Here is a 288,358-nt window from a genome sequence, read left to right as displayed (position 1 = left end):
GAGCAGAGAACACTTCCCACCACATTATGAGGCCAGAGGCCATTACCCTGATTCCAAACCAGACAATGAGAATAAAAGAAAATTAAAGCAGTTAGAGAGGGAGGGAGCCAAACCATAAGAGACTCTTAAAAACTGAGAATGAACTGAGGGTTGATGGGGGGTGGGAGGGAGGGGAAAGTGAGTGATGGCCACTGAGGAGGGCACCTGTTGGCATGAGCACTGGGTGTTGTATGGAAACCAATTTGACAATAAATTTCATATTAAAAAAAAATAAAAGAAAATAAAGACCAATATTCCTCATGAAAACATAGATACAAAATTTCTCAACAAAATATCAGTAAATTGAATCCAAGCAATACATATAAAGAATAAAATACTATGACCCAGGGGGATTTATCCAGGGAATATAAGTCTAGTTCAATTTTAAAATTTCAGCAATAGCCAGATTATGGAAAGAGCCTAAATGTCCACCAACTGATTAATGGATAAAGAAGATGTGGTTTATATATTCAATGGAATACTACTTGGCAATGAGAAAGAATGAAATCATGCCATTTGCAGCAATGTGGATGGAACTGGAAGGTATTATGCTGAGTGAAATAAGTCAGCCAGAGAAGGACAGATATTACATGTTTTCGTTCATATGTGGATCTTGAGAAACTGAACAGAAGACCCTGAGGGAACAGAAGGGGGAAAAAAATAGATACAAACAGAGAGGGAGGGAGGGAGGCAAATCACAAGAGACTATTAAATACAGAGAACAAACTAAGGGTGGATGGGGGCATGGGGGAGAGGGAAAATGGGTGATGGGCATTGAGGAGGGCACTTGTTGGGATGAGCACTGGGTGTTGTACATAAGCCAATTTGACAATAAATTATATTCATAAAAAAACTATCAACTAGAAAAAAATAATAAAACTCAATCATGTGATCCATCATGTTGATGTCCTAAAGAAGAAGTACCACATGATCATATCAATTGATACAGGAAAAGCATTTGAAAAAACTAACCACTGTGATAAAAACTCTCAGCAAACTAGAAATACAAGGGAACTTCCTCAACCTGATAAAAGGCATATGCAAAAAACCTACAGTTAACATCATATTTAATGATACAAGCTGAATGTTTGATACTAGGATAAGGCAAGGATGTCCACTCTAACTAGTCCTATTCACAGTCAGGAAACTTAGCCAGTGCAATTGGCAAATAAATAGAACGTGATATATCTACGCAATAGAATACACTCATCAAGAAGAAGGAACAAACTCCTAATGTATGCAACAAACAGAATGTTTGCACATTCTGCAAAAGCACAACAGAATGTTTTGGGGTGGGGTGGTGCAACCATCTGTACCCTGAGTGGGGGTGCACATATTACATGGCTTAAAAATCCACAGAACTATATATATTAAAAAAGTATATTAATATAAGAAATATTTTTTAAAAACAGAAGAACATCAAATTGGTAGCATCATTTTGACCAAATTCCTTTGGGTTCAATAACTGTATTACAATGACAATGCTGTGAGTGTCCAGGATCAAAATGCAGATTTGGATACAACATAATAGTGTGGACATGCACTTGACTGAGTTATACTTCCTGGCCTACAGCAAAGAGGCAGATCACAATCCTTACTCAGTATTTGTTTACCTTAGAGAATTTTATAGCAGGAGTCTAATTTATCATAAGTAAGATTGCCTGTCTACATGGCTACTCCTTAATGATATGACTTGCCAAATCAAATCAGATTTTATGATCAATATTCTTCATAATAGAGTGAATCCAGGTTAGCCAAAAGAGTCGGTCTTCCTCAATCTACTAAATTTTATTTGCTATGTTTTATTCTCCAAAAACTGACTGTTTATTAATAGACATCTATAATACAAATGATCAGAAACTCCCTGTCCAGATATCAACTACAGCCCACTGTCTCCATTAGTACTTTCACTATGCCAGAATGTAATTGGACTTAAGAGCTTATGTCTGCCAACTTTTTCTAAATATAGTGCTTTCAAGCTTTATACAAAATGTGATGCTTGGGCAGTTAGTACTTTGCTTTTTCTTGCTTGGAAATCATACAGGTATGGGAGAAAAATCTTTGAGCAGAGTAAAAGCAAACTGATATTGAAAAGGCTCTAGAATAGTATCATTTCCAGAGACAATTACTCATTCATTTATTCAATCATTCATTTATTCAACAAAACATTGTAATAATGATGACTTGGACCTAGTAGTAATAATGCAGATTGGAAGAAGTAGATAGGTTTTAAATCCACTTTGGATGTAGAGTCGAGATTTGCTGATAAATAACACATAGGGAGAGTTGAAGGAAAGAGGAAAATCAAGCATAACTCCTATACTTTTGGCTTGAACAACTGAGAGTTTGGTAGTGCCATTTACCGAGAAGGTTAACACTAGAGGAATATTAGGTTTGTGAGAGAAAGAAACTCAGTTTTGAACACATTATGTTTAAGAAGTCGGACATTCTAAAGGGAAGAAATGGCAAGTGACTGGATATGTGAGTAAGAAGCACAGGGCATAGGTCTAAGTTAGACTTAACCAGGGAATATATTAAAATATCAGAAAAAAAAAGTATGAGTAGGAAAAAAAGAGCACACGACTGAACTCCAAGGTGTGCCAACATTTAGATATTAAGTATGGGAGGAGTAACCAGCAAAAGAGGTTGAGAAAGAATGGCCAGTGATGTTGGAGGAAACACAGGAAAATCTAGGGCTTTCAAAGCCTAAAGTGTTGGCAGATGAAGAGGATGATCAACCAACTAACAAATGGAGTGGCTGATGCTGCTCAAAAGTTCAATCAGATGAGGGCAGAGAACAGTCCTCTGGATTGGCAACATGGAAGACATTGACAACCTTTAAGGAGATCATTTTTAGTGAAAGGAAACCAGTTTTAGTGGAGTGCTGGCACAGAAACTTGCCTAGAGTTACAGTACAGATAAGAAGTAAAGAAGCAGAGATAGTAAATATAGATAATGCATTCCAAAAGTTCAGCTATTCAAGGAAACAGACAAGTGGGGTCAAAGGAAAGTTTTTCAACATGCAAGATCTTAGAGAATATGTATATGCTGATTGGAACTGCCAGCCAAGAGAGTGAAGCTGGTGATGTAGGAGAGAGTGGAGGCAAAAGAAGGAACAGAATTGTTAAGAAAGAGGCAGGTGATCTTTGATAGGAGGGAAGGCAAAGATTAGTACACGTACCTAGTTAATCCTTGCAAGGCAATAATTAGGATACAGTACCTATAATGTGGCTCCCCAGATTAAAGACTATGTGTAACACCCAGCCTGGAAAGGGTCCACTCTTTTCATCTCATGCCATTGTGCTATCTTGAGGGCAGCTGGCCCAATAAGCCCAGTATCCCTGCCTCCAAAGGGTAGTAATTGGATGAGGAAGGGAGACACATTCAAGAAAATCTGTCCCACTGTGTACTCTGTTTCATGCAATGGATCAGGAAACTGATTCTATGTGAATAATATAATGCTACCAGAGGTTTTTTTCTCTCCACCTAAAACTCTATGGAAACTTAGAGGAGACCATAGTTTAGCTTGTAGCATACCTACCAATGAAATCTATCAGCAATACAGGAAGATTTACACGTAAGAATGGACTGTTTCAAATATGTTGGTGGTAATCTTGGGCTGGCTTGGTTGTGAGGGATGCTGAGATTGCTATGGTGGACAAACTTGAAACTGGGATATAAGTTTCCCCACAAGGACAAGAGGACTTAAAAAAAAAAAGGCTATAGCTTCCCAGGCACACAGCACCTTCAGATTATTAAAGAAATATCCCTTTAGGTAGCAGATTAAATCCAGGCATCACCTATGGGTGGAGTTTCACTCTGATAGCATCCCAAAGGTGGTTCTTATTGCTATGTTCAATTACAGGGCTGGACTACACCCACAGAATGAACATTGCAGATCTTCAGCTGAGCAGGAGTTTGGCAAGCAGGAACTGATGTTGACTTGACATAAGCCACCAAGAGCACAGTGCCAGGATCCAGGGCTGTATGCACCAGTTATTTCCATGGAATCCTATGAGATCTCGGTAGTGAATACTGGCAATGAATTTAAGCTTGTTGGACAATCCTGCTGACTCTACAGAGATTTCTTTTTATCCCTCACCACCCTTCAACTACAGTTAAGCCCTAATAAGAATTTGTTTTTACTAAGTGAATTTAGAGTTATTTTTTGCTGGAGAACTGGGTGGCCTTTTCTATCAAATTGAAAATAGGCATTCTCATTTTACCATAAAAATTTACACACACACACACACACACACACACACACACACACACACACACCAACTAGCAATGAATTGAAAATATTGAAAATAGTCCAGAATATATTCTAATTTAGGGTGTAGGAACAGAGCAGGGAGCTATCATGTAATCAAATCATTTGACTCCTAAACCTCACCAAATCTCTTACAGAGTCATTAAGAAATTTCTGTAAACTCACAAGAATGCCTCCAGAGACACACCAATGACAGTATGCACACAATTATAAGTCACTTAGCAGAGTCTGCATCTCTCTGACCATGAACACTAAACCCAAGATTAAACACCATTCCACATTAGGACGATCCTAAAAGCAGCTGGGATCTTCCACTTGCTTCAGAGCTGAAGCTATTGCTGAATGCATCCTGTGAGGTACCACAGAGCTCATGCTCAAGCAATTCTACATGTTTTTAGGGACCTCAACATGACATCAAGTTTCATCCCTAACTGAGTGAGGCTAAAATAACTCTTTCTGTTTGCAGAACCTACTACAGATCTTACATTTTCCTTCTTGAGTTTCTTAACCCTCCTTGGTGTTAAATTTCATTTGTGGTTGGTATATGGTTCTTTCTTGGTAAATCAGTTGGTAAAATTGTGTCCCAAGAGCATTTTTTTCCCCTCCCTGGCCATCTCTCAATGGCTACTCTTCTCTAAAAGTCTTTGTCCATTTCTCTCTCCCACAAACTGAAGACCTACTGGGAGATACGGAAGAACCATTTTCTCTTGGCTAAAACTTGAACTTATCATACACATTACATGTGTGCCCTTACATAAAGTTTTCTCTATGTGGCAATTTACTATATTAGGAGTAACTCATGTTCAACTTTCCCAGGACTTTTGATAAAGATTAAGGAAGAGATGATAGTGGGCTAGAGCAGGGCAGAACACTGAGAAATATGGTTTATCCACATAGACACCGCTAGTTTGCCCTAGAAAGGCAGAAACAATGACTGAGACCAGGGTCTGAAGATGGAGACTCACATGTACAGCAAGGACTAAATATTAGAAGAATAGAAATCAGGACATGTGTGCTGCTGACCATGGTCCTGAGAAATATTTGCCTACTAGACCTTATTACTTTGGCTAATCCTGAGATACCGGTGACTCTTGTTCAACTCTCTTCAGGATTTCTGAACCAGGTGAGAGAAGAAGCAGTGGTGGGAGGGAATGGAGAGGCTCTTGGAAAGGCATAGTTATTAACTGACTCCCAGAGAGGAAGAAAAGACTTTCTGGACAATATTTTCAATGAACCGTAATTGCCAAGAAAGAAACCACCAACTAAACTTAAAAATCAAAATTTGAGAGTGACTAAGAAATTCGGTACTAGAAAATGAAAGGCAGTGAGGAAAGACACGAACAAAAAAAGAATTATCAAAAGATGAGCAGAACATCAGCTATGCAGAATTGCCATATTGTGAGTTGAATTACACCAACATTTCCCTCAGCCCTCTATGTTATCTTCTTGTGGGATATTATCCATTCCCATGGCTTCAATACCATATAATGCTGATGACTCCAATTCTATATTTACCTGTGATTTTTCCCTTTGATCTCCAGAACTTAATATCCAACTGCTTACTTCCTACATCTACTTGGAAGATTCCTAAGATATAAATCCCCCTACCAATGTGCCACTAGGGAGAGAACAATTGACAGTCCATTAAAAAAAATGCTTCAGTAAGATAAATGCAGTATCATACAGTATAAGCCTCAGGCAAATATTCAGGACAAAGAAACATGGATGTGAGACATGGTGGGGGAGTTTATTTGGAGAAGACAATGAGTGAGGAGACTGAACCTCAAACAGAGGCATTTCCTACTAATGGCAACTACAAATAAAAGCAGTTCTTTTCTAAATACCCTATAGAAAGAACTGCTGGCCAGGCATCTGTATTCACATATTTCATGAATAGGAAAAGTGTAAAACAATGATAATAAATAAGATTCTCAAATCCATAAACTCAAAGATGAAAGGAAATACTGAAAGTAACTCATATATACTTATAAATCCAGAAAAATGGCAATGGATTCTTCAAGGTCCAGAGCCTCAGAATTCTCTAACCAAGATTTGAAGAATAATATCTTAGAAGTAAAAGTAAGTATTACTTTACACAGCGGGTAGTAAACTTATGGAATTCTTGGCTCTAGAGGTAACAGACGCCAAAAATATAAACCAAACTGAAAATTATCTGGATCCTTTCCTTGGTGGAGACACCATAATAAGGGACTTTTATTTTGGGTGAACACAATTAGCCTTGTAAGGCTGAAGCCCTAGAGAGATATGTTTTTCCATCTTGGTGTCACTTTCTGCCTAAATCTACCTCCTGGAAAAGCCAGGACCTCTTAAGCCTCAGATAAATGCAGAGGTGAGACAAGACTTCCCATAGGTTACAAAACATGAAGCTGATAGAGATCTGAATGTCAACATCTTGAACTAAAACCAGAATTGAGATAACCTGGTATCACACATGGAGTAACAGAATGGCATTTAGTGGCAGAACAAGCAAGTTCAGAAGAGAGGAAGGAGGTGGCGACTGGAGAAATGTCTCATGAAACAGACACAGAAGTTTCTGTAGGGACAAGAATTTGGCCGTGGGTGAGGCTCAGGCTGTTATGAGCACAACCCATGGTAATGCCCCTTCAGAGAAAATGTCTGCTGATGGACTAGTGACCTTTCCATGTGCTTTTGGGACCTTAGAACATGAAATACAACAGACATACATTATAACGTCTTCTAGAAATACATTCTAATATGAAAAGAGTGGAGCGTGTCATGCTTGTGCACGTGCTCATGTGCACACACACACACACTCCCATGAAGTTTTTATTAGTGCCAAAAGCCAAGAAGGGAGGAGGAAATGAATCCTTTGAACCAAGAACTGAACAAAGTTTTTCACAATATGTCATGCACATGAGAATTTAATGAGTCACAAATTCCAGTGGGTATTTTTTCCCTCAATTTTCCAGTTTGTTCTATTTTGCAAATATTTGTACTCAAATGATAATGTGACTTTTGTTGTACAGCCACACTGACTCCCTCATGAAGAGCTTTATTTTGAGTCAGAAGACATCTGCTAAATTGAGATTTACAAAGAACTTAATAAATACAAACATAAATAGATGAGCTCTGAATATTATATTCTGAGCATTCACTTCCTTATGTACTTGCAAATTATACACAGCATGCAAAGCATCTTAAAAGAGAGATGCATAAATCTCCTTAGAATCTCTTCCTCTGAGCACCTTGGAGATGTTCTTTCATCCAAAGCCGTTAATTAGGGAGGTTAAACACTGCCTTCTTCATACGCAGGCTTTGTCTCTACAGGCTGTTGATGCAGAATGTGGGGAAAGACTAAGCAAGTGCATTTGAGGATTATGACAATTGATGATTGACATCAAGGATCCATAATATATTCCAGACACACATTTCAGTCAAGTCTAGCACTGGACAGGATACAGTACAGTACAAGCCAAAATCCTTGGGAACATCATATTCCCAGGGAGCAGGCTGTTTTATGATTTTCAGGCTCATAAGTGAATCAGAATTGGCCTCATTGCTTTGCTTCTGAAACCGTTACTTGGCACTGTCACAGTGACAAACCAATGGCCTAAAATGCAATTAGCTATTATGCATCCTTGTTAAGCAACAGCCTGCTTGCCCCTGGCATTGCGTGTGAGATTCAGTTAACGTGGTACGCCTAGCTGTCAGGCAGGTCCCAGTGCAGATGAGATAAGCAACTCACTTTAAACAAGGCATTTCTTTGCAGACTCCAAAAACCATTGGGGAAAAAAAAAACAAAAAACTTTTCCTGCCAAATTAAAGAGAAGTTTTATGACATGATATAAATGCAGTGTTGAAGAGGTTCTAGACTCCCTCTGGAGCTGTGTAATATTTTAATAATATTTATCATTTATCTCCTGTGGCTAGAATGGTAGAGAGGGTCAAAAAGGCACAGTGTATAAATTGGTTTCTACAGCCTTTGATAAAAAACTGTTTGCATTACATCATTTTAGTGGCTCTTGAATTCTGACTGAGGACATTATTTGGCTCTCTGAAACTGACGGCATCTCCTTAGGGGATAAAGCCATAATATGGAAAACTCTGCATTCCCTGCCCTTCCCTTGCAAATTCAAGTCCTGGAAAAGAAAAGACATCAGTTTCACTATCTCTCTGCAAATGCATGACTGTGATAATGACAATGACCAATTCCTCATCACTCAATAAGGTATTCTATTAATTCAGAGGAGCCAGAATATCAGATGCAAATGAAGTAAGTGTCCAGTGGTCCTATACCCCACCATGATTCCTATTTCTCTCAGCTGGCTCCCAGTCACCCACAGTGAAATCCTAGTAGTTTCCTAAATGTGCAGCAACCACATACAAATTTCTTTCCATAATAAACTGGTTTCTGAGCTAGTGGGTCTTGATCATTATAGGGCTTTGGTTTTGTAGTGTGGAATGTGCACGTTTGAGGCCTGTGGTAGACTGGTTGCATTAATGGTCTCAATTAATGGCCTCCCCGTGACTTTGTAGGACCCCATTCCACTGTCATATAGGGCTGGACCATGTTACTTCCTTTGGCCAATGGGGCAGTAGCAAACCTGACACGTACAGAGGCTTTAGACAGTATTTGAGCATTTCTATGTCCTCTTGTTTCTCTGTGATTGTCATGAGAACATGTGTAGGCTAGCCTGAGAACATGCCTGAGGTAGCCTCTAGGGAGGTATGTGGGGCATGTGCATGTGACAAGCCCACAGAGACCTCAGCTATCCCAACTGTGGCCACCCCAGACCAGGCAGCCTTCCTCACACTCACCAGCTGAACAGATGTGTGAATGAGCCCGCCTAACCCACAGACGCATGGGAAATACTAAATGGTTCTTATTTTAAAGCCACTAATTTTGGGGTCTTTTGTTACACAGTTGGCCATAGGTAACCAATCCAGGGCCAGAGCTGAGTTTTTTAGGGCAACAGAGGGGAATCTGAGCACTACTATCAGCTACCCTGCTTCTCTATTCTCCTCCAGGAAGCCTCCCCTTAAAATACATGTTGAACAAAAACTTAAAGATTGAAAAAGCACTGAAAGATTAATCTGTCTGAAGCACCTAGGTTTAGGAGGCATCACAGGTAAGAGGTCAGAAATTGGGTGACTGTGAAAAGGCCTAGGTGGATGGGTGCAAGGACAAATGAGACTCAAGAGCCCAAGATGATAGATTCATCATGAAGATGACTGGCCAACTGACTCTGGGGCTCGGGGTATTTCAGCGAGCTTAAAGGTGCAGGTTCTATCTCATTACCATCTTCCCCACAAGAAACTTTAAGGAATCTCAGAAGGAATCTCAAAGGTCATCTGGAATGTGCATTTCTTCTGATTCTTGATATATGTGGGTGGTCACCTTGCCTGGTTTGTTATAAGCTGAACAAATGACTGTTTGGGAGTGGTGTTAAGTGACTGACAATCACTGGAGGCATTCAGACAGGTCCAGGAATGAGAGGAGGCTTCAGTTCAGCTTTCCTGCCTAGAAGCCCCTTTCTCAGCTGTGCTAGCAAGAAACACAAACCAGGCCTTAGCTTTCTCTAAAGCTTTTGATCCATATGGTAAGGTCAGAATCTGAAGATAACATAAACTGGGCTTAATTAAACATGATTTCACAAAATCTCAGGTCAAACATAAAAGTAATAAGTGCCTGGTTTGGGGCCCTCTGGTGGACACTATGGTTTTACAAAATGAGAAGGTCACAGTCATTGACCTTCGCAATTCTTACAGTTTGATAAAGTTAAGATGCACATGCTGGAAATACCAGCACACTAATAAGGACTATATAATTGTGTTAATTATATATATGTTCAAAAGTATCCAGGGGCACCTGAGTGGCTCAGTCTGTTGAGTGTATGACTTCAACTCAGGTCATGATCTTGCAGTTTGTGAGTTCAAGCCCCACATCTGGCTGTCAGTGCAGAGCCCACTTCAGATCCTCTATCCCCCTCTCTCTCCACCCCTACCCCACTTGTGCTCTCTCTCTTAATGATTAAAAAAAATTATTTTTAAGTATCCAGATTCTCCTCCTCCCACATACAAGAAAGGAATGCACTTCTCCATCCCCTGAAGAGAAATTTAGCTATATAACCAGTATTTTGCAATGCAATGTGAATAAGGGATAGGTGCCATTTTTTTTTCATGAAGGCATTTAATTAGTGGCACTCAGCCCCAACCCCCCTCCCATGTGGCATTCATCATGGAGGTGCATGTCAAAATAGGGCCTCTGCCAGCCAGGATCCCAGAGTGACAAGACAAACAAAGGTTCCCTGTTGACCTCCAAGGGAGACTTCGTGTGAATGAGAAATACATTTGTTGTTTTGCGAAACCACAGATTTTGGAGGTTGTTTGTTGCTCAAGAGGAATTTTGGCTATCCTGATTAATACAAGAATCAACCTCTAAAATGTTGGTACCTTAAATGTAAGCATAACAAGGACACAAGAGGAAGGAGATCAGCACAGCCTAGTCTGGAAAGATAGTTATGTCACTGAGTAGTGCAAGGGATAGAAAGGAGTGGGAAGAGAATTAGCAGCAGAAAAAAACCCTCAAAAGCATAAAAATAAGAATGTGTTTTTGCCTTCATTACAGGACTTAATACCATCACTGTGTCTTTGGTGGGCTCCTTGAGGGGAAAGACCTGGTCTCCCTAGCTTGGTCCTCCCAGGGCCTGGTAACAATGGATTCTCAAGTAATATTTGTTGAATGAATTAGCTAAGTGTGTTCAGGTCAACTGGATGATGAAGCCAAGTCAATCAATAAGATAAAATAAAATCAAATTTGATTGGTAAAAAGCACCACTTTAAATATCAGGGATGAGGGGAGCCTGGGAGGCTCAGTCAGGTAAGCATCTGACTTCAGCTCAGGTCATGATCTCACGGTTCATGAGTTTAAGCCCTGCATCAGTCTCTCTGCTGTCAGCACAGAGCCCTCTTCAGATTCTCTACCCCCTTCTCTCTCTGCCCCTCCTATGCTCACACTCTCTTCCTCTATCAAAAATAAAGCATTTGGGGGGCACCTGGGTGGCTCAGTCAGTTGAGCGTCTGACTTCGGCTCAGGTCATGATCTCACAGTTCATGAGTTCAAGCCCCGCATCGGGCTCTGTGCGGCAGCTCGGAGCCTGGAGCCTGCTTTGGATTATGTGTCTCCCTCTCTCTCTCTCTGCCCCTCCCCAGCTTGAACTCTGTCTCTCCCTCTCTCAAAAATAAAAAAACATTAAAAAAATAAAATAAAGCATTTTTTAAAAATAAATAAAGCATTTTTTAAATAAATAAATATCAGGGATGAATTCTGCACAACAGGAGCATCAGTGTTGAGAAAGTATTTATCTTGGAAGACCTCAGTTTCCTCATTCATAAAATGGGGACAAATGACCCGCAAAGGGTTGCTCCAGTTCTCAAAGGCTGGGTGTTATTATTTGTGTCTTTTTGACCTAAGAGTCAGATTCCTTTCTTCATTGAAGATTTAACCGCTTCATGGTCTAACCGTGTCATTGGATTTCTCATGACATCACTATTCTTTTAAAAGCTTCAAGGCCTTACACAATTCTGTGCCAACACTAGACCAGGGGTCCTTTAAAGTGGAATAACATAAAGTTTTTGAAAAAATATTCAGCTTCTGGTAAGTTCAAAAGCAGGCCCAAATTGCTTCAGTGCATGTTAAGGCTCAAACAATTTCATTTTTGCTCAGGAATTCTATTATTAGTGAAGTTATTGGGGTGGGATGGGGGTATGGGGAGTAAAAGATGACTGCTATATTGGTAGCAGTCAATAATGCAAATAATTAGCTATATCTGTGGCAACCAAAATTTTTATAACTATGATTTATTCATGCATGACTTCGGCAATTTAAAAAACTCAAAGAAAAAATATTTTCTCTAAAATTTTCCAAAGTTATACTTTGAAAATCCCTCTCCTATCATTTTTTTCTTAAATATATTTAGGTTTCACTGCTGATTTTTCTGGCTTCTTCTATTGTGTGACTATTACTACACCTTGTATCACTTTTTAACATACACATAAGGACAGAAGTCAGGAGCATCCCACCGTTTACATTTCAGTCTACGTGAGGCAGGCACCAGGGTCCTTGGAAATGCCAGTCTTTGGGCCAAGAGCAAAGTGTTGTACAAGCAGAACAGATACAGAGGGCTCAATACACATGTCCATTTAACATTCCATTCCCAGAAGTGTTGTCCTGTTCCTGGTGGCCAGCTAGGGTTTACTGTCTGAACTGTCTTTAACTAGGCCTGGGCCAGTCTTTGTCCTAAGTAATATAATTAAGCTATAAGCAACAATGATAGAGGCTATGCTTATTAGAAAATAATTGTATACGTAGAATGGTATTAGCAGCAAGATCCACCCAGAAGGCCCTCAATCTCTCAGGAAGGAGATTAATTCATGATAAAAAATAACCACTGGGACTTGCCTCGCTTTGGGACAATTTTTTTTTTTAAATAATAATCTTCATTACAGAGAAAGATGATAAGATTGGGAAGGGAAAAAGGACTTTTGAACAATTTCAGATGTGGTGCACTCATACTAATGGGCTCTGCTAGACTGTTCTATGGCCAGTCAATGAATGCCTCAATCTATTTTTTACAATAAAAACAGAAGATACTGAAGATCCTCTTCTACGGTAGAAACTAAATATATATCCCCAAAGCTAATCTTGGAGAGACTTAATATGGGGATGAGGGAGGCAGAGAATTCCCCTGGTCTAATTATATATGGTCAGTTTGAACCATTTTCTTTAATTTGCACTTTCTTGAGGGTGCTCAGGGAAAACATGCCAAAGATTTTTCCCTCTTGTTTCAATAAGCTTATTGACTCATCTGTGCCAACTGCACATCAAAGTGTAAGCTGTTAGCTTCCTTGGGGGTGTGATGTGACCATCCAGGACTGGATGGGTGTCTCTGGTATGTTTGCTCCTCAATTACAGACAGGCTTCTCAGAAACAATAAGATGGTAGAAAAGTGACCAGTACACAAGTTCCCAAGAAATTTTTCCCCACAAAGCCTAAAATGGCCTGTGACATAGCTACACAATGGCTGCCAATACCAAATACATTTTACTATATGTGTAGCTATAAAATCAAGGAGCTCTAAGGGTCTAGTGCAAGAAATTCAGCTAAAACCCCCAGAGAAGAATTCCTCTCATTTCCCTTTTTTTCTTTTATTTTGACACCAACAATGGGGTTTCTGTGATATGAGGGTTGGTCATTAGTGTTTCGTAATTACCTCAATATCTCTCGGAGCCATCTGCTCCTTTCTACCTTCACAGGCACCACCTTTGTCCAAGCCATCAGGATTTCTCACCTGGACTGTTACAATAGTTTTGAAATCTACCCTTCTAACCCAGCCTCCACACCGCATTCAGAAGAATCTGGTTTTCATTTTTACTGAGGTGAAACTCACATGACATAAAATTAACCATTTCAAAGTTTACAATACATTGGCATTTAGTTAATTCACAATGTTGTATATATACCACCTATATCAAGTGTCAAAACCTCTTCATCATCCTGAAAGGAAACTCCACACCTATTAACTAATTTCTTCCCAGCCCCCTTCCCTCCGCAACTCCCAGCAACCACCAATCTGCTTCCTATCCCTATGGATTTACCTATTCTGGATATTTCATATAAATGGAAATATGAAATATTTGTCCATTTGTGTCTGGCTTCTTTCACTTAGCATAATGTTTTCATGACTCATCCATATTGTAGCATGACAGTATTTCATTCTAGCTTATGGCTGACCAATATTCCATTGTTTGGATACACCATGATTTGTTTATACATTCATCTGTTGATGGACATTTGAGTGGTTTCCACTTTGGGCTACTGTGAATAGTGCTTCTATGGACATTCATGTACAAATTCACAGTAGTCTTACATACATACACACACACACACACACACACACACACACACACACACACCTGGGAAGGCCAAAGAGAGCTGAGGCTAAAACAACCTGTCAATTCTGGTGGTGGGCAGAAGTCAATCGAAGCATCTGGGCAGCATTATGAAAATAAATCTTTCATTTCTAAACAGTCATGTGAAGCTTGTAGAAGTATGGCCAGCCTAGAGCTGTTGAGCCCCTACATTCAAAGGGTAGGAAGGGAGAAATTGGTCCTCCTCAAACCAGGCTTTTCTAACCAATGTCACCATGAGCTACTATGTTATAGATGTTGGGGATTTCTCTTCTCACTCTCTAGGGCTATCACCAATCAAACAAATACAACCAACCACTAGTATCAAACACTGGTCTTTAATCAGATTCTGGTTTCTGCTTTCAGGACTGTCAAAATAACTATAAACTACACAGACACCAAAAATGGAGAGAGAACTCTGCTTCAATGAATTTTTAGAGGCAAATTTCTCCAGCCTTCTAACTGTATGCCAATGTGATGAACACTTTTATGCTAATTGTTAAGCCAGACAAGTTGCAGGCATTTTGTTCATTAGAAGGCATCATTTTTCAACTCCTATCAGTACGTAAATTAGATATGACTCTCTGGTTGCCTGCTCCAAAGGCACAATGCCCCAAAATTCAATTAACATAATTTTCTTTCCAGCATGACACTTCAGGTGGCGAGGGCTGGATAGGTAGGGCTCCAGCTAAGTACCACGCTGGGGTTCCTCCACTCAGTGGTAAAACCAAAAAATTCTAGGTTTTCCTAAGATAAAAACCACCACAAGTCAAACCATAAGGACATGAAGGAGGAGGAGGCAAGTATTTTCTTGCTAAAAGTTCTTTAGAAATTCTTAATGTCAATCCCCTTCTTTAACAAATCAGGAAACCAAGCAATAGCAAGACAAGTGGGTTCTGAAGCAGATGTTCATTCAGCATGGGCTATCTGAACAGTGGTAAAAGACTGCAGTGAATGCCAGAGAAGCTTCCCAGCTAGGTCCAGCTGTAAATCAGAGAAACCTGTTTTCCATCTACTCCTACTTCCTTTTTTTTTTTCACTCTTTCCTCTTCACCCCCCAACTACCACCCTCCAGCTACCTAGAATCTACACTAACGTGTCCCATCTCTACTGTCTCAAACACTGCCTTATAACCCAAATTTCTACTTTCCTTCCTTTTTCTTCTCTCCATGTTACTGACTGTTTATTTTGATGATCTGTTGAATGCAATGGACTTCTCTCAGGAAAAAAAAATGCACGCATGCACACAATTTTGCATTCAATTTGAGAGAGTTCTCAGACTTCTTAAAACCTGATCCATTTATCCCAATTTTAGAACTCTTCTTGTTTTCTGCCTTTCTCCCACTAAGCAATCATGGGGGAAACCAGTCAGTAAACTTAAATTTTACACTGAAAAGGATTGCCCAGCCCAGGTTCCTCACAAAGCAGAGCCTGAGATTAAGCCTTAACAGCCACACTTGATTGGAAAGTGTGATCCTAGGGAAGGTTTGGGAGAGGGGTGAAGGATGCATTATGAAGAGTGCCAACCTGAAAGGCAGGGTGGGGGCACATAACTGCCTTGGATAGTACAACGTGCAAGCCTAGTAAATATCTCAGGAATCCAAGCTGAGGCATCAATAAAAAAGCTCTAAGGTGAGTACTGAGTAATGCAAGAGCTAGGCCTGAGGTGAGGCACAGCTCACTGCAACTGCATGAGGCTGATCTGAGCTCTCCCTCAACTGGTCCCTACAGCAGTGGCCAGAATACAACACAGGTGAGGCTAAGAAGATTGGAAGAACTGTTTAACAGGTATCTGACATAGGGATCTTAGACACTGTCCAAATCATTTTCCTCATTTATCTGATAAACTAATCCACAGTTACCTGTCAGTGACTGCTAAGAATTCTGGTTGCCCAAAAGCTTTCTAAAACTATTTAAATATTTAAAAATACGACATTAGTTAAAAATATTAACATAGTGACTTTTAGAGTGTGGTCCCCTATGGGCAGCAACAGCAGCCCCTGGGAACTTGTTACAAATGCAGATTCTTACAAAGTGCCTCAGGCCTCCTCAATTAGAAACTCTATAGGTGGGTCCAGTAATCTTCTTTAACAAGCCCTTCTGATGCAGGTTAAAATTTAAGAATCAAAAACAGAGAGGGTGGCAAACTATAAGAGACTCTTAAATACAGAGAACAAACAGAGGGTGGCTGGAGGGGAGATAGGTGGAGGGGATGGGCTGAATGGGTGATGGGCATTAAGGAGGGCACTTGTTGGGATGAGCAGGGTGTTATATGTAAGTGATGAAATCACTAAATTCTACTCATGAAACCATTATTACACTATATGTTAACTAACATGAATTTAAACAGATTTTTAAAAATCACTGTACCAAGGTATATCCATATATATTTCATGGAATAGTATACAACCATTGACAATGTTCTTGTAGATGAATATTTAATGGGAAAAGTGTGCCCAATACATACTGGGAGTTCTAGAAACACTGGTTAAGTGAATAATAGTTAACACCCAAATTTTTGTTATCTGCCAGGCTCCAGCCTTATATATATTAACTCACTTAATTCTCAGACCAACGTTATATGGTGGGAACTAATATTATTCCAATTTTATAGATGACTAAACTTCATAACGAGGTTAAAGGACATGCTTAAGGACATGCAGCTATTAAGCAGTAGAGGTCAAATTTACACCCAGGATCCAGAGTCCCTCCTCTTAACCATTACAGATGGCTGGATGGGTGAGTGGGTGGATGGATGAAGGGGTGGATGGATGGATGTTGATTCTCCTTGGCACCTTATTTTATAGTTTTCTCTATAAAAACACACTGCAACTGGGCATTTTGTGTCACAGGTGTTTCATAGATACAGTAGCCCCTCCTTATCCATGGGAGATACATTCCAAGACCCTTAGTAGATGGCTGAAACAGTGCATATTATTGAACCCTATATATACTATGTTTTTTTCCTATACATATATACCTATGATGAAGCTTAATTTATAAATGAGGCACAGCAAGAGACTAACAATAATAACTAATAATAAAATAGAACAATTATAACAATACACTGTAATAAAAGTTATGTGAATGTAGTCTCTCAAAATATCTTAATTGTATGTACTCACACTTCTTCTTGTGATGTTGTATGATGAGAAAATGCCTCCATGATAAGATGCAGTGAAGTGAATGAAGTAAGCATTGTGATGTAACTTTAGGCTACTACTGAAGATTTGTCAGAAGGAGGATCGTCTACTTCTGGACCACAATTGACTGCAGGTAACTGGGACAGTAGAAAGTGAACAAGGAGGGAACCACTGTACATAAAACTGTGCAATCACTAGTTTTATCTGCAATCTCAGAAGCAGTCCTTCGGAAGTCAATCATTTCCCCCCATGTGAGGGGAATCTCATTTTCCAAGTATCAGTTAATAATTGATTTTTCCTGGTGGTGTAAGAACCCCTGCCTTGAAAAGAGTAGTATCTTATTCCCAGAGAACAATGGCCTTTTTATGGCATAACCATGCCATTAGCCAATCCTGAGGGGCAGTTTCAACCCTCATTTTAATAATGGAAATGCATTAATGTTGTACACTAATAAGGGCAGACTCCATCTGGGGCAGCCTATTCTGTTTCTTGTTATTCTCTTTCTTCCATTCTTTCTTCTTCCTTCCTTCCTTCCTTCCTTCCTTCCTTCCTTCCTTCCTTCCTTCCTTCCTTCTTTTGTTCTTTCCTTCCATCCCTCCCCCTTTCCCTCCCTCCCTCTTTCCTTCCTTCTCTGTGAAGGTAATTCCTGGAAGGAAAAATGAATTCAAATTTAATGTGGTTGGCTTTTATAAAGAATTTACTGAGGGAGGGGCCAACATGGTGGAGAAGTAGGGGAATCCGAACTTCCCTCCTCTCACAAAAAAAGAAGTGTTGAAGCCAAAGGACTTTGAACACCAAGAGTCCAGGAGGAAAAGAGACAGTCGCGCTTCCAGGGAACCACCGGGACAATCTGCAGAGCCACAGATGAGTGACTGCGAACGGGGAGAGATAAAACCAACAGAGGGGAGGGATCTGCTTCTGTGGAAGAGAAAGAGAGGCTGGGGAAGCATAGGACTAGTGAAAAACCTCGGACCGGGGAGAAAGATCCAATCTCAACTGCGGGGCTTTCTCTGGACCAGACTGGCAGCCCTGATCCCGCACCTGGGGAGGAGGGGAGCCAGCCCCCACTCGGTGGCTAGGTCGGGGGCGCAGTGCCCAGTAGGAGAAAGCGATCCCCTCCCTGGAGTGCCTGGGACAGGACCATATATCGGGTGGTGCAGCGCGGCTTTTCCCCAGTTCCTGGGGCACACGGAGAGAGAGAGTTTAAAGCCCAGCCAAGCTCCAGGCACGGGAGTCGGCGGAGCAAGACAAACGGCCTCTTTCGCACCCACGGCCTCATTTGCACCCGCGCACAGTGAGAATGGCTCCAAAAGAGTGGCTTGGGACACCTGGTATGTGGAGGAGAGACTGGGGGGGGGGGGGGGGGAGGTTAGTGAGCCGAGGGGGGGTCACCATTTTTCTCCCCACCATCACCAAGTTGGGGGGGGGGGGCTCAGGGATCGGTCTGTGGGGTCCACAGTGGAGGCGGGACCCACCTACACCAAACCACGCCCCACTGCCCTGGGTAACTGGGTATCTACTGGAGTGGGATAGACGCTGAGGAACCAGATGGCCCCCTCCTCCAGACCAGCGCTGCTGCATTGCCTGGTTTAATTCTCGACAATTCTTGCTATATAGATATGTTCTTTCTTCCTTTTCTCCTTCTTGTCTCTTCCCTTCTCTAGGCTGGTTACTCTGGTTATTGGTTTGTTTAAGCAGACATATTTAATCCATTCTCTTGATACATGTTCCACACCTCCTTTATTCTCTGTTTTCTCTCTATGGATTCAGCCATAGAGGTTCTCTGTCTGGATAACTTTATCTTCTTTTTCTTCCCCGCCTCCTCCTTCTTTATTTTCCTTTCTCTCTATCTGGATTAAGCCTTATAGTTTCTCTGGTCAATTTTTATTCTTTCTTTTTCCATGCCCCTGTCATTTCTCTCTTTTTAAGAGATAAGTCCTCTTCCATCAGCAATGCCTCCACCCTGTTGCTTACTTGTAGCTGGTGTTTCTGTTTTTTATTTTTGGTTTTCTTTCTTTGTTTGTGTGTTTGCATGTTTTTGTTTTCTGTTTGTTTTTTGTTTGCTTGTCTGTTTGTTTTCCTTTCCAGGGCTACTTCAATGAAAAAATCAAAGCACACCTGGTGGAAGGTCCAAAACATCAATACGGGTAGGGAGATAAAGTAACCAAAGTCAAAACAACAGACAACAAGTAACACTCTCCAAAAAAAAAAAAAACCAAAAAACAAAAAAAAAAAACAAAAAAACACCTCCTGAAGGGCCAGGCCCTGGATAGTGTATGACCCCTCTTTAATATAGTATAATATAGTAGTGCTCGCAGATGCAGGGCACGTAACAAACTTTTAGAACACATAAGGGACAGAAAACTAGCCAAAATGATGAAACGGAAGAATTCTCCTCAAAAGAAATTCCAGGAAGACATGACAGCTAAAGAATTGATCAAAACAGATATAAACTATAGAACTGAACAAGAATTTAGAATAATAGTCATAAGATTAATCACTGGGCTTGAAAAAAGCACTGAAGACAGCAGAGAATCTATTGCTGCAGAGATCAAGGAACTAAAAAATAGTCATGATGAATTAAAAAATGCTATAAATGAAGTGCAAAATAAACTAGAGGGGGTGACAGCGAGAACTGAAGAGGCAGAGGGGAGAATAGGTGAAATAGAAGATAAAATTATGGAAAAAGATGAAGCTGAATAAAAGAGAGATACAAAAATTCTGGATCATGAGGGGAAAATTAGAGAACTAAGTGATTCAATGAAACGGAATAATATCTGTACCATAAGAATTCCAGAAAAAGAAGAAGAGAGAGAAAGAGGCCAAAGGTGTGCTTGAACAAATCATAGCTGAGAACTTCCCCCATATGGGGAAGGAAACAGACATTGAAATCCAGGAGGCACAGAGAACTCCCTTCAGACATAACATGAATCAATCTTCTGCATGACATATCATTGTGAAACTGGCAAAATACAAAGATAAAGATAGAATTCTGAAAGCAGCTACGGATAAATGGGCCTTAACCTACAAGGGTAGACATGTAAGGGTAGTAGCAGACCTGTCTACTGAAACTTGGCAGGCCAGAAAGGAGTGGCAGGAAATTTTCAATGTGATGAACAGGGAAAATATGCAGCCAAGAATCCTTTATCCAGCAAGACTGTCATTCAGAATAGAAGGAGAGAGAAAGGTTTTCCCAAACAAACAAAAACTGAAGGAATTCATCCCCAATAAACCAGCCCTACAAGAGATTCTAAGGAGGACTCTGAATAAAATGTTGCAAGGACCACAAAGAACAAGAGACATCGCTATAAGCATGAAACCTACAGATAACACAGTGACTCTAAACCCATCTTTCAATAACAACACTGAATGTAAATGGACTAAATGCTCCAATCAAAAGACATAGGGTATCAGAATGGATAAAAAAAAAAAAAACAAGACCCATCTATTTTCTGTCTATTAGATCCATTTTAGACCTGAGGACACCTTCAGATTGAAAGTGAGGGGATGGAGAACCATCTATCATGTTACTGTAAGTCAAAAGAAAGCTGCAGTAGCCATACTTATATTAGACAAACTAGATTTTAAACTAAAGGTTGTAACAAGAGATGAAGAAGGGCATTATATAATAATTATGGGGTCTATCCATCAAGAAGAGCTAACAATTATATATGTCTATGCACCGAATTCGGAAACACCCAAATATATAAGACAATCAATCACAAACATAAGCAATCTTATTGGTATGAATGTGGTAATGCAGGGGACTTTAATACTCCACTTACGACAATGGACAGATCATCTAGACAGAAAATCAATAAAGAAACAATGGCCCTTAATGATACACTGGACTAGATGGACTTGACAGATATATTTAGAACTTTTCATCCTAAAGCAGCAGAATATACATTTTTCTCGAGTGCACATGGAACATTCTCCAAGATGGATCACATACTGGGTCACAAAACAGCCCTCAATAAATATAAAATAATTTAGATCATACCATGCACACTTTCAGATCACAATGCTATGAAACTTGAATTCAGCCACAGGAAGAAGTCTGGAAAACCTCCAAATGCATGGAGGTTGAAGAACATCCTACTAAAGAATGAATGGGTCAACCAGGCAGTTAAATAAGAAATTAAAAAATATATGGAAACAAATGAAAATGAAAACACAACAATCCAAGCCTTCTGGAAGCAGCAAAGGCAGTCCTAAGAGGAAAACAGATTACAATCCAGGCCTATCTCAAGAAACAAGAAAAAACCCAAATACAAAATCTAATAGCACACCTAAAGGAACTAGAAGCAGAACAGCAAAGAAACTCCAAACCCAGCAGAAGACAAATAATAAAGATCAGAGCAGAAATAAACAATATAAAATCCAAAAACAAACAAACAAAAAAACAAACAAAAAAAACAGTAGAACAAATCAATGAAACTAACAGTTGGTTTTTTGAAAAAATAAAATTGATAAACCTCTAGCCAAGTCTTCTCAAAAAGAAAAGAGAGAGGACACAAATAGATAAAATCACAAATTAAAATGGATTTATTACAACAAATCCCTCAGAAATACAAGCAATTATCAGAGACTACCAAAACTCAAATGAGAAGAAACAGAAAATTTGAACAGACCCATAACTAGTAAAGAAATGGAATCAGTTATCAAAAATTTCCCAACAAATAAGAGTCCTGGACCAGATGGCTTCTCTGGGTAATTCTACCAGGCATTTAAACCTGAGTTAATACCTATCCTTCTCAAGCTGTTCCAAAAAATAGAAATAGAAGGAAAACTTCCAGACTCATTCTATGGAGCCAGCGTTACTTTGATTCCCAAACCAGATAGAGACACAGCAAAAAAGGAGAACTACAGGCCAATATCCCTGATGAATATGGATGCAAAAACTCTCAACAGGATAACAGCAAATTGAATTCAACAACATATAAAAAAAAATTATTCACCATGATCAACTGGGATTCATTCCTCGGCTGCAGAGCTGGCTCAATATTCACAAATCAATCAATGTGATACACCACATTAATAAAAGAAAGGATAAGAACCATATGATCCTGTCAATAGACTTGACAAAATACAGCATCCTTTCTTAACAAAAACACTCAAGGAAGTTGGGATAGAAGGAACACACTTAAACATCATAAAAGCCATTTATGAAAAGCCCACAGCTAATATCATCCTCAATGGGGAAAAACTGAGTGCTTTCCCCCCGAGATCGGGAACCGACAGGGATGTCCACTCTCACCACTTTTGTTTAACATGGTGTTGGAAGTCCTAGCATCAGCAATCAGACAACAAAATGAAATAAAAGGCATCAAAATTGGCAAAGAAGAAATCAAACTTTCACTTTTCACAGATGACATGACACTCTACATGGAAAACCCAAAACACTCCACCAAAAGACTGCTAGAACTGATACATGAATTCAGCAAAGTTGCAGGGCACAAAATCAATGTACAGAAATTGGTTGCATTTTTATACACCAATAATGAAGCAAGAGAAAGAGAAATAAAGAAAATGATCCAATTCACAATTGCACCAAGAACCATAAAATACCTAGGAATAAACCTAACCAAAGATGTTAAAAGATCTGTATGCTAAAAACCATAGAAATCTTATAATGGAAATTGAAGAAGACACAAAGAAATGGAAAAACATTCCATGCTTATGGATTGGAAGAATAAATATTGTTAAAATGTCAATACTACCCAAAGCAATCTACACATTCAATGCAATCCCAATCAAAATTGCACCGGCATTCTTCTCAAAGCTAGAACAAGCAATCCTAAAATTCATATGGAACCACAAAAGGCCTCGAATAGCCAAAGTAATTTTGAAGAAGAAAACCAAAGCAGGAGGCATCACAATCTCAGACTTTAGCCTCTACTACAAAGCTGTAATCATCAAGACAGTATGATATTGGCACAAAAACAGACACATAGACCAATGGAATAGAATAGAGAACCCATAATTGGACCCACAAAAGTATGGCCAGCTAATCTTTGACAAAGCAGGAAAGAATATCCAATGGAAAAAAAGACAGTCTCTTTAGCAAATGGTACTGGGAGAACTGGACAGCAACATGCAGAAGAATGAAATTAGACCACTTTCTCACACCATTCACAAAAATAAACTCAAATTTGATGAAAGACCTAAATGTGAGACAGGAAACCATCAAAACCCTAGAGGAGAAAGCAGGAGAAAACCTCTCTGACCTCAGCTGCAGCAATTTCTTACTCGACACATCCCCAAAGGCAGGCGAATTAAAAGTAAAAATGAACTATTGGGACCTCATCAAGATAAAAAGCTTCTTCTGCACTGCAAAGGAAACAATCAACAAAGCTAAAAGGCAACCGATGGAATGGGAAAAGATATTTGCAAATGACATATCGGATAAAGGGCTAGTATCCAAAATCTATAAAGAACTTGCCAAACTCCACACCCGAAAAACAAATAATCCAGTGAAGAAATGGACAGAAGACATGAATAGACACTTCTCTAAAGAAGACATCTGGATGGCCAACAGGCACATGACAAGATGCTCAACGTCACTCCTCATCAGGGAAATACAAGTCAAAACCACACTCAGATACCACCTCATGCCAGTCAGAGTGGCCAAAATGAACAAATCAGATGCTGGCAAGGATGTGGAGAAACGGGAATCCTCTTGCACTGTTGGTGGGAATGCAAACTGGTGCAGCTGCTCTGGAAAACAGTGTGGAGGTTCCTCAAAAAATTGAAAGTAGAACTACCCTATGAACTAGCAATAGCACTACTAGGAATTTATCCAAGAGACACAGGAGTGCTGATGCATAGGGGCACTTGTACCCCAATGTTTATAGCAGCAGTTTCAACAATAGCCAAATTATGGAAAGAAACTAAATGTCCATCAACTGATAAATGGATAAAGAAGATGTGGTTTATATATACAATGGAATACTACTTGGCAATGAGAAAAAATAAAATCATGCCATTTGCAGCAATGTGGATAGAACTGGAGGGCATCATGCTAAGTGAAATAGGTCAGTCAGATATCATATGTTTTCACTCATATATGGATCTTAAGAAACTTAACAGAAGACCATGGGGGAGGGGAAGGGGAAAAAAAGTTACAAACAGAGAGGGAGGGAGGCAAACCATAAGAGACTCTTAAATACAGAGAACAAACTGAGGGCTTAAGGGGGGTGGGGGAGAGGGGAAAGTGGGTGATGGGCATTGAAGAGGGCATTTGTTGGGATGAGCATTGTAAGCCAAGTTGACAATAAATTGTATTAAAAAAATAAAATAAATAAAAACAGAAAAGAAAGAATTTATTATACTCAATACAAGGCCTTTCACTTTGGGAAACTTCTTTGCATTGTTAAATTATGACTGTGTATTTTCCCATATGAGCCTAGTGAAAATCCTCTGAAATAAAACCAATATATATCATTATTTTGTGGATTAGAAGACTGGAGCTACCATTCTATACCTTCTGCCAAAACCAAAAAAAGAAGAAAAAAGAAAAACAATTCTACCACTCTATTCCTTTTCTCCAAAAAAGAGGAGAATGGGAGAGAAAAACTCAGCCCCAAGGTGTCCTCAAGCCCACCAGTTAGTTGTCTTTTCTTGGGCTGAAGCGTCATGCAAACATACTATAGCAGCACCACTGCCCGAGGAGATCTGTCCTACTGACTCAAGTATCAGGAAGGTGAGAGGCTGGTATCTGTCCACAGTGGAGTCTGTCCTTTCTCCTTCCTCCTCCACCTGCCTACATTGTCCTGTGTTTATTTCTTGCTGAAAAGCCTTGAGCAAATAACAAAGATGGTGACCATACAGGGGCAGACCACAGAGGAGACAGTAACCTGCCTCCACTGTCATCCTCTGGGCAAGCCCTTTCAGCCATGAGGCCTACAGAACATCCTCCAGGGGACTCCCAGGGGAGGCCTCCTTCACAGAGGGGAAAGATCCATGGACCACGGAGTTGTTGCCGTCTCATACCTTCTGCCAATTTGTTTAGATACAGGGTCGTTCACTCATTTGGTTCACTCAACAAATATTTATTGAGCACCTGTTATGTGCTAGACACTGTGCTGGGTGCTTGGGTTAGACCTATGACCAAACCAGACACAGATTTAAAAAGTGGAGGAGCTTACATTCCAGAAGGGGCGACACATAAGAAACACCATCAATACGCAAAGTATGTGGTACGTTAGAAGACAGTAAGGGACATGGAAAATGAAAGCGAAGCACACAGTGGGACATGAAGAGCATGTCACAGGGATCTGTGCACAGTCAGAAAAGGCCTCATTGAGATGGGAAGTTTTATTTTATTTTATTTTACTTTATTTTATTGTATTGTATTTTACTTTTTCTTTTTTTTTTTCTTTTTTTTTTTTTTTTTTTTTTTTTTTAGTTTACTTATTTTTAAGAGAGAGAAAGAGGGAGAGCAGGGAAGGGGCAGAGAGAGAGGGAGAAGGAGAATCCCAAGCAGGCTCTGCCCTCTCAGCACAGAACTCAATGTGAGATCACGACCTGAGCCAAACCAAGAGTCAAGACTAACTGACTGAGCCACCCAGGCTTCGGAGATGGCAGTGTTAAACACAGACCGGAGGAGGAAGGGATGTGAGCCATGCTGCTATCTGGGGAGAGTTCCAGGCAGACAGAACAGCATGGACCAGAACCATGTTCTCCTAACATCTGGTACAGAGCCTCTGGCACCTCACCCAGTGGAATCTGATATGGGGAAGGGAAGTGGAACAAATGGGCGTTTTACAGAAAATCTATTACAAAGACATTATAACCCAGGCCTCACAGCTGTAATAACTCAGGCACTCTGTGGTGAACACCTATATGATTCACTGGTAAAGGTTTAACGACCAGCACTCTAGGCAGCCCTGAGATGAGTGTCAATCTCCATGGTGTAAGTACTTCCCTCATGGTCAATTTCAAGCTACCAAAATGAGATCACTGAACTTGGATTTGGAGCTGGCTCCAACACACTGATCCTCATCCTCTTCTATGGAAAAAAGCCAAAAGTGACCCCCAGTGTTCCAGGATTTCTCATCACCACCCCTTCCTTATTATTTCTGTATTCTGAGGTGGGACCTTCTTTCCTCTGCCTTCACACCCAGCACCAAAGTCAAATAAAGAACATTTCTTTTCCCTTCTGCTCTATAGGACATTTTCTGGAGAAAGGCCTAACTGGAGAGAGAAAAATCCAGGGAGACAGAGATGCAAAACAAGGAGTCAAGAGGCAAATGCTGAGATGAGGGGAGAGGAAAACCTCACCCCCAACACACAGTTCAACTAGGTGAAATATCAAGAACTTATCTAAGTCAGAAGCCTGAGAACTCCAGGACCAGGGAGGGAAAAGGAGAAAAAAAAAAAAAAAAAAAAAAAAAAAGACAACACATTTAAAAGCAAATGTACTTTCTACTTGAGAAAATGATACAACTCTATCCAAAATACAAATGTGAGTACAGCTGTCCTCCTGAGCTGGTTCTACAAAGGACTTGGGGTGGGGTTAGGAAACATAGGCCTGAGTTTAAAACTAGGTTTGCAAATTTGTTTCAATCATAGTCTTTCATAATAGCAAAGGCAACTACATTGCATGAAGCCATCTGCTTCTCTTGGTTTCTTCAGAAAAATCAACCAGGACAAAGCAGAAGATTAAAGTCCAACTAAAACAGGCAAGAAGATTTTGAGCTGGCCCCCAGCCTCACCCAAAGGAGCTCTGAGTACCAGGGACAGAAAGGTACCAGGGACAGAAAGCTCAGACAATGCAGACAGGTACGCTTTGCCATTTCATTCGCCGACAGGGGACTCTGGAATAGGCCCATACCCATTGGTTACACTGTCCCAATCCACTCAGTGAAACAATCCCTTTGTGTTTCATTCAACTTTGTATCCACTTGGAATGCTGCATTGAATCTATCTTGGAAAGCCATTGTGGGATATAGCCATTAGAAGTATTCTTAGGTCTTTGTCTCTGAAATTCCATTCCTATTTGGTTCGAACAGAACCAACTCTGCCCAGCCTTCTGGATGCGATATGCAAGGTATTCTTTCTGTGCCCTTGGTGGAAGGGAGAAACCCTGCAAAGGATTTAGAGGCTTTTTTCCAAAAGATGCTGTTTTTCTTTTTGTCCTGTATGAAACATTTTTTGCCTGACTACCTCACTGAGTTCCTATGAAGACTAGGATTTAAATAAAAGTTAAGCACTTTGAACTTTGGATCAAATAAGTTTTGATAAGTGCATTATTATTGGTTGCTGGCTTAATGGAAATCTACTTTTGTCTTCTAGGAACCTTTAGTACCTTTCACTAAACTCTAAGTATGATTAAATGCTGGCATCTGTCATTTTATAGACCCTGGCCACAGTGATGGTCTAGAGATGGCTCCTGACACGAGTAAGAACAGTCATCGTAGCCTGCCCCCTGGGCCGTAATGGCAAGAGTCTAAGTTTTGAGGCTCCATATTTCAAAAAGGCCTTTACAAATAAAAGGAGTCTCAGCTGCACAGGATGTTCTACCTGGAACCAGCCAGGTGTGAGTTTTAGTCTGAATATATAGAATACTTTTTGCAACAACTCAAATCTCCTCACTTCTTATTGATCCACAGCTGTTGCAAGCAGTTATGCCTAGGTTCTGAATAGCTCACACAGGTGCTGTCTCATAGCAGCACCCCTACACAAGCTTCTCACATCCCACCCTGGGGTTTGTCTGACCGGGAAACCCGGGCTCAGACAAGAACAACCTGGAAGTGCAAGAGAATTAATGCCCATAGAGTCACACCCAACCACAGGGAAATAAGCCAACAGATAGATGCTTCCTCCTTCCTTACCCAGGCAGATAGGTCTATATCTCTGATGGGCTTCTGAGCTAAAGCACCCAGTTACCCCTAGAAGTGGCGAATCAGCTCTGTGATCTTAGGGAAGTTACTGGGCACCTCTAAGCCTCTATCACCCCTTCAAAAATAGGGATACTATTACTTATGTTGAAGCTCTTTAAAGTCACTAACCTCACACATAGTTAGCTATTGTGAATATAAGCTATAACCCTTTAAAACCCACTTGCCATAACAATAAGCAAAGATAACTTTTGATCTAATTCTTCCTTTACAGTGCCTAACAGGCCATGCTCACTTTATGTTACTACTGCCAACTCTCTTTTTTTTTTTTTCAATTTTTTTCAATGTTTATTTTTGAGAGAGAGAGAGAGACACAGTGGTGCGATTGGGGGAGGGATAGAGAGAGAGAGAGGAAGACACAGAATCCAAAGTGGCTCCAGGCTCTGAGCTGTCAGCACAGAGCCTGATGTGGGGCTTGAACCCAGGGACTTCAAGATCATGACCTGAGCCAAAGTCAGACGTTTAACCAACTGACCCACCCAGGCACCCCGTTACTTCCAACTCTTAATGATAAGCATGATCACTCACACTTTGATTTTCTCTTGTCTAAATAATTTCTGCTTTGGTCTTCCTTCAAAGTTCTCACTTTCCAACCTCTACATGAGCATGGTAAGTAAGATTCTCCCAAATTCACCACACTCTCTAAGAATTTGAGACAGTGTTTAGTGGAAGACTAGAAATAGCTCTGGACAAAGAATCAGGAATCCTGGGTTCTAGGCCTGACCTGCCAGTGTCAGCCTCAGTGACTTTAGGCAAGAACCTCCACCTTTTGGTTCAGTGCCCCCAAATGTAAAAGGAGGTGGCCAATAAAGTCATTTCTGAAGTTCCTCCTTGTCCTAACTTATAATGTTTGAGCCAGATGTCAATGGTTGGTGAGGTGATCCCAGGTCAGCCATTTAAACCTGGGTGTCACCATTTGTCTCCTCATCCCCTCTTGCCCATTCAGTGGGGTGCCACACCAAAACATCAGACAGCTGTTCACATGACCACTCTGAATGCATGCAAAATGGTATGGAGGAAGAATGTTCAATAACATGAAATATAGTATATCAGAACGTACACAGAGTATGATCTTATTTTTATAAAAGGAAAAGTGGGCAAGGGAGAAGTGTATGCACAGAAAAATGTTTTAAGGTACATACACCACAACAGGATTAAAAGTGATAGTTTTTCCCTGTGGTTGCCTAATTTTTTAAGTTTCCTACAATTCATTTTTGGAATAAAATTTAAGTAGGATTATGAATTGATCCTGCTCTGCTCAAAGCAAGTAGCCTCTGACACTGCCTGAGACTCCTACATCCCCAAATATCTCTCTGGGCAGCTGTTTCCTTGTAGCCTTAAACCCTCCTCCCCATTCCCATTATTCATCTCACCCCTTCTATACTGAATAACAAAGTGGTGTCCCCACAAGGCTCCTGTTAAATGCGTCTGTGTTCTTTTGGAGGAAAGCAGGAGACCTGAGAGCATTGTCTGGACCTTTCCTTTGGTACACAGGAGATTTCCTTCTCAGATTAGTTCATTCTCACCTTAGATGGCAATAACAAGTGACTCTTCAGTGGCATGAGGGTGCCAGGGACTACTTGGGGGAGGAGGCATCATGAATCAGAAAGGGCAGACCCTAATGGTGGGCTGCTCAGAACCAGCCTCTGGGTAAAGAGATAAGGAGGAGAGAGATCAAGGGAGGTCGGGGATGGTGAGGAAGATACGTGATCCCAAAAAATCATTAGAAGGGAAAGTTGCCTCCAAATCAACTGCGAAAAGACTGAATTCTTTTTTTTTTTTTTTGAATATGAAATTTATTGTCCAATTGGTTTCCATACAATGCCCAGTGCTCCTCCCAACAGGTGCCCTCCTCAATGCCCATCACCCACCCTCCCACTCCCCATCAACCCTCAGTTTATTCTGTTTTCAAGAGTCTCTTCTGGTCTGGCTCTCTCCCTAACTTTTTTTTTTCCTTCCCCTCCCCCATGGTCTTCTGTTAAGTTTCTCAGAATCCATGTAAGAGTGAAAACATATGGTATCTGTCTTTCTCTGTAGGACTTATTTCACTTAGCATAACACTCTCCATCCATGTTGCTACAAAAGGCCATATTTCATTCTTTCTCATTGTCAAGTAGTATTCCATTGTGTATATGATCCACAATTTCCTTATCTATTCATCAGTTGATGGACATTTAGGTTCTTTCCATAATTTGGGTATTGTTGAAAGTGCTGCTATAAACATTGGTACAAGTTTATACCAAGGGGTACAAGTGCCCCTATGATCAGCACTTCTGTATCTCTTGGGTAAATTCCTAGCAGTGCTATTGCTGGGTCATAGGGTAGATCTATTTTTAATTTTTTGAGGAACCTCCACACTGTTTTCCAGAGCGGCTGCACCAATTTGCATTCCCACCAACAGTGCAAGAGGGTTCCCGTTTCTCCACATCCTTGCCAGCATCTATAGTCTCCTGATTTGCTCATTTTGGCCACTCTGACTGGCATGAGGTGGTATCTGAGTGTGGTTTTGACTTGTATTTCCCTGATGAGGAGTGACGTTGAGCATCTTGTCATGTGCCTGTTGGCCATCTGGATGTCTTCTTTAGAGAAGTGTCTATTCATGTCTTCTGTCCATTTCTTCACTGGATTATTTGTTTTTTTGGGTGTGGAGTTTGGTGAGTTCTTTATAGATTTTAGATACTAGCCCTTTGTCCGATATGTCATTTGCAAATATCTTTTCCTATTCCATCAGTTGCCTTTTAGTTTTGTTGATTGTTTCCTTTGCAGTGCATAAGATTTTTATCTTGATGAGGTCCCAATAGTTCATTTTTGCTTTTAATTCCCTTGTCTTTGGAGATGTGTCAAGTAAGAAATTGCTGCAGCTGAGGTCAGAGAGGTTTTTTCCTGCTTTCTCCTCTAGGGTTTTGATGGTTTCCTGTCTCACATTCAGGTCCTTTATCCATTTTGGGTTTATTTTTGTGAATGGTGTGAGAAAATGGTCTAGTTTCATTCTTCTGCATGTTGCCGTCCAGTTCTCCCAGCATCATTTGTTAAAGAGACTGTCTTTTTTCCATTGGATATTCTTTCCTGCTTTGTCAGATTAGTTGGCCATACTTTTGTGGGTCCAATTCTGGAGTCTCTATTCTATGCCATTGGTCTATGTGCCTGTTTTTTTGCCAATGCCATGCTGTCTTGATGATTACAGCTTTGTAGTAGAGGCTAAAGTCTGGGATTGTGATGCCTCCCACTTTGGTCTTCTTCTTCAATATTATTTTGGCTATTCGGGGTCTTTTGTGGTTCCATACAAATTTTAGGATTGCTTGTTCTAGCTTTGAGAAGAATGCTAGTGCAATTTTCCCTAACTAATATGGATGCAAAAATTCTCAATAAGATGCTAGCAAATCTAATTCAACAGCATCTAAAAGGAATTATTCACCATGATCAAGTGGGATTCATTCCTGGGCTCCAGGGCTGGTTCAACATTCACAAATCAATCAATGTGATACATCACATTAATAAAAGAAAAGAACCATAGGATCCTGTCAATTGATGCAGAAAAAGCCTTTGACAAAATTCAGCATTCTTTCTTAATAAAAACCCTCGAGAAAGTCGGGATAGAAGGAACATACTCAAACATCATAAAAGCCATTTATGAAAAGCCCACAGCTAGTATCATCCTCAATGGGGAAAAACTGAGAGCTTTCCCCCTGAGATCAGGAACAGACAGGGATGTCCACTCTCACCGCTGTTGTTCAACATAGTGTTGGAAGTTCTAGCATCAGCAATAAGACAACAAAGAAAATCAGAGGCATCAAAATTGGCAAAGATGAAGTCAAGCTTTCAGTTTTTGCAGATGACATGATATTATACATGGAAAACCCAATAGACTCCACCAAAAGTCTGCTAGAACTGATACATGAGTTCAGCAAAGTTGCAGGATACAAAATTAATGTACAGAAATCAGTTGCATTCTTATACACGAATAATGAAGCAATAGAAAAACAAATAAAGAAACTGATCCCATTCACAATTGCACCAAGAATCATAAAATACCTAGGAATAAACCTAACCAAAGATGTAAAATATTTGTATGCTAAAAACTATAAAAAGCTTATGAAGGAAATTGAAGAAGATACAAAGAAATGGAAAAACACTCCATGCTCATGGATTGGAAGAATAAATATTGTTAAAATGTCAATACAATCTACACAAAGCAATCTACACATTCAATGCAATCCCAATCAAGACTGAATTCTGAAGTAAAATACTGCTGGTTCTAATCCTACCTACTAGTTACTGCTCTTCAGAAAAGTTACTTCAGGGGTGTCTGCGTGGTTCAGTTGGTTAAGAGTCCAACTCTTGGTTTCAGCTTAGGTCATGATTTCCTGGTTCACGAGATCAGGCCCCATGTCAAGCTCTGTACTCACAGCACAGAACCTGCTTGGGATTCTCTCTCTCCCTCTCTCTGATTCTCCCCAACTCGTCATATGCTCTCTCTGTCTCTTTCTCAAAATAAATAAATAAATTTTTTTTTAAGTTACTCGATCTCTCGATCTTTGCTTCCTTTATCAGAAAATGGCTAGAGAAAAACCTATCTTGATAGGTTATTTTTAAGATTAAAGGAGAAAATGCCTCTTGAAGGGCCTATAATAACATCTAAATAAAGCAAGTCCTCCATAACTTCTACTAGTAATAATTTGAATTTATTGTTGTAATTTATATTAAAAATAAGCACACTTGCCCTGGGCTGCATTCCAGATGGAATTTGCAGGTAACCACAAATAGTCACAAACCACCACTCACAATATCTTTCATGAGTCTATCCAACAAAAATTTATGAGGCATCTGGTAAGTACCAGGCTCTGGGAAATAAGTCCATGCCCTTAAAAAGTGACCAGTTGGGAGAGTGAGGGAGACATGTACACAGAAAGGGAATCACGGTGTGATGAGTGGGTGAAAGGTGGGAAGGGGGCACTGCAGGTGCACTGCAAAGGGGATTCACTGCCTGGGAGAATCAGGGAAGGCTTTACAAAGGAAGTGAGGCTTTATCTCTTTATCTCGGTGTCTGAGGGGGGCTGCTTTTGGCTAAAACAAAAAAAAAAAAAAAAAAAAGCAGGGGCAGGGAGAGAGAGAGCAGAAAGGGAATTTTAGTGAGCCCAGTCTGTGCAGAGTTAGAGTTGTAGAAGTGTCATGGTATACTTGGGAGATGGAATGACTTTCACTATGACTGGGGCATTTGTATCAGAGAGGTGAGAACTTAAACAGGAGGAAATAACCAGTTGGGATGGCCTTGCATAGCATGGTAAGGGGTTTGGCAAGGTGGCACCAGCACAAATCTTTAAGCAGATGAATAACAAGATCAGGTTTATGTTTTCACTCTAATAGAAGAATGGAGGCTGGATGGAAGTAAGAAAAGTCTTGAGGCAGGATGACCAGAAGGGAAGCCACTGTAATAATCCAGAAAAGAGATTCATGATACCCCTAATACAGAGAAGCCAGTGGCAATAAGAAGTGGGATTGTGTTTAGAAACTATTTCAGTGATAGAAAAGATTTGGAGACCAAAACGGGCAATGAGGGAGAAGGATAAGTTCCAGATCAGGGATGAGTTCCAAATTATAGCTCAAAAGACTAGATGACTGACTTCATGAGAAAACAAGCAAGGAGGACTCAGTTATGAAGGGAAGCTGAATCCAACTTGAATTTGACATGACTGTGGGGCCATGGATGAGATATCAGGCATAGTCTACGGCCATACCACCCTGAACGCGCCCGATCGCGTCCGATCTCGGAAGCTAAGCAGGGTCGGGCCTGGTTAGGACTTGGATGGGAGATATCAGGCATAGGGCTGGAAATACGGATCAAGAACTCAAGACAGAAGCTGGATGCAAATTTGGGAATCATTAACATGTAGATTGCAGTTGGTAAAATGGCAATATATAAGATCACAAGGGGGAAAAATTTTTTAATTGAAAAGGCCATAACTAGGGAGACCATATACCCCAGTTTGCCCACAACAGCCCTGGTTTATACCTGTTGTCCTAGCGTAATTATCCATAGCAACTTGTTTAATCACAAAAGTGTCCTAGTTTAAACAATAAATTTTATAGTCCCCCTAACCAATAACCCAACTCTGGGGACCATCAAACAAATAAAGGAGACAAAGAGGACTATCAGGAAGTAGAGGGAAGCCAAAAAAGTGGGTATCTTTAACCATATAGGAAATAGACCCCTAATTAAATGTATAAATTTTATGCTATCAAATAAAAAACAACAATTTTTTTATTGGAACTTGATCATTTAAACTAAAGTTGCCTATTAAAAAAAATAAATGTTAAGAAACAAGCCATGAAAATTCCCAAATAAAGGCAAAAGTAACAAGAACTAGCTTTACCATGTTCTTTTTGTTTGTTTGTTTTTTGGGTTGTTGTTGTTGTTGTTGTTGTTGTTGTTTTGGTAGGATCTCCACCCAACATGGGGCTTGATCTTACAACCCTGAGATCAAGAATTGGATGCTCTACCAACTGAGCCACTCAGGTGCCCCCTAACTTTATGGTGTTTTAAAATGATTATAAAGCTACAACAATAAAAGAGTTTGATGAATGAATTCACAGAAACATCAATGGAACAGAATAAAGGGTATAAACATAGAACCAAACACATATGGGAGTTTAATACATGATAGAAGTGACTTTCCCATCGATGAAGCTAAAATATATTACTTACTAAATGATGTTGGGACAGTTGGCCAACCATCTGGAAGAAAACAGACTAGATTTTTATACATTATTCCCAGTCCAAATAGATAAAACATTAAACATTTTTTTAAGTTTATTTTTATTTATTCTGAGAGAGAGAGAGAGAGAGAGCAAGCAGGGGAGGGGCAGAGAAAGAGGAAGACACAATCCCAAGCAGGCTCCACGCCGACAGCATAGAGCCCGAACCGGGGCTCAAACTCAAGAACTGTGAGATTGTGACCTGAGCCAAAATCAAGAGCTGGAAGCTTAACCAACTGAGCTACCCAGGCACCCCAAAACATTACACATTTTAAAATAAATCACAAATATACTAAAAGAAAGAATGATACGTTTTAAAAATTCATCTTGAGGCAGATTTTAGGATTAAAATGGCCTCTATAACCATAATGTAAAACCCCAAACACGTGAAGAAAAGATTGATAAACTTATCTCAATAAAAACTAGCATTTTCTGCTGGACGAAAGAAGATGAATAAACTCAAAAGTCAACAACGATGTTGAAAAATATTTGCAACATATATGATGGACCAAACTTGACCTCTTACGAATCAGTAAGTAAAAGACCAATAACTCCATTTGTAAGTGAATGAAAGATATGAAAAGAAAAATAAGAATTTCCACCCTGCAAAAGAAAAGATGCTTAACCTCATTAATAATTTTAATTGGTTCTACCTCAGGTTGGTAAAAAAAATATTAATAACAGCTTTATTGGGATATAATTCACATACCATAAAATTCCCCCATTTAAAAGTTATAATTCAGTGGTTTTTAGTGCATTCACAGAGTTGTGAAGCCATCATAGTATACCTTTCTAAGCCTCGGTAAGTCTGGGAGTGATTATGGTCCTGTCCTCATGAAGTTGTTATTAGAGATGATTAGGAATATGCCTATGGAGGGCTTGGTACAGTGCCCAGCCAATAGGAAGCCATTGGGCCAGCAGGAGAAATTATGGTTATTACCTAGAGTCACACAGTGAATCTGGGGTGAAGCTCATGGTGGCACAAGTCCCACTCTTTGTACCTCTGCCATAGACACTTCCTGACAGTCATGTAAGGAAGTATAGATGGAAGAGAAGCAATGACTGTAATTGTTTAAAAAGCTCTGAGATAGCTAATAATTGAGTCAGCCACAACAACTTCCATCAGCTAAGCCACTGATTCTCAAGGTTAAGACTGAACACCATCTGATACACTTTTAGGAATATTATCCTACATGTATATTTTCATAAGTACTTAAAGGTATTTCTAACATAGTATTAAAATAAATATTTTGGTAAAGACAACAAGATTCAAAATAGGATACTAAACAGAATATAGCAGTTTTCAAAGTAGGTGGCTGATAACCACTTAATCAACTCATTAACCCCTCATGAACACTCAGAGTATAAATGGAGTTTAGAACTGGGAGATTCTACTGAAAGATTTCAAGAAAGAGCTGTTGGTATACTAAGTCTGGTTTCTTATTAAGGTTTGGGATGGACTTCACTTGCCCCTCACCTCAGAAAGCTCAGTTTGTATCCCCTGCAGTAGGGGGACACAGTGGACTGGCTTTTAGCACATGTCACTAGGTACACAAATCCTCAAGTCAACCATCCCATTTAGGGAAAGGATCTGTTTGGGAAACTTTCCTTCACAACTACAGAGGAAGTTCACATCAGCCTCCTTTATTAACCAGACTAGTCCTTCATTCATAAATGAAAGGAACCTCCAAAAAGCTAGAACTTTTTAGGAAAATCAGCATATGAAATGGAAGAACCAAAATAAAATAACTGAACCATTCAGGAAACAGAAAATACAAGGAATAGAAAAAAACTTAAGAGAAAAATTCTAAATTGGTATCCTAACATTCAAGAGGATATTGCATTCATAAAATAACACTATTATGAAAAGGAAACATCAGAAAAAAGAGAGTACATGGAAACTTAAAATAGGATTGGCAACATAAAATTACTTAACAGAGGAGGTGGAATATTCACATAGATATGGCCAAGGCTGAATTGGTAATGTATAATATGAAGCCAAGGAAGTTTCCCAGAACTTCAACCAAAAGACAAAGAGAAAGTTTGAGAAGAAAGCTGTCAAGACAGAAAGGACAGTCCAAGAGGCACACACCTGTTAGTAGGAGTTCAAATGAGAAAGAGAACAGAAATTGACACGAGGGAATAATATGATAACCAAATACAAGAATTATTATTAAATATAATTTATTGTCAAATTGGTTTCTATACAACACCCAGTGCTCAGCCCAACAGGTGCCCTCCTTAATGCCCATCACCCACTTTCCCCTCTCCCCCCCACTCCCCATCAACCCTCAGTTTGTTCTCAGTATTCAAGAGTCTCTTATGGTTTGCCTCCTTCCCTCTCTGTAACTTTTTCTTTCCCCTTCCCCTCCCTCATGGTCCTCTGTTAAGTTTCTCAGCATCCACATATGAATGAAAACATATGGTATCTGTCTTTCTCTGCCTGACTTATTTCACTTAGCATAATACCTTCCAGTTCCATCCACATTGCTGCAAATGACCAGATTTCATTTTTCTCATTGACAAGTAGTATTCCATCGTACATATAAACCACATCTTCTTTATCCATTCATCAGTTGATGGACATTTAGGCTCTTTCCATAATTTGGCTATTGTTGAAAGTGCTGCTATAAACATTGGGGTACATGTGCCTCTATGCATCAGCACTCCTGTATCCCCTGGGGAAATTCCTAGCAGTGCTATAGCTGGGTCATAGGGTAGATCTATTTTTAATTTTTTGAGGAACCTCCACATTGTTTTCCAGAGTGGCTGCACCAGTTTGCATTCCACCAACAGTGCAAAAGGGTTCCCATTTCTCCACATCCTCGCCGACATCTATAGTCTCCTGATTTGTTCATTTTAGCCACTCTGACCAGCATGAGGTGGTATCTCAGTGTGGTTTTGATTTGTATTTCCCTGATGAGGAGCGACACTGAACATCTTTTCATGTCCCTGTTGGCCATCTGGATGTCTTTTTTAGAAAAGTGTCTGTCCATCAATGGATGAATGGATAAAGAAGATGTGGTGTATACACACACACACACACACACACACACACACACACACACACACAATGGAGTATTACTCGGCAATCAAAAAGAATGAAATCTTGCCATTTGCAACTACGTGGATGGAACTGGAAGGTATTATGCTAAGTGAAATTAGTCAGTCAGAGAAAGACAAAAATCATATCTTCACTCATATGAGGACTTTAAGAGACAAAACAGAGGAACATAAGGGAAGGGAATCAAAAATAATATAAAAACAGGGAGGGGGACAAAACAGAAGAGACTCATAAATATGGAGAACAAACTAAAGGCTACTGGAGGGGGTGTGGGAGGGGGGATGGGCTAGATGAGTAAGGGGCACTAAGGAATCTACTCCTGAAATCACTGTTGCACTATATGCTAATTTGGATGTAAATTTTAAAAAATAAAAAATAGAAAAAAAAAAAGAAAAGTGTCTATTCATGTCTTCTGCCCATTTCTTCACTGGATTGTTTTTGAGTGTGGAGTTCTTTATAGATTTTGGATACTAGCCCTTTATCCAATATGTTGTTTGCAAATATCTTTTCCCATTTCATCGGTTGCCTTTTAGTTTTGTTAACTGTTTCCTCAAATATAAGAACTTTCTAAGCTGCATACTCTGGTCTTTAGGTTAGAGCATCCACAGAGTTTCAAGTAGGCAAATCAGGAAAAAAAAAGTTGACATACAGACACATTCTGATGAAATTTCAGAATTCCAAAAATAAAGAGAAAATTCCTTGCAGAAAGGAAGAAACAGGTCACCCAGAAAAGAGTAATAGTCAGGATAGCATCAAACTGCTCATGTGCACCACAATCAGAAGGCAATGGAGCAAAGCCTTCAACATTCTGATGACATGCTCCTGAACCTAGACGTGCCAGTTACTGATTTATTGCCTCCTGGCTCCAAATTCTCTTCTTTTGCTTGCTCTGGGAAAATGGATCTGGGCCCTTTATTTTTCCTTGCCTGCCGTCACCAACACTTTGCCAGCAGAGGACACCGAAGAGACTCGGGAGGGTTTTGGGTCCTGGATTTGGTGTGCTTACTCAGAAGGCTGCTGCAGCACAAGCACCTTCTCTAGCAGACAACTCCTGCAGGGCAAAGCTGGCAGAGGCACCCAGTGGCCAGAAGAACTCCTGGAGTCCTCTGAGCTGTTTTATAGTGTAGCATCCCTGGTAAGACCCATGAATAATTTTCCATAGCACCTTACAGGGTAGATTTCTATCAAGTTCCAGAGGGTGGATTTCCAACTGGAATGGCACCACAGCACCCTCTCTGGAATTCAGTGAGCCATGGCTGGGCTTTCTCCAAAAAGATCTAGATTTTAGCTCTGGGCTCAGGGTGGCTCTTCCTGGGCACTCTGTCTCCGCGGTGGGAGTGGGGGTGGAACTGCTCTGTATTTCTGCTATTTCTATATTCTTCAGAGAGCTTTCTTTACTTTTTACTAGATAATTCCTCATTGCTCCAATCCTCCATTAGAATTAATTAATAATTCTTTATATTATTTTCCTGTTTAAATTACTGTGTGGTTTCCGTCTCCTGATTGGACCCAGAGTGATACACTAGATGGGATCTTGATGAGTGTCAATTGTGTATGAAGGTGAAAAGAAGACATTTTCAGAAATCTAGCAATACAGAGAATTATTCTGTACGTGATTTGACAATGGCCTTTAGCAAAACAACAAAAGAATTTAAGAAAGAATAATAAATGGTTTCTGGGGGTGGGGGGAAGGAAGTAACACAAGAACCCAATGAGTAGAAAATTGAAGATGACAACTTTGCAACTGACTTGGAAAGCAACTGAGTCCAAATTAATATAAGAGGTCAAAGGGTCCGTGAAGGTCTTCAAGAACAAGATGTTTCCATTTATGAGTAAGAACCTAGAGGCTCTTATGGACATGTTTTTCAGTTAATGAATAGAAAGAAAAATAGTTGGCATCTCCAGGGGAGGAAAAACAAACCAAGCCTGTGGGGGGGGAGGGGGAACTTCAGATATAATGCAAACTAAAATGTGGAAAAAAAAATGGCGCCTGGGTGGCTCAGTCGATTAACCATCCGACTTCAGCTCAGGTCATGATCCTACCTTTCATGGGTTCAAGCTCGCATCTGGCTCTGTGTTGGCAGCTTGGAGCCTGGAGTCTGCTTTAGATTCTCTGTTTGTATCTCTCTCTGCCCCTCCCCTGCTTGCACTCTGTCTCTCTGCCTCCCCAAAATAAATAGTAAAAAAAAAAATTAATGTAAAAAAAAAAATGAGCCATTATCACAGGGTAAAAAATCATCATCATCATCATCATCATCATCATCATCATCATCCATTTATTTGACTTGAAACATTCTCCAGATTATTGGCATAGCATGGCATATCCTTCTCTAAAGGTTCATTTATGCTAGTTGGTTCTACTGGGAATAAGAGTTACATAATTATGATATTATAAATGTTCACTGCATTTAAACTTTTAGGATCTGGGGCGCCTGGGTGGCGCAGTCGGTTAAGTGTCCGACTTCAGCCAGGTCATGATCTCGCGGTCCGTGAGTTCGAGCCCCGCGTCAGGCTCTGGGCTGACAGCTCAGAGCCTGGAGCCTGTTTCAGATTCTGCGTCTCCCTCTCTCTGCCCCCCCCCCCCCCCCCGTTCATGCTCTGTCTCTCTCTGTCCCAAAATAAATAAAAAACGTTGAAAAAAAAATTAAAAAAAAAAAAACTTTTAGGATCTACCTACAGACAAAGCAGAAAGCTTGACTGCAATTATGCAACAGAATATACGCGCAACTAACAAATGTAAAACTTGACAATGTGAAAGTAATATAATGACTGACCAAAGCTAGGAGGGAGGAAGGGTGATGGAATTGGAGGAAATACTATATGTGGAGGATATTCCATTTGTCTCATTTTACACAGTAGGGAATTAATATGTACTGTCTAAAGTTAGTAACTCAAGAAAAAAATGTATATGTGTGTATTGTTTAAATGATGGCGGTAGCTGAAATGATTTACCAACTCTGGTATTTCTTCTACCTACCCACTTCTCCCACTCATGAGTAGAGAAACCATATAATTTATCATCCAAATAGGACACTTAGGAGAGTGAAACTGGGAGCTAAAAATAATTAACAATCATTAATCCGTCAACAAGCATTAGCCAGGACTGTCTGGGCAAACCAAAACTTATGGTCATTCTATTCATAAATCTGTAGAACATCTTCCATGAGGCTAACTCAGGGTACAAAAAGGGAAATTACTTTTTAAAGTTCGCCAAGTTCTTCATTATCTGGCTGGCAAACACAATAAGGATAGATGTGAGTAAAATCTGGGAAGACAAATACAGCCAAATTTAAATGTGTATTCAAATTGTTATAATGTACACTTTCTCTAATCCCACATGTAGGCAAGGTGATTTGCATTTGAATTCATCTGCTTTTCCAATCAGTGTAAGAAATCTTCCCTTCTCAAAGCACCAAAGCAGAAATAACCTCTCACTGGTATGCCTGATTATTATGATTCTGTGATGTCCTTTAAATTTTTTGGCTAGTTCCAGATCCATATAGAACAAACCAAAATAATACTTTCAGCAAAAACAGTGGTAGTTGCTGTATTTTTGGTGAGTTTTGGTGATCCTGGGTTACGATGTGTACAATTTGCATGAATCACAAAGTTGAATGAACAAAATAAAATAACAAGTCTATCTAGATTTAGAGGGGATAACCCATGGGACCTCAATATGCGGGTGAGTGGGAGGCTTCTCAGTTCCCTTCCTGACCTACAGACTCCCAGAAAACCTGCTCCTCTTCAGCTTTCTCGATGCAGTAACTGTCTACAAAACATATTCTCAAATACCACTCTGAGCTGGACTCTAAGCTGGCCCCTTCATCAGCTGCAGCCAGTGGAGCAGAAAGCTGTGCCAGTGAGGACAGGACCAAGTTGAGAGCCAGGTCCTCCTGTTAGGGCCACAGGAGATCTGTGGTTCATCAGTCTGAACAGAATCTCTTTAGTCCTTCTCAAACTTCCCTTGGTCTTATAGAGATTCTAGTAAGTTCATGGGAAAGCAATAGAGAAGCACAAAATATCCCTTTTGTTTGTTCATTTGCTTGTTGGTGAGGGGGTGGGGCACAGACATTTCTCCACACTTGGAAGACTCATGTCAAAGAAGTCATCAGATATTTTCTGGATGATTCCTCATTGCTAATGAATTTAAAGCTTGTGGGTTTTTAAGAATAAATTCCTTATTCTACTACCTCTTCCTATTACCTTTTTTGAATAATAGCACCAAAAATTCTTGGCTCCCCAGGGACCATTTTGGTTATTGACACTTGAAAAATCCCATCCATGGAGGGTAACAGGGATAAGTGGCTATTAAACCCCATTTATCCATCCAAGAAGATGTCCTTCCACATGGTAAATGCTTTGTGCACCCTCAAATATTTCATCACTGCGTATAGAAAAGCATGCTGTCTCCTTCAACAAGGAGTCCATGACTCCACTAGGAAGTCAAGGCAGTTGGTTGACATTTATGCTAGACCCCCAGTTGATAAACAATGACATGCTTCCAGAGCAATCCTCTCCTGAATAAAAATTTAAGGGATGAAACACGGATCATTTAAAACAGTATTATATGTGTTCACAGAACAGTAGTCCTCCAAGATGTTTCCATGGCCATATACATTTGGGAAGCTCTGCTCACCATAATTACCTGTCAGAGATTCGTAATCCAGGTCACATATGAAATGCTCTTGGAAATCCTACTGTTCAAAGAAATCTGTGTTTAAACCATCATTTCCCAAACTTACTTTACCACTGAACTCTTGGTTTACATATCAGCTATCAATTTCCCAGAAAACATGTGGAGAAGCATTCTAAGAGAGAGAAAAAAAGAAGGGAGAGGGAGAAGGTATACAGAAGGGAAATATGAGAAACATTTTTTTTTTTATGACAAGGACTCACACAGTAACACCTTTCTGGGAATTAGAAACAGGTATCCTGCTAGAAGAACCTATTTTTAAAATGTGTCCCTTCTTTGGGCTGATGCAGCTGCATACCAGGCTTTGTCAATGGTGCCAGCTAGATTTTGGCCCCCATGTGTACCCTCTTGCCAAGCATCTTTGTGCAGGGTACAACCTGCACCACTGTGCATGAACGCCCTACTTGACCCTATACCAATCTGTGACACATTCTCTGTCCTTTCCATCACCCATTCCACTGACACCCTAACTCCTGCCCAGGTTGCAATAGTTTTGTCAGAACATCGACTCTTACTTGAGCATAAAGGAAAGTCCAAGCTTATGCTGCAACTGGTGTGAATATAACAATTTTCTGGACCTGCTTTTAAAGTACCCAAGGCAGATGAGGTTTGGTTAACAGCTCTTCACATGCCCCTCCACCCCCAGGTACATCCCTCACTTTTCTCAGGCATTTGTTTTTCAAAGTAATTCACCCACTTCTTTCTGCCTCTTCTGGGACAGGTATTCCATCTGAGCACCCTGGATATTGTTGACTTAACATGCCACGCATCCCACCCTCCACTGCATGGAATTCTAGCTCAGGACCTTGGCTGGAGAGTGAGCTCTGCCTTGGCTGTGCAACCCACACACACCATCAGGAGTATCTTTCTTAATGTGTGAAATGTGCTGTTTGTAGGTGGCTGCAAACCTCCCTCCTCCAGCTGCTTGCCTCACTATGACTGGTACCTCAGCAGTTCAGAAGGCTTGGTCCCAAAGATCACAGGGAGGAGAAGGGTTAGGGAGTGAAAAGAAACAAGCAGGTGACATGGAATTTGTCCAGAACTACCCAGATGTGGTTACAGTCTTAGCGCTCTCTTGCTCGCTCGTGCTCTTTCACCTGTGGGATTAATTTGCCCTTCTGTTATTATTATTATTTGTTCTGGGAGGTTTTCCTTTCAATACAACATCTGGCACTATAGTTTCACACCCTACAGTTTCCTGGAAACAATCTCAGAGAGGAGTTTGAACCATCGCTATTGAAACTGGCCTGGGACTGAAACGTTGTGCGCTGTGATCTCAGTCCATGTCACGTTCTCTCCATTGTTTCCTTTGTAAAACATCACTGCCATCGGTGCCACTGTTTTTCAATAAGAGGTGCTGGCACCAAGCCCAGAGGTGGCTGCACAGGCCTTGTCCTGCCAGGGAGGGGAGATAGTGCCGACCTGATACAAAGCCCTCCCACCACGTCTCTGGAGGGCCCCCACCCTGCAGCACTGCCTGGCTTCTGGGATGAGGTCAGAGAGCATGGAGCCTAGAAGCAGGCTGGGTGTGCCTGTGGCTCCCACCCTGGTTCTAGTCACATTGTTACCCGTATGGCTTGTATTACAAGCTGAAAAGGCCCCCCTTGGCCCCCTAATTCCCACAGGGGAGCCACAGAGCCCTCTGAGTTTTGGAAGACGTGATCCAATGAAGAATGGCAATGAGGAGGCTCCAGAAGGGGCACTCCTGCCTCTCCTTCCTCTCACAGAAATTACTCTTCCTCTCCTTTCTGTTCTTGCCTTGACTATTTTGTCACCCCCAGCTGTTTATCTACAGAACTTTTCTTCCCCATCGTCTTTGGTGTCTGTCTCCTTGTCCTTCAGATAGCAGCTTAAACGTCACCTCCTCTAAGAAGCCTTCCCTGACCTCCCAGGTTAAAGTGGCCACCTAGTAACTCCATCTTGTCAGCTTCTTTTATTTTAATTCTCTGCATGGAACTAATGACTGTCTCAGGGGTGTTGTCTGTCTTGTTCACCTGGAATAAGTAGCTGGTACATAGTAGGTGCTAAATAAATATTTGTTGAAAACATGGAGTTTGTTTACTGGTGCCAGTACTTACTGATTCTGTGACCTTGGGAAGATTACTTAACCTTGTTGTGCCTTGGTTTCTTATCTTAAAAACAGGGATGATTATAGTGACTAATTTCTGTGATTGTTAAAAGAATTAGACAAGACAATCCTGGGGTGCCTGGGTGGCTCAGTCGGTTAAGCATCTGACTTCAACTCAGGTCATGATCTCATGGCTCGTGAGTTGGAGCCCCGCGTCGGGCTCTGTTCTGACAGCTCAGAGCCTGGAGCCTGCTTCAGATTCAGTGTCTCCCTCTCTCTGTGCTCCGACCCCACTCATGCTCTGTTTCTCTCTCAAAAATAAATAAATGTTAAAAAAAAATTAAAAAAAAAAAAGATAATCCTTGTGCAGTCCTTAGCAGAGTGCCAGGCACAGAGTGGACACTCAAGAAACATTAGCTAGGGGCACTTGGGTGGCTCAGTCAGTTGGGCTTCCAATTTCAGCTCAGGTCATGATCTCACAGTCCATGAGTTTGAGCCCCGCGTCGGGCTCTGTCCTCACAGCTCAGAGCCTGGAGCCTGTTTCAGATTCTGTGTCTCCCTCTCTCTCTTCCCTCCCCGACTCACGCTCTGTCTCTCTCAAAAATAAATAAACATTAAAAAAAATTAAAAAAAAAAAAAAAAGAAAGAAACATGAGCTATTATCACTATCAGCATGTTAACCAATAGCTCTCTGGTCACCTCCCAGTATTCACTAGCTTCCCAGCTTAGCCAAGCCCTGAAAGAATGCAGAGGAGTCGTGGCCACGGAGAAGGACAGACGTAGGGGACGCACTGTAGGAAAGTATGCCAGGGGAAGAAACGTCACAGAAGAGCTCGTGGAATCAGGCCAAGAAAGTAACACCTTCTATTTCCCAAATAAGAACTACTCCTTTCAGAAGGGCTCTTTCCTTCCCCCTCCTCTTCTCCTCCTGTCCCTGCCAACTCCACAGAACTGAGCCTGGCCTTACACTTGTTACCAAGCAGCCGGGGCCAGAGGTCAAAGTGATGCTCTATAGACAGGGCAGCTCCAGCCCAGGCTGTTTCATCACCTTGCCTGAGGCTAAGGGACAAGTGACCGTCCCCTCCGAGCTGTGCCACCTAAAAGTAAGGCAAGCAAAAACATCTGATAAGCAACATTAATGTCAGATATGACATTAAGAGGAGAAAGGTGAGTCTCCTTTGGTTGTGAGCACAGTTCAGTATGGGCTCAAGCCTATGACACCATCAACATTCCATGCACTAGAGAAACAAAGCCACTGTGCACTGGGATTTGGCATTTCCTGGGTTAATCTGTCTACCCAAAGGGAATGGAAACGCTGATTTTCACAAGGAAAAGGGGCTGTGTACTCCTGGTCTGGACCAGAGATTATCTCTATCATACTCTCTCCCCACCACACCCCACCTCTTAGCACTGCAAGCACCTCACCTTCCCAAACCCAGTCACTTCGAACCTGCCATCAAGACCCAGCTGATGCTGTCGGGCTATGATCCACAGACACTGCCTGGTATTTCAATGAACAGCATGGGGTCATTCCCACGGCCTGGGACCCAGCACCTTTATTAGTGCCAAGTCAAATGCTATGCCTAGGAGTAAGATAATTTCCCCAGATCATTCTGATTTCCCCAAAGTGATTCTTACTTTGTTTACATTGTGGTGTTGTGTCTCTCACCATGGAGAAGATAAACCCTCAGCCGGACAAACATCCATCTACCTGCCAACAGAGGACAGTAGAGAAGGCTGAGGCTTCAGAAAGTTCTTGCAGCTCAGCCAGAATAACCAGTCATAGACCGTCTTCCCCTCTGCCTTCTAGATATTCCTCAAGATATTCCTGCTCAAGAAGGAAAAGACACAGAGGTCTGTCAGGTCTTATTCTGGTTTCCTCATAAGCCTGAGACCAGGATTTGGGTACAAGTGTTTATTTGGAGGTGGCCAGACTCATGGTGACAAAGCTGAAAACTGAGACAGTGAAGGGAAACAAGCCAGTGAAGAGGCATCAATGACAAACTTCCAGCTGCAGATAGATGGGGCTTTGTCCCATTGAGATCTCTTAGGAATCGTGAAGAACCCACCTCGTAACTGATCGCTGTGGGGGAAGGAAACTGGACGACTTACCCACCAACTTCTGTCCCTTATTGGCTGAAGGCTGTTCCTTGGGTGTTAACTCCCCAGCACTGTGCCCAGGAAGCACTGCCAGAGAATGTTCTCGGGCAGAGAGCTCAGGAAGCCACTGGGCCCATACAGGATCTATCTGTGGGTGATGTTCAGGGCAGGCTAAAGGAATTTGAGCCGGGCTGGACAAATCCTGCTACCTCAGGCTTTCTAACGACCAGTAATGAGCTTCTTAAAAACAGTGCCCCATGGATAGAGGCATTTTAGAACATCTATTTCCGATTTGTCTTAACTTCCTAGAAATCCTTTCAATAACCCTTAAACAGACACGGTTATATAAATCAGCCTATGATTTCTTTGAAAGAAAGATTCATGGGCAAGCAAAGCCTCCTCCACTAGTGGCCTGAGTTCTGTCTCTCTGGAATTGCAGTAAGAGCCCACAGAGTCCTGAGTAGACACTTTGCTTTGGACGCTTTGGGAGGAGGTCAGATATCACCAGTTTTCCATGGAAACCAAGCAGGAAAAGAGAGCAGCCTGTTTTGCAAAGGTTTGAAGTTCAGATTAAAATCATAGCAGGGAGGCACACACCCCTTCCCTAAGTACAGGGTAAAGTGAGATCAGGAACTGGTGAAATAAACTGGATCTTAATGAGAAAAAATAATCTCTTCCCAAGTACCGCTCCACCCACCCCTCTGGACATGCCTACTCTCACAAGCCCTGGGCAGGAACACCCTACTTTGAACAACAGAACCATATCAGGGATCATTTTCCTGGAATTCAGCCATGGAAAAATTCACCCAACTACCATTTGATACTTTTGTTGTCCTTGGAGCTCCCATCCCCCTTGGCACTCTGTAACCTCTATAGGGTCTTTGGATAATATCCTACTTTAACTAAATACCACACTAAAAACTGCCAACAGAGAAGAATTTTCCACAGGCATTGTTGCCTCTGTTACCTTCTCAAAAGGGGCAGGTGATTCCGCATGGAAGTTTCCAAAAAAAAAGGGAAAGTCTCCTTACTCCTGGGCTGCAGTCCAAGTTGAGGGTCAACCCTTTATCAAAGAGATGTAAGAATGTCAAGAATTTTTTGACAACTCTAAGTTGCCTAGAATGAAAATTTTTACGATCAGCTTACCCAGGTAACGGTGAGAGGGTCGTAAGATGGATAATTAGGAAGTCAAGAGCCCTATGTTCTGGTTGACACTCTTCTAACTAGTTTTGTGGCCCCAGATCAATCATTTGACTTATATAGACCTGTAAAATAAGGGGGCAATCAAGAGTAACAAAAGAGTCAGCTCCTAGAACAGTGCCCCTGCACCTACAATAGAGACTACACAACAAAAACAACGCCCTCACCCCTAGAGCAGTGCCAGGCATGAAACAGGCACTCCATGTTCAGTGGCTCAGTGAATGGATGTGGCAAACATGTCATTGCTTCTGATTTCTGTACCACTGGCAGGCACTGCTAATCAACTGTGAAAGCTTTTCATACTGAAATTGGATGCAGAATCGAATCAGCATAACTCTCCAGACAGGTACAACCAATCCATTGGTGCTCACATGTGAAATGATATCTATCTGCCATACCTACACAAACTAGGATTCTCCCAATATTCAACTTCTGTGGTAAGAGAAATACTAAAAGATAGACTATTTGTCACTCAGAAGAGATAAATATAAACATGACTGAATCTTTCAATCTAGTCTACATAAGGATCTGGATTTTTATCATCCTGACTAGGACAAGAAATACTTTTGATCAGGGAAGATTCCATAAGACCAGGTCACTTTGAGTCCCTGCAAGTAAAACACATTTCTAGACCCCTATGGAAGCCATTAAATTTCTAATGCCAACCATGTAGAAGAAAACCAGCTCTGAGACACATCCCCACCCCAGCAAGTAGACACCTTTCATCAGTGCTCACTCTAGAAGTGTCCAGTGTCTGGGATCTGGTTCATCATCTGGGGGGTTTTGCTTTCCCATCGACTTCACACAGGTGAAATAATATATTACAAGGGGTTCCCCAGGGAAACAGAACCAACAGGACGTTAAATATAAAGAGATATCCATTGTATGGAACTGGCTCACGTGATTATAGAGGCTGAGAAGTCCTATGATCTGCCATCTGCAAGCTGGAAACCCAGCAGAGCCAGCCATGCAGTTCAACAGCCTGAGATCTCTCCACTCTTGGTAGTAGCAGCAGCAGCAGCAGCAGTAGATGGTGTAGATTCCAGTCAGACCCTGAAGACCTGAGAACCAGGAGCTCCACAGCAAGAAAAGACTGCCAGCTAGACAGGCAGTGTCGGTTCAACCTTCTTCCACCTTTGTATTCAATGTAAGCCCTCCATGGGCTGGATGAGGCCTACCCAATATACTGGGGAGGGTGGCCCGCTTTACTCAGTCTATTGATTCAGATGCTAACCTCTGCCAGAAACACCCTCACAGACACATCCAGAAATAATGTTTACTCAGATATCTGAGCATCTTGTGAGCTAGTCAGGTTGACATATAAAATTAACCATCACAAAATATCAAGGACACCAATGGAAAGAAAGAAAGAAAGAAAGAAAGAAAGAAAGAAAGAAAGAAAGAAAGAAAGAAAGGAAGGAAGGAAGGAAGGAAGGAAGGAAGGAAGGAAGGAAGGAAGGAAGGAAGGAAGGAAGAAGGAATGGAAGGGGAAGGGAAGGGAAGGGAAGGGAAAGGGAAAGGAAGGCAGGCACAGAAAGACAACAGAGAGTGAAATAGGAAGAGTGGGTTTCCAGTATAGAAACCTTCAACGATTTTACCACCACTGCCTGAGCTGCCTGGAAATATACTTCATAGCACTAATCTATGATCCCCTTTGGGAAGTCTAAAAGACTGTCTCAAGGCACAAAGATTAAAGCTTACCAAATGGCTTTCAGCATATCATCAAAAGAACCCTTAGGGTGTGAAGTTACTTATCTTCCCATTTGAGTACAGTGCTGCTGACCGTCTTAGGGGCAGTTGAAGAGTCCTGTCTACCCTGACTGTCCCATGCTAAATTAACTCTCTGCTTTTTTGTAAAACGTAAACAAATGAAGTGGATCACTTTCCACTACATATGCAAAGCACTGAGGCACAGATGTTCCCTCTGGCCAAAAAAAAAAAAAAAAAAAAAAGCCAGTTTTCAATGTGTTCATCTACTGTTCATTGTCTCTTAAGGTATGAACCTAGGGAAATAAATTTTCTAGAAATCTCTGGGTATGAAAAGAAATGGATAAGGTTTGAATTCTTAGTAAGTAGCTTTAGTTGTTGGAAGGGGTTACTTTATTGTCCCCAGTAATTACCATGAGACTTTGTTACTCATGTTGGCTTCAATTAAAATCCCCAGGGCAGTGAATTAGTAAATTAGTGGATTTAACAAGAGCCTAGGGATCTAAGAAGCAGAGAAGTTGCTAAGGCAGAAAGGGCAGAGGGCCTTCAGTTAATGGCTCCCCCATGGCTGAAAGTCCACGCCTTCAAGAACTGTCCCACTTGGGGAACACAGACCAAATGCATTGCTTGGTTCCCTATCAGCCTAACATAGTACCATGCTTTCTTGAATAATATAAGTTTCCTCTAGAAAGGAAACAGCAGACAAAATGCTAACATGCCTAATCTGCAAGCAAAGGTACTCTTAACAAAAGGACACTCTTGGTCAGCACAACTTTGACCACAGAATTGTTCTTATCTCTGGCAAACAAAGCATGCTGCCCACTGAAGATTTTGCTCCCCTCCATAGTACACAGTTGTTCTTGAGCAGTAGCAGCCCAGCCAGGGCTTACTCAGTGATCTAAAAATCAAAGAACTTGTGGTAAAGGCAAGGGTCCTCAATAATGCCTACCTAGTTCCAGAAATTGTTCCTCAGGCAAAAGGGGGCTCATCAAGGAATGTGAGTGGAATGGATATGGTTGAAAAGCAAACATGCTTTCTCTATTTGTCTTTCTCCCATTTCCTGGCTGGGTATTGATAGCAGGGAAACGCTGGGAGCCATGCATCGAGAAGACAGCAAAGCTTCTGTCAGCCTGGATCCTGTATCCTGTGGCAGGTACAGTCATCCTACTTTCAGCCAACCAGAAGAAAGTCCTAAGAAATAGCTTGTCTGTATTAAATCGCCGGAGTCTGCTACAGCAGCTAGGTTGCTCTAACTAACCCACTGTCCCTCATTAGAAGAGCATGAGCCCAGCCATTACTCTCATGGCAAAAAATAGCATACTCCAGCACCAACACGTAGCATCCCGCAAACCCTAAACAGCCCCAGAATTCAAGTTTATTTCCATTAATCACCTTCATCAATATTGCTTTGCTTCCAAGAATATATTATATCAGTAACCTGCTATCCAATAGGGGATGGGCCATCCCCTGGAGGAGTGGGGGTTTCATTAGTTTGGGCTTGCACAGCTTCTGTTTGTAAGGCTGCCAGCTTGCCAGATACCTTTGCCTTTTCCCTTCAACGTGCACCCTGTAATACTGAGACGTTAGTTGTGTGACTCTGACCTTGTCGAATATGCATGCACTCAATTCCATCAGGCTACCAGTGCTAGTGTATGAGGCTTTCTGAGTGGTCCGGATGTGCTGACTCCAAAACAACTTCACATACGGTCAAAAAAATACACCTACCAGACAGACTTAATCTGGACTCTTCACCACCCCTACCCCACTCTCCAATAAGTTCCCATGCAGATTCCTAACCCTACCTTCAAGCTCACAGTGTTGTGCCTTACAAGATGAGTCCTCATGGGGCAGGAGGCACCACAGAGGTGTCATGCTGTGAAATTTCATGGGAGGAGACCCCTTCATTCCTGGGCAGTCACGTGGAGAAGCTGCCTGGAATCTGTGCTGAGCCATGATGGTGGAAATGCCCTGTAAAGGCAGTGATACCTCGGAGACCATCCCCCCCCCCCCACCAACTTGAGCACACTGATGAGGTGCCTCTCCTCCCAGTTCCACATTCAGTGATAGCACCTTGGTAGCTTGAAGTCAGCCCCGGAGAAAGTATTTACACCATGGAAACTGACAAGTGCTACAAATCAGTACTTCTGTATGTCCCAAAGAACTGATAGCTAACATTTACCAGCATCCACCTGCATGAAGGGGAAATGCTGGTGAACCACCCAGCAAACGGGAATCCGTGGAATGAGTTCTGTCTGCCTGCCTCTTTCCTTCTCAGGAAAGACAGGGACAGCATCTATCTCCAGAGCAGTGAAGAGACCCTGTTGGGAATGCTCACTGATATTGACAGAACTTTTGTTCTGAATTTGATGAGAAAAGAGACTGAGGGACAGTGTTTTCCAGGGCACATAATGCACACAACAATGCTGAACCCACCACAGACAAATGGGCTTCAAGAGGCAGATTCATCATTTTGGATGTGACAAAATGGACCCTACCTCAGTAATCAGATTCTAATTACTTGCTCTGCCACTCACCTGGGCACTTCGCAGGTCTTCTGAGGTAGGAGAAAAGAAAAAGGACTAAGCTCATTGTCAGGCTGTCAAGCCCGGTGCTGGCATTTTTCATGGGTTAATGCAGTTGACCTTCACACAGTCCTGTGTCTTAGGTGTTAGCATACCCACTTTCAAAGAAGGGAAATGAGGCTACCAGAGGTCAGAACAGTATCCTGCTTAAGGTTATACAGTGGTAAGGAGTCAGACACTGATCTGGGTGTGTCTGACTCCAAAATCCACACCATTTGTATCACACTGCACTGCTAATAAGTCTTGTTTTATTTATCTGTGGACATGCAATAAAAGGAACAGCCACCCATGCCTCATGAGAAATTAATGACAAATCTGTATTTTTTTTATACAGCAGCTTTGTTGAGATAAAATTCCCATGCCGCTTTTAAAGTGTACAATTTGGTGGGTTTTAGTATATTCACAAAGTTGTACAACTATAACCACTATCTAATTCCAGAACATTTTTATCACCCTAAAAGAGAAATCCCACACCCATTAACACTCACTCCCTGTTCTCTCCTCCCTGCAGCCCCTGGCGACCACTAATCTACTTTCTGTCTCTGTGGACCTGCCTACCCTGGACACTTCACATAAATGGAATCATGCACTGTGTGGCCTTTTGTGTCTGATTTCTTTCACTTGGCATAATATTGGCAGATCTGCATTAAAGTTCACGGAGTCCAACAGATGAAATCCACTAAGTTGAAAGGCAGACATATGCAGTTTTTATTTAAATACCACTACGCAATAGAAGCAAGGCAAAGAACATGAAGTACGAGAATCGATGTGTTCTTGTATTCAATTCTACTACACTTATTGAGTGCCTGTTATATGCCAGATATAAAACAAACAAAATCCCTGCCCTCACAGAGCTTACATTATGGTGGAAAGAAACATACCAAATAATGATGATGATGATGATGATGATGATGATGATGATGATGATGATATCATACTAGAGTGTCTTAATTAACATGTGAGCAGCTTTGGGGGATCATGGATGCTGGAGGAGGCCTCTGAGTAGTCTCTAGAATACATTTCTACACTTGTACATGTCTCTCTCTGTCTCTCTGTCTCTCTCTCTCTCTCTCTCTTTCTCTCTGTCTCTCTCACTAAATGCCTCCTTGTGCCCCAGGTGCTGTCCTAATGGGTTTCTGGACGGCCAACAGCAGTGGTAACCCTGGATCCCCATGAGATTGCCCACCTCAGATTATTGGGCATCTTTTCCGCCCTGGGTAACAGAGACCAGCAGACAACTCTCACTCATTCTGTGATAGGTTCACCTCCCCCAGGCCAGGCTCCCTTCCTCTCCGAATTCCTGAGCTCAGAAGAGGGAAGAAGTTCCTCTTCCCTTCATCTCTTCTCATCAGAGCAGCAGGGAGAGCACCGTCACCCCAGCCAAGGGGGAAAGTGCCCTGCTCCACCCTCTGCACGCCCCCTCACCCTGCCCCTACATTTCATGCATTTATCAAAGACCTGCAGGGCTTCTTGCCAGATATTTCAAGGCGTAATATTTGCCTTGGTCTGAAGCTCCCTGGAGCCTGGTGAGGCTTCCCCCTAGCCTCCACATCCTGCCATGTCACAAATTATTGTCCACTTGAGCTCTCCTGCCACTGCTGTTGCTGTTTCTAAAACACTAAACTTTTTTTCAATCCTACATTTATTCTTATAAATACAACCAGAAACATTTTCCTCCCAGGTAACTTCACCATCTCAAACATCAACAAGATTTATTAGGCCATAAGAATCCACACCTATGAGTATGGATGGGGCCTACAGAAATCCCAGTTTTCTTCCACCAGGAAATACTCTTCTTCTTCCAGCACCAGTGCATACTGCTGCACATATAATTCGTCACATTTTTCAAATAGCTTTTTCTTATTATAAAAATACTAATGCCCTTAGAGAGAAGACAGAAAATACAGAAAGGGAAAGCAAAGTCACCCCCCTGTAAGGAAGGAGTCTCTAAGATGGCCCCCCGTGATCTTTCCCCCTGATAGTCATGTCCTTGTGAAACCCCCTCCCCTTGCCTGTGGACTAGACCTAGGGACTGACATCCAATGGAAAAAATGCAGAAAAGTCATGGATATCACTTCTGAGATTAGGCGTGCAAAAAAGAGTTAGCATAGCAAGGTTGAGACTGTTATCCTTAGGAAGGCCTGCTTATAAATGTTGTCCCTTGACTGGTATCTGGGAACTTGGATTTCAGGAGTTTTCCCACCACTCCCTGATAAGAAGGGCTCACTGTGCCTAAACTGTTTGTGCAAATAATATGGCTTATGCTAAGTACCAGCCTCCCTTCTGGGAGTCTGGAATTTTGATACATGTCATGCAGAGGGTGCCTATGCCACCAGCCCTTGCTAAAATCCCTGGGTATTGAGTCATTAATGAGGGTCCCTGGTAGACAATATTTCATACATGTTGTCACAACAACTGGGGGAATTCAGTTTTCCCTGATGACTCCACTAGGACAGGACTCTTGGAAGCTTGTACCTGGTTTCCTCCAGACTTCATTTCATGCACCTTTTCCCTTTGCTGGTTTCGCTTTGCATCCTTTCACTGTAATAAATCATAGTCTATATGCTAGAACTATAAAGAATACAACTGTGTGCTGAGTCCTGTGAGCCCCCCTAGGAAATCATCAAACCTGCTGGTTGGGGTGGGAGGGCGGGGTCTTAGGGACCCTTGACACATTAGGCTACCAAAAGACTATGGCCCCCCTCTCTCTCTCTCTCTCTCTCTTTCTCTCTCTCCGTCCCTCCCTCTCTTGCACATCCTTCTCCAGTTGAGACTTGAGATGATTAAGGCCCTTCCATCACCTAGAGTGTAGCCTTGTGAGAGACCCTGAACCAGAGGACACCCAATTAAGCTGCATCTAGATTCCTGACCTACAGAAATGGTGAGGTAATAAGTATTTGTTGTTTTAAGCTAAATTTTAGGGTCATTTGTTTCAGAGCAATAGAGAACTAATATACCCTTCACCTAAAGATCATTACTGTTTATATTTTAGGGTATATCTTTTCAAGGGTTTTCTATATCCATATATATATATTCCATATATATATATATATATATATATATATATATATATATATATATTCTAGTAGAAACTGAATTCCTTTTTTTAAGCACTGCTGGTAAAAAGCAAAGGCATAAGGCAGAAGTACAATATTTCCTTTTATTACTATAAGAAATGTTTCCATTCCAGAATGACAGCTGGTACTTCTTTTTTGAGCCAAATTGTCCCTTTGTTTGGGGGAGTAGGGAGAAGAGAGGGAAGGGTCCCTTTCACAGCCTTTTCGGTCACGCAGTTATAAGAGCCCATTCTGAAATGGGAGGCTTCAGACACTAAGTTAAATCACTAAGCATAATAATTTAAATGTTATTATGCTCAATGTGGGTGGAATTAATTGGAACAAATTATGTTTCCTTTTAGGAAAACAGGTTTCCCCTTTCCAGAGTCTCAGAGGGATTGGTGGCAAAAATTCCTGGGAGGGGACATAAGCTTAAGAACACTCTTGAGAGAGGAGTAAAAGTTAGTCCTTGCAAAATGGTGACCAGTAGGAGGACAAGGAGAGACAAAACCAATATAGGACACATGGATACCTGGGTGAGACTGACACAAGGGTAAGTTTTCTAGAAGCAAACATACTTCTAAGCACTCAGGAAAATTGTACTGAGCATCACAACTTAGTTTTACCTGTGTTTGGGGTATTATAGGAACTCATTGTTGTCCACAATTCTGCAAAGCTTTATAAGAAGAGAGGTATCAGCCTGGAGAAGATGGCTTCAAGAGAGCAACAGGTGACCTGCAAAGGAGTGAAATCATACAGAGTGATGAGAGAATGAGCAGGGGAATCTTCTAGAAGAAAGAACAAACCTCTTGCAGTCAAGCTGAATGGGGGCTTCAGCCACAGGATGTGAATATTAAAAGCAAGTGTAGCCTCTGGGTACCTGGGTGGCTCAGTCAGTTAAGCATCTGACTTCAGCTCAGATTATCATCTCACAGTTCGTGAGTTTGAGTCCCACATCAGGTGAGCACAAGCCCTACATCCAGGTGAGCCCCCTTCTCAATCTCTCTCTCTCTTTGTCCCTCATGGGATTCTCTCTGTCTCCCTCTCTCTCTCTGCCCTCGCTCACTTGCTCCCTCTCTGTCTCAATTAAAAAAAAAAAAAAAAGTGTAGCCTCTTGATGCTAGAAGAAGCTGGAAAATCAAAATTACACACATTTTTTATAACAAATTGTAATCAAACTGAACATACTGTTTATAGCCTGCTTAATTCACTTAGCAATATGTTGTATCTTAAAATTTCATCTACAATTCAATTTGTACTGGCCTCTAACTATTTCATCATATGGGAAAACCATAATTTGTTTTACCAATTTCTTGTTATTGTACATGCAGGTCATTTCCAAATTTTTATCACTATTATAAACAATGCTGCAATGAACATACTTGCATTAAATCTTTGTCCAAAACTGGAATGATATCTTTAGAATACACTGCTAAGAATGGAATTGTTAGATCAAAGGATATGCACATTTTATGAGTTTCTGATCCATTTTGCCAAAATGCTTTCCAGAAACATTATACCAATCCAAATTCCTGCCAACAGGAGATGAGGGCATAATTTGCTCCACCACTTAGCCAAAACTGAGTATTATTTTTTTATTATTTTTATATGATACGTATGTATGTTCTTACACTTGCTTGAACATACTAGAAGAGAGATACGGTTGAAAATTACCTTTTTGTCTCGTTCTTATGTGCAGCCCAAGTATGAACAATAAATGTCATTCTAGACAGCCTTCAGAACTACTGAAGTAGACAGAAAAGAAAACCATATAACCAGTGGTCACACACTGCTCACCACAGTAGCCATTTGTTAGATGTGTCCAAACGTAAGTTCTATTGACTACAAAAGCTCATTCCTTTTGCATTTAACATTTGCAACTTATTTATACCCAGTTAAAGAAAAGCTTTTCTTTTGCCAAAAAAAAAAAAAAAAAAAAAAAGAAAGCTAAAAATGGATGAAACATATATAGGTCTTAGAGAACTGAAAAAAAAGGAAAGAAAACTATTTTCTAGCTAAGGGAAGTGACTATTGCTATTGGCAAGTAGGGAAACACTGTTCATAAAAGCAGGTTTTTGTAACTAAGGACCAGAATGGAAAACATTGCATTTCTACTTCATTGTCCCATCTGAGGCTGTGTGCCCTGCCCTTCTGCCGTGTTCAGTCACTGTGAAAACTTACCCACTAACAGTTCTGGGGAGAAAGAGAGGGGGGTCTCGGATTAGAAACAGCGTTCTAACTGCTGGATTTTATCATTTCCTCATTTACTAATGATTTCCAATCTTTGTATAGGAACTGTAGACCATGCTCAAACATAAAATGTTATTAATTTGAGAACTTTTAAATAACAAGTCAGTACTGCAAAAACGTACTGAACAAATTTTAAGTGCCTTATTGGAAGAGAGGAGGGGAGATGTGGGTGACCAAGAATGAGGGACAGTCAGGCACTGGCTCCAACCTCAGGGATCTTCCCAGCTAGTGCAGGGTGGAGACATACACATGCACACACAACACACACACGGAGCCACCACCACCACCTGTCCTAGTGGAGAAGCTGAACAGCGATGTGAACAACCACATGAGTGAGAGTAGAGGAGGGAATAACAGAGTGACTGAGAATAAAGACAGACTCAGGGAGGAGATGGGATTGATGAGAAGGGCTGCAGAAAGAGGAGAGTAAACCACGAGAAGGAGCTCTGACAACGGAGAAGACAGCCAAAGCCATGAACCAAGTGTGTAAATAGATGCCTGGGGCATAGGCTGCACTGGCCCAGAGGGAAGCAGTGGAGACAAGGTTGAATAGAAGGTTGAAGGCTACACACTATGCACTTCTGACTCTATGACATTCTGGAAAAAGTGAAACTATGGAGACAGTAAAAGAAGCGGTGGTTGCCAGGGGTTGAGAGGAGTGAGGAATGATTAAGTGAAGCACAGAGGATTTTAGGGCAGTGAGATTACTCTGTACCATACGAAAATCAGAGAGACATGCCATTATGCATTTGTCCAAACCCACAGAGCATATACAACAGAGTGCTAAGGTAAACTATGGGCTCTGGGTGATAATAAGATGGGTCAGTGAAGGTTCATCAGTTGCAACAAATGTACCACTCTGGTGTGGGATGTTGACAAGGGGGGAATTTTTACATGTGTAGGGGCAGAGAGTCTAGAGGAAATCTGTTACCTTTCTCTCAGTTTCACTATGCATCTAAAACTCCTCTAAAAAAATAAAATCTTGCAAAAAAAAATAATTTGGTGGCTGTAACTGAAGGCCTTGCACGCAATGCTAAGGAAAATGAACCTCTCTGCAGACCACTGTTCCCCAAACCCTTGATCACACACTCCATTCATTAAAAATATCTCTGAGCACACACCTTAATACACGTAAATGCATTTAATTACTTGTAAATTATATACCTGATCTACTACATTAATACATCATACTATATATAATATATATTATATATAATAAGTATATATTATATATAATAAATATAAATACACATACATATGCACTTATACACATATAAAATGAAATGTACAGGAAAATATTAACTAAAAAGGATGAGATTATAATATCCAAATGTCTTACAAGTTGTGATAGCTTCATACTGGTAGAAACACAACCTCAAAGCACAATGTACACTTACTTCAAAATTGCATGTAAAATTTAAATTTCAAAGAATCTTTCTTGATAACTTTGAATTTGTTTAGCCACTTCTTGCCGGGGCTCCTTAGAGGACTGGTAAGATGATGACCTCATTTTTTGACGTGTTGAGTTGAAGACTCCAGTGGTACATCGGAAATTAGACATGGAAATGTCTACAAGAAAAGTAATAATATAGATCTAGAGCAGTGTACCAGGCTGAATAGTGTCCTCTCCCAATTCATGTTCACCTAGTACCTTGGTATGTGACCTTATTTGGAAATACAGTCTTTGAAGATATATTTATCAAGTTAAGGTAAAGTCATACCAGGTTAAGGTGGGCCCTAATCCAATATCTGGTATCCTTACAAAAAGAGATAAATTTGGACACAGACACAAAGAGGAGGAGATGGTGTGAAGATACAGGAGTCATGCAGGTACAAACCAAGAAACACCAAGGATTGCTAGCAAGCACCAAAAGCCAGAAGAGGCAAGGAAGGATTTCTCCCCTAGAGCCTTCAAAGAAAGCATGAGCCTGCTGACATTTGATTTCAGACTTCTGGCCCCCAGAACTACTAACAAATAAGTTTCTGTGGCTCTAAGCTGCCCAGTTGGTGGTAGTCTGTCACAAGAGTCCTACAAAACTAATATAAGCAAATTTCTCAGGAGGAATCATTGTAAGAGCTGTAGTTGGGAGGAGGTGTGCAGTCATCCTTCTAGAAGACTCAGAGAGGGGAGGAAAGAACTAAGCCAGAACAAGGACAAAGAGAAGGGGAGAAGCAAGCTGAGAAGCCAGAGTGGAACACTGGATGGGAGCTCAGGAAACCGGAAGGATCTTTCAGTTCAAAGAGAATGTGTGCAGAATGGAGGGAGATGGCTGGGTTGGAGGCAGGATGGAGGGCAGTGTCATGAAGTCGAAGCAGGAGAATTCTAAAGAGGGTTGGAGTAGTCAGTGGAGACAGATGCCCCCAAAATATTGAACAAGATGCATAATGAGAGAAATGCTTACAAGACAGGTGATCAATGAACATCTTTAACCCCAAGAATCCAAAGAAAAGAAACTTTGTATACCAAAATGTCATGACCCCACCAACATCAGTTAGAAAGTTACTAAGTCCAAAATACATTAAGTGAAAACATTAAGTTCCAAGACAATATAGAGAAAATCAGACAGAACATACACCAAACTATTAAAATGGTGTTCCCTGGAGACTTCCACATCCTGTCTCACATATTCTGAAGTGTTTGCATCTTTTTTTACAATAAGAACTTAATAATTTTAAGCAGAAAAAAAGACTAAAAAAGGAACAGGATACAAACCAGCATGTGCAGTATCTCATCTTCATAAGAGAACATACCTCTATGTGGGTAGACGGACAAAAAAGTGATCTTAAATGATGCCAAATACTACAAAGTGTTTGATCCAGAAATTTCTCACCTCCTTTTTTTCTGTAAATTTTATCCTTTTCTCTTTTATTTTATTCTCTTAAATAGACAAATATGATCTTCTCTAAAAACAAGGTCACTGACATTGAAGTGTAAGAATAAAGGCCTGTTCTCCGGGTACTTTTCTTCTCCACTCAGGCCAACAGCACAAATGGACAAACAAGTACTAAGTCAATTAAGCATCTGACTCTTGATTTCAGTGCAGGTCATAATTTCATAATCGTCTCTCTCAAAAATAAAAATAATATATACATAATATATACATTGTTTATTTATAGTAATTTATTATATGTATTTATTAATCTATTATTAATTATTATTATTAATTTATTCCAAAGGACCCAACCAAGGCAAAAATAGATCCATGCACACAAGCACATTCTGGGTATTGCCACTCTAGCAAAGGTCATCCTAAAATCATATGGCCTCTAACTGTATAGGGTAGGCAAAAAATATATATATCCTGGCTCTCATCCTCTCACTCGTGATTCTACTCCACTTCTTCTCTCCCTATAGTGCTTTGAAGTATTTCTCTCCAACCCCCTCTTGGAACATGAGCTAATTCTATACCAACAATCACATTTTTTGCAGTTGGTTAAATTTTTTCCTTACTGACAAATCTTATGCACATACAAGCACAAATACCTCTGTTTCTTCAACCACAGTCAATTCTTTTTATTACATCCAATTTTCTTCCAAGAAAACTCTGCTTAACTAGACATAGTAGCTACATTTTTATGACTTTGGGACCTATTTTCATAAGATATCGTATGAATGTTTCTCAAAGTATTTTGCCTCCCTAAGAGGAGGCTTACACACCAGGTGGACAAGCTTGAGGAAGGAAGTGTTTGGAAGGAGATGGCTGGTTAGGAGGTGATGTAGGACAGCGAACAGGGTCCCCTACAGCACCAGTTCAGGGTGGGGCTTCACCTCGTCTTTGTTATCACAAAGTATATGGTTAAATGCTAAAATAGCTATCTTTTTTTCTAACATGCTTTTCTGGGGAGAAAAACACAGAAACAAACAAAAAAACAAAATCAAAAAAGCCTTGCACCACCTCCCCTCTTAGAAGGGAAAAATATCATCTCTTGTGATAGTCTTACCAAAATTAATAACCTGAATTTAATCATGAGGAGACACCAGACAAACCCAAAGGGTTTGGCATTCTACAAAATAACTCTTTCTTTTTTTTTTTTCACTCTTCAAAAGCAGTCATGAAAGACAAAGACAGACTGAGGAACTGTTCTGTGTTCAAGGAGGCTAAGGAAACGCAACTAAATCTATGGGATCCTGGACTGGATCCTAGTCCAGAAGAAAGACATCTGTGGGATGATTAGAGACATCTAAATGATTTAATTTGAAATTAAATTTGAATTTAATTCTACAGAATTCATCTGTAGTAATAACAGTACCATAACAACATGAACATCCTGGTTTTGATCATTTGATTATAGTTTTTAAGAGGCTAATATTTGAAGATGCTGAGTGAAGGGTTTAGGGGATCTTTGTACTACTGTTTCACTTCTTTTGTAAGTCTGAAATTATATCAAAATAAAAAGGTTTTAAAAAATTAATGATGTAAATATTATTAAGTGAGGGACTGTCTTTCTTCCCCAATCCCTTTTTCTTCCTCAAGGTGCCACCTCTTGCTCACTGTCCCCTGGCTGCTCAGGGCCATGATCTGGTCTCCTAAACAGGATTCCCAGGTTTGGAACCATTCTCATCCTATTGCTCACCAAAAGGAATGCCAGTCCCATTCCTCAGGCACCTGTGAGGATGCTGGGGGCTAATCTGATAAACCAGTCTGTGCTGGAGTGTTAGCAGTCCATCAGGGCTCTCTGCAACCACCTTTTGAAGTAACTTTGCCTTTCAGGCAAAGGTGAGAACCTCGAGGGAACTTCATGCATTTTGTAGAAACAAGTGATATTTAAGCAATGGGTAGGTGGCACCCTGGTCAAACTACCCGGAAGGCAATAACAACCAGTAATTTTCAAGTATAGCCTGAGACAGGAGTGCTCATACCTGGCTATGAATCAGAATCACCCGGGAAGCTTTTAAAACTTCTGATGCCTACCTCCACACTAGGCTACTGGGTGAGAAGTGCCTTGAGTGGGCTTACAAATCTCCTGAAGACTCTATAATCATCAGCCCAGAGAGAGAGGGCTACAATCCACAGGAGCAGGATGTCCATGGGATTGATTCCTCAGGACAAAATAGACTCACAGAAAGGAGGCAAGAGAAATGATGAAAGAAAGATCACAGGAAACAGAACATCATGTTCTGTGTGTCCTGTGTGAGCCAGGCGTGTGAGACACAGCCTGTGCTGGTCTTGGTGAAGCCTCACAAAATGTTGGTGGGAGGAGGAGGTGGCAAGTCCTGTGCCCATTTTATAGATGACAAAAGTGAGGACACAGCGGATGTCAGGAACTTGCTTAAGGTCTCTAAGTTAAAGGGTTTTTTTGTTTTGCAGCTTTTGTTTTTACCTGCCCAGGTAACTTTTTTTTTTTAATTTTGTTTTATGTTTATTTATTTTTAAGAGCGAGAGAGACAGAGCAGGGGAGGGGCAGAGAGAGAAAGAGAGAGAGAGAGAGAGGGAGACACAGAGTCTGAAGCAGGTTCCAGGCTCTGAGCTGTCAGCATGGAGCCTGACGAGGGGCTCAAACTCACAGAACGTGAGATCATGACCTGAGCCCATCAGATGCTTAACCGACTGAGCCACCCAAGTGCCCTGCACACACTATTTCTTTATGTGGTTTTTATTATTGTTGATTCTCATGTGATTTTCAGTATTTTTCATGTTTGTATTTAAAACAACAATAAAATATTTTCTATTTTGGTTGCAAATGCCTTTTCCTTATTCTGGAGTTTCTCATCACTTTCCCCCGAAGGACCTCAGGGAACTCAGATCACATTTCACAAAGAAACATTTCTTACTGATTACTTTTGCCCAGACTAGACCACGGGGGTGTGAGCGTGTTGGACAACACTGGGCCAATCATCCCTGAAAGACAGGCACTGGTGGGAGAGGGGCAGGGGAAGGAGAGGCCCATACTGGGGCTGTGGAGCTAGGGTGAGCACCACAGGAGTGTACAGAGATCTCCCCATTTAATCAAGTCACGAAAATTTGTCACAAATCTTACTTCCTCTTGTTTATTGACTGAGGGCCCCACCCCGTTTGCATAATAGTTAACCTTTTTACCATTAGCCTGTGGGCACGAGGCCCAAAATTTCTTCCACTACAGGTCACAAGGCCCTGTAAAGCATGTTGCCCTGGAATTCTCAAAGCTGGCCCTCACGTTCTTTCCAGAAAGTGCCCTAGTAATGATGTGGAGGGAGGTGGTGGGAAAGAATTTCTGCTGGGTTTTGCTTATAAGTAAATTGGGGCCGGGGGCGGAGGCGGGGGATGGGGAGGAAACAGAGTGCCACCTTCAGTCCCAGGCCTATAGTGTGGTTTGGGAGTCAGAACATTTCCCTGAGTTCCTTTTCTCATAAAGCTGCACAAAGCCTTGAGATGAAAACATCCCTTCCTGTCCACGGCTCTGAGCTAAGGGACATTGTCTTAAAACACAGTGGCACAGCCGTCATCCATGAGGCCCTGCCATCACACCCAACCATGTCAGTAGTCATCCCAGCCTCAGGAAAAGCCTGAATAAACAGGTAGACCAAGCCTCATGGTGACAGGAAAGCTTTATAGGTTTTTCATTAGGCTTGTTTAGGTAGGCAGGGGTAAGATAAATTTTTCTTTCATCTACAATGGAGCTAAACTCTTTCCCTTTATGATGTCATCTCCTTACTCTTGTAACACTACAAATACAAACTAGAGGGGGTTGTCAGTGACGTGGGCAACAAGAGGCCCCCAAAGACGTGATGCAGCTGCCAGTGGTTTTCCCATATGTTCATCAAGCCCCGTCTGGGTTTCATGGTAGAAAAACATTCCTCACGTTTAAAGAATTATCACTTAATCATGTCAGCATATTGAGGTTTTATAAATGTGTAGGGTCAGTTCTGGGCAATTCTAAACTGTCTCGACATGGAAAGTAAGCCAAAACACGTGTTAGCCCTGAAGACCGGCCATCCAGAGGACAGTCTCATAGGAGCACACTCCGTGTAACTGACAGAGGAGAATTCTTAGGCAGATGTGGGCTACAACATCAGTGGGGGTCCTGGTGACATTATAAAACTTAAGACAGGGCTCAAATGGCTTCTGGAGTCAGCAGAAGGGCCAAGGAGAGTTATGGCCCGTCATTCAAAGCCCAGCGGGGCAGCAGTTTGTTATTGCCCTTAGCCACAGGGGGCCCAAGGGCTGAGGTTTTTAAAAATCACATTCACCCAGGCCTTCCATTTTGCACATAATCTTTTTAGCACTTGGCATTTTTAAAACCACGAGGCGGTTTAACATTCCCATGGGCTCTGCTTTCCAGAGAGGGAAACTTAAAAGCTAAAAAGTGCTAGCCACTTTGCTGGGCTTATCGTAACCTCCAAATTCTAGTTCTATGCCTAGAGTATGGGAAGCTCAGAGTCCTTGGAGAAATCTAAGAAAACGAAAATAAGCCCAGGGCAGGCTAACAGGACAGGAAAGGCAACCTCTGAGAGAGATGCTGAATCACTATGGAAGGAAGCAGAGACCAACTCATTTGGTGGATGCACAAGGGCTACTGATAGGAAGAACAGGTGGCAAGGGCTGTTCAACCAGGCCCAACCAGGTGACTGATGGAGTCAGAAAGTCCTCTAAGAAAGGCAGGGAGGGCACCTGGGTGGCTTGGTTGGTTAAGCACCCAACTCTTGATTTCAGCTCACACAGTCATGAGATTGAGCCCCAAGCTGCCTTGGTGCTGACAGGACAAAGTCTACTTGGGATTCTCTCTCTCTCTCTCTCTCTCTCTCTCCCCCTTTCTCTCTCCCTCTCTCTCTCTGTGCCTCCCCATGTTCATCTCTCTCTCTCTCTCTCTCTCCCTTTCTCTCTCCCTCTCTCTCTGCCCCTCCCCCATGTTCATTTCTCTCTCTCTCCCTCTCTCTCTCTCTCTCTCTCAATGAATAAATAAACATTAAAAAAAATATAAAGTCAGGGAAACACTTTCTGGAACAGCTAAAACTAGAACCCCAGAGTCCAGAAACTACACATGCTACATTTTCAAGACTCTTATGAGTCCATGGTTAATGACTTTAGCCTATAGTTCTCTGCCTACAAGGGAAAGAAAACAACCTTTAAAAAAAAAAAAGTCATAGCAACAGCCAAAGGGAGAAATAACCCAAATGTTCACCAACAAATGAATGATAAACAAAATGTAGTATATCCATATAGTGGAATATTATTTACCACAAAAAGGACTGAAGTGGGGGGGCCTGGGTGGCTCAGTCAGTTAAGCATCCAACTCTTGACTTCGGTTCAGGTCATGATCTCATGGTTCTGACAGGGCAGAACCAGCTTGGGATTCTCTCTCTCCCTCTCTCTCCCTCTGTCCCTCCCCTGCGTGCGTACTCTCTCTCTCAAAAATAAATAAACATTTCAAAATACATTAATTGATTAATTAAAAAGAGGAATGGAGTGATGATACACACTACAATACGAATGAAGCTTGAAAAAAATTACGCTAAGTATAAGAAACCAAACACAAAAGGCTGCATATTGTATGATTCCTTTTATATGAGATATCTAGACTAGGTAAACCCATAGACACCAGATTAGTGGTTTCCAGGGGCTGGGAGGTGGGGGCAGAAGGAAGAATGAGGAGTGACTGCTGGATACAAGGCTAAGGGGGTTCTGTTCAGGTGATGAAAATGTTTTGGAACTCAAAAGAAGTAATGGTTGTACAATAGTGTCTATGTATAAATGCCACTGAATTGTTCACCATAAAGCAGGTTTCACCTTAATTTCTAACAAAGTCACGGCATCACTCAAATGGATGCTCTTCATACTTGTATGGTGGGTAGAGAGAGGGGTAGTGGGAACAGAAGCAAGTAAAGCATCTGTTGTCCCTTAAATGCATCACAGGGTGGACTGCTGGGAAGAGGGGAGCTCAGGACAAATTTCCCAGACTCTGTAGTCCAGAAGAGGGCCTGGCAATAGCCCATGAAAAGATTTTTAGCAAGTCAACCCTCACTGAGGGAAGGGCTTGAAAAAACATATTTTTGCCAAAGTCCAGACCCTTTCTTGGTGGCCCAGCCAAAGAAGGGGGGGGGGGGCCTTGTCAGTTACCTAGGACAGTTTTGCTAACTAGAGACCTCATCTGCATAACATTATTGAAGACAGAGAAAGACTGTGCACTGGCTGGAGCACAGCCCCATGGCTTCAGATAAAGCTCAAATTCATGATGTGGGGGGTAGAGCCCTGCATGAATTGGGCCTCTCCCAGCATATAAAAGCACACAGCTCAGTAGAGCCAGCCTCCTCTGACCCATCACACGTCTGCTTTTATTGGGTTAGACATGAGCCACATGTCATTCTCCCCACAGTCCATGAGCACCCATCAGAAAGCACTAGAGAACAGCTATGTTGACCAAAAAATTATTACAATACCCAAAATAATTCTATCTCAGGGTGCTTTATGGTCTTTTATACTTTTTAATGATTTTTTTTAAAGGTTTTAGGTAGAAAATGTCATGCTCGTCTTCTTGGAAATGTATTTTTCATTGAAAGAAAAAGTTAGAGGGGCACCTGGGTGGCTCAGTCAGTTAAGCAGCCAACTTCAGCTCAGCTCATGATCTCACAGTTCGTGAGTTCCAGCCCTGCATCAAGCTCTGTGCTGACAGCTCAGAGCCTGGAGCTGGCTTTAGATTCTCTGTCTCTCTCTGTCCCTCCCCTGCTCGTGCTCTCTGTCTCTTTCTCAAAAATGGATGACTAAACATTAAAAAAATTTTTTTTTAAAGAAAGAAAAAGTTGGACTAAATGGATTCGGTTACTTTAAGAATGTTACATAATATTATGTATCTTAAATATTTATAAAATTTGACATAAACATAGTCCCAAAATGTCTAAAATGAGTAACCTGACTTTTCTATGTGTTCTCCATGGCCAAGTCTGGAGGAAAAAATGTTTAAATAATGAATACAAATGTTTGAAAAATCAATTTTATGACTCCAGAAGACTAAATTTCATAAATGATTAGAGTTACTTAACGATCCTCATGAGTATGGAGTTTAGTAACTATACAGTGTTATTGCCGCTTAGATTTCTATCTGAGGGCTTTCCCAGGATTTGCCAGTTGAGTGGCTGTGGTTTTCTACTGCTATTACAACAAGGAAGGAAGTAGATGCATAAATGGACAGATTGATGATGATGGTAATGACAGTGATGATTTTTTTTAAATTTTTTATGTTTTCTGAAGCTTCTAAGTTTGTCCCCTTTTCTTCTCACTTGCTTTTCTTAAATTATTATTATTATTCTCTAACATTGAAAGGATACAACTTCTCTTTAGACTGAATTACATGCTAAATTCAAACAAGAAAGCACAGCAGCTGAGGTTGTCCTGTTCTGGTCAGGCCAGCCACTTGACCTCACATGGCAAAATTGGGCTGAATTGTGTCCCCACAACCACCACTACCACCAAAATTCTTATGTTAAAGTCTTAGACCTTAGTATGTCAGAAAGTGACCTTATTTGGGAATAGGGTCATCATAAATATAATTAATTAAGATGAGGCCATGTCAAAGTAAGTGGGCCCCTAATCCACTATGACTACTGTCCTTATAAAAAGGGGAAATTTGCAGACTTCAAGCTGTCTCACAAAACTGTAATCATCAAGACAGTATGGTATCAAGACAGTATGGTACTGGCACAAAAACAGACACTCAGATCAATGGAAGAGAATAGAGAACCCAGAAATGGACCCACAAATGTATGGTCAACTAATGTTTGACACAGAAGGAAAGAATATCCAATGGAATAAAGACAGTCTCTTCAGCAAATGGTGCTCGGAGAACTGAACAGTGATATGCATAAAAATGAACCTGGACCACTTTCTTATACCTACACAAAAATAAACTCAAAATGGATGAAAGACCTAAATGTAAGACAGAAAGCCATCAAAATCTTCGAGAAGAAAGCAGGCAAAAACCTCTTTGACCTTGGCTGCAGAAACTTCCTACTCAACACATCTCCAGAGGCAAGGGAAACAAAAGCAAAAATGAACTACTGGGACCTCATCAAAATAAAAATCTTCTGCACAGCGAAGGAAACAATCAGCAAAACTAAAAGGCAACCGACAGAATGGGAGAAGATATTTGCAATGACATATCAGATAAAGGGTTAGTATCCAAAATCTATAAAGAACTTATCAAACTCAACACCCAAAAAACAAATAATCCAGTGAAGAAACGGACAAAAGACATGAATAGACATTTCTCCAAAGAAGACATCCAGATGGCCAACCAACACATGAAAAAATGCTTAACATCACTCATCATCAGGGAAATACAAATGAAAACCACAATGAGATACCACCTCACACCTGTCAGAATGGCTAACATTAACAACTCAGGTGACAACAGATGTTGGTGAGGATGCGGAGAGAGAGGATCTCTTTTGCACTGCTGGTGGGAATGCAAACTGGTACAGCCAGTCTGTAAAACAGGATGGAGGTTCCTCAAAAAATTAAAAATACAACTACCCTGGGGTGCCTGGGTGGCGCAGTTGGTTAAACATCCGAGTCTGGATCTCTGCCCAGGTCATGATCTCACAGTTCATGAGTTCAAGCCCCGCATCAGACTCTGCACTAATGGTGCAGAGCCTGCTTGGAATTCTGTCTCTCCCTCTCTCTGCCCCTCTCCTGCTTGTGCTCTCTCTCTCTCTCTCTCAAAATAAATAAATAAACTTTAAAAAAAAGAACTACCCTACGACCCAGCAATTGCACTACTAGGTATTTATCCAAGGGATACAGGTATGCTGTTTCGAAGGGGCACATGCACCCCAATGTTTATAGCAGCACTATCAACAATAGCCAAGGTATGGAAAGGGCCCAAATGTCCACCAATGAGTGAATGGATAAAGAAGCTGTGGTATACATATACAATGGAGTATTACTCAGCAATCAAAAATAATGAAATCTTGCCATTTGCAACTACGTGGATGGAAGTAGGGGGTGTTATGCTAAGCAAAATTAGTCAGAGAAAGACAAATATCACATGACTTCACTCATATGAGGACTTTAAGACACAGAACAGATGAACACACAGGAAGGGAAGCAAAAATAATGTAAAAACAGGGAGGGGGACAAAACAGAAGAGACTCATAAATATGGAGAACAAACTAAGGGTTACTGGAGGGGTGGGGGGGGAATGGGCTAAATGGGTAAGAGGCATTAAGAAGTCTACTCCTGAAATCATTGTTGCACTATATGCTAACTAACTTGGATGTAAATTTTTAAAAATTAATTAAATTAAATGGTAAAAAAATAAATTAAAATAAAATCTGAACAATAAAATGAAATAAAATGAAATAAAATAAAATAATAAAGGGATATTTGGACAAAGGCACACAGAGAGAACAGAATTTGAAGATGAAAGCAGAAATCGAGATGATGCTCCTACAAGCTGAGGAATGCCTAAGATTGCTAACAAACTACCAGAAACAAGAAAGATGTGGAACAGACTCTTCCTCACAGATCTCAGAAGGTGCCAACCTTACCAACATCTTGATCTCAGACTTCTGGCCTCCAGAATTGCAAGGCAATAAATTTCTATTATTTAAACCACCTAGTTTGTGATACCATTCATAATAGCTCTAGAAAGTTATTACAACTGACCACCAATCATTCCTCTCTTCTTTCTTAGCACATTGAGTCTTGATAGCATTCATGCAGCTACAGGCTCAGGAGTGGGAGCCCCCCTCTAGATGCAGGAAAGAGGCCATGATAGGTTGTCTAAATCAAAATAGTAACCCTCTAGGCACTGGCTAGTGATCAGCCCGAGGAGAGCACATGATTTGGTTCTAGTCAAAGAGAGGTAAGGTAAATCTTTCAGAAGCTTCTGAGAAGGATTTTTATGCTAGATAAAAGACAGAGGGAGACAGGAGAAAAAGAAAGGGAGAAAGGGAAGAGAGAAGGGCAGGATGGGGAAAGAGGGGGAGAAAGAGAAAAGGTGAGAGAGAATGAGGAAAAGGAGACAGACAAGGGGAAGGGGGAAACAGGGAGAGGGTGGGGAGAAAAATACCCCTTCCTTCCCTCTTGGAGCCTGTTGTGTGGAATAAACCTCAGAATTGCGATGACCATCTTGTGATCTCAACAAAAAAAGCCAAAAGAATGAAAGAATCACCAACCCAGAGGACTGATCTTCTGAATAAACTCTGAAACTGCAGACCACCAACTCCTTGTTAAGAATAAGTTCTCCCTGGGGCGGCGGAGTGGCTCAGTCAGTAAAGCGCCCAACTTCAGCTCAGGTCATGATCTCACGGTTCAGTTCATGGGTTTGAGCCCCATGTAGGGCTCTGTGCTGACAGTTCAAAGCCTGGAGCCTGCTTCAGATTCTATGTCTCTCTCTCTCTCTCTCTCTCTCTCTCTCTGTGCCCCTCCCCAACTCACACTCTGTCTCTGTCTCTCAAAAATGAATAAATGTTAACAAATAAAAATTAAAAAAAAAAGAGTAAGTTCTTCATTTTCAGCCACTTTTAGCCTAGTTGACTGGTGATTTGCACACTAAGGCAGACTACCCAATATGCCTTGACATCATGGATTACACAGTCTTTGAAAGGACATCTCATGCCTTCTCTTCAGGCTGTGCACACTGAGTGTCCTAAAGCAAGAGAATCGGGACTGGGAAAACTAGAGAGAATTCTCAGTCTCTGTCTGCAGTGGCCAATAGTTTAGATTTTAAAATATATTCTTCAGTGGCTACATTTTTATTGTTTTGCTGCTTCTGCTCCTATTCACTATTGCACACATTTGTGCTATTATAGAAAGTATAACTCTCATTTAATGAGACCAACAAAGTCTGCCTGCTATAAAATGCCTTTGTTCCTACCGTGGCAGGGAGGAGGCGAGGAGCATCCCTAGCTTTTGAGTGTGAAGATGACATCGTCCTGCTGAGTCTACTCAGGAGGCTTTTGTGCACAGTTACTTCCTATATCACTTTATCAACACCCCTCTCAGTTGACAGCATCAGCTGTTGCTAAAACCGCCCACTTGATGCATCCCTGGGGTTTTGCTATTTATTTATCTTACGGCCATGGCAGACTGAGGTCCAACTTTCAGCTAAGTGTCAGCACTGGCTTGATCCCTTGGGAAATCTAGTTTGATTCTAGTTTGTGTCCTTGGAATGCCCCTAAAGGAGTTAACAATTCACAGAGGCAAAAACATCCACAATATATACAGCATGTGTTATATAGCCTGAGCTATGCTAAGAAATTTAAATTCATCATCTCATTTACACACCTAAGCCCATATGACTAACATCATTCAATGTCTTGTACAGACACACAGCACAGGTGCCTTGAAAGGTCACCACAACCAAACGAATAAGCACAAGGCACTCTAGCCACCAGTGAATTTGTACCATCCCAAAGTAAGACCAAGGGGTGTGCTCCAATTATACTGCTCTCAGGTAGCTCCAGAGGAACAGCAAGACTCTGATCTGCAGGGGCACCTGGGTGGCTCAGTCAGTTAAACGTCCAAAACTCTTGGTTTCAGCTCAGGTCATGATCTCATGGTTTGTGAGTTTGAGCCCAGTGTCGGGCTCTGTGCTGACAGCACAGAGTCTGCTTGGGATTCTCTGTCTCCCTCTCTTTCTGTCCCTTCCCTCCTTGTGCCTTTCTCTCTCTCTCTCTCTCTCTCTCTCTCTCTCTCTCTCTCAAAATAAATAAATAAACATTAAAAAGACTCTGATCTGCAGCGAAGTGGATTCTGCAATGATCAGAAGTGGAAGACCAGGGAGTGGCATCTGGACAGATTGCTTGAGCAACAGCTTGGGAGAAAGGGAGTCATCACCATGAGGGTCCCCAGAGGAGGCCATGGGCATGGATGGAAATGAGAAGGAGCCTAAGCTGGTCTGAAGAAACTTTTTCTCTAAAGCTCTGAATGCCATATCCCCCCGAGCAGTTTCTTTTGCAGTATGTGAGGTCCAAAGTTAACCTGCCTACAAATCCACTGGGATATTTGTTAAAAATGTGGACTTTTGCAACCTTCCCCTGACCTACCAGATCCTAACTTGAGGCAGGAGCCTGGAGTGACTCTGTTAATAAGCTGTCTTGGTGAACCTCATGCAGGCTAAGTTGACAGCCACTGCCCCCAGACAACGTCCCAAGCACCAAGCCAAACATTTATTCATTCAACATTTACTGTATACCTCCGTGTGTTAGGCCCAATGCCGGGAGGTAAGAAAACTACCCTCATTACCAAGAGCAATAAGAAAGAGAATCATGAATGCGACTATTTCTAGAATACCCTGTATTTCCAAGGTCACCAAAGCATCCATGAAAAACTATTCTACTAATTATGGCTTAATTGACAGAAGAACTGGGAACCTCCTGGGCTCAGATGTGAACACTGAGGAGGTCTGAATAAGTAGCTCTGGAGGGTTATTCTAAGCTTCATTAAAAGATGCCCCTGCTGCAAAGAGTTTTGTCTCTTTTTCTCTCTCCTATAGAAGTGTGAAAACAAAGAAATATCAAGGAAAAGCAACTGGGAAAATTAGACTGTTTTAAAAAGTCATTTGCAGAAATGGACAAAAACAAGAGGTATTCTGTGACCAAGTCAACCCCTGTATTCTAAATCCCTACCCACTTAGCTTCTGATTTCTTCTTCAAAAGTAATACTGCAAGGTAAGGACAGAGTCAGCTTCACTATAAATGGTTCTGGTGTCAGCCCTGGATAACACACCCCAGCAAACAAGAAGCATTCAGGCAGGCACGAATGAATCCCATGAGGCAGCCTTCACAGTTGGGAACAAGTCTGACTAATCTAGTAAAAAGAAATATCTAACCCAAAACATATGCATTTAGATATAACTCTATAAAGCCAACGCTAATTAATCCTCCTGCTCATATAAAATGGCAAAGGAATTAACAATATTGCCAAGTCTCAGAAAGTCTTTTAATTGCACTGCAATTCCTTCCAAACAGCAGGCATCGGCACCATATGTGGCCGCAACTCTACACCAGCACGGATTTGCCCTTCACACAAAGAACTTGGCACTCAGCCTCACAACGTTGTTTTGTTGAAGCCTGGTACACACCCCTCCACAAACTTCTCAGAAACCAGCAAGGTAAGTCCTGTTTACCTTTGTGAAAGATCAACTACAGAACACTGAAAGTACCCCGAGAACCCTTTGGAGTCCCCAAAAGTTCACCTTCCTGGGAGGTTATTTGTGTTTGTTTTTCAAGCTAGGAAAGGAATTGATTTAAATTAAAATTATAGACTATGGGCACCTTGCCTTCCATTTGGGAAAGGTCATAAAGCATATTCCTGACTTAGAATAAAACAGGTGGTTTTTTTTGACCCAAAGCTAAAAATAAAAAGCAAGAGAAAGTAGGGTTCCCTTTAAATACAAATTCTGGGGTAGAATCCCGTGTGTACTGGGTGGATGGTGCTGGTGCAGTCCTCAGCCCGCTGCGACTGAGGGTGAAGAGGGGTCCCAAGGAGCCCTAATCCCTTTCTACCTCTCCTACTGAGGCAAAGGGTTTGGGGATCTCACTGGGATGTAAGTTCTGAGGGCATCCTGTTTCCAGCCTATCTTAACCCTGATACTGGATTTTCTGTGTTCCCCAGCTGAGAGCCTCCAGATGGTTCCCAGCTCCCAGAGTCAGGATTATTCTGCTGTAGGCCTAGAAGCCAAACCTTTCTGGGAGGACCCAGATGAAAAAGTTCTGACTCATGATCACATAAGCTCTGTGAAGCTCCGTTAATTGATAGAATAAGCAGTTATTGGACACCAACTACATGTAAAGCAGTGCTGTTCTAGGGCTCTGGGAAGCATGAATGAATCAAAGATTCTGTTCTCAGGCAGCTTAAATGTGGGGATAAGAGAGAGGCAGGGGAGGGGCGCCTGGGTGGCGCAGTCGGTTAATCGTCCGACTTCAGCCAGGTCACGATCTCGCGGTCCTTGGGTTCGAGCCCCGCGTCAGGCTCTGGGCTGATGGCTCAGAGCCTGGAGCCTGTTTCCGATTCTGTGTCTCCCTCTCTCTCTGCCCCTCCCCCATTCATGCTCTGTCTCTCTCTGTCCCAAAAATAAATAAACGTTGAAGAAAAAAAAAAATTAAAAAAAAAAAAAAAAGAGAGAGAGGCAGTGGAAAAGGCATATGAATAAATATATATTATCACTAGGTTGGGGGTGGTAGGGTAGTGCTATGATACCTGAGCTTTCCAAGTTATTCATGATATTTAGAAGTCTTGTCAACAGTAGCAAGTTTCTGGAATTCTTTCTTGGACCAAAGAACTAGTTAAGAGCCCCTCAAGGCTTCTGGACTCCATGTTCTGCAGTGATGATTCTGTTTGGAAACACACAGGGCTAAAGTTCACAAAACTTGAATGTTCAGGCCATCACCACGGAGTTTATCAAGGGAGGCAGAGAGTAGACTAAACCAAATCCACTGACTAAACTAAATCCCAGACTATTTCATGCAACAAATTAAAGGGGGAAACCACACTAAATCTTTGTCTTGGTCAAAGCCACCATGTACACTTGTGTTCATTTGGTGTGAATGGTGACCCTATAGCTGTACAAGACACAACCTGGCATCTGTAGACGTGTCCCCCCACACAGCCAGCTGGTTCTTATGCCATTATGGATTATGGCCTCCATAAACCAGGCTATGTCGATCTGGATAGCTTCCAGGAGCTTAGGGAAACTTTAATCTAACCAGACAAGAACAGCTATAGGATCATCTCAAATGTCCAGACCTGAACTATCCTTAGGGGGCTGGAGCTGCACGAGGCCTGCTGGAATTTTCTCAGATCACCTTGAGTTAAATTCTTTGAATGATTCCTTTCTTCTGAGAATTCACCCTTGATCTTCTTAGCTAAAGTAGCTCCCAATTTTTCACTAGTTCATAGCATCCTTCTTTTGTTTTCTTTATAATATCACAATTTCTAAATAATGCAGTTGACTGTTGAGTTTTTTTCTGTCTCCTCCCTCTATATGTCTGTCTTGTTAACTACTATATTCTCAACTAAGAACAGTCCCAGATATGTAATAGGTACTCAGTGAAAATTTTTCTAGTTAATGGATGACTGAGAGGAAAAGACAAAAGATGTATACTATAAGGATCTAATTTTCCTTCATTCAGACATGGACCCAGCAGAAATAGCAAATTAAGAGGAGAGTCACACAGTTTACATGGAATGGTTAAATAATTCTTCAAATGTTTATGTAATACATAATATCTAGAACTCTACTGAAGCCTCTTCCTCCCTATCATCTAATTAAAGGATTGGACTGAACAGCTTCTGAGATCCTTTCAGCTCTAACATAGCATGACCTATGATGTTCATTTGAGAAACCGGATCCATTTCCCATCTCTGATCTCTGATCTCTTTAAACCAGAAGCAGGGTTAATATTGCCATCAATTACAGAGAGGAATGGCTTGTTTCTAAGATGACTGAAAACAGGTCAATGTGAGTATGATTTCTGAGAAGCTTCTGTCCCTTAAGCACAACAGGCTCTGACTTACATATACATTATCATTTTCTTATTAATGCCTAAAGGCAAGGTATGCTTCAACATAAGTATGTATCCTTGAAGGTGTCTAACTGTAAGTAAGCTCAAAATAGATTGTTACACCATGTTCTCCCATGGACTACAGATACCCCAAAATGCTTTTTTTTAGTTTATTTTTTTAATGTTTGTTTATTTTTGAGAGAGAGATACAGAGACAGAGACAGAGCATGAGTAGGGTAAGGGCAGAGAGAGAGGGAGACACAGACTTCAAAGCAGGCTCCAGGTTCCACGCTGTCAGCACAGAGCCCAACGCAGGGCTTGAACTCACGAACCGCGAGATCATGACCTGCGCCGAAGTTGGATGCTTAACCCACTGAGCCACCCAGGAGCCCCCAAAGTGCTTTTAATCTCCACTTGTTGCCTGAGCATGCTGCTTCTCTCCCCTCAGGTAGTGGACATTTTCTGTTTGGGCCACTCAGTATATATTTCTCCTACCTCTTAGAAGTTTAACTGTTAGTCAAGTATCTACCTCCACCATATGCACTAGGAAAAACTGACTCTATTCCTGGCTCCATTAGTGAATCTTGAATAGCCTGAACCACAGACTGGTTGAGTGTGCTCAGAGTGGCTAGGACACTCCTGATAATGTTGTCCTACTGTTCCAGTGACAGGATAAGGTGTGTTCCCTGGTGAGTTACTTTACCCCTGAAAGCTAGATCTCAGCTCTGGATTCTTCTGGTCAAAGCAAAGGCCCAGAGCCTAGTCCTGAAGACCAGGGAGCTCTACCCTTAGATGTTCAGCTTGGCAGTACGGCCACTGATCTAGTCTTAAGATCCATAGGCCAAGATCAGGCAGTAATGATTCCCAGAAGAGAAAAAAACAAACAAACAAAATCCCTGTCTTACCACACTCACATAATAATTAACTCAAAATAAATAAAGACTTAACTATAAGACATGATTAAACATAAATCAGTATCAGTATACAGTATCAGTAGACCTGATACTATAAATTCCTGGAAGAAGACATAGGGGGAAAGCTCCTTGCCATTGGTAATGGCAATGATTTTTTTGGATATGACACAAAGCACAAGCAACAGAAGTAAAAATTAACAAGTGAGACAAAATCAAACTAAAAAGCTTCTGCACAGCAAAATCAACAATTAACTAAATGAAAGGGTAGTCTATGGAATGGGAAAAAAATATTTGCAGAGGTTAATAGCCAAAATATATAAAAAGCTCATACAACTAAATAACAAAAAAATCTGATTTTAAAAATGGGCGGAACAACTAAATAGACATTTTTCAAAAGAAGACAACCACCAAAGAAGAAGATGACGGTGACAATGATGATGACGACAACATCCAAATGACCAATGGGTACACGAAACAATGTTCAACATCACTCATCATCAGGAAAATGCAAATCCAAACCACAATGAGATATCACCTCACACTGTTATGATGATTCTCATCAAGAAGACAAGAGATAACAAGCATTGGTAAAAATGTAAAGAAATGGGAACACTCATGCACTGCTGGTGGGAATGTAAATTGGTGTAGCCACTATGGGAAAGAGTATGGAGGTTCCTCAAAAAATGAAACATAGAACTACTATATGATCTGGTTACATATCCAAAGGAAATGAAAACAGAATATAAAAAAGATACCTGCATTCCAATTTTCATTGCAGCATTATTCACAAAAGCAAGATATGGAAACAACAAGTACGCAACAGTGGATGAATGGTTAAAGATGTGGTATATATACATACACAATGGAATATTATTTAGTCAGGAAAAAAAAGAACATCCTGACATTTGCAACATCATGTATGGAACTTTAGGGCATTATGCTAAGTGAAATAGGTCAGACAGAGAAAGGCCAATACTGTATCATATCATCTGTATGTGGAATCTAAAAAACAAAACAAAACAAAACAAAAAAAACTGAACTTGTATAAACAGAGGGTCAAATAGTGATTATCAGGGGCTGGGGATCAGGGAAACTGGGGAGATATTTTTTAAGAGTACAAACCTGCAACTAATAGTTAAATAAGTTCTGGAGATTTAATGCACAGTATAGTGATTATAGTCAACCGTATTGTATTATAAACTTCAAAACTGCTAAGAGACTAGATCTTAAATGCTCTCACCACAAAAAAAAAAAAATTGATAATTGTGTGACGTGAAAGAGGTGTTAGCTAACTCTATGGTGGTAATCATACTGCAATATATAAGTGTATCAAATCAACACCTCATATGCCTTAAAATTACACAATGTTTTATCAGTTATATTTCAATTTAAAAAAATGCTAAATTCTACCCCACTCCACCCCTGCCCAAAAAAGCAAAACAAAACTCACAAAGTCAGAAAGACAGGATCAGACAAAGCCAACAAGGCAATGAATTAGCATGTAAAAGGAAAGCAGTAAATCTTTCCTGGCCACACTCCATCTCTACACCACACCTATGCTAGGTGCCCAGCCCTATATACCCATTGCCTTCATTTTTCTTATGCACTGGAAATGCAAAACTTTTCCTCCATTCCTTCAGTTCCTAATGATTCTGGACTCCTTATCAGCTCCTGTCTTTCCCTCATCCCACACAAATAATCCATCAATAAATTCTGTTACCAGGGTGCATGGGTGGATAAGTGGGTTAAGCATCCGAACTATTGATCTCGGCTCAGGTCACAATCTCACAGTTCATGAGTTTGAGCCCCATGTTGGGCTCTGCGCTGACCATGTGAAGCCTGCTTGGGATTCTCTGTCTCCCTCTCTCGATGCACCCCCCCTCAAAATAAATAAATAAGCATCAAAAAAATCCTATTACCTATATTCTAAATATATGTTCCAAATATAATCATTTCTCATTAACTCACCTCTAACATCCTACCAAGCCACTATCTTGCCTGAACTAATACAATACCTTCCTTTTTTAATGTTATTTTTGAGAGAGAGAGAGAGAGAGAGAGAGAGAGAGAGAGAAAGAGACACAGAGAGAGGGAGCGTGAGCAGGGGAGGGGCGGAGAGAAAGGGAGACAGAGGATCTGAAACAGGCTCCACATCCACCAAGAGCAGGAGCCCAACATGGGACTCAAACTCACGAATGTGGGTTTGAACTCTTGAACTACAAGATCACAACCTGAGCCGAAGTCCAACATTTAATGAACTGAGCCACCCAGGTGCCCCAATACGATACCTTCTTAAATAGTGTCCTTGATTCCACTCTTAGTACACTTAATTTTCCACATAGTGCTCAAGAGTAATTATTTTAAAACTTAGGTCAGACCCTGTTACTTTCTGCTCAAAGTCCCAAAGTAGTCAACATGGAAGTAAAGTGTAATGTCCTCATAACAGCTTCATAAGACTATTTGTCCCCGCCTCATTCTCCCCTCCACTCTTTCTGTTCCAGTCATGCTGGTCTTATTGCCTGAAGCCTAGAATGTTCTCCCAAATATTTATGTGCTCCCTCACTTCATTTAGATCTGCTCAAACACCACCCCCTCTGAGAGGAGACCCCCAGTCAGTTCATCTAAAAAATTCATTTGTGAGGCACCTGGGTGGCTCAGTCAGTTGAGGGTCCAACTATGGCTCAGGTCATGATCTCACGGTTCATGAGTTCGAGCCCCACATTTGTCAGCACAGAGCCCACTTCGGATCCTCTGTCCCCCTCTCTCTGCCCCTCCCCCACTTGTGCTCTCCCAAAAATAAATGCTTTTTTTTAAAAAAAAAAAAAGGTAATTTCTTTCCTTTCTACCTTCTCACTTTCTTCATTTTCCTTCAGAGTACTCATCATTTGTTTGGTTGCTGTCTACCTCCTGCCATTAGAATGTAAGTTCTATTTGGACAGGGATCAATGTCAAATTCTACCTTTTCCCAATAATAGCTGAGGTGTTGAAGGGATCAATTTTTAAAAACCAAAACTTTTTAAAATTTTTTTCTTGGGCGCCTGGGTGGCTCAGTCGGTTAAGCGGCTGACTTCGGCTCAGGTCATGATCTCGCGGTCTGTGAGTTCGAGCCCCGCGTCGGGCTCTGTGCTGCCGGCTCAGAGCCTGGAGCCTGTTTCGGATTCTGTGTCTCCCTCTCTCTGACCCTCCCCCGTTCATGCTCTGTCTCTCTCTGTCTCAAAAATAAATAAACATTAAAAATTTTTTTTTCTTAAATGTTTACTTATCTATTTTGAGAGAGAAATCATGAGCAGGAGGGGAGCAGAGAGAGGGAGACAGAGAGAATCCCAACCAGGCTCCGCGCTGTCAGCATACAGTCCAACGCAGGGATCGATCTCACAAACCATGAGATCAAGACCTGAGCCAAAATCAATAGTCTATCACTTAACCAACTGAGCCACCCAGGTGCCCCAAAACCAAAACATTTTTTAAAGTATTGTGTTTTCCCTCCAATAAAGTAATTTCTTGAGGAACATTAGCTGATTGGAATAAAATAATTGTATTTTTCATGTAGGACCCAGGAAAATTCTTCACTAGCAGCAAAGAGTTTTCTTGGAGTAGGAAGCATCTCTAAGAAGTTATCTTTTTTCATGTTTTCTTTTTCGGGAGAAAAACAAAACATACTCCGTTAGTGTGCATGGTGGGGCAGGTTGGGGAGTTGCCATATGAGAAACAAGTTATCAGAAAATTCCATCAGAACAAGTCGTATCTATTGAAACAAAACTACTGCTCCAAAACTTCTATTGCATTTCACATCTTATTTTCTCTGAAGAATTTATGTGGGGCTGGTTTTCCTGTTCCTATTTTTGGTTTAACAGCCTCATTTTTTGTTTCTTTAAAAAAAAACTGCATTCGGTCTCCAACCTTGGGACTATTATCTCCATTGTCACACCAGGACTCTGCCCCTTGTATTTTGCTGCTTTTCAAATTGCCTGGGTCCTTTTACTACTTATTAAGGTGCGGTTCTTTTTAAAGCTGGGAACGATGTCACCATCCAACCTCATGAATCTGCTTTCTCAGTGTCCTGCACGTGAAGATGTCTGGTAAGAATAAAGGGTGAAGGCTGTCACCAGCACAGGATAAAAGAGCAGGCTTCTGCCCATCCCCGTAGGGAAAAGATCACTAGGCCCCTTCTGCCTCCTTCTCACAGCTCAGCTTCTCCCTGGAACTTTCCTAAGCTCCCTTTACAAGCTCTAGGAGAGAAAGTGGACACTGGGGGATCTAGCAGAAACTCCTCTATGGTGTGTGTTAGTTTTTACATTCACTGATAGTCTAATTTTACTGGCCTGTAAATACTCATTAGGCCATAGGTCACCAAAGAGAGAAAACCAATCTCCCATACGGGCATCTTGACTGGGGATCTGTTAAATAGTGTGGAAGCTATAAAATGAGTTACATACTGGTACCCTAATAGGTACCCATTACCATCTCATTCTAAGATAATCTTCCAGGACATGGCCTACTCCACCCCCTTTGAGGTTAAAACTCTAATGACTGAAACAGAAAATACTCATTACTCAACTTGTCCCCCTCTCAACCAAAAACTAGCATTTGGAAACACTGTCTTAGGGCTGAAGAATCCCAACATAGTCAAGTAGTCCCCAAAGGTTGACTGACTTGCCCAAAGTCATGCCATAGTTTAGGGGCTGAGTCTAGAATAAAAGCATTAAAGCCCCCTGGCAAAGTGTTCTTTCCTCTGAGCCATATGTCCACTGACTTACTCAAACCCATTACAAGACACAGAGAAATTCATTCACTTAACAACGTTTAAGTGCCTAATATATGCCAGACTCAGTGCTAGCACCTTGGGATGTAGTAGTGAACTCAGCAGAGTCACCTTCCAAAACAACCTATTTAATAAGCATTTCAGATGGCAATAAGTGCTATGAAGGAAATAAAACAGGAGTGTGTAATATGGAGTGAAGGAGTGGGGCCTCACTGTGTGGTGATCAGAGATCTCCCTGTGGAGAAGACACGTGAATGACAACAGAACCAGACATGCAGGTATCTGGGGGGCAAAGCATTCCAGGCAGAGGATAGAAAGTGCAAAATCCTCAGGCCGGAAGCAATGTGCATCAGGGGAGTGTAGCACATAAAGGGACGGTTAACGAATTATCAGACAGACAGATGTCAATAATGTCAAGTCTTACAGGCCACTGAAAAACCTTTGTGTATTACTCTGTTCTTCCTTCTACTTGCTCCCATATCTGAAAAGCATGTACATGAGCTTATGGTCAGAATTTATCCCTCAGTGCTCATTAATTAAAAGATAATAGCAATGTACTAGAACACTGTCACCAAGTAATCACTTTCAGCAACAATAGAAATGCATTTATTTTTCCAAACCAAAGCACTTGATCCTCCTGGCAATATTCAAGGGCACTGACTGCACTTGCACTGGGCCCTGTGATTAGTGCAGATTTAATCGGTTTATCTGATGGATATCAGTGCAGAGCTGTGACAGTGCCCCTGTGGACCCCAACACACTGATTGGTACACATAACGGAGCTATTGTGTGGCTGAAACCAATCAACGACTGGACCAGTTCATCCCAGAGGCACTGAACTGTTGTGAATAACCTGCCTTCTGACTGGCTCAAGTCACAGTGACTGTTTATTAATTTTGCCAATGAATAAAGCTTATCCACACTCATTGGGTCCAATTGGTTGGCCCGGATCCCACAGCACATAACTAATGCCACATTGCATTGGGATATTTCTGAACTGACATGTGGCAGGCAGAGAGAATCTAAATGAGTTCATCACCACCTGGGTTCTGACAAAAAAAAAAAAAAATAAAATTAATGCAAAACAATGAATTGGCCAAACAACCAGCTGCCATCTTCCTGCCCTAGCACATTCATCTCTGGAAATTGTGTCCAATTGGTTATGACAAGAAGGTTCCTGAAATATCCCACTGTGTGTAGGAACAAGAAATCTTAACTCCAGCACCTTGGCCACCTTCCATTTTGGCTAATTATATTCTGTATATTAAGAATTTCCTCTACCTTAGACCTTCAGAAACATGACTGGATGGGGTCTCAGTGCCCCCAATCTCATTGCCTCATCCCAGAAGGACCTTTACTTGTGGTCGTGTTCGAGAAGCTTACACACACACACACACACACACACACACACACACACACAAAATCAGAGCCAAATATGTTTTTCACACATACATGATAATTTTATGCCTACCATTAGAAAGGTATGAGCATATTAAATAAAACAATACTCAACTGAGAGAAATACGTAATTTGGTTCACTATTGGGCATTCATGGCAGAGGTTTATTGGTTTCTGCATCACAAGGGAGCTCATTATGATAGAAGCTTCGCCTGGAGTGCATTACAAATAGGGGATTGGCCCCATTTTCTAGGTTTTTGAGAAGGGTAGAGAAAGGGGAGCTGTAATGCTGTAGGAATCAAGGCACCTGGAGTCAAAAGCAAATGGAAGAGACAGAGGTGGCCTAGCCAGCTGCTGTTTTAAAGACCTGAGTGGCTCATTAAAAAAAATCCTTTATATACGTAGTATAAACACATGCACACACACACACACACACACACACACACACAGATACATTATGCATATGGATACACAATACATATATGTATTCAGCATGAGAAGGCCCTTCCCCAGGACACCCCACATCTCCTCATCCAGCAGAATGACCTTTTGCAGCCTCTTCTGGGTCTTTTTGCCTTTCAGAGTAAAATTTTGACTACCCCCTTCAGTCACATGACTTTGGTGATATTGATTCCACCACCCACACAGTATGATGCCTTTGCCATGGGTCCTGATTTGGAGTTCAGAAGATACGACACCTACGTAACTCTAAAGGCTCATTTTAGTCCATTTTATCAGCAAAGACAGATCATCAGCAGGAAGTAAACATGTATGATTCACATTCTTCTTCATGTCCCAACCTACACCACAAGAGATGGCCCAGGTTATTAAAGGTTAATGTTTCACCTTTAGAATCCAGGTGGTCAGCAAGGTACCATTTAAAACACCTGAGCATTCTTTATCATCATCATGATTCTGCATCCTAGTTGTACAGCAATAGAGTAAAACTGTGCAATGCTTTCATCAAAGTCTTGAAAACACGTTAGTAAAGATCATTCTCATGGCTTGGGGTTGGAATTTTCTTTTCTTCTTTTCTTTTTCTCTCACATGCTCTCTTTCTAACATCCATTTCATCTAGCTCCCCTGAAATTTTCAGTGTTCCCCCAAAGATAAAACAGGGTTAGGAAACCTGGAAGAGGAGGCTTTCTCCTGTGCAAGAGAGACTTTCCTGGGCAAATGAGAGCCAGGACAGAAATAGGACTCCCTGGGGTCATGACACAAGCCTTGGGAGTCTTAAGGAATAATGTTGGGTATAAAGAGAAATCTATAGGGAAAACTTCTATAAACAGGAAAAAATCCCCATATATCCTGGCAAGTGAGTGCAATAAATCTGAAATAAAAACAAACTGGCACTAGAAGTTCCGTAAGTGAACAGACATTAAGGGGAAAAGAGCAGACACAGACAGAAGGGGGCCTGTGGCATTTTGAAAGCTGCCTGCAAGGGGGATTCAAAGACAAGGATGAAGAACACCCTGGGGCATGTGACAGATACACACAATGTCCAGGTCAGCACAATATTTTTGTGTGAAATGCAAACTTTCCCAGATTTCAAGAAGCCAAATGGCTCTATTTTACTTGGCTAGGTAAAATAACAGTACAGTGGGTCTTGCATTCTGTGAATCCCACAGAGCACTCAGGGATGGAAAATGCTAACTACAGTAGGTAATTATCTGTTACGGAACATGGTTAATGATTATGTTCAGAAGATGTTAACAATCACGCTTAGGGAAAAGATTACAAGGGCTTCAAAGGGGTCCCTCCGGGACACGTGACTGTAATGTGGTCTGAGGAGCCTGCTGTAATGCAAATGCTTGTTGTCATGGTGACAGGATAGCACCCGCCTGCTCACCAGCACCACACAAAAGCCCCCTATTTTGGCATGATAAGCTTTTAGTTCAAGATAGACTTCATAAGTAACCAAATATGGAAAGTAATATCCCGTATGATTTTATCTATGCATTGCTCTGTGAGGACCCAAAGTTCCAAAAGTGAATCTCATCCTAGGAAAGGTTTGGGGTTTGGAACAGAATGGAGGAAACTGAGAAGCCCCTAAGAATCCCCACTACACAGACACACACACAATACACACACAAGCACACACACAGAAGATCTCCCAATTTTCTGAAATTTAACAGTTATTGCTTGCAGAATTGTCCTTGCATGAAGATATATCATCACTGGGATTTTTGCTCATTCCTTCTATTTCATTCATAATAAAGGAGATAGCATTTTAAATACTGTGCGATGCCTTAGAGATAAGCGCTCACCCAGAGTGGATGATGATTTATGGGGGTCAAGTAATAAAGAATAGGAATTTCATTTATTTTATTGCCTGTTTACCTCCTAGGGGAAGACACAGCTGGTAAATCATTTGGGTGAGTTAGTAAATTGGGGGTCTTTTGTTTGCTGGGTCCAAAAAGAAATCACAGGATAAAAAAGGATTCAAAGGGTGCCTCTTTCACCCAGCCCCTTTCTGAGCAGGATTGATTGCCGGAGCATATCAGGCAGAAAGAGATTAACTCCTCCTTTTAGGAACTCTAGATTAGCAAACAAACAAACTTTGAGCTTCTCTCTGTTGTTCCAGTGCCTTTAAGTCTTCTTACTCTTTAAGTACTTCCTTGTGTCTAACCTAAATACCTTGCTTTCCCATGTTTACCAGTTAAGATAATTATTTCTCTTTTACTCATGTAGATTAACCTGGATGCGAGCACAGATATTTTTAGTACTGTCTCAGTTCAAGAACTGTATTTCTTTGGGATTTCGGTTTGCAAAGGAACCTCAGTGAATGATTATTTCCTCCTCTTTAAAACAGGAATAACACCTTTACCCTAGAACAGCCAGTTGAAAAGACATGGCCATTTCTTTGCTCTTCTATATAAAGCTCATCGAAACTTAGTATCATCATTTCCTGAGAGGTCAGTTCTCACACAAGGTGACATTACTAATACTTGTGACTAAATAAGTAAGGATAAAAGTGTGTAGTATTTTTTTCAGAACTATTTTGCCCCATGTCAATGTCTCCTTGCCCTTCTAATTCTTCTGTGATATGGCCCTCAAGCTAAACCAATAAGGAGAAATGTCGCTCAGTGTATCTCCTACAGATCCTCTGCCAGAGGCACTTTGCCCACGAGTGTGTCTGTTTGTGTGTGTGTTTCAATGGGCCATCAAAGTGCCTTTAAAATTTTTAAATTAGTTGCCAACATTTTATAAATGGGAAATTTCAATTAGAAGTCTAGATTTCAGTATCTTCTTCAAAACTGTGAAGATGTAGCAACAATTACCAATTTGACCACAACTGAGGACGCAGAGTGGCTACCCCCTGTAATGGAGCCTTCACTTTCCATTTTGCCCTAGTCCTCACCAGTCCCTACTATGTTCATCCTGCCCCTTAACTCATGTTACTTTGCCCAGACCCTTTTTTACAGCTATTACTTTCCAAATACAACCCTCTTTTTCTTTGGTTGTGAAATTTGGGGGCTGCTCATTCTCCAAAGGACACGCCCTAGTGTGAACTGAATAATCAGCATTGCCCTGTGCCCCCTCCTCACTGGCTCCTAACAAAGGGACAGATTCCACACTTCTCTCTAAAGTTCTTTTTTTTTAATTTTTTTAAATTTATTTATTTATTTTGAGAGAGAGAGAGAGCGAGAATGTGCCAATAGGGGAGGGGCAGAGAGAGAGAGAGAGAGAGAGAATCCCAAGCAGGCCCTGGGCTGTCAGTGCAAAGCCTGACATGGGGCTTGATCTCATGACCCTGAAATTGTGACCTCAGCCAAATGCTTAACCGACTGAGCCACCAGGTGCCCCTCTCTGAAGTTCTCTTTAACCCTCTGTCAACCCACAGGCTACATCCTTTTCTGTGGCTAAGAATCTCTATCTCAGCAGCTAAGAAGGGACAAGACCCTTGAACCAATCAAATCACCTGAGAGCATCCTCCTAGACCTTCCCACCTCTCTTCTTCCTAGCTGGTTGAAGGTCACATGGCTCATGACCGGAGAGTTCTAGGCCTACAGACTTCTGGAAACTAAAGAGTTGTGAGAACTGAGTAGAAAACAAACCAAATCATTTAAGAGCATACAGAGGAGAGGAATCCTACTTGTGACCTCCCAGAAACAACCAGCAAGCCCTCAAAAACCACTGGTTAAGCAATTAAAGGTACGTGACAAGCAGTAAGCCATCACAGACAGGACACAAAGAGCCAGGCAAGAAGAGTTTCTGCTTTCTAATATAAGTACTCAATATTTACTGTCTGCTGTAGCCCAGACTCCATGACAAGCACTTCTTGTGATTAATTTCATTTACTCCTACAGTGGCTTAAAAATGGCTGCAAATTTTTTGCCCTCTTACTCTTGAAACAGAGACAGTCTTATGATTTGTTTCAGAAGTGATGCTGTGTAGCTTCTGGGATCTGTGTGCACTTGGAATGTTCTCCTTTGGAACCCAGCCACCATGCTATGCTGCGAGAACACCAAACCACACCAAGAGGCAATATGGAAGACAACCAAGGTACTTCAGTGACAGCCCCAGAGGAGCTTCCATCCAACAGCCAGCACCAACTGGCAGCCATGTGAGTGACAGAGGAAACTGTCTTGGATGTAACCCAGTCCAGCATACAGATGACTGCAGCCCCAAATGACACCAATGAAGCAAAAGACCTGCCTAGCTGTTGTTTTAAGCTACTAAATTTGGGGGGAGTTTATGGTAGGTAATCCAAGCAACTCCTTTCAAAAATAGTATGGGGTGTGTGCTATTACTGTCCTATTTTACAGATGGGAAAACCGAGGCACAGAGAGGCAAAGTAACTTACCATATTCATAGGGCAAGTAGAATCAGATTTTAAATGCACATCTGTCTGTCCAAAGCCCATGTTCCTAACCTCCTAACCTCTATCTTATATTATCTCAAAGAGCTTGTGACTCACTGAGGAGCCATAAAAAAATAGGATCAGAAGACTCAAGCATATATGCACATGGTTTATTGTGAGTCTTGGTAATAACTCAGGAACTGGAGAGTCAGTATTATTTCAGACTAGCCTGGAAAGGAGAGGAAACAGTTTTGCCTGATAAAAACAGAAACATGAAAATAAGTCCCTCCGATTCTGATCACACAAAATGTCTCTGCTACTCTCAGGCATGGGTGGACAAATTACAGCCTGGGAAGCCAAATCCCACCCGCTGCCTGTGCTGTGGACTAAATGTTTGTGCCCTCCCCAAATTCATATGCTGAAACCCTAATCCCCAATGTGATGGGCCTTTGGGAGGTAACTAGGGTTAAATTAGGTCACAATGATGGGAATCTTATATAAAAGGGAAGACACCAGATCTCTCTCCCTTCACCACTGAGAACATGAGAGGGTGGGTGTCTGCAGTCAGGAAGAGGACCCTCACCAGAACCTGAATCAACCAATACCTTGATATTGGACTTCTCAGACTGCAGAACTGTGAGAAATAAACTTTTGTTTAAGTCACCTAGTCTATGGTATTTTGTTATAGCAGCCTGAACAAAGGCAGTTTGTTTTTGTAAAAAAGTTTTACTGGGACACAACCACATCCATTTATTTACATATTTCCTATGACTACCTTCCCACTATGTGGCCAATCTGAGTCATTGGGACAGAGACAGTAGCAACCACAAAGCCTATATATAATGAAGTTTGCCAACCTCTACTCTAAGACAATGGTTACCACCTTAGCATGTATCAGAATCACCTGGAAGTCTCATTAAAACACATACTCTTAGGGAGCCTGGGTAGCTCAGTTAGTCAAGCGTCTGACTCAAGTCATGATCTTGCAGCTTATGGGTTTGAGCCCTGCATCAGGCTCTGTGTTGACAGTGTGCAGCCTGCTTGGGATTCTCTCTCCCTCTCTGCCCCTCCCCCACTCACTCATGTTTGCTCGCTCTGTCTCTCTCTCTCTCTCTCAAAATAAATAAATAACCTTTTAAAAGAAACACATACTCTTGGGACCTACAGAGTTTCTGATTCAGTAGGTCTGGAATGGAGTCTGACAATTTGTTTTTCTACAAGTTCCCAGGGGTGGCAGACAGCCTCTCAGATGACATGCAATCCATCTCCACTGAGTGTAAGCTGAACTTATCCACTTCTAAAGCACAGAATATGGCAACAGTGATGGGATGCCAATTCCAAGTTCAGATTATATAAAGATGTCCATCTTGGGTGATCTCTCTCTGTTGGACTGCTTACCCTGGGAGAAGCCAGCTGACATGTTATGAAAATGCCTATGAGGAGGCTCATGTGGAGAAAGACTGAGGCCCAACAACAACCACATGAGTGAGCTGTGAAAGTGGATTTGCCCCCAAACTGAGTCAAGCCTTCAGATGAGACCACAGCCTGTGCTGACAGCTTTGCTGCAACCTCATCAGAGATCCTGAGCTTGGGGCTCCCAGCTGAGCCACATCCAGATGCCAGACCCACAGAAACTAGGATAATACATGCTTGCTGTTTTAAGCCACTAAGTTTGGGGGTAATTTGTTAAGCAACAATATACAGCTAATACACTAGTTGATGCTGAGGCTTCTGGTCCAAAGACCATACTTTAAAAATCTTGGCTCTAATGGAACCAAGCTTCCCTTCTAATGGAAAGCTTCTTCTTCTGTCTTCTGACTTGATCAGGCAGAGAAATGTTGGTCTTTAATACTTCTGAGTTCTAGAATGTTATAGGAACATCCTTCTAAACTCTTTTCATCATATTGATGGCACAAACAAATTTGACACATTGATCGCAATCACCAAAGAGCCCCATCTATAGGTGGGATGATGAAGGTAAGGTGCTGTGAGTGGGCTGGCCCTCCCTCCTGCTGCTATCAGGAGACAAGAGTTCTCAATTAAAAGGCAAGATGCTGGCAAGTCATGCTTATGTTGAGAACATAGCAAAAGTCAGTGGGGAGGTGAATACAGTATTCCTTGGAAACCCTCATTGGCTCTCCCTTACTCCACCCTGGTAAGCAGGCTCCAGGGCCTGTCCTGTGCCTCATTTTTCCTCTGGACTGAGTTATTAGTTAAAGCCAAAGCAAGCTGCCATATGTACATTCCACACTTGTATGAACACTCCACGTACGTATGTACATACATGTTCATATACATTCCACACTCATGTGAACATTCCGCACTCATATGTACATTCCATGTTCATATGAGAATTCCACAAGGGCAGGCCTATTTTATGCATGGCTTTGTGCAAGCACCTAGACTTGTGACAGGCAAAGAAAAGGCACTCAGGAAATAACTGTTGAATTTAAGTCTTAACACCCCCGGGCAGGACCTGAGCCCACCCACAAGCCAGAGTATGCACCTTCCTCCCCTTGCCCCCCTCCTGGCATCATTCTGCTCACCTCTGGGAGTCTGGAAAGATTTGGGGGACACCCCAATTCAACTTAGCCAGGTCCTTCACACTGTGGCGATGGGGGGGCTGGCACAAGAGCACCACCCTCAGACCAGCCCATACTCCCCCAATCTTTAAGGAAGAGGACCACCCCTTGTCCCCTGCAAGGAAAGACTCTGCAGGCCTGTAAAGCTCCATGCCTGAGGAGCTCAGACATGAACCAACTTCATTCAAGAGACACCAAGGGGCTAGAAACAACAGTGGGGTTCTTCAATGATGGGGGCCAAAGTATCTGGTGCGAGGAACCAGAAATTACAAAATTTTTTGTGTGCATACAACAACTGGCCTAGGGCCTCATTCTACCAGCTTCAGAGGGAAATAAATCATGTTTGTTTAACAGACACAGTGGAAGAATGTCCTGGCACAATGCCTAACACCCAGTAAGCACTTAAATAAATATTTATTGAATGAATGAGAAAGACCTTAAGCCCAGCAATATCTTTCTTGGCTGCAAATGGGAAAGGTAAAAATCAGATTTGTGAAGCCATATGCCCTCTCTCCTCCCCACAATCCACACACACAAAAGAGCAGGAAGGAAAGCAAAAAAAAGGTATCATTAAAGCAGGAGGAAGAAGCTATCTCTGCTGTGTGACTTGGGTCAAAACACTTAACCTCTCTGGACCATAACTCCTTCATTTGTAAGATGGAAAATCTGGGCTTGATGCTGATCCAGTGCTGAGGTCCTATGGCTCAGTGCTTCTCTCAGGCACTGTCCCTCAAACCTAATTACCCAGCTTGCCTGCAAAAGGAGTGTGGCCTGCCCCTATGAGGGAACGAACAATAAGAAAGAGCCATTGTCATTCAAATCATGGAATGACCTTTTCCTCAACTTCAGCCTCGGGTGAGGAGCCCAGTTACTCATTTCCTGAGTGGAGCAGCATTCTTCTTCAGAGTCAGTTTTTAGAAGCATTAGGAAGAGTTTGAAGAAAAGGTGCTGGTGAAAATATGTCCTCCTTTTCAGGTTTAATTTTTCATGCTCACTGGTGGGAAACCTGCCTCCCAGGACAGTGCAAAAAAAGGGTGGGGGGCAACAAGTTTTTCTCCCTGTAGAACTCTTTCTTGATCTGCTGCTGTGGTAGGAGCAACTGATCTTCAAGAAGGAGGAGTAGCTTTGCAGGTGAGAGGAAGGGGCAGAGCAGGTCCAGAAAGAACAGGCTCAGAGAGACAGGTCCAGAGAGAGCAGGTCCAGAAAGAGCAGGCTCAGAGAGAGGAGGCTCTTTTGCCTTCCCGTCCATGTCTTTCCAGTTTTGCAGACAATGTAAGATGTCCTTCTGAAAAGAGCAAAAGGAAGAGGTAGGAAAAGAAGTTTTTAACTGCAAAATTTTATTAAATTATTTTTTGTGAAAATAAAGGACTTACTTTCAGTATCTGTAGTATTGTTGCCCAATACCAAAAGCCTTGTAGCAAAGAGGTCAGACAAATCAAAATGTGTGCCAGGAAATTTCAGGGATACTAATAAATACCACATGACAAAAAGATTCCATGACAACTGAATTTGGGGAACGATTTATTACAGGACTCCTCAGAGGCTTTAATGTACAAATGGGCATTGGGACTTGAAGGAGAGGCTTTTTCCTCTGGAGAGTTGAGTTTTCAGAAGACATGTTAGGAAATACTGACCTAGGAGTGGCAATGTGCCTCTCTTATTTGACAGCAAATCATGAAAATGAAAAAGAATTATCCTCTCTAGTTTGAGAAGGCAAAACAAGACCAAGGCACGTTTAAAAATCACTTCTTTAGGAGAATGGAATTTATAAAATAGTTTCAATACTGCACCTTTGCATGGAAGTTAGAGGACAAAAGATCCAGATTTGACATATTGAAGTACTTGCTGACAACAGCAGCTGCTCCCAAATGAAGAAGTCCATCTTCAGGGAGACTGAATCATCTGTTTCTAGAATAACAATAATAGACACCCCAATACAGTGTTTGCTATTTGCAGACTCTGTGCTAAATATCATTATTTATATAGGTACAGATATAGATACATAATATATGTATATATGTTATGTGTGTATGTACTTATATTTATATCCATTTTTCCATTTAATCTGTACAACCCTATGTAAGGAGACATTATCATTATTCCCATTGTGTAGATAAGAAAACTAAGGCTCCAGACTATTACCTAACTTGGCCAAGGCCACATATAGAGCAAAAAGGCCCAGTCAGGATTCAAAAGCAGGCAGGCTGACTGTAGAACCCCATTCCACCATGCCACCAAACTGGCCCCAGAAAGTCAGGATAAGAGCTGTGCCTACTAGCTGTGGGATGCTATAGAAGGGGTTCTGGTGTAGAAAAGGTGTGTTCTATGTAATTTACAGGGTCCTGCCACATAGTTATGATTCTAGTTTTCCAACAAGCTATACAGACTACTAATAGTATTTGTAAAAGCATTGAATTTAATTTTTAAACATATTAGTGGCTGCTAATACCTGGCATTGTAAAGAATGCAACTGGTAAGAGAAAAGGGAGTAAAAACACATCAAAGACGGTATCTGCCCTCAAAAAGCTTAAGGTTGCATAAGAGACAGAATGACAAGTGGGAAGCCATGAGACACCAGAGCCTGCACTGGCTACGTTTCTAACAAGCGGGCTGGGGGCACCCAGAGGACGTGGGTCTGTGCGGGAGGTAGGCCCCCACAGGGCACAGTGTGGCTGCCTATCTGACATGATTTCACGAGGATCCCATGACAGATGTCGTGTTGGCTGCCTACCTTCTGAACTTTCTTCCTGTGTTTGTGGAAATGCTGGTGAGAGGTAGCAAGTGCCAGGTGCTTGGGCATCATGGGACTCCAACTGCCAGCTCCTCAGGCTTATTGCCTGGGGGCTTTCCCTGACTCCCACTTTGCTCACACAGGATGCAGGACAAGCAGGCAGTGCCAGGGAATGTCCAGTGCACCTCCCACCTTGCCACGGCCCTCAACCAATGACTGCTGAGAGCTGATGGTAAATACCCTGGCTCCTTTGTCCACCAGTGGGATGATTTTGAGGTGCATGGTCTACACTGTCTCCCAGAACTCTCCAACAGGGTTAGTTAGCCTAAGCTGCCCACAGGGGTAAGTTTCTTGGTAACACATCCTTTATTGATGCATTTTCTTCCCTGCCTGACTTTCCCACTCACCTGCCAATCTTTCCTTGGACCACCCCCAAACAAACCACTTGCACTTAAAACCTTTTTGGGGGGTTGCTTCTGGGGGAACCCCACCTGGGCTTGGATCCTTGCCCCAGGCTACCAGGACACACAATTTAAGTCTGTCTGACCTAAATGCTTCCATCTGCAATTTTACCCTGGAGCAAGTGAAGAACTGAGAACAGTCTAGGATTCATTCTGAGACCACAGGCAAGGACCTCCTGTGTCCAACAAGGTCGTAGCACGGGTGCTGGCTACAGAACCACTGGGCAGCCTTGGGGGTGGCAGTGACTTCCTCATCGGGGTATTCCAAGGGCATTAACTTGACTGTGATCCACCTGATATGTTACAACAAGCCTCATTTTTGTTTATGTTATCCAGAGCTGTATTTTCCTGTCTGCATTCAAGAAGCCAGCAAAATATAGGCCTCCATTCTTGCCCTGTGGTGCCTGGACTGGGAGCAAGAATTTTAGAGTTGGAACTGTATTCCTAGAATTTTAGAATTGGGGGGAGGGGGCATTTGAGGCCATTCAGTACTGTCTTTCTTCACAGATGAGAAAACTGAAGCTCAGCAAGGTTAAGGTACTTACTTAAGGTCCCAGAGGAAGGTAGAAGCAAGAAACAAGATTTTTGACCACAGTGGGTGAGAGTCGGGCTCTTTGAAAGCAGGCATCTATATCTGAGGTCCCAGTTGATGCTTGGGCAATTTGGAGAAAGCTATCTAAGTTCTCTAATTTTCTCATCAATATAAAGTGAGAATCAATTGAGATGATCTGCCTAAAGCAGTTAGCACAGCATCCATTAGGATGCTTTCAGCTTTAAATAACTAAGACCAAAATAAAAGTATCATAATAAAACAATAAGGAATTATGGTAAGTTCAGAAATGGGGCTGTTCTAAAGCTGGTTGAGCAGTTTTTTATGTCATCAAGGGTTCATGTTCTCCATCATTCTGCTGTGCCATCTGCAATGTGTCTCCCTGATGAATGCAACATGGCGGAAGATAACTCCAAGCAACACTACCTCATGCAACAAAAACCAGCAGAAGAGTGGGAAGGCAGATTCTCCCCCTAAAAAACTCTTTATATCAAGGAAGAAACCCTTTCCTAGAAGCCTGCTATGTCTCATTGACCAGGTGTGCGCTGTGTTCCCGTGTCTAAATGAATCCCTGGCAACAAGAATCCAAGTAGCATGATCTGCTTAGACCTAAGGAACGTGCACATCCTGAGACTGAGGCAGTTGCCTTCCTGGAACACACCAGGGTTGGGGGTAACTGGATATCAAGGCTCTGCTAGCAAGGAGAGGATAGTGTGGAATGATTGATGAATCAGGAAACCAATGTCGACCACAGTTGCCAGGTACATAGAAGGTGCTGAATACCGACTGTTTTTATTGTGACGCACAGTTCTTTCTGATATACAATTGCAACTCTTCTTTGGTTTAAAGGGTATATGTGCCCAAAAGGGAAAATTATTTAGGAATACACATAACACTCTGTCTTAACAGTCATTTTGTTTGTTCCTGTTTGGTTTGGGTTATTTTTTAAGGCTTTCTAAAAGCAGTTTTCAGTTCATAGCAAAATTGAGAGCAAGGTACAGAGACTTCTCTTATGGCCTCTATCCCCACACAGGCATAGCCTCCCGTATTATCAACATCCCTCACAGAGTGAAACATTTGTTACAACTGATAAGCCTACAGGGACACATCATTGTCACCCAAAGTCCCTAGTTCACATTAGGATTCACTCTTGGTGTTATACCGTCTATGAGCTTGGACAAACATATAATGACATGTATCCATCATTACAGTATCACACAGAGTATCTTCACTGCCCTAAAAATCCTGTGTTCTGGTTACTCGTCTCTTCCCTCTATGCCCCAACCCCCTGGCAACCTCTGATCTTTTTCTGTCTCCACAGTTTTGCCTTTCCCAGAATGTCACAGAGTGGGATCATATAGCATGTAGCCTTCTCTGACTGGCTTCTTTCACTTAGTAATATGTTAACAGTCGCTTTTCACTTTCCCACATAGGGAAATTTTGTAAAGGGGAAAAGTAGCTGTGGAGCTAGGGGAATAGAAGGAAGAACAGAGAAAAAAAGGCCTTCGTGGAACTAGAAAGCCACTCCACAGACATTACAACCTTGCCTAGGGCCTGCTTCAAGCTGGGCTTTAAAGAGTGGATTTTACACTTGCACTGTTCTTTGTGAAGTCCAAATTCCCACTTGTAGTAGGAGACTTTCAAGCAAAGAGCATGTCAGAAAACAAGTCCTGTTGGAGCCTTTTCTAATAGCTGTGCCTCTTAGTGCAAATTGCCAGGGCAGGGGCCCCCTTTTGTCTACCCCAAAGCAGCCAACACCACAGATAATCAAGGCAGGAAATGGCACATCCAGACTTCCCAGGTTCTACCATGAATGTGAATCTTAACCCTCACTGAGCAACTTTCATCTTTCAATTCCTTCACCTGGAAAATAGAGTGTTACCTTTATGCTCATCTCAGTCCCTGGGCTGACACGATCTTTGATCTGAGTGTTCCCTGTTCCCCGTGACTCCTAATTCATATTTTCCCCAGAGAGGGAATCTGACAGGCCTTGCTCACTGGACAATCTACCACTGAGGACCTCCCACCAGGTGAGGTTTACCCCCCCAAACTGTTAGTGGGATTCAGGGGCTATAGGGCCATGTATTGAGAAATTCAAACAAGTCACTCTGTCTACTGTGTGACGAGATGGCTTACTTACGAAAAGGTACTGAACAAAAAGCACTACTCATAAAAAAGTTATCAAGGTAGAGTTAAAAAGTTACAAAGGTGAAGACTTAATCCAACTGCATGTTACCCAAAGGAAGGAAAAACCAAATCATGGGCAAAATCTATTATCCCAAAGCTGAATGAAAGAATCCAGATGCGTAACCACGGCCATTCCCCTTGGTTTTCTCTGGAACAAGCAACCTTGGTTCTGGAGTCAAAAGACTTGGGTACAAACCCTGATTCCTTTACTTAGTAGTTGTGTAGACTTGGCCAGGCAATTTCACTTATCTGAGAATCTACGCCCTCATCGACATGATCCAGGACTATGATGAGAATTCAGTAAGATAATGTCTGTAAGGGGCCCAGCTCTGGCCTGGCATAGAGTAGGTATTAATGAAATAGTCATGAATACTGTTGTCACCATCACTGCTTGGCCACAGTGTGCCCAGACCTAACCATCACCATCACCAAGCTAAGCAAGCTATTTCAGTAGGTGAGAGCTGGGCCTCACATCCCAGTACCAGCACAGAGCCAGCACTGGACACTGGTTTTTCTAACACAGGGTTTCTCCACCCTCATGCTACTGACATTTTGAACTGGATAATTCTTTGTGGGAGAGGCCTATCTCGTGCCTCGTAGGGTAGTTAACAGCATTCATGGCCTCTACTCACTAGATGCCAGCAGCATCCTCCCCTAATGTGACAACCATTTCCAAATGTTCCCTGAGGGGCAAAATCACTCCTGATTGAGAACCACTGGTCTAGTAAAATGTCCTCAGTGGGTTTCTTAGGCAGGGTCAAAGAATCTATCCAGAGTTTCTGGTTACAAATCATCCGCCCAGGGTTACCTTTTTCTGGCAAACCACTGAAAAACATTCATCTCATGTTTTTATAAGCAATACATTCCAAGGGGAGAGAATTAATAGGGTAAATAATGTGGTGAGGGTATAACTTTCGTACTCATTTACGAGGCTACTCCAATCCCTGCTATTACATCTGTGGCAACTAATTTCTTCCTGATAAAATGGTGGAGTTTTCTAAAAGCTCAGGCACAGATAGGTTCACAGGGACCCCTGGCTCTTGAGGAAGCATTGTGGCTGGTCAGTAGCTTCCAGGAGGGCCAACAAACATACCCAAGAGCATTCTTTCCAAGGGTATTTATCACTTTTCTAGTTCAACATAACCAAGGAATTGTTCCAATTCTGAGGGCCTGCACCTACAAGGGGTCCTTTAAAAAGGCAGTAATTTAAGCGGGTAAATGAATGAAAGAATAAATGGAATCTCTCCTTTCCACATCGCCTTGCGCTGACCCGTGACTCAGACTTACTAAGCGCATAGGCTCTGCCACAGCCCCCACCTCCCCATTCAAAAACAAACAAAAACATAGCAGGTTGTCATTAAGACACAGTCCTGGTCAGGAATGTGACCAGGTACCAGCTGGTAGCTCACTGCTGACTTCTCTGACCACCTTCTCTAGGAATATACTGGCAGAGCCGTGGGAGCCCTGCCATGGCCTAGTGCCTCCAAAATGTGCAGAAACTGCTTCTTTCCAGGTGCAGGGAGCTAAAGTGGCTCCCTAGTGAGTTGCGTGGTGACCTCACATCAGCCACAAGGAGATAGATACCAGACTGGCCTGAGATCTGTCTGGGACCCAGTGGGAAAAAGACTGGGAGAAAAAAAGTAGATCAGGGAAAGTAGGCCAGAAAGGAAAGGGCATTTATTGAGCACTTACTATGCACCTCACAGTGAGACTTTCCTTACAATGTTACCTCCTTTACTTGGCACCAAACAAGGAAGCTATTAATTATCCCCGGTTTCATCAACAGTAAACTCAAAGAAGTTTGGTCCACTAAGACTAAAGCCAGGCATGTCCCAAAGCCCATGCTCTCTGCCACGCCAAAGGCTCCCAGCCCTGGCTGCACAGCTGAATCACCTGACATGGACACCCAGTCAGAATCCTGGCCGTGGAGCCAGGCACGTTACTTTTGGGAAAACTTCCCAGCCGGTTTTACTGTACATTAGTATACACTACCATACACAAGGAATAGAGGAGGGGGTGTGGCTAGAAGGATGACACAGCAGGCAGACATCACCTGTGTTAACCACCCCTAGAACTCACTGTGCCTCAGGGGCCCTCCACCCCCACCCCCATCCCCTCCACCGTAGTCAGTGAGGACTGAGAGAGGTCAGGCGATTTTCACGTGTGCCAAATAAAATGCTTTGGGAAAATAAATCCACAAAACCTGAATACTGTAGGATATATTCCAGCAGAGACTGCTTTCTGCATAATGGGCTTCTTCATTCAGTCTGCAGTGCTGTGCCCCTTTACTCCCATACAACAGTGGTTCGCAGGCAAGAGCAATTTTGCCTCCCCGACGGCACCGGACAAGGTCAGGAAGCATCTTGCTTTTCATCACGTGGGTCAGATGGGGAGCTGCTACTGGCATTTAGGAGGCCAGTGACTCTGTGAAACATCCTACGCTGCACAGGATGGCCCCACTACAAAGAACTATCCAGCCCCAACAACAACAGTGCTGAAGTTAAGACATCCTGCCGCAAAGAAGGAGTAGTCACATAGGTAGACACACAGCCTGAATATAACCCTCCCCTTCAGATCAGAAGCCTGGCCCTGGCCAAGCATCTTTCGAAGAATCGCAGACTCTGAATAGGAAGAGCCTGCTGAAACAACTGGCCCAGTTGAGACCCAGATGGGTTTTTATGACAATCAGAATAAAGCTACAATACACAATGTTTACCAAACCACATCATAATGCTTTGCTGGCTTGACTTCCCACCCAGGTAGTACATGTGTAGCAAATTAACTAAAACGATATGCCTTACTGCAAATTTTTATTTGTTGGTTTAACAAATATTTGTTGGGTGCCCAGCATATTGAGGGCACAGTGAGTAATTTCTCTGTTGGAACTGTTACCCACCCTGGGCTAGCCCTCTTTGTGTTCAAGCCCAATATAAGATCCAGGCAAGGTACACAAGCTCAGAACCCAACAAAATCACCCCCAGCTGGGTTTATGATGGTTTTATTGTTTTCCGGCTCACTGGGTAACTTGGCAACCAGGGACTAGGTGTGCAGAGAACTGAAGCAGACGCCTCCAAGAATCAACTCCCTAGGGGCTGCGCAGGGGCGAGGTTCCACACAACCTGAAGCCCAAGGGCAAGTGCCCAGCATTCCTCCCACGCTGCCCCCAGCCCTGCTCCCAGCTCTCTCCTCCTTTGGGCAAGTTACAGGCAGCAGACTTCCGCCACCCAGCCTCCAAGCGCAGGTTCCTTCCCCCTCCCCTCGAAGCTACACTGTTATCAACAAAAATAAGCGCTCTTTTGTAGCTTGCCACGGAAATGGAGACTGCTCAGGGGAAGAAATTGGGAACATTTTGTACTCCAGGGTCACAAAAGATTTAAAAGTCATTCTCCCTACTGGAGGTCTCATTTATACTGGGCAGCAACAACAACAAAATAAAAACCTGTCGAACGGATTGTGCAATAAAGGGAAATGCTGCGGAGGCAAATCTCGCCATGGAGGCGAAGAGGAACAAGAGAGGAAGCAACAGAAGCCATCACCACGTGGAAGAAACTGAGGTCCTAGCGGCGTTGGGCACTGCCTGCTGCTAGAGTAGGGAGGCAAAGGTGCCCCCCTCCCGCCCGGCTCCCTGACATACCTCCAGTGCCTGTCCTGCTCCTCTCCATGCCAAGGAGCAGGTCCCCACATATCTGCGCACCCCACAAAATGCTTGGGCATGGCTTGCCATGAAACTGGACCAAAGCTGACTATTCCTGATGTGAGGGGAGAACCCACCAAAGCCTGTGAATCATATAGCTGAAGCTCCCAATATTTCACTTCTCTCCTCATTCCTTGGAACTCTGTCTGGAAGTTATTTCCTCAGGGAAGCCTCCTTAATCCCCCCAGATTCATTTCTTTCACTCAACAAATATTTGCTGAGTGAATAATATTTATTGCATGGCCCCCAAGGGTTAGGTGCCCATAGTGTATTCTTTCATAGCAAATCCCTTCTCCTATTTAAATAGTAATGATGATAATTAATTAACTACTTAGGTAATTATTTCTTAGGGTCTGTTCTCACCCCCAACCCATCAGCCTTTCCAGAATATTGAGCTACATGAGAGCAGATGCCAAATCTGTGTTGTTGACATCCCACCCTTTGTGCCTCACAGGTGCCAAGACATATGAACGATGAGTGAACAAATGAAGAAGCAAAAGGTCAAGGCCAGCGCTGCCCAACAGAAATGCCAGTGACAAAGGCAAGCCATATGTGTTATTTTAAATTTTCTAGAAGCCATATTTTAAAAAGTAAACACAAGAGGGTGAAATTAATTCTAACCATAGATTTTATTTAACTCATTATACCTAAGTTATCATTCCAACATTTAATCAATATGAAATAATTACAAAAGAGATGTTTTGCATTCTTTTTCTCAGAAGAGGTCCTCAAAATCCAATATGCACTTTATTTTTATAGAACATCACAGTTCGTACCAGCTTCATTTCAAGTGTTCAATAGCCAATGTGTCATAACCACATTGGACAGTGCAAGTCTAGTCTCCACTAGGTACTTACGGGTATGCTCCTTCTCTGCTAGAGTAGGAGAAAAATCATGCTATGCCATACCCAGAGACAATATAGCTATTGTGTCTATGGTCTCTTGGGATAGAATATCTGGTCTGAATACCTGCTAGTCAGGACTACCACTTACTACTTGGATGACCCTGGACAAATTATGTAACCTCTCTGTGCCTCAATTTCCTCTTCTATAAAGTGAGGGTACTAACAGTATCTACATTATGGGAACTATGTCAAGAACAATGAGTTGAGACCCATAAAGCCCTTAGAACAATTCCTGTCGCATAGTAAGTACTTGCTAATATTAGTCAGTTAATATTTTATATGCTTGTATCACATACAGATATTTATGTCTACTTCCTGCCACAAGAGACAGGAGGCAGCTCTAGCCACAACCCATTCTGCTGGTAGGACAAAAGAAAAACCAACATCCATTTCTGAACATATCCTTTCACGGACACTACAAGATGTATCTCAACAAAAAAAAAGACTGATGATAGACACACGAATTGTACAGGCTAGAAAAAACTTGAAAATGCACATAGAGAAGAGAATTAAGACTCTGACATGACACACAGTATTAATGAGAATGGGAAGTACTGTTTTAAAGAAAAACCTTTGCAACTTTGTACTGGTTGTTTTACTGTTTCTTTCATATTAGATTCAAGTTCCATTGTACACAACACGCAAGTTTTCTCTTTTCCAATCCAGCACAGAAAGCAAATGGCATTTACATTTGATTTCCTGTCTGGGGCATAAAGCCTGCTAGGAGAGCTGAGTACTCAGCAGGTACTCAGCAACAGGGCGGATGGCTTCCTCTCCCCTGGTTGCTGTGATCAGGCCTTGTTGCAGGGAGACACTACATTTGGAACAAGGTAATACCACCTTGCAGGAATGTTGTGAAATTTAAATGAAATAATGTAAGTGACAGTGCTTGACCCAAAATAGGTACTCAATAAATGTTTCCTTAGGAAAACACAGTCTGGTGTCTGTGTCTTATAAATGATGTCACAATCTCTATCTTTAGTTTGAGCTAAAAATGTGTTCTAGCTGCCCTTTTTAACTATACAGAGTAAGTCTAATTCATCTTCCAAAAGCTGTCAAATATATATGTGAGGGTGAGCTCTCATGTCCTCCCCACCAAACTTTCTCTTTTCTAGCCAAACACCCTCAATTTCCTCCAACAAGACAAGAATTTGTTGTCTTTAAAGTAACTGAAAACATCTGGCCTTTAGTGGGTCCCAAAACACATCTTAGCACCAATAACGTGCTTTTAGCACCGGAGCCACTTGGTCTTATGGGACACAGATAAAGTTAACCTCACAATTAGCCTAATGCTCTCTTCATTGTATACAATTCAAAGAACTTTCTCCATATGCCTTCCCCACCTCCAATGCTGACTGCAGATGCTGCTTGGTTTGAAAGAGACGGTTGTAGGATTAATACATTCTTCACAGATGAAATCCAGTTCTGATCCTTTGAAGTGACATCAACTGTGGTCTTGGGAAAGGTTCAGTGGCGGTGAGAAGTGACAACTGAGGGTAATAAATCAAATGCAGCTCAGTTTTCATTTCAGGGCAAACTATCATCCAGTTAGCCCGGCTCAGTCATCAGCCAGCTCTGGCAGCTTGCTATTTCTTATGTAAATGGTAAACAAAACATTGAATGGTGACAATTTCTTCAACTGCTGGGATGAGCCATCAGTTTCTGTTCTCTGCTGAAACTTGACATCTTAAGCTGCTGGTGAGAGGAGAGTCTTGTCAACAAAAACGTTCCAGGACTAATCCTAATCATACAGTCTCTCTTAGAAACGATGCTACTTGCACAGCATGTTTACAACACACCTTGTCTGCTTTGCCTCAAGCACTGAATTGAAGGTTGTAATAATGTAGCACCGACTACTCAATACAGTAGCCACTAGCCACGTATGGTCACTGAACATCTGAAATCTGGCTAATTTCAATTCAGATATGCTCTACATGTAAAATAATGCACACAGGAATTTCAAAGATTTAGTACAAAAACTTGTGTCTTATTAATAACCTTACATATTGATTTTATGTGGGAATGATAATATTTTGGATATACTGAACTAAAGTATTAAAATTAATTTCACCTTTCTGTTTGATTTTTGTTTCAATGTGGCTACTAAAAATTATTAATTACATATGTAATTTGCATTTGTCACTCCCAATATATTTTTACTGAACAGCACTAGTCTGGAAGGCAATACAAGTGCTGAAAATTCCAAATTTCTATGGCCCTTTCTCTGGGTTCAGATTCAGGAACAAAATGTCCTATATTAGGAGCTGTCACTGTACTGCTTTTTTCTTGGTTAGACTAGAGCGGTGGTCCTCAAACTTTATTTAACATGAGAGCTATGGACTGAACTGTATTCCTCCAAAATTCATATGTTGAAGTCTTAGTCACCCATGTGACTGTACTGCAGATAAGGCCTTTAAAAAGATAATTAAGGTTAAATGAGATCATAAGGGTGGATCCCTGATCCAGTAGAACAGGTGCTCTTATAAGAAGAGGAGGAAACACCAGAGCTTTCTCCCCACCACGTGAGGACACAAGGACAAGGTAGCCATCTTCAAGCCAGGAAGAGAACCCTCAGCAGAGACTGAACCAAATGGAACTTTAACCATGGTATTTCCAGACTCCAAAACTGAGAAAATAAATTTCTGTTGCTGAAGCCATCCAGTCTGTGGTATTTTGTTCTAGCAGCTTGAGTCGACTAAGACAATAAGCATCACCTGGGGAGCTGTTAGAACTATAAGTTCCTGGGGCATTTGGGTGGCTCAGTAGGTTTAAGGGTCCAACTTTGGCTCAGGTCATGATCTCACGACCCACACAGGGCTCTGTGCTAACAGCTCAGAGCCTGGAGCCTGCTTCAGATTCTGTGTCTCCCTCTCTCTGCCCCTCCACTGCTCATGCTCTCTCTCTTGCTCTCTCTCTCAACGAATAAACATTAAAAAAAATTAAAAAAAAAAGAACTATAAGTTCCTGGGTCCTACTGCTGATTGATGCTGATTCTATCAACCTAGGATAGGCCTGAGAATTTGCTTTTTTTAGCAAGCACTCTAGGCATTCTGTCTTTGTTGACCATACTTTGAGGTATCCTGAACTAAAGGAAACATAATTACCTAGACTCTTGTTAGCACTGCACTGTTGCAGCAGGAGCTAAGGGCCAGGAACGGAGTCCCTAGCTCTACCACTCCAGTAGTGGTAGCCAAATTAGTTTGATCACAAGCGCCCCCTTTTGGTGAAGTGTTTTTGGGCATGCAACCAGCCAAATGTATATTTACTGATAAATTACATATGCTCAACAGTAAGTCACACACTGAATGTCAGTGAAGTTTACTTTTACATAAAAATAAAGGTAATAAGTTATGCTATTTTCTCCCTGGATCCCAATGGATCAGCTTTAGCTGTAGAGGTCTCTCACCGGACAAGTTCTTTTTTTTTTTTTTTTTTTGGAGAGCACAAGCAGGTGAAGGGCAGAGAGAGGGGGACAGAGGATCTGAAGAGCGGGCTCTGCTGACAGGCTGACAGCAGGGAGCCCGATGTAGGGCTCAAACTCACGAACAGTGAGATCATGACCTGAGTTGAAGTCGGATGCTCACCAGACTGAGCCACTCAGGTGCCCCTCACTGAACAAGCTCTAACACTTCATATTTCCTTGCCTTTGCACATGCTGTTCCCATTCTGCCTTCTCTACACTTAGAAAACACCTATTTATTCTTCAGGATTCAGCTCATAAATCTCCTCTGTGCAGCTCTCCCTCCCCCTTCCGCCTCCCACAGGCGAAGTTGATCACTCAGCCAGCCCCTCCTTGCAGCATCTCTATTGACTTCTCACACTGAATTGCAAATATTTGTTTAACCTGTCAGCTCCTGGAGGACATGGACTGTGCTTTATCTGTTCCTCCGGTGCCATGCACACAGTTCCTGGACAGTATGCATTTTTTAAAATGTTTGTAAAATGAGCAAACCAATGAACAACAGCGCAATTAATCAACACTTTAAGCAAGTCCTTGCCCTTCTCTGCAGAAGTAGAATCACTGCAGTGCATCATGAGAAATAACCCACATAAAGGAGTGAAGTGCACAAAGCTATCTAAACACATACGGGTTTAGGTTGGGGGTTACAAAAGCACATATAATTTATACTAAGCTGAGAATGAAAGCAAAGTGAACTGCCTAAGCCACTCACAGTATAAAGAGCAGAGAAGGTTTTAGGGAGGGTTTTGTGTGTGTGTGTTTGTTTGTTTGTTTGTTTGTTTGTTTGTTTAGTGCTCTTTTTAGTTGTTTAACTGTCTTAAGGACAGGATTCTCCTGGCAAAGTAATAACGGATGGTTGGTGAGAGGTCTCAGAGCATCTTTGTGGGGCAGGACAAAGATGAAAGAAAAACAAGAGTGCTTTTAAAAGCATTATAATTTCTGATCTACATCCAGGTCTGCACTGCACAAAATGAAAGAATCACCTGGTCCAGGCTCCAGAAGTTTTATGGCTAAAAGTATCACCTTTTGGAAACCTAAACCTGGCTTGGGGTGTGTAATAGCCAGTGTTCTTCCTCTGCAGAATCCGAACAGCCTCGTGACTTAGAAGTTTGTCTTCCCTGTTCCTTCACATGCATCTTGTCATCTCTGGCCCCAAACTTCTCCTATTGGTTGAATCACAACAGGTGGCTGGAAGAATTCTCTGGGAACTCCCTCCCATGTGCTGGGGCCCAGGCTGATGAGATAAACATTCTGCCACTTCCCTGTTTACACAAAAGCTTTCCCTCTCAGCAGGAACTTGAAAGAAACGAGAGTTGTACATAATCGGTTTATCTTCCTAGACCCACTTAAAAGGAGTGAACCTTTGATATATTGGAAAGTAAAATACACCTCTGTATGTGAATTGCCCTTCAAGGTGATTAGCAAGCAACATTTTGGAAGAAGAAAGGCTTCCATATTGTTCCCCTAAGAGTAGGGTTGCCAGATTTAGCAAATAAAAATGTAGGACACCCAGTTAAATTTGAATTTCAGATAGATGATGAATAATTTTTTGGCATAAGCATGGCCCAAATATTGCATGCATCCTGCATTTTATCTGGCAACCCTACCTGAAAGGGAAAAGTCTCTACATAACTCTTGTGGGGAGAATTTCTCTCTGTGTCTTTTTGAAAATATTTCCCATTAGCTGAAAGGTATATAATAGTAAAATCATAAATCTGAAAGTTGAGGTATCTGAGTTCTCTTCTAGTTCATGCTATCATTGATTCGTCGATGTCTCATCACAAAAATTTTTTGCACATCTACTCTGTGCCAGGTACTGGACTAATTGCTGGGGAAATAAAAGTGCTGGAGAATAACATGGACCCTGACTTTTTGGAGCTTATAAGGTAATTACGTGACCTTTAACCTCTCTGTACCTCATCTTGCCATCCATGGAATAAAGTGGTTGCTTGCCTTGAGTCTATGTTTCCAAAAGTGGGTCCTTTGCTAACAGATACTGCATCAAAGAAGGTGTCCATGGTCAAAAACTTAAATATTGAGTTAATGATATTTTATTTATTTTTTTTTAATTTTTTTTTCAACGTTTATTTATTTTTGGGACAGAGAGAGACAGAGCATGAACGGGGGAGGGGCAGAGAGAGAGGGAGACACAGAATCAGAAACAGGCTCCAGGCTCTGAGCCATCAGCCCAGAGCCTGACGCGGGGCTCGAACTCCCGGACCGCAAGATCGTGACCTGGCTGAAGTCGGACGCTTAACCGACTGCGCCACCCAGGCGCCCCGAGTTAATGATATTTTAAACTGACTTAATGATATTTTGCTATCAGCCTTCTCAATATTTTAATGTGTTCATAATCCTCATGATCTCTAAATGATGCCTTACCCTGGATCTATCCCTTCAAGAAACCACTCTGGGGACTGGTATTCTGTGGATTACACTTTAGAAAACACTGCCCCAGGCTGACGCCTAAAGTCCTTTATAAATCTGGCATCTGATTCTGTTCTTGCTTTCTTTCCCTTCTCTGCGGAAAATCTCCTTCATCCTTACAGATCCAGCCCAGATGTCCTGTCCTCTATAAAGCCTTCCCCTCTGACTTTTCTATCAATCCCCACCACCCTCTACACACACACACACACACACACACACACACACACACACACCACACCCCACACCGAGGAGGGACAACATCCTGTCTGGCTCACTTCTGCATGCCAGCACCTAGCACTAGGCCTGGTCCATATAATGAATTATGTTGATAAATCTATTCTTTAATGAATGAATACATGAAGTAACACATACCGCCAAAAGAATTACCCTGTCCCTTATCTTCTTGTAGCAGTTTTTTTGTTGTGATATAATTATTTCTTTAGTCCCTACTTCTTATTTATACTGGGAATACTCTGAGAACAGCAAAGAAACATTATTAGTTTTTCCATCCCCAATAAATGAATGCAATCTCTGCATGATTTGCTATTAATAAACAATAATAAATAACAATACTGCTTGCATCACACACCGTACCAGGAACCTGCGTACATTATTTTATTTAATTTTCACAACAATCTCATGAAAGGTATTTGGTTGTGGACTGGCTTACTCAACCCCTAGGCTGCAAAGCTGAGAACTGTTTCTCAGATTCCTGTGAAGCTCTCTCAGTTTTGCATGAAAATTAGGCTTCATTGATCCTAAGTATTTGCTTGAGTTTAGAAAGGCAGAAATGAGGCTCAGGCTGCTTTGTGCGTGCACCCTTTGGAAGTTTCATTCTGGCAGAAAGTGTGGAAATGTGAGATGTTTTCTGCAGCATTGTAGTCCTTCTCCAGCTTCCTGGGCACCTGAGGCAGAAGCAATGACACCATGACACCCTTGTTCCTGAACAAGTTGTATGTTCCTGAACTCAACAGTTCCTGTGGTGGCTTCAGAGGTATGGGCTCCCCTGGTGGGTCAGTTCTGTTATGGGGAATCATTCCAGGAGATCCAGACGAGTGACTGCTCCTCCAGCCTTGCCAACAATTGCACAAGTACGTAATTCCCTGTATTAAATCCCTTTCTGCTTAAAATATTTGGAAGGGTTCCCATTCCTTGTACTGAGTACTGAAATTACTATCATTATCTGCACTCTCCAGAAGAGAAAACTAAAGTGTAGAGAAATTCATTCCCTAAAGTTCCGATCTATTAAACTTCAGAGATAAGATTTGAATTCAAAGGCCAGACCGCTTTGTTATAACAACTTCTGTCATCAAGAGGTGGGAGGAGGGCAGAGTGGATAGTAGGACTCAAGAAGAAAAAACTGGCTTCACTTATCAATTACCTTAAAACTACTAGTGAAATGGGTACAAAGATTAGCCTACAAGTTTGTTTCTCAGACCATTATCTAAAATAGAAGATACTCAGAAACAACTTCAATGTCCAATAATAAGAATTGGTTACATAAATTATGGCACATCCACATGATGGAATATTATGCACACTTTAAAAATAATGTTATAGAAAGCAATAATAAAAGAATGATGTACAGCTCAGGGCACCTAGGTGGCTCAGTCGGTTAAGTGTCCGACTCTCGGTTTCAGCTCAGGTCATGATCTTGCGGTTTCATGGGTTCGAGCCCCACATTGGGCTCTGCACTGGCAGTGTGGAGCCTCCCTGGGATTCTCTCTTTCTCTTCCTCTGTCTCTGCCCCTCCTCTGCTCATGCTGTCTCTGTCTCTCTCAAAATAAATAAACTTAAAAAAAAAAGAAAATAAGAATGATATACAGCTCTGTGTCAACAAATTTGAAAACCTGGATAAAATGAAACATTGTCTAGGAAAAAGTATATCAAAATTCACCAAAGTGATATAAGAAAAAAGGTCAATAAGTTTGAGAGCAATTATAAAAATTGCAAATAACTGCCCCTGACAAAAACAGCTGTCCTTGATGGCTCCAGGGATGAATTCTCTTAAATTTTCAAGAAACTGATAATTCCCATGGTTACCCAAACCTGTTCCAAGGCATAGAGAAAGAAGTACAGATTTTCAATTCTTTTCAAAAAGTTCAAATACTACTGACTTCAAAACTTGGCAAACCTTAACAAGGAAAATGCAGCAAAACATTGAAAGAGCAATATATCAAGGAATTTCTATTCCAAAAATACAAAAATAATTCAATATTAAGAAATCCATTCAGGGGCGCCTGGGTGGCTCAGTCAGTTACGTGTCTGACTCTTGGTTTCGGCTCAGGTCATGATCTCACAGTTTTGTGAGTTCAAGCCCCACACTGGGCTCTGTGCTGACAGTGCAGAACCTGCTTGGGATTCTCCCTCTCCCTCTCTCTGTCCCTCCCCCACTCCCACTGTCTCTGTCTCTCTCAAAATAAATAAACTTAATTTTTAAAAATTTTGTAATCTATTCATATAAATCCCTACATTAATAGATCAAAGGGGAAAAACTATGTGATCATATAAATACAATCCTAAAAAAGAATTTAGTAAAATTTAACACTCATTCCTCATAAAAATTCTTAGTAAGGTAGGATAATATGTATCTAGGAACATGTGGCTATATTATATGTGGTAACATAATAAATAACATGTATATTTAAGGAAGGATAAATATATATGTAGATCTCAAAAGAAGCAGCTTACTACTTAATGGTGCATAACTATAGAAATACTTGTTAAAATCCAGAAGAACGAAAGTTGTCCATGTCTCTACTATTGTCTAGTAACATTCTAGTGGTTAGTGCAATCAGACAAGAGGACAAATGTGAGTTTTGCAAGTGTCAGCCATTCCTGTAGCAGACCCCTCTATAGAACCAGCAGAACGCCAACCAAACTCTTAAATGACCAAAGCTCCTTCCAGACTCTCCCCCTCTGTCCATACCTGCCATAGTCTCTTAATCAGTAAGACGGTGAAATGATGAACTGGGATACTCATTCCCTTTCCACGTCGTTAGCCCAACCTTTCCTCAGTCCATATGCCACAATGCCAGTTCTTCATGTTTTCTTGGGATGCCTGATAGCCCCACATGACCCGCCTGTCGTTTGCAGTAATTTCATGCTCCTGTCCCATCTTCTCAGAACTATGTTCTCAAGCCTGACCGGGCAGATGAACACACCTTTGCCATGGCCTCAATAAGGACCAATGGGTTTAGGTAGGATTCCTCCCAGTAGCATGTTTTCTTTGTAACATAGCAGCCTTCTAAAGACTAGATACCTTACTTGACAGGAGGCACCCTGATGGAAGGAATTTCAGGTAATAGTGGTGGATACATGGTACTCAAGAAGGAATTCCTGTCCTAGCTAAGCCTTTCAAATGTTATAGTTACTGATTCTACCTATGTTTAAAGGCCATCCTTCATCTGACTAGTTTTACTGTTGTTGTTCCTTTAATAATATTATATCTTGTGCCTGCTTCCCCAAATGGAAGTAACTTGCAATAAAAAAGAGTAAAAAATCACCAAAGGTAAATACCAGGTAAGGACTGAGCTTCCAGGAAGCCAAGGCAGAAAATGCAATGTAGCATGTTACATACCTCTCGCTGCTTGGTTTCTTCTGCTTCTCAGAAGAAACAAAGTTCTTTATGGCATTAAATACCAACACACACACACACACACACACACACACACGTGTACATATCCAGATGCCCCTTCAGAGCTATCCTTTCAGAACTAACTTTCAGAACAAGGTTATTTGATTAAGGATTCTACAACAGAGATAAAAGATTCTGACCATAAACTTAAGTTCTTTTATTAGGAGATACCTCTTTGGGGAGAAGGGTACTGGCAAAATGTAAACTCAAAAAAGCAGGGGGAAGATTTAAAAAAAAGAAAAACTCACTGAGTTTGGTCATAAATGTGAAAGTAAGCTTAATTAGCTCATACATGAAAAACACTATAGAGCCTGAATAAAGGCTCTCCACAAAGTAGTCTTATTACTATTCATCAGTGTAAGTGTGTGGTTTGCTTTCAGTTCTTCTGTGCTGAAGCTAGTAAGACATGATGATAAAGTTCCAAGACAACGTTAAATTACTAGCACCTCTTATTAGAAAGCGGCATTTTTCTTTTCAGGGTTATGTACCGCCATTTTTCTTATTCATTACTGTGTAACATCAAGCTGTGAACTTCTGCAAAGCTGGAAATAATTCATGCAACCAATCTTCTTTAACAAACTAATCATCTCTCTCCTTCAGGAGGTACAAGATATGGAACACTGGTGATGATTATGAAAAATAACAGTATTTATTGGAATCCACTGGGCTCCATGCTATCTTCAGTATAGCTAAGGAAACTTTAACTGTGTTTAATGATCTTTCCACTAATACTCTTATTGAGACAGGCAGGGACTGTCACATCATTTTAGGATGGAAGTTCTCAAATGTTTTGTTCTCAGAACTCCTTTACATTCGGATCAAAGTTATTAAGTATCCCAAAGAGCTACTGTTTAGATGTGCTATGAGTATTGACATTTGCTATATTAGAAATTAAAGCTGAAAATTTTAAGTATGTATTTGCTAATTGTATTAAGAAAAATCCTATTATATGTTAAAATTTTTATAAAGCACTACATTTTCCAAAACAAAAAACATTTTTTGCTCATCTCTTTAATGCCTGGCTTCATCATAGATAACTGGATTCTCATATCTGCTCCTATATTCAGAGTGCTCCCATATTACTTGTCATGTAACATCTGGAAATCCCGAGTACACACACATGAGAGAATGAGAGTGAAAATGGAGATAACAACTTGGTATTCTTATTAAGAGAGTTTTGTCTTCACAGACCCCTGACAGTGTCTCAGAGTTCCCTTGACACATTTTGAGAACTGCTGATTTGGGATCAGACTGACTCCCATAAAAGTGAAATGCTGAAAAAAAGCACAAGAATCAATAAAGTATAAGTTCCATATATACATATATATATATATATATATATATATATATATATATATATACACACACACACAGAAGTAGAAAACAGTGTCTATTTTAAGACAGTGTCTATTTTAATCCTATTAGCAAATACATACTTAAATTGTATCTTGCCTAGGGTAATGAGGTATAGTGCATTCCTCTTCAAAATATCTGCTACCTACCTCACTTACCCGCTGCTCCTCAAGGGGTCTCCTAACACAGACTCTCCCTATGGGAAGATTATACTCTTCCCACCCTAGTGTGTTCATGTCTGGCCATCTGACTCACTTTGACCAGTGAAATGTGCATGAAAGTGACATGTGCTGCTTCTGTGCAGAAGCTTTGCGGGCTATTGCACAATTCCTCCATCCCTCATCTCCACTCCCGTGAGACTCACAATGTCCCAGGAAAGGGCTGCTTCTTCAGCCTACATGCTGAAATGAAGGCAACGTGGAGCAGAGTGGCAGTCTATCCAGGAAGTACACGTAACAAAACAGTAGTCCTCTGAGAGTTTTGGAATTGTTTATTACCGCAGCAGAAATTAGCCTATGGTGACTGATAAAGGTAAGATAAGATAATTACAGAAAAATACACTAAAGAAAGTATCATAATAATATTCCCACATATTAAAGAATATAAAGCAAGGGTGATCTATGTTAGCATCCTCAATGTTTTTAGCAAATATTTTTTTAAATGTAACAAGCATCGTGGACTCAGGTCCTACGCTAAACATCAAATATTCAGAAGTGACTAAGATATGATCTCGGCCTAAAAGGAGATGGTGGGAAGCATGGCTTTGACATTAGACCTAAACTGGAAGCCTTCTTCTGCTACTCTCAACTGTATGACCTCAGGTAAGTTTTCTCTGAGCCTTACTACTCTCATCTGTAAAATGAAGATAACAGTTCCTACTTCAGATGATTGTGAAAACTAAATAATATGATTATATAAAGTATATAGCAGATAGCCTAGTATACTGTGTGTTTTCAATAAAGACTACTTTCCTTCCTCCTCTGTCTCTCCATCTACCACCCTCGACTCCCAGATAAGGATCTAGGGATGCTAAACCTGGGTTCCTCAGTTACTTTTATAAATTTTAGTCCTTCCAAAAATAAAAAAGAAATTGTACATGTACAACATACACACACACACACACACACACACACACAAATACAGTCATTTAGTCTGTCATTCAACTAATACTTATTAAATACTATACTCATTTTACAAATGAGATACTTCAAACAGTAAGAGGAACTTCATAACTTCCCCAAGGTCATATGTCAGAACATATAGATTTACCTCATTTTTTAGTGGCTGGTAATATTCAACAGTATTGATTAATTACAGTTGACTTAACCATTCCCTTTTTGATGGACATTTTCAAGCTGTGTTATGTGTTTACCATCACAAAAGAGAAACATCCTTATACATATGGAACTTTATTTGTAGAATAAATTCTAAGAATTGGATTGCTAGGTCAAAGAGTAGAGAAATTTAAATTCTGATAATAGCGCAAAATTGCCTTTCGGAAAGTCTTTGCCAGCTTATACTCCTGCCCTTCAGGTAGGAACACGCCCTTTCCCCAGACCTTCATCTATAGTATCCCCTCAACCTGCAGCAGCTTGTGTCTCGGCATCAATGTTTGCAAACCACATTCCCAAGAATACCCTCACCAGGCACTGTTTTGGAAAGGCTGCTGCATGGAGAGCACCCCTCTTTCTTGTCTCTGGTAGGTTAATGCCCTCTTTCTCTGATTTCACACGTAATGCGTTTGGGGACTATGGCTGGAAGTGAGCTTTGTTTTGCTCTGAACTACTCAAGAATAATTCATCTCTCTGAAAGGTAACTTGTATATTGATCCAGAAACATTGCAGGAGTGTAGCTTTTTCATTGATTATTTGATAATGGGTCATTTCATTTCTATCTACTTCTGACTTCTCTGTCTAACTCAAATAAAAAACCAGGTGACCCTAAGCACATAATTCATCTCAGTGGAAAGCATTTTGCCTGCCAATTCACATTAGCTCAAAAAGTGACCCTGTAAACTCCCAAGTCATTTAGAACAATACATTCCAGAGATGGCCCTTCCAACCTGCCTTATTCTTGCTTAATATTTGGGCAAGAAACTAAAGGAGCATTTAGTTTGAAGCAAACAGCATCTCATATTTTCTTAAAATGAGGCAAAAGCAGATCTAAAACATCGTTCAATGGAGTGAGCCTACATTGACAAGAGCACATGTAATGGCTTCCTTTGTGTGTTCTTAGCCAATTTACAACTACATTCATTGAATTAATAATGATCAGCTGGGACTCACAGAAGCCTAATATCCAGAGCTCCACTGGAGGTTGCTAGCCGATAAATATTTATTGATGATAATTGGATGACAGACAGAGATGGGCTCAGCTAGAAATTTAATCTTCCTGCACAAGCATCCTAGCCAAGATTCCTCCTCAAACCACATAGATGTGGTACCCAGAGAAATGGGGTGAAAAGAACTTTGAAGGTATGTGAAAACTAAGAAATTGAGTTCTATGATTGCTTTGTTTAGTGAAAAGTAAGGTAAGCTCCATAAACATCATCTTTTTAACCAAATTGTCAACAAAAGGAAGAGAATTTGGAATTCAACACGGTGCTCTTCTGGATTCTGAATTTTCCTTCCTATTCCAAAAAATATTTGAGTGGTACTAAGCAGTAGGCATTCAAGCTGTATAGAGACTAGAAGGAGGCCCAGGGCAAGGAATGAAAGCAGTAGAAAGCAGAGGAAAAAATGGCAGAAGAAGGGAAAGAAAACACCGAAAAAATTATAAGAGTTCCTTTCAACCCATGGCCTATCTCATTAGCAATGAGAAACATTTAACCATTATTTCTCCCAAAGACCATTCAGCCTGCTGCCTCTACCTGACAAACAAGAAAATTATAGAGATAATTTAGTTATCAGTGTTAATCATCTTATTGGAGCATGTATTAGCCAAGATATGGCAGGTTGTGCTGCAGTAACAAAGAACCCCAACACCTTAATGACCAAAAACCACAAAGGTTTATTTCATGCTCAAACCACATGTCCATCTCAGGCCGCCAGAGCATTCTGCTCATCAGAGTAACCTGAGGACACAGGCTGAAAGAGCAGCCTATCACCCTTTCAGAAGGAGAATCTTGCATCAGCAATTAAACCTTCTGGCCTGGAAGTAAAGAGCACTGATGACTACCACAGAGGCAATGCTTAAGAAAGTCCAGCTTTGAATCCCTCTCCGCTTCTCATTAACCATGTGAACTTAAACACATCACTTAAACTCTAGGAGGCTCAGATTCCTTATCTGAAAAATGGGAATAATACAACTTACTCATGAAGTTGCTGTGAAGAATAAATGAGGTAATAGAACTAGCACATACTTGGAACTCAGTAAATGATAAGCTTTTGTTTCTTACTACATTAAAAGACTTCCAGTTAAAAAAAATTTAAAAAAAAAAGACTTCCAATGAGACCAGTGGGTTTACAGAGATGTGTGCTTTTGCTCATTTGCATATTATATACAAAATTCTTTAAAATATAAATTAAACCACAATATACACATGTCTCAAGGCTCTCACTGCCACCTACTGTGGTTCCTAACAGTTCAGTTTTGTACACGGGGAAAGGTGACCTGAAGGTGATTGAAGAATTGAGCCAAAGTTGTTCTACAGTCAAGAAGGTGTTAACATCCAACTTGGTCTCTCCTGACTTCCAACATAATCTTATGTCTCACTGCTATCCCCTACCTTTTATGCGTGGAGGCCAGAAGGGAGAACAATATACTGCACCCCAGGATAGCGTCTTTGGCAGCAAGCTTTTAGACAAGGGTCAGGTAAGCCAAAGACTGTTTTCACTATTCCTATATCATGACTGTGCTTCAGAACTATATTTTGCATAACAATGAAAGAAAATTAAAGAAATCAAAAAATGATTACAAATATAAGAGCCATAATAACGGCTACCATTTACTAAGAATTTACCCTATGCCAGGTCTTATTCTATTAACTTTTAGAGGATTATCTCATTTCATCTTCACACTAACACTATGAGGTAGGTAGGTAATATCACCCCATTTTTCAGGGAACTGAGGCACCATAAGGTGAAGTACCTTGCCTAAAGGGCCCTAAATAGTAAGTGGCAGAGTGTGGAGTCAAGCGCAGACCATCTTTTTCTGAAACCCACGTTCTTAACTTCTTCACCATGGCTCTAATCAATAGTCATTATTTTTGAAATCCCGCTTATCAGGAAAAAGGAACAGTGGCTGATGAAATTGCCCCATAAGTTCAAAGGCCATGCTAAGAACTGTAGGTTCATTTTGGCATACTGTTTTATTCTTCTCCATGATTATACTCAGCATCTCCCTAGCACCAGACAATTAACCAACAGATAAGTTCTTGAACATATAAAGAGCAGAAGAAAAGGGGCAGATCGGAGCATAGAGGGGGCCAACTGATATTTACTAAATGAGTGAATAGCCATTCATCATCAGCAACTGAAGAAAACTCAAATTGATGCTCTTCCTGTGCTAGTCAACAACATCCCCATCATAAATGAAATTCATCATTTCAACTCTGTCACCCCCTTAACACAAAATATGTGTTCCAGATTCTGAATACTGAACCTCATTGCACCACTGCCTTTTTATAAGCCAAGGAAGACATTTTATTGAACAAAGTGTTTTAGGGAGGTGTCATAGGATATAGGCAGAAGAGGGAATCCATGCTTACCTTCAGGGAGAAGGGGGAGACCCAATGGACAAAGCAGGCAAGCTCCATCAGGCCCGAAAGGTACTATTTCCATGCTGTAAGACAAAAAAATTCGAAGTATAATTTAGTACCTATTATCTTAATGCTCACCTAAAAGAAATTTTAAAACTCCATATCTATGAATTTTCAGGAAGGAACAAGTGGTCCTCCAGATGTCGTGATCTGTCAAACAAAACAAATCTCTCTCCAGATGAAGACAACATTAAATGTAATTCTCTGTTTCAAAATACATAACCAATTAGTAATCACTTGGCCATGAATTAACAGAACTTACTAGGTTCTCTTACTAGGTTCTTACAGGTTCCCCTTCCTGATTTCTCGGTAATATTTGGAAATTAATGGGATATGATTTATCAGACTAAGCCCATAAGCTACCTTCAAGCCCTTGTCCCTTTTTTCTTTCACATGACAAAGGGCACTGTAAGTAAGTGTATCATCACTATAGCTAAGTAGAAGCTACAGGGGTAACACCAGTTGGGTACGGTATGTTAGTGTCACATATAAGGCCTTGTCAGTCAACAACTCTCAGATCACACACTTCTAAGTGTTGTCCACACCTCAACTGTGCATGATGAGAAAGGCTCGGCCCCAGCAAGTTAGTGAATGGTCCATAGCATGCTCTAGCAATGGGAATCAGAAACATATGGGATGCAAAAACTAAGAGTGAGGTAGAATCAGTCCAAATTCAAATACCCTAAAACAATTATGTAACAGTCACCAAAGGTATCAATTTGTTATCAACAACTTTCAAGTCAAAAGGAACAGACCAGTGTCGCTACAACAACAGAAGGTCGAGGTAACCCAAAATGAAGCCCTTTGACTTTCTGCCTGTCCAGGAGGCTTGATTCAGAAATGATAGAAGAAAACTCTCCTGCTAAAATGGTGGACAGAACTGGTGGCTCTCAAGACCACAAGTGGTATTCTTCACACCTTTGTGTTTCTGGGCTAGGTCATGGTGGCCCAGCTGGAAATGGGAACTCACCACCACCACCATATACATAACTATGTGTCTGTTTTCAGACTTAAGTTGTCACTTCCCTCCAGGCAGGAACTAACTCTAACTCTCAAATGGCCTTGTATAGGGGCCATAGCCCCTGTACCATCAATATCTAAAACTGTTTTTCTCAAACTGATGATATATATATTCTTTAAGTGTATCATGATCTTACCAATAAATACCAAATATATCAGCTCACACTTCCTGCTGGCATAGTACCTTTCCACTGTTCCACTAAGTGCCAGGTTTCCCAGAAGGGCTCACATACTGCTGCCAAGACAGGGGAAAGATAAGGTCAAGAGGGTGGGCCTCTATCCCACCTCCACAACCAAGGCGTCTACTTCATCTGTTTAATACATTGGGGCTATGGTTTTTCCCTTGAGGAAGAGTCTGCTCCTTTACCTTTTTTTTTTTAAATGTTTATTTATTTTTAAGAGAGAAAGCCCAAGCATGGAGGGGCAGAGACAGAAGGAGGCAGAGAATCCCAAGCAGGCTTCGCGCTGTCAGCACACAGCCCCAGGTGGGGCTAGAACTCAGCAACCAAGATCATTACCTGAGCCGAAATCAAGAGCCCCACGCTTAAGGGACTGAGTCACCCAGGTGCCCCAGCAAGGGTCTGATTCTTTAAAAAGTGCCCTTCTGGAGGTGCCTGGGTGGCTCAGTTGGTTCAAAAGCACCCCTGTTCTAGGAAATGCCCAGATTATAAGAAAAGTCAGTATCTAGTGTGCCCCATCAAAGAGGCAGCTATAGAGGTTCCATGCTTGCATTTGCCTCACAGGAAGTCAAGTCCCTGTTGTAATAGTGTTTCCTCCACGCCCCCTCCCTCCCCTCCTCCTGAGAACCCGACTTCCCTGCCACCGTAAGTATCAGAAAACGTCTGTCTCCTCCGGGCCCCAATTCTGGCTGGAGCCCAGAGTGACAGGAGGCCAGGAGCCGGGGCCAGACCCTGGCCTCGCACACAGCTCCGCCACCATTACTCAGATCGCAGGAAGAGGTGCAGGCCGCTATAGGGCAAAAGTGACCGGAAGTCAGCCGCTTCTCAGAAGCCCCGGAACCAGGACATTCTCCCCCTCGCTTTCTGCTCCTCTGGCCACGGTGCAGGGCTCTTGCTGGTGGAGGAAAACGGCACTGTCCCCAAGACCCCAGTCTACTACCTGCTCCCTGGGGCCGAGGCCCAGGACACGGGAGATCTGCGAAGTCGTCGCCCTGGATGAGCGCCAGGCGCACAGCCCCTTCAAGCCAGTGAACAAGGCCAACTTCAGCATCCCTGTGGCGACTGCAGGGCTGGCACCCGGTCTACTCGCTGAAGTGGCCCCAAGCGCATGAGTTCCTGCAGCCAATGCGCGAGGTCTGTGAGAGCACGCCGTTCACTGCCAGCCTGGCCAAGTGCGCAGACTCCGTAGCGGACCTGCTGCAGGCGCATGCGGCCTTCCGGGCGCAGCTGTTTCGCGGGTGGTGTGTCTGCCCCCAGGACCGGAGCAGGCTGGCCCGAGACCTGCGGCGCGTGCTTATCCCAGACAGCTCGCCCGCGCCCTATGTCTACCGTGCAGACAGCGCCGGACCACTGGTTTGGCAACAGGAGTGACGCGGAGCTCCACGACCTCCTGCCCTCTCCGAGCAGCCCAGCCGCGAGGATGCCGCGTACTCAGTGCTTGGGCAGCCCCGGCCGGGCAGCCAAGACCTGCCCCAGACCAGGGCCCACACCCCTCACAACGCAAACTCATCCTTTTTTTTTTTTTTTTAATGTGTATTTTATTTTTGAGAGAGAAAGAGAGCGTGAGTGGGGGAGGGGCAGAGAGAGAGAGGGAGACACAGAATCTGAAGCAGCCTCCAGGCTCCACACTGTCAGCACAGAGGGCGGAGGGGGGCTGGAACCCACCAATTGTGAGATCGTGACCTGAGCCGAAGTCCCACGCTCAACGACTGAGCCACCCAGGCGCCCCCAATGCAGACTCATCCTTAAGATAACCCGGTGGCCACCGCTGCTTCAGCATCTTGGGGAAGTGGGCTCTCTCCACCAGCCTGGCCAGGCTGCGAAGGGGACAGCAGGTGGCACGGAGGGCATTGGGCCCCTGGGTCCTCTTGTCAGTGCCTTAGAACTTACTTCTTCTTGATCCAGTGGGGTCCTGGGTGCTGCTCTCCCTTTTCTGTATCTTTAGTGCTGCCAAATTGGGCACGTTGACCCTTTCCGGTTCTATTTGGGGGAGGGGGCAGGGTACCCACTGCCCCATGTCTTGGGCCCCCAGCCCTGGAACAGTTGACACCAGGTGCCTTGCATAATAGAGCTCTCTTCCCCACCTGATTTTCCCAGGGCCCATGAACCCTCAGCCCTTGCCTTGAACAGTCTCCAGGTTGCTGCAGTCTAGGCTGGTAGGGGAGGAACCAGTCTCCACCTCCTCCCTTGGAACTGATACAGGCCTCACCAATCTCTGCCTAGGAGGACAGAGAGGGGAGAAGATCTGTTACCACTTGTAAAGGCAGAAGGGTCTGTCCTTCAGGACCAAAGAGCGCAGCTTCTCTAGGCTTAGCAGCTTAAGGCTGCTCCCCACATCACCCAAGCCCTGACCCCTCACATTTACCTTGACTACCCCCAAGGCCTTGGGCCTTGGCTCCCCCAGCTCCTGGTCTAGCGGCATAGGGAGGACCACTTTGTGGTGCCATATACATATGTATATGTATACATAGATTTTTTTAGGGGAAGGGAAAAAGGAAGTGTTGGGAGGGACACACTTCTTTCACCTCTTTCCTGGGCCCATAAACTGGAGGGATGGAGGGAATGGATTTTTACATTTTTTAAACTGCTATTTTCTGAATGAACAGCCTAGGCCAAGGTGCCCCAGGTCATGTCCTTTGTCCCTCACACTCTCTTTGTTACGATTAATCACTAACTCAGAACACATTTATTGAGCATCGTCTCTGTGCCCAGCACTGTACTAGGCCCAGCAGCTGCATGGGATAGGGGGTGTCTCTACACGTACTTGGTGGCTCTCCCACCCACCCCCTATTTAACCACTGCCCTTAGGGGAGCTGTGGGAGGTGGGACCCTTTTCTTGAGGTTTGAGGATCTCTAGGAAGCCTAACTAAGCTGTCTTCCTTCCCCATGCCAACCCACCCCCTGTAGCCCCCTGCCTCGCCCCCTGCTGCTTGGGGGAAACTGCCAGGTCATCCTTACAGCTCTGACTTCTTTATCTGGAATCCCTCCCCACTATGCTGAGTCTGGAAGTCAAGGCCTTGGGTTTCCCCAGAGCCTAATGGTTAAGGGGACCCACATACCAGTGCCAAGGAGGATGTCAAGTAGAGACATCATTGCCCCTCTTCCCCAGAACTGGGGGTGGGAAGGAGGACACGTTTGGCCTGAATCAGGTGACTTGCCATTTAAGTGCCTTCTCTGTCACTGAAAGCCCCACAGTGTGATGAGAACTAAAGAGAATGTCAGAACCCTGCCCCCCACAAAAGAGAAGCAGCTATGTGTATAGCAGTGTTCTGGGTTTCCAGAGGAAGGTATTTTCCTTTCTTGACAGTGAACATTAGTTACCCCTCATCACTCCAGGAAGAACCAGCAAACCTGAGTGCCTCAACAGCCTACTGGGGCCCTTACTTGATTAACATTAAAAAAAGAAAGCCACGTGGAAGGAGGAGAAGAGAAATTAACAAAACAGGTAGAAAAACAGAATGATGCCACCATGGAAATGCTATCTTGTCACCTTATTTCATAGGAACTTACCCAGCTGTCTTTATAGAAATGGTTCAACCCAGGGGCGCCTGGGTGGCTCAGTTGGTTGAGCATCTGACTTCAGCTCAGGTCACGATCTCTGGTCTGTGACTTCAAGCCCCATGTCGGGCTGTGTGCTGACAGCTCGGAGCCTGGAGCCTGCTTCAAATTTTGTGTCTCTCTCTCTGTGTGTCCCTCCCCTACTCATGCTCTCTCTCTCTCTCTCTCTCTATCTCAAAAATAAACATTAAAAATTTTTTTTAAAGAAGTGGTTAAACCCAGCTATTGAAAGATTCACACAGGCTGAAGGAAGTTGAGAGATCAAAGAAGCTTGAGTAGAGGTTGTATCTGCGTCCAGGTTTGTGATGGCCTATCAGCTGACAGTCCTGCTGAGTCCACAGAGAGAGGGAAACTAGACCCCAGGCTTAATTGTCTGTAGTCAATTATGGATGTATCTCCAGACAAAACAGTAGTCAGACACTCTGGCACCAAAGATATGACCAATAAAACACTGGGAAATGATCTCTGTGTACAGGTCTATGATCCCAAACGAATCCTATAGCAAAAAGTCTTTGACTCCAAATGCATCAAACTGTTTTCATCCTGGTTGTCCCTGCAACATACACAGCCTGAAATGAAACGGGCTTGTGCTGTTCTGATTTCATCCATTAAGCAATAAATGGCACCAGAAGAACCCAGACTCCAGCATCTAAAGGGGTCATGTTGATCCTAGAAGCTCCTGTCTGGGGACCCTTCAGTGAGGCCCCCTAACCTATTCTGTCTCCTAGGGACTAGACAAGGGTAGGGAGTTTCACTGGCCAGGAAGGAGAATGGGAGACAGCACTGATGACAGATGGAGAAAAGAGACCCAAGGTTTGGGCAATGGGGTCTCAGAACTAAGCTTGCTTCTGACTCCTGGGCCAGGGCAGCTCTTCTCTGTAGAAACTGATGCTTCATCTTTGGACATCATGGGACATCTCGGTGCCTTACTTTTACCACAGTTCCTTGCCTTTCATCATCCCTAACTCTTTCCACTGTTGAGCTCCTTCCAGGGCAGGCCCAGGTGACACCATACGCTGCTTCTGAGGCCAGAGCCCCCAGACACCATATGCCCAAAAGGAACTTCTTTGAAAATCCCAGGGAGGATCACTTTAAATGACTTGTCCTCCAAGCACTGACTCCAGGAGAAGCTCCCGTCTCAGTCTGAGGGGCATAGACCTCACAATGTACCTCTCTGCCTCAGGATTGAAGTGGAAAAAGACAAAACCATGGATCATACGCTGTTGGGTTGCTTTCCCTGACCCTCAAAGACCTTCCCCCATCTTATCTGCAATCTGACCCAGCCTAAGGGACTCTGAAGTTATGAGCTAATCCTTTCTCTTCCCAAATAAGGCAGCTTCTTTCATACAGACATTACCAACACAGCCCCTCATCATTAGCTTGGAATGGAGGTTCAGCAACTTTGCTATGGGGCGGCTTTGCTCTGGTATTTTCATTATGATATCTACAGAATTTGGGGACATTTTCTAAACCCTAAAGACTTAAGTTGGATTTTTAGAAATTCATTAGCTCATGAAATCTTAGGTCATGTCATTGTTGTGTGAGAGCCAATAGAAGGAGATCTTAAATATGTGTCTCTAGTGACCACATGGTTTCTCACAGTGAGACTTGTCTACAGCTAGGGGCCAACAGAGGACCAAGTGATTAAAGAAAGGTAGCATTATCAGTGGACACCAGGACTTCTGTCAGCATTTTCCTAGTCCCCATAGGGGAAAAAGTTCCAGTTCCTATTTCTCTGTTTGCCAACAAGATGCTCAGTTGTCTAGGATTCATCTGTGAAAGAGTCCCACAAGAATTTGGCAGTCACATCAGAGCAGAGGAATTCATTCCGAGTGATTCGAATGGAAAGTTATAATGGTAACTTGCTAACTATCATTAATTCACAACAGAGATATGCAGTCTTTGGGGGCTGAGCCATCATTTAGTTTATTAGGAAGGAATGATGTAAGGCTCAGTCACAGCAATTTGGATCATCTCAGTACAACAGATTTAAAGGCAGAAAGCATAGCTGCCAGTGCATAGACAAAAGAGAGAAGATGCAGGCATCAAGGCATGTCCAGCTAAACAGCAAGGAAATGAAAGATAGTGGGAAATGTCATAGTCCTCTGGTTCTGAATTCCCCATCCCAAACTTGTCAGGCAGTCAGTGGAGATGAGTCTGCCTGATCAAAGCCCGCATCTCCACATAGCCGTTGGGTTCTGCTTCCTGGACTTTCTGGACCATGGACACAGTCCCTTCCCTGAAAACTGAATGGCATAGGACAGTGGCCTAGATGAAAAATTCAGAAGGAACTTCCCTTTGAACTCTAAAGCCCATGTTAGATTCCTCTTAGCCTAGATTCCTTAGGCAAGGATTAAAGGCTAATGCTTTAGCTGGGAAGTTCAATGCCAGGGCAATAAAGTGGAAGGAAAGGAGGGTGAGTCAGGGAAGGGTGGGAAGTAAATGCAAGCTCATGTCTTACTATGCTGTCCAGTGCTTCCCAACAAGTCTCAAAGAGAGACAGCCATTGTCTTATGGGTGTACCTGCTTGGCCACATATGACATCTCCAGTCAGGCTACAAGGAGGAAAACAATGTACCACAGAGCTGTCCATCGAAGAGAAGAATGGAGAGAGAATTTACTCATCTCTAGTCTTACTGGCCAAAATGTGCCCATTGAACTTCCCTGAATTTCTGAGTTGCAATGAATGGCCCCTGCCCTGAGAAAGCTAGGACACCCACCACACACACCTGTGGCATGACGCTCATTCATGCCCAGAAGTGCTGGGAGGAGACAGAGACTCTGGGTATCAGAACCCCACTAGAGCCTTGCCAGAGTCGAGTCTCGCAACAGCTGAGATGGAGTAAGCAGCTGCGTCTAGCAGGCAAGGCCAAGAGAAGAAGAGGTCACCTGAGAGGTGTCAGATAAAACTACATGACATTTAGTTAAAGTAAATCATTATTCCTTGCTCCTGATTTTCAACATAGCTTGCCATGGACTCTGAACCCATCACTGGGATCGGCAAAATCTGGAGGTTGTGTGATAGAGATCCGAAATATGTGCCTCCAGTGACCACAAGGTTTCTCACAGTGAGACTTCTCTAGAGCCTAACGTGAAGCAAAGAGCTCCCTGCCCCTCTGCCTCCCTAAGTGACCTTCAGCAATGGAAGATGCCTAGTGCCTCGTTGCACCTGCTCTCTGAGACAGGCTTTCCACTTTCCATCCACAAACACAATATTGACCAAATGAAATCAGTTTGGGCCCAGTGGGCAATTGTGGGACTCCTCTCTAGTTCTTGGTTTGATGATGCATATCAAGAAGCCAAAAAGAAGTATGCACGCCCTTTTCCATATATTGAGGCAGGCAGCACAGCATTAGGCCACCACTTCTCACTTATGTAATGTCTTTCTCTCTCTGTGCTCTCTTGTATAAAAATGGGCATAAAATCAGAACCTCTTCATAGAGGAGTGGTGAGGATGAAATGAGACATTCTCTCTCTGGCAAGTGCCTTAGTAGCACCTAGAAGCCAAGAAATACCAGCTATTGTTATTAACAAATAGAAATTCTCTTGCCCATCATTATCCTTCATTTTTTTGTCCTTGCTGCCAAAAAGTTGGGAGGTAAATTGTGACTGCATTTGACCTTATTGTTTACAAACTTATTTATTCCTCCTGCTTTACTGTCATTGTGCTGTCATGTCAATGTACTTTATGATAAGCTGCATCTTTTACCTCCTTTCCCATGTGCCATCCTCCTTTACCCACCTTCATCCCACTCCCATTTTTCCAGGTAAAGAAACTGGCAGCTGGCTTGTGTCCTGCACCTAGCACCCTTTCTAGGATAGGTGGCTGGCTGAGCGCTGACCCTTCAATGTTTCACGTCTGGAAATGGCTGCTCCCTCCATTAAAAGGTGAGTGCAGGGAGGCATGATCCAGCTGTCACCATCTGGAGTGCTGAGGGCAGCAGAGTGCTGAGGAAGAGGAGCTGGAGTAAGTCCTTAAAGGTAGACAAATCCCAGGGTGCCTGGGTGGCTCAGTTGGTTAAGCGTCCAACTTTGGCTCAGGTCATGATCTCATCGTTCATGAGTTTGAGCCCTGCATCAGGCTCTGTGCTGACAGCTCAGAGCCTGGAGCCTGATTCAGATTCTGTGTCTCCCTCCCTCTCCCTCTCTGCCTTTGCTTGCTCTCTCTCGCTCTCTCTCTCTCTCTCTCTCTCTCAAAAATGAATAAACATTAATTTTTTTTTAAATAGACAAATACCTCCTTAGATAGCTGCAACCCCCAAAGGCCAGCCCCCGGCCCCATGACCATCCTTGGGCCATTTGGTACTGGCCAATACTCTTCTGAGGATGTAGGAGGTATCCCATTTTCTCCTCCCCAAATGATGCATTCTGTTTCCTACAACAGTGAGTCTCTTGGGTAATGGCTAGTTCGTAATTCCAGATGTAAAATCCCCAAGCCTCAGAATACAAACAGAATTGCAGTTTCCACAAGGCTACTTAAGCTGCCGATTTCCACATAACTTTCTTGGGTCCGCAAAAGTCACACTCACCTGCGTGATTCCTTCACAATTACCAAAAGGCCCCCACAACTCAGAGCTAGTGGTTTTTCCGAGCTGCAGCCTCCCCTCACAGATTTTTATACTGTAGAGAGATTATACAAGATGCAGGAGCGAGGAGGATGGGAGCTGGCAGCCGAAGCCTATGCCCACCCTCCACCCCCACCTCACTCCCTCCCCGTGTCCCCCCACTCTATGCTGCCCCTCTCCCCCAGCCCCCCAGCCCCCTGCCTGCTTCCCCTTACCCCAGGATGCACTGTGCTTGTGCTCACAGCAACTCCTCTGCCTAATGCTCACATCTGACCACCCCTACCAGCCAGGAAAGTTATGTGCATGGCTGAAAGAAATTGCAGCAACTGCTCCTGCTGCCCAGGATGGAAGAGAACCTCCTGCTTCATAGGGACTGTGGATGGTCTTCTACCGTGGGCACCCTTGGGTCCCTGTGTCCCCAGGACCTTTACAGTCATATCCATTATCTTGGGTCACAGGATGCAGACTGAGAATAGGGAGTGAGCCCTGGAAACGTGGAGGAAGATCCAGATGGGCCAGGAGAACTGGGCTAAAATAGAGGATCTGGCCTCACGGCCCTGGGAGGCCTTTTAATCCAGAGCAAAACAGGCAAAGAAAAGTCAGATGCAGTCCACTCTTGGTAACACCAGAACAATGCCTGCTCATTTGTTCAGGCCCCAGCGAAGCCCAACAAAATAGATATAGCCATCCAAATTTCACAGCCTTTGACTCAGACTGTCAAGGTATAACATTAATTTTGTATAAATCAATTTCTGTATCTGAGCCCCCATTTTGCTGAAGGCAGCAAACTTAATCTTGTCAAATTTAAATCATTGTCAATGCATACTGTGTCTTCATCAGTCTGGGACTCTCTCAGCCCTTCCTTGCTCTTTCAAGGGGGCATGGGACCTTTAGGTATTCTCATTGCACTAAGATGGGATGCCAGGACTCCACCAGGCTTCCTTGGGGTCTCCTGGCTGTCCCCCTATCACCTGTGACTTCTCCACCTCTGAGGTCTTCAAGATCAGGGAACACAGGTCACCCATGCTCTGGGCTCACCTGGACTTATCTGGGGTTTCTATCGACATCTCTCCTCTGGTGCTGGGCTCTAATGGTGTGTACCTTTCTCTGAAATACTCCTAACATCAAATTCAATTTATTACTACCTCAAAAAACAAAACCAAAGAAGCTTCTCCAAAGCCAATAAATTTTGCTTGGCAAGAAAGACTGCCCTTACTTAGTTATTCAGTCTTTCCAATCCTATTGTTTATGAAGTCAGTCTTATGCTCCTTCAGGTTTTTTTGACTTCTGGAACTCAAACAACAATAGCAATAATGATGATGATTTTTAAATAGCAACGTTTCTCCTCTTGGCAAGGAACTGCAGGTTTCACAGCCTGGTATGTAGCCCAAGGAACTATGCGATCCATAGGAACCATTTATAGAGCCTCCCTTGTTCTAGCATCTGCCCTGGGTATTCAGCCTGAAAGAGCAAAGAAAGGAAATGCTGTTTTTTCAAATAAGCAGCCTTTTAAGCCCCAAAGGAAGTAAAAATGTCTTACACAAATCCAGTGCTATACAAGCACTTGTCCAGCAAAAACAGAAATGGCCTCTGCCATTAAAGGCTATGACTCTCCCACAATTGTCTCAAAGGGAAACACCAGCTAATAATACCAGTTACCCTTAAAATTGCCATTTCTTGATTATTTTCCCCTCTTCTTTGTGAGATCTCTTTCACTGAAAAATAAAGGAAAGAAAATTGAGAGAGATTAGAAAAGGAGCAAGTTAGGATCACAGGAATATTTACCAGCCTATAAAATTTGGAGACTTTTAGAAAAACATTGAAATTAGTTTTCTGAGACACAAATGCATAAATAATGCATGATACTTTATTTCACTTTATTTCTAACTTAATTTTAATTTTCCCTTTATTATATAAATTATCATTTCTAACATTGATATAATACTATTACTGGCCATATTCAGATTTCCCCAGGTGTCCTAATGCTGTCCTTTACAGTCTTTTTCTTCAGTATCCAGGATCCAATCAAGGATCACACATTGCACTTATTTGAAATGTCTCGATAATCTCTTTGCTCTGGAATAGTTCCTTGACATTTTGTCTTTTATGACATTGTATTTTTGAAGAATCTAGGCCAGTTGTTTTGCAGAATGTCCCCAGATTTGGATGTTTCATTGTTTCTTCTTGATTAGATTCAGGCTCAACATTTTTGGCAAGAATTCCACGGGGGTGGCATTGTATCCTCATGTGTCATATCAGAAGCCATGAGGTCGATTTGTCCTTTCTTGGTGATGTTGTTTGATCACTTAGTTAAGCTGGTGTCTGCCAGATTTCTCCATCATAATAGGGCTTTTTTCCCTTTGTAATTAGTAAGTGATCTGGGAGATGATGCTTTGAAACCATGTGGCTACCCTTCACCCAATGGTTCTAGCATCCACTAGTAATTCCTGCACGAGTTAATTATTATGATGGTGGTTGGAAAATGGTGGTTTTGTAATTCGGTCATTTCTCTAGAGTTATTAATTGGCACTCTCCTGAAAGAAAGGCTTTTCCTTCACCCCTCCCTCTTTTATTCAGTATAAATGTAGACTGGAGATTCTTTTTTTAATGCAATGTGTTACTATACATTACTGTCATTATTAATTTTGATATTCCAATTGTCCCAAATTTGGTTAGGGGAACCCCTTTAAGCAAATCATGTGTCCTTTTGACATGTCCCCTTCAGCTGTTCTTTAAACACATAGAGTGATATTTAAAATGAAAGAAACAGATTGAGGGAAATGCGGAAGAAGGAAGAGGAACCATGAAAGACTGGACAAGAGGATAGTTATGGTTTCAACTAAAACAGAGATGTCGTATTCAGCCAGAGCTTCCCATTGTCCACTACTGGAGTTCAGACATGTTCAGGAGCCATAGGAACAGGCCTAACAACAGTCTATGTGCATGGGAAGTCTCATAGGAAGAATTCAAGATTTGTCCTCTGATGGATTCAGAAATTTTGTTTTGCCTCACAAACAACCTGTTTTCAGAGGGATATAGCAAGGTAGGAATCGTCCTAAGGGGTAGGGGTATTCAACACAACTGATTGGGCCTTGGTTGTTAAAGGAGATAGAGGTTCTCAAGATAAGAGTGCGGGGCTACTATGTGAATCCACCTCCAGCCAGTCCTCGATGTGAGAGAGGCAACTCTACATGGAAGTTCTAACAATGCTGCTTTGGGACCCTTCTAACAGGTGGTAACACAAAAGTAAGAGAGACACTCTTTCCTTTAGCAACAGAGCCCCATATAGCTTTCCAGAGAAGCCACAGAAGAATCTACTATGGCTGGGGGATTATCTGTACCTGGCAAAACAGAACAGACACTACAGGTAGAGACTTCTTTGTGAGTACCTGGAGACTGACTCCCAGAAATACTTCAAAGTAGAAATGTACATGGACTATTTAGATAATTCTGCTTAAACAGTAGAGACAAGAGCCTGATTAATCTAGGTTAAAAAATAGTGTTTTGCCTGATGGTAAATATGGAAATTATAATTACCCCTGAAACAAAGGCTCAGTGGGATTCTACTATGGCCTAAGGTCAACTAACTAGTAAGGAAGGGGTATGCAACAGGACTTGAATTCCTAACAGGGCTTGAATTCCTAATCCAATATGCCTTCCACCTAGTAGAAGGGAGCTGAAGAATTCTAGAAGAACGTAAGGAGAAAAGAACAAATCAGAGAAAAATGCAGATGACAATGACCTAGAAATAGCCATCAAATGGTCTATGTACAACAGTCAAAAAGGCCAGCTCAGGAGAGCACCATTAAAGGGATGAGAGGGGTCAAGAACGTACCTTACTGCAGTGAAATGAAGTGGAGAGAAAGAAGGAGAAAACTGAACCTAAAAACAAAAACAAAAAAACAGAAATGATCACAAAGGAGACAAAAGGCAAGAAAACAAGCCAGAGAACAAGGAGAGTCAATGCTTAGCCTTTAATATCATCCATTCATTTTTTGGGCAACACCCACTACTCAAAAGGATTCGTGAGAGTCTAAGATGCCTTTGTGAAAACACTTCAATAAAAGCACAAGATCAAACTTTGATGAGAATGGCTACCAGTCCCTAATACAAACCTTTGCTTTTCTATTTTAAATCCATGAGCATCATTTACAAGAAAAATACACTTCCCTTCCAAGACAAAGTTTGCTTATATGCATTGTCTGTTGCCTCCCCCTAGTGATTGCAAATGGGATGTACACTAAGAATCCATCAACAGAGTCAGAAAATTACATGACCCAATGACAATATTAATGCTTTTTTTTAACTTGTATAGAAGTGCACGTTCCCCAAATTGCTTTCACACACGAAATCTCTGTATCCTGATGACAGCCCTGTGAAATGGGCGGAGTGTATTCTACCACCAATTGCTTCACATTGACATTGCTTTGGAGCCTATTCATCAAAACAGGGAAAAGAGAACAAGCTAGGAGTTCAGAGTCGAACCTGCATTTGAAGCCTGGTGCCACTGTGCATCCCTTTGTGGTTTCCAGCCGGTGGCTTATACCCTGTGCCTCCATTTCTGTGTGTGAAATGGGATTGAGACCGCATGTATCACAGAGATGCAATAAGGACTCAATGAGTCATATTTTTATACTAGTTGTGCATTGTGCCTGGTGTGAGCTAAGGCCTGTAAAAATTTCATGACTCTGTTGCTGCTGCTGTTGTTAAGGGCACCTTTGAGGAGGGGTTTCCACTTGCTTAGATATCCATTTATCGTGTCTGGACCTGCTCAGAGGCATTTCTTCCCTGAAACTGAAAAACATGTTGCTAGTAAGTATTTAAATATACTTTTCCTTTGTTCAATTATCCTTATCTTCCAGCTATTTCTTCTATTTTGGCCTGGCTTATGATCTGTCATACACTTCACTTCTAAACAACCTTGGTATTACAAGAGTCCTCTTCTGCCCTCCTTCACCTTTGGTCTCAAGCCTAGAGCCACATGCAAACCCACAGGACACCCTTTCTTGCTATTCCTTCCGTTCCTATGAGAGTTTCTCTGTCCACCCCCCAGGCATCCAAGTTTCTGAGCACAACCATGTTCAGACCAAGCTTTGTTCAGAATGGATTCTCTTCCTCAAAGACTTTATACCCTGGTGGGAAAAGAGGAACAAGTAGTCATGAGGAGGGGAAGAAAAATCTGTAAGGAGCTCTTTAAGACTCTAAATCAGACTTATTATCTAAGCAAGCTTATAAAGTGCGTGCGTGCTCACACATGCGCGCGCGCGCACACACACACGCACACACACACACACACACACAAAGTCCATAAAGGTTTAGAGCAATTACAGGCTCATGAGATCTATTGGGGATGGTGCAAAGTAATTCCTGTACTTGGCTACCAAAAATAGGTCCAGCACCTAGACTGAGCAGATGTTCAGGATGAAGAGCACTTTGTTCCTGAGCAAACACCTTTGACACCACAGATGTCACCCAGGCAGCCCTCCTAATGAGCATTACCCTCTGTCTCTGCTCCATGGTGGGGTCAAGACTCCACCAGGTCCCTTTGAGGTCTTATGAGATAACAAGCTGGGGAGAAAGAAAAAAGCGAAATCAGGGACTACAGAAATGTTTTTATCCTGATACCTCCTTCTAAAGAAAACACCACCCTTGCCACCTCCATGGTGTGGAGGACCAGAATTCTTTTACAGCACAGTAGGAAGATACCCTACGAAACTCACACGCTGGGATGCAAGATATCAGCCACACACAATCAAGCCCATACATGCATCTCTGCAGCGAGGCTAGCGATCTCATACTCCAGTCCCTAAAGGGGCAAGCAGGAAATTCCATCATGGTCTCAACTCCTTCAGAGCTTCAGGTCGGCCCTGCAAACCCACACCAAGGGCCAATGGAACTTTAATAAGCTGAACACCCACTCTGCAGACCCACTCCCCAGAGGCCAGGGCCACTTGGGAATCAGAAACCATCTATTCGCACACAACAGATGTCTGTTAGGTTGAAGTATTCTATTCACATTGTTGCCCATGATTCAGACATGATAGAGCATTTATACTCTGTTCTTCCTGGAAGTAAACTTCCAGATAGAGTATGAGCTGAAAAGCACCCCCTGGCAAGAACTCTGCCTATAAAATTCCCAAGCAGCGGTGTCATGAGCTACAACACAGTGAAAAGGAAACAGCCAAATCTTGGCCAGACCTGTTTTGAATCCTGGCTCTACCTCTTCCCGGTTGGTGGATTTTGGAAATGGTATTTAACCTCTTCAGTCCTCAGTTTTCTCATTCTTAAAATCGGCCTCGTAATAACAACTCTCACAGAGAAGTCAAGAAGATTAAAGTTATGTGTAAAATACCGGACCCTCTTAGGCATTCAGTAAGTGGAAATTTGTCATTGTTCCCATGGAACCTAGTCAAAGGCCTCTGGTTGCAGGAATGAGAGAGCGTGGTTATTGCCCTGCCATTTCACCCTGCCTGATCGTGCAGGGTCCTCCACTGCCTCGAGGCTAATGGCCCTCACATGGTGCCTCTTAGGTTATTCTTGCTCTTAGGTTTCATTAATCGTTTCAGAAATCTGTTAGGCACAACCCTCCTGAGATTCCTACTGTGGCCAAGAATAGCTTACAATGCTTCACCATTAAAAGTGAGCATCCTCAACTCTTCATTTCTTACCCCAACCCCCCTCCTGGGACATGTTTAAAACAATAATCAAAGCAGCATAACCAGTTGACCCAAGTCTTGAATAAAAGCAGGCTGCACCTAATCCCGTTTCTCTTGAGCTCATTAAATGACTTTCAGTCCCACTTTAAGTAAAGTCTTTCTTTCCAGGGGACGAGACCCGAGAAGCTGTTGAGCCTTCTAAAGTCACTCTGCTAGCTGCTTGGGTCCTCCTTCCCATTCCTCCTGAACTCCCCTTCACCCTCCTCTCTTTCAACAACGTGCCTGGTTTCCCGCTCTTCTACCCCAATATCGATGATGATGGTGGTGACAACTGATAACATGCATCAAACACAATGTGTCAGGCACTGTTATAAGCAGTTTACAGGTGCTAAGTAAGTCATTTGCCTCCTCCAACAAACTTAAGTGTGCGTTACTGTTATCCCTAGTTTTCAGAGTAGGTGACTAAGGTACCTATATGTCTGAGCAACCCAAGACCACAGAACTGGGAGGACACCCAAACCCGCCATGCATTAAAGGGCTCTCGGCCATCTTAGAGCTCTTCCTCTTCCCCCCTCGCTTCCCCAAGCCCTTACCAGGTCCTGTCCCTTGTGCTTCCTAGATAACCCCTGAATCCATCCTTTTTCTCATCTGCATGGTCCTGCTTTAGCTCATGGTCTCACTGCCTCTTGCCTGGATTCTTACTGCTGCAACCTCTTCACTGACCTCACTGCCACTAATGTCTCCTTCCCCACACCATCCTCCACATGACCACATTATTCATTCAGTCCTTCGCTCATTTAACAAAATATTACTAAGCTGCTATTATGTGCCAGACACTGAGTAGCTTTGGGGTCACCAAAATGGTAATAGTCCCTAACCCCAAAGAACTCTCAGCATTGGGAAAGTCAGACAGACAAACCAAAAATAATACTTAGTGATAATGGAATGGAAGACTGTGCAACATGTAAGGCAGAAAATCAAAGGACCACCAGATTCTGCCCAGCAATGTATAACCATTAGGATTGGTTTGCACTGCAAACCACTGTAGAGGTTTAAACACAGTTTTTAGGATTTTGTTTTTTTTTTTTTTTTTTAAACATGCTCAGAAGTCTGGAGGTGAGAAATCACAAGGGTGTGTCAGAGTTTCAAAGATTTGGGGGTTTATTCTTCTGCAACTTCTTTGGTTTGTCCTTCATGCCACAAGATGGCTGCTGCATCTCTGGCCATTGTGTCTGTGTTCAAGGCAGGAAAAAGGAAAAAGGCAAAGGGGCTAGATCAGCTCATGTATTCTTTTCCTTTCTTCTTCTTTTTCAACCAAGAGAGATTTTGCATTTCCAGAAGCCCCTCCTGTAGACTTCTCCTTAGGGTTCCCAGCCCAGATCTGGGTTACATCACCACCCTTACCTGAAAAGGAACCTGGAAAAGTATTTGGTTTTTCAGCCCCTGAAAAGTGGGAGGCAGCAAAGGAGAGGGAGGTTGGGTGTGGCTGTTGGGGGGACAGGTCAGGAAAGTTTCAAAGCAGGTATCATGCTTGCTATGGTCTGAATGTAACCTTCCAAAATTTGTATGTTGAAATCTCATCCCCAGGGGATGGTATTAGGAGGTGGGACCTTTGGGAGGTGACTAGGTTATGAGGAAGGAGCACTCATGAATAGGATTAGTGCCTTTATGAAAGAGGCCCAAGAGAGCTCCCTTGCCCCTCCCACCATGTGGGGACAGAATGAGAAATCTATGACCTGGAAGCCAGCCCTCACTCCACCACGCTGGCACCCTGATCTCAGACTTCCAACCTCCGGAACTGTGAGAAATAAATTTCTGTTTTATAAGCATGGCATTTTGTTATAGGAGCCCGAACAAACTAAGGTATGCTTAAGCTGAGTCTTGATTCCTAATTCACAATCCATAAATGAGTGCCATGATTGACGTGCTGGTTCTCATTCAGAAATGCTTTAAGAGTAAAACTTTAGGCACAGAATTGTCATCACTGTCATGTACCTGCTCAAGCATGGGAGAGAATTATTTAGATGAAGGTGGAAACATACCTAACATTATCCTTCCCTATCTCCTGTACCTCCTGCTCCACCATCTCCTCCCACTCCATCACTCCCCACCCTACATTCCCTTCTTTGTGCCTCCCACTTTAGGCCAAAGTTTAGATACTTGTGTCTCCCAGGAACCAGCCCTGACCTGGCTCATGGCCTTCCCACTGGAGTTTCCATGATTTGTAACTCCCTGGGGCCCCCTGAATTCTGTGAAGACACCACCATGTCTCTTGTTCTCTGCTATGTCCCAGCCCCAGACCTTCTGCCTGACTTCTAGAAGACTTACAAAAACTTACTGAATGAATAAAAGTCACACATCTGCCATAAACACATTGTAGTATACCCATATTTATAGGGAAGTGCCTTTATTCCTAGCCAAAAAAAAAAAAAAAAAAAAAAGAAAAAGAAAAATAAAAAGAAAAAGAAAACAAGCGAGGAAAAAACACCCTAGAAGTGAAGCCAAAAAGGAATGTGCTTAACCTTGATATGGCCCAATACCAAGAAGCCACTTTCTGTTGAGATCTGTAGATAATTCTAATACTGGAACCAAAATTAGAAAGACAAACCGATAAATTAGGCTGAGAGATGGTGCCCAAAGAATCTAAATTGGCTTCCTGGCAGTAAGGGCCCAATGCCCCTGCCATAGACATACTTCAGTACATGTGCCAGTCTCTTGCAAGTGTTTACCGTATGAGGCTCATCTAGTTCACCATGGAGGGAGGAAGAATAACATTACCCAGGGCTCAACATGTGCCAGGCGCTGTACACGTGGCATCTCACTTTCCTCACCATGACTCTGGGGTAAATGGCTGTGCTGTATGTGGGACCACACCAAAAGGCTGTAACATGCTGTGGCAACAGATAAGCCCCAGCGGCTAAAGTTAGATTATTTCTCTCCCCCACAGTATGCTTCTGCATAGCTGTCCTCCAAGCACTGACTCTGGGATCTGAGCTCTTTGGTGTGGCTCCATCAACCCTGATCCTGCATTCTTAGCCACAGAGACCTCTCACCTCCACTTCCCTGAGGGCAAGAGCATCTCTATTCCGACTTGCTGCTTACTTCTTCAACTACTAGGCATCTGCTGGTACCTTTGGCTTTTGTCTGCTGGGGTCTTTTCCTCCTCCAGATGGTCCTTCTGGACAGAATCCAATACAGTCCCATTGGCTTTCTCCCTCCTGTGCCTCCTGTCCGGTCCATGGTGGGTATCCACATATCTTTCATTCTGAAAAATTTGGGTAATGCAGGCCATCCAGCATAGCCAACTCTCCCCTAACCTGCTATCCAAGTGACCATCTTTTGGCCTTTGGATTTTCCATGAGTCGTTCGCCAGTCCACTGTTTTCCAAATGCAGAAGATGCATTCATTACAAGTTCTCGAGATGGTCCCATTGAAAGCCTTCCCTCTTGACTGGAGATGAATGATTCTCCCTGCCACCCACCACCTATTTCTCCCCCTTGGTGGAGATGGGACTCACGGCCCGATAAAAGCAATCTCTGAAAAATTCCCTCTCAACTTGTTCTAACTTTGAACCCTTTTATGCCATCAGAGTGGATGTGGGAATTAAGAGCATCAGCGTCCTTTCCCCCTATATTCCATTTTCAGTATCTCACCCCACTTCACACATAGCTTCCACTGTAATACACAGGTTTGGAGCTCTCTGCCAGGATGTGTGAGGGATGAGGGGGTCATGGAACTCAATATATCACAAAAGAGCTGTAGATATGATGGACCATCGAGCAAGGGATAATATGAGCAGGCATTATGACTTTTTTTGAAAAGGTTATCGAGGGGCTAAAGCCCCCATGAGAGCAAATGACAGGAACGGTGGCGTTAAGAATGATGTGAGATTGTATCAGACGATACAGTGTTGGAGAATAATTACAAGGTTCAAGGTGTGGTTACAGGTGTTGAAGAAATGAAGGTCTTTGGAGAATAATTACAAGGTTCAAGGAAAGAAATGAAGGTCTTTGGAGTTGCAGTAGTTTGAATAATGCCCCCCTACCCAAAGACAGCCACATCCGAATTCCCCAGAACCTCTAACTATGTTACATAGCAATGGGGGCTTTCAGCTATAATCAAGGATTTTGAGATGGGAAGATTATCCTGGATTATCCAGGTGAGTCTTCAATATAATCACAAGGGTCTCTATCAGAGGAAGGCAAGAAGAGCACGAATTAGATGTGACAACAGGAACAAGTGTTCAGAATGACACAAGCAAGGGCTGCTCCCCAGCCAAGGAATGCGGGAGGCCTTCCAAAGCCAGAAAAGGCAAGGGAACAGATTCTCCTCAAGAGCCTACAGAAGGGACGAACCCTGCTGACACGTTTAGTCCGTGAAACTCATTTTGGGCTTCCAGCCTCTGAACTGTGAGGAAGTACGTATTGTTTTAAGCCACTAAGTTCACGGTGATTTGTTACAGCAGCCACAGTAAACTCCGTAAGTCAAAGCGGAGAAACTGAAGCCTAGACTGCTGAGCAAGGGGACCCATGTAGAAGTCCAAATCACTAATGATAGTTGTGGAGCTTGTACCGGAAAGAAGGCCATAAAGTGGATGCCAACTTTCAACAAACGGGGACGAGGGACTTGGAGGTGTATGGTTGGCAGCAAAGAGGAGAGGCAGTATTTCTAGACAGCATGAGATTCAAGCGAGGGTTTTTTTGTTTTGTTTTTAAAGAATGGAAGAGGGCATCTCTTTTCTAAGGGAGAAGTACAAAGGCTGAGGTGAGAACAAAGCAAGGAGAGAGACTGGGTCAGTGGTAAGAAAACACATGGCGGTGTGAGGATGAGAATCTGGGAGAGGAGGTTTGGCAGGTGTATCAGTTAAGGTCAAATCAGGAGACAAAACCCCACAAAATTTGAACAGGTCATGTTTAATATAAAGAATTATTCATTATGCCAGAGGATGACCTGTAACGGAGTAAAAGGAACTCTAAACATCACATGGGGGCTGAGGGAGAGTTCATATTGAAGGACAGCTTGGAGGGAAGGGTTGGAGTTCAAGCCTCACAGAAGGTGTTGTTGCGGCCCAGTGAGGGCACAGAAGTCCACTGGGTGGCCCAGGGCCAGAGCTGGTCTACAGTCGCTGGATAAGCAGGGACATCCACAGGGTGCAGACGACAGAAAATCGCGGCCAGGAGTGCTTGCAGGCATTTCCTAACGCCGCTGTAAGAGAGCTCAGGGCCAGCTGTCTGTTAGGGCCACTCATAGCATGAAAACCAGTTGAGCACATATGAGAAAGTTTTGTACCTTTTATGCAAGTATGGTAGGAAATGAAATTAGTTTATTCAAAATAGGCATCAAGTTACAGTCAAAAAGTTTGTTAGAAACGCCTGTTCCATCTGATTGGACATGTTCACCTGACAGAAAACCAAATCTGTACAGACTGTCCCCAAGAGGATATCAAGAAAAAGATTCTTTAAGAGTCTTATATATCTGAGTTTCTATACCGTCCTCACATTGGTGGTTGCATAAATCATGTCCTTGGTATCAAGAGGAAAAAAAAATTATTCCACCTGATTGTTCCTAAGGAGATAAAAATTCTAACATTAGTCAGAGGGAGAATAACATTCATGCATATTCAGGCTTGGAATAGGGGGAATAAAGAAATTCACCAACAAGGAAAAAGGCTTAAGGTAAACTTGTTTTTTTAAAAAAAAATACCTGTGTGGCATAACCAGGAAATATCAAGTAACACCAAGAACACCAAGAAAACCAATTAACACTTTACCTTTTTTAGGCTTTGGGAGAAGCGTTTCCCAAATAGTAGATCGACATGCTACAATCTCTTTCCCCCTCCCCAAATTTGTAGAAATTATAGAAATGATATAAAAATAAATAGCAAATCCTTAGCAATGTTTGAAAACAAGAACTGTCATTTCACAAGAAACTGCCAAGAAACTGCAAAAGAAGGAAATTGAAAACCATACTGCATGATTTTCAAAGTGTTCTTCCCAAACCCACATTAGCATCACGTGGAACTCTCTAAATTGCAAATTCTTGACCCCATCTAAGACCTAATAAACCAGAAACATGGTAGGAATGTATCCCTTAACAAATTTGAATGTAACAAATAGAAAATATCCATTGTTGGGGCGCCTGGGTGGCTCTGTCAGTTGAGCATCCTACTATTGATTTTGGCTCACATGATACCAGGGTTATGGGAGGGAGGCCCGTGTCGGGCTCTGCACTGAGTGTGGAGCCTACTTGGGATTCTCTCTCTGCCTCTGCCCCTCTCCCCTGCACTCTCTCTCTAAAAATACAAATAATAATAATAAAAATAACTTAAAGAAAATATCCATTCTTTTCAGTTGCTTGGAATATTTACAAATATTGGCCATTGGCAACAAAGCAACTGAAGAAAACGCATTATTGTATTTGGGTTAGAATTTACTATAGCCACATCTTTTTACTACTTGCACAGCGAACAAGAAAAACTAGATGCCCAGGGCCGAAAAGCCTGCACAAGTCAACACAATTCATCAACGTAAGTGAATTTCCATTTCCCACAACTATGGTCTATGGATTAGAATACCGTATTTTATTGATTTTGAAATGAATAGTACATTGAGTAGAAAAACAGAAACTTTGTATTTTGGCATTGAATGAAATCCCAAGAACTCTGGAATAGTTCAGGAAGAACCTGCTCTGAACTAAAAAAGTCATAACTTCTGGATTCTTCATAGCAAGAGAATGCATAAATGTAAATGTAAATAAGACCTTCCCCCACCTCTTTGACTGTTTCCTGTGTTCCTGGGATCACCAGAAAATAACTACTACCCAATTCTTATTTTCTAACTGAAGAGGATAAGAATGAGCCTGGTAATTTGAGATTTCAAATGACTTCACATAATGAAATCATTTCCTGCCAAAGCTTAACATTCTTGCTGATAACCTCTTTTACTCTAAACCAAAACTAAATAATTTTATTTTTTGGCTTATAGTTTTTCTTTCTTCTAAAGTCTTCACAAAATCAGGAAATTGGTGTCATACAGGTTATGTTCACAGACTCAAATATAATACTAAGAAACAATACTTTAAAAATCTAGGATGTGAAAAACACTAAAAAAAAAAAATCTCTTGGCATAAAGGAAATCGAAGTTAGATAAAATTTTCATAATGTAGTGATATTTTAGATGTCCCTTAGAGGAATACACAAATAAATTGTGGGATATCTATAAAAATGAAGAAAAGCTCCATGTATAAATTTTAAAGCTAATATTGAACAAGTAAAGCAAATAGAATAATTTATATAAAATTTAAAAATGTGCAAAACATTTTGTTTCTGGATACATGGGTGTTAATTGTATAACAATGTGAAATTAAATGATAAACATCACCTTTGGCTACCTCTGGAGAGGGAGGGAAATGGGACCAGGGAGGGGTATACAAGATATTTAAACTGTACCTTATTTTTTTTTTAAATGCAAATAGAAGAGAATGTTAATACTTTATACTGAGGGGATACACAGGTTTTTCTCCATTGTTTTTTCCATGATTTTCTCCACAGGTTTTTTCCATGATTTTCTGTATGTCTGAAATATTCACGATTTTTTAAAAATTAAGAACTGGGGGCCCCTGTGTGGCTCAGTTGGTTAAGCGTCCAACTTCGGCTCAGGTCATGATCTCACAGTTTTTGAGTTTGAGCCCCATGTCGGGCTCTGTGCTGACAGCTCAGAGCCTGAAGTCTGCTTCAGATTCTGTGTCTCCCTCTCCCTCTCCTCTCTCTCTCTCAATCTGTCTGCCCCTCCCCCACTTGTGCTCTGTCTCTCTCTCTCAAAAATAAATAAAATGTAAAAAAAATAAATAAATTTAAGAACTGAAAGACAAAAAAATCCCTACATATCAAAATCTGTGGGGTATAAAGTAGTAACAGAGAACTTACAATCTAAAATGACAAGAAGAGGGGCGCCTGGGTGGCTCAGTCGGTTAAGCGTCCGACTTCTGCCCAGGTCACGATCTCATGGTCTTTGAGTTCGAGCCCCGCGTTGGGCTCTGTGCTGACAGTTCAGAGCCAGGAGCCTGCTTCAGATTTTGTGTCGCCCTCTCTCTCTCTCTCTGCTCCTCCCCCGTTCATGCTCTGTCTCTCTCTGTCTCAAAAATAAATAAACATTTAAAAAAAATTAAAAAATAAAAAATAAAATGACAAGAAAATTGAAAATAAATTTTAAAAACAAGAAGTTGGCACAGCAGAAAATAAGCCAAAAAAAGACTGAAAACGTTTTTATCGTTTTAAATAAATAAACGGATTAAGTATAAAACAAACTACAACCAGAAAGTGCTGACAGAATTGCTCAGTACAATTAAAAAGTGCTGGACAAAACAACATGCTAAAGACCAGTAGCTCTAAGATGTTTGGTCTCAGAATTCCTTTACACTTTCAAAAGCTTTTGGTTTTGGTATTTCTAGAATATTCAACGTATTAGAAATTGAAACCAAGAAAAATGTAGATGTTTATTTCCTATTTTAAAATAACATAATGAACATGCTTTTGTGAAACGTAACTTCATTTTCCAAAACCAACCAACCAAAACAATGGTGAGAAAACTGGCATTACATGTTTGCAAATTTCCTTACTATCTGGCTTAATAAAAGACACCTGCTTCTGCATGCAGTCTGCTGTGGTATGCTGTCTGGGTTGGAGCATACAAAGGAAATCTGGCCTCACTGGAAAACAGAGGAACAGTCATTCAGACAGCGTGGATATTCTCTGACACAATAGCACAACTCTACATGTTGTAACTTCTTAAAGATGAATTGCAAAGTGGAGTCTGAAGCCCAATGAGTGAGCTTTTTGTACTGTTACACTAAAATCCATGAGTTTATCTCGCTCTTTAAATGGATCTTGTACCATGCATGATTTTGTTCACATTGGGCAGTGGTCATTCTCCCCTTCCTGTAGGCTCTCTTCAACCTGAGGAAATTTCTTAGGGCTTCCGGCCTCAGTTGGCTCCAACAGTGGCAAAGGGAGTCACTAGAGACGGAGGACATAGGACTCTCTCTCGATGCTCCTTTCTTCTCTGGGCAATCTGCTTATAACACACTGGGGAAAGGTGGACAGTGGAGGACAGAAGAGACAATTGCAAAACTGTCCCAAATCATCAACAGGCAATGTTGTGAACTTCCTGCCATTTCAGATGCAAAAAGATGAATGCATACTTGCTTAGGATCCTGAGGGAGGGGACACAAATTAATGAGATTGGACTGAATCCTTAGTCTCTTGCAATTATTTTTTCAAACATTCAAATATACGAGGAGGTTGAAAAATAGTACAATTACAAATTTCTTTGGAGGAACTAAGCTCTGAAAGGAGAGGAGCAAGAGGTTGTAAGAAAGGCGGGATTTGTTTGCCTTTTTCAGATGGCAGGGACCTAGCTATCCTTATAGACAACGGCAGAGGGAAAAGATTGAGAGAGAGAGAGAGAGAGAGAGAGAGAGAGAGAGAGAGAGAGAGAGATGATGGTGATGATGATGATATGGTATCTGGCCTTCAGATCAATTTTCCAGGCGTTTGCTGAAAGCAGCTAGGTAAGGTGTGGGGTAGTCCAAGTCCTCAGGCCGGTCATCACTGGCCATGAGCAACCTCTCCAGTTTATTTCTACATAATTTAGAAATACTATTTGGTGTGCATGGTGTGATGTGAAAAGGTTAGAAGGTATCACTTTAGATAATCCTCAAACTATAAAAACGAATTTCATCCATTCATTCGTTTCATTACCTGAGCACAAATAAGTGCCAGGCACTTTCCCAGGACTGGAGAAAAAGCAAAGAACAGAAGAGAAGATTCCTGTCCTCATGGAGCTACTTTCTGGTGGAAGGAATAGGTGTGACCAAGTATACATTGGAGTTTATAAACATCATAGACAAAAGTAGGTAGGTGGATAGGGAGGCAAGGGGGATACTGGAAGGTCAAGAAAGACCTGATGAAAAAGGTGACATTCAAACAGATTTCAAGATGAAGAAGCCAAGACATATCCAAGAGAAGAGAGTTTTAGGTAGAAGCATTACTGAAAAAGCAAGGAGGCCATAGTATGGCCTAACAGGCACTTTAATACTCGATGGATGGATGGATGGATGGATGGATGGATGGATGGAAGGAAGGAAGGAAGGAAGGAAGGAAGGAAGGAAGGAAGGAAGGAAGGAAGGAAGAAAAAAAACCCAAAATCAAAAAACCAAAACAAAAAAACCCTCAATGGCACAAGAGATCTTTCACTGGTTATTTAGCATCTGTTAGGGTCCAGTGCTTTCATAAAATTATTTAATGAATTAAAACTCTCTTCAACAAAAAATGATACATGCAAACTATGTAACATGTGCCTGACAAGACGGAAACTAAAACTTAGTTAAGAAAGTAACAGGAAGTGTAAAAGGAGAGCTCTCCCACCGGAAGCTGCAGTGGTGAGTTTGAGAGCTGTATTCTTGTGCCTCCTCCTTCCCATGCACTGCCGGACACAGTTTACACTGCACACAGCCACAGAGAAGACCCAGAACTCCCCTCAGAGAAAGTGTATGAACAGTTAACACCTATCTTTCCTGCCCAAAAGCTGCAGTTAATAACTGTATTCTAAATCATGTCGATCTGTAGGACTAATGAGATCTGTTACAGCGCAATGAAAATTGGAGCAAGTCTGAATAATAAGCATCCCTTTATTTGCTGACGCCATTACAAAAAACGGATTACATTAGCAACAAAAAAGTGTTTTCTTGAAGTCAGAGGCAGTTACTCCCCAAAATGTTAAGTAAAACAGTGTACAACATCAGTATTAAAATGTTAAATTTTATATTGTCTTTACCACTTTTGATCTTCTGAACAATTTTATTGAGCAAAATAAGATAAAAGATTACATGTTTATTTTATCTTCAGGAATGTAAAGGTCTAATTATTCAAACAGTTTTTATTATAAAACTAAACTCTGAAGGTGTCTACAGAGTTGGCTTTTTTTTTTTTCTCTCTTTAAATCAGTAGTCTAACAAGGATTAGAAAAGACAAAACTCTGTTCAGTGTTTCTGACAAAGTAGAAAGGGTGAAAACATAAATAAGGCTTTAATTTGGCAAAATATAATACAATGCCTTCTGTTATCCTTGAATGAACAGCTTCCCAGTTGCTTCACTCTGTAAAAGATCAGAAAGAAGAAATTCATTTTAAGACAAGAAACAAAAGGCAATCAGAAGACATTTGTCAAACATCAAAAATATATACTCTATTTGATCTAGCCTGCTCTTTTGACCAGGATCAAAGCAACTATACTAATGGTAATCGAAAACAAGAAAAAAATCTCGGGATTCAGAAGCTTATGAGGTGGATTTAAAAATATATGAGTGAAAGCCTCAGACCAAACTGAGAATAATGTAGGGATTTGAAAGTACTATTAGGAACAGATACGGTATGCTTTCACTCATATGTGGATCTTGAGAAACTTAACAGAAGACCATGGGGGAGGGGAAGGGCAAAAACAAAGTTACAAACAGGGAGAGAGGGAGGGAGGCAAACCATAAGAGACTCTTAAATACAGAGAACAAACTGAAGGTTGACGGGGCGGGGGGTGGGGGGTGGGGGGAGTGGGTGATGGGCATTGAGGAGGGTACCTGTTGGGATGAGCATTGGGTAGTGTATGGAAGCCAATCTGACAATAAAGTATATTTAAAAAAAAGAAAGAAAGAAAGTACTATTAGGAAACTTTTAAAAGAACAACACCGGGAATCCATTTTTATTAGTTTTACTCAAGAAAACATAAAGCTAATCAGGTGAGGCGCACTGGAATTTACAACTCTCCCCCATGAATGAACAAAGTTTCAGGCTGAGATTTTCTGAGGTCATGTGAAGCTTTCCAAGTCAGATAAAATGACTATAAGAAGTGAAACTTTAAAAGCCATTATAGGGGCGCCTGGGTGGCGCAGTCGGTTGGGCGTCCGACTTCAGCCAGGTCATGATCTCGCGGTCCGTGAGTTCGAGCCCCGCATCGGGCTCTGGGCTGATGGCTCAGAGCCTGGACCCTGTTTCCGATTCTGTGTCTCCCTCTCTCTCTGCCCCTCCCCCGTTCATGCTCTGCCTCTCTCTGTCCCAAAAATAAATAAACGTTGAGAAAAAATAAATAGATAGATAGATAGATAGATAAATAAATAAATAAAAGCCATTATAGAGACTAAAAAGATTTATCCAAACACAACACATACAATTGTGACTGGTTTGGGAAAAACAGCTAAAAAGGTATCTGTGGTAAAATTGAAAAAATTTGAATATATGGTTTTTAATACTGGATGATTTTATAGAACTACTGCTTTTTTGAGGGATTTTTTTTTGTTTCTTGGGTTTTTTTTGTTTTTTTGGATGTGATAATGATACTACTGTGGATTTATAAGAGAATGACTATGTTCTTCAGAGATACATATTGAAGTGCTTTGGGATAAAATGTCATGGTATCTGTAAGTTACTTTCAAATGGTTTGACATCAACAAAATACATGTATACACATAAAGAGATCAAGCAGGTGAAGGATGTATGAGTGTTGCACCATTCTTTCAGCTTTTCTTTTTAAGTTTATTTATATTGAGACAGTGAGCGTGAGCAGGGGACAAGCAGAGAGAGAGGGAGAGAGAGAATACCAAGCAGGCTCCACGCTGTCAGCACAGAGCCCCAATGTGGGGCTCAAACTCACGAAGTGTAAGATCATGACCTGAGCCGAAATCAAGAGCCAGACGCTTAACTGAGTCACCCAAGTGCCCCTCAGCTTTTCTTTATGTGTGAACTTTTTCAAAATAAAAAGTTGAGGGGAAAAGAATTAGAAAGTTAAAAAGCAAAGTTCTCACTGGTTATCATGTTCTCTAATTGAAAACAAGATTAGTAGGGGATCAGAAAGTCTACCTAGCCCACTGGTACAGGATACTATTAAGTGCTACACAAACATATCCCAGAAAATGAAAACCTGAGCACTGTGATAGCCAGTGTAACACATAGAAATAAATGCCAGCTTTTATCTGGAACACTAGTCTTTATGCTTCAATACTGCTATAAAAGAACATCTTTCTTTCAGAAACAAGAGACAACTACATCATAAACAAAATCTATTTGTCACACAAGAGTAGGGAATGAACATACATGCAAAACACATACACAAAACTTTCCCTCAATTTTTTCTGGATAACATCGAGAGCCTCTCCAATTCACTACCGACAAACCAAATATCAACTTTAGGAAAAAGTCAGAATTGACTACACAAGCAAGAAGAGGCTGGCAACTAAGGATTAGCCAGATGAAGAGAAAAGAAAGCAGCAACAAAAGGGGTCAGAGCACAGAATGCGTGGATTAAAGGAGAAGAAAAGTACTGATTAAGAGCATAGGTGCTGGGCAGAGATCACCTCAACTCAAATCCCAGCTCACCCAGTTACCAGCTGCATGACCTTGGGCAAATTACAGGAACCTCTTTGGGTCCGTTGTAAAATGGTAATAATCAATAATGATAATGATAATGATAATACCACCTATCTACCGTCCTAGGTTGTTGTCAAGATTAAATGAATGACCACATGTCAGAAGCCTGCTCATGCTTAGGAGCACACTCATAAAGTGACTGCTTTTAAAATTATCGTCCTACCTCCCCAGGATTCCATACGCTGGTTCCAAGGTAACAGGACCTGAACGTTACGGTCTGAATGTTTGTGTCTCCCAAAATTTATATGTTGAGAGTCTAACTCCCAATGCAATGGCATTTGGAAGTGAGGCCTTTGGAAGACTCCACCATCATGAATGGGATTAGTGTCCCTCTAAAAGAGATCGAAGAGAGCTCTCTTGCCCCTTCTGCCATGCAAGGACACTGTGGGAAGATGACCGTCTTTAAACCAGGAAGGTCTCACCAGGCACAGAATCTGCTGCAGCCTTGATCTTGGACTCTGCAGCCCCCAGAACCATCAAATATAAATGTTGTTTAAGCCACCCAGTCTATGGGATTTTTGTTATAGCAGCCCAGACTAAGACTCTGGAGTAATAAAATCTTCTGATATGGTCAGATACACACTTTGAATACTGAGAAGCTAGGCAAATATGAAACATAAAGAAAAATAGATATCTGAAAGATAGGTAACAAAAAAAAAGGTATACTATAAAGTACTAGTGTTGCCAGTTCAAAGCTGAAAAAAATGACCTCAACTCATGAAAAAGGGAAGGAATGATAATCTTCTCTTTTGGGGAGGGAGAGAGGGAGGAGGGATAGGAGATGGATAGGAAGACTTCCAAATGAGAAGAGAAGGCTTAAGGGTTTACAAATTAAGTCTGTGAGATCAATATACCTACCCCTACATGCTAAGTAACATATATTAGGATTTAGAAAACTAAATTACTACATATCATCACCTCTCTCATTTTTGTCTTTCAAACACTGTCTTTGCCTTATCAAAACTGTACAGCATTATTCTGAACAATTCATATGTACTTGTGGTACATACTAAAAAGAAGTAATTTTCCTGACATCAGATATTAATCTATTATCTACATTTTGATGATTAAGCAAATTAAACTTCCAATTTAATCATCAGGTAGTAGTTTGGATTTTTTTCTCATCATAAGTACTAGTTTTAAGAGAGTTCAACGAGAGGGAGAAAACACTGAGCAAAAATGATGGCTAAAGTTAAAACACTGAGGGTAACATAAGCATTTAAAAAAAATTTTTTTTAATGTTCATTTATTTTGAGGGAGAGAGAGACAGAATGTGAGCGGGGGAGGATCAGAGAAAGAGGGAGACAGAATCTGAAGCAGGCTCCAGGCTCTGAGCTGTCAGCACAGAGCCTGACAGGGAGGGGCTTGAACTCACGAACCATGAGATCATAACCTGAAGTCGGACGCTCAACCGACTGAGCGACCCAGGCACCCCTGGTAACATAAACATTTAAAGGGCACAAAGAAGAGCTGTGGAAACCAATGGTTGTGTAGGGAAGTGTTATCACTTTCAATGCCGGGTAGAACCTATAGACGACAGAGTTCTCAAGTGCCTGGTGGACGGTGATCTTCATACAATCCATCCTATCCTTCACAATGCACTGCTGATGCTCAACCACCCTTTCACTTGTCAAACCTGGACTTCTGTTCATTAGCTGATAAGAGTTAGCACTCAGGGGAGCTACCTGCCAAACAATAGCTCAGTTTTAGCTGTACTGCCAGGATATATATATTTTAAAAGTTACTACAATTTCATACCTCAGAGAAAACAAATCTGAAAAATAAAAGTGTTATACTACCATTAATCAGTATTTAGTCTCAAACTTAATATGATGAAGGCCAATGTAGAAACAGGTTCACAAGACTTAATATGAGCAAACCATGTGTTTGGGAAGAAAAAGAAATATTAAAGAACACCTCTGAGATGACGGAGAGATGCCACTGACAAGGTTGAAAGACAAGGATAGTAAGTATTCTTGGAATTTTTTAGGCTCTCAAAAATGAAGCCCTTTCCCTATCACACAAAGGCCTATGGACTGACTCCAGCATATTTAGCATATTTCATAACTAATTTCAGTTCTTTATACTGAAAACTATTATACTTTCTTATACTTTCAGTATTAAAAGAAAGTCCTGTATCAGATCTAGCAATTAGGAAACCACTAATGACCCCAGCAAAAAAGTTTTCACTGGAATGGTATTCTAGACTAGAGGAAGCTGTTAACAGCAAGTAGAGAAGTGCACACTGTGAGAATAGTTTAAGAATATCTGTTAAACAAACAAACAAAATTAAGGTGGTATCCTGAAGGAAGTACGAGGTTAAAATAAGACATCAGAACAGGTTTTTAAGACTGCAGAAGGAACATGTGCAGTAAAGAGAGTAAGGCTGAAAACATGAGAGAAAGAGTTTCCCAATGAAACAGGAAGCAGGTTATTTTCCAATTTGGAGAAGGGAGGTAATGTGGCAGAAGTTTATATGCTATGGAGAGATCAGCTTACCAAGGATAAAAGATTAAGGAGTAATTATTTTTGCTGGCAGGTTAAAATAATGAGCTGGGTTTATCTACAAAGTCTTTTAGAGGTAACTGACCTGAAATAGCATTTTAAAGGAGATTTTATGCCAAGACAGGTCAGAAGACAATCGTTCTATAAAAGTGAGATAGATAGACTGCTGCCCCTGTAATCAAAATGGTGACCCGCTCAACTTTTCCAGGACACCTAACCTATCCTGAGGGCAATAAAATTTCATAACATGGTTAGGTTAATGATAGGTTTATCTATCTTCAATTCAGACTCTCACTTCAGGAGTTAAAAACTGGGATTTCTTGGGGCGCCTGGGTGGCTCAGTCAGTTAAAATTCCAACTTCAGCCCAGGTCATGATCTCACAGTTCGTGGGTTTGAGCCCTGCATCGGGCTCTATGAGGATGGCTCAGAGCCTGGAGCCTGCTTTGGATTCTGTGTCTCCCTCTCTCTGCCCCTCCTCCACTCACTCACTCACTCTCAAAAAATGAATAAACATTAAAAAAAAGGGGAATTTCTTTACCCTATAAGCACACATAAGTAAAACTCAGTTTCCAGTTTAAAGAAATTGTGATAATCTGATTTTCAATTCAGCATCTTACCTCAGTAAAAACATTAGTCACTTTATTTTACCAAGTCATTAAAAAAAATCACATAGATCCTGTACCAGAACGAAGATGAGGATAAACTAAAGAAACAGGTGCACACATTATGCAATGAACAAAACCTAGGTAAACAAGTTACAAGAGAGTCTGTTTTATAAGAAGGTCAAAGGTGGCAAAAATAAAAGGATTTTCCCCCTCCAAGCCACAAGACCAAAATATGTAAGAGATGGTAATAAAGCTCCAAGAAACCTAAAGCTATCATCTGGAGGTACAGAGAGTGAGAAAGGGGGAATATTTCCATTAGGGCAACAAGAGCTTCTGTACTCACGGCAAGCATACGCTACAGACACATTCACAAACAGTGTCAATAACCCACAGACAATGACACTTCAGTAATCCTTACCTAATGCCTAGTAGTGTTCTTTCTCCTTTGTGAGCTGTTGGTTTACTGCCTCAAGCAGCTGCTGTAACTGTGTTACAGTCTGATTTAGACTTACAGACATCGTCTCCTTCTCAGAAGACTCCTAAAAAGAAGGGGAAAGTGATGAGAAACTCCAGAATAAGGAAAAGGCATTTGCAACCAAAATAGAAAATATTTTATTGTTGCTTTAAATACAAACATGAAAAATACTGAAAATCACATGAGAATAAATAATAACAAAAACCACATAAAGAAATATAGTGTGTGCAAGGGACTTGGGTGGCTCAGTCAAGTATCCGATGAGCTCAGGTCATGATCTCACGGTTTATGAGATTGAGCCCTACGTTGGGCTCTATGCTGACAGCTCAGAGCCTGGAGTCTGCTTCAGAATCTGTGTCTTCCTCTCTATGTTCTGTCCCTCCCCCACTCATGCTCTGTCTCTCTCTCTCTCTTAAAAATAAACAAACATTATGGGGCGCCTGGGTGGCGCAGTCGGTTAAGCGTCCGGCTTCAGCCAGGTCACAATCTCGCGGTCCGTGAGTTCAAGCCCCGCGTCAGGCTCTGGGCTGATGGCTCAGAGCCTGGAGCCTGTTTCTGATTCTGTGTCTCCCTCTCTCTCTGCTTCTCCCCCATTCATGCTCTGTCTCTCTCTGTCCCAAAAATAAATAAACGTTGAAAAAATAAAAAAATAAAAAAAAACAAACATTAAAAAAGAAATATTGTTTGCTACCTAGGGGTGCAAATAAGGTTGCACCAAAGAAAGCTAGGTTACAAATGTTACTAGGCCAACAAAGGCAACAATCTAGACCCTAAATATCAGTTATAAATCCATTTCTCTTTTCAGAAAAAAATTCGCCAGACACCAAAGGAAAGCACATTCATAACAATAAAAGTTAAGTTCACATATACTGAGCTAGGCACTACTGTAAATGTTACAGACTATTCTAAGTGTTTTATATAGGAACTCATTTATTCCCTTCAACAATCCTACAAGATTGGTACTATTATCACTGCCTTTCACAGATGGGGCAACTAAAGCACAGAGAGGCTAAGGAAAGTTGTCCAAAGCTACTAAGCAGCAGGGTCAGGATTCAAGCCCAGGCGGCAGTCTACCAATGTCCACACTCTTAAGCAGTATACCATAATACTTGCAACACAAACATTAAAATGAATACAACACCTTATTAAGCTAAAGTGAAAACATACTTAATAAAAACACTGCAATTCAGAGATAAAATATATCATAGAAAAGATGGCTTTCGGTAAGAATTCAACGTAACCGATGGACATACGTTACAAAGACTTTTTTTAAGTCAGAGATGGTTCTTGCACACTTTTTATTCTTCACGTGATTTACCAGCTAATTAGCCTAGAGATGTGCAGTTAAAGAAAACACATACCGTGTCTGGGGAAACATCACTATTCTCAATAACAGTAGTGTCTCCAGCAGCTTTTACTATTTTTGACTGGATAAGATCGAGTGACTGTTGAGCCTGTAAGGAAAACAATATGGTAGCCTCGAAATACTACAATTGATAAACATATGAGAAAAAAAATAAGCGATTTTCTTACATATTCTGTACAAGATTAAATAAAGCTCATGTCAAAATACGGGTACAGCCAATCTATTGTTTTTCTCTCCAAAATGAAAACAGCTTCCTCCCTGACCAGATTATAAAAACACATGCTCACTGCTTATTGTTTGAAAAGTTCAAACGATACAGAAAATGTATAAAGAAATTTAAAAAAGAAGTAACCACAGTTGATATTTAGGTTATTATTAGTCTGGATAAGGCATCGGCCAATTCTGGACACAGCCTGTTTTTGTATAGCTCGCAAACTAAGAGTGGTTTTTACATTTTTAAAGCATTGTGTTAAGCACACCAGCAAAAATGAGTATGTGAGAGAAACCATATATGCCCCACAAATCCTAAAAAAGTCAGTGGGTTTGCCCAGACTCTCTTGTCCAGATCCCTCTTGTATACATCTTGCGACAGTAGAAAATATGGGCAGAAACTTTCATATAAATGGGATTTTAACATACATGCTGTTTTATATTTGTTTCACAAAGTATTTTTGTTAACTTTTTATATCAATAAATATTTATGTGCATTTCCAATCAAATGTTGCACAGTATTTCTGTTGTAAGTAACACGGCACATCCTTATCTTCGAGCACCTGTTTAACATCCTTAGTATCTGAGAAACCAAACTGCCAGGCTAAAAGCGCACATTGTATATTTTGATCAAGGTCAAAAATTAAAAGCACATATCAAAGTAAATCAGATTGCTCATCCTTGACAATGTATCACGTATCTAAGTTTGAGCTCTGATACAAAACATCCTGAGTTCACATTTTATGTTCTGATAACACTAACACCAAAGTAACTTAAAGCTATTCTGAATTCCTAGAATGTGTTTTCCATCATGCTAAACGTACTCTATAGATTCCTAGGCTTCTAGATAACAATTATAAGCTATATCATACAGAACAAATAAAAATATTTCTCTCAACTTTTAAAAAAGTGACATATTTGTTTTGCTAATGACTCCCACAAACACAGACTCTAAAGCAGCTGATATAAGCATATGTAAGCTGCATTACTAAAAATATCTAATAACAATTACAAATAACTTGTCAACCTAATGTAAAAAGAAATGTAATCTTAAAAACTGCCCATTTATATGAGACAAAGAAAGCGTACTTCTACAAAGAAACAAAAGGCACAAATTTCTGAAACATCTTTTAGATCTATAAAAATCTAAAGAAACATACTTTGTAAGCAACTACATAAGCAAATCTCAACAAAACAATAAATGGATGTAACCAAATTTTTAAGAGTACCTTCACTCAAATTTAAAACTTAATCTATACTTTATAAAGCAAGTACTTATATATATATATGTGTTGAAATAATGAAGCAAATTAAGAATGGAAAAACAAGCCAAAATTTTTGTTCCAAAAATGTGACTGTAAAACAGCTTCAATTTATAAACACATTAATATGCAAAAAAAAAAAAAAATCTACAATTAGCAGTGTGTTTGCTTAAGATTCAAAGCACAACACAGTATGATGATATGGCATCTTCAGGACAAGCCGCATCTTACCTTATGCAAGTCGCCAGCTACCTTCTGTCTTTCACTTTGTTCAGTTCTAAGCTTTGTGAGTGTTTCATTTAACTGTGTCTTTAACTGTAAAAATAAAGGAACACCACAGTTAACTTAATCTGCATCCTTCTTTGATTGTGCTGAGACCTCTAGAAGAATGAATGAGAAAGAATGGGATCGCTAACAGTTATTATGCACAGTGGATTAGCCAATATGCTGCACCAGATGTATAGAAAAGCTAAGCGGTGGAGGTTCCCATCTGTAAAGCTAAATATAAGAAAAGCTATAGAAACAAACTAGAGTTTAGAATAGAAAACTGCAAATGTAAAAACAAAACCATCACATTCCAGTAAAGGGCCTTTAAAAAGTGTTACTAATCACTATTCATTAAGTACTTCGTTCATATTTAAATTATTCCAAATTAAAAGGCAAGTAGTCAGAAATTTTACTAATTAGTTTTTTAAGGCTTTCTTGACCTCTCCAGTTAAGAGTCAACTGTGTAATATTTTAAAAGACATTGAACAGAAGATTACAAATACAGTAAAATGAAAACTTAAAAATTTAGAAGTTGATAATCCTTTAAAACATCACTGAAGAGATCAGTGCAAGACCACAATGGCCTAATTATACAACAAGAGATATCTTAAGATATGTCTCAACAACCACTTTGTCAAAATAGTTGTAAAGTTCCATAAACTCTAGTGTCAGTATATAATGCCTTTTCTCATGACAAATGTTCCAATTAAATATGAATAATAAGGGAAAGGGATTATACTGACAAAAAAATAACTTTCTTATTAAAGTCATCAGGCAGGTTAACTGACCTTGCCTGGCACCCATTGGCCTAAATTTCCAAACAGTTCCTCAAGACCCATAAAGGGGAAATAGAAGATCCTAACCTTCAAACTGGAGAGAAAATTAGTGAGGGACTTTTCATGTGGAAATTTGATTTTGGGAACTCTATTTAAATACCCAAATGCTTCAGTTTTTGCTCCTTTACCTAACTCTAATTTAGTACATCAGAGAGATTATTCCAAACACACAATGTACAGGAAAACAAAATTATTTTATCTTAAAATGTGGCAACAGTTATCCTGAGCAAACAAAAAGAAGACTCAAATGAAGATTCAAGGCAAAAATAAGAAACAAATACCATTTCAAAATGGTCTCTTAATGGAAGTAGGGAAAAACTACAAAGAGAACATCAGGCCAAATGAAGACTAAACTATAATCCTATGGGCTCGATACTACCGTTGGAGTCAGCTACCAAGGACCAAAGTTAAAAGTAAAATCTTGGGGTGCCTGGGTGGCTCAGTTGGTTGAGCTTCCAACTTCAGTTCCCGTCATGATCTCACAGTTCGTGAGTTCAAGTCCCACATTGGGCTTTCTGCTGTCAGGGCAAGGCCTGCTTCAGATCCTCTGTCTTCCTCTTTCTCTGCCCCTCCCCTGCTCGCTCGCTCTCTCTCTCTCTCTCTCTCTCTCTCTCTCTCAAAAATAAACTTAAAAATAAAATTTTTAAAAAGTAAGATCTCTAACAATAGTAGTTAAACATTTTTTAACAACACATTGTAGGGTAGGGCTTATGGCTTGTAGCTGTGACATAATCTCAGTCCCAATCTGTGCAATATAATAGCATATGTGCAATATAATAGCATATGTATAAAACTAGTCACACACTGCGGTGGAAATGACTTAATTAAAGTAAAATAAAGATAAGTAAAAACCAAAATTTTATTTCAAAACTAAAGGGGAGGGTAGGGGAAGGCTCAAATGTGTGCATTTCAAAGAGGCCTACTTTGAAAACTCATTCCCATAAATCACTGCCGTAACACAGAAGACCAGCCAAACGAGTGAGTTAAGAAGTTTTCTTTGATATACACAGCAGTATAAGAAAGTTCCAAACTGTGCAGGATTAATTTGGGCTAAGAGGAACTTACAATCTTATAATCTTCCTAGAGTTTATCCAAGTACTTTAAATCTAGTCATGTGCTATAACAATTTTTAAGTCACAGAAAGACATGATTGTTTGAAACATACAACAAGATAGTCCTATTTATCTAACAACTAAGCTTGTCATAATCAGTGTAAATTTCCAGAAAATTTAAGAGTGGGAATACAGGGTACTCTATGTTTTATAAGGCATTTAGCTAAACTTAGTTATCTTTAAGTCTATAGATTAGAATTACTATGCTCTAAATGTTATAATAATGATAAAGATTTTTCACAAGCTTTTTGTTATCTATAATCTATAGAAAGACCAGTTAAAATATGGAATGAATTATCGTCCTTGAATGAAGAAGACGTATCTTCAACCTTCAATAATCTCCTTCCAGGTTAGAAAATAAGAGGTCCAGTTAAGCATGGTAACTGAGAAAACAATCTTCACAATTCAGCCAATATTTAGCTGTCTGATTCACTTCTTTATTCACTGAAAATAATGCTGTCCAAGAAACAGGTTTTATAAAACACAGAAATTTTTTCTGGAGAAGAGTTGCAAGCCCAACATGCTATTGTTAGGAGCTAAGAAAGGAGGGGTCATCTTAGGAGTAAAGAAAAGAAAGATCATCTTAGGAAGTCATCAGAATATGAAGATTATCTTAAACTTACAAAAATGCCAAGCTAAAGAGGTTAGCAAGGAGAAGAAGTCTGGACGGCTTCTCCACATGTCAACACAAGTGTTTTCAGAGCCTACTTGATACCCAGTGGAGAACAAGCTTCTTACCAAATTTAGCTCTTCATTCTGTCTTACTGCTTCAGAATATGAATCATCAAGTTTTTTCTGCAATTCAGTCAACAGATCTTTCAGCTGCAATGAAGTTTAGAGTTTAAGATTGATCTCCTTATGATATCCCATGTTTTGTATGCTACTCGGAAGCTCCGCCACAAACAACTTCTACGGAAATACTATCACTGTTATAAACTTCATTTAAATTGAGAAGGTAGAAAAATGTCTATTGTAAGTACCTCTCTGACTTCCGTAACATAGGTAGATCGCTCAAGTTCTGCCTTCTCTAGTTCCATTTCCAAATGTTCTCGCTCTCTTCTCAGCTGGCAAAGCAACAAAGAAGGAAAAGTTAACATATTTAAGATCTCCTTTCACGATGCTCCCCCATAATGAAAAGTTATAACACAAACATAACACTTTATCATCTCAAACACTACCCACGATATTCTTAAAAGCATAACAACTGCATCATTAGATAAAAGAAATCTTAAAACATAGATCTTAAGACAACCCTTAATACTAAAAATGAGTCCACAGGTTACAAGTGATGAAATAACATACATTTTCAATATCTTTACTTTCTCTTCTTAATCGCTCTAGCTCTTGTTCTGAAGATGTGAATGACAACTGCATCTGAAATGCGAAACAATCATATGACCACGTAAACCTTGTAGAAGTTTAAGCAGACACTTCAGAGGTTCTGAAATGTATCTCATTTAAAACCATACTGAATTTTAAAAGACCTTAAATATGAGAGTATGACATTTGATTTAACCAGTAGTCAAAACCCACTCCCCATTTGCATGATATTATATTAAGGCCTAGCTAAAAGTGCTGAATTTTTTTAAAACAATCAACTAATAACTGGCTGTATTTAATCCCCAAATGCATTAACATAGAATACCATTGGCAACCCTAGATTTTGCACAGGTTGGCACCGGAAAACAAGTGATTATTACATATTTTTATTGAAGTATAATTGACATACAATATCCTGTTAGTTTCAGGTGTACATTATAGTGATTCGATTACTTTCATACATTACAAAATGGCCCCCAAAGTCTAGCTACTATCTGTCACCATACAAAGATGACTACCACAGAGATGACACCCTTTACCACAGCCAAATAAATGGGAGAAGAATTACAGTAACATTCAGATCAAATGAAAAGAAGAAGTTTTTCTTGAATACTGTATCATGGATCACATATCAATGCTGTAAAGCTTTTTTTTTTTAATTTTTTTTTTTAAACATTTATTTTTGAGACAGAGAGAGAGCAAGCGAGCAAGCATGAATGGAGGAGGGTCAGAGAGAGGGAGACACAGAATCTGAAACAGGCTCCAGGCTCTGAGCTGTCAGCACAGAGCCCAACGCAGGCCTTGAACTCACGGACCGCGAGATCATGACCTGAGCCAAAGTCAGCCGCTTAACCAACTGAGCCACCCAGGAGCCCCAATGTAAAGCTTATTTTGAACCCCAAATTCTTTGCCTTATGTTCAAAGCACTTTACATCCTCTATCACTACTGTCTGGTCGTACACTAAACAAGTGATTCTCAAACTTGGGTGGGCATTAGAATCCATTGTGGGGGTGTCTGAAACACAGACTGCTGTCCCCACAGTTTCATATTCAGAAAACCTCAGGTGGGGCCAAGAAAAAGCATTTCTTTTTTTTTTTTTTTTCCCAACGTTTATTTATTTTTGGGACAGAGAGAGACAGAGCATGAACAGGGGAGGGGCAGAGAGAGAGGGAGACGCAGAATCGGAAACAGGCTCCAGGCTCCGAGCCATCAGCCCAGAGCCTGACGCGGGGCTCGAACTCACGGACCGCGAGATCGTGACATGGCTGAAGTCGGATGCTCAACCGACTGTGCCACCCAGGCGCCCCAGAAAAAGCATTTCTAACCAGTTTCCACATTACACTGATGCTACTGATCCAGGGCCCACATTCTTCGAACTACTGCACTATGCTTTTCTTTTGTAAATACCTGTTTAATAGTCTTCTGTGATTCATCGACCTTAACTTTCCATTTGTTTTCTTCTTGCTCCACACTTCTCTGTAGCTTCTGTAAAATTCCTTCCTATGGGCAAAAGAATGGTTGTTTTGAAAAATTCATGTTCTAATGACAAGATCAGTATTTAAGACTCTAAGGAATAAGTTAATAATTTAAAAATAAAACTAAAATGTAGACTAAAAATCATTTCCTACTGTTTCTGCAAGGACGGATTTATATTTTTCACACTCGAGCTGTAACAATGTGTGCATTTCATCAGCTTCTTTCAACTTGTGCTCTAGAACCTACAGAGAATAAAATAAAGAAAAATTCTCTAGTTTTACCAGGAAACTGTGTACTTCAAATTTGTTGCAGTATTTAATGGTATATTTTGACAAATGATTTCTGACTGCTTTACAGTGAAACAATACATTTCAACCTTCTTAAGTAAAAATAAAGTTCAATGACTTTTTTGGTCACTCAATCTTCACTAATAAAACTCCCTGAGTCTGATTATTATAAAATATATTACACAATTTTATAATAAATAGGCTTATTGCTCTTTAGCAGGATGGTAAAATCAAAGCAGACCCACAAGTGAAGTCAAGTCACAACACCTATGCTACACACACATGGAAAAGAGGATTTTATTCATGCCACTTGAGATACAAAATATCTTCCAAACATTAGCAAAGATAAAGACACATCTAGATTCTGAACACTCTTAATGATGTATTTGGGGATACTTTAGCAAACCAGTTTCTACCTACCTACCTCAACTGATCTTTTTAAACAGACTAAAAACAGAGTAAGAGATAGTTAAATATACAGTTTTAGAAGTGATTACAATACGGAGTTAAAAAAACAGCAAACATTAGCTTTGTAATATGTACCAAATGCAATGAAGACTTGTGGCATTTCTACCAAAATTTATACAAAATGAAATCACTTTCTTACACTTTCTCAAAAGGTCATTATTCTACTCATAATATATACTTTATTGTTCCACGCTCATAAAGGTAAATTCGGATTTACTTCATTTTTCCATGTCGGTTAAAACAGAGATACTTCATTTCTTGAACTAACCTTAACCTCCTCTGAACTTGAAGTTTCAGCCACACATTCTTTTGCCTTCTTTTCAAATCCATGCAGCCATTCACGATAATTCTGTAAAAAAGAAAAGTCAAAATAAGCAATTTCCAAAAATACCTAAACGAAATAGGGACAAAAATTTAAATAACCAAACCAGAGGACAATGAAAGAAACCACCTCTCTGGAAATTTCGAAGAAAAATAAACTGCTGTGTAAATTGTACCTAACCCAGATTTGAAAATAAACACTAAAAATATACCTAGGTACTACCATCAAAATCAAATCTTATTTACTTTGACCAAGGTTATCGGCAACTGAATTCAGGACTTAGAGATCTAGGCTCACTTAATTCCAGCCTCTACCACTTAAATAGTGCCAGGACAAACAGATTCAATCTTTAAAACAGAGAAAGAATTTTCAAAACTTTTTTCAGATAAACCAGTTCTCAAAAACTAAGTATTCCGAGTTCTCAAACTGAAAGTTCAACGGAAAATACTCAATTCAGAGGATTTCAAACTCCATGAAGATGCTCCAGAGATTCTGAAGATACCTCAAAATAAATATGTATTATGAAGTGTTTTTAAAATCATAATGAGAAGTGATAAGAATACACATTTACTTGTTTAAAAATAACAAAAACTCTATTTGTGCTAATAGGTTAAATGGATGCAAACCCAGGCATATATTTTGGTTTTAGTAATTATTCTAAATTTTAGAACAAATTGTGTTACATTTTTAATGCTTCTTATCCAAATTTTAAACTCTGGTAAAGAGTATTTGTTAACAAATACCTAAAAAGAAGAAGAAGAGGAAATTTGATTTAAAGTCCTTGGTTTAATTTACTCCAAGAAAAAAGAACACACATGAAATTTCTATTAACTACTCTAATATCAAGCATTACTTATGTGCTGAATCAGGATTCTCTATACTCTATCAAATAAGAATTAAAAAAAACAACAATAAAACCAGATGCTGAGATCACCCCCACAATACAATACCCCACAGTATAAATTAGTCAAGAGTCTCTATTAAAAAAAAAGAAAAACACTCTCATGTTATAAATTTGATCCAAGAATAAATGTACTATTAAAATCTTACTTAGCTTCAAATACCAGGATTCAATAAAAGTTAGTCAGCTGAAAAGCTAATTTAGTTGCTTAATGTTTGTAAACATTCCTCTAGGTTATATAGTTTAGATCTCTCCTATAAGGATTTGCTTAGCACAAAAGCAAAAGAAAACAGTAAAAGGATTATACTTCAGGTATACAAGTCCTTTTATACCTGACTATATTGGCTTAAGATTAAATTTAAAGCTGCTTTATTATCTTAAGTTAAATAAATTATCCTATCCTTCATACCTTTAAAAACCTAAAACACTACACTCTAAGAGGTATAGTTAATATATTCCTCAAATATAGACTACATGCAGAAATATTCAACTTTTAACAAGTGGATGAACAAAAGCCAAATATCATCATCCAAGTCTAACGGCAATTTATAAACATTTATAGTGTCAAAAACATTTGGCTATTGAGGGTGGGTAATACCGTTGGTAAGAATAAATCTGTTACATAAAAAAGGATTTTTAATGCTGGTGACCTTACACAACCTTTCAAGAATAGATATTACAGGGGGTGCCTGGGTGGCTCAGTCGGTTAAGTGTCCGACTTTGGCTTAGGTCATCATCTCGCAGTTTATGGTATCAAGCCCCGCGTCGGGCTCTGTGCTGACAACTCAGAGCCTGGAGCCTGCTTCGGATTCTATCTCTCTCTCTCTCTCTCTGCCCCTTCCCTGCTCACACTCTCTTTCTCTACCTCTCAAAAATAAACATTAAAAAATTTTAAATTAAAAAAATAGATATTATAAATCATTAACTCTCTTGGCTCATAAAAATACTGTCAAAGAAATCAATCCCCAAATGTTATTTCCATTAAGTAATAAAATTAAAGTGGGAATAAAGAATTAAAAACACATTATGGCCACAAAAGAAAAAATATAAAATAGATGAATAACAACCCCTTCTTCTAGGTTCAAAGTTAAGACCAGCACTAGAACTGACAATGTGTCCATTTGCCTATCCAGTGCAAGTTATCTCATCAGTTAAACCCACAGTGGTAGAGATCTACTAAACTGATCAAACCTGAATGTATCCTCAACAGTTACAAAGGAAACAAAAGAATTGTTGGTTCTCGTACAAGTTCAACTTAGACTGTATGTAGATATAATCTGAGAACAAGAGCTAAACTCAAACTACACATAGAACAGGCCGTTAAGTTTATTTATACCACACCTAGTGCCCACAGAAAGAGCCAAGAGTTCCTTGGAGAAACAGTTGATTCCAAGTTTGAGGTAGAAAATGTTGACATAGCACTGCTATGTCAAAAGGATTGGATAGCCAGCCTAAATAAGTTCCAATGGGCCAAAGAGAGACAAGCAGACATTTATAGACCTCATGACAGAAGTGCACAACACTGCCCATGAAATATTGCCCTACTCCATCCTACGTCCAAAGTATTGAATTTGAATCTAATCAGGCCTCTATGGACCAGCAATTTATGAGATATACAAAGGACAGAGAACACACTGACACTACAAGGGTGGAGTCAGCTAAATCCAAACTAGGAAACTTCATATGAAACCATTAGGTTTAAAAAAAGACAGAGAGAGAGAGAAGGGGTGTTGCTGACATTTAGGAGGGGATCCATGAAATTAAAAAAAAAAAAAAAAAAAATCTAAGAGACATCTTAAACCAATTACATATGGACCTTACTTAAGGTCCTGATTAAAACAAACTAAAGTAAGTGGTGGGGCGCCTGGGTGGCTCAGTTGGTTTAGTGTCTGACTTCAGCTCAGGTCATGATCTCATGGTTCATGAGTTTAAGCCCTGCGGTGGGCTCTGTGCTGACAGCTCAGAGTCTGAAGCCTGCTTCGGTTCTGTGTCTCCCTCTCTCTCTGTCCCTCCTCAGCTCATGCTTGGTCTGTCTCTCTCTCTCAACAATAAATAAACATTAAAAAAAAAATTAAAGTGGTTATTTCATTAAAATTAAAAATTTATATAACAAATCGAGAAATGTATTGACAAAATGTATGAAATTGGATTTTTTTCATGTAATTTTTTTAAAGGAATCCTTATCTTTTAGAAATACATACTAAAATAGCTATTGATGAAATGCTCTGATGTTTGATTTCTTTCAAAATAATCTAGAAAGTACAGGAAAGGAGGTAAAACAAGACTGTGTATTGATGTATGGAAGGGGATACATCAGGCTCATTATGCTATTCTACTTTTGAGTGTGTATACAATTTTCCATTAAAATTTTTAAAAAAAGACCTACAACACCATTTTACAAAACTACGTGCACACTCACTTTCTCTGCCTCAAATATTCACTGTGATAATTCTATGAATCAAAGCAACTTTTCTCATTTAACCTCAAGTAAAGCAAGCTGTTCTGTACTACCTTCAAGCCTTTTGCTTAAAGAAGTTAACAGATGTTGAGTTCTGAAAAGAAAAAAAAGCCTCAAAGTATTAAACACATTTAATTAGAAAACAAAGTGCTCCTAAAACTAAGAAGCAATCATTTAAAATTAAGCTCTATTTTGAATAAAGCCATTAAAAACATTACTGATTTAGTAAACATTAAGAAATTTTTCTTTCCCAAATATGCTTATGATCCTCTAAATAATATATTATGTAAATTTTGTAGCATACAACAAAAGTATCAGTTGTATAAAGAGAAATGAGTTTTGAACCAAGTTATTTATCTTACCTACTCAAAAGCACCCTAAGTTAAAAATGGAAAAGATTAAGGAATAGATGTACTTGTGAACCAAGTGCAGAATGCTCATTACAACTTCCTTGAATGATAAAGATGACATGTGCAAAGAAATAAAAATCAATCTTACCAAATTAGGAGGAACAGACACCTTTGGAAATAATTTTTTGAGAACTTCTTTAGCTTCTAATTCAACAGCTTCCACATGTTGTTGTCTTTCCTAAAGCAGAAGATGAACCAAATCAAACTTACAAGATTATAGAATTAAAAAAAAAAAAAAAAAGTTACAGTCTTTTAAGTTCTAAGGGAGAAAAAAGTCAAAGTATTTTAAAAATTCATCTTAATACTGGTAAAAGTTAAAATTTCTCTTTTTAAAATATTAAAATGCTTCTGTAAGAAAAATTCTGCAAAATCTCTAAAGCATCCTAAATAACCATGTCTTATATTAATCAAGCCAAGGCAATATCTGATAATTCCCTTGCCATTAGAAATCAAGTGATTTGCCCCTCAATTCAAAAAATAGAAACAAAAATAAGAAAACAAAAAATACACTTCCTATAGCTAAAACTTTAAACTACATGTTATAAAAAACAAAACAAAACAAAACAAAACACTTCCTATAGCTAAAATTTAAACTATATGCAAAAAATATGCATCTGAGCAACACTGAGGCTTATGGTCTAGCAAATCTCTCTACAAAAAAAATGCACTACTGATGGACTATAATGATGGGATTAAAATGGCAAATCTCACATTTCCAGCTTCAAGGTCAAGTGAAGTTACTTATGCTAAACAAAGAAAAAAAAGGCTGTCAAAATTTGATGGGTGGTACATATGGGAAAAAGAGGAAAGAGGAAAAACTCATGGCAATTAATTCACTAATACCAAGCATCAAGAAAACTAATTCTGACACTTGTAGGGACTCTGTCAGCTGTAAATTTAAAGGTATTACAAATGCATGTCTAAATTTGGTGATTTTAAAACCAAGTACAATGGGTATCAATTATTAACTCAAAACCATGGTTTGTCAAAATTAGGGTAACAACTTGATCACAAGCAAAATAAAACTCTAATAATCAAACTACCTCTACCAGATTTTTAAAAAAATGACATCTATAAAAATGCACACCTAAACCAAGCCAAGAAAAAACATTTATGAAGCTGAGGTGACAAGAAGGCAAGCAAGCTAACAACATCTCAACCCTATCTTTCCAACATCATCTAAATGCGACCTTTGAAATCCAGTACTGATTTAAGAGGCATACGCACCAATTTAGAAATACACAATAAAAACTAGAGATTAATCATATTCTCTGCAGACACAAAAAAAACTTTACTCAAGATTAGTGGCAGGGCTTTACTAGATGTTTTAATGGAGTATTTTCAATGATTCGATAAAGTTCACTATTTTTCAGAAATACACCCATCTAACTGCATAAGATACATTCATTCAAAGAAAATTAACCGCTGATTCAGAATTAATTCACAATTAAGAGGTCATTTTTATCATCTGACCACAGAAGTGGCAGAACGATCACCGAAGAAAAATAGGAAAAGAGGCACTTTTTAGAAAGCTTTCCAAGGTAAAAAGAATCTAAGTAAAAGAAACAAGTGTCAAACTCATAACAAGAGGCAAAAAAAATGAGAAGTTACTTTTGATTTGTACTAATTTTGCTAAAAAGTTTTCATTTGATACAGTAGTTTGGTTGTGGACAGCAATCTCCATTCTACTTTAATGCCTAGAAAAGATCTTATGTTGAAAATCGCTATCTTTATCTAAATGTAATATATACGAAGTATCTTTCATGTGAACTTATCATTGATAGTAGTTCCTCAAGAATACTTACTAATTTAACGATAAACCTGAAAAAGTAGTATACCATCCTCTCCTACATTTTAGGTAAGATTATTACTTATTTGTATCATCTGAAACACTAAAGGAATTCTTGTACATACTTCTTTCTCCTCCAACCTAACTTGTGGTTCTGAGTCAATCAACATCACTTTACACCTAGGCTACCTGAAAAACAGTCTAAATTCCATTAAAATAGAGGAAGACTGCAATTTCTATTCTCTGTAGAACACTGGCTATGTAAGAAAACATCATGCACTTGGTGATAAGTTTGAAACAAGAGTAAAGTTTTATACTCCTCACCAATCACAGGATGAAACATGGATAAATTCTAGTTCTCTTTTGTAAACAATATACAAGAATGCCTATGACAGTGGCCCATAATTTCTTGCAGGAATGGCATAATAAGTAATTAGCACTTCCCAGAAACCCAGTCTCATTAACAAAATAGAAGCTAAAAGGCAGGTGTTAACAGTGAAAAAGAAAGTAAAGAGAAACCAACCCCCCCCCCCCCCCCCACTGCTAATGGAACTGACTGCAACTACGCTCAAAAAAAAAAAAAAAAAAAAAAAAAGTCCTACCTGGCCTAGATCATTCTTTTCCCTGGCCTAGATTTCTCTAGTTCCAGTGTCTGCCAGCTATCTCAAATTTAGGTTTTAGTGAAAATTAAGCCCAGGTGAGTAGGCATAGAAATACAAATCTATTACACTACAGGAAAAATAAAAGATTCCCTCAGTCCACAAAATACTTCCAGAATGATGAGCTGAATCACATAATTAACTTTATTAGCCCATGTACAAAATTCAATACTCCTGTTCCACATTTATTCTTGGTAGGAATTTTCAAAATGCCTGACTAAACTGGCACATTTGTCTCAATCATTAAAAACAACTCTTCTCCATTACATTTCATTAGAATCTTCTAAACCATCCAACAACTTAAACTCAGGAAGAATATCCTTTACCATTGTGAAGACAGAGGGAGCTGTATGTTTCAGGAGTACTTTACATACTCCAGTCAGGAGAATAATCCCTTCTATTAATATTCCACACTATACATAACACATGCCTCATTACTGTCCAGCCACTTCAAAACCTTAAGTTTAATTTTAATTTCATCTCCTCTAAGGAACAACCCAGCCAGAATTGATCGCTTCCCTGTACTTAACACTTTGATCATTTTCTACCCTGTGTGAGTCCTCTTGGTGTGCCCCAAAGAACCCAGCAGATTTCATGTACATCTATGTATTCGAATGTGTTTAATTCAGTTAGATTTTGAGGGGGTCAGGGTTTTTTCCGAGGCTCTTAACCATCCCCCGAGGCATACAGTGACAAGGGCTTACATGGGTAGCATAGGTCTCCTGTGACTCTACAGCTTAAAGCAGTAATCACCAAAGCTCAAACAATCAGGTAATCACAACAAACCGCATGCCCAAAATTAAAGCTTTGAAGAGTAGATGAAAAAAAGCAGAGATGACAGAGATGATAATGTGGATGATAAGGAGATTTTATATTTAAATTGCAGTAAAATTAAATGCTTTAGTCTGATTTTAAGACAAGCTGCAGATTTTCTCTGTTCGGTGGATTGTTTCTAGGAGTTAGCATTACAACCTTGGAAGTCTTGTTCACTTTGTCCTGCAGCATTTTTTCAGTTGATGCCAATGCTTCCATTGCTTCCCAGTTTTTCTCCCGAAGGTCCTAATCATTTTTAGAAAGAATGATTTCAGTTTATCCATTATTGAAAGATTTTTGCTTTTTACTTCATCAGTATTTTGCACTGCATTTAAATGCTGGTTACTGCAAAATTATTTCAATGGGAAATATGTATATTAGCAAAAAAATAAAAAGCAATGTTTAGAAGTCTGAATGAGAAAATAAAGATGCCCACTTCCCATGTTTTAGTATACACACCAAAAATGCCAGCTGTAGAGTAATTACTATGCATGTGTGACAAAGAAGAAAGCATTCAAAAGTAAACACACAAACCAAGATAAAAATGATTTCAGGTACATCAAATATTAGGGGATTAAGGACAGAAAATACACAAGTATCGCAAAAAGCTTTACACTGTGGCTTTTAAACGAGGCCCATTATCACTCGGACTTTCCACTGTGGCATAACTTTCCCCTCTAAATAGGTTTTATCAAATTAACGCATGTTGAGTCTACCTAAGAATAACATAGTCACTGCACTTGCACACGTGTATGCCACAAAGCAACCTGACATGAGTGTATGAGCTACCTGATCGAGGCTGAAAATGGGGAGGCTAGAAAGCTATAAAACCACATTCTCTTGGAAGAGAAACAGAAGTCATTGGAAACTGAGCTCTGAAAGATCTATTTTAACAGCATTTCATTAGCAAATAGAAGTACGTACAATCTGCTATATTTGTCTTTCTTCAGATTGAGAAATCTAAACATTAAAAACAAAAAGCCAATAATCACCATTTACTGAATGCTCACTTATGTGCCCAACACTGAACTTGGTGCTTCATGTAAATTCTCATTAATCCTCATAACATTTTATAGATGGGGAAACCACAGCTGGGGTCATTTCAGAAATTTGGCCAAGTGCACACAGCCAGTGAAGTGGCTGAGCGGGAATGGACTGATGCCGCAATCTGCTGGCCTCCAGTGTCCGGGCACTTCTCACACACTTCCAGCCTGCAGTGATGCTGCTGCGTTACACTGGTATTACTACGTCCTCCCTGCCTCAGAATCCGGACGATAAAACACAGTTAAGATGTTAACAATATATTGGCAAATTCAAATATATTGGTTTTGTGGCCAAGCAATGCTGTTAGTAATGTTACACAGACACACAAAGGGCAATTCACATACCTAATTTTGACAAACTCTGGGGTGCAAGTACATGTCAACTAATGTTAAATTAACAAATTAATGCAGACTTTGAAAAATTAAACTTCCATTGGAAAACACATATCAATTTCCCATCAATATCCCCTTAGAGATTTCAGGAACATTTTTAACCTTGCTCAAGTCTTAGCAAGCATACTTTTGTGTGCAAAAATTCCTTCTCTAGCAAGAAATGGTTGGATTCTACTTACAGGTATCACCTTCTGGTCAGAATTTTTTAAGAATCACCTAAATCACTGTCTATTCAGTAAAAGTATTAAGATTTGTATTTCTTAGGGCACTATCCTCTTCCACTATGCTGTAAATGTATTCAGGTTCTGAGGCCTCTAACATGCTTCGTTACCAAAATTTGAACCACCTCTCAGTTAAAAAAAGGGAGGTTCCAGAAGTCTCCGAAAGACATAATTACTGAAAATATTGAGTTTCAATACTGGCTTACTTTCAGTTTACAAAAAGGCTAGCCTAGTCAAATTTTTAAAAAATACAATGGATTTTAAAATATTGAGACGAAAGAATTTTTTCAAATAAAAGTTTCACCAAAAGTCAATTGCATTTTAATAAAAAAATTAAAATCTGAAGCTGTAATATAGTTTCAATACTTAAATTTATAATCAGAAATATACAAATTAGTCATTTCATTTATTTATTAAAATATGTTCTCTAATAAAATGATTAATAATCCTCCCAAATAAGGTACACACAAAACAGCACAAAGATTAAGAAAAAATCTACATTAAAAGTAAATTAAAAAAATTCTGAATCATGGTATTTCAGTGAAATAATAAAAAGGAAAGTTTTATTCTGACAAGATTTGCTTACATTGTTTTTCTTCCTCTGGTGTTCAACAGCCTCCTTCAAAGAATCTAACTCATTCTGAAGACCAGTTATTTCTTGCTCTCTTTCTGAAATTCTAAACCAAAACATGAATACACATAGCAACATTTTAGGCAGTGAACATGGTATTTACTACTACAAAATAAAAACAGCAAGCAGACAATGCTTTGCAGAATATATTAACAGGTAAACTCTTTTAAACTTAACTATTAATTGTCACCATGGAAAACCTATTCCTGATGCATTCTTATTTTCAAAAATGACTTTTACAATATGACATGCTGATATTTGTGCTAAAGAGAAATCATCCCCTGAAGAAATAGTTTATGAATATATGAACTGCTGCAGTTAAAGTTGTTTCTATTTTTATCTATGGCAGAGAAATGGCTATTTTCAGAAGAGTGAAAACTGATGTACAAGCATTCCCTTAAATATTTTTTCCAAAAGGTAATGAAATCAGTTATGACTTTCTTTAAATGGCTAACCCACAACAAAAGTGTGATATTAATGTAAGGTAAGTGTCATCATTTTCATAACATTATCAGGATTCAGGTTTTTCTAGTTCTAATGCATTAGTTAATTCCCAGAAATGCAGAAAGCAAAGGCAAAGATTCCCAATTCAATTCTGTTACAGTTGAGAGCAGCTTGGATATAAAGTCAAATTACAAATAGCTCTTCCTTAAGAATAAGGCTCTATACAAGGGGTTGGCAAATTAGGGCTCTGGGCCCAAACCACAGACCTTCTTTGGCCCTCTAGCCAAGAGCTGATTTTACGTTTTTAAAGAATAAAAAAAAAAAAAAAAAAAAAAAAAAAAATACGAAGCAGAACTCTGTGGCCCACAAAGACTAAAATATTCACTACACGCCATTTACAGAAAAAGTTTGCTGACTTTGCTATAAATAGTCAAACTCCAGACTTAATTCACCAGTAAATAATTCTAAACCAGTAAGCCAACAACCCTGTAAATGATTCAAGATGGAACAACACTTAATGTGGTCAACATCTAGCATGTTCAAACATACCAAGTTAGCCAAAATAACCTTAAATGTACCCTCTGAGAGAAAAATACCAGCCAACAATGAAAGAGAAGTGCTTCAGCATAAAAAGTCCCCTTAAAAGATAGCAACCATAAAGATGATGAAATTTTTTTTTTAAATGCAGAAGCAGTGGGGCGCCTGGGTGATTCAGTCGGTTAAGGGTCCAACTTCTGCTCAGATCATGACCTCACAGTCTGTGAGTTCAAGCCCCACACTGGGGACTGATCCTCTGTCCCCCACCCCCCCCTCAAAAATAAACATTTTAAAAATTTTTTTAAATAAAATGCGGAAGCAGAAACTTAAATTTGCATCATCCAATTCCACAATGATATCAGAAGATAACTGAGATAATGTAAGGTAAATAAGTAAAGCCTTGAAAATACAATTTAACTTTATTCAGATGTTTTTCTGAATGCCTAAAAACCTCAAAATCTCCCTCAACTAAACTCTAAACACCATAAAAAGGTATATCAGTTCAGCCAAGGGCACAGCTAAACTCTAGTGACCTGCAGGTGCAAGAAATCTAAATAGAATTAGAAAAATTAGGTGCCATTTATAGTTAAATTGCTTATCTGAGAACTGTTTAGCACATAAAAACAATTACCACTTCCCCAACTGTGAATCAAAATTATTACTTACACTTTTAATAGTTCTTCATGTGGAGGAAAAGATGAGGCCTGTTAAAAGAGTTAAATATTATTTCAAAGTAAAGCTTTCTAGAAGACCACAAAAAATTAAACTCTTCTCAGATATAAATTAAGACAACAAAGGTAAAAATACTATATATTCTGTATGCCTGTCACCAAGTAATTTTAATAAAAATATGTATACATTTTAAAAATGTACTGAGTACTGGGGCGCCTGGGTGGCGCAGTCGGTTAAGCGTCCGACTTCAGCCAGGTCACGATCTCTCGGTCCGTGAGTTCGAGCCCCGCGTCAGGCTCTGGGCTGATGGCTCGGAGCCTGGAGCCTGTTTCCGATTCTGTGTCTCCCTCTCTCTCTGCCCCACCCCCGTTCATGCTCTGTCTCTCCCTGTTCCAAAAATAAATAAGCGTTGGAAAAAAAAAAAAAATGTACTGAGTACTAAATCAAATCATTGTCACTACATACTTAAATTCTTCACTTAACAAGTATTTATCAGCTTCCTAGCATGTGCAAAGCACTGAGTTAACACATTAAATTTTCCTACTATACAATTCATATTGACTATATTAAGCTTCCAAAAGTCCAAATAACATAAGTGAAGTTAAAAGAAAAACTAGAAAAACTAAGAAAAGTTAACTTGCATGTAACAGAAAGTTAATTTTACGTAACGTGCAAAAGTACACAACATACAGTATTTATATACCTTGAAGATTATAACCTTTCATACTAAACTACTATACTATAATCTCCTTGCTGAGAGGGACAAATTCTTTTGCCCTTCATAATACTTTCTAGTTTATATACATTCAGAAAATAATTGAAAGGATATATTGGTAACATCTTTAAAAAAAAACGTATTTCCATTTTATTTTTACCAAGAAGAATTACGCCTTGAAAAAGTATTTTAAATAGTGGTAAACTATTACTGATAATATTACACATTTTCTAGTTTCTCTCCAATTACTCATATTTTTACTGAAGGGAAAGGGAAAATGGTATACACCTACATTTAACTATGATAGGATTTTAATGGACTTGCTAAGAAAAGCATTCTGGAGGATCTGAAAACATACACACACACATATATAACAGAGCTGGAATATAGATAGTAACATTATTTGTGTATGCTTTATAAATTATATATTACTTTGGATATGACAATGCAAAATTTTTTAAAGGAATTTGATAAATAAACCAACATACTTTATTTTCAATAAAAAGGCATAATGGTAAGAATACTTATAGACAGTCTGAATTATGTAACTTTTCACCACATAAATGAAAGGCAAGCCACCTAACAGTACCTACCTGTTGGTAGTTCTGTTGCTTAAGCTGCTCGATTTCAGATTTGTACAATTTGTTTTCATCCTGTACTTCCTATTTAAGAAAAAAATTTTAACATGAATACCTGTGCAGAGATTTTATTTTCCATATAAACTTTTGAAACATACCATACAAGCCAGGAAAATTCTAAAATAGTAGTTTTTTTCAAGTGAGAATATTAAAAGTAATAAGCCCTATATTAAAACACAGTATAAGATTAGAATAATTAAATTATTCAGCACCAATCTGGGAGTGGGCAGTCTCACTGGAAGAAAACAGGATCCAGAAACAGATCTAAATACCTATAAGAATTTAGTATGGGGTGACATTTCAGATCAGTAGGGCAAGTTCTAGTAACATTTTGGGCTGGCTATTTCTCTGCTGATAGGACTGTCCTGTACACTGTAGGAGGTTTAGCAGTATCCATGGCCTCCATTCACTATATGCAGTAGCAGCTCTCCACCGCTGTGACAACCAAAAAGTCTCTAGATATTGCTAAATGTCCCCTGGGGGGCAGAACCACTGCAGTAAAATAATAATGGATTATTTAATAATGTGGCTAGCATTTTTTTCAAGGTTGAAATGTTATTCTCATAACTTAAATAAATTACATATACGTAAGACATCAAACAAAAAAGTAAATTATAAACATATCGAAACACATGAAAATATTTTTCATTTCAAGACTTAACACTCAGGAAATTATATTTGAGCAGATAAAAGTTTTAAAATTCCAAAAAGGAGGAGAAATAACTATTAAATAAAAAGAAAAACTTAAAAAAACAAATCACTTCTCATATGACAAAAGGCTAATAATTTCCCTTATTATATAAAAAAATGTTATAAATTAATAAGAAAAAGTCAATCTAGAGGAAAAATGTAAGAAAAACTGAAGGCCAATTAATAGACAAATGAAGAGTACTTACCCCCTCTCTCACAATCAAATACAAATTAAAATAATCCCACTATCTTTCAAGCAGAGTATCAAATGTTTTCATCTCTGTCAATGTTGGGAGAAGATGAAAAGGAAATGGCCCTCTATTGGTGTAAACTTGTAAAAACCACTTTTGGAGGGCGACTTAGCATTATCTAACAAAATTAAAAATGAATCCACTTGGGAGAGAGAGAATTTAACCGAACCAACACTTGGAGCATGAAATGTGAGCAAGAGCAGTTGGGACAATGCAGCCATCTGCAATTTGCTATCATTTCAAATCAATGTTCTGTAAGTATGTTCAATATTAGCTACAAGATGAAGAGATACGGGTTTTCAATTTTAACTACCTCTTTCAAAAAGAAAAAAGAAACCGCATAAACCTTTGACCCCAAAATTCACTTCCTGGAATTTTAAATACAGGCAGAAGTATTAAAAATGTGTGTTTAAGGATATTCACTGTTGTAACAGGAAACACAACTCTAAATAATCCAGGCATCTGTAAATCAGGATTGGTTATATAAATGAGGACAGATGATACAAGAGAACACCATGAAGCCATTAAAAGTTGAAGCCAGAGGGGCACCTGGGTGGCTCAGTTGGTTAAGCGGCCAACTTCCACTCAGGTTATGACCTCACAGTTGGTGAGTTCCAGCCCCACTTTGGGCTCTCTGCAGGCAGCATGGAGACAGCTTCGTATCCTCTGTACCCTCCTCTCTCTCCCCCTCCCCAACTCGTACTCTCTCTCTCTCTCTCAAAAATAAACATTTAAAAGAAAGTTGAAGACAGAAACGTGCTTATGTGGAAAGATTTCAAAAACATTAATAATTGAGGGAGAAAAGCCAAATACAAATGTGTGCATGGTTAAACAGTGTGTTTAAAAAACAAGTACAGGGGCGCCTGGGTGGCTCAGTCGGTTAAGCGTCCGACTTCGGCTCAGGTCGTGATCTCGCAGTCCGTGAGTTCGAGCCCCGCGTTGGGCTCTGTGCTGACAGCTCAGAGCCTGGAGCCTGTTTCAGATTCTGTGTCTCCCTCTCTCTGACCCTCCCCCATTCATGCTCTGTCTCCCTCTGTCTCAAAAATAAATAAAGGTTAAAAAATTTAAAAAAAAAGAAAATTAAAAAAAAACAAGTACACACCTACACATATATTTTATGCATGGGCACTTTCTCAAAAGATATACAAATAATTGATAGTTTTCTTAGGAATGAGACCCAGTATCTGCCTGGGAGGAAAGAGTCTCTATCCTATTTTTTGTGTAGTTAAAATTGTTTAAAACATGCAAAGACAAATCACACAATAATTAATTTTAATTAAATATATTCACCTGTAACAGCTTTGTTCTGCTAGAAAGATCACTCTCTCTCTCTCTTAGTACAGTTTCTATTCTCTTCATTTCATTTTCCTTTTCTTTCAACCTAGAATTTTTACAAAGATCTGATTCAGTTATACACATAAAAAAGGACAGACTTCTATATCATCTATTAAAAAAAAATGATAGCAGAAACAATGCCTAACAGCTCTTTCGCCCCATATTATACCAACTTATAAATTTGTTTTAAAAGATATTATTCCCAGAATCGCTCAACTCAAAGTACATCATAAAACTGCTACACTTTATTTCATAGTTAACATTTCTTAAGTATGGCTTTATCTAGGAGAAAAATCTAAAATAAAAAACATAAAGCCATAATTAGTTGACCGGGAATTTACAATATGCCCAAGCCTTTGTGAAGAGATGCTACGTATAATTTAATCTGGTTCTCCCTTAGCCAGCATAGGCATAAATCTTACTCTATCTAGCTCAAGTGAATCCCAATTGCCCTTGTCACCCTATTCAACAGACCTCTAGAGTAGCACTTAATGCTATTAAAATGGTCTGTTTATCTATTTCCTCAGGGCAGGAACCCATCTTGGCCATTTCAGTATTCCCAGTGCCAGAGGGCCTGTAACAGACTCTCAATTATTTGTTGAAATGAACGTTATTTTTGTCCCACCGTAATGTAGAAAGTAAAAATAATTTCAAGATGTTTATAAGTCTACATGAAAAATGACAAAAGAGCACACATGAAGAACAGGATTAAAAGTCAGGGGGCAGGGGGGGGGAACCCCAGCAAAACTTAAATACATACTGCTGAGTGAAAGAAGCTATTCTGAAAGGCTACATTCTGTATGATTCCAACTATATGACATTCTGGAAAAGGCAAAATTATGGAGACGGTAATTATGGAGATCAGTGGTAGCCAAAGATTGGGGATGGAGGTTAGAGGAAGGAAGGGATGAACAGGTAGAGCCAGGAGATTTTTAGGAAAGTGAAACTATTTTGTATGATACTGTAATGATAGATACATGTCATTATACATTCCTCAGAACCCACAGAATGTACAACACCCTAAGGGAAACTACAGACTTTAGTTAATAACAGTATGTCAACACTGGTTTACCAATTCTAACAAACATACCACACTACTGCAAGAATAAATAACAGAAATTGAGTGGGGGTAGGGGGTATACAGGAACTCTGTACTTTGTTTTTTCTGTAAACCTAAAATTGCTCCCCCCCAACCAAATTCTATTAATTAAAAAAAGAAAAATATGATGTAGCAATAAATCTAAAAACACATTCTTTAATGACCTAAATGTCAAATGGACCCCAAATGTGTCTCCAAGCTTTCTATTAGCAAATGAACAAAAGCACCTTAACAGTTACACAAGGCCTCCAAGATAAACAATTATGTTACACATATAAGAATTTTAGTGTCGGGGCGCCTGGGTGGCTCGGTTGGTTGAGTGTCCGACTTCGGCTCAGGTCATGATCTCACGGTCCGTGAGTTCGAGCCCCACATCAGGCTCTGTGCTGACAGCTCAGAGCCTGGAGCCTGTTTCAGATTCTGTGTCTCCCTCTCTCTCTGCCCCTCCCTGTTCATGTCTGTCTCTGTCTCAAAAATAAATAAATGTTAAAAAAAAAATTTTTTTTAAATAAAAAAAAAAAATTTTAGTGTCAAGAGGAGACATGTCCTTTGTCTTCAAAAAGACAATGACCTAATATCCTCAATACCTTACTTTTAAAGACATTTTCAAAGGGCCTCTTCTTAAATATCAATAAAGACTGACAGCATCACATCAAAGCAAAATCTGTTAATTTTATAGTGTGCCAAAAAGATGAAGTCCAGATATCTTTCTTACCACTGTAGATTGATTTAGCTTAAAAGAAGACTTTATAAGGTAAAAATTTTCTAGTATAAACATCTATAAAGACTGGTGATCAGATTTAATATTTTTAGTATTCAGCGCAGCATAACTGATAGGACAACAGATACTATTCTCTTCAATAAGCAAGTTACTTTTCTAGAAAGATTCAATCATCTTCATCAAGGCTGTAACTAAGATTATCTTCTGGTTGATTCAGAGCTGTTATACTTTCAAATACAATGATTTCAATTTGAAATAAATTTAACCTGTCTTTAGAATAATTGCATACTTTGTTTTAAAAAAAAAGACTTTAAATAAAACCAGTCTATATTAGCAGAAAGAAGGTATCAGAAAATGGATTTGAAGGGCTTGGAAAGAATAAAGTCTCCAGGTATCTGAAAGCACTTAAAAGGCCTCTTTTTTATTATGCCAAACAGAGACTGCCCCCCCCCCTTTTTTTTTTTTTGCCTCTGGGCCATAATTCCTAATTTAACAAAAAATGACTTAAAAGAAACTCAATATGAGTTTTTTTCCAGAAAGCACTTAAATAAGTGCTTTCTGGAAAATTATGAGAAGTTCCTCTTTTAAAATGCTGGCTAAAATTATACTTACACCATCTCAAGTTCTTCAAATCGTGATGCAGAACATGCCTAAGAACAGATTCACATTTTTAATTCTAACATTAAAAGATCAGGTACTACCAATACATACACACACACACACACACACACACACACACACACACACATATTACACATACATACATAATCACTCACCAATAAAATAAAAATGTAATTAAATGTTAAAATTAGGCTGTTTATAAAACAGACAGAATGAACTTTAACTCAACTTTTAATATCCACCTCTTAAAGGATTACAGATTAATATAACAACTAAACACAGATACTGAAGTATGAGTGAAAAAGTAAGGATAGGTAATACTTTTAAACTTAGGTTGACAGATCAGGCAGAAAGACCTAACAAAGATAAAATTTAATTTATTCTATCAACAACAAAATTATGATAAACCAATTTTTATGACAAGGAAACTCAATTTATTTTCTAGTACAGTAAAAAAGAGATTTCTCATTTCTTATGTAATATGCTAGTAATCTGTTTATACTATACCTCTTTCAAGTTATGTTGTGCTATCTCCTGAACATGAGCTTTTAAAGATTCATTTTCTTCTTGAAGATCCTGAAAAAGAATTGGTATGAACTGAACTGACATTCAGGTATAAAAAAAAAGTGTTTATTTTTGTTTTTGACTTCTCACCTGCAACCATTTTGCTCTATTGGCTATGTCTTTCTCCTTCTCTTCTAAAACAATCTTCATGGTATTCATCTGTTCCTCCTTTCCTTTTAATCTGACAATAAGTTAATAAGAAGCATCAGTGAAAATGTTATAGGACTATACAAACAAAAGTGGAGACTGTAAAAGATTTTAGGTTGTATTTACAGCCCAGGCTGATACAAAATAAACTAAAAAATAAATATTTTAAGTATACAGGCCAACGTGATTTTGCAGATAATAAGTCAAGAAGTATAGGACAATTAAAGAAAGAAATTCCATCTATCACTGCAGATCCAGATCTTGAATAAATTAGAGTAGCCCTACTCTCATCCCGTATCATTCTGTTTAGGCCAATACCAGTGAATTTAGACAGCTTATCATCACTGGTCTGGCTATGAATTATATAGCCAGTTTCACAGTGGCTATTAAAATAGGCAAAAAGCAACATCTCAGTTTGAGGTCATATTTGGATTATAAATTATGAAAAATAAGACTTTCCACACTATCCCCATTCCTATCATAAAGTCTGTAAGTTAAACCCCAATGGAAAACTTAAGACCATGAGAGCTTTTTGAGATGTTACTTCATATTCCTAAAAATATTACTTGAAATTAAAAAGAAGTTATGATTTTCATTATAATTGCATTTGATTTGTATTTGACTTGCATATACTTGTATTTAACTTGTGGAAAAGAGATATTAAAGGAAAATGAAAGAAACGGTACTTACAAGTTCTGAAGCTCCTGAATTTGAGAGGTGATAGACAACTGAAATACAAAGAAAAAACCTTTCAGAAAAAAAGCAGTTTATAATCCTTTCAATTTACCTTAAGCCTTATGATAAGCTTTAAAAGGTGTACACTTTAAATTACAAAGATCCTAGCTGAGGGACAGCTGGGTGGCTCAGTCCATTAAGCATCCAACTCTTGATTTTGGCTCAGGTCATGATCTCCCGGTTTGTGCAATCAATCCCTGCCTCTGCACTGTCAGCACAGAGCCTACTTGGGATTCTCTCTTTCTCCTCCACCCTCCCTGCCCTTCCCCCACTCATAGGTGCGCACCGGCACACACTTCTCTCTCTCTCTCACAATGAATAAACATTAAAAAAAAATCCTAGCTGAATTATTCATGCCAAAATGAGACGTGTTTTGATTTTGCCTTCTCTGGTTTCCAATGACAGTAAGAGTAACAAAATAAAAATATGAACAGTAAGTCTGAATAATGTGTTAATTCTCAAGTTGTGAAAATTATAGAGTATTAACTGTACATATACCTCCCTACCGTATCAGAGCTCTTCAAGGACAACTACTTAACAGTACTCTACTTTGTCCTGCTTTTCTCATCATACACAGTAGTTCAATACTACATTTTATCCCTCACTCTCTTCACTGTCCTTTCAGATTTTGGCTTAGATGTCAGTTCCTCAAGAGACTTTCCTAATCTCTCAATCTATATTAGAGAACTGTGATATTTTCATCATACCCTGTTTTGTTCAACACATTATCTTCAATCACTAACATAGTGTTTTCACAAGTAGGAGGAACTCAGGAAATATCGTTGAATAATTGTTGGATGAATCATCTCGTCCACACAATCTCATCATTTTTTCAATGAAGCTTTATCAGATTAAATTCACCCACACCCTATATGTCCAGTAATCCCAGCTACCTCTGAAATCCCCCAATGAAGTTTTACTTGGTTCTACAGGCAAAGGTTGAACAATATTCTATAACAAAACATTTTGATCCATGCAATTTAAAAAAAAACAAAAAGGTTAAAAAGATTTACCAAACTGTTTTGTATTTAAGTTGGCAAACTAAAATGAAACATTAATACACAAAACTTCTAGAAAAGAATCTTTAAGAGTTAAAAAATACATTGATATCAAGAACACTTTCTCAAATCAGGCAAAAATAAATAAAAAGCACATAACCCAAAATACTTACAGCACACTACTGAAAGTTTTTTTCTGAGTAACAAGAAAAAAACCAAATAGCTCATAAATACACATACACTAATAAATCTGTCATGCTATGGCTCTGGGATTTTTACCTGTTGAGCCTTTTCAAGCTGGATATTTCCTATTTCTTCTTTTAGAGCCTCTATTTCCTGTTTCAAATCCTTGACAATGACAAAACAGACAAGATTGGACAATGGAAACATAGAAATTGACATAAAATGCAATGTACAGACAAACACATGAAATTAAATGATATTCACTAAGTTGATAAACAAAAATACAAAACACACAATTTTCTCTTTCTCAATACCTGAATAGTTTTCTCCTTATTAGCAACTTTGAGAACTTCTGCTTCCAGAAGCTCTTCCACAGACTTGATCTTTCCATCCTTTTCATGGATCCTTAGACGAAGAAATGCAGTATTAAACTTTAATAGAAATATCAAGATCCACCAAGACATAACAGAACCAAATCATGAATAGTGCCATCCAAATCAACTCTTCCCATTTTAAGTAAGATAGCAATGTATCTTGCAGATAAGAAGGAAAAAAAAAATACTTAAGTCTTTCTAAATGAGAATTAATCAGGATATACCAGATGGCTAAAGCCTATGCACACAAAGAGAAGCAGGTGACATGCTCTGAAAGTGCACAGAGGATGTTAAGAATACCCTGAAGAACACTAGGGACAATCAAGTTCCTCTCAACAATATTGGCTTCCAGGAGAAGCGGCAAGATGGCGGCTTAGGAGGACGCTGGGCTCACCGCGCGTCCAGCTGATCACTTAGATTCCACCTACACCTGCCTAAATAACCCAGAAAACCGCCAGAGGATTAGCAGAACGGAGTCGCCGGAGCCAAACGCAGACGAGAGGCCCACGGAAGAGGGTAGGAAGGGCTGCGAGGCGGTGCGCGCTCCACGGACTGGCGGGAGGGAGCCGGGGCGGAGGGGCGGCTCGCCGGCCAAGCAGAGCCCCCGAGTCTGGCTGGCAAAAGCGGAGGGGCCTGACGGACTGTGTTCCCACAACAAGCGCGACTTAGCGTCTGGGAGGTCATAAGTTAACAGCTCTGCTCGGAAAGCGGGAAGGCTGGAGGACAAAGGGAGGGAGAGCTGCTGAGCCCCCTGACGACAGAGCTCAGCTTGGTGGGGAACAAAGGCGCTCGCCAGCGCCATCTCCCCCGCCCATCCCCCAGCCAAAATCCCAAAGAGAACCAGTTCCTGCCAGGGAACTTGCTCGCTCCGCGCAAACACCCAACTCTGCGCTTCTGCGGAGCCAAACCTCCGGCAGCGGATCTGACTCCCTCCCGCTGCCACAGGGCCCCTCCTGAAGAGGATCACCTAAGGAGAAGCGATCTAAGCCTGCCCCTCTTGCCCCCGTGCACCTTGCCTACCCACCCCAGCTAATACGCCAGATCCCCAGCATCACAAGCCTGGCAGTGTGCAAGTAGCCCAGACGGGCCACACCACCCCACAGTGAATCCCACCCCTAGGAGAGGGGAAGAGAAGGCACACACCAGTCTGACTGTGGCCCCAGCAGTGGGCTGGGGGCAGACATCAGGTCTGACTGTGGCCCCGCCCACCGACTCCAGTTATACACCACAGCACAGGGGAAGTGCCCTGCAGGTCCTCACCATGCCAGGGACTATCCAAAATGACCAAGCGGAAGAATTCCCCTCAGAAGAATCTCCAGGAAATAACAACAGCTAATGAGCTGATCAAAAAGGATTTAAATAATATAACAGAAAGTGAATTTAGAATAATAATCATAAAATTAATCGCTGGGCTTGAAAACAGTATACAGGACAGCAGAGAATCTCTTGCTACAGAGATCAAGGGACTAAGGAACAGTCACGAGGAGCTGAAAAACGCTTTAAACGAAATGCATAACAAAATGGAAACCACCACAGCTCGGCTTGAAGAGGCAGAGGAGAGAATAGGTGAACTAGAGGATAAAGTTATGGAAAAAGAGGAAGCTGAGAAAAAGAGAGATAAAAAAAATCCAGGAGTATGAGGGGAAAATTAGAGAACTAAGTGATACACTAAAAAGAAATAATATATGCATAATTGGTATCCCAGAGGAGGAAGAGAGAGGGAAAGCTGCTGAAGGGGTACTTGAAGAAATAATAGCTGAGAACTTCCCTGAACTGGGGAAGGAAAAAGGCATTGAAATCCAAGAGGCACAGAGAACTCCCTTCAGACGTAACTTGAATCGATCTTCTGCACGACAGATCATAGTGAAACTGGCAAAATACAAGGATAAAGAGAAAATTCTGAAAGCAGCAAGGGGTAAACGTGCCCTCACATATAAAGGGAGACCTATAAGACTCGTGACTGATCTCTCTTTTGAAACTTGGCAGGCCAGAAAGAATTGGCACGAGATTTTCAGGGTGCTAGACAGAAAAAATATGCAGCCGAGAAGCCTTTACCCAGCAAGTCTGTCATTTAGAATAGAAGGAGAGATAAAGGTCTTCCCAAACAAGCAAAAACTGAAGGAATTTGTCACCACTAAACCAGCCCTACAAGAGATCCTAAGGGGGACCCTGTGAGACAAAGTCCCAGAGACATCACTACAAGCATAAAACATACAGACATCACAATGACTCTCAACCCGTATCTTTCTATAATAACACTGAATGTAAATGGATTAAATGCACCAACCAAAAGACATAGGGTATCAGAATGGATAAAAAAACAAGACCCATCTATTTGCTGTCTACAAGAGACTCATTTTAGACCTGAGGACACCTTTAGATTGAGAGTGAGGGGATGGAGAACTATTTATCATGCGACTGGAAGCCAAAAGAAAGCTGGAGTAGCCATACTTATATCAGACAAACTAGACTTTAAATTAAAGGCTGTAACAAGAGATGAAGAAGGACATTATATAATAGTTACAGGGTCTATCCATCAGGAAGAGCTAACAATTATAAATGTCTATGCACCGAATACCGGAGCCCCCAAATATATAAAACAATTACTCATAAACATAAGCAACCTTATTGATAAGAATGTGGTAATTGCAGGGGACTTTAACACCCCACTTACAGAAATGGACAGATCATCTAGACACACGGTCAATAAACAAACAAGGGCCCTGAATGAGACATTGGATCAGATGGACTTGACAGATATATTTAGAACTCTGCATCCCAAAGCAACAGAATATACTTTCTTCTCGAGTGCACATGGAACATTCTCCAAGATAGATCATATACTGGGTCACAAAACAGCCCTTCATAAGTTTACAAGAATTGAAATCATACCATGCATACTTTCAGACCACAATGCTATGAAGCTTGAAATCAACCACAGGAAAAAGTCTGGAAAACCTCCAAACGCATGGAGGTTAAAGAACACCCTACTAACGAATGAGTGGGTCAACCAGGCAATTAGAGAAGAAATTAAAAAATATATGGAAACAAACGAAAATGAAAATACAACAATCCAAACGCTTTGGGACGCAGCGAAGGCAGTCCTGAGAGGAAAATACATTGCAATCCAGGCCTATCTCAAGAAACAAGAAAAATCCCAAATACAAAATCTAACAGCACACCTAAAGGAACTAGAAGCAGAACAGCAAAGGCAGCCTAAACCCAGCAGAAGAAGAGAAATAATAAAGATCAGAGCAGAAATAAACAATATAGAATCTAAAAAAACTGTAGAGCAGATCAACGAAACCAAGAGTTGGTTTTTTGAAAAAATAAACAAAATTGACAAACCTCTAGCCAGGCTCCTCAAAAAGAAAAGGGAAATGACCCAAATAGATAAAATCATGAATGAAAATGGAATTATTACAACCAATCCCTCAGAGATACAAACAATTATCAGGGAATACTATGAAAAATTATATGCCAACAAATTGGACAACCTGGAAGAAATGGACAAATTCCTGAACACCCACACTCTTCCAAAACTCAATCAGGAGGAAATAGAAAGCTTGAACAGACCCATAACCAGCGAAGAAATTGAATCGGTTATCAAAAATCTCCCAACAAATAAGAGTCCAGGACCAGATGGCTTCCCAGGGGAGTTCTACCAGACGTTTAAAGCAGAGATAATACCTATCCTTCTCAAGCTATTCCAAGAAATAGAAAGGGAAGGAAAACTTCCAGAGTCATTCTATGAAGCCAGTATTACTTTGATTCCTAAACCAGACAGAGACCCAGTAAAAAAAGAGAACTACAGGCCAATATCCCTGATGAATACGGATGTAAAAATTCTCAATAAGATACTAGCAAATCGAATTCAACGGCATATAAAAAGAATTATTCACCATGATCAAGTGGGATTCATTCCTGGGATGCAGGGCTGGTTCAACATTCGCAAATCAATCAACGTGATACATCACATTAACAAAAAAAAAGAGAAGAACCATATGATCCTGTCAATCGATGCAGAAAAGGCCTTTGACAAAATCCAGCACCCTTTCTTAATAAAAACCCTTGAGAAAGTCGGGATAGAAGGAACATACTTAAAGATCATAAAAGCCATATATGAAAAGCCCACAGCTAACATCATCCTCAACGGGGAAAAACTGAGAGCTTTTTCCCTGAGATCAGGAACACGACAAGGATGCCCACTCTCACCGCTGCTGTTTAACATAGTGCTGGAAGTTCTAGCATCAGCAATCAGACAACAAAAGGAAATCAAAGGCATCAAAATTGGCAAAGATGAAGTCAAGCTTTCGCTTTTTGCAGATGACATGATATTATACGTGGAAAATCCGATAGACTCCACCAAAAGTCTACTAGAACTGATACATGAATTCAGCAAAGTTGCAGGATACAAAATCAATGTACAGAAATCAGTTGCATTCTTATACACTAACAATGAAGCAACAGAAAGACAAATAAAGAAACTGATCCCATTCACAATTGCACCAAGAAGCATAAAATACCTAGGAATAAATCTAACCAAAGATGTAAAGGATCTGTATGCTGAAAACTATAGAAAGCTTATGAAGGAAATTGAAGAAGATTTAAAGAAATGGAAAGACGTTCCCTGCTCATGGATTGGAAAAATAAATATTGTCAAAATGTCAATACTACCCAAAGCTATCTACACATTCAATGCAATCCCAATCAAAATTGCACCAGCATTCTTCTCGAAACTAGAACAAGCAATCCTAAAATTCATATGGAACCACAAAAGGCCCCGAATAGCCAAAGGAATTTTGAAGAAGAAGACCAAAGCAGGAGGCATCACAATCCCAGACTTTAGCCTCTACTACAAAGCTGTCATCATCAAGACAGCATGGTATTGGCACAAAAACAGACACATAGACCAATGGAATAGAATAGAAACCCCAGAACTAGACCCACAAACGTATGGCCAACTCATCTTTGACAGCAGGAAAGAACATCCAATGGAAAAAAGACAGCCTCTTTAACAAATGGTGCTGGGAGAACTGGACAGCAACATGCAGAAGGTTGAAACTAGACCACTTTCTCACACCATTCACAAAAATAAACTCCAAATGGATAAAGGACCTAAATGTGAGACAGGAAACCATCAAAACCTTAGAGGAGAAAGCAGGAAAAGACCTCTCTGACCTCAGCCGTAGCAATCTCTTACTCGACACATCCCCAAAGGCAAGGGAATTAAAAGCAAAAGTGAATTACTGGGACCTTATGAAGATAAAAAGCTTCTGCACAGCAAAGGAAACAACCAACAAAACTAAAAGGCAACCAACGGAATGGGAAAAGATATTCGCAAATGACATATCGGACAAAGGGCTAGTATCCAAAATCTATAAAGAGCTCACCAAACTCCACACCCGAAAAACATATAACCCAGTGAAGAAATGGGCAGAAAACATGAATAGACACTTCTCTAAAGAAGACATCCGGATGGCCAACAGGCACATGAAAAGATGTTCAGCGTCGCTCCTTATCAGGGAAATACAAATCAAAACCACACTCAGGTATCACCTCACGCCAGTCAGAGTGGCCAAAATGAACAAATCAGGAGCCTATAGATGCTGAAGAGGATGTGGAGAAACGGGAACCCTCTTGCACTGTTGGTGGGAATGCAAATTGGTGCAGCCGCTCTGGAAAGCAGTGTGGAGGTTCCTCAGAAAATTAAAAATAGACCTACCCTATGACCCAGCAATAGCACTGCTAGGAATTTATCCAAGGGATACAGGAGTACTGATGCATAGGGCCACTTGTACCCCAATGTTCATAGCAGCACTCTCAACAATAGCCAAATTATGGAAAGAGCCTAAATGTCCATCAACTGATGAATGGATAAAGAAATTGTGGTTTATATACACAATGGAATATTACGTGGCAATGAGAAAAAATGAAATATGGCCTTTTGTAGCAACGTGGATGGAACTGGAGAGTGTGATGCTAAGTGAAATAAGCCATACAGAGAAAGACAGATACCATATGGTTTCACTCTTATGTGGACCCTGAGAAATTAACAGGAACCCATGGGGGAGGGGAAGGAAAAAAAAAAAAAACAGGTTAGAGTGGGAGAGAGCCAAAGCATAAGAGACTCTTAAAAACTGAGAACAAACTGAGGGTTGATGGTGGGTGGGAGGGAGGAGAGGGTAGGTGATGGGTATTGAGGAGGGCACCTTTTGGGATGAGCACTGGGTGTTGTATGGAAACTAATTTGTCAATAAATTTCATATAAAAAAAAAAAAGAAAAATAAATAAATAAATAAATAAATAAATAAATAAATAAATAAATAAATAAATAAAAATTGGCTTCCAGAGTTCTGAAAGCAGTGGCAGAACTTCTACACAATAATGGCATCAAACTCATAGACACCTCAAGAGGGTACATGATCTCTCTATCCAGTATAACCTGTTCTTACTGCAAAAAGAGAAAATAATTTGATGCCATAAGTTCAGAAAATAAATGGAATCGATTATAGAAATAGATGTTTTAGCAACCACACTACCCTAAGGAAGCACAGCTAAATTCTCTTAATCCACCAGCAAAAAATTCTAGAGTGGAAGGTTAAACTATTAACATACATCAACTGTCTCAATTGCACAATGAAACAAGATTCACGAGCACTAAGAAAATGGACCAAAAGAGAAAGACCAGTTTAAAAAGGTCATTACTTACACTTTCTTCAGTTCTTCAACTAGAGATGCAAAAGAAACCTGGAAATAGGAGGGCATCCTACTTAGTAATCTGCTCAAAATATAAATGAATTCAGAAACAGAAAAGTATATTATCCTTAAATTTTCCACTATACCAAAATCCAAATGAGAAAAGTAAACCCAGGAATTAATTCCTTCTAGATTTTTTTTAAATGTCATAATAATGAAAATGAAAAGCACTCTGAAAGTAAGTAGCTTTAAGGGTATTTACAGTTAAGAAAAATCATAGATAACAAGTTACAATTACTCAATTAATAATTCTAACCACATGAAAAGAACAAATAACTAGGAAACTGCCCAATTTCAGAGAGCTTCTTCTACTGCTACTTAGAGTCTTGCATTATACTTGTATACGCAAAACCTTTTATTGCCGTAGTAAGCAGCAATGACATCCTATCTAGAGTACTCTACCCAGTGTCTGGTGTACAAGTCAGCATTCAATGAAATGTAGCTTCTAGTACTGTTAATTAAGTCCCTAATCATTCAGATGAAAACTCTGACAATTCCACACTGGTGAAGGGAGGAATTAACAACAGATTTGCTCTATTTGAACAAAACAGGTTTGTCCATTGTTTAAAAGAGAACATTGTTTTAAAAGAGAACAGTTGTAAGATCTACTGAATACACTACCTGATCATTTTGCTTAGCCTTTAAGTCTTGAACTTCTTTCGTCAGAGATGAATTTTCTGTTCTTATTGCCTTTTACAAAGACACATAAGCACAACATACTTTTACTTTCTAAAAAATTAGCTATCTTCAAAATACCCTACCTTCTCATTTTTCTTTAGCTGCTTCTTTCCATCTCTAGAAGGTCCAGAAATCTCCTTGTCACTCACGTCTATAATTCTCTAACCGTTAGAGATAGCCAAATGGATCTTTAATTCATTTATGCCCACAAGTATTTCTGCTTATGTTTCCACCACTTTAACAGCATGTTGTATACCACTTATCAAGTCATTTCTCCCCCTAAACTCAGATACATCTTTTTAACATTTCTTCCAGAAAGAAGGAGTCAAGTCAGTTAAGGCTAATGATAATCACAAAACGCTACTGTAGACTCTCCTTTCCCTGGCTTCCAATACTACCTCATGAACTTATGAAGTCTGCTAGTTATCATTTGGTTATAATTTGGGCAAGGGTGGAAGAAAGGAAGCATATATAAACCATAAAAACAGTATCTATTTCATTAAGACAGTGAATGCTACAATCAACTACACATTTTGGTATTCCTAATAAAATGTTACATTTCATGAAAAAAGATATATTCATAAAATGTGGATAACTAATATGAAGTTTCAAAAGCTATGGGGAAAATCTAAAATTATAGTAAATCTCCTTCACGTTCACTAACTACCCCATAAGAAAAACAAATCTATAAAATGCTTTACATTCAGTTCCTCCTCTTTTGTGGCCACCTGAATAAGTCCAGTTTCAAGTAATTCTTCCACTGTCTTCAACTTCTCATCTTTTTCTTGAATGCTAAATTACAAATTTAAAACATATGAATTAACTATTTTTCAAGGTAAATGCTATTACTGCTAAATATTTTACATCAATCAATTCCTGTGTCCATCATTTCTTATAAACTTAATTCTACAAAGGTTTGTGAGGATCTCTCTGATCATGGTCTAAGGGTACTTCTTCTTTAACAATAAGTAAAACATGTTCAAGTAATACATGCTTACAGCTAGCCTAAACAAAATCACCACCACACATAATGCCACAAACCTAATGTAAGCCCAAATCAAATCACTCAACAGCATATCACCCTCTTCCATTATGAAGTACAAAGAGCATTTTAACAACCTAGATTAATATAGTTAGTAATTCTGTTACCTCAAATTTGGTAGAAATGAGTCATTAAAATATAAAAAGAAAATTTTAAACTCTCACCATTTTTCCATTTGTTCCACAACATCTTTATTAGGCTAAAATAAAAATCACCAAAAAAAGAAAAAAGTTTAATTTTACCAAGTTTGATGAGGTAAAACTAGTTCAGAAACAGAATTCTATGAAAATTATTTAGTTTTAATTAGATCCAAAATTTAGGAAGGCAATCCACACTTGAAGACTGCTGATAATTAAAGAACTATTTAATTCAGAAAACACAAGACAGTAGAGAAGCAATTACAAAAAAGACACAGAAAAAAGATAGGCATAATATGGGCTAGCAAAATGAATTAGTACCTTATAATTTTTTAATTACTATAAAAGAAAACCTTAAGAATAAGAAGAGAACTTGCTTCTTCTATATCAATTCAATTCTTCAAATATAAAAAACCCAAAGCTCTAAAGCCTTGAAGGCCAGGAAAGAGACTTTGTTCTTTCTTCTTATAATTGACTTCTTTAAAACTATGATACAACATATATATGAGCAAGTGCAAAAATCCTGTGTACAAATCAATGAACTTTTAACATGTAAATATTATGTGATTCCACTTAAAACATACAGAATGTTTTAAAACAGACTGTAAACTGCAGAAGCAACCCATGAATGTATTTTCCTTGTAAAGCATTAAAACATGAAAGTTAACTGCTACTTTTAACCACTTTCCTTCTAGCATCTCCCCAGAAACACAGAAGTCCCCACTGCTATAATTTGTGTCCAGAAGATGGGCTTTCTTCCCCCTTGGCATTTCCAAGCCTTCAGGCAATTAAGCAGCCTACCAAAACAGGCTTGGGGTCTTTTTCCTTGAACATTTTTTCTGCCCATCCCAGTTCCTGCTGGTACTCTTTGAATTTTGCTAGTTTCTTACTTTTCCCCCAATTTTATTGTAACCATTTTTCACAAATACTATTAATTTTTCCATTGCTAAATCCAAGTCCTAAGACTCTACTTCTTACATATTTCTAAAAGTAGTCCCCTTTGCTTCAATGCCTGAGGTTAGGCCCTCAGTTTCACTCATCTCAAATATCAAAATACCATACAATCCTTCTCTCTGCCTATAGTCTGTAAGGATTATTTTGTGAGGGGTACAGGAAGAACATCCCAATGGGAAAAACTTTCCTATCATTAGAAAAGAAACAGGAGCTGTCAAAAGTATATTAAGTCAGGTTTATAAACTATGAAAATAAATCATATAATAAGTTTACAAATCTATCAAGATGGGTTTTTTTGTCCATTTTTATTTTTGATGAATGCCATCTCACATAAAGATTTAACAAAAAATTTGTAACTATGCATGATGATGAATGTTAACTATTAACTAGACTTACTGTTGTGATTATTTCACATTCTATACACATGTAAGTCGGTATGCTGTACACCTGAAACTAATTTGTTATATATCAATTATATCTCAAAAAAAAAAAAAACAAAAACTTTTAACACTATTATCTGCACCTTAATCATTTATTGTATTATATCTTTAGTCCTACATACTTCTCCCCCACACAAATTCAAACACTTCATTGTTACCAGAGTGATCTAAAATGTTAGACAAAACATTTATTCATCCTTGTAATACCCTTCAGAGGTTTACCATAAACAGGCTAGATCAAGTTCATGGTCCTTAAACAGCATACAAAGTCCTTCATAATTGGGTCTTAGCCAATCTTTCTCTACTTACACCTCAAACTTTACACTTCCACAACATGCCAGTATACTGTGAATACACCAGTCTGGCATACATTCCCATGATTTTTAACACTGTATCCCCTTAGCTTGAACTTCCCGTCAGGAGTTGGGCAATTTTTTTCAACATCGGGTTTAGTTGTTCCTTCTCTGTGGTGCCTCTTCACCCTCACTCTCCTCCAGATAGAATTTATTATCTCTTCCTCTAAACCTGTACCACAGTTCAAGAATTTTATTCATCATACTTTTCTGTATGACACCTCTGTCTCCACACTAAGCCACATTCTTGAGAACAGGAACCAAGTCTCATTCATGTCTGTAGCTTCAGCATGTAGGACAATATCCAACAGACTCCATTCATAAATATGTAATGAAATCAATTTCCTTTAACAAGGTTACAGTGTAACAAATACTCTTGGTCAACAGTTCATCAAATAATTCTAAAAAACTGACCAGTTTAGCATCTATCCAACCGTTTTCCTTTATACATAATTGGCCTAATCTAATCCAATTCTGTTCTCCCTAGATGTTCTCCAAAAATACAATTTACACAATAAATCCCTCTACAATAACATACAACCAGGCAACAGGACAAAAAGAAAAATTTCCTACTCCTTATAGTTTTTACTTAATAATTCTGATCACTAAATCTTTAAAATCTACCAAAATAAGAATGAAAACCCTGCTCTTTTGTTAAAAAGAGCTTAAAAAGAAAAAAAGAAAGAAAAAAGAAAAGATACTTCAGAACCCTGCCTCCCCAGAACTTTATTTTATTCTGAATAAATGAGATCTTAGTAACTGATTTATTTGTATCATCATCCACAGGCCAGCATCCAAATGGAGCCTTCCCTTCTTTAGTGTATGAACAGGTTACCTCACCTGGTATTTGTTGTCTTTCTGCTTCCTACACCTGAAGAAACAACAACTAGGCACCATTACTGGTTCCTGTTTCAATAAGTTCAATCTTTTTCTCCCAGATAAAAATCCAAAGAGCAGAAGGACTGAACTTTTTTTTATGTAACTAGACTGTTCATCTCTCAACTGTCACTCGGAATTCTGACTGCTGGGTAGGAAAGGGTTAAAAAAAAAGGTGGAAATGAAAGAAATTAAGATTATACTAATTTTTCTCTCTCCTTTCACTAGCAATAGCAATAAAAATGAACAGAGAAAAAGCCAAAGATGGTTCTATGGTCTGCCAAGTTGAGAGAAGTTACAACCACAACCAAAACATACCCATCCTAGTTATACGCTTTCTAAACTATTTTTAAAAGACAGAGCTTTAAGAACAAGAAAAATTCTAAGAATTACCAAAGAGAAAATCTTAAATTAGTACCAGTTTTCCCTCCTATCAAATTCTTTTAAATACATTTTTTTAATTTAGGTATAAAATTTTTTGTTCCTTGGATTAAATTGGACTATTCTTCATTCAAGCAAAATCTATCACATGTTAAAGGTTGTCATTTTAACAGAATATCTAAAAGTACACAGAAACCTAAGCAGTAGGTGGAAGGCTGACTCAGTTAAGGTAGAAATTAGAGGATTTTCTTTTTTAATATTAACTTTCACACACATGATGGGGGATTTTACGTAAGATATTAGAATGGCAATTCTTAAATCCTCATACAATCTTTAAGGAAAAAGAAAAATTTGAGGCTAGTGATTTTGTTCTTACCTAATCAGGGAGAATACATTTTTAGTACAGAACTAAAATATTAAAAGATTTTAAAGTTAAAAGATTTGTAAAGATTCAGGTTTTTGGCTTAAATGTAAGTGAAAGTAACCAACACCTTTAATACTGGAATTCCAGGGCAGATTCATCTGTTTCTAGACATTTGTTTTACCTTCTATGAAGTTAATTTTAGAAAGTATTTAAAAGCTTATATATTGAAATAGGTGACTCAGAATCTCTGATAACCAACCCAAAATTTACATTCTGCCTTTCTGGGTAAGAATTAACACAACCAAAAATTATCAATCCTACTTCACCTAATCCTACTCATTAATGTTGCATCTCACACATAGTATTTTATGTTGCTACTAAAATCTTAGATGCTGCCAGCTAAACTGTAACCAGAAACTATGAGGGGGGAAAAGTCTCAGATTTGATGAAATAGATCTCTTATAAACTATGCCACCACAAGGGAAATGAGAATAAGATTTAAGAATAAACCTTAAATATTACTTTAGCATTACAGTGGCATGAAGTCATGTCCCTGCACTGTACTAAATATCATCAGTTTAGCATTATCTCCTCTACTGCCTTTTGTTTGCAAGGATAAAGCATATACAAAGTAGTAAAGATTATGCAAGGCACTTACTATCATATTCAAGAAGGGGAGTAAAAAAGTAGATTATTTCTTGAAAAGTAAAGAGATGTGAACGAAATACTTCCACAGTATTTGGCACAGCTTAGTAGCTAAACCAATTTAATATCCGCATAATGTAAATTTTAAAATAAAAAAGAGAGCATGCATCTGTGAAAGGAAGTGCTATCATTTGCACTTATGTGCTATCATAACTTCAGCTTCTAATACAGGTTCCCAAATTTAACACTGTTAGAGCAACATTCAAAGTTTCTATTTTAATGTGTCATCTAATATCAAGAGTTTCTAGAATATTTTTAACACTGGAATTTGAAGAGTTATGTATAAGAAAAGTCTGAAGGCAACTAACTCTTAGGAAAAGCCATACAATGGACATTGCCTGGGACTCTAGTTTATGGAGCCATGCTTACTCAGACCACTATATAATTTCGATGGCTTGCCAAAAATACAGAACAAAGTATGATGACAGTAGAGGGTAGGGAGGAGATGAAAAAATAAATATCCAAAGGGAGAGGAATTAAGGTTTAAGATACCTGTTAAAGGCCAAGTACCAGGCTAAACACTATACATAAACTTCCCCATTTAAATCTAACATATTCGTGATGTAAATAACATCTCAATGTGAAAGACTTGGAATGAAAGGTCTCAGAAGGGTTAAGCAATTTGATCAACATAATTGCTTTTAAGTGCTGATAGCAAGTGTTACGCCTACTTACTCTCTTTTTAAGAAGCCACCGTTGCCTTAGAGAAAAAGGTGAGGCTCCAAAAATGTAAGGACTTTTATCCTGAGAGCCAACTGTATCAAAAGGACTTAAATGCTTTTTATGCATCCTATTACACTTTTTTAAAAAGTGCTTATAAATAGGAGGTTAGCATTAGCTTCCTCTCAGGGAAGAAAAATTCTATTTCCCTTAATTTAGGCACCTGATAAGCACAAGATGAATAGAAATGCAATGAAAAGACTTATCTATCCCTTAAGTAAAACTCCTCAAAAAGAATGCGTTGGTTAATATTTAAGAAGAACCAGATCTTGTTAATATTAGATAGTTCTATCCTGTGATTCACAAAAGCCTTACCTGTTCAGAAACAAGAGTCTGTAGCTTCTGAACTTCTAACTGTAATGCTTTGTTTTGGTCATTTAGAATCTGAAAGAAAGAATCTCAGAGTTTACTGTTTTATTAAGAAAAGGTAACCAAGCAATCATCTGAATGGGTTAAAAAAAAAAACCCATATTATTCAAGTACTCATAAAGTGACAGGTGAATTATATACAAATGTAAGAATACAAATCTCATGTGGTTTCATTTTCCAGTTTCAATGAATATATATTTCCAAAACACAGAAACACAGTACTAATATATAAAGTACATGTACAATTGATGAGGGAAACAAAGGTAAGAGAAATGTAGCTTAAATTAAATTTCCTTACAACTTGCAGCCCACTGATAAACTCCTGAAACATGCAGAGCGTGACCTTCCTCAAGAAACTCATTGCTGCCTTGGTGCCTTAATGTTTATGTTTCATTAAAAACTAAAAGTTGGGGCGCCTGGGTGGCGCAGTCGGTTAAGCGTCCGACTTCAGCCAGGTCACGATCTCGCAGTCCATGAGTTCGAGCCCCGCGTCAGGCTCTGGGCTGATGGCTCAGAGCCTGGAGCCTGTTTCCGATTCTGCGTCTCCCTCTCTCTCTGCCCCTCCCCCGTTCATGCTCTGTCTCTCTCTGTCCCAAAAATAAATAAACGTTGAAAAAAAATTAAAAAAACAAAACAAAAAAAAACCTAAAAGTAACCTTATCTTAACAGCAGCTAGTTCCTTCAAGATCCTGAAAGCCTTGCTTCAAAATTCCTTAGAAACTTACTTCCCCCACTCCCTCCACCAACTTAAAAGTATATAGTCACACCTCACAATCCCAGTGCAGTTCTTTCTGCCCCCAGGTCATGTCCCCACGCTTTAATAAAATCACCTTTTGCAACAAACATCTCAAGAATTGTCTTAGGCGTGTACTCATGAACCCCACTTTAAATTTCATCACAATGAAAATCAAAATCATCAGTTTCTACTGAGCCCCCAATTCAGTCACGTGCTTTATCTGAAAACAGTATTAACACTGTGCTTAGAATTATTTCATGTGTATTTCAAAGAATTCAGTTTGTGCCACTGGATTCTGGGAAATCCTGCCTTGATAAGTGAGTATATATGGGATTCTTATAAAATAAATGCAAAAAGGGGCGCCTGGGTGGCTCAATCGGTTAGATGTCCAACTTGGGCTGAGGTCATGATGTCACAGTTCATGGGATGGAACTCCACATCGGGCTCTGTGCTGAAGGCTCAGAGCCTGGAGCCTGCTTCAGATTCTGCATCTCCCTCTCTCTCTCTGCCCCTCCCCCACTCATGCTGTCTCTTGCTCTCAAAACTAAATAAACATAAAAAAAATCTAAAAAAAATAGAAGAATGCAAATCTCGTGCACATGAAGAGATGCACCCTGGTGATAAGAATGCTTTACAATCCTCAAGCTGAGCAGCCATGACCAGAAACTAGCACAATGGAGGCAGTTAAAACCATCACAAACTAAAAACTGCAAACACTGAGGCAAAACGAGTTTCAAACGTCTATTATAAGAACAGATAAGATAGTCTATGGGGCACCTGGGTGGCTCAGGTCATGATCTTGCCCTTCCTGAGTTCGAGCTCTGCGTCAGGCTCTGTGCTGACAGCTCACAGCCTGGAGCCTGCTGCAGATTCTGTGTCTCCCTCTCTCTCACTACCCCTTCCACCACCCCCCCCCCCCGTTTGTGCTCTCTCTCAAAAAAAAAAAAAAAAACATTAAAAAACAAACAAAAAAAGGAACAGATAGATAGTCTAGACAAGAAGTACATGATAAAATGCACTGGTTGTAAAAGCCCCCAAATAAACTATAGTCACACTGCATCAGACTGATTTCATATAAAAACTAGTATTTCTAGGGGACACCCAGGTGGCTCAGTGGGTTGATTTTGGCTCAGCGATGCAGAGCACAAAGCCTACCTTGGATTCTCTCTCTCTCCAGCCCTCTGCCCCTCCCCCCCCGCTCATGCCCACTAGCATGCTCTCTTAATTAAAAAAAAAAAAAAAAAAACAAACTAGTATTTCTAGATTCACTTCAACTGAAATTGTATAAGGTCGTTCTAAGCTCAGTTGACAAGCTTAATCACACACCTTAAATTCTTCCATTTTGTTTGAAATTTCACATTGCAGCTGTTCTTCAAGCAATCTTATTTGATCATCCTTAACATGAATACTACGAGAAAGAAAATCAATTGAAATACTTCATACATTCATTAAGTTTACACAAATTACATGCACAACTATCAGTTATGAGTAGCAGTAATTTCTGCAATTGAACATAAATGCAGGATGGCTCCATATACAGCAATACTTCAATCACCTTTTCTGCATCTTCTCCAGTTCACGTGCAGCAGCAGCCTGTGTTTGAAATGAGAACTGCATTATTTCTCAAGAAACACTGAAAACTATTTGTTCACTTAGTTTTATATACTGAAAAGCTACATTTTCATGTATCTGGGAGTAAATAAAAGTTAAAGCAATATCCTACAGATTTCTGTAATACTTTTTGCTGTCCCAATATTCTATACTTCTCACTGATCAAATTTTACCCTAATAAAGGTATACAGTTTTTTGATTCAATGGCAGAAGGCTAAAACAAATCAGCACATTAAGAATGTTGTAATGGATTCCTTGGAGACCCTAAAAGTGGTCAACTCATTCGATCGAACATTAGTTTCAACATGAAAACAGCAATATCTAGGTGGGTTGTGAGAGTCATGGTCAAATAGAAGAGGCTTTCAACAATAAACATTAGGTGAACACAAGTAACCATTATATTTACTATGTATATGAAATTAGGACTTGCAATACCAATGCAAGTAAGTATAGACTAAGTGAAATTCTGAGGTGAATGTTCAACAGCAATGAAGATTTACCTACCTGTTCATTTGCCAGCGCCTGTAACTTTTGCACTTCAGCTTTTAATAAGAAATTCATATTTTGTGTATCCTACAAGAAGGAAAAATATTAAAAAATATTTAATATAATTTACCCTAAAGTTTGTAAAGCATCTCTTCTACCTAAGCAAAGGTCTCAAATTACAATTTCTTAAAACAGAAAGAGAAACCATATCCTGTTACGTAGCATGTTTCCCAAATTACCGTGAATTATAGCATATGAGAAAAATCTTCTCAACTTTTCTTAGAAGGCTAAAGAGGATTTTGTAGAAAAGACAGACACTTTTAAAATGAATGCAGGGTATTTTCCATTCTTGATAGACATTCATACTGATTACCATCACAAATTCAATGCCTATAAAATAGGCATTTGTAAGAATTACTGTACCTTAAGTTCTTCCTCTTTACTTGTTAAATGATCATGTTCATTTGCTAAAGAATCTTCGGTCTGTTTTATCTGCTTATCCTTTTCAGCAATCCTTTAACAGGAAATACATTTGTACATTTAATAAACGTTTACAAGTCAAGTCACAGCTCAAGGGATTAAAAGCCTTAAATGTTGTCATGCTTATTTAAATCGTTTCTCATGTAGCCATACCCTCCATTTCTATAGCTCCTTCCAGTTTAGTAATAACTATCATATGTATTACTACAACTCCCTAAAATACATACCCCTATTTTAAAACTTGAGGTGAAAAGAAGTAATTTGTTTAAGCTTACAAACCTGGCAAGGCCAAAGCCAGATTTCAGGTCTTCTGAACTCGAGCAATTCATGTCTAAGCAAATTAAACAATACACTAAAAACAGAACCTTGTTTTGGGTATACCACCATATAGTTAAGATACAGAGTGGGTACAACTACTTATTAGACACAAAAGTAATTTACTGCCATTAATCTCAAATCACAATTCTCTCTTACATAACTGCTAAAGTCCAAATAAAAGAAAGGTTCCTTAACTCTTTTACAATAAGGACATAAAACACAAAATGTGCAATGTTTAGGAACTCAACTCACTGATGGAAGGAGGAGAGCAAAGTCGCTCCAAATCTAGTTGGGAGTATTTTCGGAACAAGTTAGAACATAAAGTAAATCCTAAGTGTTGATAAAACAGGTGTCAGTTAGTGGTAACTAAGTAATTATAAGAGAAGTGTAGAAAGGCAGGCTTACACTTTATGTAATTCTTCTGCCAGAACTGAAGCAGAGGTCTAAGAAAGAAGAACAGTGTCAACATAAAAGCATTTAAAAGAAAGTTTAAAAGTTGTACAATAATCAAATAGAGCTTCAAAAATTAAAAGAAATTAATGTACATCAAGTTGTTAGAGGAGTATCTGGCCCACCATGAATGTTCAATAAATAGTAGCTATTATTCTGAAAGCAACTTTGATCACTAACAAACAGTATTAAGGAATTAGATAGCACAGAACAGTTCAAATAAAACAAACTGCCAGGCCTGGGAACTGTGTAACTGACAAGTAACAAATACATAGGAAAAATATCCAGAAAGGCCATTTTTCATCTTATCTTAGTAACTATTTCCAATAATGAAATGATACAGTTCATGATTAAGGTAACAACCGAGTCATTTGGTAATACACATGCTCATCTTCACTTTTCAAAAACATACTGGTAGCAGTCTCTAAATATTTAATTCCTGATAAATTTTCTAGAGCTACCTCTCAGCTAATAACAAGATTTCAATCCACTCTGAGTTGATAATTTATATATACATGTATATTTCATATATATAGACACCCTTTCCTATAGTAAATAATTCTTACCCAATTCATTTTAGATGATAGTTTCTACAAAGAAAGCAACTAGAAAAAAAACAAAAAGGTCCCAAAAGTTTGGGAGTTTGACTTTGCATAAACCTTAAAAACAAATTGTTAACATTAAAACTGCTTTTTAACACAGAAAAGTGACTTCTATTCTAAGCTAATACTTTCTCTACAATTTTTTGAATTTTAAAGTTGAGGAATTGAAACCGAAATTCATAGTATGTATATAGTAAGTACTGAGAAGTAAGTACTTAGAAGCTTTTTTTCTTTTTCTTAATGTTGTATTATAGAGATATATGCTTTAGAATATATCTATGTGGCACAGCAATGTTGCCAAAGAGTAACAGGTCTAACAACACAACTTGCAAAACTCTGGAAGGTATTCCCACTTACTAAACAGAAGTATAAGTTTTAAAGTGAATTTTTGCATATATAACCTGAGATTAATATATATTATATTAACATACTGCTACCCTCTGAGGGTATATAAAGTTTTCCCTTATGGCTAGTTAATATTCAGCAAGCATTTTTAATACATAAACCACTATTCTTAACACCATTTGGCCAATTTCTTCTGTTTTGTGTCAAGATTATCAATATTTTTTCCTCCTATGGTAAAAACTCTCCATTAGTTGGATTTGGATTTCTTTCTTGGTGTTTTCCCATAGCACTATACATAATTATCAGAGTGCTGAGCAATCAGGATCATCACTGTTGACTGACTAGTCTCCCACCTACTAATCCTGTGCTTGGCACTCAACAGGCATTCAGATGACTATTTAAATGGCTAGGAAGCTATCAGTAAGGAAACAAACAAACAAAAAGCAGCAGCTGTTAGTAATGATAAACAACATTTAAAAAAGCACGATTACCTGCGCTGCTATCTGGGAATGGAATTGTTGAATTTGAGCTTTCAAAGCCTCGTTCTGCTCCAAAATATCCTTTCATAAATAGTAACCAAAAAGGAGAGAGAAAAGTGTGCTGTTAACAAATACACCAACATATATGAACAAAATAAGGTATAAACTTCTGCTTATCTTTAAAAAGGCATTCTTAGATTCCAAAAGGCATAATTTAAACAACAATCACTAGGCATCTATTTTGAGAGTTGATTTATAAGGTATAAATTAATAATAAGTTGTGCTGTTCGTAATCTAACACAAAGAATTTAAAACTGTGCTTAAAGAGGACATCTTTAAGCACACAAACACACCATATCGTGACAACTGCTTAAAGATTAAGCTATAATTACTCATCAGCACTCCAGAATTAGGATAAAGTAGACCAACTTTTCTCTTCTACAGAGACACATCCAGCCACTGCCCACCTTTATTTTTTAAAAAGAGGGAAAATTAGGGGCACCTGGATAGCTCAGTCAGTTGAGCATCTGGGTTTGGCTCAGGTCATGATCTCACAGTTTGTGAGTTCGAGCCCCGTATCTGGCTTGCTGCTCTCAGCATAGAGCCTGCTTCAGATCTTCTGTCTTCCTTTCTCTCTCCCGTACTTGTGCTCTCTCTCAAAAATAAACGTTTAAAAAAATTAAATAAAATAAAAGCAAGGGAAAATCAGATACCTGAACTTGCATCTGTAAAGATTCTTCTTTGGTCACCCTTTTTTGCTCCGATTCCATTAACTGCATTAGTCTTTGCTCCAACTGTTGTTTTGATACCAAGGTATCTGTAAGCTTACTATGAAGACTCTGTACTTCATTTTCTTTGGCCACAAATTTACTCTGTAAATCTGTAACAGAACATTGCATTTTACAAAGGTCTCTTCCCTTTGCTTGGTACTACTACTCATCTTTAGCGCAGGCATTATCTCCTCTAGAGAACACACCTTGAATCTTTCCTCTTCTTCCCCTCCTGCACATAGCTCCCCTGAGCAGCCTTGGTTTACCTAATCACAGAACCTGCCACTCTGTACTAACTCTTCTCCTCACCCAGGAAGTGAGCTTTTTGAGATCAGAGATTGCCTTTTTTCTATACCCAGAGCAGTGTCCAAGGCTTACGCATAGTACATACTCAATAAATGTGTTAACCGAATGGTACGTGAATGTTTAAAACTGTTGTATCATTTCTTGAAAGCATTCATTTCCCCCAAAGACACTTAGGAAGTTATCTAGCGTATTTCTTATAAATTCCCCGTACTCTCCTACCTGGAAAACAGAGAAAGATGCTGATGGTTAACAAATGCGCTGGTATAGAATAAAGTAAAACTTGTCTGTCTACTTCTCTTCTTAGCAATGACCCCAAAACAACAAAGAAAATAAGCAACAAGCACAAACTATCTTTGATGCAATCAGAGTATGAATGTAACTCCAAATCACAGAAATTAAGATAAAATGGAGAGATGATCACTAACTTGGAAGGGGAAAGTGTTCCAGAAATCTGGAAAGGCTCAGGAAATGGAGAGACCAGGTATCATGAGAGCTGCCTTTGGCCCCATAACATAAACAAGTTCACCACCACTACCATCAAGGAAGGGAGGCATATAGAAAAAGAGTATGTGTGTGTGCGCGCGCGCACGCACACACACACATCACATTTTAAGAAAATCTATTAATGCCCTAACAAGACACTAGTAACAGAATGAAACACAACTCAAAAAAGAACTCTTGATAATTAAACATATAATGGTCATATCCAGGATTAGAACTCGAAAGAGTACAATATTTCTTTACCAGCAATAGTAAAAGTTAAAACACTGAATGCCTTCACATTTCTGTGGGGGGAAATTATTTATAACCTAGAACTCTACATCCAAACTACCAATCAAGCATGAAGGTAGAAAGAATAAAAACATTTTCAGATATGCAAAGCCTCAACAAATGTACTTAAAGGCATACTCTTATGCTACTAAAAGATATGCTATTAAACGAGGGAGGAAAGCAAGAAAGATGGCGGTGACAGAGTATTCAAACAATAGGCAGTCTCAGGAAGACAGTCATGGAGCCAACCTAGAAAACAACAAGTACTGGAACGGGAAGATAGAGGACTCCAGAGGGATATCCCCCAAAAAACTGAAAAGATTCTCCAGTACTTCATATGTTGTGAAGGTGGAGGAGGGAAGATGGTAAGAGGAGTATAACCACAGGTAAAATTTTAAATAAGAAAATGAGGATCAAACAAGTTAAAAACATGAAGCAATAATAAGCTCTAGGAAATTAATATTGTTTATGAGAAGAATTGCAGTTTTAATGTTTATCTTGGCTCAGGATTGAGTCACAAAGTCCTAATGATGCAAACAGTGAATGCTGATATAATCAAAAAGAATGCATAGCCATTACTGGTAGAATGTTGGGAAGGTGGGAGGAATGGTGTGGGAGTGTTAAGTCCTCATTTCCTGTAATACAAAGTCAACAGATGCCTATTAAAAGGTAACAGTGTAAGTACAAATAATATGCTTATTTAGAAATATGACAGAAAATACTAAAAGCAAAAGTGACAGAAAATACTAAAAGCAAAAGTGACAGAAAATACTAAAAGCAAAAGTGACAGAAAATACTAAAAGCAAAAGTGACTGCTTCTTGTCAGAGTGAAGCTTTACTGTTTACAGTGACATACATAGTTTATAGAGAGATACATAGTTTACAGCTACAATTCTTATCAAAATTCATGTGTGCTTCACTGACGAAATGTAATTGTAAGAGTAAGCTAATACTGCTAGGAATTTACCCAAGGGGTACAAAAGTGTTGATGCATAGGGGCACATGTACCCCAATGTTTATATCAGCGCTTTCAACAATAGCCAAATTATGGAAAGAGCCTAAACGTCCTTCAACTGATGAATGGATAAAGAAGATGTGGTTTATGCACACAATGGAATACTACTACTTGGCAATGAGAAAGAATGAAATCCTGCCATTTGCAGCAATGTGGATGGAACTGGAGGGTATTCTGCTGAGTGAAATAAGCCAGTCAGAGAAAGATAACATATGTTTTCACTCATATGTGGATCTTGAGAAACTTAAAACCATGGGGGAGGGGAAGGGGAAAAAAAAGTTACAGAGAGGGAGGGAGGCAAACCATAAGAGACTCTTAAACACAGAGAACAAACAGAGGGTTGATGGGGAGTGGGGGAGAGGGGAAAGTGGGTGATGGGCACTGAGGAGGGCACTTGTTGGAATGAGCACTGGGTGTTGTAAGGAAACCAATTTGACAATAAATTATATTAAAAAAATAAAAATAAATAAAAGTAAGCTAATGTATCTTAACATAAACATAAATTTTATATATAAAGAAAAAGGCCTCTAAATAGCTTGGGTATATTTATTTTGAGCCAAAGGGAAATAGGGAGGTGGAGGGGTGCCAGGTGTATGGAATCAGAGGAAACCAAAGGTCTAAAAAGCCAAAAGTCCGTATGACCTACCCTATTGCTTAGAACTGTATTTAACTAGCTCACTGCCTCTTTTGTGGGAGAAAAGGAGTAATAGAGACAAATAATACATATAATACAAGCTCCATTACCTCCCAGATGGATTCATCAAATTAAGAATAAGTAATGAGGGGCACATAGGTGGCGCAGTCAGTTAGGCGTCTGACTCTTGATTTTGGCTCAGGTCATGATCTCCCGTCTTGTGAGACGGGGCCCGGCGTCGGGCTCTGTGCAGCCATCACAGAGCCTGCTTGGGATTCCCTTCCTCTCTCTCTGCCCCCTCCCCTGCTTTCTCTTTCTCTCTCTCCTCAGAATAAATAAACTTAAAAAAAAAAAAATAAGTAATGAAAGTTAACATTTAAGTAGACTGTTTTAAGTCAATTATTCGGAATGGTAATGCTTTTTTTCCCCCCACCATACAGGAAGTGAGTCCTCCCTTACAAAGGAAAAATAAAGAAGTAATCAAGGAACCAAAGGGAATAAATTCAGATAGGAAACACACAGCTAGGTTACTATTACCTTAGAAACTATAATTTTATCTGCAACTCAATGTTTCCAGATAAAGCTAGTTGAGTTTATTTTAAAACTCTAAGAACTCTTAAAGAAATAAAGGTACTCTGAAAGTATAAAAGCTATTTTTATTGGCCTAAACAAAAAAGGTCAGATTATTCTTTCTTCAGATACAGAGGGAAGAAGATTTTAAGCAGGACTATATACTAAATTTACATGAATACTTTTCACCTTACCTTGTTGTGCTGCCTCATGCTCTGCCGTTCTCTTCCTGATATAACTCTGGACTTCTTCCCACCTTCTCTCAGCTTCTTGTAGTTGAACCTGAAAAAAGGGTAAGTCAGCACAATCACAAACCTTCAAATTAAAAAAAACAAAGCATCCTCTATCTTTAGTCCTGTCATAAAACCACCTATTCCAACAAATCATCTCCTACATTACTAAAACAAGCAGATATGCCCAGACTTCTGCAAAGATATTATCAGCCACAGCCATTCTATCCTCCAATATGCAGCATTTACAGAAACTGAATGCGGATAGATAACTATAACTACTATTATGTATAGATCTGATCCATTTAGCTATCCATTTTTACTTCTTCAGCCAACTGGCTATCAAAAGACAGGATGGTATCTTTACTGGTAAATCTCATAGGTATAATAATAGGTAAAATTCCTATTTTGAGGTACAGCACAAGAGTTCAATGATGACTATAACCTTCAGCATCATCTACATGCTTATCCATATCCATACAGAACTTCATATTCCTAAGTTCCAGCAGCAAACACACCAGCAAGACAAATTTTAAATAAAAGAAAGGACAATTTTATCAATCCCCCACAGGGACTTCTGTTTTTTTGAAAACTTCAAAAAAATAAAAACTGCACTATTTTCCACCTTCATTTATTGTCAAAGCCCTCTTAACCCCTCCTACTCTGGAACTGCTATCAGGAAGAATTCTACCCAAGACCTAAGAATCTAATACATTTGACTTTACACAAATTGAACTATATGTTCAACAAATCCTCCCCCCAAAGGAAGAAAGGACACTTCTCATCATTCTATTCAATGTACATACACTGTAAGATACAAAAGGAACAAATCTATTCCTCTGTAGCCTGAGCAGCCCCATGTATCACATCTCAGCATGACCCTCTCATGATACTAAGTACCATTCTGATATCTAAAGAAACTGACTCAACTGAATTACTATGGATTACTATGTAGTATGGCTCAAATGAAAGCTACTGGAGCATTTCCTGGTCTTGTGCTAAAGCAAAGGAAAATCATCCATTCCAATGCTAGAAGAAAAATAGTTTCTACTGAACTTATTGAAAAGTCCAAGTTATGGATAAGTGATATTGAAGGTAATTTTAACTACATGGTTTTTGCCTCACCCTTATGAACCTAACTTCTATATACAAGAAGAAATTCGGCTTGTATCTGTCAATCAGCAAATTTCATTTTTCTTATCTTCAGTCTACAACCTGAAACTCAAGCCTATATTCAATTCTTTCATTAATGCACAAGCTTCTATACAGACAAGCACTCTATACAGAGTGCTTAGACTTTTAAGACTCAACCTATGTTTCTCAAACCTACATACATATTTATATTTAGGTCCCTAAGTTTAACATCTACATTATTTATGAAGTGATAAATAAAGGTGGGAATATGTCACCTTCAACTGAGTAACTGCTTGCTCAGCATTCTTCTTTTGGACTTCCTCCTGCTGGAGCTTTCCTGTTTTCTCAGTTAGCTCATTCACCAACCTAGCGTAATCCTGGCGTAGTTTATTTAGTTCAGCAGACTGCCTGAAAACAGTAACTGGATTAGGAACCTTCTATTATTACAAATACATAAAAAGAACAAACAAAACATATTTTCTATTTGTCTTTCTGAGTTAGTAATTCCACTTATAGCCAACTGAAACAGAAAAGTTGTAAGCAACTACTAATAATGAAGTTTGGTTGAGTATCATCTCTGAATCACTCTGGTAACAATCACACAGATTCCAAAATCACCATAAAATAATCAAGAGAAATGGATGACCACACACTCATGAACATAAGTCAACATTGTCACCTTCAAACTGGTGTTCTGAAAATCTATTAAAATCAGTCGGAGTGCTTATTCTTGTAAGCATGCTACTAGTCTTCTCCAAGGTACAGGTTTTCAAAGTATGGCCCAGAGCCAATTTCATCACTATCACAAGGAATGTGCCTTAATATGCAGACTTCTGGGCTCTACCTCAGAGCCAGTGAATCATAATCTTTTAGAGGTAGGACTCAAGAATATGCTTTTTTGACAAACATGTCAGATGCTCTTCAGAATAATAAAGTTTGAGAACTACTGTTAAAGGGGATAGATGTTTTAAAACTTATAAATGCAGTCTCAAATTTGTAGACAATGTTCCATTGTGCCAGCATTGTATTTATCACATAGTTTAGCTGAAGAAGTTCTTCACATAGCAAAAAAATTGTGAAAATTAATTCATTTTAAAAACATGTAAAATACAGAAATCTAACCAATTACTATCAAACACATTTTGATGGCTCAAGAAAATATCTGCCATTTAATGAAAATATTCTGCCATTCAATTAAAAATAAAGCATTTGGAAACATACTTGCTCTCTAGTTGGTTTGTAGTGTTGCTGACAGCATCTCTCAATATGCCATTTTCCTGCTTCAAGTGAGCTATCTCCGCCTCCATCTGCTCACGAACCTGCTGGAACTAAAATTATTTTACAAACATAAGATTTAGAAACAATAACTGCCAAAGCTAACTTTTAAAAGAAACTTTATTATGATGAGAATGTAAAAAGCATCAATAGAATGAAGTCTGAACCATCCTTCTCAAATAAATATAAAGAAGTTTAAGGGAAGAATTATATTTTGATAGTGATGAATGCAAAGTCAATACAAGCTGCCACAACATCCAAGAATGCAAGTAGATGCTTGCTACTCTTATACTGGAAATGAAAAGTAAATACATGTAGAGATGTTTGAGAAATAAGACACTGAATTTTGTTCCTACCCAACAGACTCATATAGAATTAACTCTATCTTAAACCTATATCAATTTTAGGTTAGCAGTATTTGTAATGAAAGATTTTAGTAATCAAAAGTTTATTTAGTATTTACTTAGTAATCAAAAGTAATCAAAATAAAAACTGAAAATATGTTCAACATATTTATATTAAGTTACAGATTGAGCTATAACCAAATAGATGGCAAATTTATCACACAAAAATCTACTAAAATATTATGGCCTCTTATTTCGCAACTACAGGACCAAAAGATAAAGAACACTGAGTCTTATATTCCCATAGGGATATGCCTTATTTTAGAATGTGAAATAATCTTAATAATTTTAAGTAAACCTATTCAGTTAAGAGAAATTAAAGTATATGTTTCTATTTTTCAGAGAACTTTTCATATGGAACCTATATCTTGGCTTCTAAATGCAATTAAGTAAAAAAAAAAAAAAAAAAAAAAGAGAAGGAAAGAAAAATGAGAAATCACCTTCCATCCTCAATAAAAGATGGTGCTATAAGTACTTGACTAATTTCCAATGACTAGGAAGTAGGAATTAAGAAACAGAAAAGATCCCTTGAGAGTAGGAAAATCAGTTCTTCAATAAGAACTATTTATTAATGGGAAAGAAGATCTCAAATGGCTGGGGTTTGGAAAGAGAGAGGATTGGGCCAAATGAAAGCAGAGAGCAGTGGACAGGGTAAGAACCGGACCACAGATTCATTCACTACTTTTTTGCTATTAGTTTATTTCCATGGAAAACACTGGGACTTAGATAACAGTAAAGATTAATTTTAAAATTTTCAGCAGACTAGCAATGTGATTAGAATAGTATCTTACAAACAAAAACCTGATATTACATGTTAAAATGGAAATGAGAGACCTATTAAAAAGGGGCTATATGGGGCGCCTGGGTGGCGCAGTCGGTTAAGCGTCCGACTTCAGCCAGGTCACGATCTCGCGGTCTGTGAGTTCGAGCCCCGCGTCGGGCTCTGGGCTGATGGCTCGGAGCCTGGAGCCTGTTTCCGATTCTGTGTCTCCCTCTCTCTCTGCCCCTCCCCCGTTCATGCTCTGTCTCTCTCTGTCCCAAAAATAAATAAAACGTTGAAAAAAAAAAAAGGGGGGGGGCTATAATGATACTAGTATGAAACAATAAACTAAGGTAATAGCTAAGAACTGAATGCAAGAGTACCTAGAAATAAATTATCTTTAAAATTTCAGAACAAACTATGAACTGGACAAGAGAGAGAAGTCAAAGGATTCAAGCATAAGGATAATGATGCCTCAAATATTAGAAAATAAAAACAACTTGGTCAAAAGCAAGAGTTTGATTCTAGACATATGTTAAATTTAAGGTGATGACAAGAGCTTCCAAATTTGAAGCATCAACTAGTAATGGAAATAATTAAAAAAATCATTGGTTCAGAGAGTTCAATTAGGGGAAATATTATTAGATCACCAGACAAGCAGACCCAAACCATGTTCTTCAATAGCCTCTTTATCAATAGTAAAAGTGGTATTTCAATCTTAAAAAGAGAGAGAGAAAGAAAACCAATCAACCAACCATGGGTCCAGGCTAACTGGAATCATGAAAATGATCAATATATGGAAAAGACAGTAAGAACTGAACCTTGTGTAATGTTGAAAGAAGACAGGTGAAAGTAACAAGAGATTAAGTCACTTAGGCAAAAACCTTAGGAGTCATCCTTCATTATAATTTTTCTCTTGCTCTCTCTATTCCATCACCAAGCCCCATCTACTAACTCTTCTGTATCACTCAAACTCAACCTCTCACTGTCAACATCTGATTTCAGGCCCTTGTTCTCTGACTTGGATTCCTGCAAAAGCCCTCCAATTATTCCTTATTCCACTCTCCACACTTCTACCAGAGTAATAGTTAAAAATACTTAAGGCTCCTGGGCGGCTCAGTTAGTTAAGCATCCAACTCTTGATTTAAGCTCAGGTCATGATCTGTGAGTTACAGGTTCAAGTCGGGCTCTGTGCTGACAGTGCAGAGCCTGTTTGGGATTCTCTCTCTCTCTCCCTGCCCCTCCCCCTGCTCATGCACTTTCCTCCCTTTCAAAATAAACAAACTTAAAAAAAACCTGCTAATAAAATCACACTGTTGAGTTGCTTAAACTCCTTTAGCGGCTCCCCAGTCTTTCAGTATACAAGTCCCTTTAAGATAGGGCCTCTATTTATATCTCTATATCTTCTCCTCATTCTAGTACTGATTTCCAAACACAACTGCTACTGCATTTCTCAAAAACTGTTATCACTGGGCAATTTCTATCAGAAACACCTGAGTAGCACGCATTAAAAAGTTCCATCCTGGACCCCAACACAGACCCATGGACCCATCACCTCTAAGGACAGAACTAAGGAATCACACCAAGTAATAACCCAGTGCCGATTTCTTCACTCTCTGATAATGCCTGATTGTTTCAAAACATTCAATAGAGTTTACATATCATTTCTAACAAGTCTGCTCTATAACCTTTCTCTTCTCCACCTTTCATCCCAATGGTTCCAAAGTGCCCACTGGTTACCTCTACAGTAATCCCCCCATCCACAGGGAATACCTACCTTCAAGACCCCCAACAGATGCCTGAAACTGCAGAATACTAAACCCTAGGTATCCTATGTTTTTTCCTTACACACACATATCACTAATTTATAAATCAGGCACAGTTATGAGATTAACAACTAAAAACAGAAGTTTAATAATATACTATAATAAAAGTTACATGAAGGTGTTCCTCTCCCTCTCAAAATATCCTATTATACTGAATTCACCCTTCTTGTGATGATGTGAAATGATAAAATGCCTACATGATGAGAAGGGAGATAAATGACATAGGCATTATGACATAGTATTAGGCTACTACTGACCTTCTGACACTATGTCAGAAGGAGGATCATCTGCTTCCAGACTTCAGTTGACCACAGGTAACTGAAACCACAGAAAGTGAAAAGGAATAAGGAGGGGGGACTACAATATTGTAATGGAGTATATTTACATGTCACCTTCCAGCTTCTTCCTCATCTGCACCTAGAAAAGGTGTTTACTTACACGTAGGGAGCCAGTTTAGCTATAGTACCATAGCCCAGCACGCTGCCTTGCACATATTAGGCATTTAAAGTTTCCTAGTTAAATGAATGCAAAATTTCATTTTGTTTTCAAAAAGTAAAAATATACCTTCATCTGCATCTGCTGAGTCTCTTGATAACTGACATGCATTTTGTTTTGAAATACGTTATGTTCCTTTTCTAACGTTCCAATCCGATCTTTCATCCTTGCTATAACTACATTGCTTCTTTCTTTCTCTGACATCATTTCCTAGAATAAACCAGAAAAAAAATTATGAAAACATTTTATTAAAAAATAAGTACCATAATTTATAATAAAGACATTTTTAGCATCAGCAAAATGATGTCAATAAAACAATGATGAATTTTGAAGTAACTACATGCTTAAGATCAGTTTTTTTGTGTTTTTTGGTTTTTTTAAGAGATAGAGCACGTGCGAACAGGGAAAAGGGCCAGAGGAGAGGGGGAGGGGGAAAGAGCAAAAGAGGGAATCTCAAGCAGGCTCATTGCCGTGTGCAGAGCCTCATGTGGCACTCTATACCATGACCCTGGGAACACGACCTGAGCTGAAATCAAGATGAGGTACCCCTAAGATTAAAGGTTTAAAATAGAATTTGTCAGGGACATTGAGCATCCAACTTCAGCTCAAGTCACGATCTCACCGTACGTGGGTTCAAGCCCTGCATCAGGTTCTGTGCTGACAAGCTCAAAGTCTGGAGCCTGCTTCAGATTCTGTGTCTCCCTCTCTCTCTGTCCCTCCCCCACTCACACTCTGTCTCTCTCTCAAAAATAAACATTAAAAAAAGAAAGAAAAAAAAAGAAATTGTCTTCTGCATTTACCTGCAACTACCTTTACACCAATTCCTTCACAAACACTTTGCTGTTCTGTTTACTCTTATTCCAGATACACTTTCTGGTCTAAGAGCTAAAGAGCTCAACCTAGAATAAATTCTACATTCTAACTTGATTAGAAGAAAGAATAGCTCATTCATTCTTTCTTTCTACCTATTTATTTATTTATTTTATTTATTTATTTATTGGAAGAGATATTTTAAAGCAAAAGAGTTAATTCTCTATTATTCACAGGTACTAGCTCTCTTTTAGGGTTTAGAAAGAGGCTTAAAAAAAAATTAGCAGAGGAAAAAAAGAAGTCTCTTTCCTAAGAGAAAAGATAAGGAAGACATGCTTACAACAAAATGGAAGCTTGGAATAAGGGAAAGTAAAAAATCAGAACTCAAAGTTTCATTGTCTTCCCAAGTCAAATCAAAAGGGTGATTTCATTTTATGTTGCAACTATCATGAACTCCTAGAATATTAATCATTAAAGTAAAAGAGAGCCAACCAACTCTTTCTGTTTTATTTATTTTAGACAGCGAGTTCACGTGTGTGATGGGGGTGGGGGGAGTGGGCAGCGGGGAAAGAGGATCCGAAGCAGGCTCTGCACTGACAGCAGCCAAGACCGATGTGGGGCTCAAACTCACAAACTGAGAGATCATGACCTGAACCAAAGCCAGACACTCAACTGACTGAGCCACCCAAGCACCCCAAGAGCCAACCAACTTTAAATTATTTGCAAGAATGATCAATTTATACACCCTCCTCTAAGAAACTGACAGAATTTAAAACTTTTATGTCTTAATGGCTGCCCTTAAGAGTTCACATACATCTGCAAGGTGTTATACTGATGTATATTATATGCTTAGGAAGAAAGCATATATATCTTAAGTGTATAGCTTAATGAATTACCACAAAGTGGATAGCTTTTTAATTTTTAAATTATAGTCCAAAAACCATAGTCACATAAAACTATACTAAGGTTTCTAATCTTAAAGAAACATGCTTATTTTAGTAACTTTGATTAATCTTTGATTAATCTTAATTTGACCAAGTGTTTCCATTAACTTTTTTTAGTTCAAATTCACCTAAAAGGCTTTATATTCAAATGAGGCCATCCTAATGTCATCAAGCAGTTTTGTGAGTAATACAAACCTCATGTACCGTACTGAATTCCTAAAAGGAGAAACAAGCACCTTAGGAAGAATAAAACCACATTTTATATAGAATTTCAATTATGTTCTCAGTCTATATAATTTCTTTTTGAGATATAATTGACATAGAACTTTATGGAAGTTTCAGGTATACAACATGGTTTGGGATTTGTACGCATTGCAAAATGATCACCGCATTAAGTCTAGTTAACACCATCACCACTAGAGTTATAATTTTTTTTCTCATGATAAGAACTTTTAAGATATACTTTCTAGCAACTTTCAAATATACAACATATTATTACAAACTATAGTTATACTGCTGTACATTACATCCCCAGAACTGATTTATAACTGGAAATCTATATTATTTAACACAATTTTTTTTTTTAATTTTTTTTTCAACGTTTATTTATTTTTGGGACAGAGAGAGACAGAGCATGAGCGGGGGAGGGGCAGAGAGAGGGAGACACAGAATCGGAAACAGGCTCCAGGCTCTGAGCCATCAGCCCAGAGCCTGACGCGGGGCTCGAACTCCCGGACTGTGAGATCGTGACCTGGCTGAAGTCGGACGCTTAACCGACTGCGCCACCCAGGCGCCCCTAACACAATTTTTTAAAGATTACCCCCCCTCCTGGAGTAAAAGTCTGGGGTTTAAAGAATTTCATTGATTAAAAGTTACCAATATTTATCACAAAAACCTTTATAAATAAATTATCTGTATAAGTTTTACACTTATTCTACTGGATTTAAACAAGATCACACCTAGTTAGTTCTGTGCTTCCTTAGAGACTAATTCTAAGTCAGATCCAAATGAAACATGCCCCCAGTGTGCAAATGTTTCTGTTATATTTTAAATTAATGTATCTAGAAGCACTGTTACTTTAAATTCATAATTCAACCGCAGGCTTTAACAACATGACGAAGTGAGACACCACCACCACAACTGTATAAGAAATTGACTTTAACTGGGTATAAATTTACTACACAAATAATTAAATCTGTAATTATACATGGTTTCTGAAGTCCTTCACTGCTTCTGATTCAGAACATATATCCCTTAAATATAAAAATGTCCTCACCTGAGTTAACTGCTTACACCTATCCTTCATAGCAACAGCATCTTCCTTCACAGCAGCAAGTAACTTATCTTTTTCTTGAAGCTGATGTACAAGTGCGGTCAATTCTCCTTTACTTGACTACAGTAGAGAAATCAATACAGAATTAGTAATAGTTAACATGAGCTAATGAAAATGAAGCATCTAATATCAAATGTTCTTGGGCCAATGCAGAGTTCACAATTACATATAAAGTAGAATGACTGCCAAATCCTGGTCAGTGAAATATCATTCATGATTCATGATTCACTTCATCATTCTATACTCTGAGGCATACAATAGGATACATATCAACCAAGAAATAAATTTTTTACAAAGAATTATAGGACTCTAGTTTTAAACCCAGAGTCAAGATTGCAATCTTTCCCTTCTCCTCCTAAAAGATCAAAAGAGGAATATGAAACCAAAATACAAACAACCAAAATGAAACAATCATCTGTAATGTCAAAGCATAACATCAGAAAAGACTGCCAAAAGTATGGAGATCAAACACAGGTGCTCCACAACCCTGTCAAAATATACTCAAGACTACAGAAGTGCCCTGGTGCCTAGTTCTCTGCAATCAACCAGCATATGGAAAAACCAATTATCTTCCATTTGACATCAGGAACAAAGACAGAAGGTAGGAATCTTCTTGGAAGGAGATCTCAAGAAGCAAAGGAAGTGAGAATGAAGAAGAAATCATAAAAACTTTACTCAAAGAAAGCAGCTAGTGAGGCAGAGTTGGGAGAAATTCTTCATAGTGATACTCTGTAGTGAAGTCTTTTATCTGGTAAGACAGAAAGGCTAAAAGAACTTATTTTCACACACGCCTGAAAAGAACAGCACTTAGCATTGGTCCTTCATTGTCAATCTCCAGGCACAGAGTTTATCCAAGAGGAACACCCTCACTAAAAGAGGAGTACTGATCAAAAAGAAAACAGAGTCGGGGCACCTGGGTGGCTCAGTCAGTTGAGCATCCGACTCTTGGTTGGCTCAAGTCACGATCTCATAGTTTCAAGGAGTTCGAGCCCCATGTCTGGCTCTGCACTGGCAGCAAGGAGCCTGCTTGAGATTCCCTCCCTCCCTCCCTCCCTCCCCCCCCACCCCTCCCCTGCTCATCCTGTCTCTGTCTCTCTCAAAGTAATTACTTAAAATTTTTTTAAAGACAAAAAAAAAAAGTCTATGCAAGATACATGAAAAAAGAAAACACAAAAAACAAATGACAAGTGAAGAAAAATCACCAAAAAAGATTGTCAAAAAGCAGACAAAAATTGTGATAAAAAAAATCACTGTGAGTTTTAAAAATCTTATAGTAGTCATTTCTGGAACTCAAGAGTAAAGAATAAAGTTCACAAGAAAAGCTCAAAGAAAAGACCACAGAATGAGATGAAGTATGAGCCAGCAAAACCCAAACTGGAAGTAAAAGTAACACTATCTCAGAAATACAATCCAATTAGAAGTAGAAAACAAAAAAAGACAGGCCGCTGAAATATATTAAGAGACAGAGTCTAGGATGGAGGGAAAAAAAAAAAAAAAAAGAAGTAGAAATAAACCAAAAGCTTTTCTCTTAGGATTAAAATATGAAACACAAAGACAATAGGCAAAGATTTAGTATATGCTTGCTAGATACCCATTATTTCAATTATTTTAAGGGATAAATCTCATGGCTGAAAAGATATGCTTTATCCTAAGAAATATAGAGGACACAGGAGTCAAGGCCAAAACCATATTAAATTTCCTGCTGAACTTAAAAGAAAATGAATCCCTTGATGTTTGTATGGTAGGGTAGACACTGGAAAAGTTCAAAAAATAAACATCTGGGTGGGTTGCCCAAAAGATGTTTTTATTGTGAGAGTAATCTGACAAAAATACATGAAAAGAATACAAAATTCAGTGTGTTCTTAGACCTCCATCCAGCTGAGTAAAGAATGGTAAAGCAAGTAGGAAAATTCTCAAGGAAAGAAAGTGAAACCCAGAAATATCATACCCCATCAAATTATCATTCATCTATAATGACAATAAAAAAGCATTTTAACTTGCCACAACCTGGGAAATATAGTTTCTATGAGCCTTTCCTGAAGAAATTCCAGGAAAAATAAATTCAGCCAACCAAGAGACAAATACAGACACCATGGCAAAAGAACTGTTATCAAGCTTTGAACCCACCATTAACCAGCAGAATTGCGACTAAAACATGAAAAGTATAGTCACAAAGTAAACATTAAATGTTGTAAGTATCTGACAAACAAATGCTATCCCTAACAAAAGTTGAATGGGAAAAAGGAGAAGGGGTAGGAAAAAATTTTAAGTAGGCAAACCTCCTATTATATAGCATAGAGTCAGAAGAGTTAACAATTTAAAGTTGAAAAATCACATAATTGAGGCAAATACATTTAAAGGTCAACACCAAGAATGACTGACTAAAATAATCAAATCAAATATTTTCTTAATAATACATTAACCGTTAACATTTTTGAGCAATTACTGTATGCTAAGAACTCTAAGCACCTACTATGTATTATTTCATTTAATATTCAAAACCTGATTATCATTCCCACTTGGGAGAAGAGGAAAGTGAGACACTGGGGTTATGTAACTTAAGGCCAAACAAATCTCAATGTGGCAGAACTCAGATATGAATCCAGGAAACCTGACTCTAGAACTCAGGATATTAACTCTAATATAAAACACAAGTATCCTGCAGCTTGAACGTAAGGCACATGCGCACACACGTGCACACACACGCACAGGCACACATACAACACATGACATCTCTTCAACTCTGCAACCCCTCTAGCTTTTACTGTTTTCCCCTTCCCATCTAAGGTATTCAGGGTGGACACTGTCCCCTTTCCTATTCATTTGATTATCTACAGTCTAGTACTTCAATCAAACTTTCACTGATGATATCAAATCCAATTTTTCAGTCCTTATCATCCTTCATCTCTCTAAAGCATGTCACTGTTGACTTTTCCCCTCACTGGTGAACTCTCTACCATCCCTAAGCGTCTGTGATTCCACTGTCTCCCTGGTGTTGCTTCTCCTCCTACTCCTCTTCAGTATCCTTTGTGGTGGCTTTCCTTGCCCTTTAAATGTTGGTGTTTCTCAGGGTTCACTCTTGAATTTTCTTAGCACTCCCCACATTCTCTCTAGTCTAGCACACATCCACCATGTGTATTGCTGATAGTGGAGTATTTTCCTAAATCACACCCATTATGATCTTTTTTTCAACTCCAGAGAAATACATATTCAACTGTGAAATGAATATATCTACTTCAATGATTCAAAGGATGCCTAAAACAACTACACAAAATTTTTCACAATCCTCTACTCTCTCCTCCTCTGCAAAGTGTTCATAAATAGCATTGTCACCACAATTTACCAAGTTACTCAAGAGCAAAAACAAGCATTCATTCTAGACTCTTCTTTAGCTACCTCATCTAACTGGCCAGCAGGTCCTAACTCCTCCATTTCCATCCTATGCTGGTGATCCTGCATTTATCTTCCCCCTTCCTCTGGAGCAGTATTAGGGGTGGGGATTTACTTATACCTGGAAATTTGGTATCTATTAAAAGGTCTGACCAAGACAGTTCCTATGACAGGAAGAGGGAGAAACTAAATTTACTTTTGCAAATACTGGGGACCTAAAAAGACACTGCGTCCCTGGAGATGAGAACAGAACCACTCTACGAGAAACACAGAATAGTCAGATTTTGGAACACAAAGTTCCAAAGATGGGGGAAAAAAGTGAAGCTGCAAAATAGTCTATTTCAAAACACTACCTTTAACAGTCCCCAACTTCTTCCTTGGCCTGCCTAAAACAACTACCAAGGGGAGGCTGATTTACCCCCCAGTCTCTAGAATTCAAAGCTATCTCAGACAATAAAATAACTACTCTTGCCCCCTTAAGTCACTACCAACATCCTTAGAAGAGAACACTAAAAGCAATTATTTTCTATTTTAAAAAGCAGTAATTTCAGACACTGGGTAGTAACACAAAAACTTCAGCTGAAGGCTTTTCCCTTATCTCCACAAATAACTAAGAAACCCTTTAAGATAGATATACTTAGCCGATTAAAATAAATCAAAGGACAAATTCTTCAGTCAAGTATTTCAAGAAAGTTTCTTGCAACAGAATAATCAGATATTGTATCCAAAGTCACACAGTTACAACACTCGCCCTGATTACCCTGGAACACCTTGCTTACACTGAGCCATTGTTGGCACCGTCCAACAAGCATACTACATGTATGGAGACCGTCCAACAAGCATACTACACTGTAAAATGCCAGACTTGTAAAACTCACTGTCAATAGATACTTGGAGGTATAGCAGACTTAATATGCTACGATAAATGCTATGACAAAAAAAAGCCCAGATGGTTATGAGAAAGAATAGCAGAGAGAACAATTTAGACTGGGAATTCAGATTAGCTTTATATAGGGAAATGATACAGAAACAACAAATAGAAGACTACTAAAGGTAATCAGGTGAGGGGGATAGCCTGGACTCGAGTGCTCTTTAAGAAAAAAAAAAAAAATGAAAGCCACTCATTGTTTTAAATGAGGGGTGTGTGTGTGTGCGCGCGCGTGTGCGCACACGCGTGCTGAGAATAAGAATAGCGAAGTCTACATCTAATATTGAATATCAGATACCGTGTCATCTTACCTCACACAAATAACATTTGAAAACTTGTCACCTTTCCAGTATGACATAGTATACATGATAATGTAGTGAGCCTGACCCATGAGAAATTAAGTATTAACTCCATGGATTTTTTTTTTTTTGGTTTTTTTTTGTTTTTTTTTTATAAATTTTAGTCCATCATAGCAGCGATTCTACCATCCAAATCACTTATTTTAGAAGGATGATACTTCATACACACACACAAAACAGCAAAGATTCCCAAGTTCTCTGAAGTGTGCTATCTTCAGTCACAAAAACATTCCATATATTCTATCCAGAAATCGCCTTACCTTCCCTTCAGAGCAGAGCAAAGCAAGGTACAGAGTTAAGTGTCAGATGACTTTAAAGCTCTATAAATCATCTTACTTATAAGCACTTCACTTTTGTCAGACACCTGACTAAATAAGTGTACTGATTAGTATAGATATACAAAATAACTTCTGAAGCCATTCCAGAACTTTTAAATGTGACTATGTGCTTTGGAGTATGAATGATGGGAATATGAATTTATTACTCTAGCAAAAGTCTTATTTGGTGAACTTCTAATCACTGTTCTCAAACATGCCCATAATAAAAAACATGCTTACCTTCTTCAAAGCATCCTGTATCACACCAGACTTCTCCTTTAGCAGGTCTACAACACAAAGGGCCTCATCTTCAGAAAACATCATGGTCTTCAAGGACAGAAGAAAATCTTTAAATTTCACTTCAGCATTTTCTTAAAAAAAAAAAAAGAAAAGAAAAGAATTGGCATTTAAGAGACACAAGTAATAACTTCAGCAAAAGTAAGCATCAAGAATTCTTGACCCAGAAAGTCAATACCAAGAGAAAACAGATTTATATTTCAGGTCAGACAACTAAAAAATGCTCCAGTCAAGAGAGAAAAAGTGTTTATCATCTTTAATATACAATGAAACAATTATATTAACTAAAATTTAATCAAACTACAGAATACTAAAGTGCCAGTATGCCCTCACTTAAAAAAAAAAATCATTCCAATGTCTAGTATGCTAGTATCTGTACCAAGTATGTTCACAAATATTCTCATTTAACCTTAATAATCATGATATACAAATCAAACCTTACACGTGATAAAATAAGCATGAAGATAATTATAAAAAGGAAACAGAATTTTTAAAAAAGGAAATATGATTTTACAAATACCAAATATATACAAACAATCCTGACATTTTAAAAAATTCACGCATCAAGCATCCCCTGACTCACTCAATTTCCTCGGGGGCTCTTACATAAAGCACAAACTTCCTTTCCTTAAAAACCAACTGCCAACCATTAGACCCAGAGAAGCCCAAGGCTTTAATAGTTCAGCAACATCATAAGTTTAAAAAGTCAGTTATGTGTGTGCGTGAGAGCAAGGTATGGGAATTCTCTGTACTTTCCACTCAATTTTGCTGTGAAGCTACTACTATTCTTTAAAAAAAAAAAAAAAAAAGTCTATTATAAAAGTAAAATAATAATGAACGGTGGTTGTGAATTAGCATAGAAACCTCACAGGAGACCATAGCATAAGAGAAAAAATCATCAGACAGCAAAATAGCTGTAAAATCTTGGGCAAGACAAATTCAAGGGTCTGGCCCAATAAAACTTAGCAGGTTGGACTAGAAAATTACCAATAAACCTTTTATTACAAAGATTCTATAATTCTTTTACCGTTCATTGTTTCTATGAGAAAATTTACTCAACTCCATCAGAACTCAAAAACGTGTTTCTTCAATACAAATTGCTACATGCTGCATATTACCTTTATCAGTTTCAGTCTTCAATTTTTTAGCCCCCGTTTTCTGGATTCCTTCTACTTGGTCAGGTTTAATTAGATCAATAGCATCTCTCTTATCCAGCACAGGATTTGAATCGGCATTATCCATCAAAGGAATATAAGCAGTTGCATGAATAAGGGGTTCATCTACCAAGACTGCAATTTAAGTTCGACAAAATTAGAATTACTCAGGGTTTTACAGCAGAGTAATTAAATAACATGTACACACATTTAAGTTCAATGAGAAATGCAGTTATTTTCAAATATCTAACATCAAGTCAATTTGGCTTTAAATTCCTATTTTATCATTTAACATAAAGTAAAAACACACTTCTAATTAAGCAGTAGCAATTCAATATTATTCTACAGTAAATCATTTAAGTTATCTGAAAGTGTGTAGCGTATCTCCTTTCTAACACTATCTGAAAACTTCTTCTATATCCTTTATATTTTAGTTAGTTCTCATTGTCTTCCTGTTTTAACTAAAAAATCCATTCACATTTAATTAGTGCCCAAGGAAAACTACTAATCTTTATTTATGTTTGTACTTTGCCGAATTCTTACTGCAAATGATAGTTTTTAACGGAGTTCCTTCCACTTTCTAGGTACAAAAATCAGTCATTGTTCCTTGCAGATATTGTCTCATTTCTAAAAGTTATGCCTGTAATTTCCATGGCACATCTTACTGAACTGGCTAAAATTTGCAGAACAACATTAAAAGTGGAGGAAGGAAGCCTCCTTACACTTTGTTCCTACTTTTAACAGGAAGAACTTTAAGAGTTTGAACATTAAAGTCTGATGTCTGCTGGCTAAAGATAAAAACTTCTGCACACATATGGAAATCTATCTTCCTACCTTTTTAAAAAAGCTTTTGGGCATGAAGAGTGTGTTTTGTTCGTTTTGTTTTTTGTTTTTTTTTTTATAATAAAGGGCACCTGGGTGGCTCAGTGGGTTAAGCATCCAACTTCAGCTCAGGTCATGATCTCACAGTTCCTGAGTTCGAGCTCCGCATCAGGCTCTTTGCTGACAGCTCAGAGCCTGGAGCCTGTTTTGGATTCATTCTCTCTCTCTCCCTCCCTCTCCCTGGCTCACACTGTCTCTCTCTCAAAAATAAACATTAAAAAAATTTATTTTAATTTATAATAAATATTTAATCTTATGAAATATTTGTGGGTAATATTTTTCTGTACCTAGTTGCTTGATACATCATAATTTTCGTGCAAGTAATAGAATTACATCTTTTCTCTTTCCAATTTTAATATTTTCCAGCACTAGTTGATACCACTGTCCAGTATTATTTGAATATCACCATTTAATCTATACACGTTTCACAGAGGTTTTCCCTGGACAATTCTGAACATATACAAACTGCTCCATCACTCTTAATGGGATGCTTCCCACATATACATGCAAACAATGTTTAGGAAATAATTGGGAATATAGGGTAATGATATATCTAGACAATGTCCTCAAGCATAGTCTTTAAGTGATATTTCAAAGTACAAATGTTTCCTTGTTGGGATGAGCACTGGGTGTTGTATGGAAACCAATTTGACAATAAATTTCGTATTAAAAAAAAAAGTACAAATGTTTCAGGAATACTTTTCTTCTATAGTTTATATGTTATTTACATTATTTTCAAAACTCCATTGAGACCATTTAATAAATGCTTTGTCCTTTTTAAATTTCAGATAAACTTCTTCATCACAAACATATACCCTGGCCATCTGTCAAAACACTATGAAACCACAAGACTCAAGGATCCCTGGACTTCTTTTAGCATTAGCATTGTTATAGTACACATTAAGCAGAGAACTGAAGAGCATGTGAGTTCTAAGATCCTTGTCCTAAGTGTACTTCTCTAGAATTAGTATTTATAAAACACATTATCTACACATTTCACCGTTTTCTGTCTTTTGCTTCCTTGAAGAAACTTTCTTCTTTCCTGATCCACTTTCTTGTTTAGTCTCTTGATGGAGGGGTAATGACTCTTGCTTTTTTGAAGGTGCCATAAGAGTTTCCACCTTTTTATCCTGATCATCTTTATTGAAAATAAATGAAAAGTCATCATAGCAAACAACAAACACACCAGAAGATTCAATTACTGGTAAATAATTCCCAGAATGCTTTACCTTCAAAATTTTAAACTCTCTAATAGTATTATTCCAGCTTTCTTACTCTGTTACACCTGTCTTTAATTTCATCAAGACTTCTAAAAATACTTGTTGCTTCTTTTATATCCCATTTCTCAGCCACTCTTAATCCTACTCAGCCTATGGGCATGCTCAAATCCCTACCATCTTAAAAAAGAAAATCCTTCCCACCACTGTAATTCCCAGCCTCCCACACCCATTTCTTCTTATATTAACAAAAGAATGATCTGTACTTCTTTTACCAATCATTTGTCAATTGCAACCTGATTTTTATCTCTTCCATTATCCATGAAAGGATTTTACAGAGCAATCTGGTGTCCCAAATGCCATACTCTACCAATATCCTTTATTTCTTCTTTGACTTCTATTTAGCATTTCATACTACTGATCTCTACCTCCTTAAAATTCTGTCTTCATTAGGCTAAGTGAAATAAGAAGATCATGAAAGGACAAATATTGTATGATTTCACTTATATAAAGTACCCAGACTAGTCAAATTCACAGAAACAAAGTAGAATGGTTGTTACCAGGGGCTTGGGGGGGGGGGGGGGGGGGAGGGGAATGGGAAATTACTGTTTAATGGGTACAGAGTTTCTGTTGGGGAAGATGAAAAATTCCTGAGATGACTAGTGATGATGGTTGCATAAGAATGTAAATGTACTTAATGCCCCAGAACTATACACTTAAAAATGGTAAAATGGTAAATGTTATTGTATATTTTGCCACAATAAAATAAAATTTAAAACTCTCTATCACCTCCCAAAAATTCTCTATCAGCTCCCACAATTCTTTTCTTACACTTGAAATATTCCTTTGCAAATTCTTTTGTAAACTGTTCCTACAGAATACCTCATATGCTGGTATTCTTCAGGGTAGTACCTTTAATTTAAACAATTCCCTTGGATGTGCTTATCTATACCCGTGACTTCAACAACTATTTTCACGCTTACAGCTTCCAAGTCTATATTCTAGCCTTATGCATCTGCACTTACATATCCTATTGCATCCTAAATTGCTCTTTATGTAAGTGGCCCCCCATAGGAACCTGAAACACAACCTGAAAGCATTCTCCTCTCCATATACATCCACTCTCAATATTCCCTATCTTAGTGCTACCAACCACCTACCAATCAGGGGTTGGCAAACTTTTTCTGTAAAGGTCCAAACATTAAATATGTTTGCATATCCATACAGACTCTATCAAAACTATCTGAGGCGCCTGGGTGGCTCAGTCAGTTAAGTATCCAACTCTTGATTTTGGCTCAGGTCATGATCTCACAGTTCATGGGATCGAGCCCCTCGTTGGGCTCTGCGCTGAGCATGGAGCTTGCTTGAGATTCTCTCACTCCCTCTCTGACTGTCCCTCCCCCCACTCTCTCTCTCAAAATAAATGAATAAATTAAATTTTAAGGAGAATTAAAACTACTCATCTGCCGTTGCAGTATGAAAGCCAGCCATACACATACGTTAATGGATGAGTATGGCTGCATTCAAAAAAACTTCATTTCTAGACAAAGAGGTTTGCATTTCATGTAATTTCCACATTTAACAAAATATTATTCTTCTTTGGATTTTTTTCGAATCACTGAAAACATAAAAACTATTCTTGGCTCATGGACCATAAAAAACAGAAAGCAGGCCAGATTTGGCTCCAAGATTTTAGTATGCCAACCCTGAGAAACTTAAAACTTGGATAATCAGTCTTGATTCTGCCTTCTCCTTTATCTGCCATACCTCATTCAATAAGATTAGTCATGTTGTTTTTACTTTATAGACCTCTTTAATCTACTTTTTCTTAAGTAGGCTCCCGGTCCAATGTGGGGCTTGAACCCACAACCTTGAGATCAAGAGTAGGATGTTCTACCAACTGAGAGCCAGCCAGGTGCACCTTTAATCTACTTTCTATTTCTTCTGTCACTAACACAGTTCAGTCCTCCAATTTAACTTTGGAAAACAATAATCTCATAACTAGATTATCTATATTAAATATTACTCCATAAAACTTGCCCTCCCCAAGTTCTGCCAAAGACATCTTTCTAAAATATAAATATGACCAGACCATGTAAACTGACCAGCTTGAAAAATTTTCAACAATGGCTAAACTATAACACCCCAGCTCCTTAACGCTGTGTACAAAACCCATCTGGATCTAGCCCCTACATGTCTTTTCATCTTTGTGTCCTACCACTCCCAACCTCCTATCTCATGGTTCAAAAATACACTGTACTCCTATCTCTATCTTTCTAAGTGACATTCTGACAGTATGGAATGAGACCCACCAAGCTGCTTGGTGAAGTGATTCAGTGCCTGGAAGACCTCAGGCACCGTCTCCTCTGTAAAGCTCTTTACCTCTGATCCCCATAAGTAGTAGTTGTTTAGGCATCTGCATTTCTTGTATACTTCAAACATCTCTTATGTAAGTCACATTTCATTACTGGCTCACATGTCCTTCTCCCCCACTAAAATAGAAGTGCTTACTCTGATTTCTCTAGCATCATGCCTTGATCATAGCTGGCAAACAAATATTTAAAATCCACTATAACAAATTCAACACTCCACAAGACACACAAACAACTTAATGGTAAACACAAGTCCTTTCATAAAAACTGTTTGTAGTTTCACACATCATGACACCATTTCTCATGGGCTTTCCATTACATCTGTTAACCCCTCTACCTAGAATATCCTATCCCACCCTCCCCAGCCACCCAAAAACCAGCTAGTACTTACGTAACCTCTAAGGTTAATTTTAGGCATTACATCCTCTAAGTGATCCACTTAGAACTCCTACACTGGTTTAGACATATCAAGATCATTATATTAAACATTTTACAATAATTATTTATGTTCATGTCTACAGTTTGAAAACGCACTAGTTTTATCTCTGCAGCCCTATTACCTAGTATAATGCCTAGTATAAAATAGCTGTATGAAAAACATTTGCAAAATTAAAGACAAAAACGGTATCTATCTTTTCATCTTTAATTCTTAACACACTAATTAGAAAATGTAAGTTTCTAACTGCTGATATTTATAGGTCCTTACTAGTTCCAGTAAAACAGTTGAATTTTATATATTTCCATTAAGCTTCTTTTCCATATTTCTAATATAAAGTTTAGTTTTAAATGCTGTTTTATGGTCAATAATTTTATCAGCATTTAATGTTAATGAAAGCAAACACACAGTGAAAATGACAATGTTCTTGGTTTCAGACTCCATATTTTTAACATTTTGTATACACACCTAACAAAGTATCTAAATTTCAAGCTCTAAAGTCATTAAAACAAATACAATCATACAATAAAGTTGAATAGATTATAATACCGCTTCCATTTTTAGACTTCTTCTGCCCTGGTTTCTTCTTTGAGGCAGCTGCTTCAGAAGGGGGGGTGGGCTGTTTAGTAACTGGGACAGGTTCTACTTTTTTGCCTGGAATCTTTGACACATCACTTTCTTTGGTGACCTGTTCTTCTAGTACAGGCTTGTGTTTCTTTTCCTTCTTCTTTCTTTCTCTGACACTACTTGAAGTTTCAACTACATTCAGTGGAACAGGTACAACTTGCTCATCTTCTACAGCCAAGGCATCAGATAATTTAAAGTCCCGGGGTACACTCTCAGAATCAGATTCAGGGAGGTTCCCATTCTGGATTTCTTTCTTTTTATTCTTTTTCTTTTCTGCCTTCTTTTTATCGGTTTTGGTAGGAATAAGCTTTTGTTCTCTTTTCTGTTTTGCAAGAACTTCATCATATAATGTTTCTTTCATGAAAAGCCAGAAGAAGAGGAAAATTACTGTAATAACTACTGAAGGAATAAGGACAATAAAATATGTTGATTCATAAAACTCCATGGTGCTTTTGTTAATGTGATCCTATAAAACCTAAATGGGGGGCGTGGGGGGGGGAGAGAAAAAACAAAAACTTTAGTCAGCATAATACAAATTAAACACAAAACCTCTGCTCTTTCAAGTAGTATTTCAGATCTAACCTGATGTACAAATCTAAGCAGGTTACAATTGTTTAAATCACATACTTAATTATTTTGCCATCTACAATTCAAATATACTATGAAATAAAAATGTGTGGTAATAATTAGAGTGTAATATATCCTCTACTTTTAAACCAAATGGAAAGATCTTCACGGGAGGAAAAAAAAAAAAAAAACTCTAGACATCCATTACTTTTTTCCCCAAACATCAACTTTTGACATTTTATTAGTACTTAGCTTTTTTCCTCTTATTGCACTGTTGACCAATACTACTATATGTGGAAACAGAAGCCATCAACTGTTACCAAAACACTGGATATTCATTAAAAGTACCATACTTTGGGGTCCCTGGGTGGCTCAGTCAGTTAAGGATCCAATTCTTGATTTTGGCTCAGGTTATGATCTCAGCGTTCATGAGTTCGAGCCCTGCACTGGGCTCTGCGCTATCAGAGCAGAGCCTGCTGGAATTTTCTCTCCTTCTCTCTCTGCCCATCCCCTGCTTGCACACTCGCTCTCAAAAAAAAAACCAAAAGGTACCAAACTTTTAATTGCAAAAAAAAAAGAGAGAGAGAGGGAGAGAGAGATGGTTCATCTCATCATTTAGAAATTTAAGCCCATTCACCAACTGCTAGTACCTTTATTCCAACAACTAACAGCCTCATGATATAAGTGAGATACATCACAGATATAGAAACATACTACAGCCAAATCAAAATGTTAGGCTCTGTCATTCAGTATTGAAATAAATTACAAATTAGATGCATTTCCTGATTTTTTTTTCAGGGTACCCCTTACTACAAACTAAATTATACTGCAAAAAACAAAGCTGGCCATAATAATCTTTTCTAAATGCTAAAAGATAAGAGAGGCCTTGCCTCACCAACAGAGTATCAGTCCTACTTCTAGATTAACCCAACAGCTATAGAAAATAAAGGTATGGTCTGATTACTCAGATCTGCCTTGAACATAGATAGACACTATAATCCCTCATCTGAAGGGTAGTTACAGCTAAAATTATACTTCAAAGTAAGAATGGTTCTGATGTTTAGGCTCTAGATATCAATATTCCTATAAATATGTATAAGCCACATAAATATGGCTTGTATCCTTATAACTTCTATCACATTTGTTGTGGAAAAAAGGCAAGGTATGTAATGCAGATGAAATTAAACCCATGGACATGCTTAAGGTAAAGCTATGTAAATTCTACTTTTGCACTTTTAATGTGTAAATGAATCTGAGAATCTTAAGTTCTTAAAATTATCCATCTGAAGTCTCAAAAACGGTAATGATTAAAGAAACAAAATTCTACCTAAACAGAAATATTCTAAGAATTATTTTAGACCTTAGAAAACAGCAGCTTTAAAGTTGAATAAATCTGAGTTTAATGAATTTAAGACTTCACCAGAACCATTTTAATAGGCCTCATGAGTTTTCCAAGACAAAATAAAGCTATTCACAGTAGTCTCTGTTAACTGTCAAGATAAACAGACCTAGAAATCTTATGTTTATGACAAACTTAAGCACATTTAGTTTAACTTTGTCTTTCAACTTCCTTATATCTCATTTTAAAATGTGGAGTATACTTTTTTCAAGTTATACCAACAATGACTTAAGTCTGAAAATAGTGAGAAGTGGAACCTGAAAATTGTTGTTTTATTAGGCACACTCTCGATCTTTATGATTAAAACAGCATTTGTTACCATTTCACATTTCCATAGGCAATTTTTTTAATGGTGTTACAACCCTAGACTTACTTAGACAAGGTTTTAAAAGGTTGAAGGGGAACAGGAATCACGTGCTAACAAAATACTAAAAGAAACTTTATACAGAATTGTTCTTCCCTGATAAGTCATGAACTCTCCAGGTTTTTAACTAATCAGACATATTTTACTGTGTCTAAGTGTTCCTTGTCAACCAGAAATGCTTTCAAGGAGCAGAGACCACGTTTTATCTTTGGTTTTTTGTTTGTTTAAACATTACCATCCACAGGCTACACACAGCCTGTCCAAGTTAGCTGGGGAGGTTGGGGGAGAAAAAGAACAAAACAATGAGTTAAAACTTGGATTTTTGCTTTGGGGAAGAAAAGCCACAAAGGTATTTACCAGCAGCCACAGATGCGGGGGGGGGGGGGGGGGAGGTCAAGTCAAAGTCAGAAAGACCTTGAACAGCAAACTGCAGCCATGTGTAGCCTAGGTCTCAGGAGAGCAAAATCTATGATTAAAGCAAGAAGCAGACATTCAAGGGAAAGAGCCCATGAGACCACAAGAACTCTAAAACACAGATTCTTCGAATGTTCTGATGATTTTCTGGTTCCCTTTTCCAGGTCTCATAAAAGCCTGGAGGAATCATGATTCCCATTTCTGGATTTTCATAAGATTCCCTTCACACAATTCCCCTTCTCTTGAACTTACTTTCTGCACCTAGAGAGGTCTAACCAGAACACCAAGACAAATTTAAAGTCAAGAAAATGCTTGTATTTCTTTAATCCAATAATTCTGAATTTTTTTTTTCAACGTTTATTTATTTTTGGGACAGAGAGAGACAGAGCATGAACGGGGGAGGGGCAGAGAGAGAGGGAGACACAGAATCCGAAACAGGCTCCAGGCTCTGAGCCATCAGCCCAGAGCCTGACGCGGGGCTCGAACTCACGGACCGCGAGATCGTGACCTGGCTGAAGTCGGACGCTTAACCGACTGCGCCACCCAGGCGCCCCACCAATAATCCTGAATTTTTAAACCAAGAAATTTGCAAGGAAAAGCAGCACATATAAAGATGTTCACAGCAACATTATATATAATATGAAAACTGAGGCATAAAATATCCAACATCAGAATGGGTTCAATTAGCAAATACCAACACAATAAAATATTGCTATTAAAACTGTAAAATCAAAAAAAGCCTTTAATAAGATTTCTTGTCAATTCAGTATAACTAGTCAAAAATCGTAATTTTGCTTGTATGATCAAAATTTTTTTACATATAATAGGCAATATCAAGATTATTAAACAAAGAGGTGTATCAGGGCTCCTGGCTGGCTGAGTCGGTTAAGTGTCCAACTCTTGATTTCAGCTCAGGTCATGATCTCATGGTTCACAAAATCGAGCCCTGCATCAGGTTCTGCGTTGAGTGTGGAGCCTGCTTGAGATTCTCTCTCCCTCTCCCTCTGCCCCTCCCAAGTGCATGAACACTCCTTATCTATCTCTCACTCTAAAAAAAACAAAAAAGAGTTGTGCCAGAATCATGGTTGCAGTCTCATCTGCCTTAATATTTTAGTTTTACACTTTGTAATTTTTAAGAGATATTCATAAAATGTTTAATTCTTTGCTTAATTCAAAAAATGGCAAAGTAAGTACTAAAATATCAATAATAAACCATAGTTTCACATTATACACATGGGTATAAGAGTAATATAAGGAGAGAAAAGAGACAAAGGGGGCCTGGGAATGAAATCCAGAAAAATACAGAGAAGAACAAACAAAGGTAGCAAGAGATTTTATTTTACGTGGGGCAGGGGAAGACCATGAAAAAAAATAAAAGAAAAGGGTAGGAGGGGTTGAGACAAAGTTAATTTAGCTCAAGGTGAAAGGAATCAGGTTGCTAAAATTTTCTCAGTCCATAATATACAACTCAACATGTTTGCTGAGTTGATATAACATGTAGACAATTAGCAGCTCAGGTTTTGAGATGACAGCATAAGTCACCAACGTTAATAATTTCTCCATATTCCCTTTGTAATATTAATGAGCTTTTTACCTCATACCTTCCACCTTAACAGATTCCAGTCTGAATATAATTAATGGCCAATGGTGGACAAGTAAAGTAGGAGTGAGATAACCATGGAATCATAATAAACACATTCCATACCAGTGGCTTTAATCTTTTATTTAGACATAAATCCTTCAAGAAATTGATAAAAGACCAATCCACTTTCCCAAAACTAAAGAATACACACTAAGGTGGATCCCACATTTAAAATCCTGCTCTAGAATAAGAGATGAGTTTTCATCCCTGCCCTACCAATAAAGAACTTAAAATTAAAAAAAAAAAAAAAGTTAACAGGATGGAAAAACAATATATAAAAATTCTGTCTCATTTGAGTATGTATTATGATTCTGTGTTTCAAGTAAGTATGTATTATGACTGCTAATCAAATAATTTTATGATTCCATGTACTTGTCTTATTCTAACTTAATTTGTTCATACAAAAATTGAGCTGCATTACTCAGTTAAGTACTATACATTTCTCAGAAGGTTCAACAACTTGTTAGTATTGATAACGTAAAACCTAAAATTTCAAATGATTTACAAATAAAATCTAGGAGCAATTACTACGATTTCAACCACATTGCTTAATTAAAAACGATATAACTAGACATAATAATAGGCTTAGATAAGTGCAGGACATCTACAGAAACATCACACGTTTAAACATACCACCTGGCTGGCTCAGTCAATAGAGCACATGACTCTTGATCTCAGGGTTGTAAGTTTGAGCCCCACATTGGGTACAGAGATCATTTAAAAATAAAAAAATCTTAGGGATGCCTGGGTGGCTCAGTTGGTTAAGCGTCCAATTTCTGCTCAGGTCATGATCATGGTTCATGAGTTCAAGCCCCGCATTGGGCTCTCTATTGTCAGCACAGAGCCCACTTTGTATCCTCTGTGCCCCCCCCCTGCCCCTACCCCACTCACAGTTTTTCAAAAATAAACATTAAAAAAATAATAATTAAAAAAAATTGGGGCACCCAGTGCCTCAGTCAGTTTAAGTGTCTGACTTTGGCTCAGGTCATGATCTCAAAGTTTGTGAATTCAAGCCCCATGTGGAGCTCTGTGCTGACAGCTTGAAACTTGGAGACTGCTTCAGATTCTGTGTCTCCCTCTCTCTCTCTGCCCCTTCCCTACTCGCGTGCTTGCTCTCAAAATTAAATAAAAATTTAAAAAATTTAAAAAATCTTTAAAATAAAAATCACACCATTTAAAATAATTAAGACAGTGTAATGCAGCAAAATACACTACAATAACAAAAAAACTAAAAACTACTTATGCTGAGCACAATTACATATATATAGATATAACCTGAGACTATACAGAGAAAGTGAGAGTCATTTTTTAGAGTGAGATTACAAATATTTTTAATGTACAGCTAGCTGACCTTCGAACAACACAGGTTTCAACTGTGTAGGTGGTCCACATACACACAGCTTTTTGTCAATACATACATCAACTTATATTATCTATAAATATAATACAGTGCTATAATGTATTTTCTCTTCCTTATAACATCTTAAGAAACATATTCTTTAGCTTACTTTACTGTAAGAATACAGCATATAATCATATAACACATAAAATATGTCAACTGTCCCAGTCAACAATAGGCTATTAGTTAAGTTTTGGGGTAGTCAATTTAAACAGGGATCTTCGATTGTCTCAAACCCCTGCTTAACTGTTGAACTTTTTAAATTTCTTCTACATCAAAACAGAAATTTAAGTAACCATCCTGAATGCACATTACACTCTTAAAAGTTTAAATAAACACAAAGAGGGGTGCCTGGGTGGCTCAGTTGGTTAAGTGTCCGGCCCTTGATTTTGGCTCAGGTCATGATCCCAGGGTCGTGGGATGGAGCCCCACATAAGGCTCCATGCTCAGTGTGGACCTGCTGAAGATTTTCTCTCCTTCTGTCCCCTCCCCCACTCACACGCACCCCCCTTCAAAATAAATAAATAAACACACAAAAAGGAATTGCTTACATGTTATGAGGAGGGAAAACTAAAGCAGTCTGGTCAGTATACTACTGAACTTCACGTAAACATAAGAGTTTGAATTCTACTTTCTTACTACCATGGCATTTCAGGTACTCTTGCTTCTGCCATCATTTTCTTTAAACTAAAATATTTAAAACACAGGGCAAAACTTAATTTTATAAATTCTTCTGTTCTTCAATTGTTAAAATTTTGTCAACTGGGATGACTCAAAGAACTATTAGGAAAAATGTAACAAAATTCAAAACTAAAATCCAAACAAACTGAAAGTCAATTTCTTCCCACTGATGTACACCAAACATACTAGGTCGGCATGTCTGATAGATAGATAGATAGATAGATAGATAGATAGATAGATAGATAGATAGATAAATGGCAATCAATTGAGGGAATGGTAGTTTTCAACCCAAGAATACAAAATTTCAAAGAAGCTCCTGTATAATACTGTCTGGACAACTAAATAAACCCACCTTTAAAACATATACAGGCTCCCAGAGTAGCCTTCAGAGGCTTTACTCAATATACAACATAGTTAAAATTTTATAAGTAGCTGTGAAGCCTATGCTGAAAACTCTTATTACAGGTTCTTTATAAAAACAGTGCTCATTTAAAAAAAAAAAAATCTGTAACCTGATCACACTGAATCTAAATAGTTTGCATTCCAAACATGCCACTGTTCATACCATGTTTCCCTTCCTTTAAATCCACAATAACATCTTACAGTTATTATTTTAAATGTACAAGTTAATCTTTTTAAGAAAAACAGTTTATGGCAAGTACTCTACAATGATAAAGTCTATTATTTGGTGGACCAGTATCATTTAATCCGATTTCCATTCCACAACAGAAGTATCTATAATATTTTCTGAACTCTTACTAAAATTTAGGAGTACACACTGTGTTGTTACTAATCTTCAAATACAATACGCATGTTATATTCCAGACACATCCTAAGCAAAATTAAGTATTTTTTTAATTTATCTATTTACTGGGGGTGGAGGGGTGGCAGAGAGAGAGGATCCCAGGCAGGCTCAGCACTGTCAGCACAGAGCCCAATGTGGGGCTCAAACTCATGAACTGTGAGATTATAACCTGAGATAAAACCAAGAGTTTTTCACTTAACCAGTTGAGCCACCCAGGTACCCCACAAAAATAAACTTTAAAACCAATGAATAGCAACATAATAAAGCATTAAAATGAAGTTGAGAATCTTGACTTTTGGTCCCAATTCAGCCTTGGCTCCAGGGGTCTTTTCTTACAAAGTTCTTAATGTTCAAATTACCTGCACGACCTTGGAATACCAAGCCAAAAAATGTAAGTGGTTCCAAGTTGGTGGTGCCCACAGTGCCTGTGGCTAGAAGTAAATGCCCATCCTTTCTGGTGGAATGCTCCCCTAAGCCAGGCTCCTCCAGATTTCCAAAGACTGTCATCCAGATAAAAGCTCACCATCCAAAATGACAGAACATAAGATAAGCTACTAGGAGCAAGAGGCAACAAAAACAAACTAAGGAATTAGATCCCTTTAAGATTTAAGATACTGGAACTAATAGATTACAACATACACTCAGACAAATAAGAGGGAACTGGGAAAATACAGGCTCCCAGAGTAGCCTGGGTAGATATGAATCAAACAGAACTTCTACAAATAAAAAATATCAAAATTTTAAATCCAATGGACAAGTGAACATAAATGCAAGGAGGCCAATTAAAATTAACATTTTAATAGGCCAAAGAGATCTGATGAGAGTGAATTAAGTCAATGCAGACAGACACACTTGGGTGGAACAACTAACAGGGACAAGGTAACTCTTAAGAGCACAAAGTGAGGGAGGAGTCTACCACAATTCTTCATTTCTAACTTAGAAGGGTCCATAAATGGATAAACCACTTGCCAAGATCAAGAATACAGGAATGGGTTCATGTCTGGGAATTTTAGACATGATTATGAATACGAAATACAACCAGGTGGAGAAGATCAGCAGTCAATGGAGACAAAATCAGCAGTAAGAAACTACCACAGGTTCTGAATCAAGAAACCGAAGTCACTTTTCAAACAAGTCCTATCACACCTCCTCCCTACAGTCAAATCTAAAAAACTTTGCCTTATCCTCTGTTTGAAATCTTCACTTATCCTTTAAAACTCAGCTCAAATCATACCTATGAATGTATCTTTACAACTATGGTCTTCCACAATAGGTTTTCATTCATTCTAGAGTCACTTAGCACCAATTATATGTCAGCACTGTTTTCTAGGATTCTCTAAAATAAACAACAATAAAAAAAGAAAAGCTACAATCCTTGCCCTTTTATGTCCATCATTCTACTAAAGGGAAGACAGGCCAGCAATTAATACACAGTATAGGAGATAGGAAAATACATGACATAATTGAGCAAGAACAATAAGGACAGTGTAATTCAAGTACAATAAAGATAAAAAGTAGAAGATGAAGTTAAAGAGACCATGTGAAGGGGACAGGCACAGCAAACAAATCATGCAGTCTCTTAAAGGCAACTAGAGGGACTACGGCTTGGACTCTGAGTAACATGGGAAACTAGTAAAGGGTTCTGAGTATAAAAAGATGTAGGGGAAGCTGAAAGCAGGGAAAACTGTTAAGAGACAAGTGAAATAATCTAAGCAGGAGATGATTAGAGCAAGTTGGTGACAAGGGAAGTAGTAAGAAGTTGTCAAATTCTGCATACATTTTGAAAGTAGAGACCAGATGATTTGCTGAGAACTAGAATCTGGGGCACGAGAGTACAAGCAAAGACAATGTCAACTCCAAAAATTTTAGACTATGCCAAACAACAGAGTTGTCCTCTACTGAGATGAGAGAAATGTGGAAAGGACATGACTGGGGTTGAAGATTAGGAGATAGCTTTTAGAGAGGTGGAGATGCCCAGCAGATAGCTAAACAAGAGTATGTGACAGGTGAGACCTGCAGGCTGGAGATACAAATTTAGGAGTATTCAAGCAAAATGAATTATATACTTAAAGCCAATTAAAGAAAATCAGGAGGATGCTACCCTAGTGGCTAAACAGTGTTATCAAGGAGGAGAGACCAATCAACTTTATCAACTGGTGTCGGTAATAAAGTACAATGAAAGCTAGAAAGTGACTGCTGGGTTTAGCAACACAGACTTCACTGGTGATTTTGGCCAAAGCAGTAGAATAGTTGTGATCAAAACCTGACTAAAATAAATTCAAAAGTAAGTACTCCAGCAAGTGTGGACAACTCTTTAGAGGAGATTTTCTATGAAGAGATGAGAGAAATGAAATGGAAGCTGGAAGGATATATGAGCTTGAGAGCTTGAGTTTTAAAAATAGAAGAAACTACAGCATGTTAATATGCTGACAAAGATGATCCAGTAGAAACAGTAAGACCGATGATGCAGGAGAATGAAGGACAATGCTTTCAAATGGCAAGAAAGAATAGGATTTGATGTACAAGTAGAAAGCATGGCCTTAGATGGAAGTACAATCTTCTGTAAAAACATAAGGAAGAAAGAGTATATAGGCACAGGCAAGCAAGTAGATATGGTATAGAAGTTTGTGAAAATCCTCTTCCTCAATGCTACTATTTTCTTAATGAAATGGGAAACAAAGTTGTAGTCCAGAGAAAGAGTAAAAATGGTGGTATTGGAGGACACACAGAAACACATTATGGTTACTATATTGTTAAATTTTTATTCCTTATAACTTTGATTCTCCACTTAAATTTAAAAACTTGAATGGAGAACGCAGGATGCTTAGCAGTGTTGTACAAATTGATTTGCCGACTTTAAATGATCTTGTTGCAGAAGTAAAGCACATATTATCTATAAACCAGAGCATAAAAAAACCAAACCTGAGTCTCCATGTGGCTCTACTCTTCCAGCTCAAATACCATTCCTACAGCTAGTTCTCCTCCTAAAACCCTAGAGTACTTAACTCTCTAGGTACACATTCACAGAATTCTGTGACATAGGAGACAATCTAACAATTAAAAGGAAACCACAGTATACTACAATGTGATAAAGTTAAAAGAACAGATAGTAGTGGAAATCCATCTAAAACAGATCCAAATAGATAAAAATTTAGTTTACATTATTTCAAGTCAGTAAAGGCTACTGATCATTTACATCAAAAAACATCCAAAGTTTTAAACATAAGAAAATGTATAAAGTACTTAAGAAAATGCAAGAAAATAAAAAGATTCAATCTATTTTGTAGTTGTATATGGTTAAAAGTTTACAGGTGTATTACACCTGCAATGATTTTTAAAAACTTGATTCTTCAAATTAATAAGAAAAAGAAAAGAGAAAAACCAAACATTAGCCATTTCCTCAAACAGCCATCAAAATATAAAAACCCATCTAAATTTCCACTCTCTCGTCAGTCACTACACCAAAAGTATAATGGCCCCAGAGCCCACAGTACAATTGTAAACTTATCTTTTAAAACAAGAGGGAAAAAACTCAAAGTAACTAAAAGATAATCTAGTAAATGAAACAGAGTTGCCTGACATGGGAACTCCATTTACAGTAACTTGTCTAAAATTAACTTTATAGACTACGCTGAAATCTCAAAGCTGTGGTGCAATTTCTCCTTTTAAACTGCAACACAGTTATTTCTATGACTCACACCTTATTCACATACTTCTTAAGTTATTTCAAGCAATACCCATTCTGAAGTACTGCTACCCTAATCTGAAACAAATTCAACTAATGCCAGAGATGAGTAATAAAATTTAATTTCTCCAATAGGTATGTCACAATATATGAAACTTCTATTTTTTTAGCCAAACTTTTTTTTTCTATAACACAAGAATAGATAAATCAGTATGAACCGCTCTTTCAAGAAATTAAAAAAGATCTACAAAGCTGGTAGCTGCTGAAAGTTAAACCAGTATCTTTCAGACTTCTGCTTCCCTAGAAAGCCCAAACTAGTCCATTTTCTCAGGAAGCAACACTGCTCATTTAAAGATACCTCCACAGGCAGGTTAAAAGTTTATTTGTAAAGAAATCTAACTTTTGATAACCAGACAAATCAAAAGCTTTATTTAATACAAAAAGCACACTTTAAATACTCAGTATTTCAAATCAATAGTTTCCAAAGACAAAACATAAATCAAACTGTTCAAACATTAATATTAGAACATGAAATTCACATCAACAATGTAATTGTAAAATAGCTGTACCATATACAGAAGACTTCTTTCCCCTAACATCTACAATCCTAACTTTTACTTTTTCACACAATTTTTGGGTTTGTTAGAAAGGCCACATAATCCAATTAGCCATTCAAAGACTGAACCCAGCTGAATCATCAGTGAGCCTACTTGAAAACCTGGGATGAACACTTCCCCAAATCCCCTTTTATATCTTTAGAAAGCTATTAGAACATTTTTCCTAGTTTCGATCCAAAATCTTCTCTCCCTGTAACTTCATTCTGTGGTCCTATTTCTGCCTAACCTCACCAAATAGGTCCATTCCCACTACCAAAAAGTAGTTTTAATAACTGGTATCTGGCAGCAATTAAACTTACCAGCAAACAAAACTTACTTCAAAACCTGTCATCCCTTAGGAAAGTCTGACTGGAGTTTTAAAGTTGAACATAACAGGCTGCTAAAATAACTTTTAAGTGCATCAACTTAGGTCACTCAACAATGAAAGTACTAAAATGATAAAATGTGTTTATTCTTGCCTATTCCCAAACTAAAAAACATCATTTTACAAACTAAAAATGAAATGCAAATGACAAGAATGTCAAATACTACTCAAAAACACTCTGAGGGAACTACTAAAAAAGCTTCACTTATTAAACAAGAATTTTTAAAACGTGCCCAAGAACAGCCAAATAAACACAGTAGAAATAGACCAAATACATATGAAAAGTTTAGTATATAATCAACAAGCCATTTCAAGTCAACATGTAAAAAATGTAGATTAATAAGTAGTACTGACACAAATGACAGCCATTTTCAGGGGAAACGAAGTCCCTACACCTCAGTAATATAAATTTTGGTTTTAACAGTTTAAAAATTAAACCAGGAAAGAACTAGAACACACAAGTCTATTTCTCTGCATTGTAAAATAATTCTATTTCGTAAAAGGCTTTTCTTGGTCTCATGTAAAACCTAGTGCTGTAAAGGAAAAACCTGGGAAATCTGACTAGAAAACATGTTAAAGACTTGTATGGCAAAAGAAAAGTGACTAAATTCCAAAAAACGACCAAGGTCTGATTGCCTTAACCCCTTTTAACCCCTTAAAATGTGAGAAAAAGACACCAAAAACCATAAAATACCTAGGAATAAATCTAATAAAAGAAGTGAAAATCTATACACTGAAACTATAGAAAGTTTATGAAAAGAAATTGAAGATACAAACAAATGGAAAAATATTCCACGCTCCAGGATAGGAAGAGCAAATATTGTCAAAATGTCAATACTATCCAAAGCAATCTACATATTTAGTGCAATACCTATCAAAATAACAGCTCTGGCATTCTTCACAGAGCTAGAACAAACAACCCTAAATTTGTATGGAATCAGAAAAGACCCCGAATAGCCAAAGCAATCTTGAATAAGAAAACCAAAGCAGGAAGCATCCCAGACTTGAAGCTGTATTACAAAGCTGTAATCAAGACAATATGGTACTGGCACAAGAACAGACACTCAGATCAATGGAACAGAATAGAGAACCCAGAAATGGGCCCACAAATGTATGGCCATCTAACCTTTGACAAAGCAGGAAAGAATATTCAATGGAATAAAGACAGTCTCTTCAGTAAGTGGTGCTGGGAAAACTGGACGGTGACATGCAGAAAAATGAACCTGGACCACTTTCTCACACCTACACAAAAATAAAGTCAAAATGGATGAAAGACCTAAATGTAAGACAGGAAGCCATCAAAATCCTCGAGGAGAAAGCAGGCAAAAACCTCTTTGACCTTGGCCGCAGAAACTTCCTACTCAACACGTCTCCAGAGGCAAGGGAAACAAAAGCAAAATGAACTACTGAGACCTCATCAAAATAAAAAGCTTCTGCACAGCGAAGAAACAATCAGCAAAACTAAAAGACAACACACAGAATGGGAGAAGATTTTTGCAAATGACATATCAGATAAAGCGTTAGTATCCAAAATCTATAAAGAACTTATCAAACTCAACACCCAAAAAACAAATAATCCAGTGAAGAAATGGGCAAAAGACATGAATAGACACTTCTCCAAAGAAGACATCCAGATGGCCAACTGACACATGAAAAAATGTTCAACATCACTCATCATCAGCGAAACACAAAACCACAATGAGATACCACCTCACACCTGTCAGAATGGCTCACACTGACAATTCAGGCAACAACAGATGTTGGCGAGGATGCGGAGAAAGAGGATCTCTTTTGCACTGCTGGTGGGAATGCAAACTGGTGCAGCCACTCTGGAAAACAGTATGGAGGTTCCTCAAAAAATTAAAAATAGAACTACCCTAAGACCCAGAAATTGCACTAATAAGTATTTATCCAAGTGATACAGGTATGCTGTTTCGAAGGGGCACATGCACCCCACTTCTATGGTGTTTTTGGCAGCACTATCAACAATAACCAAAGGATGGAAAGAGCCCAAATGTCCATTGATGGATGAACGGATAAAGATGTGGTATATATATACAATGGAGTACTACACGGCAATCAAAAAGAATGAAATCTTGCCATTTGCAACTACGTGGATGGAACTGGAGGGTATCATGCTAAGTGAAATTAGAGAAAGACAAATATCATAGAACTTCACTCATATGAGGACTTTAAGATACAACACAGATGAACGGAAGGGAAGTAAAAAAATATAAAAACAGAGAGGGGGACAAAAACATAAGAGACTCTGAAATATGGAGAACAAACAGAGGGTTACTGGAGGGGGTTGTGGGAGGGGGGATGGGCTAAATGGGTAAGAGGCATTAAAGAATCTATTCCTGAAATCATCATTGCACTATATGCTAACTTGGAGGTAAATTAAAAAAACAAATTAAAAAAATGTGAGAAAAAGATAAACCCAAAAGGACATGTTTAGAAGGTTCTCAAAGGAAAAAAAAGACGTCCACTAAGTGTATTTTTAAATAATGCAACCTCGGTCACATTAAATTAATTTCTATTAAATGCAAATTCACACTCAGGCTGGCAGGGCAGGAAAATGTGCAAATGAGGATCAAAAGGGTATGGAGGATCATGACTATGGTGGTTTCACCAATGTACACTTGTGTCACAATTGATCATACTGTATGCTTTAAATATATGCCATTTATTGTGTGTCAACTACACCTCGATAAAACTGTCTAAAAAAAGTAACACATGGACCAGGGAGTATGAAACACAACACTCTGATTTAGTGTTAGTCTGGTTATAACTACTAGTACGATCTTAAAGAAAAATTTGGAAAAATCTTAAAGTATAAAAATAGTACATACCCTTCAACAGAGAAAATTCACTTTCTTGTTAAAACTACTACTAGATTATCTATATACTATAGATATAATCACGCAATTACAAAGATATACCCATAAGTGTTCACTGTTAGCAATATAACTTTGTAAAAACTAAGAACCTATGTCCGGCATTAGGGAAATGACTAAATAAGCCTGTGGTAGCCTCACATGTAATATGGTCACTAAAAAAATATATTGTAAATAAATCAAACATACATAAAAAGCAAGTTGTAGAGTGGTACAGAGAGAAAATTCCCTTTTACATGACAGAATCATGCTCATACATGCTTAGAAAATTCCCAGGACACATGAGAAACCATTAACTCTACGGCGACTTCTTGGTGCTTTTCTTAGTAACTTTTCATCTTACATCCTTCAAAATGTTTACATTTTCCCATCATGCACACATATTAGTTTTATAACATAAGGTAAATTTAATTATATTTTTAAATTATGAATTAAATTGTGACTTTTACTGATATTTTAAATGTTTTATTTACTTTTGGAAGAGAGAGAGAGAGCACCAGGGAGGGGCAGAGAGAGGGGGACAGAGGTTCTGAAGCAGGCTGACAGCAGAGCCCTATGTGAGGCTCAAACTCACAACCAAAGCCAGACACTCAACCAACTGAGCCACCCAGGCGCCCTAAATTGCAACTTTTAAAAACTAAATTGAGGAATCCATGTCTAGCCATATGAGCGAAAACTCTTCCAATTAAATATAACAAAAACTGTTTTGCTCTAAAATAGACAAATTTTCTGGTAATTAAGGGAAATCCTAAGGAAGAGGGAAAATCAAATGGGAAATGAAAGGTAAAGACACTTAAAGACACGACACTGAACTGCAGCTGGAAAAGGGGAAATGAGGTATGAAAAACAGATTTTCAAAAGGTCTACAGTCAGCAAATGGTAAATTAAGAGGAAGAGAGAAAGCTTGTCCCACTTTTCCTACCACTCAAAAGCTAAAAAAAAAAAAAAAAAAAAAAAAAAAAGTTTTCATAAAGATTTTATAACCATGGGCTGGGAGATTTGCATCCATAGTCTCTGCCAGTCCAGAATACTCTCACCTCTTCTACCAAAAATTAGTTAAACAAAAGTAGTGCCAAGGTCATGAAATCCTCTGGGAAAAAAATTCCTTCTACCCAATCTAGCCTGCACAGTACAGCATTTTCAGATACACCCCTGCTGAAGGTAAACTTACAAATAGGGATTATACCCCCAAGAATCCCAAACAGAAAAATGTGAGAGACTATAAAAAAATTTTCAGGTATTAGATGCATAAAAGAAATCACACAAAGAATTAAAAGACCAGAGAATTAAAAATATAAAAGACCAGAGAGATTAGGAAGAACTGAGGAAATTACAAATCATGTTAAGAGCATTCATACACATAAGAAAGACACACAGACTTTTAAAACTGAAGAATTACCAAACAGAAAGATCTTGATAAAAACTGATGGTTTAAAACAACATTCACTCAAGATTTTTACTTACTTCTTACACACTAAGGTTAGATGTAGTCCTATTGTAGTCCTATTAAAAGGTTTACTTACACTACTGAAAGTTTAACATGCCAAATGAGTGACTCTCCTACTGACTGCATGGTCTTCTCTCCTACCTACTGTCTGTAAAACCAACACAGTGCTCAACGCATAGTACTGTGGAAATAGATGACTAAAAGGCAACCAGCAAGGGGGGAAAAAAGGTTTACTTCATGACATAAATAATTTCAAAACATAAATAATTTTATGGGTTTTTTTTATAACATATAAGGTAATCCTTGAGCCCTTCTCTTTCGATTTTCTTTCAAAATAAACCTTCAAAACTACAATACACACTAATCCTGTGTTCACCAGTACTCTGAAAAACAAAATCAAGGACTTTTTATCACCATATGGACTTCATTATGTTCTTGAAGCTGCAAAAGGAATACATAATGGAAAGTTAAAAATCAAATAGTCCAGATAAAACTACCATAAACTGGAAACAGGTACAACTTTTATATTTTAACAAACATTTAAACCTACAAGAGCCAAAAAACAAGTTGTGTTTTGGGGTTTTTTCCTATTGATGCTATTGATTTGACATCACTCCTAATAAGCAACCTAAACAAAAAACAGTAAGTTACCTTATTAAGAACAATCTCTGAGAAAAAGTCAAGTCTCTGAGATTTCACCAACTGAGTTTCCACACTCTTAAACTGTTTATAAACTATCTAGTTAACATAATCAAAACACTGAATACAGTGCACCTTCAAAATTTGTGATTGCAAAGACTCCCTTCCAGACAACAGAAATATATTTTAAGAAGTTCGAAGGAGATACAAGAAATCTAAAATATAGTCACAAGAAAACAATCCCATTCATAATAGCACCGGAAACAATAAAATACTCAAGAATAAATGCAACCAAGGAAATGAAAGATGTATACACTGAAAGCTGTTAGACAATGAAAGAATTGAAGAAAATACAAATATATGGGAAGATATCATGTGTTCAAGGAATAGAAGAATATTGTTAAAATGTCCATACAGTCCTAAGCCTTAGAGCTATAGATTCAATGCAATCTCTATCAAAATTCTACCAGCATGTCTTACAGAAATAAACCATCCTAAATTTCATGTGGAACCGCAGAAGACCCAGAATAGCCAAAACAATCTTGAGAAAGAAGAACAAAGCTGGAGGCATCACACTTCCTGATTTCAAACTATACTACAAGGCTACAGTAATCAAAATAACATGGTAGTAGAATAAAAACAGACACATAAAGCAATGGGACAGAATCAAGGACCCAGAAATAAGCTCACACATATCTGGTCAATTAGTATTTGACAAGGGAGTTAAGAATACTCAATGGGGAAAAGATAGTCTTTTCAACAAACAGTGCAGAGGAAACGGGATATTCACGTGTAAAAGAATAAACTGAACTCCTATCTTACAACACTCACAAAAATTAATTTGAAATGAATTAAAGGTTTAAATGTGAAACTACTAGAAGAAAACATAAGGACAAGGCTCCTTGACATTGGTGTTGGCAGTGATTTTTGGATAGGACACCAAAAGCACAACAAACAAAAGCAAAAATCAGTAGGACTACATCAAACTAAAAACTTCTGTATAGCAAAAGAAACTACCACCAAAATGAAAAAGTAACCTGTGGAATGGGATGAAAATATTTGTAAACTCAGTATCAAATAAGGGGTTAATATCCAAATTATGTATGGAATTCCTACAACTCAACAGCAAAAAAAAAAAAAAAAAAAAAAAAAAAAAAAAAAAAAAAATCAATTTAAAAAATGGGCAAAAGGGGCACCTGGCTGGCTCAGTCAGTTAAGCATCAGACTTTGGCACAGGTCATAATCTCACAGTCCATGAGTTCGAGCCCCGCTGTCAGGCTTTGTGCTTACAGCTCCTAGCCTGGAGCCTGCTTCAGATTCTGTGTCTCCCTCTCTCTCTGCCCCTCCCCTGCTTGCCCTCTGTCTCTTTCAAAAATAAACAAACATTAAAAAAAATTTTTTTTTTTAATTTTTAATGGGCAAAGGACCTGAATGGACATTTTTCCAAAGAAGATATACAAATGGCCAACAGGCACATGAAAAGGTGCTCAATATCACTAATCATCAGGAAAATGAAAATCAAAACCACAATGAAATATCACCTTTGACCTGTCAGAATGGCTATTATCAAAAAGACAGATAACATGCACCGGCAAGGCTATGCAGACAACACTTGCACCCTGCTGGTGGGAATGCAAACTGGTATAGCCCTATGGAAAACAGTACAAAGGTTCCTCAAAAATCCAAGCTCATACATACAGAAAGTAGATTGGTGGTTACAAAGAGAGGGAGGGAGAATTGGTGAAGGTGGTCAAAGGGCACAAGCTTCCAATGACAAGATGAGTAAGTTCTAGGGATCTAATGAACAACATTGGGGCTACAGTTAACAATACTACATACTTGAAAGTTACTAATAGAGTAAATCTTAAAAGTTCTCACTGCAAAAAACAACAAAACATAAAAAATAACTGTATGAGGTGATGGATATGTTTACTAACCTTATTTGCAAAGTATACATATATCGAATCATTACACTGTACTTTACATAATGTTATCTCAATTACACTTTCATAATGCTGGAAAAAAATAAATAAAATAAAATATAGCCATAAGAAGAGGATCCTATCCGGGGCGCCTGGGTGGCGCAGTCGGTTAAGCGTCTGACTTCAGCCAGGTCATGATCTCGCAGTCCGTGAGTTCGAGCCCCGCGTCAGGCTCTGGGCTGATGGCTCAGAGCCTGGAGCCTGTTTCCGTTTCTGTGTCTCCCTCTCTCTCTGCCCCTCCCCCGTTCATGCTCTGTCTCTCTCTGTCCCCAAAATAAATAAACGTTGAAAAAAAAAAAATTAAAAAAAAAAAAAAAAAAGAAGAGGCTCCTATCCTAAAGCTATTCTGTTCTGCAGACTGGGCTTAGAAACCATGTTTACAAGACAACCTTAAGAGCCATGTGAAGATAGATACTGCCTTCAAAAGACAGTACACAGCTGCCACAATTCTACATTTCAAGATCTATAAAAGACTTGTTTTATTAGAAGATGCCTGAAGAATTAAAAAAAAAAAAAAAAAAAAAAGGTGAAAGCTGCCATGTACTGAAAAGAGCAGGAAGTAGTCAAACTAAAATTGGTGAATTCATTATGGATAAATCCAAAGTCACTAACTAAAAAATTTAGGTGCATCAAAAGTCATTCAGTATAAACAAGTCATTCCAATATCCCTTTCTCTCTCTCTCTTTTTGTTTTAAATACAAAAGGCTTACTAAATCAGGAAAACCCAATACACATTATAGAATGACTGATTCTGGCAGAACAGTTGATAAAGTAGACAAGCTACCTTTGAAGACAAGATAGGTAAATAATGAATATGACTGAATGGTAGTACCAATCAAGGAATAGTTAAAAGGTTAAATGATCATATCCCAAAGATGCCAATTAATGTTTTAGAAAGTGCCTTAATCACCTATCAAAGGACTCTCTGTTCTCTGCCTGAACTTACTTACATTTTAATAAATTTCTTGAATAAGTCAGTTTATGATGATGTGTTGAACATAAGAATATCTCAAACGAGGAATGAAAACAAAGGATAAACCAACTAAATAATGTTTCATAAAGTAAGATTTTTATTTTATCCTTTGCCACCAAACTCCTTCAGTTCCCCAGCTGGAAGAGCAGAAATTCCAGTAGCAGTAGCTAGCTTAGATAAGGAGGGATACCATGTTATTTCAGTCTACAGATTTACCTCAGATAATAAATTGTTCAGGGGTACCTGGGTAACTTAGTAGGTTACGTGTCCGACTCTTGATTTCATCTCAGGTCATGACAGGTCATCTCAGGTCATCTCAGGTTCATGAGATCAAGCCCTGCACTGGGCTCCTCGATGACAACACCGAGACTGCTTTGGATTCTCTCTCTCTCCCTCTCTCTGTCCCTCCCCTGCTTATGCATTCTCTCTCAAAATAAATTCTATTAAAATAAATAAATAATTCAATTAACTGGTTTTCATGAAAATGGCTCTTGAAAAGTACTACTTTTCTAACAATGGCTTTTTTTTTTTTTGTATTAGGGACTGTTCACCTAAATGCACACTAAATATTCTACAGTAAAATTTCAACATTATGATTTCAGCTAAAGACGTGCTCAACAATTTATTTAACATAATGGTTTCCAACTATATCATACATATCGATGTACTACACACAACTGGATGAACCCAGCACATTTTGCTTTGTACACATATGCCAGTCAAGAGGATCGCAGAGCTAGCATCTTCTACAACTCTTCCATCGTTTCTGCCTGGCTTCTACTTCCGCACTGTTTAAAGGACTTGTGTTTGGCCTTTATTCCTCTGAAGGTGCTTATCTGAGCCATAATTTGACTTTCAAGTGCAAATAAAATTGTTTTTAAATGTTTATTCATTTTTTGAGAGAGTGCGAGCAGGGGAGGGGCAGAGAGAGAGGGAGTACAGAATCCAAGCAGGCTCCTGGCTCTGAGCTGTCAGCACAGAGACCCACGCGGGGCTTGAACTCACGAACTGTGAGATCATGACCTGAGCCAAAGTCAGACACTTAACCAACTGAGCCATCCAAGCGCCACTCAAGTGCAGATAAAATGCAAGATAACCCTGAGCTCCAAAAATGCTGAAATTAGTGCAGAAAACAGTACAAAAAGAATAAACTTTCCAAAGAGTAACACCCCACCAACCACCACCAAGTTTTCTCTTCCCTCCTTTGGTATGATATGCCTTCATTTTACCTATTACATTTTACATTCAAAGTGTATTTGTTTTCAAATTGTTTCTATTTACATTAACTCATCTTCATTGCTAGATTAATATTTTCTTACATGTGAAATTGGTCAGTTGAGATGGAACACAACATAACTTACCATTAAAATTAATGGAATATGTTTTCATATAATAGCTTTTCGCTTAGCAGCAGGGTTTTCAAGAATGAATTCAAGATATTAAAGCAAGGATAAATACATTTGATTCTGAGTTCAATAAGAGTTTAGAGGGCAAGGGACACCAGTTCTATCTCAAAAAGAAAAAATTATTCAGCCTCAGCTAGACTAGCAAGGGATACCTATACACCAAAATAGACTAAAGAAACACAGGATGAGTGAGATCAACTAGTAGGATTAAGAATCACACTTCAAGGCTTAAAGATTTTAATTGTAATCATAACAAATTAGTGTGATACTAAAATCAAATTTATTCTAAAGAGTTGAATAATAACCCAACAAGATTAAAAGAAGGCAAGAGTTGAGCAAAGGAAGGGAACAGATCACAGAACTAGAGCAGTCAGGATACTGTGAGCTGAGCTTCAAAAAACAAATTATGAGGGGCACCTGGATGGCTCAGTTGGTTAGGCAGTTAAGAGCCTGACTCCTGGTTTAGGCTCAGGTCATGATCTCATAGTTCAGGGGTCCAAGCCCTTCCTAGGGCTCTGTGATGACACAGTGGAGTGTACTTGAGATTCTTTCTCTCCCTCTCTCTCTGCCCCTCTCCTGTGTGCACACACGCACATTCTCTGTCTCTCTCTCTCAAATAAATTTAAAAAATAGGAATAGGTAAAAATGAAGATGAAGACTCCCATAAGGATGGTTTTATTCCAAACACTTAAAATGACAGATAAAACATTCACATCTCCCCATAACTGTAAATATCTTTTCAGTTATTCTGTGATTGATGTATTTTTTTTTAATGTTCATTTGTTTTTGAGAGCGTGTGCGCACGCGCGCGCGCACACACACGCATGCACAAGTCGGGGAGGGGCAAAGAGAGGGAAACAGAATCAGAACTAGGCTCCAGGCTCTGAGCTGTCAACCCAGATCCCAACATGGGGCTCAAACTGTGATTGATATATTTCTTGTCTCCTTTCATCATCCTTGTTTCTCTTTTTATTATTCAGTTTCTTATAATTCTTAGAATTTGGGGTTGGAAAAACCATGTAGCTGGTGTAGAGATGCCTAGTATAAATAGGTTGTTAGCATCTTCATAGTATTTAACAAGTCTTTAGTCCTTTTTATTTCCAATAAATTGGTAAATTTAGAGGCTACATCGGATTCAGGATTATGACTTGAGTGTAAGACTACAGCACAGACAACGTGGCATATTTCCAAAAGTATGTATCTAATGTCCAGATGTCTCCCCTTTTGTAGTGATATTAGCAGCTACTGGTTATCCTTGCCTAGACATTATTCATTAGGGAGATGCAAATTGGTGGTATTCTATCATTCTTTCTTGATTAGGTAGAATACATCTATACAAATTTCTTCCCTGACCTGAGAAACAATTCATATGAGTAGGATAAATGCTTCTATTTACCAATTGTCAAAATAATAATCTGGTCCAACAGCAATTAATTAAGGTTTTTTTTAAAAAAAAATGTTGTAGTATGGATTCACAGGTTAAACACATTTGATTGGTTTCAATTCATTAGTTATTACCTTTATTGATGTTCAAATTCCCTTTTGGCCAATGGGATCCTATTCAGGACGGCTCCTAAGTTGTTTCAACACTACCCTCATACTTTTTGCCTCTATTGCTTCAGGTATGTTCTAGTCTGTGGCAAACAGACTCTAAAGTGGTCCTCATGGTCTCTGCCACTTGGGTGTTCTCACCCTTGTGCAATCTCTTGGTAAGGGTGAGTGAGATCTGTGACTTGCTTCATATCAATAAAGTATGGCAAAGGTGACAGAATGTAATTGATTACTTATACATGATTATGATACTTAAGACTGTAACCCATGTTACTGAGGACATGCTTCGTCTCCCTTAATGGCTTTGAAGAAGCAAGCTGCCGTGTTGGTAAGCTGCCTATGGAGAAAGCCATGGAGCAAGGAGCTAAAAACAGCCTCCTGGACAATAACCAGCAAGAAACTGAGGCTTTCGCTTAGGCAGCCTGGAAAGTACTGAATGCTACCAACAATTACATGAACTTGGAAGCATATTTTTCCCCAGCTAAGCCTCACATGAGACCCCAGCCCTGGTCAACACCCTAACAGCAACTTTGTGAAACACTGTAGACCCAGTTAAACTCCTGACCCACAGAATCCATGGTCTAATAAATGTGTGTTGTTTTAAGTATCTAACCCTGTATCATACTGTAACAGAAACTAATCATTAAATTTTAAGTTTGTCTCATACATTTCCTGCTTAGACTGAGAAAATGCCCATTTTGAGCACTAATTTACTTTTATTGTGAAAGGTATTTAAAGACCACAATATAGGCACCAGGAGTGCTTTTTGCTACTAAGGCAGTCATTATTTCTAGGTCTTCTTAGTCAAAAAGGACCAGAAAATGTATATATTTTAAGCTAAATTATTGCATGAGGGCATATAGAACGTTTCACTAAAATTAGTACTATGGAGTTTTTATGTCATTTCACTGAACTTAACACTACATCTGTTTTCAACAATGCTAAAAATCTGTTTTCAACAACACCAGCATAATCACTCATTTCATTTAGCCCACAATGCACACATTACATAGTACAGGAATAACAACGTATATATACATTACCACCAAAATTATGATTATAGTAGTTTGAGATTTGCCTTTTTTGCCATCGTTCCTCCACTCTCTTCCCAGGGTATATTTCAATTGGGATATACAGCCAAGTTACCATGTTTTAAAGTCACATGGCATAGTTCGCTCTGGTGTTCACCAAGTGAATACAAGATTCAGTGGTTTCATTTTACTTTTTATTTTTAAGGGTTTTTAAATTTTCATTTAACAATTATGTAAAATATTTAAATGGCTCCAAAGTCAAGTCTTAAGAAAAATTAATTCAAAGCACAAATTATACCCTTGTGCTTTTCTACACTGTAGGTCTCTCCCTCATAAGTAACCATCATTTTTTAGATCTCATTTTCTTCTATTTCTTAATGTTATTTATTCATTTTAAGAGAGAGAGAGAGAGAGAGAGAGAGAGCAAGCAAGTGAGTAAGCGCCGGGCAGGGGCAGAGAGAGAGAATCCCAAGCACAGAGCCCAACACAGGGCTTGATCCCGTGAATTGGGATATCATGACCTGAGCTGAAATCACGAAGTGGAGAAGTGGATGCTTAACCAAATGAGCCATCCAGGCTCCCCTCTCTTCTACTTTTAATAACACACACACACACACACACACACACACACACACACACACACACACAATCATCTCCTTTATCAGTACAGGACTGCATATTATAAACACTTCTATCCACTTTGCTTTTTGTGTGTGTGCGTGTGTGTATGTGTTTTTTTTTTTTTAACTGTTCCAGAATAGACCTACTTTGTGACTAGAGGCACAGTGAGCCAGGTAGAAACAGTTGAAAATAAATTATGTAGAAGGAGAGGTAACAGGGGATTTAGCACAGATGGAAAAAAAAAAATTGTTTTACATCTCTACTCAAAATAAGCCAGACAAACCAAAACCCCAAACCATAGGAAGAAAATTAATGATGAGGGAGGGGGAGAAATCAATAAAAAATATTAATTAACACCAAATGGTATTAGTTTTATAAAACAGTCTTCATAAAGATTTTTAAATTTCAACATGTTAAAGACGTCAGAGATAAAAAGACTCCTTTTTTTTTAAGTAGCAAAAAGGTTATAAAACAAAAATAGAACTGAAATAGATGGGTGCATATGAAAAAGCAACTCCAAATCCAAGAGATGAAAACTATACATACTGGCAAATAGACTCAATAGACAAAATGAAGTCCAGACTGAACAGAGTAGAATTGGTAAACTGCTACAGAGTACTGAATTCACCTAGTATAAGGCACAGAAAAATAAAGAGAAAAAAAACCTGAAAGACCAATTGAGGTACAAAGACCCCAACTTAGGTTTTTCAAAAAAGATGTGAAAATAACAGAAGCCATATTTGAAGAGCTGAGAATTTTCCAAAATTGAAGATCAGATTCCTCAGATTATATGTATACATATTCTTAGTATTAGTTGGATATATAGATGTTTGTCCTCATATACAATACACTGTGGTGAAATTGTGAAATACAAAACACAATGAGCTGCTATTTAAGGAAATAATTAACCAGACTGCTTCACAACAAGTATCCGTAACAACTTAAGAAACCCAGATGCAAACCCTGGCATCATGGAAATGTTTGCAAATCTCTTATAATGTCACCCGGAGAGAGTGGAGACTTCAAATTTATCCGTACTTTAAACTCTATCCATATTTTAATACTCTCATGACTCTAAAAGCAAGGTGTGAACAATGCATAAAACTAGTAATTCAAAGACTTATTTCAAAGCATCTACTAAATTCACACATTCTAGCCCTTAAAAAACCCAAATTGAAATGCTAAGCAGTAAAAATTTACAGAAAACAGTAGCATAAAAGAGAAGAAACACAAATTAATTCCAGGCAAAGAATTTTGAAAGGCAACATAAAACTTTATAAGAGGACATGTAAGAATGTCTTTATAACCTTGTGGTAGGGAAGGATTTCCTAAACAAGACACAAAGTATAAATCATAAAAGGAAAATACTGATAAATTCAACAAAATTAAAATTTTTATCTATTAACAAAGACACTATATAACAAAGAAGACAAGTCACAAAGTGGGAGAAGACATTTGTGATACTAATCAGCAAAGAATTAATATTCAGAACCTATTAAGAACTCCTATCAAAAAGAAAAGCAACCCAACAGAAAAATCAACAGTCATTCCAAAGAAAAGGAAACAAAAATGGCCAGCAAACATTTGAAAAGATGTTTCTTCTCAGTAAGCAGAAATGCAAAACCTACAAGGTATCATGAGGCTTACTCTAATATTTGCCAATTATCAAGTATAGGCAAGAATGTGGAGCCATCACATGTACACATTAGTGAGGGGAATAAACTGGCACAACTGCCCTGGAAAACAATTTGGCACTGCCTAATAAAGCTGAAAATGCACCCCCCCTACAACTCAGCAATTCCACTCCTAACTAAACAGAAAGTCCAAAACAATTTGCTCAAAGGGCAAATCTCAACTCATTAGTGAGCAGAAAAATTAACTTAGTGGGTCTTAATTATCTTATTTTTAATGAAATGTCCTACCATCACATAGGTGTGGGTTTTTTTCAACAAACTTTCTTGTTCTATATGTGGCACATCTGATAATGTACTGAGTCCCATAATGTAAAATGTATTTCCTACTGTTAGTAACAAAAACATTTTTAAAAACACTATCCTGGAGGTATTTATGTATGCAAGCGTACCAATACACCTATGCAAGGTGTTCACAGCAGAATTTTTAATAACAGCAAAAGAAAAGTGGAAACAACCCAAATGCCTGTCAATAGGTAATAAAGTGAAAAATATTCATATAATGAAATTCCATGCAGCAGTGAAAGTGAATGAATTAGAGCTATATGCAAAATGGTGGAAGAATATCAGGACCATAAAGCTGAGGGTAAAAAGAAAGTTGCAAGCGAACTCATACAGAAGGATCTCTTTTATGTAGAGTTCAAAAACAAAACAGAAAAAGAAATATTTTAGGAATAGAAACAGATGTGGTAAAATCACATAAAAAAAGTCATCAAAAAACAAAAATAAAAGCAAAAAAAGTTGGGGCACCTGGGTGGCTCAGTCGGTTAAGTGTCCAACTTCGGCTCAGGTCACATCTCATGGTTCATGGGTTCGAACCCCATGTCAGGATTTGCACTGACAGCTCAGAGCCTGGAGTCTGCTTCAGATTCTGTGTCTCCCTCTCTCTCTCTGTTCCTCCCCACTCACACTCTGTCTCTCTTAAAAATAAATACTTAAAAAACCCCACAAAAAACAAAAAAGGCAAATATAACATAATGGTTACTTCTGGGGGCAGGGAAGAGTAGCACAAAAAGAAAGAAAAAGTTAGGATAATGTTCTTGAACTGGTATTAGATACAAGGCTGTTCACTGCATCCTTACTCTTTATCTTTCATATTTTTTATTTTGTTTTTATGTACTTAATTTTTAACAAAAAAAAAATTTAAAGTTGAGTGAAAGGTACACAGATATTTGGTACAAAGGTATTTCTTTTATATTTCATCTTTAAATTGTACAACATATTCTATATGCTTTTGTACACCTGAATCATTCAATACTTGTTTTAACTTTCAAAATAAAAAAAAAATGACGAGTAGAAAGAGATAAATATAAATTAAAATCTCTCAACCTCTCAATCTCTCTCTTTCTAGCTTCAGCTCTGGTCATGATCTCACAGTTTGTCAGTTCAAGCCCCACAGCAGGCTCACTGCTGTCAGCACAGAGCTTGCTTCAGATGCTCTGTCCCACTCTCTCTCTCTCTGCCCCTCCCCTGCTTACGCTCTCTCAAAATAAATAAACTTAAAAAAAAAAAATCCTCTCTCTCCCACTGACCCTGCCCTATGCTCACTCTCTCTAAAATCAAATAAAAATTTTTTTAATTGGTATGTTATTTTAAATGCTGCTGGGATGTTTTGCTTAAATAAAACTGAAAGAATATGGAATATAATTACTCACCTACTTATACCATATAAACAATGCTAGACAAGCAGGAAAGAATTCAGCCTGGTTCATTTCAGTTATTTTATATTTATAAAGTATTTCTTGTCTCCCCTACCCCTATCAGACAAGGTAAATGCATGGGTTATATTTTACATAGAATTCCGAGGCTAATCTTAAATGTGTATTTTACTTGAAAACTGCTCCAAAAATTTCAAGCTCAGAAAGACGTTATTCAAGTTAAAACTAAATGCAATTTTCTGGACACTCTCCCACCCCCAACAACCAAAAGAGCAAAATGACTAAGTCGCTTTTATAAAGGATCCAATTTAAACTTAAAATTATAGTTAACATCTAGGTCAAACTGGAAGGGATTTAAGAAATTACTCCCATTCATTAGCAACAGGGTATCAACCACAAGGATTATTATACACCAGAGAACCTGAAACTGTACCCAGATATGAACAGTACCAATATGACAAGCTTGAGAAATTCACTTCACAGAATTCATAACCTTCAGCCACCCTCAGACATCCAGGTTATGAAAATGTGAAAGAATTACACAACACATTTCAAATTAACATGACTTCCAATAAACTGAATACAGGTCAGAAGCAACATAAAGGAATTCAACCTGTGCGTGGATATTAAAAATTTAAGAAAACATCTTAAATGTTCAGCGACATAGCATTCAGAACACTGGGGAGCTTTCAATGTACAGCTTAGCCTGTTCAAATTTATTTCAAAGATAACTAGATCTAAACACATGCAATCACTAAATTATGTATGCACACATTTTACTCAGAAGACTTACATTACTGATCAACAAGGTTAACTGGTACTATGCACAAAAATATTTTTGCTGGAATTCGTGTATTAAATCATTTTCCATTCTGCTCCCAAGAATAAACCTGAAACCCTTATTTTTGGTCTCACTTTACATGGCATTCCATGTAAATCAACTAGCCATGCTAACAGAAGACTGATGGCACAAATGAGAAGCAGAAGGCTCAATGAGTCCCAATCATTTTCAAACAAGCAATTCATTCATTCATCAAATTGAGCACCACCTACTACAAGAAATATAGTTCCCTGGTAAAGAAGACAAAGTTCCCACTTCAGAGTGGGCAGTTACAGCAGTAACTCATAACACACATTCACAGAAATGAGCCTGAGAAAATTTCTTGGAATCTAGAAAGAGCATAGTCTACCTACTGTTTCTACATAAAACATTTTATATAATATTTGGTTTTAAGTTGCTTTTACTATTTTCTCCACTTGAAAAATTTCAAGTCCTCAAATTTAAGTCACTAACATTAAGAATCAATCCTCTAACTCTGGGAGAAAAAAAAAACCTGTATAACATTAATGTAGCTTTCTAATACCTAACAGATAATTGCACATAGACAGTGCCTATTTATTATTCATTCATGTATAGTAACCTCTACGCCCCACATGGGGCTTGAACTCACAACCCCCAGATCAAGAGGGACACACTCCACCAACTGAGCCAGCCAGGCACCCCATTATTATTATTATTATTATTATTATTATTATTATTATTATTACTTTAGAAAGCATTCTTTCAAAACAGTTCAATGAATCAGGATGGGCTCTGGATCAGAATACCTCAGTTCACATTCAAGTTCCTCCTCTTACTTGCTCTTTAAACAAATTATTTAACCCGTTTCCCTAGTTTCCACCAAATAGTACCTATCCCATAAAACTGTTTAAGAGTATTATATATGGCACCGTACATAAGTGTTTACAGAGACCAACAGCAAATAAGCACCCTAATACTAGCCATCACTTATGTAGCAACTAGTAAGATAACACACGCAAGGCAAATGAACCTTAGGCAGTTTAAGACAGTTAAGTTCACACATACAGTAAGTGGTACTAGTTAGCAGAGCCGAACCTAAGCTCTTAAGTCTCCCTAGCACACATGCTTTTTCCACTACACCACACATTATATAATTCAACTACTGGGGGGGGGGGGGGGGGGAGGACTTACATAAAATCTTGGAGTTAGTAAAGTCTAAGACTTGTAGGTCTCCTAAATACTGACCTCCAGCTTACTACACCAGACCACACTGTTTCCCTGGCAAATTAAATGACTCGTGCAAAAATAATAATTGTCCCACATTTTCCAGTGAGAATGTAGTATAACATCAAGTCTTGTGATAGACAATTACTGAAAATCATGTAAGTTCTTGTAAGTCATGGTGCCTATGTGGCTCAGGCTGCTAAACATCCCATTTCAGCTCAGGTCATGATCTCATGGGTTCATGAGTTCGAGCCCTGCATGGGGCTCTCTGCTGTCAGTGCAAAGCCTGCTTCATAGCCTCTGTTTCCCTCTCTCTCTCTCTCTGCCCCTCCCACACTAGCGCATGCATTCACACACTCTCAAAAATAAACAAACATTAAAAAATAAATAAATGTTACAGTCAAAATAAAGAAATATGGATAAAGGACATTTTCCTCTTATAATGGTAGGCAGCTAAGATACTATGGCCCCTATGAAACTTACTCAACATGAAAACTATCTTAAAGGAGCTCTCTCACTGGAGTAAATGACATTTCTCCCCTTGATAAAAATACATAGGCTGGTGTCTACACAGAAAGCTAAATGTTTCTGGCTAGCAGTTTACTCTCCTATATACTCACTTATTTCTATAAATCCATTAAATAGGAGAATGAAAACAAAAACTGTTATTTCTATAAAAACTAAGTTACATCCTTTGGAAGGCCTTGATGAATGAATGGAAAATCTAGAATGATTTTTAACTTGGAAAGCTTCCCAGTGCCTACATTTTCATTCCATTTTAGAGAAACCAATACTAGAAATCATAGGCAATGCTTTTAGGGTATGATTTACAGAAAAAAAGATTAGTAACCCCTACTCAAAGACAAGAGATTGATCCAAATAAAAAGTAAATGTTCTTAGTTAAAACATGCAAGTTATCTAACCGATGGTCCTAATCACACAGAGAAGGTCCAAAAGATCTCCACCACACTCTAACATCACTCCCTCCAACAAGGGGTTCTCCTCCCACTTTTCTGCTGCTCTCTGCTCCTAGGAAAGAAGTAAACTGAAAACTATATGTATCCAAGAATGAGGTATCCATCACAGTGAGAAACTGCAGAATAAGGATTTAATTCACTTATAATGAATAGATATTTAATAAATCTTTATTGAACTGACCGAAACCCTTAAGATCCATCAATAAACAAAACAGACAAAAAGCCATGCCTTCACAGAGGTTATAGTGTGTGTTGGGGACACAGAGGAGGGACAATGAACACAATCAACAAAGAAATTATATAGTGTTGGAAGGTGGCAAATGCCACGGAGAAAACAGAGCAAGATATAGGGATCATAAGTAGGGGAGTACAGCTTCAAATAAAATAAGATAGACCTTTTGAAAAACATTTGAAGAACAAAGATTTGAAGACTACAGGGTTGGCCATGATGGTTTTTTAGGGAAAAAGTGATCCAAAGAGGGACAACAGCCAATGTAAAGGCTTTTACTTTGCCTATGAGAAGTCATTGCAGGGTTTTGAGGAGAGAAGTGATAGAATCTAGTTGCTGAGTTGAAAAAGACCAACGGGAGCTAGGGAAGAAGCAGGAAGGCCAGTTAGGAGGCTAACTACAGAAATCTAGGCTAGAGATAAGATGGCCAGGACCAGCCTTGAAAGCAATACAGGTGGTAAGAAGTGACTTGACTCTAGATATATTTTCAAGATAAGATAGAACCAAGAATGCCAAGTGTGAAAGAGATAAGTCAGAAATGACTCCAACTTTTTTTTTGCATGAATGTTGGATGGAGCTACCACCAAATGAGATGAACTAGACTGTATCTGAGGCAGGTTTAAAGAGAAAAATGAAGTTCAGTTTGAATTGAGTACTTCACCTACAAGCAGAAATGCAGAATAGGTTGTCTGGAGTGCAGAAGGAGAGCCTGGGCCGGACATATAAATATGGAAGCCATCAGCATATAGGTATTTAAAGCCATGACACTGGATGAGATCACCAGAGAAATATAAAAAGAAAAGTGAACCAAGGACTGAGCACTTCAACTTCAAGAGTAGAGGATGAATCATAAGGCAGAAAGAGCAAAGCAATTAGTGAGGAAAGAAACCCAAAAAACACTGTCCCTGAAGGAGGGGAGTATAAACAAATTAAGTTCCACTCTGTACACAAATCACTTCGCTGAAACCAGATTTAAGTTAAAAGTTCTTAATCAGACTGTAGTAAAGTGATATGTAAAATACTAAATCATAACTTTTATAAAAGGAGTGGAACATTTCTTAAATAATTCCTAGAAATACTCTATTTTCTATTGGAGTCTCTACTAAAATTAGTCTTAGCACTAAAAGTATATTTTGTCTATTTTATCTTTTTAACATAAAAGTCTGTAACATTAGAGGAGGGAAAAAAAAGCCTAAATGGTCTGCACTGCCATCTCTCTCAAAGACCAAAAACTCATTTAAACAGCAAGTCAACAGCCCGGCATACAAATAATTATAAATTGTCATTACTTTTCTTTTTCTAGAGCTCAGATACCACAGGTTAAGTTAATCAAACTCCTTAGTTCATATTGCTTAAGATTTTTTCCCCGTTTGATTTTAATTTTGTTTATAGAAAAAGTAGCATATACTCCTATCTAAATCAATGTTTTCCCTGTGATTTGCACATAAACTACATTTTTAGGATGAGAACATCCAAAGTCATGTTAACAAAAACGGAAAGAGAAAGGAATGAAACTCAACTCTATGCATAACAGTGATTAATGTCATTTCTAAAGAACCAGTTACTCGCTTCTAGCCTCTAAGTAGTCTGGATTTACCTTCAAAATAACTAAAAACTTAAAGAGTACACAGAACAAGCAGCTTATAAGATGTTACCCTCAAATATTTGATGCTCCTGCAAAGCATGGTCTCTCTACATTTCTTTATTACATATTAGAGGTCAGATTCCTGAAAAATCCAAAAGTACTTCCTGAAAATACTAAATTTACTAACAAATGAAATTTTTACAAAGTATTATGAGATCCTTTAGATTAAAACTTTGCTACAGGGGCAGCTGGGTGGCTCTTAAGCGTCTGACTTCAGCTCAGGTCATGATCTCATGGCTTATGGGTTCGAGCCACAAGTTGGGCTCTGTGCTGACAGCTCAGAGCCTGGAGCCTGCTTCGGATTTCACATCTCCGTTTCTCTCTCTGCCCCTCCCCCCATTCATGCGCGTGCGCGCGCGCTCTCTCGCTCTCTCTCTCTAAGAATAAACATTAAAAAAATTAAAAAAAAAAAAAAAACTTTGCCACACAAAAATTATAATATTTAACTAAAATTGTATCTTCCATATTTTTAAGGAAAATTCTATTTTAACTTTAATAACAGTAAAAACCGTGAGTCGTAGAAGCTTCAAAAAAGCGTTCACTTCTTAGGCACTTTAAAAAAGCCATATTGATTGGGCGCCTAGGTGGCTCAATTGGTTAAGCATCTGACTTCAGCTCAGGTCATGATCTCACAGTGAGTTCCGGTCCCGCACCGGGCTCTGTGCTGACAGCTCAGAGCCTGGAGCCTGCTTCAGATTCTGTATCTCCCTCTCTCTCTGCCTCTCTCTCTCTCTCTCTCTCTCTCTCTCTCTCTCTCTCTCTCTCTCTCTCTCTCTCTGTCTCTCTCTCTCAAAAAACATTTAAAAAATTTAAAAATTAAATAAAAAATTAAAAAGCCATATTGACTTAATTAACAGCTAATTATTACAATGTTCTTCCCACATTAAAGCCTACAAACTGGAAGGATGCTTGGGGTCAGAGACCCAAGAAAACACTTGCATCAAGCAGAAAAGACTACTGATGCTAAGGGATGACATAGAAAAACCTAAATTGGAACAAAATCATAAATTAATGACTCTTCGGAATGCTGACCCTGAGTCATCAAGAAAAGGTTAATACTCAATATCCCTTACAATTTTAAAGAGCTTAATATTTAAAGAAAATTTTTCATTGGCTTTCTTTTATTTTAAGCTTCAGTGTGATTATGAGTCTCATAAAGGTAAAGTAAATAGAACACCGCATTCTCTAAGCACACTGGACAGAGATACAGTTATGACCGCTCATGCTGTACAATTAGAAAAGATATTTCTAATTTTACAAAGGAAGATGAATTTTTCTTAGAACCTACAAACAATAAACCCAGCTATTTCTTGTTAGATCTTTGAATGAAACGGGGAGGAGGGAGAGCTTGTTTATCAGAAAGCACAGTAAATATGAAAGCCTACAGCAGGGCACGTCTACCCCAAATACAGATCAACTCCAAAGTACTCAGTGTTATTCTTGCAAAGATCATCCCAGTCTTGTTGGCAACCGTTTTAGCCAAGCTGGAGGCAGTGTGGCCATTTGCCTACTAGGTGAGATAGAACAAGTGCAACCTAATTTAGCAAAAACTCAATTTTTAAATCAATTCCTAAACAATTCAAAGTGCTCTGTTCACCCCAAGGTGTTTATCCATAGCAGGCTACGGCTGTCTAAAATTTTCAAGACTTTCCACAAAGCATCTCAAAAAACCCACAACTTGGAACAGTTAGCTCTTTAAGCAGTGCCTATTCACATACCTTCTAAGGATTCCTTTTCTGATACAGGCCCAACTACGAATTTCGATTCCTCCTTCCTCCCAGAAGGAAAGGCTAAAAGTAAACAGCCCGCTCTTTAACCTGATCAAGCCGCAGCTGTACAAGGTTAGGATGCCGCTCCCGGCGCCGGGAGCTGCCCTTCTCTGGTGCACACATGCTCCTCGACAACCAACGTGCGGGGCTGCACATCCCACACCTGGTGTCTGATTACCGTATGACTTTCCTAGGCTGCCGGTTTGGTTTTCTGCCTAGCTCCCCAACGCCAAAATTCTCATTGTTGGAAACTGAAGGGGGAGGGGGAATCACTAAGGAAGACACACCCCTCAGGGAGAGGAAGGGATAACTTCCCCCGTCTCGAGGGCGGTCCAGAGATTTTTCCAAACTCTCCCCAAACGCATCTTTCCCAGCCCCAACTCCCCCCCCGCCTTCCCGACCGTGACCCAGGGACACGCACCCGGCGGTGGGAGGGGGCACTGGGAAGAGGGCCAGCACCGGTTCCCTAAGTATCCGGAGGGGCAGCGAGAACTGAAATTCCAGCATGGCGTAAGCATGGCCCAGCTCCGGCCCAGGGACGCCGCCGGAGACGCGCTCCCTCTGTCCGCCGGCCGAGGAGGCGGTAATCCGCCTTCCTCCTGGGGGCCCACAGGCCCAGCTAAAAATAGGCGCCTCGGTCACCCCAGGGCCCTCTCCGGCCAACCTCGCACCGGGAGACGTCCCCGGGGGACTCCCCGGCCACACTTGTAGGCGCCGCGGCGGAGCCGGGGTCGGGCCCTGGGCGGCCGGGCGAGGCCAAGCGGCCCCTCGGAGCCTTCCCACCGCGGCGGACCGACCCAGGCAGGAGCTTCACAGGGGCGACCCGGTGCCCGAGGCCTACCCAGCGGGCTGTGGCAGCGGCGGGCGGTGTCCGGGCCCCGGGGCCGCGCCCCCCGTCCGGCGCGGCCCTCCCGCCCGCCCTGGGACACCGCGGCCGGCACAGCCCTCCCTACCCTGGTCCCCAAGGCCGGCGCCCGGCCCGGCGCGGCCTGCTCACCCTTACCCTAAGCAGCCGGGGAAGGAGACCGGGAAGACGCGGCGGCACGGGCACTACAGCCCCGGCCGCCCGCTCAGAGGCGCCGCCGCCGCCGCCGCAGTTGCTCAGGTGCCGTCGCGCCGCCCGGCAGGAAACGGGCGGCTTCGGGGCGGGGCGGCCCCCGGCACGTCCCGGCGTCTGGGCCGGCGGTGCCCGGAGACCAGCCCCTTAAAGGGACAGGCGCCCGCCGCCTTTGCCCTGGCGCACGCGTCCGTGGGCTCCGGTAAGCCCCAGCGTGCAGCTAGCTTGGGATTCCGGGGCTTTCCTCCCGAGGCAAAGTCCCGCAGCTAGGTGGAGGGTGGGAGTCCAGGGTTTGGAGGCTCAGCGGAATTCCCTTCATTCATTAGCCCTGCTCTCGTTCCCTCGCTCCCTCCTTACCCCAAAGCTGGTTTCGTCTTGCATGGCCCTCCCACTGAAGCACCACCTGGCCCCCACACTGGTTGGGGTTTTTTTTGTTGTTTTTTTTTAACCTTAACCAAACGATCCTCGATTTCACCCTGCGCGTCCCAGATTTCCTCCCAGAAATCACTAGAAAACGAAATCCGCTCCTCTGTCTCCAGAGTTTGTCTGAATTCTCCTTCGGGTAACCCTGGCTTCAAACGGAAAGAGAAATTAAAAACTGACCCAAACAAATTGTGTGCAAATATTATGAAACTGCTGTGTCTGCCAGCTGGTGGCCATTCATTAAGCCAGAGTAAATAACAAGAAGCTGCCTCGGAAGGGAGAGGTTGGCCCGAATCCCTGCTTATTAGTCTGCTCTTTGCTGAGAGGATAGCAGCGATCTTCCTGCTCCACTGGCAAAGGAGATGTGCTGATTACCATTGCTTATTGCTCATCAGTCTCTTGCAGAATGCCAAGCACTGCCCAGAACATATACAAACACCCCCAGATTCTCCTCAAAAATGATTCAAACGCTTTTAGAGTGTGGATAGAGATAAATAAAACGAGGACTCTTCACTAACTCCTCCCCCTACATCCCGACCAAGGAGGAATAAAAGCAATCTTTAAGGAATGAACATCAGAACAGTTCCTACACCAACAGAGAATTTCCTGTATATGGGCTGGCTAAAAACGCACTATACGTTTGTATTGTAATTATTTTTGTCTAAGCTTTCTAGAGCACCTCCAAAGTACAAATGAAAACTGAGCAAGAATGTGTTAGCCTGAGATGTTGAGAATTCTGCCAGTCTCCAGCCACTATTTCCTCCAAAAATGCATTCTGTCTTATTTTAACTCCAGAAGTGTCCTTTTTCCTTTCTCAGTAGTGTTAGTCCCTCAGCTGCCCCAATGCCTTCAAAGCAATCTCTAAACCACTGGCTGTCTCCTAAGCATGTGCCAAAGGTTCCAGCTTTATTGAAGAGTGAGACCATTAAACTCAATACAAAGGGGGAAGTGCATCATTTATATAATGGAGTTTAAGGACTCTTGATTTAGCTCACAAACAATCACCTAACTTCCTCTGGTTAGTACCAAGACAGGTTTTAGGCTAGAATAAAAATTTTTATCATTTTTCTGACTTCAGTAAAACCTCAGTGTCATTTTAGAGACAGTAATATTTAAGTACATTTGTATATAAGACAGTAAGTCGAGTTTGGGGACATGTTTACCCTAAATATACTAAGTTTTACGGTCAGAACTCACTCATTTTTGTGTGCCATAGTTTGAAATAAAGAAGCATAAATGTATCAGCTATTTCAATTTTTCTGGATGATTGGACTTTTGACTTTTTAAAAGGAAAGTGAGTAGATGCTTGATTCTTTATAAGATTTCTATTTATTCACAGCTAAAAAAAAAGACTAACTAGAACTGTTATGCATGGTAAGCCCTATTAGGAATTAAGACCTACCCTGTACATTTTTAAATATAGTATAATATAACTATAATTAACATATAATTAACCTAAAATATAATTAATCTTGATTGCTGCTTACTACCTTCCAAAAACTACTGAGACAGCAACTAACCTGCTAAAGGATTAGCATCTGAGGTATCACTAAGTGTAACAACTCAGAAATTAAATTTGATTGAAAGCTGTAGAGTGTAACACTATCACCTGAAGAGTACTCATCTCTTTTTTTTTTTTAATTTAACAAAGCACAATTTACTAGAATGCGTCTTCTGATAATAATTCTCTTTGTTCTGAATTTTGGAAAAGTTTTAAAGACACACAGTACACATCTCTCCAGCAGAGAGAGAAAGCTAGCTATTCCTGTTTTGTCTAGGGAAGATTTCCCAGAAGTGGTGAGTTATACAGAGATTTGAGTAATATGTGAGTAACAGATTACATCTCCTATTCCATCAGATCAGGGATGGCAGAGATGAAAGTATAATGAAGCAATTCACAGAACTAGAAGTAAAGGGCAGATTCCAGGTACACCTTCTCCACCCATTAATGGAATGGAGAAGTGCATAGGAACATCTGCGGCTGTAGATTCACAAGTGATCAGCTATCCCAACAAAGTATCTAGCACGTAACTGTGTTTATTGGAAATCTGCATTGTGCCCCTTTGACATGTTGTCTCTTCAAGCATATGGTATTCAGGTGCTTTCATGACAAATTACTTGCCACTCTTTGCATGGAGAGGTAGGTTCTGTGTCCCCTCCTCTTGAATCTGCAAAGGCCAATAGGATATGCTAGAAGTAAATGTCCCAAGTTCTGGGCCCAGGCTCTAAGAGATAGGCAGCTCTACTTCCTGTCTCATGGAACCACAGATCTTAGAGCCCTGAGCTACTATGTGAAAAGTCCAACAACTTTGCTAGAAAGACCATGTGGGGAAGTTGTGAGACTACATGGGGAGGAAGAGAGACCCACCTGGGCCTTGCCTTCTAACTGTATCTACCACTGGGCCAGATAAGTGAATGAAGGCGTCCAGAATCCCAGACTTTCTACACCACAAGTTAAATACCACCAGTGGCCCTAGTCAGTACCACATGGAGAAGAATCACCCAGCCAAGCTCTGCTTGAATTTCTCACCCTATATAATTTTTATAATTTTTAAAATGTTTTTATTTATTTTTTGAGAGAGGGAGAGAGAGCGAGCAGGGGAGGAACAGAGAGGGAGGGAGGCAGAGGATCCCAAGGGGGCTCCGCATCGACAGCAGAGAGCCCAATGTGGGGCTCTAACCCATGAACTCTGATATCATGACCTGAGCCAAAGTTGGACACTTAACTAATTGAGCCACCTAGGTGCCCCAATTTTTATGATTTTTAAATGGCTTATTCTTCAATAATAGAGAAGCAGAACAATCTTTGTTTCACTTCTGAATAGCTACAGGAAATATTAAAATCTCATATAAGCAGAAGGGAGTTATCCCAAGACTTCCCTGGGGCCTTTCAAGGGAAACTTGGGCAGGAATGGGCAGAGAGGAAAAGCTACTTTGTAGCTACTTTGTAGCATAATTTAACATTACTGAAACCACAGTCATGTCTCACATCTTCAAAAACTCGTCCAATGATTGAAAACTAGTGGATTTGATGAAGAAAGACGAACCAGTACTGACTGTGCATATATGCACTGTGCAGGTATTTAATGTACATTATCTCACACAATTACCAAAACCACCCTATAGTATAGCACTGGGCTCACACTGAGTAACTAGCTCAAGGACACAGAACTCAAAAACCAGCACCTAAACCCAGATCTGTTTGACTCCAATCCCTATGCATGTGCCACTGCACTAGGTTGACTGCCAAAACATAAACCCTTAGATATACAAACATTTAAAATGTAAGTTTTGGGGCACCTGAGTGGCTCAGTCAGTTAAGCATCCAACTCTTGATTTTGGCTCAGGTCATGATCTCACGAGACTGAGTTCTGCATCTCACTCAGCACACTGGGTGTGGAGCCTGTTTAAGATTCTCTCTGTCACTCCCCTGCTGGCAAGTGCACACTCTCTCTCTAAAAAACAAATAAGATGTAAGTTTTCATTTATATGTAGGTTTCAATTATTCCTGATATCTTTTTTAGCTTATTAGCTTAAATAATGAGCACACATGTAACATTCAACCTAATCAGCAATATAAGAATGGCTACCAGCCAGCATCATATAAACTCTTCTAACAGAATTCAGCATTGAAAAATGTACACTTCATCCAAATATACCTAGTAATTGGAAGAAACAAACTTTGATTCTATGCACTTCCTTATAAGGATTTTATACACTTCCTTATAAGGAGGTTTTTGGTTTTTTTTTAATATTGAATTTGCAATCACAGAACCTTACTGTGCTCCTTCTTAGCTGAGTGACCTTGGACAAGTCATTTCACTTCTCAGAGTTTTAGTTTCCTCCCTGATTAGCAGATGAGACAAGTACTTAGCTCTAAGGGTTAGTGTGAGAATCAAATGAGATCATGTATTTTTTTAAGGTAATCCTACACCCAACATGGGGCTTGAACTCACAACCTGAGATCAAGGGTTGCATGCCCTACTGACTGAGCCAGCCAGGTGCCCTGAGATCATGTATTTTTTAAAATTTTGAAACTATGGGGCGCCTGGGTGGCTCAGTCGGTTGAGTGTCCAAATTCAGCTCAGGTCATAGTCTCACAGTTGGTGGGTTTGAGCCCTGCATCAGGCTCTGTGCTAACAAACAGCTCAGAGCCTGGAGCCTGCTTCAGATTCTGTGTCTCCCTCTCTCTCTTCCCCTCCCCTGCTCATGCTCTGCCTCTCTCTGCCTCTCAAAAATAAATAAATGTTAAAAAAATTTTTTTAATTTGAAACTAGAAAATGGTATATAACATATTATTATAGACTAACCACCTTATGACAGTTTCTTACTCAATATAAATATTAAATAAGGTGTTGTTTAAGCTAAATTATATCTGAATTATAACTATGATATCAGCTACTTTTCATACACTGCTTATAATTGCTAATTCTAACAACAGTCGAGTGAGATGTAATTGTGCCCATTTTTTAGTCGAGAAAGCAGGCTCAGAGAGTCAAGTAATTTGTCTAGGCCAAATGGCTAATAAGTGGCAAAGCTGAGTCTGAAACTCCCAAATCCAAGCTTCTTCCACTCTACTGCCAACATGCCAACAGGCTAGTTTATAAACTGCTTGTACAGCATAAAAAAAAGGGAGTTAATATCTCTCCTGTCACCTCAGGCGAAATACTCCTACCCATACCAGATAGGTAGGAATCATTCTTATCTCTAAAAACATTACATGTAACTCAACAGTCTGCTCAAACAGCTACTTCAGTGTTTAAATGTTTAGTGTTGCCTTCACTGCTGTGTAATCCTTCTGTTAGTCTAACCTCAACCTTGGACACATGTTTTTTTCTTTCTAAGATTTTAGTTAAATTCAAGTTAGTTAACATATAGTATAGTATTGGTTTCAGGAGTAGAACTTAGTGATTCACTACTTACATGTAACATCCAATGGCCCAAAGGCAAGGGAATTAAAAGCAAAAATGAATTATTGGGACCCCATCAAGATAAAAAGCTTCTGCACTGCAAAGGAAATAATCAACAAAACTAAAAGGCAACCAACGGAATGAAAAAGATATTTGCAAATGACATATCGGATAAAGCGTTCCTATCCAAAATCTATAAAGAACTCACCCGAAAAACAAATAATCCAGTGAAAAAATGGGCAGAAAACATGAACAGACACTTCTCTAAAGAAGACATCCGGATGGCCAACAGGCACATGAAAAGATGCTCAACGTCACTCCTCACCAGGGAAATACAAATCAAAACCATACTGAGATACCACCTCACGCCAGTCAGAGTGGCTAAAATGAACAAATCAGGAGACTATAGATGCTGGAGGGGATGTGGAGAAATGGGAACCCTCTTGCACTGTTGGTGGGAATGCAAACTGGTGCAGCCGTTTTGGAAAACAGTGTGGAGGTTTCTCAAAAAATTAAAAATAGATTTACCCTATGACCCAGCAATAGCACCACTAGGAATTTACCCAAGGGATACAGGAGTGCTGATGCATAGGGGCTCTTGTACCCCAATGTTTATAGCAGCACTCTCAACAATAGCCAAATTATGGGAAGAGCCTAAATGTCCATCAACTGATGAATGGATAAAGAAATTGTGGTTTATATATACAATGGAATACTACATGGCAATGAGAAAGAATGAAATATAGCCTTTTGTACCAACGTGGATGGAACTGGAGAGTGTTATGCTAAGTGAAATAAGTCATACAGAGAAAGACAGATATCATATGTTTTCACTCTTATGTGGGTCCTGAGAAACTTAACAGAAGACCATGGGGGAGGGGAAGGAAAAAAAAAAAAAAGGTTAGAGAGGGAGGGAGCCAAAACATAAGAGACTCTTAAAAACTGAGAACAGGGGCGCCTGGGTGGCTCAGTCGGTTAAGCGTCCGACTTCGGCTAGGGTCATGGTCTCGCGGTCTGTGAGTTCGAGCCCCACGTCAGGCTCTGTGCTGACAGCTCAGAGCCTGGAGCCTGCTTCGGATTCTGTGTCTCCCTCCCTCTCTGACCCTCCCCCGTTCATGCTCTGTCTCTCTCTGTCTCAAAAATAAATAAAACATTAAAAAAAAAAAACTGAGAACAAACTGAGGGTTGATGGGGGGTGGGAGGGAGGGGAGGGTAGGTGAGGGGTATTGAGGAGGGCACCTGTTGGGATGAGCACTGGGTGTTGTATGGAAACCAATTTGACAATAAATTTCCTATTAAAAATGAATGAATAAATGAATAAATAAACAAAAATTAAAAATTAAAAAATTAAAATTAAAAAAAACACCCAATGCTCATCACAAGTGTCCCCCTTAATACCCATAATCCATCTAGCCCATCTCCCTCCCTCCTCCCTCTAGCAACCCTCAGTCTATTCTCTGTATTTAAGAATTTCTTATGGTTTGCCTACCTCTCTGTTTTTATCTTATTTTCCCTTCTCTTTCTCTATGTTCATCTGTTTTGTTTCTTTAATTCCACACAGGAATGAGATCACATGATATTTGTCTTTATCTGACTGACTTATTTCTCTTAGCATAATACACTCTAGTTCCATTGGGCACATTTTTAATTGCACATTCATTGTTAAAAACACACTTGGCAAATATAAATAAATAAATAAATAAATAAATAAATAAATAAATAAATAAATAAATAAATAAATAAATGCAAAAAAATATTATTACCTAATAGACTCAAATACAGAGGTAACATTTTAAATTTTCTTCCATTTTTAAAAATCTGTTCACATTTTAATCATAATTATGACTACAAATACCAAATGAAGTAATATATGCAAAATTTTTAGAAAACATCCTGTTTTTTAGCATCTATTTTTTCTGACCTTAACTCAAGAAGCTGGCAAGACTGCTACATATTAAAGAGACAAACAAAGAAATGTGATAACTTAAACTTGATTGGACCATCATCAAAAAAAATGTTATGAAAGACATTTGGGATACAAATTGGGGTTATCTGAAAATGGACTGAGTATTGGATAATATTAGAGGACCACTGTTAATTTTCTTGAATGTAATAATATATGGAATTGCAAAACACCTGTTGAAGTATGTAGGAGTAAAAATCATAATGTCTATCACATATTTTCAAATGATTCCACAAAACTATACAAGGATAAAGGAAATGTGGAAAAATGTCAACAACTGTTGAGTCTAAGACGTAGGCGTGCAGGTGTATATTGCACTGTTTTCCAACTTTTCTGTGTGTTTGAAATTTTTCCCCAGTAAAATGCTGAAGAAAAAAAATCCAAAAGAAACATATGGTTCTTCTAGAAAATTTTCAGAAAACAAAAATGTGAGGACAAAAATCAGTGTGGTTTTAAACCTTTTCTTGTATCTGCTGCGATGGTCGCGTTTCTTTGTAAGTACTTGAAGAGTTTATAAAAATCCCCCCTCACATTCTTCTCCTTTCTCTAAAATAGTTATTATCTGGTCTTACTTTCCAGTTCCCACCTCATCTTTGGGGTCCTCTCTTAACATTTTCATGACACTCTTTAATAGTGGAAGCTACACTTTTACTAATAAGAGACCTAAATAATGCTCAGGGTAGAAGATGAATTCATTATTCTTTAGTCTTCACATGACTGGTGTCATTTGCCGAATAGCTTAGATCTGGTGATTAGTATCAGCTATTCAGTAAAACTAAATAAAAAATGTGGGCCACATGCAGGCTGCTTAGTGTTGCATAAGAAACAACAAAACTCCATTTAACCACCACTGCCTACAAGCTTCACCCTAACCAGCCATGTTGCATGGATGAACCATGGCCTAAGGAGTCGGGCAAGAGAACATTAGATATTGGATATTTCAGCATAAACCATCACCACTTTTACCCAAATAATTCTCAAGAGTATAACCTAGTGAGGTCAGACCAGAAGCAACAAATTAAACCAAACCAGCAATATTTACAACATGCACAACTTCACATTAGATGTTTAAATATAAAATGTGCATTTAAAAGATTTTGTTCTCCAGGGACCCCTGGGTGGCCCAGTTGGTTAAGTGTCAGACTCTTGATATCAGCTCAGGTGGTGATCTTGAGGTCATGAGATCGAGCCCCGAGTAGGTTCCATGCTGAACATGGAGCCTGCTTGAGATTCTCTCTCTCCCTCTCTTTCTGCCCCTCCCCTGCTCGCACTCTCTGTTTCTTTCTCTCTCTCTCTCTCTCTCTCAAAATAAACAAACTTTTTAAAAAAAAGTTTTGTCTTCCAGAATGCTTTTGAAACCACACTTCTCTTTGCTGGCTCATATTCAGCTCCTCGTAATAACTCGTAGATCCCAGCCAGTCCTTACCCAGTATTTTTCCTCCCATGGTATGACAGCTCTGTAATTAACCTTCCCCAGCTTTGTTCCATTTATTTCTGACCACATCTCCAATTTACCAATGTCCTTTTATCTGAATCAACAATTCTTAAAAGCCACCTTTTGGTACTTCCAAATATTGTTTTGGAAATTTTATATTTATGAGACAAGGTAAACAGATTGCAAGCTCCATTGCAAATCATCATTCTGTGAAGGCTGTAGAATAATCCCTCTGGATGCCGACTCTCATGACACAGAGCTCTGGATGTCAGCCCTCCCAGCCTTCTCAGAGGTCTCACTCAATCAGCAATATGCTTTCTGTCTGTATCTTCAACCTTTCCCTCTCTGTCAGCCATTCATGCATTCAGGGCTTTCTCCACTCAAATGGAGGAGGAAGGGGAGTTCAGACTCCAGACCACCCCATCTACCCCATCCTTTACAAAGCCAGGTTTCTGGTTGGTTGGTTGGTTGGTTGATTGGTTAGTTAAGAGTATTGGTTAGTTAACTGTATTGACTGTATTCTCACTACCCCTTCACTTATTCCTCATACTACAGTAACCTGCTCCTGCAACCACAACTGGGTTCTGAAACATTTCTCATCAAAGTCACCAATGAACTCTCCACTGTTAATTCACTGATCAATTCTGGAAATGCTTCTCTTTTCTTGACTTCAGTGACCTTACCCACATGCCTCTCCTTCCTCCTCTTTTCCTTGTCTACAGCCTCAAACTCCTTCTCAGCCCCTTTTCGAGTTTATCTTCTCTATTGCTTTTGTGTTGCTGTCCCATGGGGTTCCAGCCTTGTCCCTTTATTTTCTCACTTTGAAGTTCCTCCTTCATCTTATAATCTGCATTCCCAAACAAGGGCCAAGTTGGTGTATTTTGCAACCACTAAGTAAGAGGCATCTGTACCAGTCAGCATTCTCGGGAAATAGAGCCAATAGGTTGTAACATATATTTAGAGAGAGAGAGAGATTTATTTTAAGGATTGATGATTCTTGGGGTGCCTGGGTGGCTCAGTTCGTTAAGCATCCGACTTCAGCTCAGGTCATGATCTCATGGTTCGTGGGTTTGAGCCCTGTGTCAGACTCCGTGCTGGTGGTGCAGAGCCTGCTTAGGATTCTTTCTTCCTTCCTTCCTTCCTTCCTTCCTTCCTTCCTTCCTTCCTTCCTTCCTTCCTTCCTTCCTTCCTTCCTTCCTCTCTCTCTCTCTCTCTCTCTCTCTCTCTCTCTCTCTCTCTCTTCCCTTTTCCCACTTGTGTTCTCTCTCTCTCAAAATAAATAAATAAATAAACTTAAAAAAAAAAAAGAATGGGTGATTCTTTAACTCATGTGATTGTGGAAACTGGTAAGTCCAAAATCTTATAGGTGGGCAGGCAGGATGAAGACTCAGAGAAGAGTCAGTGTTTCAGTTCAAGTCCCAAGGCAGAGTACTGGCAGAATTCCTTTCCTTCCAGAAGGGTCAGGCTTACTCTATTCAGACCTTCAACTGAATATGTAGTCTCACCCACGTTATGGAGGATAATCAACTTTACCCAAAATCTGCTGATTTAAATGTGAATTCCACCTAAAAACTCCTTTACAGAATACTCTAGAATAATGCCTAACCAAATATCTGAATACTGTGGCTTAATCAAGTTGACACCTAAAAGTAACCATTGTGGGTATCTTTGGACTCTGAAAGCAATATACACCACATTTGGGTCAGTCACTCTAACTAATTTAGTGAATAATTTAGATTCCTAACTTTGAGTGGGGCCCAGAACAAAAAATAACTCTGTCCAGGACTTCTGTACTCTATCACCAATTGAGCCTTATGTCCCAGCAGATCCAATAATGATGGAGGTATTGGTATAGGACGAGAATACTACATATAGCCTCTGGCAAGTCTCAATAGAAGAATCATAGTGCAGACTTCCAGGTTTTGGTATATACTGAATGCCACTGTGACCTAATTGAGTTCAAGTACCCGTCCATGAAACACCAAGTGACAAGATGACCTGAGCTGCCCATTATGAATTGGATAACTCTTAGGTCAACCCATAAATTTAGATGTGGGAAAGGATGCTCATCACCAAAAAGATATGGTTTATACAAGACCTACCTTGAGCAGACACTGAAAGCATAAATGAGTTACATAAATATGCTATCTCCTCTAGTGCCATCTCTCCTTCACTCACACCTATGGTCTCATACAAAATTCTGCTTGATCAAGGAAGCAAAAAATTGAGCCTTGTTTAGAGATGCAGCCACACAATATGTGGGCACCAGCTGAAAGTCAACTGCTACAGAATCATAACCCCATTCAAGGGTGGCTGTGAAGGATGATAGGGAGGATAAATCTTCCCAGTGGGCAGAAAGTGAAGCCACATATCTGGTGTGCACTTTGCCTGGAAGGAGAGGTGATTATATATTTAGGGCTACACAGGTTCAAGAGCTGGAGGTTAGTGACCTAGAAGTTACAAGACTGAAGAACTGATAACAAGGAAGTTTAGGAAAGAGGCATGTGGATATATCCACTTAATAATAGACATAGAATATAGGGATATTTGGGATATTTCTTTTCCATGTGAATGCTCATGTAGGGCATAAGATTATAGTCCTCTATAGTCAGGCAAGCAAGATGAGCCACTATGGGTATACCAACCTCTTTCCTCAGCTAGCCTGAAATTTGTTTAAATGAGCTCATGAATAAAATGGCCATGATAAGCAAGGATGGAGGTTATGCAGGGGTCCAAGCATGTGGACTTTTCACCAAGAATAATCTAGCTACTACCACTGCTAAGTGCCCAGCCTACCAACTGGCAGAAACCCACACTGAATCCTGGTACACAGCACCATACCATGGATGGAATAGCAGCCACCAATAGGTGATTCTATTGAACACCTTCCATCATCAAAGGAGCAGTGACTAGTCCTCACTGGAATAGACACTCATTCTAGACAGGGATGTGCCTTCCCTGTAGGCAATGCTTCTGCCATCACCACCATCTATGTACTTACCGAATTCCTATTCACTGTCACCGAATCCCAGACAACATTGTTCTGACAAAAGAAATCACTTCACAGCAAAAAGAATGAGGCAATGGGCTAAGACCCAAGGGATTTGTCAGAAGAAGCCGACATTATAGAATGATTGGAATGCCTATCAAATACCCTGTTTTGGTGACAAATGAGAGACAATGCCTTGCAACATTAGGGTCCTTCTTCTAAGAGATACAATATATATTCTGAATCAACTACAATATTTATGGCTCCTTTCTTTACCCCACAGAGTATATAGGTGTAGAAACCAAGGGGAAGAAGTGAGGGTAGACTTTCTTGTTATTATACCTAATCATTTACTTAACAAAGTTTTGCTTCTGATCTCTTCGGGTCTAGAGGTCTGAACTCACAGAGGAGGAAGGCTTCTACCAAGTTATAGGACATAGTTCAGTTTGAACTGCAAGTTGAGGCTTCCATCTGGCGATTTTGTGTTTTCACAAGCCACTGAATAAGAGGTGGGATGTACTCTACTGACGGGGTGATGGGTCTGCACCCAGGGGATCTGGCCTCAGCTTAGTTCTCTCATAACTACAGTGGCCAACTTTTACAAATTAGCTTGAAGTTTTCCCAATTTTATCACTCAAAGTCTCACATCCCAGAAAAACCCTCAGTCTTAGGCAAACTGGGGCAGTTGGTTACCCAACTAACTTCCCTGAGACACTGAAGGCATTCAGTAAAATTGCTTTAGAGTAGATCTTGTTTATATCAGGCTAAATCCATCACTACCCTCCCAAAATATATCCTTGATGACAGCCAGACTTATTGAGTATCCCAGAGAGAAATGTTTAATGTTACATTGGCTTGTCCCTACTTTCACTCACTTCTCACAATTATCTTCAGTGACGTACATGCCTTTGAGGAAAGAGTGATGCTTCTTTGGCAAGTTGAAGAGAAGGCCCTGGAAGTCACACGTTTCAGCTTAGGTTTGCTCTTCACTCATATTTTCCCATATTTTCTAGGGCATGGATGTACTACTTTGATCATTATCCTTTTTGTGAATTCTCATTAATCTAATTTTTCCAGCGCTATGGAAAGCATAGACTTTAGTTCAGGTCATGGTCTCATGGTTCATGAGTTCAAGCCCCGCATCAGGCTCTGTGCTGACAGCTCCGAGCCTGGAGCTTGCTTCAGATTCTGTGTCTCCTTCTCTCTCTGCCTCTCCTCCTCATATTCTGTCTCCGCCTTTCTCTCTCACAAAAATAAATACACATTAAAAAAAAAAAAGGTATGAAAGAAACCATAGAAATCATCTCATCCAAACCCAACATTTCATGTTCACTTACAGTGCTCTGTTATTTAAACTTCTTTATTTTTGTTTCAGTTTATGATTTGTCATGCTCATTAAGCATTCATTTCCTTAACTGACAAAAAATTACAACTTGTACATTTAATCCAGTGAGTAATTTATTTTTTGCCTGTATAACGATTGTGAGCCCTCACTTTCAAAAACTAGAAAAAGCTCAGTGTTTGTTAGCATCTCATCAAAAATCACTACTCAATGAGGGCTTGTTGATGAGGGACCCTGGTCTTGTAAGTATTGAACATCAGTCTCATTTTCTATTGTGTCTGGGTAATGACATCAGTGATTGTCAAAAGATCAGTTTGCAGATGGACATGGTTTACAGCACCAATCACAGAGAAGAACTCAAGATTAAGATTTATTTCATTTCAGGTCAGCAACAACTAAGGTAAAACAATACCTTCCCACAAAATCTCCCTTGGTGCCACTCTCAACCAAATAACAGGGTAGATCATTAGTTTTGTATTATGTTCTTATGAATCAGTTCTAACTTTCTGATGACAACAATAAGAAAGAGCAGAATTTGCAGAAACAATGACTGTGAATTTTACACACCAACCAAGAAATATTTACCATGCTTCAAAACTCATGCCAGGGCTTATCAGCATCTACCTGCTGGGAAATTGCCAGGAGAAAAAGATTTCTATTGTCAGCTAAAAGACAAAGAGAGATTTTTTTAACCATTTTTTTCCTCCTTTGACTTTAAAATTCATTCTTTTATGACTTTATTTCCTCCTGTTGAGTGCATTGGGACTATTATGGGATATCTGAACTCCCACTGGTCCAGGAGATTGAAAAGAAACCAAGATTACAAGAGTAGGGGGTCAACATTACTAAACTCCTTTCAGCTCCTAGCCTGACAGTAGAGGATGCAACGTCAAGATGAGCAAAAAGCCCCGATCCAAGCATTAATACCCGACGAAGTTCTATAAATACTTTTGTCAGAAGTTATTTAATATTGGGGAAAGAGAAATAACAGATATCTCTGAAAGAAAAAAAAATGTTTTTATTAAGAAGAGTTTAAATCAACAGCTGATGCATTACACAACAGCATCAGATTTGAATGATCTCCCAACTTTTTTTCTGGTTTCTTCTCATAAATCCTGTAGTTAATCGTGTCGCATCAAGTTGTGGGATTGTACTGTAAGTGGCAAACAATTCTCAAAGGGCTCCAAAGCAGAAACCAATTCTAGATTAGAGCTATAAGATCCTTTAAAAGTCGGGGAACTTTAAGGTGGTGCCTCATAGATCCTTGCAGACAGACAGAAGGCCTTCTAAGGATTTTAGAGTGTATTCTGCAGACTTTCTCTGTTTCGACAACGGGGATTCTAAGAATCTAAGGCCATTGTCTCACGGCAGGTTTACAGGGAGTCCAATGTAGACGGAAGCTTATCTCAAAGAGATTTGTGAGTCTGACTTCTGTATAATGGAATGTATTATAAATTGACACGAGTCCACAAAGTTTATAAAGTAATTATATCAGCATGATCTGGAAAAGAGACATACAGCTCCTGCATATCTTTACCAGCATTTCTCAGAGTGCAGTTCACAAATTACTTGTGATCTACATCAGACCTCCTGATCTGAATGGGGAGAGGGGCAGGAGTCGGGGCATACCCAGGAATCAATATTTTTAATAGGTAATACTATGGATGTTAAAGTTAGATATCCACCTCAAACAGACCGATTTACTCCTTCCTCCTACATGTATTGTTCTTTGTGGCACTGCCTCCCAATCTCTCATGTTGGAATACCACTGCCTTCCATCCCTCACATAATATCCATAGTTTAAGTTTTATGCATTCTGTCCTTTCAGTAAACAGTAGTGGATCAATTAGACAAGGAAAACGTGATGCCTATTTCACATTAGACACACAAAAATTAATTTGAAATGGATTGTAGCCTTAACTATGAAAAGTAAGATAATACTTTTAGAAGAAAACATAGGAGAATATCTTCATAATCTTGAGGTAGAAAAAAGCGTAAGCATAAAACAAAAGAACAAAAAGTATGCTTAATTAAAATTAAGAACTTATTTTAGTAAGAGTGAAATGCAGGGTAGAGCTGGGAGAAAAATTTGCAGTACCCATATCCAACAAAGTATTTGTATCTGGGATAAGTAAAAAACTCCTACAACTCTAAAAGAAAAAGGCAGACATACTATTTTATTATAGCTATTCTACTGGGTGTGAAGTGGTATCTCCTTGTAGTTTTGATTTGCATTTTACTAATAATTAACGATGTTAAGCATACTTCTTTTAAATAAGTTCTACTCACAACATGGGGCTTGAACTCACGGCCCTGAGATCAAGAGTCAAATGCTCTACCAACTGAGTCACCCAGGCACCCAAAGCATCTTTTCATATACCTGTTGGCCATTTGTAGATCTTCTTTGGAGAAATGTCTGTTTAAGTCCTTTGTGCATTTTTTTAATGTTTATTTATTTTTAAGAGAGAAAGAGACAGATTGTGAGAGGGGGAGGGGCAGAGAGACAGGGAGACACAGAATCTGAAGCAGGTTCCAGGCTCTGAGCTGTCAGTACAGAGCCCGACACAAGGCTCGAACTCACGAACTGTGAGATCATAACCGGAGCCGAAGTCGGACGCTTAATCACTGAGCCACCCAGGCACCACTGTGCATTTTCAAATTAGATTATTTGTGGGTTTTTTTTCTGCTGTTGAGTTGTATGGTCAGAAGCCTTCATATTTTTTTTAATTTTTTTTTTTCAACGTTTATTTTTGGGACAGAGAGAGACAGAGCATGAACGGGGGAGGGGCAGAGAGAGAGGGAGACACAGAATCGGAAACAGGCTCCAGGCTCCGAGCCATCAGCCCAGAGCCTGACGCGGGGCTCGAACTCACGGAGCACGAGATCGTGACCTGGCTGAAGTCGGACGCCCAACCGACTGCGCCACCCAGGCGCCCCAGAAGCCTTCATATTTTAAAAATGTTTGTACTACCCAAAGAGATGTACAGAGTCAATGCTATCCCCATCAAAATTTCAATGATATTTTTTACTGAAATACAGAAAACAATCCTAAAATTCATAGGGAACCACAAAAGACCCAAAATAGCTAAAGCAATCTTGATAAAGAAGAACAAAGATGAAGATATTAACACTTTCTGATTTCAAAATATATTAGAAAGCTACAGTAATAAAACAATATAGTATTGGTATAGACAGATAGATAGACCAATGGAATGGAATAGAGACATTCCCACACAGAGACAAACCCACACATTTATAGTCAATTGATTTTTGACAAGAGTGCAAAGAATACACAATAGAGAAAAGACAATCTCTTCAATAAATAGTGCTAGGAAAATTGGATATCCACATGCAAAAAAAAAAAATGAAATTGGACCCCTACCTTACAGCATACACAAAATTCAACTCAAAATGGGTTAAAGACTTAAATTTAAGACCTACAACTGTAAAACTTGTCCAAAAAAGTATAGAGGAAAAGCTCCTTGACATTGGTCTTGGTAATGATTTCTTGGTATCATACCAAAAACACAGGCAACAAAAGCAGAAGTAAATAAGTTGGACTACATCAAACTGAAAAGTTTCTGTACAGCAAAGGAAGCAATCAACAGACTGAAGAGACAACCTACAGAATAGGAGAAAATATTTGCAAATCATGTGTCTAAAAGCGGGTTAATTTTTTTTTTTTACGTTTTTGTTTTGTTTCATTTTTTGAGAGAGAGAGTACATGAGCAGGAGAGGAGCAGAGAAAGAGGAAGAAAGAGAATCCCAAGCAGGCTCCACACTGTCAGTGCAGAGCCCAACCCAGGGCTCAATCTCACAAACCATTGAGATCATGACCTGAGCCAAGATCAAGAGTCAGACACTTAACCAATTGAGCCACCAAGGTACCTAAAAGGGAGTTAATTTTTAAACATCCATTTTAAGTCTCATTCAAGGCCTCAATAGTCACGGACACATGAAGTGTCTTCTTGTAAGTGGTGCAAGTGCATCCAGAACAACGTGGAGCCCACACAGCATGGACCCAACATAGCACTGACTGGTCAGGGTCCTGTTGCTACTGGGTGGAGTCTCCTGGCACCCAGTGGCCCCAGATCTCTGACCTGGGCTAAGATACAAGAAGTATGACCACAATGGGGAAGGGGAAAAATAATAGAGGAAGTCCTTGACTTTGAGATGTGAAAAAAAGGGAACCAACCATATTTTTCTCTTGTGCACACAAGCACATCAGAGCATTCTAGAACTGTCATTCCTAAAATTAAACAGAAACCTTTGTTTGGAGATCAGCTCCAATGTGCCCATTAGATCTCAGTTCAGAGCCTCTTCTGCCTGTTTCCCCTTCAGAAGTCTCATAATGCATGGCCCCGGGGCCCATAGCCTTGTATCATGTTTTTGGTTTTTTTGTTTGTTTATCTGTATGTTTATCTTCATCAGATTGAAGAATGATGCTAAACAATACTACCCAAGAGTGTGGGTATGGTTGGAAAGATTAGTGAAAGGTTTGTATTTTGGTTTGTGGCTCTAGTCATTGCTTGCCTCTCAAGCCGCCTGTTTCAATTCAAATTAAGCAGTGCTTCTCAGACTTGTGTGTGCCAACATGCTGTACGTGCAGCTGCTGCCTTCCGTCCATCACAGCTCAACTTAACCCACTCCAAGTTCCAGGTCAGCATTTCCTGATTGCATTCCTTGTCCCTGTCATGCTTCGAGCTGCCCTACTTCTAGCCATTCATCACCTAGCAATTGTCGCTGTTAGCTATCTCTCTCACATGACCAGTCCTGCAAAGTGTGCCAGACGGGGATGCCAGTGGGCTGCTGCAAGCCAGAATGTTGCCTGGGATTTGTTAGTGATCTTAACTATCATAGATAAATGTCACTGGCAAAAATCTGTGTTGAAGCTAAATGAAATACCCAGCACACTGAAGACCTATCTCCTTGTCTACAAAGTTAGAAAAGCATCCTTGATTCCATGCTTGGGCTGCCACAAGCTTGAGAAGATCCTTTAGTTCTGCTGTTACCTAAGTCTTAGGGTCATTGCAAGAACTGAATAATTATATAAAGCAGTTAGAACAATGCCTGTCACCGTAAGAGTTTTGTGTGTTTGTTATTGCTATTTTTCTGCTCACTCTGCTTAGTATGCTTAGGTTGACAACTTCAGATCATTTATTTATTCCTTCAATCAATATGTACTGAGTACCTATGATGTTCTAGGTACTGTGGACAGTGATCCATTTCCTTTGTGGCAAGCCTTGGCATGGTCATCTAGAAACCCCTTTGTACTCACAGCTGTGCAACTATGGAAACAATAAGACCTCAGAGAAGAAATTGCTGACCAGCGTGCCTAGGAAGACAAATCCCTAGGTAGCTTCTTTTGATTCCCATGCTCCAAGAATAGCCTAGGCACACAGAGAAGGGCATCTACTCGAACAGATACTCTCTCCCTCTCCCCACTTCCCCATTCACCCAGAAACTCTGAAATATTCTCAAGCAGGAGAGGAGGTTGGAGAGAGGACAGGAGCAGATAAAGAGGGAGGTATAAAGGAACGCTGCAAACTGCTAAGGTTATCTTTTCAGCCAATATGGCAAGCTGAAGGTGCAAAATAGAATTAAATTGATTTAGAGAAAAGTATTAGGGTAAAGCATATGAAATTGCTGATATTTGATCATTTTTAACCTAAAACACATCAGTTTCATATGGCTCATCCTGTAGAAGGTGCAATATTTCTTGTGCTTCCTGAGTTTGTAAAATAGTCATATCTGCCACACCTGTTTTAAATTGTTTACCTTGGAAAAGCTCAGGTATAAGGAATCATCATCATGAGAATTGGGCCTCAAATTGAAACATGAATACAAATCTGGGCTACCTGTGTTAGAAATTTGATGAATGAGATCTCAGAAGCCCAGATAACAACATGTGGAAGGCTTATTTATTCTATTTAATAAACCAACATCAACTGATTGGATTATCTTACTTTAGTTCACTTTCTAGCTGGATCCTAGTAACGCTCCTTCACAAAATGGGTTTGCTAAGATTTGGGGTCTCTAGAACTTCTCAGGGACCAGAAGGGCTATATTCCTTGCCAACGTTATTTATCCTTATTAATTCTTTACGTATATTCTTATCTGGTTGGATCCAGAGTTTAGATTACGTATTTTTTAGAGGGTGACTCTCTACATCACCAAGAGTATTAACATTCCACTTAAAATGAACTCCAAAACATGTTCCACACATCTTAAAAATAGGTTTACTCAGGCAGTATGCCCAGTGGTCCTGCTGATCTGTCTCTTGCTTCAACGGTGTTTGGATGGAACAAACCCAGGGATGCCTCTTCTACCAGCCCCCGACCACCAACCAACCTTTTTTTCCAGTCAGAACCTTATCAGAGCCATCTTCTTAGCCACCCTCTACCTCCAGAACCAGCCAACATCCTATTTTGAGCTTAGCTCTTTATTACAGATCAACCATGAACTCCCAGATTCATCAGAATTACTCCATCCAGGTGGAGTCCACTGTCAGCCGCCTGGTCAACATGCATCTGAATACCTCCTACACCTACCTCTCTCTGGGCTTCTTTTTTGAGCACCGTGATGTGGCTCTGGAGGGCGTGGGCCCCTTTGTCCTCGGGTTGGCTGAGAAGGGTTGAGGGCACTGAACTTCTGTCGAAGATGCCAAACCAGCATGGCAACCATGTCCTCTCTTCCAGAAGGTACAGAAACTGTCCCAAGATGAGTAGGGTAAAACCCTGGATGGCATGGAAGCTGCCCTGGTTCTGGAGAAGAACCTGAACTAGGCCCTTTTGGATCTGCATATCTTGGATTCTGCCCACGAAGACCCCCATCTTTGTGACTTCCTGAAAAACCACTTCCTAGATGAGGAGGTGAAGCACATCAAGAAGATGGGGACCACCTGATTCACCTTCGCAGGCTGACTGCCTCTAGGCTGGGCTGGATGAAGATCTCTTCCAAAGGCTCACCTTCAAGCACAACTAGGAGCCTCAAGACCAGCAGCCTTTGAGAGGCCCCTCAGGCATCCCCCAGGTGCCAGGGCTTGTGCCAGAGCCTCTCCCTGCAGCCACTAGGCAGCTTTTTAACCACCCTGGAGCTCTCTCCCAAGCTGTGGACCAAATGGAAACAATAAAGTTTTTGCAGACACACACACACGCAACAAAAACAGGTACATGCAATGTCCCAGCAAATTCTCCATGTAGGAATTTACTTGAAGAATATAATTAAAGACATACAAAAAGATATAGGTTTAAAGATTGTGTAAGAGAACAAGTGGCACAAACTAGGATAATTCAAGTGGGATTGATTTACAAAGAAATGGAGGAGCTGTAGGAAAGGCACAGGGGATGGTGCAGGTACCCAGGGCTTGTGGAGGGGCAGAACTGTCACTGTCCCTAGGCCCAGAGGAAAAGGACAAGGGAAGGACTGGTTCTGAGAACTGGGAAGAGAGAATTGGCCACCTTGAGAAGGTCTCCTTCAGCTGAGAGGCACAGCCAGCTCTAGGAGACCTCACAAGGAAGGAGCCAGGGACTAATACCCTGATCTCACTCTTGGCCTTTTCTCCAGTCTCTTGAAAGAACTCTGTGTTGGCTGAACCTGACTGGAAGCCAGAGGGCAAAGGAACCAGTGAATGTTCTCCCTAAAGGAGAGCAGATGGGGAAGAGTAGAAAGTGGATCTAGTGGAATAAATGAGATAATCTGGCATAAAGATGTTCATCGCAGCCCTGTTCACAATAACATAAGATTGAAAGGAGCCTAAATGTCCCAGAAGACTAGGGGGAAAGTTGAACAATTTAAGGTATGTATACCAAATGAAGTGCTATGGAACCATTGTAAATATTGACCCAGAGCTCACAAAATAACTCATACAATGTGCTTTACCTTTTGTTTTAAAAATTATATATGGACACAGGTATGTGTTCTTCTATATATGCATATACAATACATGCACACACATTCATAGAAGAAAAGAGGTTTAGAGTGTATACATCAATATGTAAATGGTAGTTATCACAGGGAGAATAGGGTTATAGGTAATTTTATCTAGGATTTGTTTTTTGTTTTTGTTTTGTTTTGTTTTGAGCAGGGCAAGTTTAATATAAAGAATTATTAACTATGGCAGAAGACTGGAGTAACAAGGAGTCATCTGGTAAGAAATGAAGAGAGCTGTAAAGAATATAAGCGGTACACGGGGCGCCTGGGTGGCACAGTCGGTTAAGCGTCCGACTTCAGCCAGGTCACGATTTCGCGGTCCGTGAGTTCGAGCCCCGCGTCAGGCTCTGGGCTGATGGCTCGGAGCCTGGAGCCTGTTTCCGATTCTGTGTCTCCCTCTCTCTCTGCCCCTCCCCCGTTCATGCTCTGTCTCTCTGTCCCAAAAATAAATAAACGTTGAAAAAAAAAAAAAAGAATATAAGCGGTACACATATGAGGGGCAGCCACAACCCCTAGGTCTAAGAAGGCCCAAGGACCCTCCCCACCAAGAGCTGAGAAGATCTGTCAGAGAGGGTGTGGCCATGGGTTGGCAGGGAATTCACTGTGCTACTGTGTGGTCCAAACTTGCTCAAAATCCCCCCCCCCCCACCTAGGGTGCCAGGGAGAACTACTAATGGGAGGTGTCTTACCAGAACCATTCTGTTGCAAAACCACTGGAAGAGTAGGGTAGGTCTGTTGGGGAAAGTTTCTGGAACAAGGAGGGAAAAGATCTTGTGTCTACTATGAAAACTCCCTGTACTAGTCAAATTTAACATGTGTCAACTGGCAAAGGGAAAATATATAAGGACCCATCTCCATTTTTGCAGAATGGGGAATAAAGTTTGAATTTGAGGTTGAAAAGCAATAAATTGGTAACTGGCATTCACTCCAAACCTACCACTGGCATGTGAATACACGCAGATATGAGTATGGTTTTATAACCTGCTATTTTCTTGCAATAAATGCTGTGGGCATCTTTTCTTGTTAATAAATATAGATGTGCATCAATGTTTTTCATTATTAAATAGTATATATACACTTTGTTTTATATAACTGATTCCCTACTGGTAAACATTTAAATTGTATCTTATTTTTACTATTCCAAGCAATGCAGTGTGGAACTTCTTTATATGATTATTTTCTCACAATAAATTCAAGAAGTTGAGTTATTGGATTAACATTTCTGTGTTAAATTGGTAAGGGTACCTGTTGGGTACATTATTTATTTGATTTAGCACAAAAAAAAAAAGCATTTTTCATTCTATGCATTTCTCCAGAATGTATGAAAAAATGCCACTTAAAACATCTGATCTGGTATCCAAGTCAAACAAGGTCAAACACCAGTGTGGTTCCAGAAAGAATTTCTCTGAGAGCTAGGTAGACTGGCCAAGAAAGCTAATTGTTAAAGATGGTACTCATTCTGGCTCTTCACTAAAACAGCATATAGGATCTTTTTTATTTTACTTTATTTGAGAGAGAGAAGACAAGTGGGGAAAGGGGGAGAAGGAGGGAGAGAGAGAGAAAAAGAGAGAGAGAGAGAAGATCTTAAGCAGCCTCCACACACAGTAAGCAGCCTGATATGGGGCTCGATCCCACAACCCTGGGATCACAACCTGAGCTGAAATCAAGAGTCAGATGCTCAACCAACTAAGTCACCCAGGTGCCCCTAAAATAGTATATAGGATCTTTTAAATTAATAAACTGAAATTTTTAGAGCAGTTTTATTTAGGTTCACACCAAATTGAGCAAAAGTACAGAGAATTCTCATTTACCCCCTGCCTCCCCCACATGCACAAACTCCCCTACTCTAACAATCCTCACCACAGTGGTACATTTTTTACAGTTGATGAACCTACATTGACACGTCATTATCACTCAAAGTTTATATAGTTTACATTAGTCTACATTATATTCAGTCTTGGTGTTGTGCATTTTATGGGTTTTGACAAATGTATCTACCATTGTGATATACAGAATAGTTTCACTGCCCTGAAAATCCTCTGTGTTTGACCTATTTATTCTTCCCTCCCCCCAACCCCTAGAGACCATCAAGCATTTTATTGTCTCCATAGTTTTGTTTTTTCCAGAATGTCATATAGTTGGAATCACACAATGTGTAGCCTTTTCAGAGTGGCTTCTTTCACTCAGTAACACTTATTTAATTCTCCTCCATGACTCTTCATGGCTTGATAGTTCATTTCTTTTCAGCACTGAATAATATCCCATTGTCTGTATGTACAGTTTATCTATGTTGGTTGCTTCCAAGTTTGGGCAATTATGAATAAAGCTTCTATAAACACCCATGTGCAGGTTTTTGTCTAGACATAAGTTTTCGATTAAGTTGGGTGAATACCAAGGCATGTGATTGTTGGATCATAAGAGAATGTTTGGTTTTGTAAGAAACTGCCAACCTGTCTCCCAGAGGGTCTGTATTATTTTGCATTCCCACCACCAATAAATGAGAGTTCCCATTGCTCCACACCACCAGTTAGTGTGGTCAGTGTTTTGTATTTGGGCCATTCTGATAGGTATGTATTCCTATCTTGTTTCAATTTGTAATTCTGTAATGATGTACAATGTTGAACATCTTTTCATATGCTGTTATCATCTGTACATCTTTTTTGGTGAGGTGTCTGTTAAGATCTGTTGCCCATTTTTAAATTGGGTTGCTTGTTTTCTTGTTGAGTTTTAACAGCTCTTTGTATAGTTTGAATAACAGTCCTTTGTTGATGTATCTTTTGAAATATTTTCTCCTAGTTTGCAGCTTGTTTTCTTATTCTCTTGCCGGAGTCTTACACTGAGCAGAAGTTTTTGATTTTAATGAAGTCCAGCTTATCAGTTATTTCCTTCATGGATCACCCCTTTGGTGTTGTATCTAAAAAATATTATCACCTAAAATCATTTAGGCTTCTTCCTATATTATTTTGCAGGAGTTTCAGAACTCTGCAGTTTACATTTAGGTCTGGATCCATTTTGTGTTAATTTTCGTAAAGGATATAAGGTCTGTGTCTAGATTAATTTCTTTCGCATGTAGATGTCTAGTTGTTCTAGCACCATTTGTTGAAAAGACTATCTTTGCTCCATTGTATTGCCCCTGCTCCTTTGGCAAATATCAGTTGATGATATTTATGTGGGCCTATTATTGGGCTCCCTATTCTGTTCCACTCATCTATTTGTCTATTCTTTTACCAACACACACTGTCATATTACTATAGCTTTATCATAAGTCTTGAAGTTGGATAGTGTCAATCCTCCAATTTTGTTCTCTTTCAACATGGTGTTGGCTGTTCCAGGTCTTTTGTCTCTGCATATAAACTTTACAATTAGCTTGTCTGTATCCACAAATAATTTGCTGTGATTTTTATTGGAGTTGCAGTGAATCTGTAGATCAAGTTGGGAAGAACTGACCTCTCGACAATATCAACTTTTCCTATCCATGTACATTAAATATCTTATTTAGCTCTTATTTGATATTTTTCATCAGTTTTATAGTTTTCGTCATAAATACCTTATACATATTTTGTTACAGTTAGTCCTGAGTATTTCATTTTTGGGGGTGCTCATGTAAGAGATAACATATCTTATTTTCCAAATTATATTGTTCATTGCTCATCTATAAGAAAGTAACTGACTTTTATATATTAACTTTGTACCCTGCCACTTTGCTATAATTGCTTATTAGTTCCAGTATGGTTTTTTTGTTGATTAAATTTCCAGCAGAATAAAATGGGGCTATTTTACTCCTATTCTCCAGCAAATATCCCTGCCAACTTTATTGACTACACTATCTGGATAACCGTATGCAACCTACTCATTAAATATTTCTTCTTTACAGAGTTCTTCCCTAGTTCCTAGAGCAGTTTAAGAACACTCATTTTATGTTCTTATAGATACTTGTTTTTATCATAATACTAATGCTTTACTTTCATTAATAATTAAAATTCTTTCTGCCTATCTGCAGTGTAAAGTTCTTGGAAATCAAGGACTTTGTCTTCCCTGTTCATCACTGATACATAGTATAGACCCTCAATGCATGTTTGTTGAAGAATGAATAGATGATTGTATCCTCCCTTCCAATCACCACGAAAAAGCTGAATTATTCTTTATTTATCATACAGACTCGAACTAGGAAACTGAAACCAGTTAAGTATTTAAAGCAGATGGAACTTACTATGGTGAATGGAAACATAGGAGATAGAAGAGGTCAAGAAGACCACCAGGAAATATAAGTTACCCCAGGTATTTGCAACAGTAGGAAGGTCTGAGGATTCTCAAGCTGGAGGGACAGTAGGAAGAACTGATATTATAGAAACTAGGGGCTCCAGTTCTGTAGGTCAGAAGTCCAAGTAAGAGTCTTGTGTTTAGAATCTCACCAGGCCAAAATCGTGGGGTCAGCAGGACTGCAGTTGATTGCAGGAGTTCTGAAGACGAATCTGCTCCCAAGCTCACTGAGATTGTTGGCAGAATTCAATTCCATGTGGATGTAGGATTGATGTCCTTGTGTCCTTGCTGAGTGTCAAACAGGGATGATTCTCAACATGGCTGCCTCCATGTCTCATGGCCCCCTGCCTCTATCTTCGAAGCCAGCAATGGCGGATAAAGTCTTTCTCATGTTTCAACCTCTCAGACTTCCCCTTCTGACTCATTTCTCCTGTTCCCAGTAAGAAAACGTTCTCTTTAAGTAGTGCTTTGAGCCCAACGTGGAGCTCAACACAGAGCCCAACACGGAGCCCATCGCAGAGCTTAATCTCATGACTCTGAGATCAAGAGTCAGATGCTTAACCAACTGAGCCACCAAGACATACCTGGAAATGTTCTCTTTTTAAGGGCTTCTGTGATTAGAGCGAATCCCTTTGGGTAATCAGGACAATCTCCCCATCTCAGGTCCATAACCTTAATCATATCTACAGAGTCCCTTTTGCCATGTCTCATTTAACATTTTCACAGGTTCTGGGGATTAGGAAATGGACATCTTTGGAGCATCATTATTTTTCCTCCCATTGGCCAAACTCGGCTAAAACTCAGCTAAATTGATATAAGGGCCTAGGAAGTAGGCCTGCAGAGCAGAAGAATAAGTAATAGATTTGAAAGTAAACAGGCTTAGGTTCACCATATTTCAAGATAATAACATTTTTTTCTTCACCAACTAGGGCTGGCTTAGTAGATAATTGGCCAGCTTTCTAGTTGCTGTCCAAAACAACGAATTAATCCCATTTACTATAAAACAAGACAAAACAAAACAGTGATAGCACATCCTGCAATGAGATTAATTCAAACGATGCAATTGTCAATTGGCTTCCATAATCCTTCCAACTCTGTTTCTGAAATGGAGGTCAGTTAAAATTCTTATCTTCTGCAGAGAAATATGGAAATGAGGGATAGGTCAGGCAGGGAAATGGCAGACAATTCCAGCCTTAAGCGCAGAGGTTGAAAGCAAGTCCCTGGGTGTACAGTATATTCTTGGCTCAATCTCTCTAGAGCAGGCCATCAAGATAAGTGCCAACTAACAGAGATTCCTGGAACCTTTGCTGCTGTCCCAGAAGACTCAGCCAACCACAGGCCCCAGAACTGTCTCCAGCAATGTCAATAAACTGCCACCAGTTAATATCAAACTCCAGCAGGGACCAGGATAGCACAGTTATGCCCCTAAACCTGTCCACCACCCTACAGTCATTTCATTGACCGAATAACAAGACTCTGCATTTTATACAGCTTAAGTTTCTGCACTCCACAAGCCAGAGAGGGATTATTTACAGTGTTACACTATTATTTTTAGTAAACATCCTCCCACATTTTCTTGCTTCTCATTAGTAACTCTGTATGGCAACAATACCTCAAAGGGAACAGCAACTTTATTTTTTTATTTTTTAATGTTTATTTATTTTTGAGAGACAGAGAGAGTCGGAGCATGAGCAGGGGAGGAACAAAGACAGAGGGAGACTCGGAATCCAAAGCAGGCTCCAGGCTCTGAGCTGTCAGCACAGAGCCTGACGTTGGGCTCGAACCCATGAACCATGAGATCATGACCTGAGCTGAAGTCAGACACTCAACCGACTGAGCCACCCAGGTTCCCTGGGAACATCAACTTTAAACTTTGTGAAAGCAAGGGAAAAACTGTTGCCAGTGATAGTACCAGCTCAGGAATGAGAACACTATCTTCACACACCTTACCAGAGTTGTGAGGAGGAGCTTGACCACAAACACCCAGGTCCCCTCTGAGTGGAAACCCTTCTCAAGGGTCACACCACTGAAGAGAATCTGCTCTGGTCTGACTTTCATTTGTGCTGCCCCAACTCTACCATGCCTTATCTGTCTTGTCCTACTCAGGTCAATAGTACGGTGTCACTTTCTCCTATTTTTGGTCTTTTGCATGAAGACTCAGTCTTTCTTTTATGTGGTTATTTAAAATTCACCTTAAGGACAGTTCTTGAAGAAGTTTGTTTCCTCCAATACTCTGTACAAATGCAGACCTCTGTTACCAAATGCCCTAAGAATGATGCTTCTCTCCGTTCTCCTGGCCAAGGAGATTTCTCTTCCCTCTAGAATGACTTCTCTGCCTTCTCTCTTCAGTCACCTGAAGAATATGCTCTCATATTACCAGCCATCAAAGGGTTAACTTTCCTTTAGTGAAAAGAGAAACTTTCTGATTGAGGTCTGAGCTGAAAACCAATGCCTCTTAGGGCAGGAACTTGTGTTATGTGATCTTTAAAATCAATGCTTTGACATTTTTCCTAGCTGCTAAATCTTGGTTCTTTTTTAAATTTTATTTTAAAATTTACACACAGTAATATTTATTCTCTTTGTTGTACAGGTCTATGAATTTTGACAAATAGAGTGCATAACCACCACAGTTAACATTCAGAGTGGTTCCATAATCCCAAAAAACTCCTTCATGCTGCGTCTTTGCGATCAACCCCTCCCAACCCCTAACAACTACTGATCTGTTCTCAGTCCTTATAGTTTTGCCTTTTCAAGATCATTATATAAATGACATCTTATAGCCTGTTGAGTGGTTTCTTTCACTAAGCACAATGCATTTGAAAGTTATTCACGTTGTGTATATCAGTAGTTCACTCCTTTGTGTGGTATTCCATTGTGTGGGTATTCTTTTCCTGTGGCTGCTGTAACAAATTACCATGGACTTGGTGGCTTAAAGCAAACAAATGTACTCTCCCATATCTCTGGAGTCCACAAGTCTGAAATCAGTATCCCTGGGCCTAAGTCAAGGGGGAGGCAGGACCTTTGGAGGCTGCAGGGAAGAAGACTTGCCTGGCCTCTTCCAGCCCCAGGTGGCTTCTAGCAATCTGTGGTTTATGGCCACATCACTCCAGTCTCTGGTTTTGTGGTTGCAGTACCTTTTCTTATGTCTATCTGGAGTCAAATCTCCTTTCGCCTCTCTCTTACGAGAATACACTGAATCCCCCCATCTCAAGACACTTAATCACATCTGCAGTTCTCTTTTTGCTATATAAGGTAACATTCAGAGGATCCACATTTTAGGACATGGATATCCTGAGGGGTGCCATTATTCAACCTTTGACATATGGTTATGCCACAAATTATCTATTCAGTGGCCCATTCGAGGACATTTAGGTCATTTCCAGTTTGGGACAATTAAAACTAAAGCTGCTATAAATATTTGCATGAAGGGTTTTGTGGGAACATAGGTTTTCATTTTTCTTGGGTAAATACCTAAAAGTGGGATTGCTGAGTCAAATCTTAATAGATGTTCAAGTTTATAAGAAACGGTCAAATTACTTCCAAAGCGGTTGTACCATTTCACATTCCCACCAGCAGTATGTGAGAGTTCCAATTCCTCCACTTCTTATCAGCACTTGGTATTGTCCGTTTTCCTGATTTTAGTCATTCTAGTAGGTGTTTAGTTTTATTTCCTTGTGGTTTTAATTTGTACTTCCCTAATGATGGTGATGGTGAGCATTTTTTCACGTGTTGAAATGTTAACGTTACATCATTTCATGCCCTCTCTCTGTTGGCGGCATTTTTACTTAGCTCTCTAAGTGTACTTTAGTAATGATGTAGAAATAATTAACCACTTAATAAGCAAAAATCTTAGAATTATTAACGCTTCATGAAATTAAAACTACCAAGTAATTTTCAGTGTAGAGAAATAGTAACCATCAAAGTGAATCAATACAGCAACCAAAAGCAAGCAACTGACCACAAAATGGGCAGAAGTCTGAAATAGATATTTTTCCAAAGAAGACATACAAGAGAGGTAAGTGTGCTGCAGGTGGGCCGGGTGGGGGGACAGGGGACAAAACAAAAAAGAAAAGAAAAAAATAAGACATAGAGATGTCCAACAAGAACATGAAGAGATGTTCAATATCACTAATTATTAGGGAAATGCAAATCAAAACCACAATGAAATATCATCTTGCACCTATTAGAATGGCTATT

At 39.5% G+C, this 288,358-nt stretch overlaps 1 protein-coding gene, 1 long non-coding RNA gene and 1 pseudogene across 8 annotated transcripts; 2 read left to right on the top strand and 1 right to left on the bottom strand.

Moving 5' to 3' along the window:
* Positions 1–143,474: 143,474 nt before the first annotated feature.
* Positions 143,475–258,985, bottom strand: KTN1 (kinectin 1). 7 transcript variants are annotated; one of them, XM_023255713.2, is made up of 44 exons: positions 258,854–258,985; positions 223,294–223,846; positions 219,720–219,857; positions 217,802–217,972; positions 216,627–216,757; positions 211,336–211,452; positions 208,375–208,515; positions 204,767–204,873; positions 203,821–203,953; positions 202,376–202,463; positions 198,829–198,995; positions 198,128–198,196; positions 196,645–196,682; positions 195,865–195,955; positions 195,460–195,528; positions 194,900–194,937; positions 194,671–194,752; positions 192,555–192,623; positions 187,474–187,508; positions 186,969–187,059; positions 186,211–186,279; positions 185,543–185,580; positions 178,771–178,861; positions 178,553–178,621; positions 177,231–177,268; positions 176,484–176,574; positions 176,337–176,405; positions 175,821–175,858; positions 173,344–173,434; positions 171,068–171,136; positions 169,754–169,791; positions 168,062–168,152; positions 165,978–166,064; positions 162,646–162,735; positions 158,735–158,815; positions 157,864–157,953; positions 157,643–157,735; positions 156,217–156,288; positions 155,895–155,978; positions 155,653–155,736; positions 152,931–153,014; positions 151,223–151,315; positions 149,805–149,925; positions 143,475–143,958 (listed from the first exon to the last, which is right to left on the bottom strand). In XM_023255713.2, the coding sequence occupies exons 2-43, from the start codon at positions 223,814–223,816 to the stop codon at positions 149,812–149,814; spliced, it is 4,062 nt and encodes a 1,353-aa protein (XP_023111481.2). In that variant the 5' UTR covers positions 223,817–223,846; positions 258,854–258,985; the 3' UTR covers positions 143,475–143,958; positions 149,805–149,811. The 7 variants fall into 7 exon arrangements, with proteins under 7 accessions (XP_023111481.2, XP_044915881.1, XP_044915882.1 ...); XM_045059946.1 differs by lacking the exon at positions 155,653–155,736; XM_045059947.1 differs by lacking the exon at positions 165,978–166,064.
* On the top strand, positions 200,398–219,714 carry LOC109500850. Its single transcript, XR_002158642.3, has 2 exons — positions 200,398–200,639; positions 219,508–219,714. It is a non-coding gene; the product is annotated as an uncharacterized LOC109500850 (long non-coding RNA).
* Positions 258,986–278,427: 19,442 nt separating the features above from the next.
* Positions 278,428–278,953, top strand: LOC111560999 (annotated as a pseudogene).
* Positions 278,954–288,358: the final 9,405 nt, after the last annotated feature.

Source organism: Felis catus, chromosome B3 (genome assembly GCF_018350175.1).
Source record: "Felis catus isolate Fca126 chromosome B3, F.catus_Fca126_mat1.0, whole genome shotgun sequence".
Taxonomy (NCBI): Eukaryota; Metazoa; Chordata; class Mammalia; order Carnivora; family Felidae; genus Felis; species Felis catus.
The sequence above is the reverse complement of the archived record's forward strand: the minus strand, read 5'-3'. Positions and strand labels throughout refer to the sequence as shown.

Excerpts from the sequence above, each read along its gene's own strand:
- KTN1 (XM_023255713.2), bottom strand. The coding sequence starts at position 223,816 with ATGGAGTTTTATGAATCAACATATTTTATTGTCCTTATTCCTTCAGTA. Across the intron at positions 202,464-203,820 it reads AAGCAGTTACTCAGTTGAAG|GTTCAACTACAAGAAGCTGA; the intron begins GTGACATATTCC and ends CCCTTTTTTCAG. Across the intron at positions 149,926-151,222 it reads GTGATGTTTCCCCAGACACG|GAGTCTTCTGAGAAGGAGAC; the intron begins GTATGTGTTTTC and ends CCTTCTTTTTAG.